The 243,793-nt window shown below is 41.0% G+C and overlaps 5 protein-coding genes across 7 annotated transcripts; 2 read left to right on the top strand and 3 right to left on the bottom strand.

The window, feature by feature from the left end:
* The first annotated feature begins 2,036 nt into the window (after positions 1-2,036).
* On the top strand, positions 2,037-78,719 carry nr3c2 (nuclear receptor subfamily 3, group C, member 2). 2 transcript variants are annotated; one of them, XM_030093171.1, is made up of 9 exons: positions 2,037-2,601; positions 4,142-5,968; positions 45,283-45,410; positions 54,989-55,105; positions 58,290-58,631; positions 60,214-60,358; positions 65,104-65,234; positions 73,151-73,308; positions 74,044-74,199. In XM_030093171.1, the coding sequence occupies exons 2-9, from the start codon at positions 4,161-4,163 to the stop codon at positions 74,197-74,199; spliced, it is 2,985 nt and encodes a 994-aa protein (XP_029949031.1). In that variant the 5' UTR covers positions 2,037-2,601; positions 4,142-4,160. The 2 variants fall into 2 exon arrangements, with proteins under 2 accessions (XP_029949031.1, XP_029949032.1); XM_030093172.1 differs by lacking the exon at positions 2,037-2,601 and having other exon boundaries at positions 4,161-5,968; positions 74,044-78,719.
* Positions 78,720-81,791: 3,072 nt separating this feature from the next.
* arhgap10 (Rho GTPase activating protein 10) lies at positions 81,792-130,412 on the bottom strand. Its single transcript, XM_030093174.1, has 23 exons — positions 129,817-130,412; positions 117,808-117,903; positions 117,515-117,576; positions 115,775-115,846; positions 115,464-115,565; positions 113,891-114,001; positions 113,065-113,169; positions 112,760-112,889; positions 112,408-112,514; positions 112,195-112,289; positions 111,434-111,515; positions 111,242-111,284; positions 111,086-111,154; positions 110,534-110,608; positions 106,430-106,514; positions 103,230-103,288; positions 101,730-101,835; positions 99,715-99,874; positions 97,100-97,241; positions 92,813-92,978; positions 85,895-85,996; positions 84,445-84,536; positions 81,792-82,782 (listed from the first exon to the last, which is right to left on the bottom strand). Exons 1-23 carry the CDS (start codon positions 129,968-129,970, stop codon positions 82,694-82,696), a joined length of 2,304 nt encoding a protein of 767 aa, XP_029949034.1. The 5' UTR covers positions 129,971-130,412; the 3' UTR covers positions 81,792-82,693.
* Positions 127,252-147,745, bottom strand: tmem184c (transmembrane protein 184C). 2 transcript variants are annotated; one of them, XM_030093177.1, is made up of 11 exons: positions 147,162-147,745; positions 146,004-146,134; positions 145,892-145,928; positions 145,588-145,793; positions 144,805-144,879; positions 144,608-144,701; positions 144,406-144,518; positions 144,223-144,322; positions 143,953-144,124; positions 143,531-143,850; positions 127,252-127,262 (listed from the first exon to the last, which is right to left on the bottom strand). In XM_030093177.1, the coding sequence occupies exons 1-10, from the start codon at positions 147,276-147,278 to the stop codon at positions 143,540-143,542; spliced, it is 1,356 nt and encodes a 451-aa protein (XP_029949037.1). In that variant the 5' UTR covers positions 147,279-147,745; the 3' UTR covers positions 127,252-127,262; positions 143,531-143,539. The 2 variants fall into 2 exon arrangements, with proteins under 2 accessions (XP_029949037.1, XP_029949035.1); XM_030093175.1 differs by lacking the exon at positions 127,252-127,262 and having other exon boundaries at positions 142,187-143,850.
* prmt9 (protein arginine methyltransferase 9) lies at positions 133,682-142,177 on the top strand. The gene is made up of 13 exons (XM_030093173.1): positions 133,682-133,946; positions 134,421-134,620; positions 134,726-134,874; positions 134,962-135,198; positions 135,361-135,528; positions 135,629-135,731; positions 136,143-136,252; positions 136,335-136,527; positions 136,646-136,829; positions 138,228-138,891; positions 138,966-139,119; positions 141,301-141,423; positions 141,582-142,177. Exons 2-13 carry the CDS (start codon positions 134,423-134,425, stop codon positions 141,819-141,821), a joined length of 2,523 nt encoding a protein of 840 aa, XP_029949033.1. The 5' UTR covers positions 133,682-133,946; positions 134,421-134,422; the 3' UTR covers positions 141,822-142,177.
* A 5,443-nt stretch (positions 147,746-153,188) lies between the features above and the next one.
* Positions 153,189-161,648, bottom strand: ednraa (endothelin receptor type Aa). The gene is made up of 8 exons (XM_030093178.1): positions 161,405-161,648; positions 159,905-160,444; positions 158,491-158,618; positions 156,394-156,592; positions 155,634-155,786; positions 155,383-155,516; positions 155,103-155,211; positions 153,189-154,725 (listed from the first exon to the last, which is right to left on the bottom strand). The coding sequence occupies exons 2-8, from the start codon at positions 160,385-160,387 to the stop codon at positions 154,588-154,590; spliced, it is 1,344 nt and encodes a 447-aa protein (XP_029949038.1). The 5' UTR covers positions 160,388-160,444; positions 161,405-161,648; the 3' UTR covers positions 153,189-154,587.
* Positions 161,649-243,793: the final 82,145 nt, after the last annotated feature.

Genomic DNA, 243,793 nt, shown 5'->3' with positions numbered 1-243,793 from the left:
CAAATTCTTATGACTCTGTCCCTGTGGAAAAATCTGTGATGCAAAGCTAAATTAGATTTGCTCATGATGTGTTTGACTGGCACCCATTATGTGCAATGGACACGTGGGAGCTGCATGAATGGGTGTGGGAAACATTGCTTATATCTCAATTCTCCTACTTTTTTCCTAAAGCAGGTCCCCATTCATGGGTGATTAACAGGCAGATCAGGGAGGCGGGCAGTGTTGCTTGGTTGGCTTTGACTAATCTAACTGCTGCTGCCTTGCTTGGGTAATAGCTACAGGCTGGCTTGGTGAATCCAGACAAGCAATGAAGAGAAACGCTGAAACTACTCCATGGAGCTCCACTCTCTCAGCCTAAATCTAACATGCACCCTGATATTCAGCCACGTGAAACGGTACAAAATGTGACTGACAACTCCAGAGATTAAAATGATTATTGGATGTTGCTGGAGTAAAACCAAAGTCTGCACTCACATCAGTGCAATGGGATATGGGCAGTAAAATGTAAATAATAGCTTAATCTAAATGATGAAGCAACTTTTGTGGATGTTGGTGTCGCAGATAAACACGAGCACATTGTTCTTTCTCGGGAGAGCACCAGTGCATTATCAGTGTGCTGTACAGATCTCATCTAATCTGAGCTGCAGTTCTCTGTTTGATAGCTTTTAAACTAAGTGTGAGCATATATCTCGCTTACCTAACAGTCTTTTAAACAGTTTTCCTGTTCTGGTAAATCGAACTGTCATTGTTTTGCATCAACAAAATATGAACAGCTATCACCAGTGAGGAATGGAAGTGTTTGTTTTCTCTCTGAAAACACCACACAGGGTTTGTGGGTATGGTCAGAGTGGTGACCTACCCTGGATAGATCCACCCTTTCTGTCTGAATATGCTTGCTGTTATACTGCATTTTCATATTGTATGCTTTCAATTCCACTGAAAATGTCTCATTGAGTCATGCAGATGTTAAAAGAGCACTGAAAGTTTATGCTCAAATTAAAGTAGCGTTGCAATGTCTGAATGGGAATTAAGAACAAGTCAAAGTACCGTTATATTAAAATCACTCAAGCAAAAGTACATTTTACCCTTTCAAATATATTTCTAAAATCTCGCTATGGAAAACAAATATAGATTATAAAGCAAACCTTTGGTGTGACATGTAACAAGCTGCATGGGTGAAGTGGTTACTCTCTCACCTCACTAATCAGTAGCCATGGCACGAGACTGAGATCGGGGCCTTTCTGTTGGGTATTTGCATATTCACCTTGTGCATGAATGGGGCTTTTTTTTTTCCGGGTCTACCGATTTCCTCTTGCTATCTGAAGCCAATATGTATCTCTCAATTTCCAAATGGTGTGAACGAGTGCGGTTGTGTTGGTGACCTGTCCAGGGTGTCCCAGCACACTGCCACCCTCAACTGAAAAGGAATAAAATGTGCATCGAGGATAAATAAATGAGAGCAGTGTGTTGCACTTAAGTATGCATTGGAAATTACACACTTTGAGAATGCAAAAATATTACTTTATTAAAGCCATTGTTACTTTCACTTTCTTGTCTAATTTGGTTTGTTCTTGAAGTAGGTGACATCTTGACCACCACGTCTGCTCTGTTAACAGCAATAGAAATATTGCTCCACCTAGTGGAGGCATCCATTATAGTCTTACAGGGCAGCATTGCCTTGATTTCACTTTTACAGTAGAATGACTTTTCTCACAGTACTTGTAGGGTCTTACTGGCTTCATGGTAACTGTGAAGTAGGGCTGTGGAGCCTTTCTGACCTGTACCTCTTATCTAAACTGCAGGACCTCCAAGGCAAGCCTCTTCAGATTAAAAAAAAAAGAAGAAGAAGAAGAAGAAGGAGGAGGGGAGAGAATGAATGCAAGTGTAAAGTAGGGTTAGGAATGAGGACGAAAAAAGAGGGTTTTCTTGAAATCAGTGACTTATTCCCAGTGTCACACGGGAGATTATTTGAGACGGCGCTGCACTGAGCACGGTGCCCTATTTCCAGACGGCTCCGTCTACCTGCGCGCTCAGCCCCTCCCTCCGCCTCCTCCCCCCTCCCTCCTCTTCCTCCCCCCCTCCTCCTCCTCCTCCTCCTCGGAGTTTGTGTTGCACTCGTTGCAGTAGGAGGGTCCATGTGCACAGAATGACGTCGCTCTGACTGCAAGTCCGACCGACTCCTTCGTTTGTTTTTATTACTCACTTCCATCCAGGACCCGGATTCGTTAATCTTGCATAAAAAAAAAAAAAAAAGAAAAAAATTACGGCCATAATGTGAGATTATCCGGCGCTGTTGGTCCGAGCTTTTGCTGCCTGCCCGCCTGCCGTCCGTCCTGTCAGGAGCAGCGGCTCTCCGCTGAGGATTACCACTGATCATACGCAGCAGCGCACTTCTCCTCACTGTGTCTGGAGCTGTCAAAACTGCAAACTATGTATTGGAAAGAGTAGACACCAGACATTTGTTGTTATTTATTGACTTTGCTTTTTGCGTGTCTGCTTTTTTTTTTTCTCCCTCTCTCTCCCTCTTCTTGCTTTTTTGCCCTCTGGATTATCGCTGCCCAGCAACACAGCCACCTGACAACTCTGAATGTCGTAATTAAGGTAAGGACGGACGCAGCTCAGGGTCTCTCTCCACATTTTATTCTCCCGCGGACTCTCGGATGATAAAGAAAGCCCGCTTCTCTCTCATTAAAGAGGGTGACTGATTAATCACTTGCATGCCTTTGGTGGATTTGCACTGGAAATGTTATAAGTTCCAAGCGGGACCGCTAAGCCCTGCTGTCTGGTCCATAATAAAACTCGCCAAGAAGTTTATGCACTTTATTCAGAAAATAGCCCAGAGGTTTCTTAATCATTTTTTTCGCAGCTTTTTCTTGTTTCCTCTCCCACCTGTCCGGAAGTAATGAGAAATCCATCGATCTGCTGCTGTCAAATTCACACAAAAAAATGTGACTTAAATAATTTAAATTATCCTTCAACTGCACTTAATCCGGCTCCCCGTCTATTGATTTGAAAGCGCTACTTCACAGAAGCAGAAATATAACTTAATAAGCAACAGAAAAGCAAAAAATTTGCATTATTTTCCGCCAATTTTTATTCTGCGCACCCGCAAAATGGAGAGATGTGCAGAGAGTTGCATGTCCTACAGAGACAGGGCAGCCGCGTCCGGAGTAAAGACACATTCACACAGATTACGCCTAATTACTTTATATTATTCACGAGCATTTGCACATATTTTACTGACAATCTGACTAAGTTTTGATATCCCAGCTAACTGAGAGCTTTTAGGAGCGCATGCAAAAAAAAAAAAAAAAAAAAAAAAGCAAAACAAACAAAAACAAAAATAAACCCTGACTTAATGCAACGCTTTCTCGCTGCTCCGTTATCATCAGTGTTTGATTGCGGGCAGAATTCGCCCTGCTTTTTGCACATGATGAAGTTGCGCGGCTCCAACAACAAGATTTTAAGTTATGTCGCAGCTATGTTGTGACTGCAAGAGCAATAACTATTGAGTGGCAGCTTTCAGACCAATCCACGAGTGACCTGATGGAGCTGCTGGATTTCTGTCTGAACTGTCCAATAGAGGCGCAGCAGAGGTGGGAATATAAACAAAAAGCCCAGGCGACGTCACGGAGACGAGTTAACTCTTACAGTGGAGCGAGTTGTACTGTACGTCCCCCCTGCTGTGCAGATGATAAGCTTTATCACAGAGGAAGTACTGCACAGACCTGCTTTGTACTTTTATGATTCAATATCTTGTTTACACAGCATCGGTGCTTTGTCTTGGTATCCCCAAACAGCAAATCATTTTTCTAAATATTTATTGCTGTAATTTGTGTATTTTACATATTCATTTTTCCCCTCACTGCAGTTGCACATTTGCCATACTTTTTTTTGTTGTTCCTGGATTTGATTTGTCTGAATTAAACTTACTTTTATATCAAACTATAACAAGCATTTTATTTAAATTGATTAGAATATTCCTCAGTATATAACTGAGTTTTACATGAATTCCCAGTTAAAGCACAAACTTCAAATGTGTTTGATTCTTCATTGTAATTTTTTAAACGGTGTGTTGTGTGCAGACTTACACAGCAGTAATGTAAACTTGTGCATGTGTGTGTTTGTGTTTCCTAACCAGGTGAATCAATGCGCCAGAGATGGAGACCAAAAGATACCAAAGTTTCTTTGATGGGAATGGGTCAGAGAACAAATGGTCCCAGGTCCCCGGCACTATGGAGTACTGCTGCAGCACGGAGGACTCAGATCTGACTAACAATGATATCCTGATGGACATAGTCAATGTCGGCTGCCCTGCTGGAAGCCTGGCCACTGACTGCAAAGACAACAATACAAAGAAGCAGGAGCAGCCAGCACTTCGGCTCAGCCAGAACCAGCCATTTGTTCTCCCACACTTCAACAACTCTCTCCATGGTCATAAGCAGGAAATGGACTCCAAGGAGCTTTCCAAGACGGTAGCTGAGTCTATGGGCCTGTACATGAATGCTGCCAGGGAGGCAGACTTTGCATTTAGCCAGCATGGGGGCAGTAACAGTCCTGGAAAGCTGTATCCAGTATGTGGAAGACCCCTGGAGGAAAACCAGGGCGGTCCCACAAAGAGTCCCAACCTAAAACCGTTTAGTTTCCAACAGCCGAGCAGCACTCCCAGAGAATGCACCTCCGGTACTCCAGTGAGCTCAGCATCCATGCTGGCTTCCTCTCTGTCTTGCAGTCCGCACACCTCCAGCTCCATTTCCAGCCCTGGAGGCAGTAACAATATGGTGTCATCTACCACCAGTCCACCGGCGTGCTTTGGACCACTATGCTCATCCGTCAGTAGTCCTGTCAGCCAGACTTCGTGTGCTGCAACTCTAGCCAACATCAAGCGCAGGAATTCAGTCACATGTAGCCCTGCTGAATCCAGCACAGTGGGCTCGCCACCGCTCACCAGCCCACTCAATGTCATGAGGTCCCCCATGTCCAGCCCTCAGAGCATGAGTAGTGTGAGATCCCCTCCGTCCTGCAGCACCACATGTAACATTAGGTCATCTGTCTCAAGCCCCACTGGTGGCAGCTGCGCTGGCACGACCAACAACTGCAACACAATAAGGCCCTCCATCTCCAGCCCTGCCACAGGGGGCACTTTGGCTGTCAGCAGCCCACAGAACCCCTCCTCCGTTGGCTTTCCAGTGTCCAGCCCAGCTGGTGGACTGGGCTTGGTACAGAATGACACCAACAGCCCAGAAGCCGCGGGGCTGACCACAGACACAGATTTCAAGAACTTTGAGTTTCCTAAAGTGGAGATGGTGGATGGAGAGGTTTTTAACGTTGGCCTGGACCAGATGGGCATGGTGAAGTACATTAAGAACGAACCTGGGACTGACTTCAGGAGCATGTGTTTAGGCAGTTCCAAATGTAATGCGAGCAGCACGCCCTTTATTACACAGATAAAGAGTGAGCCAAACAAAAGCGAGGGATGTATGAATCAACAATCCTATGGTGAGCAGTCACCATCTCTTGGTCTCTTCACTGGGTCTGAGACCACCTATCTGTCTCTGAGGAATAACATTGATGAATACAGTCTTTCTGGTATCTTAGGACCCCCTGTCTCCTCTATCAATGGGAACTACGAGTCCGATGTGTTCTCCAACAATGTACTGTCTAAGGGGGTTAAGCAGGAGACCAATGATGGCAGCTATTACCAAGAAAATAACAGCATGTCTACATCCGCCATTGTTGGAGTTAATTCTGGTGGACATTCATTCCATTACCAGATTGGAGCGCAAGGAACAATGTCTTTCACGCGGCATGATGTGAGGGACCAGTCCAACCCTTTGTTGAATCTAATTTCACCCGTAACGGCGTTAATGGAATCGTGGAAATCTCGGCCAGGCATGGCACAGGGGTCGCTGTCAGCCAGAGGTGAGGGATACCATGGTCCGACCTGCATCAGCGACAGCATGTCAAGGTAAGGAGAATGATGTGTGTCCCCGTGCATGTGTTCTCGCCGTAAAACTGAAAAAAAAAAAAAAACTTTACAGCTTAACTAAAGAGAGCAGTTATTTTTCTCTCTCCTTAATAGTGTTGCAGACCCATATTGCACAAGGGATTTAGGGCGTTTGCCTTGAGAAGTGCAAAAATAATAACAACAGCAGGGCTTGGGAAAGGCAGCGGGATGTTGGCGAGGGGAACAGGAATTAAAGAATGGGGTCCAGGTCATTGTTATAGTAGCGTGCGATCACAGCGTCACCTCTGTTAGTTCTGCCCCACGTTCTACTGTAACACAGAGACAAAATTCACGAGCCTGTGCATATGTACAGCCGCAACATTTCTTAGTGTGTTACCAGGCGATCGAGTTTTAGACCTTATGTAATGCAAATATCTGTTTTTATGGGTCCTAGGACGTTGACAGCATCATAAATTTTGAATGATTTATTACATGTTTTTGTTACAGAAGTGAAGAAATAAACTGTTTATTTTGTGAGCCTCAGAGCTGAACCAAAACAAACAGGCCAGAGCAAAAAAAAAAAAAAGATCTATAGTTATTGCCAGTCTGGCACAGTAGAACTTTGACACAGTTGTGCTTTCAGTGCATTCGGGTGTCCTAGTTGCATGCAAAGTACATTATCAGCCCAGTTAATAACTGTGAATGTTAGAGCCATAAAACAAACCATAAAAGACACATAACAGTTTAAAATACATGTGTTTACCTGACATGAAAATGCTGCTGTTTGTTTACAGTAAAATTAATAATTGATTGCTGTACAGCTTATACAGAATATGCACTATTTTAAAAAGTAATGTTCGTCTATTTGTGGTTTTATTGGAAAGCAACATTGCTGTCATATAGTAATCCACAGGATTACATAAATTTCTCGTTTTTATGAGCTGACCGGAAAAAAGCACTAAACAAAATCATAAAATGACTACCTACTTGGAGAGCGTTTGATAAAAGTCAGACACTTCCAGAGACTTGTAGGTGAAACAGCGCTCTGTCTGAGCTTCTGTGCGTTGCTCCGCTGTGTTTGACTGAGACTTGACCGCGACAAGTCGAAGCCGATTGTTGTGATGTTGCGCAGAGTCGTAAAAGTGGGATTTATTTGATGTGAAGTTTTCCCGGTCGAACTTTGCAAGATGTCACTGATATCTCTACCATGTCTTGTTTTCATTTTCTCATTGTGTTTGTGTTGCGGCCACACTATACTTTATGCTTGTTCTTACACACCTCCGTATCTGCATTTATTTACACTGCATCTCATCAATAGATTTCACCGGATCGTCTTATTCTCATTCCTGCGTCTTCTCAGTTTGATGTGTTTATTCAGCTTTATGTGTGCAGCACACACTTGTCTCTGGAGTAGATACTCCGCCTGTGTGTTTGTGTATGTGCTCTAACAAGGCTTGCCGCTCTGAGGAGACTGATACAGCCCGTTACCTTGGAGGCGACCCATATGGCAGGAGCCAAAGCGATGTTGACGGGATCACTGCCACCTTGGTCCTAATGAGATCCAGCTTAGCCCTAATGTCAGACAGGATGACAGTAAGAGGTGGGCCACATGGCAGCCAGCCAGGCAGGGAGGCAGACAGACACAAACACAAATATACATGCATACAGTTGCATATATTCACATGCATTATTCTATAAATACATACGGTATTGTCATTAGTGGAGTGTAGGAACTCTTTTTTTCTTTTCTTTTTTTCCAAGAGATTGGTCCCTACTTTTAGTGTCACCTTACATCAGTCGTGCTGTATTGATTGGCCACTATTATGCTTAGGCATAAACATGAGCTTATTGTATCCTGTTGAAAATCTGTGGCACCGTCCAGCTTCGGACTGTCTTCACAGAACGCAAGTTCAACTTTTCATAGGCAGAACAATGTTGCATAATCATTAAAAAGCACAACTAAAACTCTTTGATCTGCGGAAGCCTTGGATGACAGAGCGTTAAATCCTTCAGCTCTTTTTTTTCCTTCTCTTTGGTTTCCTCTGTAAATGGTTTTAATTAAAGATGGCTGCTCATCTGAGCAGTCCGCATTACTTTGTGCAAAACATTTTAACTGGTATTCACAAGAGAAGAAAGGAGGGGCCTTCTTAAATTTTGTGCATGTGTGATATTTAAGGTAAACTTAGCACCAACTCGGAAGCCAGAGTGGATTTTTCCCTTTTTCATTTTTTAAACCATAAAAAAGGTTTTTCTAATCAAGGTCTGGGAGAATATTTAAAAATCAGTGTGCTTCAGTTTTAAAATATATAAATATGTAAATTGTAATAAAATGACCTACATTAGAGCCCTGGATTATTTTTTCTCACTGACTAAATCTCTAAATCTCTTTTCAACCGATTTGGGGCATTTTCTGTGTTGGTTTTCACAGTGAAGTTTCACTGCATCGTGTTTCTGTTAAACTTGTCAACCCCCTGACCTACTAATTTCATAATCTGACAAATTGTGAAAACTAAAGATAGAGGCCAACAATGTATTTTTTTTTTTTTTTTAATGTAGTTAAGCGCTCATTAAAAGTTTTAGTCCTAACTGTAGCCCTGGGAAAAGTAGTACCTCACTATAGACCGACACTTTCTTTGCTTAGCGCTTGCAGTGGGTTTGTAGATCGACCGAATGCCCATCATGAGGAAGCACCACATTCAAGCTGGGAAAATGCTTCACACTGGACTCTGGCCAACTCTCAATGTTCTGCAGAGGGATGAAAAGGCATACTCCTGAGAGCACACTAATAAGGCTTTAATTGTATGTTCCTCCACTAAATTAATGGATGGAAATGATTTGATTAATTCAGACACTGCTGGATACTAATATCCAATTAAATCCCAACACCAGGCATGCACAGGGGCTCCCAGTGCATTATGGGTTCCTGACTATAAAGCTGGCAGCTGCTTCTTTGGGTTTTGAAAAGGATGTTACAGGTGAGGATGTTGGGGAATGGCTGTATTTCTCCACGGACTGCTGAGTACCCATAATACTGTGGCAAAGATATGATTTGTTTGGTTTTGTTGTTGTTGAATGTAAGTCTTTTAATTATATACGTTCTCATGTGTGCTGTTGTATATTTAATTATATCGTTATTAAATGAAGCAAAGCTGAACCGCTCGAAGCACACGTGCTGACAAAGTGCAAAAAAGGTTCAAATTATGTACACAAGCGTTGCCCTTCTTTCATTGCGTAATTCAATAAAAATGAATAACTGCCAGGCTACACGTGAAAGGCCCACTCCGCTGTTTTGAGCACACAGGTGTTCTTGATGGCATCTTGAGTGACCGTCACACACTCGGAGTCATTTCATGCACTCTATAGCATGACTTGTATTCAGTCATTAGTGATTAAATGTCACAAGCAAAACATACATTTATTAAAATAAAGCGGCATGGAGGCCAAGAGCAATAAACGTTCAAGGAATGAAACAGATTCAAGTGGCTGAGTATTGAATGCAGTGTTACATTAAAGCCTATATGCAGTCATAAGGGTAACAGCTCAACCAGAGCTTAATGTCAAAAGACAGCATTTACATTCAGACTTAAAGTAATGTACAGCTACGTCTGAAAAAAAACAAAAAAACAAAGACAAAGTTTGTTTTTTCACGATTTAAATATATTTCAGGGTTATTAAAGATTAACTTTGCAATTTCACACCTTTTAGAAAAATATGCGGAATAATTCAAGTTTATGCATCACAGAAATTAAGAATAGTGGATTTGACAACATTTCAATATCTTAAAGGATTAAATACAGTTCCTATTTTTTTTTTAACTGGAGGCCATCATTATCATAAATGCAGTTTTGAAAATTCTTGAAACTTTTTCAGTGGTAAGATTGCAGAAACATGTTCAATAATATTCAGAACAGTTGTATATTTGTTTTGTTCTATATCGGAAATCAAGATGAATAAATGTTTTTTGGTTTAGCTAGCTCATTATTGCTGGCACTAGTTATTTATGATTAGGCTATTGTGTAAAACATCATATAATCACAATGCTAAATAAAAGTCAACAGCGCATGCCGCCGACAGATTTGATCATTTGGTGTATAAAACAATACTCTAGTGTTAAAATGTAGTGATATTGCACATCCAATTGTACCTGAGAACCTCAGTGAGATGAATATATACATCATTGTTTGTACATGTTCCCTGCAGAAGTCCAACACCAGCAAAATTAATTACCAAACACCAAAATTTATGAAGCATCATTTCGTTGACTTGTCATATTTATCCCACTTTAGGCCCCACATGCAAATCATATAACAAATGAAAGCAGAGAATTCACAGATAATGAGAATTTAAGCCCCATTACTCACATTACCTCAGAGCATCAGTATGGAATCAGTCAAAGCAACAACAAAAGTTTCTCTATAGAACAACAGCAGTATTTCTTCTTTTGTCTTTTGCACGGAGAATTTGATTTCACTGCTAAATAAGTCCATGCTATTATAGAATATCTAAGACTCAAACAGTTGAGCTTCGTTTTAATCATTCCTATTATTTTTGTCAGTGTATTTCAGTGAGGGGGGGGGGGAAAAACACTCACAATAAAACGTGCTTGGCAGAAACAGGTGAAACAGGGATAAAGAGTCTGATTCAGAGGTAAGAAAACCACTTGACTGGGACCAGAAAATAGAGTTTTGGCATGCAGTTTCCATGCTCACAGACGTACTTGACATGCCTTGAAATAGACAACCGTTTCTCTAAATTTGCGAATAGATATAAATTTGTGTGTTGCAAACAGTAAAAGATTACTTTCTACCGGAAAAGAAATTAGATCAATAAAACACCTGAATGAAAAAAAAACCAAAAAAAAAAAAAAAAACCAGATGAACACACGGAGCACCCGAACATCCAGATTTTCTTTCTGTCTTCTGGGCAGCCCATCACTGGTCGGTGTGGGTGGATTGGAGGCCGCGCAAAGCAGAGTCGAGAGGCAGCGTTCAAGGTATGAATAGTAAGAGTTGGTCCAAGTGGTGAAATTCTACTGTCTACACTTCTTCAAATCTAAAAATGTAGCCTCAGAAATGACTGCCTGGTGAGGATAAAAGCTCTTTGTGAGGCATTTCAGCAAGGTGAAAACCTGTAAAGAGGCGAGAAAAGGGTGTTTCATGGAGCTTCGGAGTTTTTTAGGCAGTGAGCTCATGAAGCAGAGGCTGGGGAAACATGCAGTCACTGGATACATGTGGTTAGTAAACTTTCAAGTGTTTAAGTAAAGACATGACATGCTTGATCTTGGCCTAATTACAGATGTCACCTTGCTCTTATATTGATTCAATAAAAACTAATATCAGTATAGCTACTGCTTTTTCTTTTCTTCTTTGACTTGCTTGGATGAAATTTAAAATTTTCACAACATCTTTACCAAAATCCTCTCAGGGACTATTAACTTGGATGTCAGAGGCTTCATTTTTCAGTGATATGATTCACTTGAAGTCTAAATTATTTTTACAGTATAGAATGATTTTATAACCGGAACCAGAAATCGCAATTTTAACTTTGATTCTACAAATGTTGCAATCCATTTATAGTTTCATGTTGTACTGTTTGCCTCTGCAATATGTAAGAATATGTGGTGCTTTTTACTTCTCAAAGAATCAGCATTTCTTTTTATTTCACTGCATATATAGATATAATATTTCTTCTATACATCCAGTATAGCAGTAGTGAAGTAAGTCCGTTTACCACCTGCCTCTGTCCATAGTGAGCTGGGATGGGCTCCAACCCCCTACGACCCCAAATAGAATAAAGTGATTTAGAAGATGGGTGTGAGGTTAGTTCATCACCTGGGGTCCGGGACCCCTTCGGCTGAGGGCACCAGAGACCAAAGAGCGGTCCGAGGCTTTGCCTGCTGCGAGGTTGTCAAAATCTGATTTGAACATGTCAAAGACCAAAAAGTCACTGCCTGGAGCAGAGTTGGGAAAGTGCCAATTGCTTTTAAGAGTGAGCGTGCCAGCCGTCGGCTTCACTGTAAAGTTTGGACAAATCAAGCAATTTTTTTAATAGCAATCTTGGGGTCTGTTTAAAAAAAAAAAAAAAAAGGTTGAGAACCACTGATGTAATGCACCTAATACACAAATAATCACATAATGACACTTAAACATGTTAACATGCCTCCATGTTTAGGTTGATTAATTTAGAGATCACAGTCATTATTAGTTGGAAATTTTGTTTAACAAAAAACAAGTGTATAACCTGACCATGAAGCGTGTGAGTTTTCAAGGCCACATATTCATTGGAATTAGTTTGTTAACGTTCATTGATATAAAACTCTTTCAGTTGCCTTTTTGCTCTTATCTGTGAGATTAAAAAAAAAGAAGTAGAATTGTTTTGCACAACAAAAATAGAACAATCTAACTGTACCACTTCTATAAAATTGCTCTGAAAGGTTTTTAACCTCCGGTTTGTGAATTTGAAACCCAGAGAGCCACTTACTCCCCTCAAAACCTGGTGCTCACCAAAAGGGAGCTGAAAATGAAGACCTTATTATGCCAAACAGACACTCATGTTGGTCTTTGTCACTCTAATAAACCAAATTTTTTTGCTGACAATTTCACAACAATGTTATGAGGTGATAGCATGCAGGAGATGTGTTTATTGCTTACTGCACTGCGCCAGATCTCTCTGAGTGGTAAGTCATGGTTACTTTCACAATATTGAGAGGAAATTTGTCCTCCTCGTCAACATCCTGTCTCTTTTTAGCATCCAGTTACAGAACAGTCTTCATTCCTAAAAGTTAAAACCGAAGCTTTTCTTTTTAGAAACATTATGAAATTAACTCATTTGTCCCTGATCCGAAAAATACAGCTTTTCATTAAACTTTTGAGAAACAGTTTGTGTGAACAGTTTCATCTTATGACAATCCCACTGAGTAAATATCAAATGAAATTATCAATCACAACGTCAAATAAAATAAATTAAGCTTGAAAATCTGATATTATTTCTTATTTTATCCAGTGTAAAATCTATTGAGGAGGTTTGAGGACACAAGGATGAAAAGGAGGTGGAGGGGTGATTGTTGAAAAGGGGGGAATCCCGCAAGCGTTTCTTGTCTTCATAAGTTTCTGCTTTGTTGCAAGCAGAATCTATTCACTAGGTGTTTCTGTAACCCCCATGAAAAAAACAGATCCAAAACATGGACGTCATTTTCGTACTTCCATATTATCTCTTTCTGTCATTGTTGTCGCTGTTTTAGTTTTCAAGCAAAATTGACAAGCTTTCTCATTTTCCATAATGCTCACAGGTAGAAAAAAATCCACAGTGTTAATGTTGCCAAGCGACATGTAACGCAAATGTGTCAATTTACGGCAACCTGGTGGATTTACGGGATAAAAAATTTGGTCCTGAGACCGAGTTGTTAAAAAAACGAAAAACTGAAGCACCTCCGTGAAATGCAAACTGCACTTACTTTCTTTTTTCAGAACACACTGAACACAAATGCAAATGTACACAAATGGCATCCTGCTGGCTTCACTGATTTGACTGAAAGAGGACAACTAAGGCTGAAAGTTTTGTGATTTCTATCGTGGTCACGGATGGTCAACTCAAATACAGGACACAAGATCAGCAGAGCACTGATTGAATTATCCAACATTATATTAACAGGTTTAGGTATGAGGACATAATGAAAGTCTGATTTTTTTTGTCCAGCTTTATGAATGATTTTTTTATTTATTTATTTTTTTTTAACCATGTCAGTGGAGTAAATGCCTTGAGCAGATGTAATCACTTTAAAACAACCAAGATGATACTGGGTGGCACAATGATTGGACGCACAGAAAAGAAACCATGTTAAAAGTCTCCTCTCAGCCTCTCCCACACACACACACACATACACACAGACACACACACACACACACACACACACACACACACACACACACACACACACAGTGCCACCATGTCCGCCAACAACAAGAACAACAGCACACATTCTAGGCCGGACTTGACACTCCAATAAAAGTGTGGTTACTCTTGGCGAAGACTCCTGGGATTTGAATGCTTGTCTTGTCCTCATTTGAACTTCTTCCTGAAACACACTCTGGTGACAGAGGGCCAGATTTCTGCTAGGCCGAGCCTGTAGTTGCAGATCTACACTCTATTACCTACTGCTGACATTCCCTTCTGTTGTAGAGGTTATTAACAAACTGCATATAAAGGAGGCAGACACTGAATACCAGAGCCACAACAAAGCATAGTGCATGCTTCTGTTTGGCGATGAATGCCCTGATTTTTATAGCATGCCACTGTGCGAAACGCTGTAGCTGAATGGTAATCTTTTGTTTGCCAACTGCTCCGTTTACCTGCCGTGCAGCGAGTCTCAGAAATCTTTCACAAGTTTTAAAGATTTCCTCAGTCATGAGCTGTGGAGCACTGTAACTGCGTCCTAAAGCCGAAATCCTGAAGCTAAACTGTTCTTAAATTAACAACAACAACAACAACGACAGAAAAAACTTATTTGCAGAGATGAATGCAAGTGAATACATAACTCATGGGCTGGACATTACTCAGGCCGAGCTATAAAAAGCAGTGAGATCTATATTTCATTTTTGGTGGAGAGCATGCTGAGAGAGCCCGTCTCATCTCACTCGCTCAGCAAACTATTGTCTTCCCCTTGTATTCTGATGTACTTGACTGAGCAAACAAGGCATGCCTTTATCATTCATGTTTAATTAGAACTTGCCCAAGTATTCATGCCAAAGTGCTTACGTTTAAGCCCAGTGTTTGTCTTGTCAGTTCCTCTGTGGAAAGGATGCCATGAAGGAAGACATTTCCCCCCAAAATGTTAATTGTTCAGCTTGAAAGGTTCCCAAAGTAGGTCATGCATAGTTGGCTCAAATAAAGTGAAGGGTGTGTGTTTGTGTGTTGTGTGTTTTGGATGGAGGGGGGGTAGAGACTCCGGGGCCTTTTACGTAACACTTTCATTCTTTCTGGAAAAAAAAAAAAAAAGAGGCTCACACAAACAAACTCACACAAAGTGAATTATATTTTGTTTGATATTCAGTTTTCATTTAGATATTCAACAGTATCCCACCTGCCTGTTTATAAACCTACAATATACAAGTCTGTATATGTTCAAGCTGCAGAAACACGGGAAGCCTTCAGGTGCAGTAATGTGCACACACATTTTCCACATTTTAAAAACTTGTTACGATCTACAAAACAGTTATTCATAAGCTATCCAACGATGTGCTTCATGAGCCTAATTATGAATTGGGTGTGTTATTCAAAAAGAATTTGAAAAGCCTGTAGTTAAATCCATAAAAGACTGTCCCACAGACTCGGTGTTGTTCAGGATCATTGCCCCTCCAGACATACAGGACATGTATGTAGACCCACAGGATCCCGTGATAAACTGACCCGGGAGGTAAAAGGAAGCCTCCCAGGATCAAGTGACAGCTCAAAGAAAAAGATACAGTATCGTCAGTGAAGCTGCTGTTGGCAGGGACAGAATTTGTTTGTCTGACACTGCAAAAGAGGTAAACGTGTTTGTCAGGAAGTGAAACATGACCGTAGTTTTCTGTGGAGAAGAAAAGAAAAGCTGTAATTGAGGGGATATTAAAGGGTCAGCGTTCATATTACACACACACACACACACACACACACACACACACACACACACACACACACAGTTTTGTTTTTCCGTCCCTCTCCTCAGGTTGTGTCTGATCATGTACAACGTTTCAGTGCCACTCTTGTTCAGATTTTGAAATATTTCTTGGGAGGTGACTGTAGTTTTCGTGGTGGTACTTTAGATTTAAAGAAAAGATCACTGAGTAAACACGGTGTGATTTGTTAGGTGAGATAGGGGGGTGTAGAGAGGAATCCAGTCCCTCTCTAATTTAGTTTATTCACACCCATAAGATTAAATACAGTGCAATATATTAATTGTAGCACACACAGTGTGTATACAGTACATGTTTTCACAATGGTTCAATGTGTGAAAGGGTCACCTCAGAGGTTCTCATCAAGTTTATGCAAATTTCATTAGGTTTTGGTGGATGTGTCATTTGTTTTAATAAAAAACAAAAAAAATCCCAATTAAAGATTTTTTGTCAAGAGGTGTTTGACTTTCTCATAAAGCCAAATTATGTACCGTAAATAGGCTACTAGTTAGAAGCTTTCAGTTTGAAAGTGGAACTCAGATTTGTAACGTTTCATTATGTTAATTTGTCTTCTTTAAGTGTGTTTTATATATGGGTTTTAAACTTTTAGAGTGATCCTTTCAAGATTATTTTCTCACTGTAATAAAGTATCAGTGAGAGGTTTGCCTCCGCTGTTTTGGGACGGCTGTGGAAACATGGGAAACAAATAAAGTTGGTTTTGATTCTCCACATTTATACCAGACAGATTTCAGTATGACGCACTGCTGACACCACTGAAGTCATGAGAACTGGCGCTGATTTGTTTAGTGTCGCCTTACTTCAGTATAATGATTTTAAGGAGTAGATCTAAAGAGGTTTGGAAACTGACCGCTATTCCTCTGAATGTTGTGTCATATTTGTTTCCATCCTTAGTAACCACAATTAACTTTACTTGTGGTTCGAGGGTTTCCAGAGAGGAATCGGCCGGTGTTTTTGCCTGTTCGGAAAACACTATCATAACACGAAGGCGGTCTTCTCTGGGAATCACTCACATCTGACCGCTCCCCCTGCAGAGTGTGCTGCACTGTACCTGGCATGGACAAACATTCCCCTGTCCAGTGTCTGCTTTTTGTTTCGCCTGCCGTATCCTGACTTGGCTTTGACTGCCTGTTTCACTTTGCTCTGAGAGGAAGACAGTCTGGGGCTTTATATTTTGAGTTTTTTGACTGTTAAGAAAGAGCTTTCCTTTTTTTTTTTCTTTTTTTTTTTTTCACTCACTCAGCTGCTGGACCTCTGAGAAAATGAAAGAAGCTGACTCACCATTATACTGTAGCTAATGTTGGACTTTCCACAAAGGAAGGAAGTAGGAAAACACATTTAGGCACCAGTTTTATTGTTTGTCAACCCGCGTCTTGGCATGCCCAGTCTAGTTATTGACCTTGTTGTGGTTTGAAGTAATTACAGTGGAATTAGGGCCATAAAAGAGAAACGTTGAGATGTAGGTTAGTTCTATCTGGTTTGTCTGGTGCATTCCTGAAGTTCATTGTCACGGTGCTTCAATTATCTCAATTAAACTTTTTATATAACGTCAGATGACACACTCAAAACGCAATTAATTTGGCATTAGTCAACCTTTCTTTTGAACTACAGAGGGTGAAACTGTGTCACTGCACTGTAAAGCAATAGGTATGGAATTTGCATAACTTGTTGCATGCAAAAAACCTTTTAAAAGATCAGTTGAAGGTGTAATTTGAATCTTCGCCTGCATTTATCCTGCGCTGTCATGCTATTTAATTTTCAGCTACAGTTGAGTAAAGCAAAAAAACAAAAACAAAAAAACAAGAAAACCCCAGTATCAGTGGGAATTAAAATAAAAACTGAAAACATTTGACTAATTTAGAGAAATGGAGTGCATTTTATGGATGAGGCAGTGTCAGTTTTTTAAAAATTTGTTTCTGCTCACTTTCTCATCCGGATGTTTCAGAGTTGGAGGATGAACCCTCGTAAGGCTTGAACCTACTTCAAAAACCACAGTTCTGAGCAGCAAAACATTCTGGTGGAAATTGTTTTTTGTTTACAGTTGCATACCTTTTGTCTTACATTGCTGAGTCTTCGAGGAGCTGGTCGCATTTCAGTTTAAATCTGGTTCTAAATGCCAGTACGGTTTCGTTTGTGGGAACGGATGCTGATCTTCATTACCGGCTTTATTATAAGCACACATTAGCGTACATGTGGTTCACCTGGTGGACGTTTGCCAGTAAAGGTTAACCAAGGTGAAGGAAAAATAGCACCAAAGGAACCGGTGCTGCCTCCTGCTGTCCCCCATGTCTCTTTCTGATTCTGGACACCACATGTATCGGGGTGTGCAGTTCTTCATGCAGTCAGTAAGACATTTAAGCTGTTTTTCATGCAGAACTCCACAATAACGTCATTCGTCTTGTACATGGCACAAAGAAACAGTGACTATCTGAAAGGATTTGGCATTTAAATTATATTGTAACACTTAACACACAGCTTCCTTTAGGTCGAGGAGGAGGATGTTATCCCGCCTGTTGTGGATGTAGCTGACATGTCTCAGGTTCTTTCCTTCATAGCAGTATTATTACACCCACGCACTCCGGCGCCACTGACACATGCGCCTTGTGGCATTTCATGCTCAGAAGGAGGAAGCCTCTTATTCAGGTGTGATGCTGATACTGTTTCAACTGCCTCTTCAGTTGCCTGTTTGACAGGTTGAGTGGCGAAGATGACTGTCAGAGGTGGAATGTGTCAGGGTTTATACTGTAATACACTGCGGTAACATCGAAGCAGGAAAAGAAAGAGGAGGAATGTGCAGCGCGGTGGCCTACTTACTCGTATGACCTACTGTATACTGGTTAAACTTAGGTGAAAGTGAGAGACGGATGTACAGTGAGTTTATTATGTGTCGTGACACACATAGAGATTCAATTCATCAGAAATATTTGGAAACACGTGACACATGAGTACACTTCAAAGCGCCGGTGTCAGGGTTTGCACTGAGCTTTTCAAATTGCTGTCAGAAGAGGTTATTTGCAGGGCGGCCCAGTAGCAAAGTGCAGACAACATAAAAGCTATTAGCTGTGAGTTCTCGGCTTGATTCCTCTGCAAATGGAAACTTATCATTCTCCTTGCTGTGATGCACCAACTTTCCTTTCTGCTACTACTGCAATCATTTAATAAACACAAAGGCGGCAAAATCTAAGAATTAATTTTAAAAAAAACATGTAAAAAGATAATCCATCTTATGTACTGTTCCTCGATCTACCTTGCTGTGCTTTGTTTTTCATTAGAAAACTTTGTAGATTATTAACATGCAATGAATGTGTGTTATAGGTAGATAAGACCACGGGCGAAGCCAGACAACACATGCCTCCTCTTCCTCCCACTCTAACGCCATGCAGCCAAAATATCCCGCTGCTGCTATCTTCCGCCGGTGACGTGCTTTGGAACCAGTTACTGTGCATTACTAATCATGTATAATTACACCTGAATGTAGTGGACAACAATTATTGGCCTTGCAAAATTAATCCACTAAATGATTCAAAGGTTATAGCCAACCACAGAGGAAAAAACGGAAACATTCAGCGTCATGATCGCCACGCCGTGATTGCTCCATATATGAAATATCTGCGGACTGGTCGGTGTCCCGATTGGAAAATAACTGTCAGATCAGGTACAGGTCCCATTTTATGGCTGTTTTATTCTCTTGGCCCGGCGTTAGTTATTAGAGCTCCCATCTGTGCGTTGCATTAGACAAGTTCCACCGACAGCATGGCATTTTTTTTTTTTTCCCTCCCTTTGTGAACAAAGCTGCATGCTCATTTCATGCAATATGAATTAAGAGCCAAACACTCAGAAGTGTTTCAAGGGGTGATTTTCCCTTAGTGATTACACTGGAGAGGTGCCAAAAGCTGAACAGGAGAGAATTACCATACTGTAGCGAGAAAGAGAGAGAACCTGTTAAAAAAGTATGGCACTTGATGTGTGTTAGTTTGACACAGAGAAAGGGTGAAAGAGAGGAGTTTATATAGAAAAGAAAAAAAACTGCGAGAGGAGCACAGAGTAGAAAGTACAGTTAATAGCTGAAATTTGTACTGGTACTGTATTGTCTAATTGGAAGATGTTGGATGTCTTCAATAACAAATGACACTTTTTTTAACATTGGCGAGGAATTTGCAAGGAATGTAAGGAGGAAACACTCAACAAAATGAATGAAAGATTGATTTTTCAAAGGCATTGTGGTGTTTTGTAAGGCAGTGCAGTCGTGTCTCAGCAGGAATGCCGTGAGTCTGATTCAGGTTTTTATGTGTGGCGACTGCATGTTTCCCCTCTTCCTGTGTGAGTTTTCTCAAAGTGCTCAAGCTTCCTTCCACAGTCCAAACATGCCTGTTAGTTCAGTTGATGTCTCAGAATCGGGCGAGGGTGTTGAGTGTGTATACAGGTTGTTGTGATTCACTGTTTACACAGAGGTTGCCTAATGTTATCCCATTATCAACCTGACTTTGATGAAGTAGAATATGAATGGATGGCCAGATTAAAATGCATTTAAGTAGAAAGAAACTTTATTCAAATGATATATATATAATCTGTAATTCATTTATTACATCTTTAATTTATTTATTACACTTGAAATAAATTTCTTTTCATCATCATTTATTCTCAACAGTGAGATAAGTAAATTCATTGTGATGACATTCATTATTATTGTTGTTGACTCTCTGGGGTTTCTTCATGCTCGACTGTGAAAAGAGTCTTTTTTGATGTTATGTAATCTGCAGTGCTTACAAATAATCAGTTTTCATTCAGACCACTCAGGAAGCAATAACAAATTAAGTCTGATCCCCAGTTCTCATCAGTACTTTTGTTCTCTTGTTTGCGTACAGCCAGCAGTATTACTGCGATTTATCAAAGTGACTAGGTTACTTAGGCTTCTCTAATAGGATTTTCACAACAGCAAGAAGAAAAAAAAAAAGCTCCTTAGACTTTATATTTGTTGTGTTTGTTGTGTTCGGGGTTCCTTGTCATCCTCCGGTTGGGTTCAAGCTGGAATCCAATCAGGTCACCACATGGTGATTCACAAACAGGGCAGAATGAAGGATGGCTGATGTTGTGCGCACACACCGTTTACAGAGCCCACAGATGACGCCCAAGACAAAGCGCTGAGTCAAATGCTCAGTCTACTGAATAATGTTTTCACCCCTCCTTTGTCCCCCCCCCTTGAGATTAATGCTGTTGAAAATGAGGGCACGTCACATATGTTGACGCAATGGGAGAAGCAGTGGCCTCAGCAGAGAGGGCTCCTCTCTCTGAGCTGCGGCTGTGAAGCACCTCCCTGCAGTAAAACGCTCTAGGTGACAGAAACGCGGAGATTTTGAACAAAGAGAGATGCCATCAGATGTAAAATAACAACAGCTTGTTACCCCGATCACCGATTTAAGCTCCATCACAGAGAAACTCAAAGTTAAACTTTTCAACAAGACTTTCATGTGTGCTTACATGCCAAGTATTTCCTGGTGGAGTTTGCATATGGCTTACAGTCCTGCTGTTGTGTAGTTAACACGTGATAACACTACACAAGAGCTGACATGGAGTGGAAGCTGGATTTTGATTCATGTGTATCTAACACATGCTAACCACTGGTCAGACACTTTTATCAGCATCATAATATCCACAGAACAATCTGTGGTTATTTTGGATCCGCCTTCTTTTTCTTGTGATGGTCGTTTTTTTTTTGTTTTTTTTAACAAACATCTGTGAGCTGCATGATTTAGTTATTTCCCCTCAGTGGGTTTTTCTTTGGTTTTGGTCCCTTTGTGACTCCCTTTGGGATGCGCACACATACGCAAACACACAAATAGGGACACATAAATAAATGCACACTTGTAAACAACCACAGCTGCATACTGGACATGTTAATATTTCAGTGTGGCTTCTTATTTTTCCCCCCCTTTTCTATTTTGAGTAAATGAATGCAGTTAACTCCGCCATCACCTCTCTGTCTCTTAAGAAGACAATGGTGTAGTGAATTTGCCTGAAGCAAAACGTAGTCAAGTGCTTGCGGCACACCCTTTTTTCCAATGTTTCACGGATGCGTAAATACCGAACACGACGAAGTTAATTATACCTGCACAATAGGGATCCACTGTAATCAGCATTTGAAGCTGAAATAACAATAATCCCTTGTTTAAGTTGTCTCAGGACAACCAACCTAAGAAAGGCAGAGAGAAAAACGTGAGAGCAAAAGTCGCAACTTACAGTCGTGTTCGACCAAGGTCTCAAAGCCCCATTAAACACTGTGAATGCATGACAACGGATTTCTTTTTTTAGATAGCTTCGATCTATTTTGAGAGATGGGTAATGATACAGGACAGACACTGAAGGACATTCAAACCTGTCAACTCCTCTTTCTTCACACCTCATTGGTCAGGGGGAAGATGGCATTGATGAAAGGTCGTGGTGACTCTGATTAAAAGAGAATATATTCAGCTAATCCACGGGCGGCGTGGGGTAGTCTCTAACTGGCTGTCTATTGACGGATCGGGTAATTGATCTGATCTGTCCTCACAGAGTTGAGCCCGCTCTGCCTCCAGCATCTGTTAACCCTGCAGTGAATTAAAATCAGATTAGGCTCCCGTATATAAAGCCGTGCGCCTCGGGGATACTCCGGGATGAGGAAGATAATCGAGGGAATTGAAAGTGCTCAAAATGCATCTTATTTGCAAACAAATGTGGCTCGAGTCACATATTTACAATAGTGCAACTGGACAGTTGTACAACATATTGTGATTCAGTGGTCACTGCAGAGTGATATTGGATAAAGGGAAGGGAAATATTTATTTTTCCTCGCTTTGACCAAGGCGCTATTCCAGTATCAAAGTGAATATCGGTTGCTGAAGAAAATTACTAATATTGGTCCTGGGTGTTTTTGCATTTTTATAGCACTGAATGAACACACTGAGAAAAGACAAGGTGTCAATCCAGCAAGCTTCAGTCTATACTACACAATAATTCTGCTGGCAAATCACACATATGTTCAACAATTCACGAAATCCCTATTTAGGCTAAAAAAAAAATGTACAAACTGATTCCTCTAGTTGGAAGCAGTGACAGACTTGTATTTGTTAAGGATTTACATATGTAGGCATGTTTATGCGTGAAAATGCGATCCAGGTTTTTTTTTTGTATACTCAATACTACAAAAAAACGAAGCCTCATTCGAAGCTTTTTGGGAATTGCTGTATGCTCTATACTCATTTTGCTTTCTTTATTTTCCATAAATTCATATTGTTCTCCACAATGTCTTAATTAATGTCTGCAGTGCCAGTGTTTCTCTCTCTCGCTCTCTCCCTCTCTCTCTCTCTCTCTCTCTCAGGACACCATGGGTGGTAGGAGTGCTGTGAAAGACAGCTTTTAACATCACAGCTATAAAATTCCCATATATTTTTTCAAACCAAAGCAAGATAAGTACATCTTTGGGAATTATTATGTGCGATCGTTTCAAATTGCTAATGCATAGATTGACATTAACATTAGGGCGAGATTAGGAAAGAGGAAGAAAACATCAAAACTGTCTTTATGATGTTTGCTTATATTGTTTGAAGAGCAATAATGTAGATACAGGCACCTAATAAAAATAAATTACTGATGGTAGTATTCACTGAATGTGAGTAGAGTGGGCTATATATACTCTGTAAAGAAACAGGAAAAAATTTAACTTATTAGAAATGTTAAATATCCCCTCATTTGTCATATTTCATTAGGTCCGGCTGGAGTGCTGCGGTAACTGCGGGACAAGTGTCTTATTTGGTTTGTGCCAATGTCCTTGTGAGAATCTGAGATTTACAGTGAGAAGTAAAATTGAAAATAGCAGAGACACAGAGATGGACGGACAGGAAACGACAATGATCAGAGATAAGCAGAGAGATGAACAGAAGGCCAAGCGGGGAAAGGCCATTTTTTAAGTTCCCTTTCAATTGACTTGAGGTTGTTCAGGATTTCACAGTGGGGAGTTTCATTACAGAACCGCGTGATGATAATTAATCCTCACACATCAACACACAACTCACTGAACCTGTCCTCACCTTTCTTATCACAAAATACAGGTTAATTCACCGCAGAAAATGTGTTTGAAACTTGCGAAAACGTGACGCATGGACATTTGTCTGTGTTGTGGGATGTCCAGCAATACAAGTAATGACAAGTTTCTTCAAGTAGTCAGTGACACACAAGAGTTTCAGCAAAGTACAGAGGCAACAGAAAAATCTGGAGGTCATTGAAACGCCATTCCTCAGTGTGATTTTCTTTCTTCTTCCTTTTTGTTTTATTTTTGTGAAGAAAAGAAACTGTGAATCACTCTATAATAAACTCAATTTTTTTATATACAACGTATTGTAAGAGAATAAATTAAAATGATTAAAATCTTTCCAAGAAAAGCCATAATTGCAATCAAGAGAACTCTTAAAGACTGTTTGTATTAATTTCTAGTCATATCAGACGCATTTAACGAGGATGAGAACAGTTCGGCCTGGACACCCTGAGGATCCGTATCTCACCCCCTCGCCCAAACGTTCTCATCCTGCGTCGTGGTTCAGGATCAGCTTCCCCTGAAAAACCCTCTGATCTCAGTAATCTGTTGATTTGCACTCGTGATGCACGAGCAGCACCAATCAAGAAGGCCATGGACAGTATATTGTTTATTTTAAACATCAGGGGAAATACCCTTTACAGTAGATGTTTGCAAGGAGAAAGGAATGTAGCGCTAACAGAGTCCTTCCTCTCATCCTTTCCTTTCGGCTGCCAGACTGTGGTCCGAGGCGCATTGCAACAAAGCATGCATCACAATTCACTTTCATATATTGAAGCTCAGCTAACATCCTAATCCAGGCCTGTGATTGCATCGATCGTTTTCAATCAAGACAAAGATATTGAAGCATTTCATTTATTTATTTATTTTTTTAGTCACCGAGTCTGACGTCTATCGGTATCAAAGAAAGACAAGAAAGAGGCGGCCACGCAGAGCGATTGCTGCTCCGCACGTTGAAAACACTTCAGAGAAGTGACTCTACTGCTTGGAGAGGAAGAGTGAGTAGACAGACCAGACAAACTTGGCAGGGGAACTGCGCTCACACAAGAACGTAGAGGCTTGTTCCAAAATCAATGCAGCCTACTAATATTTGATTCTCCAAAAATTGAGGCGTCCATTGGCAGACGCAATACACACACACACACACACACACACACACGCAAACACAGACACACACACTTTTGAGTTTCTGTATAGTTACAGTGTGTTACGGGTGCACACAAGCTGTAGATGCCGAAGAGATTACATCAGATAGAGGAAATTTCAAAGTAATCTGGCGCTCATCTTTTTTTCAGGTACACCTTTGGGGTGAATTGTTAGGTGTTAGATTTAGTGGATTGCAGGTTTTTTTTTTTTTAATGTGAAATTCTTAAAGAGCAAATCAGTCGAACAGTCTAACCCCCCCACCCCCCAGATGTAGCACCTGTTCAGAAGATGTGCAATACAGTAAAAGGAAGGAGCGCTATTCCGACAAGATCAACCACTGCATAAAATCATCTTTTCAAACAGAGGTGAGCGAATCACCTGATCGACTCTCAAATGTAATGACTTATATGATTTAATAGCAGTGGATGTTTTTTACGCTGGTATTTAAGGGGCTGTTTGCTGCAATGCAGATGTTTGAAAAAAAAAAAAACTGTTGTAGAAAGTCTGAAGCAACCCGTCATGGTTTTTCATTATCTTGGCTTTGAACATAAAGTCAGAGTTAATGCAGGGTTGAGAGATATGTCCTCTTGATCAAGTGCTTACTGACTTTCCATGACTTTTAGTCTGACTTCTTAGGCTACATTTCATTGTCCCCAAATGAAGCAATGTCCAAAATGCCCAGTGATTGCACTCATTTGTTTGATGGCATGGTGTGTTCGTGACAGGACGTCATGCTACAGTGGTCAGTCACACCCGCTGGTGTTGAGAGCGGATGATGCCCTCAGGGAGACGTTGCCGAACATGACACCAGTTTAATAACTTCAGGTAGCTCTCCTCTGTTTACCAAGCAGCTTCTGTGCACTGTTTTAGAAATTAGGTCACTCACTTTTGTGTGTTTGCATACATACACTTTATTAAGCAGTAAAACGGACAGCGACAATAACAATTAAAGGGACTGCACAGACCTGCCTCTAATAGCGTTTCAAAAACTTGAGGGTGTTTAAAAAGTTTTGGGATAGTTACTGCAAATTAGCATTTGTTTACTGATTGCTTCTTAGTAGTTACTGAATAGTTTGAGAAAATTAAAAAAAAAACTAGTTTCTTGGAAAAAACTCTTGTGTTTCAGTTTCATGCATTTTTTTTTAATGATGGATTCACTGAACCCTAAATTGCCCGTATTGAGAAACTTGCATGCAGTTATCACCACTGTTCACTATATGTGAAAGATTTTATTTGCAATGGGACGTCTTTCATCTTGCTGTCAGCAGGACTGAATTTGTTCAGGATTAATGAGGCATTTTTTTAAGTAAACAACAAATTTCAAATGTTAATACTAAAGCAAAGAGAGCGAGACTGCTTCAGCTTAGCTTTTTTTTAATTTACAACAGAAATCCCATGTGAGGAATAGCTCACCGAAACTTCAGTAATTGTTGTGAGTTACTTATTTTACAATAGTAATAGTTTCTAGTGCGTTATCCATGGCAACGCACAGTGGTGCGATACTCTATAGTGCATATTTCTGTAATAACAGTCATTATTTCCATAAAAAAAACCTCTGACATGATTGGGAAAATATTCAATGAAAGTCAAAAATGAGCAAAAGTAAATGTGATATACTGCCAAAAAAATTTTAAAATGCAGTTCTCAAACGTAATGCTTGCTGTAGAGTGACAGTTACTGGAAGTCCTGGATCAGCTGATGGGTGGAATAAAACATTGATTACTAGAAATCCAAACTCAGTGTTTCTCACAGCAGTGGAGGAGAGAGAAATCATTGATACTGTAAATAGTCAAAAAAAAAAAATTATTTAAGCAATTTTCCAACCACTGACAATGTTCTACAATCTGTCATTGCAAACTGGTAAATTCCCAAAAGAAATGAAAACTGCAAAAGTCATCCCACTATGCAGAACTGGAGAAAGACACCATTCAATAATTACAGGCCTGTTTCTCTACTCCCACAATTTCCCAAAATCTTAGAAAAAGATTTTATTCACAGATTGGACAAATTTATTGATAAACACAAGCTGCTCTCTCAAAGCCAATATGGATTCAGATCCTAAAGATTCGCATCACTGGCATTACTATACTTAATAGAGGAAATCGCCAGCTCCATGGACAAAAGAAAAAAGAAATGTGCGGCAGGAGTGTTCATCGATCTTAAAACAAAAGCGTTCGACACAATAAAACATGAAATATTAATCAAGAAACTGGAGCGTTATGGTGTCTGGGGGTTGGTTTAACACCGGATGAAAAGTTATTTTAGCAACAGGCAGTAGTTTTTGAAAATGGGTGCTGTTGAATCTTTATGGTTGGATATTGTTTTTATTGTCTGACACATCTGAAATGAACAAAAAGAAATAGAATAGAATGTGGTGGTGAAAACCTGAAAGCATATCAAATATGTACGTTCCTGTTTTGATGTAATTTTGCTCTTTACCTCGCTTTTGTCAAGACAAAGGATTGTTTCCGTGGTAACTTTTCAAATGCTTTTTCATAATATAATCACCTACTGCGCAGTGCTCTGGCATCTGATAAGCCAGCACCTGAAGCGAAATGCACCCACTAACACCATCTCTTGCTTTGTTTCAACGCCGGGCTGCCTTCGGTCCTAATTCCTAGTGGTGCTGGAAGTGAGTGAGAAGATGCCCACATGCTTAGACCTCACAGAACAAACAACATTCTATATGGAGGCAGAGTATTTTCAGCGGGTCTATCTGGAGTGTATTAGTCAATAAGCCACAGAAAATGATTAGAAATTATTGCTTTTGAGATTCCTTGAGACTGCCTTCATTACGGCTAATTGGATTGAATGGTGCCCACTCATTGGCCCACATTTATACATTTACATCGTATTTAAGGCGCTTAATCTGAGTGGCACTGATATCATGAGACTGACATTTAAGCTCCTAAATCCGGAGGATGTTATAAGGGTTTTAGGAAGAGGGGAGAAAGAGTGAGGGGGAGGGAGGGAGGGAGGGAGGGAGGGGGGGAAGACAGGAGAGAGAGGGATGAGGACGAGGAGGCAGAATAAAGGAACCAGTGAGAGGGTCTCAGCGACTGCGCGCTCAGAGAGACAGTAAAGCAGAATGACAGTGCAGGGCTTTTGTTCGAAAGACTGCCAGCATGTCAATTCCAATGTAACATTTTTATCGACACCCCCCAACTGCAGACTGACAGGCGGGCTGGAGCTCGACTTTTACGTTCCATACCAGAAGTTCAGGGAGAGTGAAACAGGTTGCTTTGGCAAACTTTGGAGGAAATCTCTCTCTCTCACTCTCTCTCTCTCTCTCTCTCTCTCTCTCTCTCTCTCAACTAAAGGAAGTATGCAAGACAGGCAATGTTTATTCACTTGACCCAGAAAAAAAAAACTTCTGGTATAACTGAACATATTCCGAATTCACAAATAATTTTTGATTTTATAGTGGGACTGTATTCGGCATGTGTGGATGCACAATGTACTGTGCTATTTACTGCATGGTTTGCTGTTATTTCAGTGGCTCTCAGGGGGAAACTGGTTTGTTTTTTGGTCTTCTGCATCAGGCAATGTACTGAAATGGCGATGGCTCTATCTCTGAATAAATAGATACATGTTAAAGCTCCTCATACTGCCCCTATTCAGTTGGTGCGTGAGCCAAGATATCTCTCCTTCACCAATGATAATAATCAAATAGTTCATCTATTTCAAGCAAATTAATTTAAAAATAATATTGTGGCTTTTCTTTGTTCAGCAAAGATTATACATACAGTCAGTAGTCCAGTAAAATCCAAAACGCCACTGTGTTGCAGAAACAGGACAGGCTGGGTGATGTACTGTAGACACGACCATTTTTTAAACTGCTACTAGCCACCAGTAAGATGCAATTAATTTTTTAAGATTTTTTTTTTTTTTCCATCCCTGTCTGTATTGCTCCTCCTCCTCCTCCTCATTGTAACCGCTCAATAAAGAGTCACTGAAGGGGAAAAAGCTGTGTGAGCTTGTTTGGCTGGGAACTAAAAACTTTGGTGTATTCAAAAGCCTCATTTGTGCCATAAACCCCTGTCTGATAACCAGCCACCATTCCTGTTTTGTGCGGAGTCTAAATGCGTGAAAATGAATGACACAGTAAAAATAAGAAGGTGAAATATCACTGAGAAAGACAAATTAATATAAATTATACTGTGAACCTATTTTACAAAGCCTCTGCATGCTCCTTTTATGTTGCCTTTAGATGAAGCTGCTGGTGAATTTAGCCAGTTTATAGCACTACCTGGCTGTAAACAGAAGAGCAGCAGATTACTACACAACTGTCCATCTGGACATTAATACTCAATAGAAGCTCAAAGCTATTTCACTGGCCACAGACAGACTGTGTTTGTTCACTGCAGGGCTCAGTTTAAGCTGAGGAGCATACATTCATCCAAATCTGCCAGACTGGGCTGAACAAGGCGAGTCCATACGGAGGAAAGATTTCTTTGATGTCTAATAAGCAATTATCGACATATCACCACGATTTCCTCTTAAACTCACTAATCCCAAACAGCATGGTGTGTGATGGCTTTATTACCTGCAAGTACTTTGATTGCTTTTGACCACCTCAAATGATGCAAGCGTTCTGCATTGATCCTGTGCTTTGTGTGTTACGTTTGTTTGCAGATTGCTCAATAATCCAATTATTGCAGCACAGCTTTCGCTGAGCCCCTGCAATGTGTGTGTAAAGAGACACTTTCTTAGCATGCAGAAAGAGAGGAGCAAGAGAAGAAGCAAGGGGAAAATGGGTAGGAAATTGGGGGGGTGAATACAGAATACCCTGAGAGGTGGAGAGACTGTTAGATAACCTATGAGGGGGAGAGAGAGAGAGAGAGAGAGAGAGAGAGAGAGAGAGAGAGAGAGAGAGTGAGATGGGAAGGGTAGAGTGAAAGAGTGAAGGAGAAAGAAACCACTAAGGGATTCAGCGCCTGTGTGTGTGTTCATGTGAGAAAAAGAGAAAGACAGAAAGAGGGGGGAAAAAAGGAGAGAAAGTCACAGGCGAAGCCAAAGTTACCTTTATAAAATGCATTGACCTTGTGCACTTCACATTAACCTCCACTCCGGGAGAATTAGTCTGTATCATTGACACTGGGCTGTTCGTAACTGCACCAATTGATTTCAATGGACCAGAAAGAGGAAAATGTAATCTCTTGTTACCCTGGCCGAAGAGTGAGGAAATACATACTAATGCTGCACAGACAGACCTGAAACAGCCTCTGTTTACTGTTAGTCCACTGTTGTCTCTCTGGGTAGATTCGGTGTGACTACAATGGCTCCCTTGGGTGCGAGACTGTTGGAACAGCTTCATAAGCTGTGGGATGGCTGAACTCTTTCACTTACTTTCTCACTCCTCCTCCTTTGTGGGTCGGGTTTCCCGTGCAGGTAAAACGGGAGGACAAAAGAATACAGAATAGCCTCTGTGAACAAATAGTTTCAGTGAATGACATGCAGCGTCATTGCACTGCATCATGGCAGCCATTCTAACCCTGTTAAATCAGCAATGAGTGTATTACTTCTGATTGATGGCCGAGGGCGAGAAGCTCAGACAGATTCATTTGTGGAGCATTTGTTTCTCGTTAATAACAAGATGCTATCGCAACAAGTACGAGTTTTCAAATGGCGTCCCGAACAGTCGGCCTACACACAAAAGGGCTGCAGGGTGCAGCCAGTTCAACAAAACAGTTCAACTAAACACGTATGGATTTTTTTTTTTTTTCAAGTGCTTACGGTATACAGCCGGAGATGCAAGTATACAGCGTGAGGCCAGTGTTGATGTTTGGCTCCGTGATGGCACTCTTTGCCTCCTGCAACAAATGGCTTTAATCCACATAAATTAGAAGAAGTTGCTCAGCAGGAGGCAAAGATTACAGGGATAATACACGCAGTGTGTGTTTGGGAAAAGAGCGGTGGCGTGAAGGAGTAGAAAGGCTCTGTCAAAACAGCTGAGGAAGCAGGACTGTTTACGGAGGCGCCGTGATAGAGCAGCAGCTGTAAGGACCTTTCAGCGGTATGCCAAAGTTAGCCCTCCACACACACAAAGAAAGCATCTGTAGGAGAGGAAAATTGAAGGAGGTCTGTAAGAAGGGTAAAAGATTAAGCCTTCCATAATAAAAAGGCAAATGATTTTCATTTATTGAATAAAGGAATGGGTGTCAGAGCCTGTTTAAGACTTAAATCATGTGAGGAAATATTAAAATTGAACATTTTTGCGGATTTTGTGAACAAGCAACGCTGCTGTCTCTGGCAGGAGAAGATTCCCAAGTTAGAAAGTGTGGAGACAAGGCGAAGCAAATAAATCCCGACATAAAACAACAAAAACACATTATACAAATCCCTGTGCTTTTGTAACGAGGGGCACAACAGTCACCGATTTATTTAAGAATCCTTCATCTGGCATATCCGGTGCAGTGTAGCAGCAGGCCTTTTGGTATTTTGGCTTTTTAGAAATTTAAATCTTTGCTATTTTAGCTGAAACACTGAAATGTTTGTCTGTTTAGATCAACTTCACACAAGTGAGGCTGCAAAGCGTAACATCTGTGTGTAGGAGCAGTAGGTGTTAAATGGAAATCATGACATCTGTTTCCTGAGGGTATTCGGCGGTGACGGATCTGCTCAGAGCAACATGGCACCTCCGCTGAATTTACAGTAACCAGAGTTTGTGTGCTTTGGCCAGGGATCCCAGCGAAACGGGCACGCTTCACCCTCCAACATGGCTGTTATGACAGGCTCTCCCGTATAAAGCCTCTGTGGACAGACGGATCCTGGGGGCAGAGTACACAAAGAGGAGTTAGTGGCGCGGCGAGAGGCCGTCAGCGTGCTGCACAGCGCACGGCCTCAGAAATCTGGATGCAGCGCGCCAGTCAGGTATATGAGGTACTATATGCTTGATGCGAGATTGACAGACTTCTCTCCCAAATCCAGCCCAAGTCTTTGTGCCTCTCAGAAAAAGCAATTACGCTCTATTTCCTCTTATAAAGCTACTCATTAGCGCTGACGGGTTTCGCAACATGAAGCAGAACAGTGAATAGATAGAAAATGTAGAGCTACAAGCTGCTTTTCTCCTGCACAAAGCAGTGTTTCAATAGGGAATCCTTTGTTCACTGTGTAAATCCCCATGGCCTCCTGTTTAAGAGCTCAGCATGTCACTTGAGACTAAACTGCTGCTCGCAAAAAAAAAAAGAAAAAAAAAGCAATTCAAATATTTTTTAAAAAATCGACTCCAGTTGGACCCTGAGCTGTCTCCTTTAGGAAAGAGATCCATCGCTAGAAAAGCCAAAGTCTGAACCTATTTCCTATTTTTTAATCTTCTTAGTAACAAAACACACTTTTAATGTAAGCTACTGTACATAAATGATCTATTCCCCTTCCGTCTGCGCCTGAGACCCATCTTTCATTTTCAAATATTTATGCATGAGCCTGAGATGTCATGTATTTACTCTAATCTTCAGGTTCATACACCTCAAACAATGAGATGTAGTGTATACACAATACGGTGAAGGGGAAGTGCAGCGGGGAGAGAGGGAGGAAGGAGAGAAACCTCTGAATCAACAGTATTTCCCTCAGATGGAAAATGTGGGAGATATTTCGAGCCTCGGGAGTATTTGGTTGGGCGAGTGTTTTATTTGAACAGGGCATCTTAGTGGCAAAGCCTGATGTTATGATTTATTAAAACAGCATCGTGAAGGGAATTACAACGTGCTGGAAGACGGTGCGTACGTGTGTGCATGTGCCTGTTACTGTATGTTGATAAATATATTCACTGTGGAGCACATGACTGCTGGCCTGAGGAAAAGCTGCAATGGTTCGGTCAGATGATTTTCATTTGCATTCAATTTCCCCACAATGAATATTAGTATATATATAGAGGACACATGTACAAGGATATTAGGTCAACTGAATTTAATTTCAGAGCTGCAGCGAACAATTAGTAACATTCATGTCTCCTGACAATCAAATTATTTTTGAACACACAGAAAACCTGTTTAAAAAATACATTAAACATTGAAAAGCAGTGAGATACAGGCCAGCAATAGACACTGCTCTGCGTTTGTGTGAAGTAAATGAATAATTGTGACGAAAACCTGTAACACATGCCTGCCAGTGATCATGCGAGTGATTCAGAATACATTTCACCAGTTACACTGAGGGAAGACAAACGCCCGTCACAAAGTCCTGAAGTAGTCATATTCATCCATCCATCATTCATGCAGCTTTGTCTAGCAGAGGGCTGGAGCCGATTCCAGCTGAGTATCGGTGAAGGCAGGGTTCATCCTGGACAGGTTATCAGTACGTCACACGGCAGACAACAAGAAACAAGTCACTCCTTGAGCTGGAGTAATAACCCAAAGGAATTCTCGTCAGAATTACGCAAGGCAGGAGGAGTGAAACATTACCAAACCCTCACACACTATAGAAAGTTTAACTGAGATTGTGTGCAATTGCCACTACAGCATTTCTTCATAAAGACATTAACAAAACATAAGATTTTGTCAGATAGTGGCATATTGCTCCCAGCGAGTTTGTTCCTTGTGACTAATATCTCTTCTGATGAAATGAAAAATTCAATTGGGAAAATAAAACAATCAGAAAACAACCCAAATTTGACACAATTCATAGTCAAGTCTTTTGCCTACAAATCTCGTTTTCATTTTCTTGATGCGTATTCAGTCAAATCATTTTAGCAAGACAGCTTACATTGATTCACCACTACGCCATCATAACATTGACATATACCGGCACAGCACCGCAAAGATGCAGACTGTTGTCTGACGGCACCGTAGCTTCTACCTGTACACACAAGACAAAGCTACAATGTGCCAACAGTTTTTCCTTGCAGCCTCCAATTTAGTGTCTCAAGGTTTGGCTTACATACTGACAAGAGGTAATGATCTTTCATCACCAACTCCTCCACCTGAACTGCGACTGCCCGGCAGAGCCATCCTCTTTGTTTTTTCGTCTCAGTCAGCAAACATTTGCTACTTTGTTGCTTTCTTGCATTATGTTATAGCCTTGCCTTTGTGTTTTCATGTATTTTAGGGCACAGAGAGAACGGGCTCTTTTGTTTCAACATTATTGGAAACATTAGTGATAATGTACAAAACTTTTTAGCAGAGAAAACAATCCATAATGCAGCCCAGTCATCTGTCCATCCGCCTGTTCATCCATGCACCACTTTGTGCAACTCAAGAGTCTGGTTTACAGGAGGAATCTCAGCTGAGTCTGAGCTGTCCAGTCCATCCCAGACACAAATTCACACTCACGTTCACACTTACTGACAATGTAAAGTCAGCAAAGAGCTTTCGATGTATGTGGAGAAGAGTGGAGCACTCAGAGAACACTCAGGCAAATAATATCACACATACATACAGTCAGTTACATTGAAAATCAAATCAGGCTTAATTTGAATTCTAATATAACTAATTCAAAATTCCTCTCACTCTGTGCAGCTGATATGTAAAATGAGATTCATAAATCTTCACCATTTAAAGTGTTTTTTTTTTTTTTTTCATCATCACGCTGCATATTAACCAATATTGGTCGGTTTAGGAACAATAAATCTGTGTGCCTTTGCTTTGTCTCACTATTTCTGACATCCCAGGAAGTGACCCCACAGAAGAAGAGGTGACATGGGCGCCTGCTCTAAAAGGGCAGCCGCATGCACCACTGCAAATCTTTCACCCTATTAAATATAGATCAATAGTCAGCTACACCTGTGAGGCAAATCTCACCTGAGACAAGGTTGCCATGGCTGATGTTATTTTTACCCCCCCGGTTTTGAACACAGAATTAGGCTCCCGCATGAGTTGTGTGTAAGTACAGTGGTGGTGCCGACTGACAACTGTAGGTTTGAAAAAAAAAAAAAAGAAAAAAAAAAGAGCGAGTGTGTTTCTCTGGATTTCTCTGTCTCTGTATCTCTCTGTGACGCCCCCTCTCCACCTCACTCGCTCTGTGTGGAGCCAACACAGATCCCTTTGTGTGACTCGTAAACTAGAACTGGGTGTTAAGGCAAGCCAGGGCATTGTGTGGTGGTGGACCAGGGCCCGGGTGAGGTCTCATGATGAAGATGCAGGAGGCAAGCATCCTGGAGTCACATATCACTTACAGCTGCAGGGTTGAGCTATTTGTATCTCTTTGTTAAGAAAGCAGTGCTGAATGACACCCCAAAGTGGTTAAATAGCCTCTTTGTTAAAGCCAGTGTGCATGAGTTTGATTGAAATAAGAAAATTGATGAAAGGTTTGTTATTGAGAATATTGGCAATTTAGAGTCAGCACTGAACCTACAACCCACGCATGTGCAGCGTGAACATGCAAAGTCCACGCAGAAAGGCCCCAAACCCAGACTCGAACCAGGTGTTGTTCCACTGTGAGGTGAGATTGCTAACCACTACATCACCCTGCACACAAAGTAAGCAATTCTCAAAAATGACTGCGTGTAAAAGAAATAATCTCATGTTCAAGATGTGCTTCATGTTTGCCAGAGTGCTTTAGTAATGTGAGGAGAAACCTTGACTGAAGATCTAGTGTAGATTAACCAGTTGGATTATACCGTGGTTGGGATTGTAATTGTGTAGAGTTAAGAGATTAGCAGAGAGTTAGATTAGTCAGCACACACGTATGTGAGCCTTTGATGATTCATTGTGTAGAGTGAGGTTTTGCTTTTTGCAGAAGTTCCTTTTCTCTTTTTTTTTTGTGAGCAGGTAATTGCGTTATGTCCCTCAGCAGGTGTTGCATTGTTCGTCCAGTGGCCATCTGGGCCTGTAATCCTTTGGAGATGACCACCAGCATTGTGTATGTTTGTTAGGTCTTTGCCGGCTAACCTGCTTGTCCATTTTGTACCACATTTATAGGACCTTCTGTACTTGTGAAGTCAAGAAACTTAACAAACAAGAAATCTGAATACAACGTCTTTTATCCTTCATCACTTCCAATGGACAGCAATCTCACAATTTCAATGAATTGAAATGTGAAACAATTTCCCACTGAATTTTGCAACAGTCACTTTTTTAGCGTTATGGGGGAAACAAATAAACAAAATGAAGTGTGATTCATATTTACGACCAGCTTTAAGCACATTCATGGCAGCTCAGTGTTCAGAAAGAAAGATGATGATTTCAGCATTGTCTAATCTTGATGATCTTGTCCTTGTCTTCCGCTCCATATGAAAAAAAAAAAAAGATATTTCGAGTAAATTTCCTTTTACAAGGTAGACAAAGAGGAAAGGAGTTCTTCGACCTTGTGCAGGAGCTGAAATTGTTTTCTCGACAGATGTTGTGGCAGAGTACTTATCCCCAATAGAAAAATAGGTATGGTTGTTCCGTGCATCCACCTGGACCATGATAGACAAAGTGTGAGACTCTTCCATCAGAAACACTTGTAATTTCACAATAAAGGATGTGAAAGAGAAAGCTCTTTAAACTCCGTATTTCTGTATTTGTGTTTTGCCTGCAGATTTTTGTTCATTACCTGATTGGCTCCTGACATTTACTGTCTGCAGCAGATCGACTAAGTGGTTCGGTGCAGGGGAGACCTCTCGCTGCGTGTGAGGCTGCTGTTTTGCTGTTGAAACTGTCAAATACTATAGGAAGGCTGACTGCAGAGCACTCCTCAGCAGTCTTTAAGATAACATGCAGAATGTGCGCAGGGGTGTTAACCACCTGGATCCCGTCCAACAAACAGATTTGATTTGGGCTCCGGCTCTGCCAGCTCCTCGAGGTGATGGTTTACTTCACCATGACTTTAGCGAGCCTCTTTGACTATTAACTGTACATACAATAAACACCCCGGGCAGATCCACTTGACAGCCTCACAGCTAACTTTAGCCCTCAGCGCGTATCTTCACGAAGTCTCGTTTGTGTGCGCGGCATTCGCCTTGCACACATCGGACTCCCTGCCTGCTCTTCCTCCACGTTTGTCCTCGCAGAATTGTAAATGACTGGTGGGTGTTGAGGATGATCACATGTGACAGCTAATGCGTAGGGTTGCTGGCAACATGTGTTAGCGCCAGTGTACATTAACCTACATTCAGAGTGAGGCCTTTTTGAATCACGGGGGAAAGGGAAAGGTCATCTTTTGAATAAAATATTTTTTGGCACGTTTCATTTCTCTGAACTCGCAAGCTTTGGTACTTGCAGTTTTTTAAGGCTTTAGAATTTAAATGGCAAACTTTCACCTTTAGTGTACTTAAATCCTACAGTCTAGACCATTCTTGACCATAAGAAGGTCAGCGTACACACGAGTCGGGTGTTTGATAACTGTTGCTAGAAAGCGGAGAACCGAGGTAAGGAGAGTGTGGCATGGAGGTGGCTCAGGTCAGGGCTGATCCCTTAAAGATAATCTCCCCGTCTAGGGATTTGTTTTTCTCATTTGTCCTAGGGCCTCTAAGCTGAGTTTGGAGGTCACTTCCTGTACAGGCACTGGGACCCAAATCTGGCCACAGACATATTTGTGAGGAGCCAGGTAGTGCAGGGGCTTGATGGGAAACAGCAAAGTAAGCAGAACACAGCGCTGAAACATGAACACCAGGGGAGGTCAGGTCTAAAGTTCACTCATGCCACTGAAATAAAAGGATTTAGTTCAGTAACAAAACCAGTTTTAGCAGCACGGCTTTGAAGTGGTGCGTTTGTGTTTTCCTTCGTGGCAAGTGAGACAGATTAAAGTCGATTCTGAGCCATGTTTTGCAAAGGTGGTGAAAACAGGTAGCCTTCTGTGTATTTAGTTAGACCGAAGCTAACTGCAATGATTGTTTTTAATTATTATCACACTGGTTTATACTCAGGAGATGTGATTTAAGTCAGTGAGCTGGTATTTCATGTTCTTTGAGTGTTGGACATTTTGGGTTTATCACTGGCGTCATGTTTGCATTACTTCTTGATTTCCCATGTCTGGACGTCAACCTGATGCCCGACGGTGCAATTCTCAACATATCAGCTGAATTGTGTTGCCAGCTGTTTTCACGCCGGTTTCCAGTTAAAATGATTTGGAAAGGTTGGTGCTAAAAACAGAATAGTGGAGGATCAGTAACAGATCAATGTGAGAAGCACATGAGAGACCAAAGTTCTCCAGGGCAGTAAAGACATGTTTGTCACAGTCAATCAAAACAGTGCTGCAGGACTTGAGGTTTGTCAAAGCTGTGGCAGAGATGCAAAAATGAATAGACCGATTGTTTCATGGATGAAATGGGCATTGGAAAAGCTATTGTCTGGTTTCACATTGCAATTTGCACTTCTTTTTGTCGGGTTGTTGTTTTGCCCTTAATGATTGAGTTCATCATTTTCTGATGTTTTGTCCACTTAAACGCTAAAAAGTCAAATAAAAGTTGTATTTTTGTTTTTTTCATTTTTTGATTTTCAACAAAACAAACTAAAGTTCTGCAACTGACTTTTTCCTGTACATCACTTCTAAAGCTCGGACGCAAGATGCATCTAAATTGAGTTCCTCAGAGAATTGAAAATCTTTGGCTTGGTTCATGCTTTGTATGTTACTCTGAACTGTGTGGCCTGCATACAGTCCAAATGAACGAGTGGGTGTGTTGACCCCTTAAACTGTATAGGAACTGTGTGGTGTTTTTTTTTTTTTTTTTCCTTGTGTTCTGTGTTGTGGCAATATGCAAAAAGCTGAATTTGAATGAGGTTTTGACTAAAGTTTAAGTTTTTGTGTGCAGTTTAAAAAGTTTTAAAGTAAAAAAAAGATATCTAGAAACATCCATTAACATCACATGAGTACTCACGTAGAGATTAGGTTTGTCCCGCTGCAGAGAAACCATGAACGAAAGGCAGGCAGTGGTATCCCGTGACTAATTTTACACTATAAATGTGATCAGTCCCTGTCTGCCATTGACAGGCATGAATTACGGGAGTTTCCAGTCATGATAATCCTCCCCACCCCATAATAACACCCTGCCACGTCTCACAGAGATGCATGCCTTTGCACTTTGCCACTTAGCTAAAATGTCCCAGGTGATTAAACTCAGAGGAAAGTTAAAATGGTCAACAGCTCTAACTAGTTGGAAAGAGGAGTGGGGCTGCTGTAAGGTCTCTGCGGCACTTTGCTGCGTTCAAGGCGAAAGTGTGACAGTGAAGAGAGCGCTCACAGTTTCATTTAAAGATGACTACAGCTTAAGGCATGTTGAGCACAAACTGGATAATAGGTTACAATGACACTGTAGCCTGTATCCACCCATTTAGATTGCACCTGTATGAGTTCCCTAAAAGGGACTCTTTATATGTGTGTATTTGTGTGTGTGTGTGTGTGACTTGTCTCCTGTCACTGTTTACAGTCAAAACACGAGATTTATTGGAGCAAGATAGTTGTGATTGTGCTGTTATGGGGAAGGTCACTTAAAGTTTGTAGGCATGAGCCTTGGAGAAGAGACAACATGACAGCTTGGAATCTAAAACAAGGAATGCAATCACAGCCGGTATAACAGCTTCCATCAAACAGCGAATTTGCTGTGTCTGTGGTAAAATGCATTTTATTTGATGGTGAAATAACTGCATATTTCCCCACTTTAAGTCCTTATTACTGGTATTTTACCATCTATTTCTGTTAACTGGAATGCAAAAACAGTGTAAAATAAGATTCTCAAGGTTATATTTTTTTTTTCTTGACCAAAAGCATCAATCACTCCGAGTAGATTATGCTGTAACCTTAACATAGGTGTAACACAAGCCTGGCATGGAGGAAATCTCATATTTCTGTATGCTCAGGTAGTCTGCCCAATGCCAGGGTCACCTTCACTAGGAAAAATAAATCCCTGGTGGCTCTCTAACACTACCCATAAGACCTCTCTCCCTTTGAGAGGCGGTGAGTGGGTGTCAAGCTAATGTTTATACTGTCTGCTCATGGTTATGTAAGCCATTTCTAACTAATCTACCTTTACCTTTTTCAACATGCCAAGTTGTGTGTTACATAAATATTCTTTGAGCTGGTCTAGTTTAGGGTTTTTCAGCATGCCAGGGTGTGTATTACATAAATATTGTGGGCCAGACTGTAGAGGGGCTCTAAACCAGGGAAGTGTGTTTACTCAAACACACACACTCACGCGTTTGCACAAGCGTTTCCTATGGGACCATCGCTTTGACATAAGGCCTTGCCCCTTATCTGAACTGTAATCATCACAACTAAGTGTCTTACCCTAACCTTGACTCTAATTTTAACGATAACCCAGGTGTAACATCAAACCTAAAACTGCATTTTTCATTAATCAGTTTTTCCTTTTTTTTCCAACTCAATCTGCTCTGAGCAAATATTGCAGAATCCAACATTTCTGTCTCTGGCAGGCAAATCGGACTCTTCAAGTGAAGCATGCGCTCATGTTTTAGACTTTTAAAGTCTAACACACGCACGCACACACACACAGTTTTCATGAGTTCTGGGAAGATTACAGTGATTTACATTCATAGTCTGCAGATTTAATCTAAACTTAACCCTCATTTTAGACTCATCTTAAAACAGGTCTGTATACAAACAATGATGTATGAGCCCCTCAGGTCAGTATGAAACATACACACACACATACACACATACACACACAGAGTCTTATCTCTACAATGGGTGACTGGTTGTACAGCAGTATAAACAGAGTACAGTACACGTGTGAGCGCAGCAGACATTGTTACATGCATGATGAGGACATTGTTTTTCTGCACAACAGTGGCTCCCTCTGTGTTTCAGCTGCTTGTTTACTGATGCCGCCATGCTAATGTACTTATGTGGGTCACAGGGTTCATTCTTAACCATGAAGGCTTGCTGTCGTCCATCATACAGCCATCTCACGGCCAATTATTCACAATAACGATGTTATCTTGATGAGCCCAGAATAAGTACAGCCCCTGGACTTCCTTTGTATCTTCTATTTGTCAGATTTCGTTGACTGGTTGGTTTCTATAGCAAATAATTGCTCTTGTTACGCTTTGCTAGGATGACTGCTGACCCTCTCTTGTGACCCATATTGACCTGTTTACAGTATACAGAGTTTATGCACATGATAAGAGGAAAGGTAAAAAAAAAAAAAAAGCTTTCTTGACATGTGAATGTCTGCGGTCATTTTTGAAGGCAATTTTAGAGGTTGTCATAAATCTTTGGCCTAAATGACCACCCTTTCTCGGCTTTTCTCAGTGAGTTAGCATTCTTCCTGCAGCTGAGTGAGGGTGGAGATATTTGAACCATTTGAAGAATGCGCACAGTGTGACATCCAAATTACTTGTACAAAAGCAAGAGGCCAATTTGAGCCCAAACATCTGTCCTGTGGTTTGGTCCTTACACACTCTAGTAGGCACACAGAATCCGAGCTCACACATTTCTTTCCCTTCTGTCATTTCATTCATATCCTTCCCACAAGCACCGTGTTTGTCCGATAAGCAGCAAAAGGGCCGCAAGAGTTACTGAAAGACACACATTTCTGCTTGCACATTTCGGTGGGAAGGAACAAGCTTTGTGTACTAACACTCATCTGTACCCTTATGGGGAATAAACAGCAACTAAATCAGTTGTTGGCTTTGTGTGTTATCTTTAAAGATGAAAGGACACTGAAAACAATGAAACCGCTGCCCTGGGGTTTCTGTAAAAAGGGAAAAAAGCAACTAGAGCGAAGAATGAGACCTTTGATCTGTGCAGTCAGTCCCATTGAGTTAGTCTGTGGACTGCACCCAGAAATAGAGACGACAGGGGTCAAGAAAAAAAAAAATTAACAAACTCAGTTCAAAAAGGAAGCCGACAGACCAGTGCACTACCTTTTTGGGATATGATTATCATGCATATTATAAAACATACTGTATATTTTTAGGAGTATTCAAAAAAAGGTTGAATACTTTGACTTAAAGATTTTTTGTGTTTTATTTAAACAGCAGTCTTTGCATATTGTGGTACTTTATATTCAAATAAAGTTGAGAGAAAACAGTCGAGTAGGAAAAAGTAGCAAAGAAAGGAAAAGAAAAAAAAGAAAAACCTTTAGCAGTCTACCAGTTCCAGACTCGGGGGAAGTGACTTTCTGTTTGTTGTGGTCAGTTGTAGGAGATAATCAGAGGGAAAAGGACCACGAACAACAACAAAATAAACAATTTTACATCAAACTGCAAGCTTAACAACATGCTGTAGACTTGATGGGAGAAAGAAGTCCCACGGCCAGAGATCCTGCATGGAAGTACAAGACAAGAGAGAGCAGAGTCTGCAGGAGGGAGACACATAAAGTTAGGCTGTCCAGTAGAGCTAAAAGGTAAACAGGAGTTCAAACTGAAGAAGCCAGCTGACTGCCAACTGTAAACATGGAGAAAACTGGTGGATTTTATCTGTGGACAGAAACACTTCATGCTGTAACATTGCAGATCAACTGAAAATGGCTCAGTTCTGACCAGCTGAAAGAGAGCATATCACCACCTGTTGTCAGGAAGGCAACAGAAAACCAAGATTAAATGGAAGACAGTCCTGTGCATGTAAATGAGGACAAAACTGGGTGGTTCGACAAAGCTAGGCTAATTTCAAACTTGCATGTTCCTCTCCAGCCTGTGAGGTGATGTGTTGCAGGAATTAACGGTTCAACCACCAGTCTTTATCAAGATGTTTCGTGCAGGGGCGCAATGTCTTTTGGGCCGTCATAAGTGCAAACCTCAGAGTATTTTAAGCATGGAAAATGACAGGCTGAACAGAAAGTGAATTCATTTGCCGCGTTGTTGTGGCCTTGTGGTCAATGGCACATGCCACTTCACCACAGTGTCCCAATTTTTAGTTAATCTGCAGACCTTTTTCACATCTCAATTCCTGTGTCCTTTAACTCATGAGGCACATTTTGAGCATTTTTATCAAGCAATATACAATGCAAACAATGGGCGAGCATCTCTGCGTCGGCACCCTGATTTGTGATCGTCTGGTCGCTTGTGTTTAGTTTTGGGCTACTGGCAGCCGTTGGTGCACAGTCACTGCAGCCTGGCCTGTCTGCTCTGGTTTCATAAGCAGAGAGAGTGAATGACCTATATACTTCTCTGAGGGAGGGGAAGTCACCTTGTTGGTGGACCAGCAGGCAGGCAGGCTGGCATGCAGCGACAAGGTTTTAATGTGCAGCACCATTAAAGGGTTTGACCACTGACTCGGTATTAGAGCCGTACTTCAGTCGGACCTCTCACATGCTGCTCGCCGTGTTTCTCGGCCATAAAAGTTTCCCGGGCTGTTTTTCCTCGGCTTCTGTTGTCTTCCTTGCTCTTGACACTGATAAGCGGTGGTGTGAAAAAGGCCAATGCATGGGTGAATATTCAGCACATGAACATGCTGAATAACACATCTTGACATGGATTGGATTTGTGCATGCAACACATGCACATATTAAATGAAACCATGAGGCCAGATGCCAGAGAGATCAAGTCAGACAAACACCTCACCAGAGACTCCTCTAAGCGTCCTAACAAATTGAATGTGTGTGTAGATGGACAAGAGGGAATTAGATCAGTGGTCCTGATTGTATCTGAGTGTGCTGTTGCTGTACCCCTTTCCAGCAAGTCCCCTGGAGGAAATGTGTGTGCATGAGAGAGAGGGAGGGAAAAGAGAGAGAGAGACAGAGAGAGGAGGGAAGCGAGAGCTTGGCAGCTGGTTTGATGAAGGATGTACGGAGAATGTTAACCAGACAATCACCTTGCGTGTTATTGATTGAGATGGAAGAGAGGTAATTAGCACAGAAAAGAAGGGGAAGCTGAGGCCACTTTTAATGTTTTGATACAAGGTGTTCTCTCTTTGTACTCATCTACACGCTGTTCTTTGTGTGTGTTCTGCATGTGTGTATGTGAGCGCGGAGGGAAATGTTTTATCAATGAGTATACTGCATTACCTAATTTTTACACATGTGTAGACCGTTATCTAACCTTTCAATCCACGTTGCCAATAAATATTTTATTACATGACTGATAAATCATTATATTTGGCCCATTGAACAATTAGCATTAAAGTGGCATGCATTATCTGCCCAATCAAGTTTTATTTGCACTATTAATACACATGTTATGTGCCCTCATCCACAATGCCTGATGGATCACCGGATTATGATGATATGATCTGATGCTTTACTGAAATACATTTTTGTTTTCATCAGCACATTTCCTTTGACTGAGTTTAATTATAGTGTAATCAGGGTCATTGATTTTTGATAAACTGATAACATTAACCTGTTATATCTGGTATTACATAACCTGTAATGGCTGCAATATATGTGGTACAAATGTTTAAAAGGTCAAAAATACATTTATTGTCCATGCATGAGATAAGACAAGATAAGAAATTTGTGTTGTTGCAGCAGTCATCTCTTCATATAAGCACACCTTTTCCAAATATTGTTGCGTGGTGTACTTGATGTGTTACCATTCCCAAGAGAATATTATTTTGGTGAATACATTAGGAACACTTTGAAGACTTATTTTTACCCTCAAACCAACAAATCACAGTTGTGACAGGAAGGGCAGCTGGCGTTAAAAAAGGTAAAAAAAAAATTTTGTAAGTTGAACTGATTTGTGTGGCAACTGAATACGCACTGCTACATGTGGAAAACTGAAATTTAGGTTAACAAACCTGTTTTATTCTTGTGGAAATCACCCACACCAATGTATTTTAGCCCCTCAAACATGATTGCAGAAGTACCTGGATTCATAATAAATCAGATAGTGACAATCATTATAAAATAATAATAACCTTTGACCCACATGGGCTCATCTGCAGGCAAGCGATTCTCCCAGCGATCCCTGCATGAGTAAACACATGCTGTTCCTTCTGAGCTCTAATCGTCATGTAATTGTAGGAATCAGTCACTGGTGAACCAAGTAAATGATGCCAGTGTAAACAATGGCGAGGATCAGGCAGAAATGCAACAGACTGTCATCGGCTCCATCGCCTTGCCTGTTGGTTAAAACTCAGAATAAATAAAAACACCAACCCATGCTGCATACAAAACACCTCTCTGCAGCGCTCCCCTGATATTTGACCCTAAACTGGCTGTGTACGATCATGTAATGAGACTGTTTTCCTAGTATATCTTTTTTTTATTCTATTCCACCTCTAAAGACATTTTCCAGTGATTCCCACATTTCATGCCAGAGAAGAGGACGAGGGTTTTGGATCATACTTAAATTTGACATCCTGCTCTGTGTCTCTCTGCTTATTGAATTTAAATAATCTCTTCTATGATTCTGTCAGTGTCATCTCTGGAAGCCCGGCGGAGCTATAAATCAGACGGGCGCAAAGCCCTCCTCTGCTGGCTGGCAGACATCTTTATGGCCAGCCACATTGTGTTGCTACTGTCACGGGGTTGTAAAAGGCAAAGATGTTTGACAATGCATATCAGGCGGTAATGCAGCTAAGAAGTGGACAGACAGACCCGGCTTTGTTGTTGACGTGTGAAAATTCTTGGTTAAGTCATGCCTGGCCTGAGTTTTTATTTTTTTATTTATTCCTGTCTGTTTGTGTCTTTTTTTTAGTTCGCCATTAAGACAACCGTCCTCTACGGCCAAGGTGTGCCTGGTGTGCGGAGACGAGGCGTCGGGGTGTCACTACGGCGTGGTGACGTGTGGGAGCTGCAAAGTCTTCTTCAAAAGAGCCGTGGAAGGTAATGGCTGTGTGCACTCGAACAAGCGATCATCAGTTATCATATCAACTCAGAATGAGCATAAAAAAAACACACAAACAAACAGAGGAAGCTTCCCCTGAAGACATCATCGTCTAAATAACAAAAGCCAGGATTCAAATCAAGTCAGATTTGCCAACATGACTGCTGATATAAAGCAGACAAAAGCATGAAAATGTTCTGAAAACAAAACCAAAAAAAAAAAGAAAAAATCGGAAAACACAAACAATCTAGGAATGCCACAACAATAGTGTCTGCCAAAATTACAAATGTGAGCAGTAAAAAGTTAAGTCAGATATGTATGTATTGCCTCTCATTCTACTTATTTCACAGCATCGTGGTTTCTGTACACAACACATTTCCACACACAGTGTTAACATGTGTTCACACTGGTTCAAGATTTTCTTTTTCTTATTTTAGGTGTTTAATAAATGTGCGAATAATCTTTGTGTTTTGGTACGTGAACATTATCACTGATGCCGAACTACGCTACATGGATAATATAGTAAAACGGGGGTGTCAAAACTCCTTACCGTATTGCTAGAGAAGTGGCATTACCATGAAAGCCATATTGTGAGTGTGAGTTTGTGAAAAAGGCTACAGAATTCGTGTCTTCTGAAAATCGACAAGCATTCCAATCTCTCAGCAGATCACATGAAGGACAAAATTAAGTAATTTGTATTATATGGTACGCACTCGGTGGCATCTGCCACATGGTGCTGTGGTGAGTAACACTCTGGCCTCCCACCTACAATATCTTTATGTTTTGAGTCTGAGCTGTTCAGTAAGTCCATGTTATTTGTGTGCATGTATGTGTGAGCTTTCTCCGTCTACTTTGATTTCCTCTGTCAGTGCAAAAATATATTTCATTTGAATTGTTGGCTTTACATTTAACTGCTGGTCTGAATGTGTGTGATTTCCTCTTTATGTTTGCACTGCGATGGACTGGCGATCTGTCTGGACCCTGTTTTCAGTCAGCTGGAACTGGCACCGTTTGGATGGTGTGTGAGTGGCATGATGGGTGAAATGAATGAATATGGCGGTAGTAGCAGAAGCAAACTTTTTGTGAAGTCAGGTTGTTGCGGGACGGCCTGACCTCGTCTTTTTGAGTGAGTACACAGTACACTTACCGCTGTTTGAACATCATCACAGGATCCATGCAGTGTTTGTGTGTGTGAAGTGTTCCTTTCAAAAAGCTGATCATCACTTCTTTTGCTGTTGATTTGCACAACTTGACATCGCACGTCTTGACATGTGGGTATTGTGCACAGCATGCCCCCGGTGTAATATGCAACGGTATACCATGCAGTCCCAATATCAAGCTAATTCTAACAATATTATATCAACTAACAGCTCAAGGTGTCAAACCTATTAGCACATATTGTGTTCAATTCATCAAGAGCTGTTCGTGGTGGAATATCTTATCCCAAGTGGGCTTTAAACTTAGAGCCTTTCCAGCTGGGAAATGTTAATGAGAAAATGTGTGCAATACAATAACTCAGCTTTTAGTAATTTTCATATTTTTCACATGAATTTCTTCCCGACAGAACAAAGTTTGCGGATCTCGCTCAGAGAGGCACACACAGCAGGCAGCGAAGCAGCTTGTTCTTTCCATATAGGCATCATACAGAGCTTTTTGAAAGAGTTATTTCCCCCGAGATTTGTCCTTTTTTTTATTTTAGATCACACTGTTGCATGTATGTAGCAAGTAGCTTTTTGTAAATCAGTCCACCATCTAAATTCTTTGAAAAAGTTACATTTAAAAGTGAAATTACCATAAATTGGCAATGCGTTTATACACTGTGACCAGGTCTAGTGACACATCGGGGGGGGAGATGTAGTTAAGTCTCCAGCGGCCGTCCTTTATGTTATATTTAGTTTGGGGGAAATGGGCAGTAGTCATAATGTGCTTTTCATGTCGTGCCTATTGCCTGAGGCCCTGGCCTAGCTCATTTAAATGAATCTTTGAATGCAAAATACAAACCTCACAGACCACGTTCAGGCAAGAGGAAGGAGAAAAAGGAAACATAAACGCGTCAGTCATCGAAGCTTGGAGGTGTTTTCCTGACCATTGGAGGAATTGCACTCCCTCTCAATCGAATCATGCGTTGATTTGATGATATTAACACACTGTCATTACAGAGACCTGAAACCAGATTATGTATCTGCGGTTATTGAATCAGACGTGCCGTTGTTCTTGCTTGAAGCCTGCCGGGCAGAGAGCTGGTGGCAGATGTTCAAGATCTGACTTGACTCGCAGTCAGGTGAAGCGCCGGAGAGTGCAGACATCTTAATTTTTCAAATGTATTTGTCACGCTTGTTTTCTGATTATCTGTAAAACGATTTGCAAAAAAAAAGAAAAAACAAAAAGGGCCACTTTCTTATTTTCTCAATATTTGGCCAGGTTTTTTATCGCACACACCTCGGAAAGTCGCTCTTCCGATCGACTGTAAAAGCGGCCCATGCAGCAGCGTGACGTCGCCACGGCTGCATGCAACGTGCGCGCCGTTACCTCGCGCGACCTCCGTCCACAGCTGCTGCCGAGGTGGAAACGGAGAGGCAAGGTGGAGCGGAGCGAAGGATGAAAGCAGTGAGAGGAGGATTTTGAACAGCGGAGAGAGATAGAGGACAGTGAAACAGATACAGGGAGGGAGGAGGGGAGGAAGGACAAAGAAAAAGTCAGACACAGACAGAGAGATAAAGAGAGGAGGAGCCGGGAGAGCGAGGAAGTAACCAGGAGAGGGACGGAAAGTGATGCGTCAGCAGTGAGCGGCGGAGAGGTGTAAGTTAGGACGTGAGGAGACGTTTCACTCCTCCCCCTCTCCCACGATTTCCTCCTCCTCCTCTTTTCTCTCAAAGTTAAAAACTTAAACTTGGCACTGGAGATATAAGAGAAGACTGCAGAGAGTGGGCATCTGTACAAGGGGAATAATCCAGCCCGTGCTTAATTTCTTTTGGCATGGCCTGCCTCGGGGGAGACAACTTTTCAGTCGGCTGTAGCTCATTAGACGACTAACTGGCTCACAGCCCTTTACTACAGAGCGAGTTAGCATTCTGGACTCTTCAACAAATCAGACAAATACTCTGATTGTGGAGGGTCTATTTTCCCCTGATCCCAGTCAAAAATCATTAAATAGCCCTTTAAAAAAAAAAAAAAGAAAGGAAAAAAAATCAAATCTTTACACACACACATATCATTGGACCTTGGTGCGGTCGTTCTTTGAAGTCTGTATTTTAAGTTTACATTTAGACCATCTGTTTGGAATATCTATTGGCCACATGGGCCTTTCACTGTCCAAATCTGTTCACTTACAGTCCTCCTCAAGAGGACAAATATTCCTTCCACTTAATTTTGTTATATCCACCAGAAGGCACTGCCAACTGTACACTGTAAAGTTTATAACTGCGCGCCTGTGAAATATGTATAAATATTAAATTAAGTGCTGAGTACTCTCTGGCTGCAAGTTTGTCAAAATGCCCCCGGTTTATTCTTTCGGCATCGACAACACACGCACACTTCATTCCTGTAAAAAGAACACTCCTCCACCTGCTCTCTACAGTGCTGCGGGTTGCCTTGTACAGTAGGACAGGGCTTATTAAACCAACATGCTGCATTCACTCAGACTTTCAATTTGTTTTGTATTGTAAACAAATATTTAAAAAAAAAAGGGGTAATAATGTGCCTGCAATTACACGATTTGGCGAGTATGTTCTTGCTGTTGACTCAAGTGTCACGTGGAAAAATGCCGTCAGTCCCTCAATGCGAGCATTTCTCCCGCACAGTGGAAAACAAGCTTCTGAGACAAAAAAAAAAAACAACGGTTCACAAATATGTGTCATCGCTGTTAATGAAATGAGGAATCAGCTGAACGCACTCGCACTCGCCTCTCTCCTGCATCCACTCCACTAAAGACGAGTTTGTTGATACAAGACAGCTGCACTCAATAAACGGCTCCATGTGGAGCACATTTGAAGAGTTCAACTCCAGCTTATTATTCACATGTCATCAGTGGCTTGGCATGTCTGCTCTTTGTAATAATAGTAGACCCAGTTTTCGGCTCACATACTCTTTTTACTGTTCCTTTTTTTTTTTTCTTTTTTTGAGCTGGGAGTTTTTCACGAGATGTGGGTGAGCCTTGTTATAGCCTCGTCTTCTTCTATGAGTCGACTGAGGCGCGGATGGCGCTCACGTCAATCTGAAAACCCAGTTTTCGATATCGCCTCTCTGGAAGAGGTCGTTTAAGGACAACTCTCGCTCAGTTTCCGCTTTGACTGGCAGCTCTGCCGGCCAATCATGTCGTTCCCTGCTCGGGCTGTGGGAATAAAATCCTTCCTCCAGTGCCTCGGTCTGTGCTTCAGGTTGTGTGTGTGCATGTGTGTGTGTGTGTGTGTGTGTGTGCAAGGGGCTCATGTAACGGCTGGAGAGAAGCCATTTAGCCGTGTTGTCCTGAGCCTTGTTCTCCGGCACATGTCTCACATCAGAGGGTCCCTGAACTGTGCAAAGCATACAGGCACAATCACGGCTGCAAAATAGTAAACTCGTTTAGCTCGACAGGGTTAGGTAGAAATCAAATCTGTGAAGCCTACAGTAAGTATCTGTCTGACCCACATTGATAATAGGTATTTGGCCTGTGTTGGCTGAGGACGGGTCTCTGTATTGCAGTGTACATACATCTACTATAAAATGGACACATGTAGAGGCTTATTTTGTATTAACATTTCAGCTTCACACAAAGGAGGCCTTCAACTTATGAAGCTTTTCTTTCAAATGAACATTATTGAAATGGGAGAAAATACTTAGTTGGGTTTCCCCACATGTCAGGGTAATAGTATTTTAATGAGTGTGTTCAGTTTACAATGAGTGAAAACAGAAAGGCAGAAAATAATTGCAGATTAGAAACTGAAAGAAGCAAAAGTTTGGCCGTTTTGAAGAAAGGCTTCAAATCAATTGTTTTCTAAGTTGCCTGATCGTTTGCTAATTCTAACCATTCATTTCGCATTTATACAACAGTGTCCCTCCCCGTAAAGCCTCTCACTGCAGGAACACTAACGCCATATGTTTGTTGCATGTGCAATGGTGTAACTGGGACTACTTCTCCCATGTCGCAGTTACCCTGACCCCGGCTGACCCGCAGGTCCCTCGTGTGACGATAATCTAACCTCCATCTCTTCCTGCCCCTGAGTAACACCTTTGTTCTTTGACGTCACTGCAGGTTGCACCTTTCATGTTCAAGCAAATAAGCAGCGGCAATCTGATGGGCTGTGGGGCCGGCTTCCCTGTTCAATGGTCTGGTAAAAATACAGCACCGGGAGGGACGGTCGCTGAAAAGATGCATATGACAATTTAATGAGTCCTACATGAAGGACCAGGGGAGGAACAAGAATCATTCTGCATTTTTTATTTCAGCAAGTATGTTTTATAAAAATAGCAGTAGTAATAATAATAATAATAATAATGATAATAATAATAATAATAATAATAATAATAATAATAATAATAACTTTACAAATGTATAAAACAAAAGACCCACTTCTCCAAATAGTGAATTACCATGAAGACAAGAAAAAGCTCTACTCCATCCAAAAGGAAGCTGCAAAATTCAAGCAGGAGATGAACGTCCCAGAAATCCCACCAACAGAGAACGAAGCATCAACGAAGTATGCCTGCAGAGTCAAACAGAAAGCTAAACACCTGGGCCAGTTACAACTGCGGAAGACCTGGGAGGAAAAACCAATGCATGGAAAGTACCCAAACAGGATCAAGGAGGCAGATGTGGACCAGGAAAAGACCAACAAATGGCTCAAGACAGTTGGACTGAAAGCAGAGACTGAAGGACTGATCATAGCGGCACAAGACCGGAGTCTGGCCACACGATCCTACCACCACCGCATCATCAAGGATGGAACCGACCCACAATGCAGGATTTGTGGAAGATATGAAGAGACTATCGACCACATCATCTCAGGCTGCCCAGAACTGGCAAAGACAGAGTATATCCACTGACAGGACAAAGCGGCAGCCTACCTGCACTGGAAGATCTGCAAGGAATACATCATCAAGACAGCTGATAAGTGGTACGAACACCAACCCAACACCGTCACCCAGAACAACGAGACCACCATCCTATGGGACATGCCCATCCAGACAGACAGAGAGGTCAAAGCGAATAGGTCAGATATCATCATCAAGCATAAAATGAAGAAGGAATGCATCCTCATAGACATGGCCATACCATCTGAAAGCAACACCTCTGTCAAGGTAACAGAAAAGCTGTCGAAATACAAGGACCTGGAAATCGAGATCAGTAGGATGTGGGGAACAAAGACCACAACAATACCAGTGGTCATTGGGTTTCTTGGACTTGTGAAGAAGGGATTAGAGAAATACACCAACAAGATCCCTGGCAACATCAACATCCAAGAAGTCCAGAAGATAGCCCTCCTTGGAACGGCACACATACTACGGAGGGTTCTATCAATCAAGTAGAGAGTAACAGCTACCCTTTAGCGCCTCAGGACCATTGGTTGGACCCGGCTCTCTAGGATGTAAAGAAGGACACATAAAGAAAATAATAACTTTACAAATGTATAAAAACTCTCCGAATCTTAAAAGTCCTTTTTTTTTCCTCCCTCATCCTTCTGTCATAAGTGAGACCAGATGAGATCTCTTCAATCACTGTCGAAACCAGCTTCATTTTCTAAATGACACACTTCTCTTCATCATATTGACTCCCAAATGAGGACTTGATGCATTATGGGCAACAGAGAATAAGAAGCCGGGCAAATCTCCACACTTTTTGCATGTTAATAGAATAGAATAGAATAGAATAGAATACAATAGAACAGAATAGAATACAAATACTTTATTAGTCCCAGAGGGACATTTCTGAAATAATATATGGAAAGTACATACACAAAATGACAACTTCCATTTATATTGGCTCCAAACTCTTTTAATAATAATGAGGACAGGAAAGTCTAATTGTGTCGAGCTCTGTCCAACACAGCTGGTTGTGTGTTATCCAGAGAACTGGAGTAGCAGTTCTATTGCAGGGCAGTGATTTGCATACTGCTTGCCCAGCAGTAACAACAATCACATCTTTGAGAGCTCAGTTTTTTTTTCTTTGTTTTTTGGGATTTTTGTTTTTCCTTTTTTTTTTTTTTTTGTGAAATTTTTGAATGAATGAATACCAACTGATCTCAGAACTGATAGCAATCCATGATTTGTATCCTTCAGGCTTGTGTCAGTTCTCCTCTATAGTAGAGGTTTGCAAGTAAAAAGTTTGAATCCTCTTTTCACTCCCAAATTTAGATACGACAGGTTAAAAGGCTGTATTTTAGCAACAGCCTGAAGCTGGTTTGACTTGTGTTTGAAAATAAGATATTTTATCCTCCCATGTGGCTGCAAGACTGCGAAGCTGGGACCTCCATAGGAACCAGTGTTTCCTTTTCAGGAGGCTGTCCTCATAACCGATGCATGTTTAACCAGAAAGACAACAGAGACTTCACAGCGGGTTGTTGCCATATTGTGAGCTCATTAGCTAAAAGTAGATGTGAGTGGACCCCAGTAAATAACTGTGTTTGTACTCTGAGGGTTTCTGTGTCATGATACAATGCTGACAGTGTGTGCATTGTACCAAGAGAGTTTTCACAAAGCTTTGAAATTTAATACAGCATTTCTTGAGCATTTCTCTTTTTTCACAATGCTATGAATTTGTGATCATTGTTAATTGTTGCACTAATACAAGCGGAGATGCATGTTCTCACAGGATGCATGTAAAAATATCAGTCAAAATTGCTCCGTGTAAAAAAAGAAGAGCTTAGATGAAAGGATTCGTTGTTATTGTTGAATTTTAAAAGAATCTTAAAGGTACGACTGAAAAAGCAACATTCATGATTAAGCCCGCCACTTGCTGGGCTGATAAACAAATGCACATATTTAGAGGTAAACATGCTGTGTGAGTGCTTGTGAGTGTGTGCAGGCACAGTGCATAAATAAACAAATTCCCTCCCTTTCGGATACACATAGTTGCACGTGATTTTTGGCTGTCTCATAAAGTACTTTTCAATTTAACAAATATTAACAAGATTCAAAGAAATGAGGAAAACAGTTGACAGGAAGGCTCCAGAGTTTTCAGAATTGCCATTTGGCCTGGCCTATCTGTGTGTATGTGTCCGTGTGTGTGCATACACACACACACACACACACACACACACACACACACACACACACACACACACACACACACACACACACACACACACACACACGGGGGGGTTGTGTTAGGGGATGGCTGCGATGTATTTCCTGTGTCGCAGTTTACTGTTTTTTAGAGCAAGAAAAATGGGCTTATGTAACGGTCATGTGATTTAGCCAGAAATAGTGGTGGGGCTACAGCTGCTGCCTCTCCTCCTGCAGCTCGGTTCCTTGGCTTTTGGCAGCAGCCAGACAGACACACTGCGCACTACTCCTGCTAGCTCAGAAAACAACTTCTGCTCAGTCCTACACACAAATACAAATACTGTACTGTCGATGCAACAAAGGCAATGCACAGAATGCATTTATCGAGAGGAAACTTCATGTAAACCGCGCACATGCGATCTCTCGTCCTGAAAACATTGCGGTCTATGCCAGGATTCTTGTATACACAAGAAACAAACAATATGAATTAATCATGCAGAAAAAAAAAAACAAAACATCAATTAATATGCACAAATGTGCAAACATTTGCATGTAAATATCTATCGACTCACTGGTAAGATGTAGACACAATTTTAACATAAACCCAGAGAGAGCTAAGCCCTATACCGGGGTCACAGGGGTCACAACACCGCACTGTACCACTCCATCTGGGTTACATTGTGATTTCCATGTCTGTGTATTTCTTATGAAAGCAGAGACAACATTTGCAGTTTTTTTTTTTTTTTTTTTTTTAATTGCCAAGTAGAGCAGCTTTGGCTGTATGAGAGTGTGTGTGTGTACGTGCGCGTGTGTGTGTGCATATGAGAGTGAATGACTGTATATGTGTGCATGAGCATGAGCCTGTCTGTGTGTGGGCGTATGGTGCTCTGAGGCTGGCGGACGTGTGGAAAAGGAGGGATGGAGATGCAGGCGTAGAGAAGGAGAAGAGTGGAGGAGGAGGAGGAGAGGAGCTGTACAGTGAAGAGCTAGTGGAGCGGAAGGAAGCTCTCTGAAATGGGAGATCATTGGGTTTAGCTGAGGGCTAGGCAGGAGGCAGGAGGGATTCTCGCCATGTTAGCATCACTGTCAGGAATAGTCTAGCTGCAGCCCGTGTCCTGGTTCCAGCAAATTCTAATACCCTCATGCTATTTACTGTATGAAATGTATTGAAATGATCTTTGATAATACCAGACATTTCACGGCTTTAATTGTTGACCTACATTAGCAGACAGTCACAAGCAGAAATTTAACAAGGGAGTCCAGCATATAAAACTCAGACTTTCTGTGTTTTGATACGTTTACAATTGTGAAACAGTCACTTTTATTGACTGTACATGTTTTAACCACCAAACTACATTTTTGTCTTATCTTCCTGTAGGTCAGCACAACTACCTGTGCGCCGGGAGAAACGACTGCATCATCGACAAGATCCGTAGGAAAAACTGTCCGGCGTGTCGTGTACGGAAGTGTCTCCAGGCGGGGATGAACCTGGGAGGTGAGGAGTCACGCCCCCGCTTCAGATCTGCTCTGTCACGTGTCCCAGATGTGACATTTGAGTCAGCCTCACTCTGCTTATAAGAAAGGAAAGATATGAAAAAGTGGGTCTGGCGATAGTCACTGGAGGCCCGGGGATGCTGAGTCACAGGATGTTTGTGTGTATATAGTATATCTGAGCACAATATGCATAATGCATCTGCTGTAGGTGTAGAACTACTGTACTATATGTGTGATGTCAGCTGACAAAGCCTGCAGACAAGTTACAGTATTGTGTTATGAGGGGACACAACACAACACTGCGGTTGATTCAGAGGGAACCGTGGGTTTTTAAACTGATACGGTTTCATTTATGGAGATTGGTATTTTCCAGTTAGGGGGGTCACAGTAGCATTCACAAAGCTAAATGCTTCCTTGACAGATCTTCAGTCCATCAGAGTGATTGAAATAACAAATGATTTCAAGTCCAATTCCACAGAGGGCAAGAAATGTATCCATGAACATGAATGCTTATAAAAACTCAACTTCTTCTGAATGTTGCCTAAGTTTCTATAGGTGTATTGTTCAGTCGTGCTATAAAATGGTCAGGCAAAAGCATACTGAATATTGTAAAAGCTCAGGGGAATGTCAGCACATTGGCTTGAGTCTGTCGTCTTATCTCGACTTAGTCTGTAGGATACCGGTTTATAAACTCATTGTCCTTCGGAAATGCACTAGAACTGTCTGCTGTCATGTCAAATCAAGTTTAATTGTATATCCCTGTATCTTATAAAAAGATCAAAATGAGTTTTATGGGCATAGGAAATCAGCGGCTCCCAGCAGAGCCCCAGCTGGAGTGAACTGTGTGAACTGGATGTTTCAATATGGAAATGTCTGCTCGGTGAATGTGAGCCTTTAATTTGTCTCTGACAATACCCTTTTTTCTCCGATTTTTATTAGCCCCCCCAGAGGGGAAATTCTTTACTGAACTGACCCATCGGTGGGCAGCCACACAGCTACGCTCGGGGGAGAGGCGGCCGAGGGTGCATGTCTTTAGGAGGAACACACGCACACAAAGAGAACACGTAAAATCCACACAGAAAGGCCACCGGCCAGTATTTGGACTTTATTAGTATTGTCTGAAAGATTAAGAAATTCAGCTACTGAACCAATACAAACAGTCTCAGCTGGAAAAAGACCGCTATCGCCACATTTTGTAACAATCTCCGTATCAGAGGACCTGCTGCCTAAAGCATCGGTTCCAAACCTGGGGTCTGGGACCTCCTTGGTGAGGGTCAAAGGCTTTGTCTGCTCTGAGAAGAAACTCATAACAACACTTTCTAAATATGTGAGTAGACTTGGGAAACTATGCACTCCTTCCATTTAGTTCATGAAACTGCTGTTTTGCATGTCAGTGAGAGTCCTGCCCCTGCTTGGCTTCACTGCAGTGATTCATCAGATATCAAAGAGAGGGTCTGCAGCGTTTTTTAGACACATTCTTTTGGGGGCTTCAGGGAAATGAAAGGTTGGTAACCACAGGTCTAAAGTAACTTCAACAATATTTCACCATTTTATCATAAGAGGATGGAGACTTTTTACAAAATGGCCAAAGTAAGTGTGTGACTAAGCTTCATAACTTTTCTAACCACGGCCATTTGGTTCAAAGTTTGTGGTTGTAATGACACATCCGAACTTTTTGCTGGATAAAAAGTTTTGGCTCCATTAAAAACACGGCTTCTGGAAAAATCCGATTGAAAACTTTAAGGTCCTTTTTTTTTAAAACTTGAAAAACTTTTACATTCATATATCATATATGTCACAACTATGTATTGTGAATTATTAACAATGAATGCTCTATAACCTACAATAGATAATATATGTGTTTTGCTTATATTTTTTCAACCCTTTACTTTGAGATTATAAACACTCTGAAAGCAGGGTTTGTGCTCAGTGAAGATGGAGATTTTGCCGGTGAATTCATCCACAGGATTTTTGGATGAAGTGTCGTGAAGCACCACAAAGGAAAAAGTTGGGTATTATCAGGTTACTTAAAGAGCCCGGATCCTGTAAAACACAGGCACTTATCTCAAACACACACCAAATTTGATACTGGTATGAGATTCACAAAAAAATGAATTCAATTTTATTACTAGCCTTTTTTTTTTAAATGAATGGGCTGGTAATTTGGAAAAAAAAATTGGAGCATATACATTGATAAGCCTGGCCTCACTGTTACAACCAGCTTTATGTGCAGCTCTTCAAATGCTACAACACTTCCAACCATGCGGTTTGCATCTTACAATAACACTCCAGCAACTGACCACATCATTTTTGTTCTGTGTGTCAATCTACAGATACATCTGTTTGACAGGCGATGATAATTAACTGCAGCATATTCAAACATGACATGAACCAAACATGTCTCTTTACAGAGCGAAATGCGGTGCAGCGGTGAAAAGCAGCGAATGACCATGAGTCATGAATAAAAGCTGAAGGTTGCCAGCGAGTGTGGCGGTATTTTGGAGGAGTGGAAGCCACTGCACGGGGTTCAGCTGCTTTCTATTTAATCACGCCATGAAGACCAGTAAAGGAAGGCCCCAGATTGTCTCAGACAAAGATTTATGTAATTCTAGCTCGATGTCAGATGTGCGGAGGACGTTTTGTTTCCGATTGGCAAAAATTATTCATGAATAACAGCTAGCACCATCGTAGTTTGGTCCCCTATAAACTCAAGACCTTGTACTAGTAATGGGTGCTGGTTAGGGGGTCAGCTGACTTCACTGAGTCAATCATTGCATGTCTGGTAGGATGATTGATTGGGTGCTTTATGTAGAAAACACCAAGAAGGACATGCTTCTGCTGGAGAGGGACAGGGAGGAAGAAATCACATCCTAAGATTTATCTAATCATGAAACAGCTTGGCAACACTTTCCATATAATTGGAATAAAACAAAACCATCAGATTAACTATAACTACAAAGGCGTAAGAGGTCTTACAGTTTCAGAATGCACATAATGATGTATCCAAACGGTGTCTTTTGTCTCTTGCTTGCAATGAAATCTTCCGTTCTGTTCCAATCAAGTGGGAAGTATTTTTTAAATCATAAAACCAAGGCGTAAGTGCTCTGCAGGTTTTAAGTGTCTTGTGTCGCACAAGGAAACTCCTTGGGCGCCGCGTTAATGACGGCTGTTTGTGTTCCCCACAGCGCGAAAGTCTAAGAAGCTGAAGCTTAAGGGAGTCAGCGAAGACCTGCAGAGCTCTAAGGACGGCCAAACAGCCACAGGTGGCGTTGGAGGCGGCTACCTGTCCTCGGAGAAGGAGCTGAATGCCAGCGCTGCCAATGCCCTGGTGCCCCACGGGCCCGGGGTGGTCACACCTTTTCTGCCGCCGTCCATCTGCAGCGTGTTGGAGCTGATTGAGCCCGAAGAGGTGTACTCCGGCTATGACAACTCACAGCCTGACACCACCGACCACCTGCTGTCCAGTCTCAACCGCCTGGCTGGGAAGCAGATGGTACGGATGGTGAAGTGGGCCAAAGTACTTCCAGGTTAGTGACCACTAAAGCAGTGGGCTGAGGTCGGAATGCTGTTTTAAGCCAGAATTAGAGGGAAGTGGAAACAGTGCTCACAGAAATCTGTTTAAGGTTAATAGTTTTTTTTTTTTTTTTAGCATGTGCTATGCACGCATCAAGTGTTCTCCACTTTCAGTATGGCACGTATTTGTAACGCAAACTTCCTAATAGCTTCCTAATGGCTTCAGTTGATGAAGTTGTGAATACGAATTGCACCTGTGCAAGTTTTTACTACTCACTCTACTATAAATATTTGTTCACAAATGAGGAAATTCAAGTTTTATTTATAGATTAAACATGAAAAGAGGATAAGTGTTGAAAATATCAGACTAATAAATCACAGAGGAGGTTATACTGTAATCATTGCCCGGGCGTTTAATGAACATAACACTGCCTACATCTTCACTTTTGATCTCTTTAAGGATGCAACGGCAGTAGTTTTGTTGGGGTACAACAATTTTTCATTTCAAATATTAGGTCAGGAATTTATTCTGCAAAGCCTCAATGAGATTAGCAACGAATCCTGTTTCACCGTTAAATAGAATCAAGATTAGGATTTTCCAAACAGAGCTCATTTACATCACATTGTGAGATGTTCACTAGAAGATCTAACGCCTCTCGCTCTCTCTTTAATTTTCACATGTAAGCCACAGCGCAGGAGGAAAATAATGTTTTCTGAGGGATAAACATGTTGCCATAAAGAAAGAGTCGCAGGGAGACGCATTGAAAGATGCCTCACAGGTAGCTCTTTGAGGCTGTTTAATTTGCTGTATTGCAAATATTTGATACCTCCACGGTGTCTGCTTGCCGTATCCGGACATATAAATAGAAGCCAGACAGAAGGGTCAAAATGGGTACCTTCGACTTTTCGGCTGCAGGGCCAACAGGAGAGCGGTGAATGTCGATGACTCTTGTTCTGGTTCCTCATTAATTCACTTCTTCTGTTTAGGTTCTTTAAGAAACACGTGAAAATAGCTAATTTATTACTTTTGCACAGGAAGGCTTTCCCTCAAGAAATGTTAATATGCAATAATTAAACAGTGTTAAGTCAGACATTTGACGCACCTTCTCTCATAAATATTATTATTTAAATGATTGCATTTGGCAGTTTGACATGCTTATAGACTGAAATAGTCCCTAAGCCTCGATAAGTCACTTGTGTGTCCTCAGCTGGCCTACGTTTTTTCATGAAGAGGAGTTTCTTGCCAGAGTTTGATTGAGAGTTTGGCAAGTTTCCTATTTGACTCTATTTTTGGAGCTTCATAGACAACACGCCAATAACTGCAGGCCTTGTGGGATTTGCATGAAACAAGAATGGGCGAATACTTCTCAGCGGCTATCATGTCAAAACAAAAATTGTCAAAAACAAAGTAGGCGCGACGTAGCAACGACACAGAACGCACGCACGCCGGTGAACAGACACGCATACTGAGCTAACTGCACACACCCAGAGGTTGGCGCTGAACTCCAGATGCAATAAATCAGCGCCTGCTGCATCAGGACATAATGCTGCTGCCTTATCACCTTTATTTCTGTCTCCTGTGCCTTCGTGTGTTAGGTTTCCGAGGCCTGCCTATTGAGGACCAAATCACCCTGATCCAGTACTCGTGGATGTGTCTGGCCTCCTTTTGCCTCAGCTGGCGCTCCTACAAACACACCAACGGACAGATGCTCTACTTTGCCCCTGACCTCATCTTCAATGAGTACGTCTGAACATCCATGGCTGCACACACCTCTGACGCTTTTACATTACGCTGCAATCTGCAAGCAGCAATGGAATCACTGCAATGCTGAATTTATATATTTTTATTTTAATTTGTTTAAGTTACGACATGAGCCAAACTGTAAATTCTGTTGAATATTTCAATCAAATATATGTTTTACTAGAAAAAGGATAGAAACTGAGGGCAATACAACACTTCTACACAAAGCTGACACCATATCAATGTTCTGGATAATAGGAGAAAAGATATAAGTAAAGATAAAATTGCAATCAAAGCTTTTTTCCCTTACTGTAAACAGTGAAATATCCATGTATCTTCATATTCATATATTATTGTAGGAACTTATTTTATTTTCCTTTAAGTGGCTAACACAGCAAATACACCCTTTTAACCCTTGATAGTGCAAGGTTGAGCTAAACATACGAAAATTCAAGGAACATAGATAAAAAAAATACTATTATATGAGACAGGTGTTATTTTTGTCATATTTCTGATAATGAAATATTATAATTGGCCACTTTGAGCAAAACATGGACTACTCTCAGTCAGTGCCTCTGTTTAATGCATTTATCTTGATTACTTGAAAAAAATGTGATACAGTAGAATCTGCTTTTAAACATAAAACTAGCAAGTCTGGTAAGTCATGTTTGGGGTACATTAAACCCTGTTAATAATTCTTTCGAGAAGAAATGATTCAGTGAATGCATTTTTTGCCAAGTTTAAACCACCCTGAAAGAGATTTGATTGCTGAAATGTTTTTTTTAATAATGTGTCTCCATACTGACTTTAACATTTTGAAATATATAAATATCCTCCAACACCCTAAGGTTAAAATGTTCAATTTACACTTTTTATTGAGTTTCCTGTGAAAATTTAACCAGAGGCCATGATTATCACAATTAATATCTTCAAAAGAAAAAAAAAACATTTAGCTTAGAAATCACTGAAGAAACAATTGGCTTTGAATAATGCATCTTTATATGAATCAGTTTGAACTGCACAGTCAGATGTGAATTAACATTAATGTAGTCGGTTGAATTTATGGAGTAAAGAGAGCTTCAGTGGTCCTGAGGGGAGGCGCAGGTTTTTGTGATAATGACGTTGCCTTCGGAGAGTCGGGTTTTTAACAAGGTCATAATGGTGTACCTGATTCCTGCCACTTCACAGGGATACACTTTTGTATTTTTGATGGTTCTTTAGTTGTGTGAGGCACAGATGATCAAAGCTGAGCAGGAGCAGTCAATTGCCCACTTGATCTGTGTTAATACGTCTGAACAGGGGAGCAAGTAGAGAGGAAAGGTACTGCATACAGGCTTTTTTTGTTTTTTTTTTCCTCCTGTTTGGGACTGCAGTGTTTTTCCCAAGATGAATTAAATGTTATAGAAATAATCAAAGTGGAGAATAGTAACCTTTGTAGGCAGCCTGCTGTAGAGGAGCCACTTCACTCAGGGGCAAGTTTAAAAGCTCTCACTAATAGCTTGTATAAGTCAATGTCAGTGGGTCAGTTTGTCCCAAATAAATAAATAAATAAATAAAAAGCAGCAAAAATGCTATTGTGCAACACAGTTTCAGACTGCGGCTGCAGGCTGCTGTGCTCTGTCAGTGTGTGCTTAAGCATTAGTTCTCCGCCCAGGAGATCCTCTGATCCACTAATCATTTTAATGCCAAGTGGATCACAGTTTATTAAGAAATGTTTTTCTTTCTGATAAGAGACAGTGTTTGGCCAAAAAAAAATGTTTAGGGAATATGATTTTTTTTTTTCTTTTCATGTGATTTTCCAAGTTATGCCTTGACCGAGTCCCGATGAAGAGGAAAAAATGGTGTGAATGTGTGTGCATTGGTATTCGTGGAGGAAAGCCTGTGTGGTATGACCGCCTTCGCTGCCTGAGATGCAGTTTGTGTACAGCAGCTCTCCCTGCTGACAGATGGGCCTGGTATTAAGCCCGACAGAGCAGAGGAGACGGAGACTGGCTGCTGTTGGTGGCCTGGATGTTGGTCACATGTTCGCAGCTTTGTCGGGGCAGACTGGATGTCTCTGTCGCCCCTGCTGTCTTTTTTGGGGCCGGTGTGTGTGCATGTGTGTGTATGTGTGTTTGAATGTTGCAAATGTGTTTTTCCAATTATTGATTACAAATACAGGGATTAGAAAAAAAAAAAAAAAAAAGAGTTCACAACTTTGCCAAGACCTGTCACTCTTTAGAAGAGTGGAGAGTGTCCACTTGTTTCCATAGCAACTTAATGCGTATTGGCCCAGGGCTTTGAGGCATTTATTGAATAGACTGTCCACTCACTCAGCTATTACAGTGAAATCTGTCCTTGATTGAGAGTAACCACTGAAAAGACAGACATGCATTTAACATAAAATACGATGAAGTAAGACATCATTTGATTCATACATGTGTAAATCGCTGCAGCGTATTTTTTTAAATTCATATAAACAGTAACAAATATTTTTCTATTCTGTGTAGACAGAAATGCCACACACACATGAACAATGCTTCTAAAATAGCATCTCTTAGGGTTCTTTAAAGCGTGGGAGGACGAACCCCCTTGAACATTATGAAATGCCACACAAGTTTTGTCTCACGCTGAGTGTCAAAATACTTTCTGGTTGAAATCTGGATGTCCTGATGTTTTCTCATATTACAATGTATCGTTAGGCAATAAGAATGACAAGTCTTCTCTTGTTCGATGTTTCCAATTTAAAACAACTCAAGTCTTCATATAATCTGCAGCTTATGTTAGTGTTAGCTTTTTAATTTACCACTTACACTTATTTTGTTTCGATTACACTCACCATTTACCCAGAGAGACAGAAATTCATTTTACATCCATTTGCAGGCCGTAATCCCTCCAACAAGAGGAAACATACCTGAGTGTCATTGTTGTTGTATATTGTGGTATTTATTGTTCAGCATCAGCTGTTTGCGATTTGCTCCATGATCTGGGCCTGTAAACTGTTGTGAGCAGCGCAGCATTATTTACATTGTGTCTGCTGTGGTGCCAGATCAGCTGCCAATCAAACGTGACCACCGGCCCACCCACCGAGAGACTCGGACTGCGAAGCCGATCTGTTCTGCATCCAATGAGAATTTCTTGCTATAACTGTTGTGAAATAAGACCCTGAAATGTTATTTTGACAGTGAGTTTTCACAGTGACGAGGATTGGCTAATTTTGATTTCTTTCCTTTTTTTTTTTCTTTTAACAATGAGTTTTTGTCAGCTGAAGGAGATCATGAACTGTGCTCCTTACTGAATCATGAACTGACAAAGAACTGAAGACTGGAAGAGGAAGAGGGAGAAACAGAGAGAGAAGACAGACACACTGAGATACAGAGAAATAGGAAAGAGAGAGTCAAGGCAAGAGATTGCTGCTAGGTTTTTTTTTTTTTTTTTTAAACTTTCTTCCCCAAAACCAGCAGCTCATTTTGGGCAGTGATTCAGCAAAATTGATTTCAGGAAGAGAGTTCAGGAGAGAGAGTGAGAAAGAAAAAGAGAGAGAGCAAGGGAGAGAAAGCACGGGACAGAAAGAGAGAGAGAGAGAGAGGGAACGTGTGGAGACTTTAGAAACTCCAGCCCCAAAGTTGTATCAAATGATATTATGCTGCACTTTGCAGAGCTGCTCACATCCACGGTGCAGGTCTTGCTCAGGCACTGTCACACCTCCTCAGTTATTTAGTCCAGCCAACAGCTGTACAGTAAATACCGTAATGTGTTGTGTTTTCATGCACGCTTTGTGCCTCTGCTGAGATTTTTTTTTTTTTTAACACATTTACTATCAGAACAAAGTCTCCACCCTCACCGCCGATGCAATGACGCGGCCTCGCTGCATTGAGGCTGCAACTTCACAGCATTTCAAGCCCAGGCACACTGCTTGCATTTAATTACCGTGGTCCTGATGTGATGTGATGGTGATTTATAGCACAGAGAACTGGCATCTAACGCCAGAGAATCCGTGGCATCTGCGGAGCACATTTCTGATTGGCCCGCGCTTCATCCCCGCTAATGTTTCTTTCCTGTTTTTGTGAACTCTGTGATGCAACCGAGATTGTTTCACTAATGAAATGTGTGTGAACAGGGGCAAAGTGATTGAAGATATTGCTCATGACAGACATGTGCACGCTTATTGATGCATTTCTGACACGTCGACATGCCTGTGTAGTAAACATGTACATGTGCAGATAACATATGTTCATGTATGTGTCACTCCTGTTGATATATACTGTATATTTCTGTGTGTGTGTGTGTGTGTGTGTGTGTGTGTGTGTGTGTGTGTGTGTGTGTGTGTGTAGCATTACAAGTCCATCTTAAAAGTGTTTCTATGGTGACTAAGGTTAGCTATGGGGTCTTTTGTAGTCTGCCACAGCATTGGAGAAATGGTGCATCTGTGCTGTGATACTGTAAGCAGCACTCTGCAATCTGGGGGGATTTGGTATTCTGCTCTTAGCCCAGACTAGCAGGATCCTCCTCTGCACTGTGTGGAAACACTGTTTCACTGGACTGAAGGAAGGGAGTGAGAAAAAAACCAATTGGTGAGCTAGTTTTGACCAAGATTTTTTTTTTTTCTTGAAAACAGGAAAGTAATCCTTAGTGTCTGAGCTGAGAATTAATGTTTTGCGGGCTGTGCTTAAAATGGACTGTAACTCACCTCAATTCAGAGAAGTTGAGCTCTGCAATACAAATATCTTCATGTGCAGTTAAATATCGTGTGTTTTCTTCCCCAGGGAGCGCATGCAGCAGTCGGCCATGTACGACCTGTGTCTGGGCATGAGGCAAGTGAGCCAGGAGTTTGTGCGATTGCAGCTAACCTACGATGAGTTTCTCTCCATGAAGGTCCTTCTGCTCCTCAGCACAGGTAGGCAGCGAGCTCCACGTCTGCACACATGCTCATTTATGGCTGCAGAACCTGCCTGCACACACATTCTGGCTGCAGGGCGTGCACATTACACCCTCATGACACACGCTTCTGTTCGGCACCACTTAGTACAATCTCAGCGCCAGACGACGGTCGCTGCGTTTCGTGTCAGTGACTTTCGAAGGTCGAAGGACGGTTACACCCTTCTGCAGCAGCAGTTTTAAAAGTTATCATAAAAATGTTGAAATGTGATTGATGGCTGTCTCACTGACACGGCTTTGCTTCACTCCGAGTTTGTACGATAAACTTAGAAACGCCAACATTAAAAAAAAAAAAAAAAAAAATTCTACATTCAGTTTGGCCATTTACCTGGTTAAAACGTATAATCACCTCTCTCCAAGCCGAATGTAATTGCTTTAATTTTTTGGCTCACAATAGTCCACTTTTATAACCGGTGAGTAATTTATGTGCAATTGTTGAATGTGAATACGTCTTGGTGAGTCTGCCGGCTGCTGGAGCTGTCACACTGAGGACGTCTCTCACCAAGCCTCTGCCTCTCACATGGTAGCTGTGTTCCTGTGGTATATTTATATGGTGTCCTGTGTTCTGCTCCACCACACACACCTTTGAGACAGTGTTGGCAGTGGCTGCTTTCCTCGCACCCACGATCGTACCTTTATAAAAGTTTCTTGGATCGCGCTTTAAAGACGCTTTGTGGAAGATACAGTGACCTCTAGTGATGGGGTTGTGTGTTGCGACCATCTGAACGCTGATCCCTCACCAACATAAACGATTCTGAGGGGAAAAAAAGCCGAAAAACTCAACGAAAAGCTGTTTTTTAAGAACTAATGTCTCTATGATTTTGGCAGAACTTTGTCAGTATGAGTGGCTCAGGGGAAGATCACAAAAACACAACCATTACCGTAATTAATAGATCTAAATTTATGCCACAGGATGCCTTTAAGTTTTAAACAGTACACCTTTAAGCTTTTTCTCAGTAGTCTGCTTGACAACAATCACAAACATAGATGTGACGCACCTGTTGACATACGTACAAACTGTATATGCAGATGGTGTCATTTCAAATCTCCAATTAAGGACTCCTCAGCTCTGGTTAATTTTCTTTTTTTAATTGCTGTGGGTAAACGGAATACTTTTATCACTCATAAAGAGGGTCTCGCCGTGATGCAGCTCCCTGCCAAACGGCGCCCACAGGCACCGGCGCAGCCTCGCAGAGAAGATGTGTTGGACCAAGTCGCTCGGTTGGAAGCTAAAAGCAGTGGTTTTTCCAGCACCTCGACACAGTGTGAGCTGATGCTTTCAGCTCAATAGTAACAGTTAATTCTTCCACGACGTGCAGCTGTGTGATAACTTCACTGTCCACACCCACACTTCTGACTACTGAAAAAAGAAAGAAAGAAAAAAAAAAAGGCTAACCACGACACTCGCAGCCTCACTGGGGCATGCGGCAGTCTCGAATTTGCGTATTTATCTGCGTGGGCTATCGTCTAAAGTTTTGTGACCCTAGATGTTCACTTGTCAGAGAGGACGATGGGGAGAGAGAGAGAGAGAGAGACAGAGCGGTGGTGATTTGAAAAGTCTGCATGTGAGACAAACCTCTTTGAACTCCATCAGTGTCAATCAGTGGAAATATTTATTAAAAGGATGTGTATTATATTTTTGTTTTTCTTTTCTCAGAGCTTAGAGATGTGTTTGGGTGCTGAATAAGATTAGTAAACAACATGGGTGTATCATGTCATGTCCAGCTATTTCACATTACTTTTGAAATTGGGTAGAAACTGTGACATTTTGATCACCTCCAGCTAGCTCATCTACAGATTTTAATAATAAATCTCTGCAATTATTTACCGAATATCCACTAGTATTTAGATTAAAAAGGAATTGTTAAATAAAAACAACTCTGAGTCGGAGTGCAAAAACACAAAGTCAAAAATTAATCATTACCACATTTTTATTGGTTTCCTTGTTTGTTTATGAGGCCAATATAGTAAGAGGATAACTTGTGCTGCATGGAGGAAGTTGTGTCTTTTTTTTTTTTTTTTTTTTTACATATTTCTATGTGGGTGACAATAATGCCAAAATACAAATTCTGCATGTCGAATAAGTTTTGCATATGTGTCTAACTACAGGGACCTGTAAATGTTTCCATACCTAATTTCCCATTGCTGCATCAGTGAATTAAGCTGTGGCTGCGCTTAAGGGAGACTTTTTTTGTTTTGTTTTGTTTTTGCTGTGTCTTGCATAATTGTATTGGTAAAGTTGTGTAAATTCATTTTCAGCTGGCCTTTTTTAGGGATTTAACAATATTTAGTCCCAGGTCTCACAGTAAATCTGTAAAACATACGCTGTGCCTCAGAGCAAAGGTGTGAGGTTGTTTTCTCCTTCGTGGTACAGTAACATGTTAAAATACTTCCCTTATATAAACCCTGAAAGCAAAGGAGTGCCGGCCGCACTTCAATTATTAGATGTTGTGTAGAAACGACGAAGAGTCTGGAGAGTGAGAGAAAGGAAGAAAACCAAGAGGGAAAAGTTGGATTTAAAGAGTGAAATGAAAGAAAAAGTTGACAGCGTGAGCTTCTGCTGGTGAGAAAGAGACAGGTGCACAGCTATAGGGAGAAAGAAAGAGAAAACAAAGGGAGTGGTGGGGTGGCGGAGCGGGTCCTTCTGTTGCTGTGGCCTCCCTCTCCTCTCCTCGCCGGTCCTCTGGAGGTTTTCCAGAGAGCCCTGCTGTACTTAATAAAGGCCAGTCAAGCACCAGGCAGAGCTCCAAGACCTGCTATTTTTCTCCACTTCCTTGAAACCCGGGCTGGAATTTTGAAAGAGAGGGAGCGGATAAAAGAAGCAGGGATGCAGAATCAAAGCGGCGAGTTTAAGGTGCTCCACAGTTGCCTCAATCTGCTGCGGTTATTGGATTTAGTCAAAATGTAGCTGTAAAATATGAGCGACGGAGGAAGAAAATACTCATCCGCTGCTTCATTTCTCATGTCTATTCCAAAGTCCACATGACGGAGTGAATGCACTGTACGGAGGTTTGGCAAAGCGCTTGTGAATAATTTGAAGAAAGAAGCCGTGCGTCGCAGGATTTTCTGAGGTGCTGAAGGAAGCTCTTTTAGTTACAGTCATTCAGATATAATGCTCGGGCCTTGTGGAAGGAGCAGTGGTGGAAATGTTTACAGAGGAGGTGTCAGAACTTGTCAGTCGAGCGAGTACTACAGAGTCACCGAGTGTGTGTGTGCCTTCAGGCGGCCTTGAAAAAGTGTGCAGTGTGCGCGCTGCGCCGAGCGACGGAGAATGAGTAAAACAGAGAGAGGGAAGAGGGGATGAAGAGAAAAGAGACAAAGGCTGTTATTCCTCTCTGACCTTGGCTAAGGTTTCACTCGGCCCGCGGTGTCTCGTGACCCTGTTTGGATTCGGTGCAGGAGCTGTGGCCTGCTTAATCCAGTCACACTGCTGCTCTCCACACAGATGTACATTTTATACAAATCATCTCATTTCTTAAAAAAAAATATTGATTACATGATGTGCAGTAACACCAACATATGGACACTGTGCTATTTTATTAATGCACTTTATTAAATACTAAATATTAAAATTGCATAAATGCATTGTCCATTTTATAAAAGAAAACCTAATCTAGAGAAAACTTTGTTTTTCTGTGTTCGTTGAAGCATGTAGTTGAATTGATTTTAGCCTCTACCTGCACTGAACCCTAACCCTTCTTACAAACCTTCAATTTCAAATCTTACCTTCCCATTGATAGAATACCCTGCACCATTAGTTTCTTGGTATTGTGGTCACGATCAGGACTAGTTGTAAACTTTGCTCGTAAATAGTACCAAAGTCTTAAATCAAAACCTGCCGACACCCTGTCACTCAAATATTTAAGAGCTCCCGAGAGCAGAGAGGTGCTCATCATTTGACACCGCGCATGCTATTGGCATCTTCTGTCTGCATGAGATATGTTGTTCTTTATGCCTCATACGTTGAGATAAAAACCTCCCGGGGCTTGTGGCACAAACGGTAATGCAGCTGCACTCGCGGGGAGAAATATGGCCTAGTTGAAAAGCCTCTGTACCTGCAGCAAAAATCAATTTGACACCAATTATGGTGGTATAAATGCCCTATTTTGGGGCCGGTCATGCTGACGCCCCTGAATGCCAGGTCACTTTCTAATCAGGGCGTATGTGGGTCAGTGGGAGAAAAACAAAAGGTCCAAATGCGGCCCGGGGTTTTAGCACATTCTCACCATGTCAGCCATGAAATCTAGCACAGAAATCACAGCCTCTGCACCGGAGTACAATCTGTTTTCAGATCTGCTTTCCTCTGCTTCATGTATGTTCTGCCCGAAGGTGTTTGTGCATCAAAGTACGATGAAAAGAATTACATAGAAAGGGGAGCGCAGGAGAGCACGGGAGGGAGGCAGCCAAACACACATCCTCAGAGTTATTGACCTACAATGATCTGTTCTCAAAAACCTCCAATCCTAACTGACAAGAAGCGGCTTTTTCGCCTTTGGCTATTCACTCTGCAGAATTCAAACAGGTCCTGTCAGACACTGCTTTATGCTCATGGTCCTACAAGTGGTTTAGCTTTATCTGAAGCCTTTAAGGCGCTGAAAGGAAGAAAAATTTTAACTTTTTAAGTGAAGGTCACTCTAATCATTCAGGCTAAGAACTTCCCATTCTGTTGTGAAAGACAGCTTGCCAGACGTGCAAATCTGGAAATTTTACAGACATCATTGAATCTTTTCCACATCGGATTTTTGTGCATGAAGGGAAATCAGCTCCTTGTAGTTTGGCTTTTTTTTTTTTTTTTTTTTTTTTACATTTTCTAGTAGAACAATGAATGACTTCCAGCTATTATCCAGAGATCCATGCTGCCAGATTAACGCACAGCATGCGTACAACTTTCATCTCCCCCTTCTGTTGGCCGGAGAAATTACAAAACACACAGCGTATTTAACTGAAAAAACGCTGAAGCTACAAACAGCGAATACATTCTGATAAAAAAAAAAAACCCAAAAAACATTGAATTACTCAACTTCATTGCAGTTAAAATGGTCATAGAAATGTATAAACCATTATTTGAAGATTTTACAAAATCTAACAGGCTTTCAGATATAAAGGATTTATTTTGCTTTTCTTTATCAATAGACAATGCCTTGCTAATGGATTTTGAACCGTTTCTAGGGGTCATATGTACATACATGTTATTGCAGAATGTTGTTTGTCAGTATTGACAAACATCTGTTTAATCATTAGCAATGATACAGATCAGAAAACAACAGATTTTTTTTTTTCTAAATAAGTGATGATCAAAGCCTGGATGATCCTTTTATATTTAACAAAAACAATAATTCCTGGTGTTGAACTTATGTTGATGCAACATGATCACTGTACAGCTTGTCACTACTTCCATCCTTTAATTACAACCCTGAATGTTAAAAGAAGGGGTTAAAATGACAAATGAGCCAGTTTTAAGAGAGTAAAGTAGTGAAGGAAGGACACAGACTTGTGTTCACATGGAGAGACTAAATAAAAAAAGTCTTCAGAAAAATACTCAAGTGCAATTATGTGAAAAATCCACTTACTGTATGTGTAATGATGAAATTTTAAATATTTTGTCGCTTGCCACCTTTACCAGAAATTTGAAAAGTATTACAAATAAATGTTAGTAAATTGAAACTGAATGTAGTTGTTTGAAATTATTTCCTTTGACGCTGTATTTAATCCTTAAAAGGTTGATTGCAAATTCGGCTCTACTGCTCCTCACATTGAGTGCACTGAAGTGTCGACCACATCTAACTTTTCCTTTTCGAGTCTTTGTTGAAGCTTTTAACAAAGTGAAGTACTTTTGGAGAATATTTCTCTCCACAATTGAAACATGTTCAGTTGTGCCAAAAGTCTCCGTCTTTCACTTCATGTTGAAGTTTATATCCGTGATTCCATGAGCATTCTCAACTTCTAAATTCAGGGGGGTTCGAGAAGATCACTTGTTATGCTGGTTATATGCTGGTTATATGCCGTACTTTTGCAAAACCAAGAACTGGATTGGTATTCATTTAGCAACAAGACAACGACACTGAACATTGACTAAGTTAATTTTAATTCCTTTAAAGAACCATTTCAAATGTAATTATTTGAATTTTATATTAAACTGCAATCATAATTTCTTCACTATAAAGTTTTCCTGCTTAAAAGGAGAGTTTAACTTCTCTCCTTTCAAACTGAAACAAAGAAAAGTTTCATAAATTTTGATGATCCTGAAATTTTATCAACAGTTCACAGCATTCTATCACATCCAACTTTCTTAAAGCTGTTTTGCAGCCCGAACAGGTCGCCGGTCCACTGCAGGATACACCTCGGGGCCTTACAGCAACGCCAGTGAACCTTATCGCTTGTGTTTCAGCTGTGAGACACAAGTCAGCGTCACTGAAAAGACCACACTCACGTTGTCTCGTGCTGCGATCACTCGTTTTGATTTGATGCCAAAAAGTTTCTTCTTAAGCTAGTATGCCGCACATAAATAAAAAGGTTTGCTAGATTTTCATATTTGTGATTTATCCTTGAGCTGCTGCAGTTGTGCATTCTTCTTCGCATTTGTCTTCATCTCCAACACACTGCCTCTTAACGTGATGCGCACCGATGCGACAGCCTGAATGAAAGTGCTCGTTATTTAATTGATGCAGTTCAAGAACAAACTACTTGATAAATGAGGTTTGGTTGACAAAATTATTAGGTCCTTTAATTCACTATTGTTCTGCCTCTCCTCTCTTTGCCGTCACTGTTGCCGAGATAACTTTTACTGACTGCCTTTCTGTCTACCAGTCGTCTTTCATGAATCAATGGCCACACATGAAACTAATTACCACTTGAAATGGTGAAAGTGCTTGTAATGAGTTGCTAAATAGGCTTAGGTCGTCAACAGAGGGAGGAAAAAAAAAATGTCCCAAAAAAGGCTAGTGTGTGGGAGTCGGAGCATAATTCACTAAGCACCCCTAATTACCCTTTACACACTTACACATCTCTGCATTAAAGGAACATGCTGGTGGTTGTGCATGACTTAGCCCATTAACTGCAAATCATGTTGAATGTGCAATTGCCAGACATTTTTGAAAATCTATCCAATGCTAGATTTGTGAAAAGTAGAATTTTTGTGTGTGTGTGTGTGTGTGTGTGTGTGTGGGCGGTGGGAGCTGCTCTCTCTCCTGCCACAACCCTTAATTGGATAAAGTATGACAGAAAATGCATGGAAGGACATTTGAAGCGATAATTATAAGGAGAATATCTGAGGCTCATGACATTTCTGTCTTTTACAATCCAAATCTCACTTTTTCATGACTCATTGTTCAAAATTCCAAATCAGAAGATCACATTTAAGAGCTTCTGTTTGCATGAAAGTAAATTTAAAATCTGTTTTTTATTAGATTGTAAACAGTTATCAAGTAGTGTGTTTTCATTATACTGGAATTACTTGTTTATTTCAAGTCAGTCATGTTCTAACTGAATGTTTTTTACAGTAATAAAACAGAGCTAAAATTTTATTACAGGGGAAATTGTTCTTGGCTTCTGAGCTAAGTTTTGTGGCTGCAGTAGAGCTTCTTGAGTTGAGTTAGGAGCTGTCTATAGAAACACATCTAAATCTTACACATGACTGAAGTTTGGTCATTTATTGAGCAGCTCCCCGATTTGTTTACATGGAGACACAGTGAAACTCTCTTCACTTGTAGACATTAATAATAACGCTTGACAGACAGGTCCAAAGACCAACCAGATTTGGCACACACTCAGGACGCTGGAAGCTTCTCTTTTTTTTTTTTTTTATCCCTCCTTTCCTTCAGTATTGTTGCCCCATTAAGTCCGTCTGATTGACTGAAGGATTTGTCTGCTTCCTAGTTCCCAAAGAGGGTCTGAAGAACCAGGCGGCCTTCGAAGAGATGAGGGTTAATTACATCAAGGAGCTCCGGCGTTCGGTGGGAAAAGCAACCAACAACTCCGGCCAAACCTGGCAGCGCTTCTTCCAGCTCACCAAGCTGCTGGATGCCATGCATGATGTAAGTACCCTCACCCCGCCTGCCTCCCCGCTGCCAGCTGCATACAGTGCAGCGCAGCGCAGGCTTCCCTTGGCAGCCTCTTCAGTATGCTGCGCCTTCACACTCCGAGCGAGGTGTCCAGTGGCACCGTGGGGCTCTCATATCGCTGGGAACGTTCGGAGTGAAATGGCAGCATAGTGGATTTGGATAATGCGTTTACTTAGCGCTCCAGTGATGCTGTGGCTTGGAATAAGGATTATTGCATGCCGCTTCCCCCCCTGAGGGGGAGGTTATTTTGGAAGAGGCGGTGATCAGGCTGTATTGGTGAATGGAACAGAAGGGGATCAATACCAGCTCGCGGTTTATTGGATCACAGCGCGCAGTGGTCACCGTGGCAAATGTGCTAAATCATGGTTGTATATATATCTTTTTTTTTTTTTTTTTGTAATGCGTGGGTCAGCGAGTGCACGGCAGAACAATAGGAAGGGAAAAGCCCGAAGAGGGGAGAGTCAGTAAGCAAAGGGTCACACAGATAAAAGGCTCGAAATCAGTGACCCTCATGACTGAGTGAATGGGGTCAGTGCTGAGTGGCTGACCTCTCTGAACGGACATCCAAAAAAAAAAAAAAAAAATCAGTGGTGCCCTCAAGTGGTGAGCTGGATAGAGCTGGGAATGCTGGGAATGCGCACTCACATATCTAAAATAGTACTTTTATTCTGTATGACTTGAAACGTCTCTCCTCCTGTGTTTGTCCAGCTGGTGGGGAACCTGTTGGACTTCTGTTTCTACACCTTTCGTGAGTCCCAATCCCTGAAGGTGGAGTTTCCCGAAATGTTGGTGGAGATCATCAGCGACCAGATACCAAAGGTGGAGTCAGGCCTCACTCACACAATCTACTTCCACAAGAAGTGACTCGCCACACGCAGCTGGGAGAGAAGCGGCATTACGGACTGGAAACGGAGGACAAAGAGGAAAGAGTGCGAGGAGGGCCCCACGTGTAGGCCTGCACCCAGTCGCCCAGCCTGCCGGCGTCCTCGCCTGCGAGGAGGAGGCTAAGTGACGTGGTGACAGATGCAGAAAGGAAAAAAAAATAAAATAAATAAATAAATGAAAATAAAAATGGGAGCAGGATTTCACCCTGCAGTCACCACCAGTGGTTCAGAGCTGTGAATAATTTGAGGAGCAGAGCATGACGCGGCGGGAAGGACATGTGACAAATGTGACAAAGCATCCCGGAGTAACACCCCCACCCCCTCGCCCCACCCCACCCCCTCCCCGCCCCAAAGACAATACCAGTATTTTCTATGGAGATAAAGCCATACATTTCTTAGGATGCGATAGATACGAGTACATTCACACCACATACACACAGACACACATGCACACACACGTAGAGGGAAATTGCTCCACTTACTGTCCACATGCCTTCACATAGACAGAGAGACAGAGAGGCACAGATGCACTCCACATGCACTAAAATGAGATTCCCTTTCAAATCTAGAGAAGAGGTTTTTTGCAAATATTTACTCTGGCTTATGCAGTCTTTCACAAATAATAGCACTATTAAAAAAGAAAAAAAAAAAAAATCATGCCAATACTTAGATTTGCTTTGCAGAGTAGCAACAAGACTACAAGGCAAAGGACACTAGAAGGAGGCACAGAATGTTTAGACAGTATGGCGAAAGGTCTATTTGAACATATTCAAGGGCTATACAAGCGTCATCATAAGCTGAGTAATTACATTAGATTTAACAGCTGAGTTTCAATCTTGATCGGTGTCATAACAGCCATCATTGACATTTACATACTGAGTTTTTTAAAGTTTAAAAATGTGTAGTAAAACAATCAAAACTAATATGCAAAAGTCCAAAGCTAAAGTTGTTATGAAATAAAAAAAAAAGGTTTCCTCTGTGTAAAGACGGCTCCCGTGGCATAAAGTCACTATTTTGCAGGCATTGTGGTGTAGAATTGAGACAATATCAATGAGAGATTTTACTTTTTGTGCTGAAACGGTCAGGAGTGCTGCAGGATGGAAAACATAATGCATTTACGGAAACAATTTTAGTAGAGTCCGCTGGTAATGGATTTGACTGAGGTGCATCCATAGTAATTGCTGTCATTTGTGTTATCTCCAGAGCAGCTGTCCAAATGTCTGTTTTTACTCACAATGAAGAAAAACCAGCCCTTTGTGAACCAACACTTATCTACTCTTCCCAGAAATAATAAAAAGCATTTTATAAAAGTGTGTTGCAAAGGTTTAGTTTTTGACAAGCCAGTCACTTTACATTAAGGTGCTTCATTTCTACAAAGCCAGGCAGAGCATAACATGTACAGTAAGCCGTAGACGGTCCGCGCACTACACAGATGTGGACGCAAAGTTTAACACACACACATTACTCTGTAAAATTGATATAATCCAAATCGGAGCTTACAGCAAACAGCAAATGTATCAAAACCATGCAGATGTGTACAGGTATTAACAACTTCTTAAACACACTCATCTATTCAGCTGTTGTACAGAAGATGTTTTGAGGTACACGTTGATGAGGAACAGGTTATCGCGTTGGTATGATCACCTTTCGTTTTTCTTCTTCTATCCTTGGGCCAATTTACTACGATTCTGAGTATGGCGGGCCCAGTTGTCTGGACCATTAACTTCTCTCACGCCCCACTGGTTCCTGGGTGGCTGTAGAAAACTATTAAGATGCTACTGAAAAGCAAGTTGCTGGGAAAGAAAAAAAAAAAAACAGTGGCTGCACGGGGGTGTGTGCGCGCGTGTGATTACTATTCTTTTTTTTTTTTGTGCCCTGTAAGTGTGTATTTACATGTGTGTATGGAGTGAGTATGGCTTAAGTTTGTGCGTGTGTCTCTGTGTGTATGTGTGTGTGTGTGTGTTTTCCCCTGGCAAGCATGTGCATAGTTGATCTGCTCTTTGAGTGTGGGTATTATGCATTTATGTTATAGGATTAGAAATATCCTATTTCCACATTTAGATTTGCACAGAGGAGATACAATGTGAAATGAGGCATTAGTGCAGCTAAGCAAGAATTGTCTGTTTCGATAAGCAAATGTGATAATGCGGGGGGGAAAAGCCTTTTCTGCGTGGTCACCCAAACTAAAGTTAGACGACACGACATCGCCGGCACAGCGCGGTGGCTGCGTACTGTATTTGTTTGTAATGACGACGCTGTGCGACGCTCTGAGGTCTCTTTCAGTGGTGGGAATCGTCAGAGGATTGCCACACAAAGTGTTGGATCCCAAACGCCACTCAAAAATGATCCATCAGCAGAAGGTTTGCTGAGGGAGGAGCTTGTGTATGGATAATTTCACTTTTGCATCGTTCAAACTCTCTATTTATTTAATTATTCGCGGGTAAAAAAAAAAATGAAGTTGGTGCATGGTTAATTGATTTATGCACTGTAAATCCATGAAACTCCCCAACACAGTGATTTTGTACATTACCAATCAGAAAGGCCTCATTTTACAAAAAGATTGTTTGTTACCCTCAAGCTAATCTCTCACTTTTTTTTTTTTTTTTTGCCCCAATTACGTCCATCAAAGAGGAAAAAAAACTGTTTAAAGGTTAATAGGATGAATGGGAAAGTATTTTTGAGAGAACTATATTTTGCTGGAAAACAATATTTAAGTACTTTGTCTAAAAATGAAAATGATATCCTTTTTGTAAAATGAAATGTTATTGCATGCTTTTTGATGAGATGTTTACATTGTATTTAAAAAAAAAAAGGGAAACTTGTGCCTTTTTATCTCACCTGATTTACAATTTTACAGTATATATTGTACATATTACAGCAAGTCCTTATGTTGAGTATAGTATAAAACATTTCTACTTTAACCATCTTGTTGGAATCTTGGACAAAAACAGTGTGTTTCCCACTCGCCATGTTCTGTGTGTTGGATCACAGAGGAGAATTTACAGTGCGTGCTGGCACCGGGACGGGCCACGTAGAGTCCTGAATGTATCATACATCGTGAGAGACTTATGGAACTTACTACCTGAATGTTAGAGAAAGTACATTTATTATCTTCTTTTCAAGTAAAATTATTTGATTTTGCATCGGTTTATTTTTTGTTTTTACTTTTTTTTTTTTTCATCATTGTTCACATGGCTCAAAGGAAAAAAAAAAACAATTGAAAAGTATTTCTTATTTTGTAAAAGATGTTTTAAGTGATGGATCCTTGTTGCTGTTTGAAATGATTTTCTAACCCATGGAGGTATTTGTTGAGCACCACAATAAAATCAAGAAGTCACAAACTATGGACCGTGGGACACGTGGAGGAGAGTTCTTGACTTATGAAGCTTGAGAACACAAACTTTGTGCACACACTATTTCATTTGAGACGATGGAAGTGGAGGAGGGGGGGCGCAAACATGACGGCTGACTGAGTCAAACTGCCACAGCAAAACTGAAGTTTGTTTAGTTAGAAAAATCATTTTACAACAACAAAAGTAACAAATTTGACCTGAGGAGCGATTTGATCTTTTAGGATTCAGTTCGGAGGCCTTCGTCCGACTTTATGGCCCTCCAGCAATATAAGCTCTGACTTTTGGCTTTTCCTTTTGGCAATATGAAGGTGCAGTTTGGCCGTCTTTTTGGGAAATATACATTCTTCTTCTTTTTTTGCCCAGAGTTAGATGAGACAATCGATACCACTCAAGTCACTTGAGGCAGAGTCTGTTGGGGCTGAAAACCACAAGTTTGAGCGTAAAGAAACAAACCTGGTGGTGTGGAGTCGGACAGAGGGGGGCTCAACAGACCTCAGTGCAGCTTTAGGCTACATCAGCCTGCACCGAAGCTACATGCCGGAATGTCCAGCTGCACCGCCAAGCTGCAGCGTGGCTAAAAATGTCGGTTGTTGGAAATAAAACTGTAAAACTGGAGGAGTTCTGCGTTAATGGACAGATCAGAGAGCGGTATCGGCCTTCTCATCTCACTCCAAAGCACAAAGCAAATTTCCCAAAGTGTCGAAGCAATCCTTTGGAGGAGCAAGATTAATGTAGTGTTTATTTAATAGTCATCAATCACCACCTACAGCAAACACTTAAATATATATATAAGAAAAACCTCTCCTTGCACTCCTGGGAGCAGCGATCGCTTCAAAGCTGCCTGCTTCTAAATTAACTCTTTTTTCCAGTACGGATGACTCAGAATTGGTCTCACTGCTGTTTCACAGTACACTATTGCGTCACTGTATGTAGAGTCACGTCATTGCCATTTCCTTCTTTCGCAGAACTGAATCGGGTGCAAAAAGACCAAGCCATATCTCCACAGCCATGGCAGCGCGTTTGTTATTAATATATAAATACATGCTCTTTTTTTTTTTTTTTTCAACTCCAAAACTGACTTTTTAACTCAGATGCTTTGTACAATATTTCTCGGCAATTATCCAGCAAACAGTAGAAATCCTTCACCTTAAACCGATAAAAAAAAGACCTTTGAAAACCAGTTACTTCTGTATATCTTGATGCAGATATTGCCATACTTGTGTTTGCAAAAGTATTGCAAGATTCTAATAAAACTGTTTTGATTGATCTTTTGACGTGATGTAATTTATCTGTTTTTGTACGGAACATGCTTTATGAGAAATGTATGCATTGAGACAGAAGGTAGGAAAGATGCATTGGAAACAAAACAAAACAAAAAAAAAAAAAGTGGCGGGGGGGGGGGGGGGGGGGGGGGTGTTTGATCTGGATGAATTTGAAACAGCTGCATTTGGTGGCTGGGGAGGATAATGAGCCAAAAAAACTCAGCGTTAGGCTGGAAAAACAGAAATGATGTGGAGCAGCAGCAGGTACAGCAGCCATGAGGAGAGGAGATGCAGAGAACAAAAGGAGACGCAAAGACAGGAGGGTAAAAGTGACAGAGAGAGAGAGAGAGAGAGAGAGAGAGAGAGAGAGAGAGAGAGAGAGAGAGAGAGAGAGGGAGAGGGAGAGGGAGAGCGTGCAAGCCTGAGACTTTTACAGTAAAACACTGCCTGTGGAGAAAAATCACCATTAACCTTGTTAAAGGCTGATCTGAAAACACGCCTGCTTTGCCAGACTGTAGAGCAGACAGTATTACTTTTTTTTTTTTGCTCATTTTTCCCTCTCTCTCTCTCTCTCTCCCTCTCTCCGAATCCACAGCCCTCTCCAAATCTCCCCCAGATTTCCAATTGCTTTCACTTGTAGTCGTGCCAGATAAACAGAATCTATTGGATCAGGCTGATTTCACGGCTGCACCCGCGCACATGGCGGCTTCTGTGGCCCACTTTCTGAGCCGGGTTCTTTTTTTTTTCCCCCCCTCCCACTACACTCTATCCTTTATGTTTGAAATTCACTTTTCTCCAAATTCCCACTCAGTTTTTCAGCCCCAATAATTCATCAGCTCCGACTGCGACTGCGTTTGAGCTTTGTGGGAAATGAAATAAAGACACAGGGGAGTAATAAGTTAGCGTAACCTCCACACATGCTGGTTTGGGGTGAATTCAGAGGCACCGGTGGCACTTCCTCGTGTCACTACTCTAGTGACGATGGGTAAACCGCTGTACGGCTTCGATCTGAGCTGAGTCATGATGTAGTATGTGTTTTTGGGGCTGAAGGACACTGCGTCATGGGAGGTAGAGGACAGCTGGCTCACGGCCAGCACCGACAAGAGAGGAATGAGCACGTCTGTCTTGACTTTTTTTTTTTTTTTTTTTTTTTAACTCAAGCACGATGGCATCCACTCTAAATAGTGACGATGACACATACATCCATGATCCAGGACTCACGTGCAACGATGAACAACGTGAGCAGCGGAGCAGAGGTCACCGCACACAAGGAAACCCGGAGAGAGAAAGGAAGGCCTCCGATTGACAAAAAGGAGAACTAACAAATCCGAGTGCGGGACTTAATGGATGTCTATTCAAGCAGCGAAAAAGGTGAAGCAGTGACTAAAAGGGGGGGGGGGGGGGGGGGGGGGGGGGGCGTTAAACGCTTGAGGAAGACAGCCAGGTAGGCAGAAGGAAAGGGATGAGTGAAAGCAGTGAGAGCAACATGGCACGTTTCCTGACAGACAGTCCAAAGCAGAGTGAGAGGCAGGAGTGGATGTCTCTATGATTCAGCAGAATTCTGGGCGGAGGGGAGATGATGGAGAGACTGGGGGGTGGGGGTGGGGGTGGGGTTGTGGAGGAATATTTTGGCCCATCTCATTAGCGCTGCCTCATTTCATTATGGTATCGTCGGATCGTCAGATGCTTTGGGGAGTTTCTGCATTTGTGTATTACAAAAAAAAACCAAAACAAAACAAAAAATGCTGCTGAACCTCAACTGTTTTGTTCAAATGGACAAGCAGGCGCGCGGGTTTGGACAGTACAGCAGAGCACTTCCTGAAGGTCCAAGCAAGATTGTAGTGGTAATTATGTAACTGAGGCCAAAGCACACGATCTGGAGGCCATTTGGTGTGTTAATTACACAGATGTAGTCTGAGAATTAACATGCGTGAGGCTGAGATGTTAATGGATCAGGGAGGGGGAGGAGGAGGAGGAGGAGGAGGAGGAGGTGGATTAGTGTTTTCCTCTGTGAAAGATTACCATCTATTTTTAATCCCCTTATGGAAAGTTATTTTGGAAGTAGCTTTTAGTGGGATGGACGGGTGCAGGTCAATATGAAGAGGAAGGCTTACATTACGCTACATGGCTCACCGTGTCGGTGCCGGCTGCACTCTGAAGCCACATTATACTGCGACTGTGTTGCAGACTGCGGGCCTTCTCAGCGACACGTCGAGGTGAGTCATCACAAAACAGGACTGAGATTTCACAGTGATCATGCCACAAATCTTTTCCACATATAAACTCCGACAGGAAACACTTGAAATAACTCTGTTCGTGCAACGTGGCAGTGAACGCACCCTTGAGTGTCTTTCTCGGTTCTTTTTGATCCACAAAAAATAATTCTGTTTAACAGATTGCATTACTACGGAAGCTTTGACTAAACTTCAGTCTGTAACAGGCAAAATGATCATTCATCACATTAACTTCAGTAATGATACAAAATACGGTTGATGAACAACGAAAAATGTTTATTTGTTTAACAATGATTGAAAGAATACCCAAAGGTAAAAAAAAAAAAAAAGACAAGTGAAGGCCTTTTATGAATGTTATAAATCATCTGAAATTATTGAAGCTGCAAAGTGAACACAAACAATCAGCTGAAACACAGTTCTCACATGAATTAAAGTCCGTTGAGTGTTTCAGGGGTAAAATCCTGTGTGCAAGCTAAAACTTGGATATAGCAGTGAAAGTAACTAGGCTCTGAACACTGAACCGTCGCGAGGCCTTTAAACCGTCTTGAGGACAATCAAACAGATTCAAATGGTATAATTACTTGGCTTGATAAAATAAAGTGACGACAACCTAAAGTTTCACCGATGTGGGAGTGTCTCATTTGTCTGCCCAAAAAATAAACGAGCAACGTTACACATAAGCTTCAAAAACATCTAAAAGACATCATTTAACAGTAAAAACACTTTGTTTCAATCCAGCGAAAATCACCCTTTTTTTTTTTTTATTTCTTCTTTGGCACAGTCTGAAGCTGGGGGTCAGGGCAACAGTGCAACAAAAGAAATGTCTCACTGCGTTTAGGTAAAGGAGTGCACCACCGACAAAACAGTGTGTGTGTTCCAAACTCATAAAACATGCAAAACATGCAAGCAATGCGCCAATTAAATAAAATTACAGTCAGCGATGTGCCTCATTTTCAATATCTAGATATTCATAAAACATTTCAAAAGCTAAAGCAGTGACACTCTGATTCGTTGTCATACATACCCGTACACGTTTCGCCCAGGAGGGGGTCTGGATGGTTAAGGCACACAGGTATCTTCAATCTTTTTTTCAACAGCTGAGGACAAAACTAGTCTGCATCATTGTCAAGGGGGTGAAAAGCCACGGCGGCGTGCGGTGCTTACATTCATCCTTACAGTTTCTGAGAGTCTCCCTTTGACTTTGAGCTCATGGATACCATGTATAACTGGGCAGAGGAGAGAGTGAGCTCAGGCAGACGCTCCGGTGCTGCTACCGCGTCGAGGCTGCCGCATTTTCCACATACAGCGTGGCATTGTGAACGCAATCCCACTATTGCAATTCAAACGACGAAGTTTGTGTGAACACTTTAACCGGAGCAAAATTCAAAACAACCTGCGTGCACATGCATGATAAACTTACCAGCCAAACTGCATGAACCTATACGTCTAAACCAGATCGCCATTCACAATGAACGGCATTGTCATTCAGATAAGAGGGTTTGGATTGTTGCATAAACACGAATCTACTGTGAATCAAGTTGAGGCACGTTTATCTTGGCATATTTAAAAAAAAAAAAAAAAAAAAAACAAATGAAGATAAAGTCCATAAATATTTCCATGTGATTCTACAGCCACTCCACGTAGTTTTCAGGGATGAGGCCCCTCTTCCCTTCCAGCTCCCCCTCCAGCCATCCAGGCTCCCTCGAGTGGGTCACTGCAGGAGAGGACACAGCGTCACCGGGGGGGGGATCACACCACGGGGAGGGTGAGGGTGGGGGATGTGCAGAGGACACACAGCCTCCAGTGAGGATGTGTTCAGAGTGAAGAGGTCAGAGGTTTAAAAGGAGAATACGGCCATGGTGCCGTGGCGCTAAACTACCGCGGAAGCCTTTCTCTTTTTAATCACTGTTGTTTAAAGCAGATCTGCTGGTCGCATCTTTACTAGATTTTCACTAAGAGTCAAAAGGAGCTTTTTGTTTGGTAGATATGGCAGATCATACACCTGAGGGTAATAAAGACAAAAAAAAAATCCCCCTGCTGTTTTTTTCTTCTTAGAGCTTGTCATTCTTTGTAATCGAGCTAAAAATTAAAAAGCAATCTTTGATAAAAGTATAAACATATTTCATCCCACCGCCAAAATTCAAAGCACAGAATTTGAACTTATCATTTACAGACTGACTGACAGGTGCTGAAGAACAAAAACAAACTGTGAAGCAAAAATCTCTCAGACTGTCGCTGCAGTCACATTTGAGCGGCTAATAACAAAACCCTTTTGAATAATGACATATAATTAAAATTTCAATCTTTCTGGTGCAAACGCTTGGAAAATGTCACTTCATGCAATTAAAAGAAATCAAATTACAAGGAAATTAGTGATGCATAAATGTTTTTAAGGCTGAAGAGCATTAGCATATGTTTAATTCTTCCCTACAAGAACTCTATATGGTAAGGTAAAGTATTCAGACCTCTTGACCTGTTGCACATTTGTTATGCACACAGCTATGCTCGGACTGGAAAAAAAAAAGTAGAGATACATGTGGAAATAACTCTATAGCGTGGTGAAATATACAAAATGTCAAGGGTCCTCGAGATGCAGTAAGTAGATATTTGTTTAGTTAATAAAAACCTCATCACGTACCGTTTATGTAACAATGTCAATCACTTTCTTTGAAGACCGATTAAGTCTTGAAGGACACAGAATGTTGGAAAAAACTATGGAGAAAGAAACTTATTGCAGTTTTTTTTTTTTTTTTTTTTAATGTGGAACAAGGGTTGAAATGTAGGGTAAAAAAAGAAACGCATTTTGGCAGTGAAGACACTTTTACTAAAGAAAACTAAATAATGTAAAGAGAATGATTTCCACAAAGTGAACTTTTAATTATACTAACATGTAACAAGCCATTTAGCATTTTTTTAGTTAATTTTAACATTTCTGCTTGTTTCTACGTTTCAATTCTATTCAAATACTAATGTACTCAAAATAGACATTATGTGACGATTGCTGACTACAAGTATAATATATTTTGGGGTCTAAAGCAAATCATATGTTTCCCAGGTAGGCATGTATTAATTCATATATGTATGTATGGGGTATCTGTAGCTTATAAAACAGGCGTTTTTACAGGGGAAAAAAAAGGAACAAAAAAAAAAAAAAAATCCTAATTCCCTCTGTGAGTGATTAACGCTCAGCTGAGCCTCTTCCTCAGACGCTGAAGAGCAAATCTCTGACTCCTGGCCCGCCCCTGCTGCTCCCCCCTCTCCTTGTCTCATCTCTCTGTTCAACTGAAGATCAGATTGGGTGTTCGGTTTTCCTCCAAATCCAATATATGGCCGGGCTGGTTCTGAGTGAGCGACTGGTGTAGGCGATAACACTTACCAGCGTTGAATATTGTGCCGACCTGGAAGGAGAGCTCCGAGTCGTGCTCAGCCTCACATGGGTACACTGCCTTGGCTTTCCTGCTGGTGACACTGAAAAATGAAGGCAATCAGTGAGCTGGCGGAGCTTTGGGGAGGATTACCGCACAGTTCAATCTGGGCCCGGGGCCTGCTTGTTCATTCACTCGCTAGCCTGAAACAGCAGAAATGGGCCAGGCTGGGAAATAAGCTAGAATAGTACGAGAGGAGTTGGGCCACTCCACACCCCTGACCCATCTCCAGTCTAGACAGACTATGGACCGGGTGAAAACACGTGTGTTTGTGTGTGTGTGTGTGTGTGTGTGTGTGTGTGTGAGTGCATATGTGAGTGAGAGCTGGAGCGCTGTCTGTGGCGCGTTTTGTCGAGCAGAGAAAGCAGGCGCACATTAGGTTTGCACAGCAGACAACCATCTATGGTGAGATAATTAAAAAGTGGCGAGGGGATTTTGAAGCAGGTTTGCACACAAACACAGGTAGAATAGAAAACCCCCTTCGCGGTGCTTCGGCTTTTAAATTCACATTTGTGAGCTCAGAAGCTGCATTTTAAATCAGTTTGATATAAAAGAGGGCCATCAAAGAAGCCACATTCATCGCTCGGCAAAGGTTAGTAAAAGACATGTTTATGCCATTCCATTGGCGGAAAAAACATAAAAACTCCTCCTGAAGAAAGGTTGTTTTGCCCACTATTGCAAACCGTTATCTGGAATGCCAGCAACATTACCATGTAGAAATTGTGTCTTCAACACACGATGCCCTGATAAATATTTCATATTCTTTCTGCGGAACAGCAGCAATGTGGGATGAGAAAAAAGAAAGAAGATACACAAACTGGGAAAAAAAAAAAAAAAGTTTGTGGTCACAGAGTTGTCAACACAACAATGATCAGCCAAGTTCTCAAAATCAGGATTATGAATAAATGCACTCTTGTGGAACCACATTTTGGGGGGGGAAGAAAAAGAAAAATGAAAAAAATATATATAATTAATAGACACCTATAGAATGATCACACTGTTGGCATTTTCCTCAGTGAAGTTTTGAAAATATTCAACGGTGAATCGATCATTTACTCTGAAGAAAACAGAGCAACAAATGAGAGAAGAGCCAGGCCGTCTGCAGAGCGCCGTCCACTTCAGCCAGTGAGAAAAGACAAAGTTACCGTCAGGCTGCAGCCAATACTTATGCTGCAATAAATCCCTCAAAGGTGTCCAAATTAAAGGAGAAGGGAATGTATGAGAGAAGAGACGGATATACGAATGGTAGATGTTAGATGAGAGGGGGTGGCATTTCTGCTGCATGTACATGGGAAACAAAGCCAGTCAAAAATGAGGGTAAAGGAGCCTTGTTTACGCAGTGGGTGCATGCGAAAGTGATGAACTGCACAAAGTAGTGAGGAGGGAAGGAACCCGTCTTACTTCTCATCTGGTTTATCCTTTTCAGGAGAAGCTGTGGTGACAGCCGGCAGGTTCTCTCCCGAGGCTCCAGGAGCACAACGAGGTGGTGCTGCTGCTGGGGATCTACAAATAAAGGAAAACACACAGAAAACACAGCACCGGGTCATAACATATTCTACTATGTTGCCTATTAAATGACATGGTAGTCCATTCTCTCTTAAAACCCTCCGCTGTGGACAAAAGACACAGACTGCCTTCAAAACACGACAATTAGTGCAACGTTCCCGGTGCGCGTCCGGGTTCAGGGGTCATCCTGTCTGGAGTTTCTAAATTCTCAAAGTGGGTTTTCTCCTGCTCCTTTGTTTGCACTATCACAGACTGGCAACCGGCCCAGGGTGTAAGCTTTTTTTACTAAAAGTTAAATGTATACACACTACCTGATCCCCTATTGCCATCAAAGTCTACAGAAAAATCAAACACTTCTGTGTTTTCAGATGCCGAATTCAATATTAGATGCAATGATGCCTTGTGGTCTAATCAGAGTAAAACCAATGTAGCTTATCTCACCTCAAGAAGGAATAAAGGAAAAAAATGTAAATGCAGTAAAGTGAATGGTGAATCAGTATGAAACGAATCCATAAACTGAACTAAAGTTGTTAGTTGTTACCCAAAGTACATAAGAAGATCCATTAAAATCAGATGCTTAAAAAAAAAAATACATACAGAAATTTACAACTGAACATGTGGAAGTTAAGTTAATTAGAATTACTGCATATCACAAATCACAAAGAGAGAATAAATATCCCACTTTATTCCACTCTGGCTGTGCAGCAGCTACACACTCTGAAATCTCATTGTGTGCATGCTGTCCATTTGCTCCAATAAAACGGACAACAGGCTTCCATAAATTAAATCATCCATTCCACTCCATCTGCTAAAAAGCCTCTTCAAGAGGAGCGGCTCTCAGCCACTGTCCGTAACAACCTGAGAGGTAAATTCAAAGAGAAACTTTGATATATTTAGCTGAAGATTTCAAATTGAATACGAAGAAATCTATTTGACCTGAATTATGATTTTTCATCTCAGTAACAAACAGCTCGTAACCTTAATCTGCCACGGACAGATGTTCCAGCCTCATCCTGTTGACTTGTTTAAGGTGAACAGACCCGACCAAACACAGACTCTCTGTCTGAAAGCTTCAGGATATATTGCATAAACACCAGGAGAGCAGTTATAATGGCAAATCTGCGCAATGCTGAATTCAACGTTTGTTTGTTATGAGATTACAGAATCACTTTCTTTGTGTTTCTGTTGAGCTGCCAGTCAACCATGAAACCAGTGCGACATAAATTAACTCATGTAATTCAACTAACATATCAGGATGAGTGTTACATTTTCAAATCAAAATTTTTCCAGGAATTTTTGTGAGTTTTGGTGCAACAATCTGACAGATAATCACAAAATGATTTCTAAATCAGCAATCTTTTCTAGATATTTGCATCATCTGAGCCCAAAATCACTGAAGTTCCACAAAAGACCGAACTTGGATGTGTTTCCATAGTTGATTTTAATTTTACCATCTCCTCAATGAGAAAATGTCAAACAACACTGTCTGACCGCTGCTTTGCCTGTCACACAGGAAGCAGTGTTGTCGGGGCCAGCAAGTCTATGGGCGACCTACAGGATGGAGGTAGGGGGTCCTGGTAAAGGCAGAGCTTAGAGGAGGAGAGCGGGAGTCTTAGCCAGGCATCCCTCTGTGTTCCATGCCTGCCCCAGGGCCAGTGCTAATACAGCACATAATGAGCAAATTGCTCCTAGCTGCCGCTCCCATAGAGACGTTAATAAAGGCAATTAGAGAGAGCTGCTGGGGAGGGGCTGGAGGCTGCGGATAGCGGTTATGTTGGCATTGGTGGAGAACAGACAGAGAGATTGCCTAAACAGAGAACATGGTAGGGGATGGCATGAGGACATAGGTAAAGGTAAATAAACACTTCCCATACTTTCATTACCCCCCCCCCCCCCCCCCCCCCCCCCCCCCCCCCTTGCTTCTGCACTGTTTCCTCCCTGCATTTCTTCCCCCTGCCTCTCTGGCGGATGCACTTGTCCATCCCTAGCAGTGGCTGTTGGGTTTGGGCCTGGCCTGACTGTGGGTGATTTATAGCTCTGCAGCATTGTGGGGCCACTGTGGTGCTCAGCTGCTCCACATCAGCATGGGGGGACAGTGCGCTGCAGTGCAGCAAATCCACTCATTAACCTGGGCCCAGGCACAACCACTGTCTGCCTGGGTCACAGCCAAGCGAGGGAAGAGCTGAAATGCACCACTGCTTGACCCACCTGCAGGTGAACTCACACATAAAACACTGAAACACCAACATCAGTGAGGGCGAACAGAAAGATTACAGAGTCATTAACTAATTCATTATACTGATTTTAGTTGGAATCAGTTTGTACAGATCAGAGAATGTCTATCAAATAAACAGATATCTCAATAATGATGGAATAAACAGTTGGGGGAAATCTGTGAATGCCACATGGCTGCCCTAGAAACTTGTTAAATGTACCAGAGGTAAATGGATTCATCCCAAAATTGCTTTCACAATTACAGCTAAGCCAAACCGAGGGAAATCGTTTGCCATTTCTCTTCCATAAAAATAGCAACAAGCTTTGAATTGCTCTTTCGTTGTTTTCTACCCATCACAGGCCTCGCCACGCTTTTTCTGAAAAGATGATTAAATACAGTAAATGAGGACTTGAAAATGCAACGCCTGGATTACAAAAAAAAAAAAAAAAACACCACTCCAGATGTTGGGAATATTCATCACAGGCTTTTAAAAATACAGATTTTCAAGTTGTGACAAAGGAGATATTATTCCATGAAAATGTAACAATACGAACAGTGAACTCCAAAGTGAACTACAGCTGGAAGCCTTCTGGTTTATCATTTGAATCATCGGGGTTATCACACATTATCACGCACTGCCAGGTTAGTAGGAGGGAGAAATTCATCAACAGAATGTAGACTGCTGCTTCTCATTACTGCAGGAATTTCAGCCTGCAGCATCCAAGCCTTGTTGATCCTGGCATGGAGCTAACGCGGGGATGAGCGGGGGCTATCAACTGTCTTTCTACCGACGGAGGAATGGCAGCGGTGGGATTTTTTTACCGTTTCTAGTAGAAAGTGGGATCAAACCTACAGCCAAGATGCTCGCCCAGCCACCACCACGGTTTGGGTGGGCAGGAAATAAGCTCTGATCCACCATTTTATGATCCACAGCTGCCTGCCAGCGAGAAGTTTGGAGGGGCTTTAGGAAGGGCAAAGGGGGGGGGGGGGTCAGAAAACGGGACCTGGTCGGGCGGGGACTTGGGACGACGGAGCCACGAGGAGAGGCCGTGACTGGATTTAGGCAGAAGAGGAGAAGAAACGAGGCGAGACACTGAAAATGACCGCGATGATAAATCGTGCAACGGTCCACAAAGAATTACTGCATGATGTAGTGAGTCAGGATGCATTTGTGTATGACCAGGCAGATTCCGCTGCAGCCCTCCTGCAGGAACTCTGACTAAAATATTCTGCTTTCCAGGTGCGCTTTTGAGCACGCCAGAGTGCAGATAAAACATTTTTTTTTCTGAGAGTAGCTGGAACTAATGTAGCGACTGCCATCCCTACTGCTCGCTTTTGGCCGGGACCGAAGCCGGATCCCTGGGTTCCACGCCAGAGAGGTGCTGTGCTAACAGGTCTCGACCATCTCACATGCTAAGATTTATGAGTGAACAAAGCCAGGGCGACACCCTGTGACATATGGCGCAAGTCTTCATAAAGGGACAGGGGCTGCGGCTATAAGGGTAAACAAGATGAATATCTCCCCAATGTCAATACGATTTACACGGCCAACGCACGGCCACCTGTCTCCCAAACAAATAAGAGCTGAGATTTATGACCTCCTCCTGGTTGCTCCTTCCGTCCTCCAACATGATGCCACATATGTGGGAAAGCACAAAAAAAAAAAATCCTGACAGGAAAAAAAAATAATGGAGTTGGTTGTTATGTAAGGAATATACAGTCCTGCCTATCTAATCCTGAAACTTGAGAAGGAAAAAAAAACATGCCTACACACACACAGAGACACACAGGCGAGCACGCACCCACAGAGGTCAAAGACAGAGGAATCACATTGTCCTCTGTCAAGTTGTGAGGGGGATTGTTTTTACTTTACGGTTCTTTTCAGCTGGTGGAGAAGGAGAAAGGGACAGTGAATGAGGAGGGGGGGGAGTCTATTTCAAGGTGAATCTGTAGACATGACACAGCAGATAGTCTAACATCTGCAGCATAACCCAATAATTCATCTCTCACATCAGCATTCAAGACCAGTCATGAGCTTGAAACAACACAAAAAAAAAAAAGGACCAAGGACTTAGCCGAGAGAGTGAGGACAAAAAGGAGAAGCCAGAAGGAAATGTGCCAGAGCAGCACACAATTATGTTATTGTGGATCTAATAAAACATTAAAAACAGGCTTAAACAACAAGAATTACAAGATTTTTATTCAGAAAAAACTGATCCAGTCGCGTAACATCACAGGTCACTGAAATGATTCACAATAAAAAATATTTTCAGAAATTTCAGGGGTGAGTTTGATGTGTTCCCTATCCTACAAATAATCAGCTTGAACCAGGCTTTCAGACACTGTTTTTCAGGGTAGTTTTTGGAGTAGGATGATGTGAGTGTTGCTTCACATCAAGAATGTTCAAGGTTCAAGCTTGCTGGCTGGCTCAAGCTGAGGAGTTCATCTGCTCTCACCGAGGCTGTGTGGGTTTTAAGACGGCGCTCTAACCTCCAGGAAAAGTCCGATGAGAGGCTCTTTTGGTTAACCAGCCGCTCTGAATTGGCTGCAGTTGTATTTCAATGTGTGCAAGTCTGTCTGTGTGAGTCCCGAGATGAACTGGCCACACACTGAGGATGAAAGCTGCATTTTACCGAATGTCACCTGGAGACGAGCTCACCTGTGCCCTCCGCAGGATGAAGCACGCTGAAAACACAATTCTACTTTGAAGCTACAAAGTTTTTAACAAACCTGCAACAGCAGCTCTTTTTTGTTAGATTGATCAACAATTACAGTCAGAAAAAGACTACGATTTCAAGAAAAATAAATCATTATATATGTTTATTTTTTATATTATATTATATTATATTATTTTTTAAGCTTTAAATGCCAAACTAGCAGGGTTGAGTTTCTTTGCTTTGTATCACTCCAGGTCAGTGTATCTGATCGACCTTTTAAACTTGAAAATATAAGTTCATTCATTCATTCATTCATGAATGAATGAAAATATAAGTGATAAATATAAATATTAAAAATTGAGACCCTGTTTGTTGATGTGAACTGTACATCTACAACTAGCACAAGTACCGTATGTCTATCTGAATTAACAAGACACGTGTCCAGTATGTCCAAATTAGTGTAATTCCTTTTGAAGATAACACACTTAAGTCATTTTAGTGATGTGACAACTAGATTTTATAACATTTCAGAAATGATCAGTAAGACTTCCATCTCATACAGAAAAAAAATTAAAACTACAAAATGGGAAGAACAATATCTGCATGGTCAATTTAACAACTTATTCTAATTTTAATCATTCATCCTCCATTTAACGAGGTCGTCATTTAACTCATTCTTATTTACAACAGCAACCTGGAAAAAAGCAGTTCTCTTTGAGGGAGACAAAAACAGGAGAAAAGAAGCCCATCCACAGACTTTCTATGCAAACAATCAGAAAACAAGAGTCATTTCAGACTGTATAAAAAACAAACAGGAAATCCAGCCACAGGATATTAGTTGGTCAGGAAGCAGTTGCATCTATCAAGGAGGAGGTTCATAATGGAGATCTTGAATGTTAAATTGGAGATGAAATTGTCCAGTTTTAATGTGTTTTGTTATTTGAGTTTGTGGGGGCAATGGATTGCAACCACTATTGACCCCTTGCACATAAACGACATGTAATGGTGTTTATTTTTGTGCATTTGATGCAATAAAAAGTTGAACAGGTAAAATATTACTTACCCAAGCATTTAAACAAGTCCCCTATAAAGTGTTAAAAAAACAGAACTTGTCTGCGATTCAATTCATTTCGAAGCATAAAATGTGAGTAGGTGATGTGTGAGAAGATGTTAGACGAGTGTTAGACGACACAATCACAAAAAGCAAACAACATCAATGGAAGATGGAACTGCATGAAAATAAATGATCAGCGAGACTGGAGAAAGCCTTTCAACATCACACCGAGTGCACCTTTTCAGTGAATCTTCTGCGACGCCCACATTTTCGATACTACTCTGATAACCTTACTCACTGGAAGCAAAGACCTGTTAATGACAACGTGCTTCAATCAAACCTCAGTGACTGTTCACACTTCACCAGCGGTAACGGTGTAACTGATCTGACGCATGAGAAGAACAACCTTTAAGAACGCTAAAGAAACTCGACTAACTTTAGATGACATGTTGAACTTGAAATAACTTGAGCCTGATCATTGACTCTCGTGACCACCGCTCTCATCTCTGATTCTGCCGGCTGTTCCCATAACAAGCCATTAAAGGGTGACCTGCTAACAACATCCAGCACCTGTAGCTGGCATGTTTTTCCTTTCCACCATGGCTTATGCTTGCTAATGTGGAATTGTTGTGGGGTTTTTTTCAGCACAAACTGAACTGAACTGAATCAAAGTTCCTGGAGAAAAAAAAAAGCTCGTAAATACCCAGACCAACATTATGAGAAGAGGAAGAGTGATACAAAACGGCTCTATGACCATTTAAAAAGTTACAATGTTCAAATCTTCTTATTTGTGACTTACTTATTGGGAATCTACCAACAGCACCTGCATTTTAAGTGGGTTCACAGGGACATATTGATTTGGTGCTTAAGCACAGCGGAGCACTCACCTGGAATTGCTGCCTGAGCTGAGGCTGGTGCCGAGCGGAGGATGGTCTGTCCTCTCTACAGGCGTCTCTGGAGCCGAGGCTGATGATGACTGGGATGATACAGACTCATTGCTTCCCATTGAGGTCTCATCTGTCGCAAGGATGGAACTATCTCCCACTGCAGACACTGACAAAAACAAGGATTTTTTTTTTCTTCAGAAAAAAAATTGGGTGTTTTTATTACATTTGTTTCTAGTGGTAAAGATTCAGGCTATTGCTACTCACTGATGATAGCTTGCCTGATAAAGGAGCTGAATAATTTATCAACACATAGGGCAATGCGGCATCAACGAGAGACTTTCTAAATCAAACTGCTGTCAAAGCAGGCAAGACTTACAGCCAACTTTGTATTGTTCATAGTAATACACTTGTGCAGTCACAGACAGGAACCTAAGAGACAGCTGGGAGATCCGAGCTCTTGTATTTCAATTTCACTGTCAAGTAAAGATCGTGCTTCTGGGAGATGTGAAGGCACAAAAGGATTGGTAATGCGGGAAGTGTATGTTTCTTCTCCTTTCTTTTTTTTTTTTTATCTCATCTTCTCTTCAACAAACACATATCAAACTTATCAAAGCATTTAACCCTGAAGACAACATTTTATCAACTTTTAACAGTGTTTTTGTAGAAGTCATATTCAAATGAGTACCTAATGAAAACATTTCATACATTTTGGATTCACTGTGTGTCCATTCATCACATCAGTTACTCCACACTGACAATATGCTTTTAATCTATTATTATGATTTGTTAGTTTAATTATAACTAACTTAAACAGGATTTAACATAATTTTCTGTTTGTAAGGGAAAATCTCAGGCTTCAAACTGCACTAAACATTCAGGATTGTGGGACTGTAGCATACTGATTTTGCATCATTTTGTGATGCATTCCATAAAGCCACATACCAGCTAATTTGCCTTCAGCAATAGGAAGTAGTCTATTAAAATGGGGGTACCGCTTCTCGTACAAGTGCGCATGATCGCGCACTGCAGCCGGCTGCAGTAGACACCTCTAGACCTCGGCGGGATCAGAAAGTCAGTGTGAACGGGGTATCAGGCAAAAGCTAATGAGACATCATTACAGATCTCTTCAGAGCTCTGCAACTTTAGGCACCTAAGAAGCCTGCAGAGAGTGAAGCTGGAGTCAAATAACCAAGCAAATAACTCCATACTGTAGGTCAGCTGCCTGAACACTGGCAAAAGGAAGAAAAAGGGCTTCCAGGTACAAGAAAATTCAGGAAGCGTTCAAACTTGCATTACAATTTCCTAGAAAATAGCAACACTAACATCAGTACAAACAAAACATATGCTGAACAGCTGTTGTCGTCTCACAACAAAATCTGAGGAGACTCTCACAGTCATCCAAGTCAACAAATTCCTCTTTCTTCCTCAGCTCTCAGCAGGGTTGGATCCTCCTGGAAGTTGTTCTTTAAGACAAGAAAAAGGATTTCCCCAACAATGTAGCTAAATGCAACACAACACAAGTTGCATCATTGTGGTGGGAAGTTTACCAGATGGTAGCCTATAAACTTTTAAAGGCGTCAAGAAAGTGGCAATTACATTGTTGTGCACATCACATGATAAACTCTGAGGCCTATCAAGACCTGTGTTTAGTCCTGTGTTCAGGATTTAATCAAACATCAATCAGTTTGCCGAAAGAAATGAGTTAGCCAGCATACCGAGACCTTGTAGTCACTTATTGGCTAATCACTAGGGTGCAGATGGTGGTATTTATGCCTCCTGAAATCTAACCAGGGTTTGTTTAAACCGAACCAAATGAGACGTGTTTTAACACATCCGCAGTGGGGAAGAAGCTAACATGGTTTGAATGTGATGAAAGAGAAGGAAGCTGATTTATTTAGGAAAATTCAGATTTCAGGTGGAGGTCTGGAGCCTTTGTCCTGTGAATCAGTTCATGGTGTTTTTATTTGTTAAAATCTGATGAGGTTAAGACTTTCATCATTAAAAAAAAAAAAAGCAAAACTGAAACACACCTTCGATTCATTGTTTTTAAATAGGCCACTAATTCTTTTAGCACTGTTAAAAACCCAGAACAGCAAGAAATAAACAAAAGCTCTATGATCACCTCCTGAAAGATATGATTTGCCTCCTCTGCTACACTGTGTGCATGTGCTGGAAAAGCTCTGTCACACAAACACTCCGATTAACGCTCTTCTTCGCACACGCTGCACTCCCGAATCAGCTGCGATATCAGGCCCGCAGCGTCACGCAGAGATTCAGGAAGAGTCAGAGGCACACATAACCTCACTTTCTCTCTCTTTCCCCACTTCAACATCCTTAAATTTGGTTTTACCCTTATTATGTGAGACCCATATAAAAAAAGACACAAAGGTTAAAAAAGGATTATGGCTTTCATCCCTGATAATAAAACATCCCACAGTAAAAGCTGATGCGAAGGAGACAAAGGGAGGCAATCTGGTAAGCAGATTTAGACTCCTTTGGTATTTGAGAGGGGAAGGGAATTAACTGGCCGTGGATCAGAACGCAGTGTAGTTTGATTGTTTGGTTCAGTGGGTCAGAAGATCAACTTCCGTGATAGAAGTTGGACTTATTGTACTGACCTGTTTCATCAGACTCGAATGGAAACCGTCAGTGATTTTTTTTTTTTTTCATATCAGCAAAGTGTGAGATACTCCACGCAGCAGGACAGATAGTTGTTAAGTTCACTGGGTCATCCACAGATGCTGTCGTCGCGAAGAAGCAGGCCATGTGAGCGAGTGAATTTAGAGCTTAGCAGCGCCACTGAGCTAAAGCTAACTGAGCGCTCTGACGTCTGATTACATGACAGGTTTATTTTCAGTCAAACTGACCGTTAAATAAATACTAATTGAATTTTCAGATTATTTTAGGTCGGGGACCGATGTGTATTTTGATATTCAGACTATTAAAGTTCACAATCTGAAATTTACAGGGTCAGTTAAGTTCAAGCTCATTGATTTTCATTATTCTCCATGGGGTCAATAGATCTGCAGCCAGTGCGATAAAAACAAAACTCAGAACATTTGTGGAGACAAAACATAAAATAGATATATTGCTTCAATGAGTCTGAGCAATTATTCATTAAGTCGGTGTGGGGGAGGCGACTGTCCTTGGAGGAGGGTGGGGCTTGGCGGTGGGGGGGCCCCAGTGTCAGGGAAAAAAAATCTGGGAGTCAGGGGGGTGCGTTTACACTGCATGATTGTTTCCTCTTAATATTGAGAAAAAAACACGATTAAAAGCATTAAGTGAAGGGTTGTATAAATATTTTATTAGGATAAAAAAATCTATGACTAATTTTTTTTTTTTTTTTTTTTGCAAGTGTAACAGAAACTACACTTAAAGGCCAACAACATTTCAAGTTAGCATCAAACTAAAAACTGAATTACACTTTTTATTAAGTATGGATGTCAAAATCCATTAACACCAATATCTTACAATATGAAGAATATTATAAATTCCGGCATTCGTTGGTGTGAGATAAAGTTAGGAAATTATAATTTGGCTTAGACTCTGCAAGGGGAGACTCACATTGCTAAACTTTGAGAACGCCCGTCTTGATGTCTGTACTTTTATGTTAATTAATGAAATTATTACATTGGGGTTTAAGCAAGTTTATTATTTTTGCGCATCAGGCATTTTAACTCCAAGTTACCTGTATAGTTCAATATACATTAATAAGAGATTGTATTTCAGTGATCCAGATGTTTTGCCCCTCAGCCGTTGCAGTGACTGAACCGGAAAGATGACAGGGCAGCAGCAGTAGTAGAGATTTTCTTATTACCCACTGGTTAAGAGAACAACTAAATTAAATATACTCGTGCAAGCACATTAAACGTAAGCTTCATATGAACAAATGAGGTGAGAAGAAAAGACAATTCAGGCTGAGTTTCATCTCTTGCATGCTGCTTTCACTTGTAAAACACCACGTCACACAATCATTCCTTAGACATATTTTACAGGACAACAGATTCATGTTGTGTTCATTTGCTGTCACTATTAATTTCAGAGCATGCATTACTCATTTGTGTGAAATTACTCATTACTCATGTGTTGTCTCTCTCTTGGGTTCTGCAAATTAATAAATATGTGTGAGATATGCTTTCAGGATGAAGTGCTCTTCATTTCAAAGCATCAAGAGCACTAAAAATCTTATTCTCAACATGCAGTTCCGCCTTTCCTTTGATATGTTCGAAAATGCTAAATATTACATTTTATTTAATATACATAGGCACAAAATGATAGACGTCTCACCATTCTGAATGTCAAGAGCTTGTGGATTGTAGACTGCCAAAGGCCGGTTCTGCCGATTCATTTTCTTGGACTGCCGAGTGGGAGCAGAGAATACTGGGGCAGCAGGAGCAACAGGGCACGACTCGGGAGCATCTGTGAAGATCTGAATACACACGCGAGTAAGTCTTCACAAAAAACACAACATGCACATTGCAAATACTCCAAGAGCAGTAGGATGTCCTCAACTGACCCCACGGGTTTTACAACGCCCGGATTTCATGTCGCAGTAGATTGTAAAGGTACTCGCGGCAATCGCAGCATGTGTTCACCGGGAAAGTTGAGCAGCAGCTCACTGATTGGACCCTAAAAACTGCATGTGAAAGATTTTGTTCGAGCCAACATATATATATATATATATATATATATATATATTATATATATATATTTATATATATAAATCCCACACAAGAGCAGCTCCACATATAACGCAATCACAGCCAATCCAGAAATCTGGGTCTAAGCTGAGGTGACATTTCTCCTCAGAGAAATTGACCCACTCTATAAAAGAGAGGAAAGTAAAATAAACAGGGTTTGGGCTTGAGGAGGGCTGGCCAACTGGCGCAGCCTGTTTACACTGGGCCGTGTTTACATATAAACTTCAGATGTGGAGTTAAAAGAGAATAGGGATGCAGAGGAGAGGAAGTCTCAGCAGAGCCTCTGAAAGGATCACAGGCGAGGAGAGGAGGGAGGTGGGGAAGGGAGAAGAGAGAGAGAGAGAGAGAGAGAGAGAGAGAGAGAGAGAGAGAGAGAGAGAGAGAGAGAGAGAAAGTGGCAGAGAAAGTGAGAGAGTGTGAACGGGAGAGGCAGACACTAAGGAGGGGGCATGAGAGAGAAAGTTTGTAGGAAAAGGCAGATAGAAAAAGTGAGAAATCTGATATGGCTGAGAGTTTCTGCTGCCTCTCTCTCTCCCCCTCTCTGCAGATGGAGGTGAATGTAAAACAGAGTCTACTGTTGGTATCTGGGGGTATCAACAGTCTGGAGTGGGACTCAGCTGGGAGGGAAGTTAATGCCTGTCTGTCTGTCTGCTCAACTTTCCCCCTGCTCTAACATGCTGTACTTTCCAAAATGCTTTGCTGCATTCTAACACTACATCCTTTATCACCTGGCCACTGTTAGAAACCTCTGGGTAGCCTAAGAGGCTATCATAGCTGCCAGTGTTGTTTTTACACACTTGTATACTCTGTTGGTTTTCATCTGGATTCTGTATTTTCTCACACCCCGTTTCAGATTTGTGAGCTCAGGTGGAAATATACTTCAATGCACGTTAGCTTCCACTTAATGAAGGTTCAGGGAAAAAAAAAAAAAAAAAAAAAGCTCATGGTTTCAACTGATTCAATACAAAGTGCAGGGCTGCTCCAAACAGATTAGGAAACTAATCTCAAACCTTTTTTTTCCTTTTGACATGGAGAATTATCCCCTTTTGAGGATTGACACCGATTAATGGCATTCTGGGGAGATTACATGATCCCACGAACTACAGGTTATGAAACAAGTCCTAACCAAAATAAATGTATTCAGAAAGCCAGAGGACCATCCAAATGTATTAAAATATATTCAATAATCTACCTACATAATTATCAAACTGTTAGTAATAATAGAGGGGATGCCAGGCCTGCGTTGTTCATATGAGCACTTAGGGCTCCCCCTGTTGGCGAGAGTCAGGATCTCTGTAAATTAACGGGCTGTCTCGCTCCTTTGTACCTTAATAAGTGGATGAGGGGTATGTTTTCCCAGCAGTTTAAGTTAAATGCAGTACATGCCTCATTAGCTAGGAAGTTCATTTCTGCTCATTATTTTGTGGAGAATGAAATAAAAAACAATATGCATGTACACAGAGACCACAAATTACCCATTATCTGAGAAGATGCATGTTCATTACTACTACATAAATTCAAAAGGCAGACTGTAGGGCACACTTTCCAGAGGAGTGCGCACAAGTTGGAGTCAACTTAACAAGAAAAGTAACTAAAAGACAAAAGGAGCTTCACATCATGAATGAAACTCTCTGCTACCGCACAGTTATGTCTCAGACACGGCCCAGACACAATGTGAGAGCAAAACATGACATTTCTGAACATTAGAAAAAAAAAGAGGCCCGGAGCATAGAGGAAAAAAAGGCCTTCAAGCATACGTCTGCTTGGCTTGCACATTTATTATCCTTCACTATCAAGTAATTATGTGCCACCCAGGTTGGTAAATACAAAGGTGCTGAGCGCGGCTCACTGATGTCACGTCACCTCAGATTTCACTGGCTGCTGTCGTTTTTACCCCGTGTTGCCTAGGGAGACTAGCTTTTAGTAAATATTGTTCTGGATGGCAAGTGGAAACACAATTATACACAAAATACTGCAATATCTTACAGAGTGAATCAAATGAGTGCAATCTGTGCGGCTCAGATTTGACCATCACTGTAGGAAAAAAAAATTAGAAACAACAGAAAGATTTTCACTCCTTCTACAGAGGTCATACTAATTTTATTTGCTGTGGAATCATCTGGTCTTTCAATTTGACATTTGCGATATTGTGTGGGGTGTTCAGCTTCTCGTGTCTCATCCCGTATCTGTTGTTGGTGTTACCTTTTCATGATGCTCAATGAGGATTTCGACCACAATGTTTTGGAACTTGAGGTCCATGATAGCTGCAACAGTCTCCTCCTGAGGCCTCATTAATGTGGGGCCGAACACCACGCCCAGGTTGGCCACGGTCATCAGATTGTGTTTGCTGTGGGCCACCACACTGAGCAAGACAATAACAACAACTCACATTAATGTTTTACCCACAACTAACCGACTGAACTTCACAGATGCTGAACAGACAACAAATACAAATACAGGTAGGTCTCCACATCATAACAGATTCTCAAAAAATGATACAATTTGAATGAACTGCTTATTGTTAATATGAAGCTAACTATTAATCACAGCTTGGACAATTCCTGAAAGAAAAGATTTTACTTGAAGTTAATGCAACAACTTGATGTATATTGTCTTGTGTTTACAATTAGTTTGCAAGATATATCATCATCGACAATGGCCAGACTAACATATCAATTGTTGTGCGTTGTACCAATAGTTGTGGAGCACCTTATTTGTTAAAAAATGTACCAAATCTTCAATTTTACATCTTCATAGTAGTTGTTTAATTTTGGCAGCAACTGATGTGCTTCATTTGGCAGAGTGGGCCTTCTGGCAGTCACAGGACTGACTCAAACTTCACCTCCACATGTGTCCACTGGCAATAAACGGAAGCCAAACGTACTTATAAGCAGTACTGAATTAAAATAAAAAGCTTGAACACTACAGTTATATTACCTCAATCACTTTAAACCTCATCTTGAGGTTCCCTCAATTTTTCTCACAGGTTTTTCAAAATTACACAAACGCCAGCCATAAGGCTATCTTAAAATGTGAAGTTAATCCAAAATTGGCTGTTTACTGCACAGAAATATCGACAGGTCATAACGTGTCTACTTCGCCGGCCGATGTTTAACCCAGGATGGATCTGTGCTCACACTGTCAGAGTCTTCCACATTCAGGTTTGAAACTGGGACACCTTCAGTCAATGAAACTTTATCTTTGGCGGTCAAACACAGTGGAGAAAACCTTTATTTGAGGAAGAAGTTATACGGACAGGTGAAGAGATTTCACACTCGAAATATGATGATATGTAGCGCAGCTGCAGAGAGACAGTTTAAATAGCTTCAAAGGATGCCTTTGAAGACAAAAACATTGGTGACAACTCACATTTATAACATCTCTGAAACCATTTCAGATAGGAGTGTGAAATTCTGGCTTTGCTTCCTTCCCCTGCAGGACATGCACACACGCCAACTTCAGAAAAATATTCGAGTCTCTCCAGTCTGGAGAATTTCACGCTGGATAATCCAAATTCAATTTCAATAGCGCTGCCTTTTTACCAGAGCCTGATTCTGCAGCGGGTTTCTATGAAATAAGATCCACCAGACTTTCACTGCCTTGGGGAAGAGGGATTATTTACTTATCTTCAATTTGCTCATATTTAGTTTATAAAAAGCTTGCTGAGGTAAAACCTTGTAATGTTAGCTAACATTATTTCTTAAATCTTTCCTCCCATCTAATCTCACAAATGGAGAGATGCACAATTGTAGTTGGTGCAGGGGCGTTTGCAGTGATCCAAACGCAGGCGCTTAATGGTCTGTTTCAATTCGCTTCATCGGTGGGCCGCAAAGCAGCACGCCGAACGGGTACGGTGGGGCCGCGGAACCTTTTTACAACTTTAAATGTGAGCCAAGATGACCTAAGAAACGCCAAAAACGTTTGAGATGTTAGTAGCATCAATCTCACCCAGCAGTGACCGAGTAGACAGAGAAGAGATGGAGTGACAGCAGGGAAGGGGGAGTGAAGAGAGTGGGAGTGAGGGAGAGAGAGAGAGAGAGAGAGAGAGAGAGAGAGAGAGAGAGAGAGAGAGAGAGAGAGAGAGAGAGAGAGAGAGAGAGAGAAAAAAAGCATGTGGAGTGAGAATAAGGAGACAGACAGGAAGAGCAGGGAGAGAGAACTGAGAGAGAGGGGGCGGAGATTGGGTGAACTATGACCAAGGAACTATGAACACTCACTTGGCCAGATGCTTCATAAGCAGCCCGAGGACTTGTCGATTCCTCTCCGGTAGTTTGTGGACCAGGCAGTGGACGGCTTGGATGCGAGACTCAGGACTACCGCCCTCTGTTAAAGCGCAGAAACAGCCACGCACTCGTATTAAGTATTTCTCCGCGCTTCTCAGGTGGCAGCGGGCCAACACAGATTGAATATTACACATTCAAGAAATTAGGAAAGATGATGAAACGCCAGATACCCTGTTGGTTAAAGCGGTACATAGTCAGATTTTGAGGTGGAGGGAAAAAAAAACAACTAAGTAATTCAGGGAGAGAGAAACCCACCTTAACTTTATAAACCCCCCTCAAGCCATTTTGTCGCTGACTGAAAAGTGCTAAAAACGAGTGAAAGTTAGTGGACCTTTAAGGACACAATAATCAAAGACGATCACCCTCGAGTGGAAGGGATTAAGCATCAGAGGAAGATGCATTCGAGTTCAAATAAATGAAGAAAAGGTGTGATTCTGATATATAGTCGGCGGGCTCCCAGAATTTGGCAGCAAGGACCACTATGCTGGCGGAGGAGATAGCTTTACATTACTGTCGCTACCGTATAAAAGGGTTGTGTTAAAACCCCCAAGATCATCTCTTAAACATTTCCTCACACATGGGCATCTGACCGCCCACACACTAACACACATACAGACACACAAAATATCATTACTATGGGAACGACAAGGATTTAAACATGGAAAAAAAAGCTTCTTATGGATGCTGTCATCCATCAAAAAAATATTCATTGCTAATCCATTTTTTCCCCCCTCGTTATGAGGGCATTGCGAGCGCCTGATAAAAATGTCAAACCTGATCCAATTATAGCACTTGTTGTAATAAGATTCGAGTTTGGCTTGTTTTGAAACATTTCATAGAGAAATTATGTTACGTGGGTGAAAAAAAATGTTGTCTTTTCGCTGTTCAAGGTCACTGGACAATTTTATCCCTGAGTCTTTAATTGATTATTTGGCCAGGAATTTAGTGGTATGTTGAAAAGTTGTAAAGTGTGTGGAAACGGAGGGGAACTATTGAGCAAATGTCTGAAACAGATCAGTAAAAAAAAGTTAATTTAAACTGAAGTCAGCTATTTGAGAAACCCAGTTAAAAGATAAAGCACACACCACGCCACGACAGCTTGGGACTGCACATTACAGTATACGTTTTGGAACTATTATCACCAATTTATGCTTAAAACATCAGTACAAACTTCAGAGAGAGCTGGTTAAAAGTAACCTCACCATGTTCCTACTTCACTGCACATTTCCAATAACTCGCTGAGGAAGAACAAACTACTGAACTCGAGCACCTGATGGAACATCCATCTCAGCGCAGTGCAGCACGTGTGTGTGTGTGTGTGTGTGTGTGTGTGTGTGTGTGTGTGTGTGTGTGTGTGTGTGTGTGTACAGCACTGCTGTTTGCTTACGGTCTGGACCCAGATGAAGTGTTGCTGGAAGTGGTCGGAGAACTTACTTGCGGGGCTGATGAACTCTTTGTAAAGTCCATAGGTCATCAATGGCTCAGGAAGGCTCCTTCACAGAGATAGCAAGAGAAGGAAACAAGTGTGTGTGTTCATGTGTGTGTGTGTGAGAGAGAGAGAGAGAGAGAAAGAGAAGGGGGGAGATGGAGAAGCACAGTTGAAGTGAGCAAGGGGGACAGAAATAGCCAGCACACTGTTTTATAGGGTCTGCACACAGCAATGATTAATGTGGCCAGGCCAGGGGGATGGAATTAGACGGTGCACGCGTGGAGATAACCAAGTTCATCTGAAGGTACTTTCACACTGCAGCTGGAGAGTGGCCAGAGGTACTTAGCCTCAGAGGAAACCGAGGCGACTGACCCTGGTTTATTCCAGCGGGTCAGGCGAGTAAAAGACAAATCAGAAACACACTCGGCCCGGTTTAATGTACCATAACAATATGGATCGGCTGCGACGGCTCCAGCAATGTTTATACATCGCTACAACCTAGAAGTGCGGACAACCAGAGCTCCCCTCTGCTTTCAGAGTTAAAACAGGCTCGTGCCCCACGGTCCAAAAATAATTACATCAAACTGTTCACTTGAAAAGGTCGAGGCATAAAATTAGACAATCACGGGAACAATCACAATCGTAACCCTTGTGAATGGGCTTGTCATTTACAACTTAATCAGAGACTCCGTAATGAAGTGTAACGTAACAACCCCGCTGTTATACGGCTGTGGCCACTTGAACAAACACCATGAACATTTTACGGGAGTGCTTCAGTTGGTGAAAACAAACAAAATTAACGTTTTACTTTGATGTTATTATGAATTCCACAAAGGGGAAAAAAACGAAATAATTATCCTCAATGGAGGTTAATTGTGAAGGTAAAAGGCCAAATAAACCTGAATACAAGATGATGGCATTCAACACAAATGTGAGTGGTGTGTGGTAACGCTGATTAAAAGACAGACCAAAAACCGTAATTGTATCGTCTTCTTGTTGGTATTATTCACATTTCTGACAGAAAGTAGACAAATTGAAAACTGAATACAACTTCTCTTTCATTGAAATGAGCAGAGCCAACTCAATTTGCTACATGTTTACAAAACAAATTGGCATTTAAATTAAACTGCCACAGCTCCCAGCAGCCAAACTACATTTTTAAACTTTGAACTTCACCCACTCTCTCCGCCAACCTGGAACGAGTTATTCAATGTGAAACACGCATATCACAAGAGAAGAGCACACGAGGAGTTAATTGTACCAAAAGCACTTCGCATAATTAAATCTGCAGCCATTTTATAAATGACAGAGGCTGACAATAGATGAAATGCTTCATCTTCAAGTGAAGAGGGAGAATCGTATTTATCAGGAGAGACATACAACAAATCCATTAACTGCTTTGGCTTGGCTTTGCTCAGACGTGGATTTGCTCGGCGACACGACAGCTTCGAAGAGAGCATCACGGCACCACGACCGTCTAATCGTGGATGAGATTCGCCAGCATGCCACACATCTGTAAAATGAGATTCTCTATACTACCAAAATAATAACCGCAGAAATAAACACAGATAACAAAGATAACTGAAAGTTTACGTTACCTTAAAAAAAAAAAAATACATAAATGCTTACACTCGTACATTTTTTCATCATTCAATTCAGTCATGGGACGGTTAATATTAATTACTGTGACAAAACAAGAGTGTTTTTCATTCAACGGATATATTTCTCTTATCGGACTCTGCATTTCCTGCAAAATCCATTGCATCTGTAAAGTATTCAATCCCCTTCATTTTTGACACATTTTGTTATGTTCCAGACTTATTCCAAAATGGAATGTTTTTTTCTCTGTCATTAATCTACACACAATACTCCATAATGACAAAGTTCAAAAGTTTTCAGAAATGTTTGCAAATTTCTTAAAAAATGAAACACTTAAACATCACAAATACATGAGTATTCACTCCCTCTTTTTAGTACTTTGTTGAGGCACCCTTAGCTGCGTGAGGAGCGTCGCTCTACACCCATTTTGAGGTCTTTCCAGAGATGTTCAATGGAGGTTTAAGTCTAAGCTCTGGCTAGACCACTCACACACTTCCACAGACTTGTCTCGGAGCCACTCCTTCGTTAGCTGTGTGCTTCAGGTCATTGTCCTGTTGAAAGCTGAACCATCACCCCAGTCTGAGGTTTTGGAGCAGGTTTTCATCCAGAAGGTCTCTGTACGCTGCTGCACTCATCTTTCCCTCTATCCTGACTCGTCTCCCAGCCCCTGCTGCTGAAAAACATCCCCACAGCATGATGCTGCCTCCACCATGCTTCACTGTCAGGTTGGTATCTTCCAGGTGATAAGCAGCGTAGTGCCTGGCTTCCTCCAGACGTGACGCTTTGACAGGAGGACTCCAGTCAAGTTGTGGAAACATCTCAAGGGCGATCAGTGGAAACAGGATGCAGCTGAGCTCAGTTTCGCATGTCTCAGCAAATGGAGTGAAGACTTATTTACATATGATAAAGATATTTCAGTTCTTTATTTTTTATTAGGTTTGCAAAAAAAATCTATAAATATTTTTTCCCACTTTGTCATTGTGTGTAGATTGATGAGATTCAAAGATCAAAGACTTTTCTATTTAAACAAAAGGCCCATTTCTCTCAAATATTGTTAACAAATTTGACAGTGAGCTCTTCTCCTTCACTGAGATCATCCATCCACCTCACAGGGGCGGCAGGCGAAGATGCTGATTAGACAGCGGGATTGTTGCAAATGTGTGGCGTGTTACTGTATGGGGGGGGTCTGCCATCTGCCTTGTATAGTGAAAACCTGGAATCACCTGTGAGGACAGCACCTCTCCCTGGATGCCCCAAATCCCAAATACAGTAAAACTGATGGGCTTCCCCGAGACAATTTCTGACAGTTTGCGCAGAAATTCTTTAGTTATGCAAACTGGTTGTTGCAACATCTGTCTGGGTGGCAGATCTCAGATGATAGAAGAAGTCTCAGATCTTTGAGATCAGCTCATGAAAAACAGGACCAAAAACAAAAAATTTGCTTCATTTTGTTCAATTTCTAGGTACAAATTGAGTTTCTTTGTAACATAGAAACATCAAATGATCTCAAGACCAATACAGATTTTCTCCTACTCCACACAAGTACAGCAAATTAGCATTAGGGAAAAACTGAACTGTGTTGTTACGTAATCAGCTTCGTCCTTACCTCAGGTAAAGCTTCAGTGCGCTCGTTATTGTCTTAACGTCCCAGTCTTCGCTGGCAGACAGATCCACTTCATTGCTCTTCTCATCTGAATGAATCAGAATCACACAGCAATTCGTCACAACTCAAAAAACTCAATTCAGGAACGAACACGAAGTCATCAAATAACTATCATTAGATTGTGCAAAGACATAAATTATTACATAAGCAGCCTGGAAAGTCCAAATATGTAATATAAATATGTAGCTTGTAATTAGCCATTTGAGGATAAGAGCAATGCTAGCAGCCTTGGGGGTCGAGTCAAGCCCCAGCAGATATGGAAAGAAGTTACAGTTTCTACAGAGGGCTGCCGGCTCTACACTCATTACAAGTTTAATTAATCCCTTACTACTTCACCAACTCCAGAGGGACTTGAGGAGTGTGTTGTGCCGAACATTCGGGGGGCTTTAGTCACACCTTAAGTAACCTTTGAAGAATTATGGAGGATGTGGAGGTGCAATGTGTCAGTGAGGCATTTGGAGCCAAACAGATGTACTGCGCAGGGCCTGAGTCACTACCCAGAGTTTAGCTGCATGGGTGGTAGGTGGCCTGCTACTGGGACATTTATTTTTCTAATGTCGTCGGCGCACTGCGGCCACAGCGACTGTGCATTTCTCAGCCAGCGATTTCCTAAAACAGGCCTGTCCAATGTCAACTCCGGAGAGAAAAGGTGTCTGCCCGTGTGAGTCAACAAAGACCCGTCTGTTATTGTACAAATGGGCCTGTGTTGATCAGTTCAGCAGACGTGCCAAAATACAACGATACCACATTCTTTACTCAAGCAGATGTAGAGATACTTGAGGAAAACAGAAAACGATTTGTCATTGTACACCTTCTTAACTTGTGTACACTACACAAACCACATTAAATTCCACTTAACCCACCATGAATGTAACTTGATCACTCTTACTCACTGAAAATGCAGGAAAAAAAAACTGTTGTAACGGCTGTCATCAGCTGCTTTGTAGCTCTCACAGTACAAGGAAGCAACAAGCCAGTCTTAAAAATGTGAGGAGCATAAAGGACATACGTGTGCCAAATTGCAGAGAGTAAAAGTACAAAGTTGTCAGAAAAAATAGATACTTTAACAAAAAAAAAAACAGATAACTCAAAAACAAATACTTTGTTGAACGTGTGTGAAATCACACACTTGAACAAAGCAACTCCAGTTGCATTTAGTTAGTGTTTTTTTTTTTTTGGGTTTTTTTTTTGGGTTTTTTTGTGGACAATGGTTTGCAGATGCAGAATAGAATAAATTCCATCTCAAAATAAAAATAGTTTCCTTACTTGACGCACTTTGTGAAGTCAGAATGAGCTGACTGATTTCACGTAAATGAAAGTTCATTATGAGATCAACAAGTTCATAAACAACGTGATTTACAAGAAATGCACCATCAGGTCCACGCTGTAACGTGGTGTTCGGCGACAAAACAATCCAAAGAATTGAAAAAGCAGAATGAACACTGCGGAAAGAGAAAGAAGAGCAGTCCAGTTCTGTCGCACTGACTCCCAACTTTTCTGTCTTGAAGCAGTGTCTGTTTCAAACCTTTTTTTCCTGTGGTTGTTTGACCCTTTCGGCATCTTGTGGTCTCTTAAGCAGCCGGTCAATTTCCTCGAAACTACTCGTCACAAGGTTAAACAGCTTGAGAAACGCAGACTCCACACAAACCGCTGACACTGGACTACAAGGGGTCGGGAGACCTCCATTTTTGTAACCAGACCGATAAGCGGAGATTCACACCCACGTCACGCCACAACGGTCAGAGAGAAGTCAAGATTCAACTTCTCTCTCAAGCTCTTGTTTTTTTTTTTTTGTTTTTTTTTAACTGAATTGTGTGAATTGTCACGTAAACTAAATGTTTGCCAATATTTCTAGATTCAAACTTTTTTCGGTCACTTATTGATTTACATTTGAGACTGAAAGTTCAACTGAAATACTAGGATGATTAAATTTTCTAAAAAAATTTAACTTTTCAAAAGCTTTTAGTGCAGTAGTTTTACTGAAATAGTTCAGATAATATTAGGCTGTTAATACATAATGAAATCAAATTTCAGATGTAAATCTGGTCAGTCATATTTCTAACTTTAAAAGCAAGAGAAAATAAATTTCATGTTGATTAGTGTGATTATACTATATTCAGAACTAAAAGACAATATTTTTATACTATATGTGCAAAAAAATACCCTTAAGCTATGATTTAATCAAAATATTTCTACAGCATCATAGTGTTCTGTTGCGATATTTAGCATGTTTTAATTTTTCATAGCAAGCAGGAGATATGTTGTCAATGTAAAGGAGGCAAAACCATATTGTTTCTGTAATTACAAGTTAAAAGCAGATGTTCCATCGATTTTTGCAATGTCACACCAATCCACACTTAACTTAATGAACAGCACAACTTTTGAATCATGTATTCAGTGGTTATTTTACTTGTATTAGATTGTTAGAAACGTGAGGGAATGAGAAATGTATCAAATGTGATTAAAAAAAAAGAGATAACATCCATCCAGAAGAAGAACTTCCTTTAAAACAAATTTGACTGAACCAGCCCTTCAAAGTTATTACAGCCTATCTGGAGACAGTGCTTGAAAATAAAACCATTTAGAAGGAATTGTAAAGCAATGCCGTGCCATCATGTGGGCAGATCTCTAAAATATCCACTTAAACAGGACCCATCACTCAGTATTAAATGTATTCATGATCTCTTCCACCTTAAAAAATGAAAGCTGAAATTCTCCCACAGCATTCCTCAAATTTACCTCACTCTGCAAGTATATCTATAGGCCCTAAAATGTCCAATTCAGCAACTATGATAGCCGTATCCCGACCGGCACCGCACGCTCCCCAGCTCATTATGTCTGCTCCACAGACAGGTCAGACACTCTTACAGTCCTCTTCCTGTTATATTGTTGCCTGTCATTCAATAGGTGCCGCTCTCTTTGTTTGTGCTGTAATATGATGGGAGAGTTTTATATCGCTGCGTCCTCTCTGATTGGACCGCGGCCATGTTGGTGGGTGAGAGATAAAAAAAAAAAAAAAAAAAAGGAGGAGTGGGAGGATCCAAAGTCTTTCTTCAGGGTTTAAAGCTCGTTTCACCCACTCACTGTGAACTGTTGTATGCATGGAATGTTTGTGAATGTGTCTGTGTGCAAATAATACTCCTATTTTATAATGCTAACAGGTCATTTCAGGGTATACAATACAAACTTCAGCTCAGTTTAATAGAAATAACCCCTCTCTCTAATACACTTGTTCATTAGCAAACATTAAGGAGCAGATAAAATCAGTCTTTTGCACTCTTCCCAAATAAACAGTGCAATTCAAAGGCAAGTACTGAAAGCCACTCTGGACAAATTCAGGATTGAAAGAAACTTTTGAAAGTTATGCAGCGAAGCATTAATGGACTCTCCGGCATGAGAGGCAGGAAGGTTTTGGACGGGAAGCTGAGACAAGCTGGCGGCTCCCCGAGTTTGTTGTCATTCTGAACACAGAGCTGAAAGTGAGCCGGTGTCTGCTGGAGACGGCAGGAAACCAGAGAGCAGACAAGGAGCCATGGAGAGGACAGAGGACAGACTCTACAGAAAAGCAGTTGAGTGAAAAGGATTCAAGACCGGCGAGCGGCGGAGAGGAAACCGAGGAAGGCAGCTGACAGACTTAAAGCGGCCACGAGCGCATGATAGGCTGTCTTAGTGGAGCGTTAATGAAGCAAAGCCAAAACGTGGTCGAACATGAAGAGGACGGACCTTGTCTGCTTGTCTGGAGGACATAAAACTGAATGAAAACGAGGCAAAGATACACACAAGCACTTGTTGCACTTCAGAAAGACACGGTGGAGATAGGCTGAGTCATGGGGCTGATTGTCATTTGCTATCTTTTAAATGTCACCCCGAACAGACACATCCATTACATCAGCACATTTAGCTAACTGGGGGCAAGCTAATTTCACAGAGATAGCAGATTAATTAAAAATTTCAACTTCATTCAGCTTGCACTGAAAATGTCTGCAAAAACATTTTACAGAGCAGAGAAAATGGGGGGGGGGGGGGGGGGAATTCAGTTTAACTTACCAATCATTAGCGAGAGGAGCTTCTGAACTTTGGAGCTTACTCCCACCACTCTGTACAGGCCCTGGTCGTTAATACCTAATGGGAAAGCACAATAATTGTCAAAACTTTACTTGTTTAGCACTTGCCTGCATAAAGACAGTAAACAGCTCCAGTGTGTGGAAACTGTGAAGGAGATGCATGGACATGGCATTGCCATTTCAACCTGTCTTGATGTGACTGATTCACATGAATAATTATTTTTGGATGAATGCTAAATTAAAGCCCTTCATGAATAAAGACATATGAACATTCATGCTGAAGGAATGTTCATGAATAACCTCTAGTGAACACATCTCTATTATGTACAGTATATGCAGCAGACAAACTGCAGGACCAAGCTTGTTTTAATAGTGAGTGAAGTCTGCCCCCTAGTGCACAGTTACAGGCTTTGCACCCATGCCATCTTTTTCATATTAACCAACACTGGTGTTAAATTTATTGAAATAATGCAGATGTATTTCTCAACAATGAGTTTTTCCAATATTCCTGGAACTGAATATAGTGGAAGCTCACCTCTTGTCTCTATTGCACTGATGGAATTCTTCACAAAACTCAACCCCACTTCATCCAACTGAGCATCAACTGCAACATGGAGGGAAAATACATGGTGTGATGTTCAGGTTATGAAATAGATTTATGCTCACAGCTGTGGCACGGCTAAATACTTACTGCCTCTTTCTTTAGATAACGCTCTCCCAAGGTAGTGTCCAATCTGTTAAAACACATTGTGATGTACAGTAATGTGCAGAACTTTGCAGGTTTTATTGGGCAAAACTCATTTTCTCTATGATGCCAGTAAAACGGGAAAACATTAAAGCAACAAGTGAGTGGTAAATCAAGACACTGTAAAGGCTGACTCACAGGTTCCTTCCCACCCATGGCCTGCATCCAAAACTTGTGGTCATCCTCCGACAAGGCCTGTACTGTCAGCACTGTTCCCGGTCTGACAGAAACACATTATATTAGCATGAGGATAAACTCTGAGAGGTAAATGACAGCAAAGGCATTAAGAGACACAATGATGGTATAGGATTTTCTTTTTTTGAAGCACCCTATGCCAAGGGTATGTGAACCTTGATTCTGCTGTAACTACAGACATGAGCCCGTATTAGTTATACCGGCTGGTTTATGACACCCGTAATCACTGGAGAACCAGATGGATATCAAATTACTCAACACATTCAGAATGGAAGTGTGTACTCACATCGCCATCCTAAGTCAGGGGTATCTTCTATTAATAAGACGGAAACGGGGCAGGGCAGGGTTAAGTTTTGACAAAATTAGGTGTCTATTACAGTGGGGCGCATCGGGGCGTGACAAATCCCCCAGCTAAGTGTGCCAGGGCAGACTCCCAAGAAAAACTCCTGCTGCCCGGCCCTGCACAATCCAAAATACAAAGCAACAAATAACTCTGCAGAGCATATAGCTGCTCAGCAGAATAACTCTGTGGATGCTACAGAAAAGACACCTGTGTTGCATTAAAAAAAAAGAAAAAAAAGAAAAGAAAACCTCAACCACGAGAAAAATATCTGATCAACGGGGTTACTAGTAACCTGATTTAAATGCTACATGCAGACAACAAAACCACAGAGCATCTGAGAAACTGCAAGGCGATGATGTACCGATCTGTTATGTCGAGATCCAAGCAAAACCTCCTGTCCAACGTGTCTGTCGTTTTGCGGAGGCAGGATTTAAGCGTGACAGACTCTGTCTCACCCTTAAACACAACACAAAAAAAAAGTGTTATTCAGAATGATTTTGATGATGGGATGAGTATGAATAACAGGAAAGTAACATGCTGATAAAAAAAAAGTGACAAATTGCAATGAACTCACGATTTTTCCACCAGATCTGTGGTCAAAAGTGACCATATGGAGGATCTTTTGCTCTTTGACGAAAGTGGAGTAGCGTTTGACCCAACTTGAACCAAAAGGAGGCGGCCCTGGATCACAAAAAACACATAAGACACACATTTAACCCTTTGAGCTTGTTTATAAGACCACAATAAAAACTGAAAAATAGGAATCATTGAGTAATTGTAGTAATGCGATAATCCAAATGGTTGTTTTGAAGATTCAGTCACGTCAACAGCTGTTAAAGTTTGAGTCACAGAACAAACAGTTAAGCTGCAACAGTTTACTTCTTCGCTGTGTCAGCCTCATGACTCCATAAGAGCACAGGTCTTACGTTTCTCCTGTACATAGAGGTAGCCTTCACAGCTGATGGCGCTGGTCTGTCTGTACTCCTGGGGCGCCTCCTTGATCCTCTTCATCAGCTCGTTCACCTCCGAACGTGTGCCCTCGAAACGACTCCTTGTCTGGGAGGGACAGGAAGCAGACACACACCCCAGGAAGTCAGTTCCTCACACTCAGCTGGACGACCCCGGTCACAATGGAACTTGTGTGCTCCCACAAAAAAAGCCCTTCAACCTGATCGAACGATGCTTCACTGCAATTACACATATGTGATTGATGAACTTAAAGAAAACTTACATTCTGAATGTTGATCTGCAGGGCTCTCTTATAATGATCGAAGTCTTTGGCCAGCTCAAAACCTTGATGATAAAAGGTGAAGACTGTCTGAAAGAAAGCCAGCATCTGAAAGATGATAAGAAAACCACAACAGAAAGAAAAGAAAAATATGAAACAATGCATCATGGCAAATATTGAAAAAAAATAATTGTCATCAGTAAGACAATATTACAGTGTGACCTATTATCTGTTTTCTCGTTGTCATTTTTAAGAGACAGGCCAATATTCTAGTCCATCTTCAAAGTATCTCATCCATGCACCTGTTTTTAATAACGGGCATTTAAAGGACAGCTTTATGGGCCTTGAGCTTTCTCTTCAAAACAAGGCAACTTCAGAAAAACCTCAGTATCAATTCCCTTCAGGTTTATCCAAAACTCAATATGTTGCAGCTTCAGACACACAAAACTAAATTGAGTCAGTAACCTAGAAACTTTTAAGCACAGTGACTCACATTTTGTCTCTTCGGTAATATTTCTCTAACCAAGGTGCAACAGAAAAAAACTTTACCTTTACACCAGCACAAATACTAGATGATGCCCTTTTGCTATAAATAACTATGTGCAAGTAGAAATAGAGAGGAATTACAAATATACAAACTTATTGCAGTTATGTGTTTGTTATTTAAGAACAGAGTGAGCTCAGAAATGTAATTTCGAAAAAAAATCAAAGCAGGCAATGCGGCTCCTCACATTTTGAGAGAGTAACACCATAATAATTTTCCAAAACCTTAAAAAACGATTACTTCAGCGTGAACGAGAAGCCACGTCAGAACTTCCATGTCACTCACCGGTTCCACACACTCAAACTTCTTTCTCTCTTGGATCTCCTGCAGTTTGCACACATAGTCCAGAGACTCCTCCTGAAAGTGCAACCTCATGGTTTCCACCTGGGTGTCTGCCTGAGGAAAGGGACGACATGCATCATGCTAATTATAGACCCAAAGGAAGGAAACACTGGTAAAGGTTTCTGGCAAACCGCTAATTTCCAAAGCTGGAAGTTTTTCTTGTTATGGGATCAAATAATTTTAGAAGATTATAAAGGTAGCTATCCATTGCCTTACGACTGACAAGGACTGAAAATGTTCAGCCATGTCCAACTTATCCTACTTAAGTTCATAGGACTGAAAGACCCAGAACAAAGCCCCTCACACACACACACACACACACACACACACACACACACACTGATGGAATTAAATCTTTGTGACGTGGACTCACACGCAGGAGCAAAACAGGAGGAACACTTTTTCAAGGACATATGCAACAAAGTGAACGTCACTGTCATTAAGGACTTCCAGGTGGGAGAACATGGCAGAAAAAAAAAATGTGACCCTCCCGGGTCAAGGTGCAAATGACTGACATAATTAGATAAACCAGGATGTAACAAACAGGAAGCACAACACTGCATCCATCCTTCTATTTCAAGCACGCGAGCAGAGCAGGGCTTGCCCATACAGGAGTTCATGACACACTCAAATTTACACCAATGAGCAGTTTAGAGTGGCGAGGTGTTTAATCTAACCTGGCTGGCTCTAAACTGTGGGGTTAATCCATTCAGAAAAGATCCACTTAACTACTGGATTGGTTTCCTTTTTCCTGTGCGAGACGGTCCGGGAGAACGCAAACTACAGTATCCTTCAAAAGCAAATATATAACTTTGTAAAACTATTTGTAATATGCGCTTTACTTCTGCACAACAGCTACCAAATAATAAGCACTCATTCAGAAAGACGTAATGTCAAAGTACAAGAAATTACTTTTTTTTTTTTTACAATATATTTCCTGTTCACCGAGCTGACTTGGCAACAAAAGGGTTTTTGATAAAGTTCATGACTCTTGTGGCTTTGGATGGATCACTGGCTCCATTTATTCACGTTAAGATAGAAATTTGTGTTGAAAGCACAGAGCCTCGTGTCATGAAGAGGGCAGAACAGCCTGCAGTCGTAATGTTAACAGCTTCAAGTGTCCCTCTCTGTTTGCTGTATACAAGACACGGGAAAGCCTTGCAGGGCGTCATCATGGAACAAAGGCAAGAAGGCAAACAGTGTTTCGTAAGCAGCCGGCAAATTCTCCGCAGTTGAAATGTGTAATCTGAATGTGGTTTAACGAGGACTGTTCCGCTGCAGTCAGTAGAGGAGTAGAAAAGACACACTTTTCCCACTCAAACAGGCCAGGAAAACTGTTGGAAACTAACTCGACCCAGCAGGCTCTGCTGAGAGGCTCCTTTCACTGCACCCAAAACAAAAATTAAAGCAAGGACTTTCTCAGTAAATGAAATATTTGTTTGCTTTTTGGGGGGATAATGAATATGTACTTTGAATGTGAAGGCATCTGTTGCAGAGTTCAGGCAAGAATAAATACCTCTTGGAGCTGCGGCTCTTTCTTCTTTGCTGACATATTCAGAAGCTTTTCCAGAGAGCTGTAGTACTTCTCTGTTTCTTTTTCAAACTTCTTTCTCTCCGCCTTGAGGAACGGCAAAAAGAAAGCATCACAAACATAAGCGAATAAGTTTTGGGAACAAAAGCAGCGTTTGTCGTTCAATCCATTTTCTATGAAGATTACATTTTAAAGTATTCTGTTTGAACTGTCATGGGGATACAGTAAGCATACGAACAGATCTACCAGCACCAACTACACATACTGGAAAGAGGTAATAAAACATCATACATTACCCTCACTGTGCCGAGCTGCTCCTTCCTGAACTTTTCCAGAGGTTTCATTAAGGTTTCTGTGATATTTCTCATCTATAGAGAGAAGGCATCTTCATTACTTCCTGATTTTGGAGTCGTCAGTGAAACATGGCTGTTTCATACATGCTGATGGCATTATTCATATGACTGATGAATAATGACGAAAATAATATGCACAGATTCTTCTCAAACAATACTAATATCACTGAACAAGTAATATTTCAACACTCATAACAAACAACAGGTTTTCAGCTTTTTTTTTTTTTTTTTTAAATTTTAATTAATAATAATTGGTCCATTGGTGATGAACAAAGGTACATCATCAGATCTTGTGAGCTATTGCCATATTTCTGGATACTGTATTTTTAAATGTTCATGTCAGAGATGCTAAAATTACACAGAACAAAACAGTGTTGAAACCGTCTGTAATAAATCTGACGATACAGAAGTTTGGGTGATTAATTTTGAGAAATTTGGAAAAAAAATCGTATCATTTTGCTTGTATTAAATTTTATTTTTTGAAAACACTTCTTTAACTGCAGAAGTCTTCATCTCTTATTATTCCAAAAATATATATTTTTTTTATATTGAGCTTTTTTGAAATGATTTAAGTGTTTTCCTACAGCATGGTGAAAGCAAGCTGGGTTTAATCAATGCATTTTTTTAAACAGTTGTAACGGATAAGTGAAATAATTATACTGTTTTAAAAAAAGACATTTGTGCTTGTGTGCTCTGTTACACTGTAAATCTCCCAAGCTGTAGTCTTGACTGAATTTTGTGCGTCGTTACGTAACTAACAGAGAAGGAAGAAGTCTTTTCCCTCATTCCTGCCGTGTTTCTGCTCTGCTGACTGCAGGACATGTCTGTGCCTGTAAACCCACGCTACTTTTCCTTGGTGTGCACTTTGGTGTCGTCACACTGTGCTGAGGAGTGCTGAGCCCAGCATGTGCCTACCATTATAATCTGATCCTGGCACTGCAACAGTCATTTCAGCCAGAGACTGATGATGGGTTCACTCCCTCACCTCAGACGCTACACACTGGCATTAAAGGAGGATGGTTGTTTTTACAAAGTCATGAACGCCGAAAATTGGGTACTACCAGCATCACACCAGCCATCCAGCCTACTGTTTAATGTTTATTTATTTATTTACTTTTTAATGATAAAATGAGGAGCTTCAACACGTATTTGAAATGAAAGGTTGATTTTTGTGGTCTCCTTTAAATGCAGAAGCTCATTTTATGGCGACCTGTTATAATGATTGTCAATTTATGTGCCAATAAGAGCGTATGCAGTGTGCCTTGGTATTTAAAGCTTGGGTGTGATAATGTTTTTATGCACTTCTGTCGACTCCGCAGCCACGCCCGAGCAAGTGATGAAACTCTGACCCTTAGACAGACACAAGCCAGGAACTGTTTAAACACAATTAGCCCTAACACAGCCACCCAGGAGCTGGTTTCCACTGCCCACTGCGCGCTGTGGACACGCTGCGCACTGGAGAAAATTATATTATGAATGTTGGTCTGGATCTCTGGTGCATGACAGAGTCAGACATTAATAGATACAGGCACCTAATATGGGCAGTAATAGGTGTAAGCTAGCATTCACATATAAACAGTCTCAGCGCAATACGCCGCAGGCGGGCGCACACAAACACTAACACAACCCCCGCACACACAGGTATTTTCCCCTGTCTTTCAAGTCCAGACTGGTTCTTCTCACCATGAGCTCTCTTTGGTCTTCTAGGTTTTTGAGGAATGAGGAAAACTCTTGCAAAGATTCATCTGAAAGACAACAAAGTTAAACAGTGTGAAGCGATTCATTCTGCCTCACTCTGTCTCTCATTCACATAAATACTAATAGACGTTTCAGTGGTGCAGGGGCAAACAAATCCCTGCTCCTAATGTGTGAGGAAACACAAAACCGCAAATGAACATTTACACTGGAAGTCTGCTGTGGATATCAAACATAGTGGTTAGTTTTCCTGCAGTGCGAGGGGCCAAGCCCACACTCACCGATACACTTCTCGTCGTCTGTCTTTGCATCCCCGATGTACTCAAACTGAAACTCTCCCAGGCACTGGGCAAACTTTCGCTGTGCCATCCCAAGCTCTGAAAGAAATGGTCAAAACATTGACATTTTCACAAGATAGAAAATATCAAAGAGGCCAAAGGTGTAATGACGCACAAGTCAACTTTTCCTGTATCAGATAAACACATCTTGAAGAACAAAACTAATATTAAAACACACTACAGTTACTTGTCATCTTATGATGTTGTCACAGTGATTTGTCATGAGTCGTCTTTCAGTGCACGTCTGGTGCACATGTCTCAGTTAACCACACTGCAAACATCCTGCTCAACGACACTCCGCCACATCCTGCTGTGTAGCGAAGCCTGTGAGCACCAGGAGGGCAGGTACCACCAGCCAGCACAAGCCACAACACACACCAAGCTATATTTAGTCTTCTGTGAGTAAGTCACAACTCACACATCAGAAGAGCTGCAAGGAAACGTTACAGTAACATAGTGAGAACTCAGACAGCAAAGGATCCACCAGCAGAACATCTCAAGGAGAAGGCTTTTGGATAAAACATGTTTTCATTTGTATGAATTTGGACACTGCAGTGCTGAGATTTAGCAGCTCAGCCCTCACAAGTATAATGGTTTCACCACATATTCCTACCAATGGAAAGATCTATAATTTACATTATGGAAATACTGTGAAAAGCATTAAGATATAACTGGGGGAAAAATCAGACAAAATCAACAAGGAAAGATCTGACTGTTTCCAGATTTATTTTGCAGCAGAGTACAACAATCTAACCAATCCTATAGCTAATTTCATCAAGGATATGAAGATTATTAGGACTGTGTGGAAGTAATGGTACGCCCCAGGTGAGTCCTCATATCAACTTCATGGAGTCGGTTTGGAATCGCATAAAGAAACAGAAGAATGTCAGTCAGCGTACATCCACAAAAGGTCTTTATTTTTGGCTTTTTAGAAAAATATGGAGAAAAATCCAGATAACAGAGTTCAATTATTGCACATTTGATGGAAAGCATATCTCTTTACCCTTTGTACAAATAAAAAATACGAACAAAAACCTACAACTTCATACTGTCTATTATGAAATGTTTAAATAACACAAGCAATCATCCAAAAACCATTTACTCACTTACATTTCCATCTATAGTGACTCTCTCTTCTCCTGATAGTGTGTGTATGAATGCTATGGATTACATCTATAATAGGACCCAAAGCCCAAACATGTGAGAGGAATTGAACGCCGTCGGCCTGCGCCCAGCTCCCAGCACACCACGGGGCACAGCTTCTGCTGCTGTCGTCTACTTCAAACAGTCTGAGAATCTATTGCTGGTCACTTGTCAACGCATCTATACGATCCCCAAGCGCACAAAGAAGCATGAAAACAAAGCACCTGCAGCCAAGTCCTCCAGCCAATTTATCACACCACTACAGGAAGCTGAGGAGCTGTTTGACACAATGGGGAACTTTGTGTGTCGTATTTGTAATTGCTGTGTTCTGTGAGTTGGCCTTAGTATAGCACATGGAGGAAATGGTTTGTTTTCTTGTTGGTGAGGTAATTGTTGTTCTTAAGGCATCGAGTGTAAACCAAAACTAAAGCCAAAATAACCAATTAAGATGTAAACAAGAATAAAATCACCGTATCTTTCCACAGGCTTTGAGCAAATGTAGTCAAATGGCAGTAATCAAAACACAAGGATCCACGACTTGTTCATGGCTAATAATAGATCAGTGCTCATGGACCGGGGAAAGAAACTACACAGGGTAACTTTAGAGCATCAATCAAAAGAGCCTGAATACTTCTTTTCCTGAGGCAACATATACACATGATACAGAAAAGTCTATGAAAAATGTTAAACAATGGAGTCAGACGCCTCCTTAAAGGAAATGTTTCAACAAAGGCAGAAGGAGGATTTGAGAGGTATATGTAGCTGTCAGCCAATACACTTCCCTGAGCTACTGTAGGAATTCATTGGACAGACATTTACAGCAGTAAATATAGATTGTAAATGTGTGTTAACCACAGTAAAGTAATAACTCCACTTTCCGTGTGTGCTTCTGTCACAGAGGAGACTTTCAAATACAAGCTGATAACTGCTATGTGGGGTTTTTTAAGTATGGGTTATGAGCAATATTTTCTAAATAAAAGGTTTAACAAATTTAAGTCCGTCGTGTCGTTATTTTGGAAGCAAACACCTACGTACACGAACACAGCAATTTCCGTTGAAATGATGGTATATCCGAGAGGGGATGAAAGCGAAACAGACAGCAGGGATCCAGTCCATAAAAGGTGACTGTGGTCAGTCTAGCCTGGTCCTGAACATGCAGTCAGTGGGACAGACTGTCCTGCAGTGAACAAACTCAGATAATCAAACAACATTAAACTACGAGAGCCTCCAATACTCCTCCCTGGACAGGTTTGACCTAACGTACCCTCTGAAGTGCTGACTGAAATTACAGCTTAATCGGTTAACCAAAGGCAGGTTTGGCAACTTTTTTTCTCCCTTTTTGCAGAAGTTGTCGTCTTAACCACAACTTGCTCAGAGACTGTCTATTGTGAAGAAAACGTCTTTGTGAAAGTTTCATAATGCACAGTTGGCAGATTGCTTAATAATGAAGACTAATCAATAGTTACAGCCCTGCGGTCCACTATTGCTCATGAGTTCATTCCCTACTTGTCAAACATCGTATAATGAAAGAGTACAGCCCTTGAGCAGAAAGAATCTAAGTTACTATACCAACAAAGAGGCAACGTCATCTCACCATGTGCTCACAGGACTCATTCCAAGCCTTGTTCTGCTTTTTTTTTTTTTTTTCTTTCTTTCTTTCTTCTAACAAAGCATTACGATTTGATGCAACAAAGCAGTAGATAATATGAAAAGTTTTGTTCAGCACAACAGAGTTGTCATACATGAACTCAGCTGTGAAGCAGGATCTAGTCTTCAGTAAAGGATAATGTTTTCGCAGCCATATGAACTCCTCAATATGCTCCTTGTGCACTGAAAGAGCTCCTCATTAATCCTGGAATAACTCAATCCTTCTCACATCACCGTGAAAGATGTCCGACTCGCTGACTTTAAAGTTAGCCTGGATCCACAGCACTAAATAAACCTCGACTTATCTTTTGAGGAACTATGCTGGGAAGATTATCGCATTTGTTTTGCTCCTGCCTTGTTACTTCTTTTATTAATTTCATTCCAGAACAGGTGTTATGCCCGGTTCTGCTTGGTGTACAAAAACAGACCAAAAATGGTGCGTGTGCACGACCATTTGCCTTCCAGCTAACTGATGTAACTTCAAGATGAATTTGACGAATCAGTCATCGGATGAACCCACACATTGCTGGCAGCTCAGCTAATGCCTCACTGCAACACTACAGCCATAGACAACAACACTGGATGTACATTAGTATGATATTGTAACAAACGGAAGAATAAAAACAGGATGTCAGTTTTTGTTTTTTTTTTATACAAGAAACTAGTTAGCCAATCACTGAATGAGGTTCTGATTTAGGAACTTGCACAACACTGATTACCACTCACACAGAAAGAGTTTCTTTGGAACTGTCCATGTTTCAATCTTGCATTCCCCGACGCATGATAACAGGACTGTTGGTATTCAACCAAACAGTGAATTCATTTTAAATACATAGTTTGTAATAAAACCAGCATTCCAGTTCGCGCCTGTAATGATAAAGGTTTGAATGCCCACTTTCACCGAGCCACGACTGAGGCGGATCAACTGGATATCAAAATCTACTATCAACAGATGACAATTCAGCTCACTGAATATATAAAAAGGTGTACGAGCAAATAGGATCAGCAGGAGTTGGCCTATATCAAGCGTGTTATGTTTGTGATTAGGAGGAGGCGTCCTTCATCTGACACCATCAGACCTTCATTCAAACAGTGCAGAACAGCTGTTCAGTTCGTATTTACAGCAGATTGGTCGGCAGAGATTTCAAAGTGATTTATTTGAAGACTGTATGCCGCCGCTGGGCAGTGACAGTTTGACTGAACTCAGTTTGTCTTTATTTTTTTTCTTTTATCTGTATATCCATCCATCCATCCTAAATTGGGTGATTGAAATGTTGGGAAAACTTGGGAGTCATAAATAAATGTACAGCAATAACAACAAACTGCTATATGTAATTCTTCACAAAGTCTTAGTTAGATACTTAAGCGACTCGATAGAAGTAGTCTAGAACCTTCATCAGCTCCACACACAGTAAAAACATGTTGTGACAACATTACACTGGACCTCGGCACACCATTACAAAGCCTGCAAACACTACGTAAAGTCTGACATAAGGTCCGGGCAGTATCCAGTGTCAGTGTGTAGTAAAAATATAATGCTGGAGGTCACGTGACAGTGGCTAACTGAGGGCTGTGTCTTCGCAGATCTCCCACTAAAGTTTTTAATCCGAAGTTCCTCCACTAAAAGCTACACTGGCAAAGTTTTGAACATGACAACAAAACCTGGCAGCCACCTTCGGAGAGAGAAGCCCGCTAAATTAAGGCAAACATCCCAGAACGGAGATCAGAGCTCACACATCAATAGCTGCGATGCCGTCTTCTCCATCCTCCGAACTGACCGACACAGACACCAGTTCTATGGATATCTCTGTTCTGCTGAGAGAGGTAAGCTAAAGTATCAGAGAAATAATGGAGCAGAAGTTTTTAAAACTTACAGATGCCTCAGAAGACACTGTCAGCAGTTTGAAAGGTCAGTCTATGCTGGGGATGCATGATGTTGGATATGTGCCAATATCCGATATACAGATATTTTTAAAACAAAATGTTGCCGATTGCCAATGCTGATATAATCCACCTATGCTCCAGATGCAGAAATACTGACAACAGTAAATCTCAGTTAAATTATGATGCTTTTGTCAAATCAGTGACGGGGTTGTTGTTGTTTATTACAAACAAAATAACTCACTTGCAAACCACTTTTTTTTTGTTACATTTTTAAAAATAAAAATATTAACTCTTTCTTTATATAAATTCTCAGGACATTTTGACAGTAACTAAGACATGGAGATACTTGTTCAAGAGGAGCCCAAGTGGTTATTCAAGACTTAAGAACATAAATGTAAACTCAAAACTAAGTTTCGACTACTGATCTGAGCTGGAACCAATGACAGTCATGCTGATGCACCAACAAACCAAACAAAATGGCAGAATTATTTTCCGATACACCGGGAAAAAAAACAATACAGTCACGTTTTCATTTGATACCAGGGTGTCAAATACATTTTAATTCAGGGGCCACATACGGATCAATTTCATCTTTATTAGGCAGGACAAAAACATTTTCACAAACTTTCTCTTCAAGCAACACGTGTTCTTTTTCACTGGGTTAAATCTAAGCTACCATCCTTGTTTCTATTACCTGTTTCTATTTGTTGCCGTGTTCATTTTGTTTTCATGTATGTTATAAAAGTTCAAAAATAATTTTTAATATAAAAAATGTTTAAAAAGCATAATGTATAATGGTGATGATATTACCATTTACATCTGAGCCATCATATTTTTGCACTTGCAGCTTTAACTACTCCATTGCAAGCTGTAAATAATACACTTATTTCTTCAGTGTTTCCTTTTTCTCTCCTTCTCATTCACTCTTGAAACGTTCAGAGCAAAACGCTGCACACTTTGTTTTTGTTGACAAGCTCACAAACCCTGTTACCAGGGGAAGACATCATGAAGGGAGACTGAATCTCGGCTTGCATCACTGTGGGTAATTAACATGAACTCCAGGAACACTGATGTCAATGAGCAGACTCGCAAGCTCTTTATTAGAGCCATATGCGAGAGCGGCGCACGAATCACACCCATCCTTGACCTGATTACATAAGCTTCAGTCATGTTTAATTCACTGCAGGGTGGACAGCTAATATCAGACCAAGCTGGGGTCTTCATTACATCAAACGTGAAGAATGCGTGCTATCCGGTTACATGAGGCCGCAACAAAAACTGAACAACAGGCAACACTTGGGAAGGGGAAAAACTGCAACACAGCTTTGTATCCCTGTATAATGTCAATTCGCTTTTCAACAGCGCTGATCAACTGGATACAATCAGTGCAGCAATAAACAGAGCGTCGGATGAGAGGTCTACGTAATAGATTGAAATGATAGCTGTGGTCCTGCAGGAGAGAACTATCACAAGATAGAAATACCACACACACAAGGGCACACACAAGAGTCCAAGGCTAAGGCTTCGCCTCCTTTTTGCCTTTTAAAGCAAGGCATTTCAGAGCAAACCTGGGAACTGTCAAACTTGGCTAGTTTCTCTGCGGCGGAGCAGCAGAGACCCCAGTCTGCTGGCTTCACAGCATGAGTCATATGGACCCCAAATCATATCTCTGAAATATAACGAGAACAAGAAAAGCTGTGTTGTGTGAAACAAACACCGGTGCCCCTGCTTAAAGCAGGTGGAAAGAAAAAACGTCAGGGGGAAATAATGAATAATTTATTGGGCAGTGCCACACTAGAACCAACAAGTTGCTGTTTTCCACAGTCCAAGAAGAGACGGCAAACAGAAACTACAAGGCAAGAAAAACAGGTTAAATTCAGACAACAACCTGGTTTTCTATCGTCTGTGACTACAACCTTAATACAAAGTCACTGAAGGTCAATAAACTCCAGAAAGTTGGCAATTATGAACTGTTTACATTTTCAGTCAGCTGACTGAGCTGTTTCTGTGAAGGTTTTCATTTAATCACAACTAAGCATGCACCAGGACCACTTTTTTTTTTTTTTTTTTTTTTTTTTTTTAAAGGACGAGTACAAACCTTAGGCTACTTGAGTGAGGGCCATGCGTCGCCGCAAAGTCCCCCCGCACTGACACTACTTACACCTCAAACACCCGTACATTACACAGTATGCAGGAAGCAGTGCGGAGTGTCCATCTTTGCACGGTGCTGTGCGTGTTGCAGACTGCAGTGCAGAACGAGACCATCTCACTGTTAATGTGTAGCATTGCTACTGTGAGATCCTCAAAACTCTTCATCATGGCTCAAGATGAACATGTTCATCGGAAGATGTTCATAAATGTTCTGCGGTGCAGTGTGATAATCGTGTGACGACACACAGAAGGACATTATTGTAACACGGTCTAGTTTAGGATGGCGCTCTGCAGTAATCAGCTACTGATCTAGTTTATCTTTATTGTCCGTGCTCTAACAATGGCCATAACTTGCTGCGATCACTGAGCTTGAAAGGGTGTGTTTCATTTACATCTGTCCGGTTAAACCTGAGGACAGTGTTAAACAGTCACGACACATGACTTGCCGAGCAGGATGTCGCATCTGGCAGCATCAAAACAAATTGTGCGAATCTAAGATATGAGCAGGACATTTATCAGAGCAGGAAACAAAAGGTCGGCTCATCTTGTGAATGTTTTTCCCAAAGACAAACCGTGAAATGTAAGTTAATGTCAAAGGTCCATCGCTGAAGAAGTCCACTGTGTATTTATTGGCATCTGTTGGAGGGTTGTTTGTTATGATTTGTACAGTCTCATCAGATGTGCCACTTAGGTCAGGACTTGCCGAGTCCGGGCCTTCAGCGTTTGCACGCCGTGCCTTTCCACAGTCCTTCCTGTTCCACTCTCCCGACTTTTCCAGGCTCGAATCCTGCACCACTCGCCGCCCACCTTTGCCCTGGACAGAGCCGGCCCACCCATCCCATCGTGTCCCAACCCCGAGCTCTCTGCCCACACAGCGCGCATTACTTCACTCATGACTTCCTGATCCTCAAAACAACTTGTGCGGCGTGAGGCCGCTCCGAACAGCATGTCAGCAGCTGATCACAGACTCACACAGTATCCAATAGTATAAACAAAATGTAATGGTTCATACTGAAAGTGAAAGGAGCTCGTGCCAAAAAAGGAGCTGAAGAAACTCTGCCATGAAATGCACTTTTATAGTAGGCCTCTTTGTGGAGTGAGAGATAAAAAGCGTTCCTCCCACATGAGTTCACGTCTTCAGCTAATGCGATTTTAATGAAAGATTGTGATGTGGCTCTCGGGTAGAATCAGTAATGTGATTATAGAGAGCAGCCATGAGCCAAAGCACACCGTGGAAGGCCACTCTTAAACCTGTCTGCCACAGAAACAGAGACCTTTGCACGGTCAGGTGCTTGAAGTGCAACTGAAAGTTAAAAAAAATACATAAATATACATATTTATACTTAGATTACAAATCACATCAAGTCATTTCCCAAGTCGGTTGGTTAATTTGCAAGAGGAAGTCCGGCTGGGAGTGACTGCTGAGTCCACTGCAACTGCGCCTGATGTTAATTCAATTCACAGACCAGAGCCACATTAACAGAACACACAGGAAACAATATCATAACGAATGGAGCTGGAAGCCAGGCTGTCAGAAGGCTCAGAAAGCAAGAGCTCACCCTCAACACACCGACGTGTTTGGTCAAGACAACAGTGGGGTGTGGTCCAGAGGGTACAGACAGGACACAGTTCCTGTAGAGGAAACCCTCCGAAACAGAAGCACATCTGCGTGTTGCTCCACTTGTGGGCACTTCCATGACAGGGCTGTCCGGCCTCGAGGCCACACCGCTTCCAAGCTTCCTCTCAGAACCAAGGACTTTCCGTAGCGGGACATCCTCCCAGCTGTAGGAGCAGAGTCACTGACAATCACATCTCCACTGGACAAACAGCAGATCAAGCTGAGGTCAAACATCTCGTCGTGTCACTCCAGAGTCAACACAGCATCTCCTGAACGCCATTAGCAGGACTTAATCTGTCAACGGGCCGCTAAACCAACCGCTTTCACAAAGGCGCAGAGTGCTGGATCACACCGTGAAGCCGATAGTGACAGCCGCGCTGAGAGGATCACGCAGCTTAGCCTCCCAAAATCAAGCCGGTTCATCACAAACAACAACACATGAGTTCATCTGGCTGCAGGAGCCTTTCATCTTCAAAGATGCGTGCCACAAACAAGCAGATCTAGAGGAAAACAACTCCTGGTATTTAGTGTGATCTCTGAAGAGCAGAACCACACACAGGGTCACACTCTCATGAGACAAGATTATCGGTGTGATGTCCGTGTAATGAGAGCGAGACTGGAGCTGAGCTCCACCCTCCACCTCACTGAGACTCACTGAAACTACCGTCTGAGGATGAGACTGGGCTGATTCGATCACTCAAAGAAAATACTGTAGGCTTTAATAAGACAACATTGTGAAATTGCAGTCGTCTCAGGTTACATTCTGTAAAGTTTCAGGAAGTGTGAACATGTAATATCGCATGCATGGGCTTACGCACACACTCAGTGAATAATGCAGACGTCTCTGTACTCAAAAGCTGATATATATGAGAAAGAGATCTGACTATTAGAGAATAATCGCTGAAGTTGAACTCCAGACAATGAGTCATAAAAAAAGATCCAGATCTGACACGCCCTGGTGACCTGAATCTTCTGAAGTTGCTGTTTCACAAGTGGTTGACTCCTTCGTGTGTCTACAATGAAAGCCTTTATTTCATTGGTTATTTCATCACAAATTGCAGAGGCCAAATACTTTCTTCAGAAACGCTGACTTGTGCGCTGCATCTCCACAAGCTAAATTAGGGGATTTTTTTTTCCAAATAAATTACTTAAATTGCTGAAATTGGTGCTCATTCATTTTTGTGCCGCTCATTTATTGTCCCAGCACTATATTTAACACAAGTGTTTGGACTTAAAAGCAGCACTGGGCTCAGCACAGACTAATCAGTCGCGTTTCAAATTAATCCTCGAAATGAGCAAGAGGCTCCCTCACAAATCAGTGTGATTATACCCCAAACAGCCAGCAGGAACTTTTAATTCATACCCATTTGCTGGAACAGTCAGATAGTGTTTGTGTGTGTGTCTACTGTTGCTTTATGAGTGTGGATTCCCACTGAGGACAGTGATCAATAAATGTCAAAAACAGTCACTGGACATTCGTAGCAGAGACTTTCAGTCAACAGAAGGTTTGCAACACACTCTGAGAACCTCATTAATGTCAGCACAACGAAACGTGACCGTCAGTTCCTTCCTGAAACCTCAACTCATTTTGCAATGGTCCCGGTGGGAGGTCACGACCACGGTTTCCTTGTCAGGCTCATAATTCAGACACCAGCGGGCTCGATGTTCAATATAGTGTGTTGAACATAGGTGGAGCGAGGAGCAGAAAAGTGACGGATCGTTCCGACCAGTGTCGCATAAGGCATGAAACCCAAGACGAGGAGCGCCTTGCTGAAACGGGATACTGTGCATCAGTTTACACTGGCAGAGCCGTGCATCATCAGACACTCATCTGAATACCAGAGTTCACCGTACGGCTCTGCAGAGCTCCAGCTGGTGACACTGCGCTGCCATGAACAATAAGCAAAGTTTATTACCCAAAAGTCACCTCAGGTAAACTGGACACAGCAGTCGGGGAATTTATTCACTCCACGCTCCAACAAAGACCGAGTGCCTGAGAATTGTACTTTCACAAATAACAAGTCTGGTATGAATGTATTCTGTGATAAGACTCACTTCGGGGAGTATTCGTGATGATAATGGAGGTTTAAAGAGAATAGCTGAACTTGCTCAAGCATCCGAGCAAGAAAAAGCAGGAGATGGAACAGCCGGGTTTTTTTAATTGATAATTATAAGCCGAACAAAAGAAATAAAGCGCCGATCAATGAAGCTGTCCCGTCTGTTGTCAGTGTCATACACTGGTGAAAACTATTTTTCTGAACTTGCCAGACCAAGAAACCAAAAGATCCCACATAATCCAGCATGTTAATACCTTCAAAAACACTTTGGGCCACATGATGGAGCACCTGGAGCTCAATAAGGTGATAAAGGCTGAAAAAATGTCAAGTCATCAATCCTCACACTGAACTAAGATGTTTGCATGAGGGTCTCGTTTCTGTGAACGTGGCAGGAAAGCCATTATGACAGTAATAACATAGCAGTGTGACCGTTTTAATAGTTGTGCTCATGTGCACTGCACGAAAACACCTTCAATAAAATTACATCCACGCCACAAAACACTAAAACAATCTGGATGATCGCCCATAAAGACATAGCTGCTGAAAGTCCCTTAACTGAACTAGCTCGAACAAAGATCCCTGTGAGCGGTGAAGATTTTAGGGTGTCCTTCAGGCAAAATGAAAGACATACCTGGGCACCTGAGAGCCTCTAACTCACAGTGAAGCTGAGCGTGGACGACGGTTTTAAAGCTCCACAAAGCAACACTGCAAATCACATTCATTCATTCGACAGCTCTTTGGCTCCAGTCCAGAACTGAGCCTCTGCTTAAATGGTGTAGTGGTTTGCACTCTTTTCTCACAGCCATTATATCCATGGTTCGATTCTGGGTCTCTCGGTGTGGAGTCTATGTTAAAACTGTGTGTGCGCGCAAGGTATTCCTCCTCCCACAGTCCAAAGTCAAGTGTATTCTGGGAATGTGCGTCTCTGGATTGCCCTCAGGTGTGAATGTGTGTGTTTGCTCTGTGATGGACTCGTGACCTGTCTGGGCCGGGCCCTCCACACTCAGCCAGGATCTGCTCCAGCACCCTCAACTGGATGAGGCTGTGTAGGAGATTGATGTTTACTCATTGGTAGACTGAACTCCGGGGCATGCCAAGGCAATAGGGGATCTCCTGTGGTGCTTTTATGGTGTTTGCTCAAACTTTTCAAACAAGACGTGAGTCTGGCGTTTAAGCAATGAGTTCAGGACACCTTACACAGCTCCAGCCTGAGAGAGGAGACTTCAATGAGAAAGCAAAGTAAAAGTAAAAGAAAATAAAGTCAGAGACACTGATTTAGGAACAGCTGACGCCATACTTTCACATTGCAAACTTCAATTCAGAATGTGAAAGTAAAGGAACCTGTTGCTGTCTTATCCAAACTATACACGAGTTTATTCTCTCATAACAACACAGAATGGAAACAGCAGCCATCCTGTTTAGTCTCCGCACTGACAGCGCGTTTCCACTCACGTTTGGTTGCATTGATGAGGTTCTTTCCGTCTTTGTAGAGCTCCTTGATGAACCTGTTGGTTTTGTCCAGCTCCGCTTCGTGCGCCTTGATCTTCTCCCTGAATCCGGGGCTGTCCAGATAGCATTCACTGAACTCCAGCGGGTGTAGCCCCATGTCTGTCAGCGGGTTTTCAGCGGCGGGCAAAACCGGGAGAGAGAGAGAGGAAAAAAAATAACGCCGCTCAGTTTTTTTTTAAGCCAAATCAAGAGCAGATAAAACGCCGCTCCTATCAAAAGTCTGCACTCTGGGTTTGTTTTCCAAGGTGCTACGTAAAGTAGCATCAGCCGCAGCAGCTAGCGGCTGTTAGCATCGTAACTTCTGACACGCGCGACTGTCAAATGCCAGGAAAACACGGCTAAAAGGCGACACGGCACAGAGGACGGAACGATACGCTCTCGGGTGGAGTATTCATCGGAAGACGGTCCACGGGAGTTGTGAAAAAGGTCACGGCTGCGGTCTTTTTCCTTCCTCCATGCAGCTCCAGCAGGCAAAGTGACAGATTGAGAAACTCTGCTGACATCTGCGTGCGTGTGGCGAACTTCTATCGGAGACGATCTGCGGCGAGATGGTTCAGTCAGAGCTGCTTCCGCCTGCGCTCCACAGGTTGAAACCACAGCTGTGCACATCGGAAAAATGCCGGTCCCCAGCGCATAGACTTGTAGAAGCAAAGCCTCAACACTCAAATAAACCTGGAAGTCATGTGTCTTTGTCTTTGTGTCTTCCTGCGCTTGCTTTATATCTCTATCCTATAATAACACTGTGCCATATGGTACATCCAGAGGCGGAGCGTGAGTCTCAGTACAGAGGGGGCGGAGCATTCTGATATTAATTTTACCATTCAAACAATACCTCATGCTACCATCAAACAACACACTTATGCTCACTTTTATTGAGCCAAGCAAACCTATATGCTTCAGAAAGCAGAATAAAGTCACAAATCAGTTCACAAACTTGTTCTGAAGAACAAATACACATACGCACGCACGGTCTTGCTGTCTCTCCACAAATGCAGCCTGAGTGACAGCTGTCAATCTCAGAGCGTCCGCTGTCCATGGTGCTGAAAACTCAAATAGAAACTCACGGACTAAATCTGTACCATCTTTGATACAGCTTAAATATAAAATGAACACAGCTGGTCTAAAATTATATAATCTATTCAGATAGATATAGACACAGCTATCTATATCTTTTGGAATTCACATATATTAGAAAAAAATAGACTCGGTGGTCTCTTACAGTTGAGAGCAACACAAGGCACATTCAAATAGTCAGGTGTTTAAGACCACAGCATTCTGATAAAGACATTATTTTTGAAGGTTTCACTGACTCACCAGTGGCTCCGATGTTAGGTTTTGGGTAGTACCGCTAGCGGCTAGCATAGTGTTTAGCATACTGTTTAACTTCCCTCCAGAAAGTTCAGATCAAGTGCAAAAGAAAAAACTGGTTCATGCCGCACAGCCAATCAGCGCTGGCTTACAGCTCTGATGCATTCATGGACAGTTGTAATGTAAGAATTGGCAAATTGGAGCCCACAATCATATGCGTATACCTTCTCGCACACACTGCACATTTTATTATAATAATTCATTCACGAGTAAATGCGAACACATCACATGAAACGGGGCCCTATGACCCTGTGGGCCCTGGGGCGACCGCTCCCTTGCCCCCACTCTGGCTCCGCTACAGGGTACATCATCTCCTTGCCTGATCAAAAAAATGATGCCTGATAAATGGATTTTAATCAAGTCATGACTTCCATCCTTCCATCCACCTTCTGAACTGCTTTATCCTGTGGAGGGTCGCAGGATGCTGGAGCCAACCCCAGATAACGATGCTAAAGGGCAGGGTACACCCTGGAAAAGGTCACCAGTTCATCACAAGGCAAACACACACACATTCACATCTAAAGGCAACTTAGGGTCACCCATTAATCTCACATGCATGTGTTTGGACTGTGGGAGGAAACCCACACCTCCAGGAAGAACATGCAAACTCTACGCAGAAAGGCCCGGCAAGTATTTGAACCAACACCCTCTTGCTGCAAAGCGAGAGCATTAACCACTGGGATTTTAATGAGTTATTTTCAATAAATATATATACGTTCAGAAAAATTAATGCATTTAATTATGCAGTATTTTAACATTTCAGCATTCCTCGGTACACCGGAGAAAGTTTCTTTTAGGTCCCCACATGTCCATCAAAAGAACAATTCCCCATGTGGATAGCACCAAGGAACGGAAACATGCCAATGGATGAGATGCCTGAAACATGTGGAAAAAGTGCTGCTTGAACATGTAAATAAACATGTACGAGTATATCTATTGAATAAACTATACAAGAAACTGATTGAAATGAAAAAAATGCTTATTGTATCAAATACTGGCATAAATTGAAATGTGATTATAAATGTATTGTTTGCCTAAAAAAAAAACAAGTTGTATGTCAGGATAAGATTCCAGATATCCTTCAGTGAATGTTAACAAGTTTTACAAGTCTCTAATAACTGCAGCTGAAGTTCATCGAGAGCAGTTCTTCAGGAAACACACATGATAAGATGTTCAATCAGATAAATCTGTGAGGGCTGATAAAGGATCCTATCTGCCAAAGTTCATGATGTGCAACTTTAACTTTCACCTGTTTGCCTAAATGGTACCTTTTCTTACTCATCACTCCCACTCCTCCGTTGCTTGGCCAAATACAAAAAAAAAAAAAAAAATCCAAATTCCAAAGTAAAGAGTTAAAAGTAAATTTTTGATCTTTTACCATATCTCAGTCTGCTACTTTTACCAAAGAACCGAATGAACTAGGAAAACTCTGACTCACGTTGCCACTTTCATTCTTCATCATACACAGCAGCTTGAGTACAAGATGGAACAGCAAGAACATACCAGGAAAACAAACTAAATCAACAAAGTAAATTCCCTATTGCAGCACTTTAGAAATTATAGAATTAACTGAGAAAATAAATTTGCATTTTGTGATAATGTTGCATCCAGTCCTTTTCCCAGTAGAACATTTTCAAAAGAAGGTGGAAATTTTTTGAGTGGATTACCTTTTCTGCCTTCTACAATTTAACTACAAAATGCTCCTGAATGTGAAACTTGGATTTGCTTTGGTCCGTTATGTTCAGCGTAGTGACTATTATTATTTGACTAATGCCAGTTACCTCCAGTTGTTTTGGAAAATGAAGGGTATGATCTCCTGATTGCAATGCTTAAAAAATGGATCCTTACTCTTTGGGGTTAGGGGGACTTTCCAGCTATGTAAAAATAATCAAATGTGCAAGATAGATTATGGCCTATGCATGCTGTTTCACTGGTAAAATGCGATCATCGAATTTTTGCACAAATTCCGGATCTATTATTTGCACAGCACAATCAGTAGATAGCCCACATGGTCCAAAACGCTCTTTCCATTATTGAATGGATTAACAGCTTGTCACTAAGCAGACATACAGCGAGATAACCAAAGGTAAAGTAGAGTGTTTGAACCATCTTGATCTTTTATCGTCTTCGATTCTACCCCGAGAGCCGCCTGTCATTATTTTTGCTGAATTCAAGTTGGCGAAATAAACTTTAAATATGATCAGTCATATTTAAGTAAATGCAGACTGCACAAAGACTACTGTCTACTATGGTCACGCCGTGCATTTCTCTTAATCTAAGTTTTAAATAGATAATCGAAAACCGTCTTTGATTTGCGCCTCCGGAACTCTTCATGTGTAGTTGCGTGATTTTACCGGGCCGTTTAGCGAGCGGACATATACACTAGTGAGTGTTGAATGTGGCAGATGTGATGAAAGCTCGATCTTTGAAATGTTTTTTTTTTAGATCTTTAAATACATTTTCACTGTCAAGATGAATCGATTGGGCTGTTTTTTAATGTGCGGATAAACGAATGTAGACGCCGTCAGGGGAGCGATTGTTGTTAGGAGGAATGAACCATCGGTATGCTAACAAGCACATTAGCTTGACGTCAACATCACCGAATTAGATTTATGCATTTTAAAAATGTTTCTTGATGAACCAGCGGATATCGTTTAACTGCATCCCCATCATACTGGAGGGCCCGTGCTTTTAAACGGCGCACAGTAAGTGGAAAAGAAATGTCCTTGTTAATATCAAGTGTCATGTTGTGGATGTGATAAACAGCTTCTGGATGGGTTTAACATTTTCTTACACGTGACATCTGCACAATGAAAAAATGTATACTCTTGGAATAAAACATTTGTGAGAAACTTTAATTTCTCTGAAACATTTGTAATGATTTTATAAGCGGTCTGTAACATGCTGAGAACACAGCAGGTCTTGTATGAAAGCTTCTTGACATACAATAAAAAGTTCCCACCTTGTCATGGATGATTGTAAAAGTTACTCAGGTTTGACTTATGCTCACATTTTGAGGATCCCCCCCCCCCCCCCCACGTACTCTCATCTGACTAAACTAATCATGCTTTATTAATCTCCTTGGGGGAAATAATTTTTCCCCCCTGAATTCAGTCTTTACACCATGTCTCTTTCTGAAATGCTGCTGGTTCTGAATCTTTTTGCCCTTTTATTTTCAGGAATGCCGAATGCCAGTGTGAAGACGAAGCACAGTAGGCGAGCCCGCCGGCGACGCAGAGTAGACCCTGCGAGGAATGAGCTGGTCTCCAGTTCTCTAGAGAGCGCCCAGCAGTGTCTGCTTAACCAAGACTATGGGACCGCATTTGTACACTACCTCCTCGTCCTCAATCTCGCGCCTGTGTTTAAGGACTTAGCACAGGTAATAACAGTTTACACGACCATGAGCATGTCTGCCTTCTTGTGTTGTGGCTGCAGACTTTGACGATATCTATTGATTGATTGATTGATTTTTTTTGCTGTTTAGGAGTCCTTCAGGTTCACTCTCTTCAAATGGACCGAGGAGCTGGACTCTGTGGGCCGCATTCAGGACCTCTTCGACTGCTACGAACAAGCCATGGAGCTTTTTCCGGCGGATGAAGTCATCCTGAACAGCATGGGCGAACACCTGTTCAGGTGCTTTCTGTTGTACAAATGTGTGAGACACGTCTGTTTGAGAAATGGGGATCATGAGGTTTCCCCCCTCTCCAATTCTCCCTCCAGAATGGGCTTCAGAGATGAAGCTGCAGGTCACTTCCACAAAGCCTTGAAGCTGAGACCGGACTATCCAGAAGCCAGAGAGAACTTCTACCGTGTGGCCAACTGGCTGGTGGAGCGCTGGCACTTCCTCATGCTCAACGACCACGGGAGGAACCGGAAGTACCAGCAAGCCATTCAGAAGGCCGTGGAGAGCGGCTGCAGCACTGTACTAGACATAGGTACTGGCACTGGAATCCTTGGGTGAGACATTTCCCGTCAGAATTTGGAAACTTGACTTGTACGAAAGTTGATCCTTCAACACAACCCCCCCCCCCCCCCCCCCACCCCCCCACCCCCCCACCCCCCACAGCTCCCGACAGATTCAGGCGAGCCCTCCTTGATTCTCCGTTTCTCTCTGTTAAGCATGTGTGCTAAGAAGGCAGGGGCTGCGGAGGTCTACGCCTGCGAGCTCTCCAAGACCATGTATGAGCTGGCCTGCGAGGTGGTGAGCGCCAACGGGATGGGAGACAGCATCAAGATCCTCCATATGAAGTCTCTGGAGATGGAAGTGCCAAAGGATATCCCACACAGGTTCAGTTCAGTTTATACCAAAAATTAATAATAATAATTAAAAAAAAGAAAATTGTCATGATGTTGACAGCTTTAAAAAGACAATTCTTTTTTGTGTTAGAGTATCTTTGGTGGTAACAGAGACGGTCGATGCGGGATTGTTTGGAGAGGGCATCATCGAGAGTCTGATTCATGCCTGGCACCACCTCCTGCTGCCTCCGCAGGTAAATAAACACAAACACAGGACAGCAAATATCACCCCACTGCAGAAACGGTCCTTTATTTTTGTTTTCACGCTTCACCACCGTGGCGCTCGTTCACACACTCACACACTGACGGGTTCAGTGAGTTCTCAAAAACATGTGAGCGCTTTATTTGCAAAATAATGACTCAGAGGAGGATTTAGTTGTAGCCGGCTTCCTGTTGTCAGTGAAGCCTTTTTGTTTTTAAGAAGCAGCTCATATTTCCCTCAACAGCTCTTTGCACCTTGCTGCCACCTTCTGGATGCAGAGCTGTGAATGCTCATGGAAGGAGTCTTACTCCAGGACGTGAACCAAAAGGCTCAAAAGGATATTTGGCTTTGGACACAAACACACAAATCCTGTCCCTATTTTGTCTGTTGTCATGAACTGTAGAGGGGTGAGAATGAATTTGGCGAGCAGTCTGCCACAGGACGGGTCATCCCTTCTGGAGCCACGGTGTTCGGCATGGCCGTCGAGTGCCTGGAGATCCGCCGGCACCACAGGCGAGTCCTCTCAATCTGCCTTTTCTCTTTTCAGATGACGGTTCTGATAACTGTGTTATGTTTCTATGTATTTTGTGTCCAGGCTCTGCGTGTCGGAGGTCGGCGGTTTATCCATGGCCGCAGCGGGAAAACTCCACAGCCCAGTGAGCTGCAGCTCGGAGCCGGACGACTCCATGGAGCCGTACACCACAGAGCGACTCAGCAGGCTGCCGGGAGGATATAAAGCTCTCACAGAGCCGTTCACCGCCCTCAACATAGACTTCAACAACGTGCAGGTGAGCGGCGGCGAAGATGATAAACATCCTGTCACCTGAGACACTTCAGAATCCGATCATATCATCATCATGACTCTTATTGTCTAAATCGTGGTTATAAAATACGTGTTCCGTGCAGGAGCTGGAGGGTCTGAGCTCCCGGGAGGTTCAGGAGCTGCGTCTGCCCGTCACTCAGGCGGGCGAGCTGGACGCTCTGGCCGTGTGGTTCCAGCTCCACCTGGACGAGGAGAGCAGCCTGTCCACCGGACCTCAGGAGGACACCTGCTGGGAGCAGGCCATCTACCCCGTCCACAACACCGAGGGTCAGACGGGAAGAGCTTTACTTTTCACTTCACCCTGAAGTTTTGCACATCACTGGAGATCTAAAGCAGATCTGAGTCACTTCTGTTTATGAGCTGCTTGGTTGTTTATCTCCATCGTGCATTTCTCTTTTACATCAGATGAGGGCAGTGTGGCGTTTGTTCTTCAGCATATGAAAAGTAGTTTTAGCTGATAATCGTGAATTTTTAAGAATTTTAAATTTGCTCAAAGTTCATACATCGTGATACTGAAATATCTGAAATGAGTTTAATTAAATTTACTGATATTTCAAGACCTAATTTACTAAAACCCATTGAACAATTTGCATCTGGTTCCAAATGCATTCAACACGAGTTTTATGAGCTTCAAACCGGCTCCCAGTAAAAGTGTCAAAAACTTTAAATTGATGTGGGAGTTTTTAATTCCAAAGATTTGAACGGCCGTAACTGCGCCGTCATCCCGGTCACCGTGAAGTTAATCGCCGGTGACGCCGGATGACACGTTCCAGTCGGCATCGCCGCGCATCGTCTCTCAGACGCCTCTCGCCGCTAATTGGCCAGGGCAGCGTCGAGGGAGCCGGCACGTCTTCCCGCTGATCACCAGCATCCGTTTTCCCCCGCCGCGGTGACGTGTGCGCCGTGATCGCCTCTGACACCCTTTAGTGTTCATGAAATTCTTATAAGCGATAAATATGCATTTTCCCCAAATGCCTCTGATGATCCGTGCGAGACACGAACAGATGTTATTCCTGGAGGAATCCCGGCGCTGCCTGCTCCCCTGAATCTCATCTCTCTGTTGGATCAGCTCTGCGCTGCTCTCCTCTTCCACACCATCCTAAAAAAAAAAAAAAATTCAACCTCAATCAGTGTCACAACAGATCCGTCAGTTTATTCATCCTCTTCAGTTATAAATATACAGACTCTCCTCCTCCTCTTTACATTGATTTTATTTTTTAAACTCTTATTAGTTTCTCAATTCCATGATTTTTTAAAAAATTCTTATGAGGTTATAATTCTGTTTTTTGTAGGGTTTTTATTATTTTTAGAAAATATATATTTAGTATGCTGAAAGGTGACTGGGTTTAAACCTCCTTCATTTTTTTTTAATTTATTTTGAACATTGAATTTCATTGTCAATTCACTGAAACATGACTCATAACAGAAAATGCCAATGTCCTGATCTCCTTGAAAACAGAAAAACAAACCAATATACCATGGAACAAAGGAATTCAAAAAAGTACATGAATCTCCTAAAAGTATTTTTGCTCCTGCTCAGCAGTTACGCTCAGTTTGTCAAAGTTTTTATTTCAGTACTTGAAATTCTTTTGTATTTAACCTTCTATATGTGGTGAACTGACTGTATGATCACTGTAGCTTCGTTTCCTCCCGCTGCCTCTCCAGGTTTTGTCCTGCGTCCGGGAGACGAGCTGGTGGTGGAGGTCTCCTGCCGGGACGCCTTCCTCCGGCTCTGCAGCGTCGCCGCGCTGAGAGACGGGCAGAAAATCCTCCTCGACAGGCGTGCGGATCCGCTACAATCTGCAAGCCCGGTGTCCAACCCCAGCCCCGAGGCGGAGCTGTGCAGCGCCTTGGCGTGTCTCCAGACCGACCAGAGTCAGACCAGAGACGTCTGCGTGCTGGAATGCGCGGAGATGGCGCTGCTGAACAACCACTACTACCATCAGAGCTTCTCCGCCGCGCTGTCCAGACTCCTCTCCCGGCTGAAGGCCTCCCGGCCGGACTCCGCCAAGCACGGCGGCGGCCTGTTCTACGTGCTGGACGTGTCGGAGGGCTTCTCCCTGCTCTCGCTCATCGCCGCCAGCCAGGGTCGGGTCAAGGCCTACAGCTCGGTGGAGAAGAGCGGCCAGCAGGAGGCGCTGAAGAGGCTGGCCCGGTCCGCCGGCATCCCCGAGCAGCGCCTGGAGTTCTGGCTCAACCACATGGAGGACGAGCAGGGGATGCTGAAGAGGCCGTCCAGGGAGGAGCTGTGGAGCGCCATCATCCTGGACTGCGTGGAAACATGCGGCCTCATCAGGCAGAAGTTAATGGAGAAGGCTTCGCTGGCCAGGTAGAGTCATCAACGCCCAGTATCCTGTCATCTGTGGTCTAGTCTCCTTTTAAATGCCGCCCTTTGACCCCCAGATGCCTGCTGGAAGACGGAGGGCAGATATTCCCTCAGAAGATCGTTGTGTATGGGATGCTGGTTGAGTCCGAAGTCTTACTGCTGGAGAGCGCCGTCCAGGGTCGGCAGCCGACGCTGGGATTCAACATCGCTCCTTTCATCAACCAGTTCACTGTGAGCAGACCTGTTTATTTATTCAGTGTTGTTTACGCCGAGCGAGAAGCAAATAACAGCCATCGCCGAGCCAACAGAGGAGCCGGTTACAGTCTGCTGAACAGGCGTCCAGGCCATTCTTTTAAATATGCTTTTAAATCAAACTTAACAGAACAATGAAACTTGTTGGTAAGATGCAATGACTCCCTAATCTTACCTCCCAGGATGACATTTTACTATAAATGTGTGATTTCAAAGGGAAATATTGTGAAGAATCTTTATTAGAACAGTCTAAATAGTCTATAAAAACACACATTTCCTCATTTGTCGTCTGTAGTTTAGAGACAGAAACAGATCCAGGGTCTGTTTTAGGTTCCACTTCATGGCTGGAGAAGGTTCTCTTACACACAGGAGAAGGTTGAGCTAAGGAGTTGAGTTCTGCAGTGCTGGATGCAACTAATTTCTCCTGAAATTCTCCTTTAAATTTCACCAAAGCCAGGATTACTTCACAGGGCATCAAGCTGAAGTCATATTGTGAGGGCCGAACTTCTCCAGCCTTCATAACACGCGTTGCGAAATCCTCCTTTTGTACATCCCCGGCCTGCTCGTATCTCCCATTCCGTCTCATGTTCCTGACGCAACCGTCAATATTGACAGTTTTCACATACACTATTCCGTGTTTGTGAGCTTGCGTCATTCACATTTAACGATTGTATATTAGGTGCAAATGCGTTGCCCTGGGCGTCGTTAAAGATGACAGACACATGGCGCAACGCGATAAAATCATCACCTCAGATGGAATTTAACCCGCCGAAGGAAATCAGGCGGACCGCGTCCGGCTTTGTTTTGGTGCGGAGTGGGGGTTTTTCTTTTGTTGAACAAGTATTTCAGTCTTGAGCGCGAAGGTCCAGGAGCGCGTTTCTCCCTTTGAAGTGAGCTTTCCAGCTGCGTTAAAGGAGCAGCGAAAATCCCTTTGAATTCTCTTTCTTTATTTGGGCTGGAAATGATCTTTATCTCTCCCCTTCTTCTGCCTGCGCTCTAATTTCACGGGCGTCTCGCGGGGGCGGCCGTTTGCTCCAGCAGATGCCGTCTTTGAAGGCCCCGGCGGAGGGCACTTCCTCGCGCGACTGTCGCACGCGGCCCACAGACATCCCTACCTGAATCCATCAGCACGCATTACATCAAGCACATCAAACGGGCGGCTCGGAGCCCGACACAGCTGTGACAGGGAGGAGGAACGCCCCTTTTGTTCTGCAGTAAAGTCACAGTTTTCTGTGTCGCCTCTTTTTGTTTCCCCCCCGGCTGTGGGTTTTCATGTCAGCAGCCAGTTCAGCCCACATGTCAAGTTCGAGACGGAGGATTTGTTTCGAAGTATTCTATTGTGTTTAAGTCGCTGATCTTGTTTAGACTAATCTTTTTAAAGTCACGTTCACTATACGGGGTTAAAACTTTATTAGTTCACTGAAAACGAGCACATTTTTTGATTTCCAGAAAATGAATTTTGAATAATGTGTTTTTCCAAAGACGGAGCAAATTCTCTTTCATGTGTTGAAGGCTCGCTCCACAGAATATTTAATTTCTAGTTTAAATTTTTACCATTTTTTTCTTTTGGTCAATTATTGATTTTAATTTAAGGAAAAATATGAATATACAAACAAAACCAAAATGGGTTTATACACACATTTTTACAGTAAACACAAACATCCGCACATCGTCTGTATTGCTTCATCTAAATGAGGATCTTCAGACGCTGCTGCTGATTCCTCTGACGCGTCCTGGACGTGTGACGGGTTCAACATAGGGCGAACACACACACGCACACACGCACAGGCACACGCACACAAATATTCTCACCTTCACACACAGACAGAACAGATGAGCCTCATTAAACTCACCCATACACACAAAAAGAACATTTCATAAAGGGTAATTTTAAGACCTTAAAAGTGTTCATGAAGATCAAAATGCCATTTTTTTTTCTGCATGTTAGAATATTAAGTTTTTAGATGGCATAAATGTATTTGTTTTTGTTTATTTTTTGCTCTACCATCACAGTCAGATTAAAAAAAATCAATTTAATAGTAAATTGTAAGTTTTAGTATTGTTATTTATAGGATAATAATTTATATTTTTATTCTGTCAGTGACATTGTCTTTTTCCAAACACTCACGGCTGCTGCGGTCTGGTGTCGTTGCCGTGCAGGTGCCGGTCCACGTGTTCCTGGACTTTTCCATGCTGGAGTGCAGACATCTCAGTGAATCCGTGGAGCTCTTCGTGCTTGACCTCATGGACACAAACGCAAACTACACTCACAGAGAAGTCCGGGTAAGACCCTCCAGTTGATACTCATAAGGGTCAGAGATTTAAAAAAAAAACAAGGAACATTTTGACAGTAGTTATTAACATCCATCTTTCTACCACTTCATCCCAAATGTGATCTGATTGTCCCTCTTTTACCACCGCCGTCGATCCCTGTTCCGCAGGTCCAGGCTACGTCTGCGGGCCAGATAACGGCAGTCCCGTTCTGGTACCAGATCCACCTGGACCAGGACGCCAGCGTCAGCACCCTCAGCCAGAACTCTCACTGGAAGCAGGCGGCCGTCGTTCTGCAGCAGCCTGTGGACGTGCGCGCCGGGGAATGGGTCCGGCTCGCCGTGAAGCTTCACAAGAGCACCATCTCCATCGCAGCCCATATAGAAGACACACACGGCCCGATGGAGTAGGAGCATCCGACAGCCCAGTTTGGGTTTTTATCCTATAAGGGGACATTTAAACGGCTTTCTCTGTGTCATTTACAGATTTCTGTTCTCAAGTGTTATTTTTGCGTAAATTTAACATTGCAACGGCTTTCTTCTTGTGAGGAAAATAAGCTAAGTTTCAGTCATGAATATTTGTAATAATGGCCTTTGGGGAAACTGTGCTCTAAGACCACAATTATAACTTGTACTTGTGTATTTTTGAGTATATGATCTGCACGTTGTTATCCCTTTTGTTTTGGACAGTCAGTTTGTTGAAGTGTAAATGAAAGCAGTTCTCCAGTGATTTGCTTTCTCTCTCTCTTTTTTTTTTTTTAATACAAGAAAAAAGCACAAGTTAAACCGATTTATTGAAACGGCCACTGGAAATGAAATTAAATCAACATATGGAACAAATACAACCGATCAAATGTCATCCTGTCAGTTTCATTTGAGAAAATAAGAACGTAAGGCAGTGCAACATGCTCAACATGGACATGATGCTGTTGATTTGATGCATGTACCTGTTGGACACAAACTGACATCCTAAGCTACACATCAATATCAGAACACCTTAAACAAACATATGAAGGAAACAATAAAAAAAGAAAGTAAAAGTCTGTAAAAAGCTTCCGTTGAGACGCTGCAGAGGTCCGCCTTTAAAGGGGAAAAAAAACTGATCTCCATCCTATGAATGAACAGGACAGACTGGCTAAACAAAGAACAAGGCATCTGAGAAGACTGGTGCTGAAATTCCTATTAAACAGTATAAAGGAAACTTGGTGTTGAAGCACTGATCTAAACCCACTAGAATGTGCTGATTGTACTGTTTCAGACTGAGTTGTTTTTATTTTATTCAACACTTGAACTGCAGTGATATCCACTGAAACGATACTGATAATGTTACATGTCAGGATGCCACTTTAAACAATTTAAAGTCGAACAGTTTGTACACTGCTTTTTGTTTTTTTTAAATCTGTAACAGAAATAAATCACACGAACAAACGAGGATGAAACATTCCTGAACCTCTAATGTGCTTTCAGATATGGAGACTTCCCATCACGGTGACTGATCTCACAAGACAGTCACCAAGATACGCGAACAAAAGGATTTAACTATTGCATATTTCTCATTTGTCACATTGGGATCTTGACATTAACTGACACGTAACGTGTACAGCACAGAGACAGGGTCCCTTTGTGGAAACGGATGTTTGTGAGGATACAGAAGTCCCTGCATGCGCCGTCCATTTACAGCTAAATTAGCCACGCATCTTTCCAGGTGAGGCTGGGCTATGTATAATCGATGTTATATCATGAATCGATATGGTGCGTGCTTTCCCTCAGAACCGCAAACTTAAGATTATTTGCTTTTAATTGTGTTAAATTACCTAAAGTCACTCCTATACAGCTGATATAGAAGAAAAAACGGATGTGAGTTTTCTGTGTGTTACCCAGCCTCATGTCCAGCACACCGAGGCCAAATACCCATTACCTCCCAAGTCTTTAAGAGCCATAAGTTCACTGAACATTCATGGAGCTGTCACTGGCAGAGGTCCATTCTGTCTCGGTATTTGTCAGTCAAACACCAACCTTTACTTGGTTGATTCATCATTTAAAAAGAAAAAATTAAGGTCTGTATCGGCAAAGTCCGGGAGAACATTGCGAGTCTGTAATCGGGTCCTGCCCAGCCGTACCGGCCGAAGTTAAGTGATCACAATGAGGTCTGCCTCGGCCGGTTCTTTGGTTTGGTGGGTCCTTTCTTCCTCCCGAGTTTCCTCGGGTCCGGCCTCGTACCCCTGGTCCCACAGTGCCGAGCTGAGGCCTGCAGGCGCCGACAGGGAGTGCGGCGTGAGAGTGCTGCCCAGGCCCTGGTACTGACCATTAGGGGACACCGAGTTGGACGACGCTTCGACGATGGCGTCCTGAGAGGCCGAGGCGAGCAGGCCGGATCGCTCGCCGTCGTTCTGCGCCTCGTCGAAGTAGGACTTCCTCGGACGACCCATGACTGTCCTCCCTGTCAGTGTGGGGCGAACAGAAGCATTTTAACGTTGGCGGCTCGGAGGAAAACGTGTTCTTAAAGGAGAAAACATCAAGTGGAGGGCGGGGCGACACCTACCGACGTTGCGCACTTGTTCAGAAATGTCGGCTCGTACGTCAGATATGTCCCACATCGCCATGAAAGAGTCGAAACAGGACCCTTCCTCAGCCTCCTGGATGTAAGGTTTGTAGGTGAAGCTGAAGTGATGTGCAATGGCTGCCAGAAACATCTCCACACAAATGACAAAATCCTACCGAGGAAGAGCAAAAGTTCAAGGTTTCAGGAGGCCACTGAGAAGATAACGGACATATCAGTAACTTCAATAATGCAGATAACCCTTTGTGTCACCTGTAATCCAGTGGCTACGGCCTCCACGCTTTGCCAGTCCCATGTGCGTGTCTCTGAGATGATCCCCACTTTCACCAGCAGAGCAATGAATACAGCTTGCCTAGAAAGATTTTACCCAAGTCATCAGATCGATCGCAAACACTTCTAGTTCATGTCACTGAGTTTCAAGGTGCCGAGATTTACCAGAAGGAAACGAAGACCACCATTTTGACGCAGAGAAATTTGCCAACTGGCTTGATTGGACTCAGCTCCTCTCTCAGAGCTCGATAGAACAGCACCAGGCAGTACATGGCAAACTAAAGCAAGAAGAAGATTCACATGAGGACATCTGCAACAAAACAGGACTTTATGATAAATGTCACACGAATTCAAACAGCACATTTACCAGCTGTGACATGTTGTTGAAGATGACCAGGTACGTCCACGCATTTGTAGAGCTGAAATTGCCTTCATCGTAGACGCCACACAGCTGACAGATTCTGGGAAGGAAAATGGAAAAATTGGCGGGAATCAGTACAAGCAGTGAAGAAAAGCGTGATGGGTATCAATAATCAATAGCGCAAGATGGGAATGCTTACTCACAGGGCAATGACTGTAGTGACCGGTCTTACGACTGTGTACTGCAACACTCCCAGTTTGCATCTCAACAGCAGCACCCTGCAGAGGAATTCAATCACCTGATTTAGAAGTGAGTGACTTTTGAACCCATAAAATGGCAAGATTTAGCACTAAACTGCCTCATTTTCCTCAAAAACTAATAAATGACCAAAAACCCAACTAAACCGTCAACAGGACGGGTTTACAAAACAGATTTAATGAATGAAAGTTATGTTACTGGCCTTTTGGGAAATGATTTGAGTTCTTTTCTTCACATGAGATTCAGTTTCTCATGTGGAAAAAAAAAGTCTGGATTCAATTAGCAGCACACAGGAATGTGGAACAAATACAGACGTTGCCCGACTGGATAATATGAAGCGGGTGACGGTAGGTTTGTTTGCTACGAGATACAACAGTCCAGTCCCAAGAGACGGGAGGGAACCAAAACAAGTCTGTCACTGCCTCAATGTTGCAAACACTTCATTGAAAATAAAAAACTGGACGGAATAAGGTTATTTTTCCTCGTATTATGGAAAACAGATCTGGAAACAATACATCTGTGACTGTGGGAAACTCCGACCAGTCAAACTGGCACGGGTGGATCTAATGACTTACATCAATGATTAGCTTTTACAGCGCTGGATAGAGGTTAGCCATAAAGTCGTAAAGGCGCCTGGCGGTGTAAAATAGAAACAGACTGCAGGAAGCAGATATGAATTTCAGTCATATGACCCACTAATGTAACAGACATTTCCAAAGGGTACGTACTCTCCCATTGGCCACGGCGGGCAGCAGCAGAGAGGGGGCAGGTGCTTCTGCTGCTCCTGGACCTCCAGCATCAACACCAGGCTGGGGTACTGGTTCTCCAGGTAATTGAGCAAGAAGGTCATGAAGTTGTATATGACATATGCTTCGTAGCACTCTCTGCATGTGTCCACGTAAATTGCAATGCTTGGGTATTTCAGTGCGATCCACTGAAAAACAAAAACAAAACAAAATTAAAAAAACTCCCTTTAAAGATACTGCACTGACCACATGAATGTGGCTTCATGGCTCATATTTCAGGACTTACACTGTCCAAGCTGTAGATCGGGACCATCCATAATATTCTAAAAACAACACAAATGGTTACAAACATGTTTAAGACTGTTATTCGTGGATGATGTGACTGCTGACAGCTTTACCTGATGATAGGTTTCTGGAGCTCTGGCTGAGTGTAGTGCACCAGATGCTGCAGGATGCCCCATAATGATATGGGAATGGTCATGAAGACGAAAATCCCAGCGATGAACCATGCTTTGTTATGCGTGCCAACCTGCCATTACAGTAAAAACAGTTTGCAGAATGAACATTAGAGTGGTTTTTGTCTTGTGAGGTAATATTTCCAGTATCTGGCCCAATTTGTCCCCACATAGAATGTTTCATAATTTAGAACAAGTGACAGTTTAGGAATGTGTGACAGTTTCACAATGTTTAGTTATGACTGATAGTACAAATAACATGTCAAAGCCTCCATATTTCAGAAATGAGTATAAAACAGGACAGAATATGAGTCATTTAACTATACTCAGGGAGGCAATGTTGATTGAATAAGGAGGTTAGAATATTAATCTTGCACAATAACTCCAGAATAAGAACATATCTGAATTCTAGACTCCTCTGATAATTTCAGCAAAGTGTGGAACCCTTTATTTCATGATTTGAAAAAAAAATTAATTTCCTGGAATTCCAGACTAGCTGGCAAACTATATTACTGTCTTATCTGCAAGACTTTGAGGACTGTTGGTTGTACAACCCCCCCCCCCCCCCCCCCAACATCATACAAAGTTTTGTGTGTGTGTGTGTGTGTGTGTGTGTGTGTGTGTGTGTGTGTGTGTGTGTGTGTGTGTGTGTGTGTGTGTTTTCTTTTTTTGTTTGTTTGTTTTTGTTTTTTGTTTTGGTCCTTACTCATTTAATTATTTAACTCGTATCTGTTTTAAATGTTATCCATCATCTTATTCCTACTTCCATTTCTGAAATGTAACTTTTATATATATGTGTGTGTGTGTGTGTGTGTGTGTGTGTGTATGTGTATGTGTGTGTATGCATGTCAAAGGGGTTCTTGGTGTTCTTTTTTTCTTTCTTTCTTTTTTCTTTGAAGTTCAAGAAAATATATCGTATCATCATATTGTTACATTTTGTATCTTTTTGTGAAAATGAATAAAGTTTTGAAAAAAAGAACATATCTGAATTCTAACAGTTGCTTCACCTGTGACACATGATTTTGACTCACAGTCACTCAGTGTTAGTTAAATCAGCCATTATCAAACAAGGAGACCTATTGATCCGATCAATCAACTGACCTCTGACTTCTGCAGTTCCCAGATGCAAAGCGGTAGGACGACAATGAGCAGCAGAATATAGAGCAGGACGACCAGCGGCCTGATCCACCTCCTCCAGTTCCCACAGGAGCACGGCATGTTGTCATGAAGGCCGGCGGATGATCCGGTGACTGGATAGATTGACCCGAAGGGTTCACGCCGCTAACGCTGTTTGTTTGACATTAGCTTCCGCATCGTCCACTCTGGCTCACTACGACCCAACACGACCCCCCACCGCCGCACAGGTACAATGTCTGCTTCACCGATGTCGCGTTTCATTCATGAATTCAGAGCTGTCTGAAAATTGCCTCCTCATGATTAAAAATAAAAAAATAAAACAGAGAGTGCTAGCGTTAGCTTGTCAGCTGATTCATCATGTAAACAAACACTCCAGAAGAGCCATGCTGCGGTAATCCTTCGCCGTTTCTGGATAAATAGCACGAATAAATAACACTTCACACTCAAACGACAGTCGAGTCTTTAAATAAATGTAAAATAGCGAGATTTTTGCCGCGGTTAGCGTATGCAGACAAAAGTTTTCCAACAACTAAGTGTTGTTGGGTGTACTTCCGCTTTACGTCACTATAGTCTCGCCTACAAACCACAATCTGATTGGTGGATTCAAGGCTAACGTCAAATCGATGCAGACAGTCTTGTGAGTAGTTTGGTTGGCCAACACTCCCACCAACCACATGGTCCCTACCTCCGCCAGCAGATGGCAATGTGAATTAACTGCACAGCTTTCATGAATCGGAGCGCAATCGGGATCAGAATGTCTTTCCTGCACTGTTTCAAACTTTTTTCAGATCACATTTTAAGACATTCAGGTCCTGGATAGTTGTGCAGTGCTGTTTTTCTATATCATGCAGGTATTTTGGGTAAAATAAGAGATGGTTTTACCTCCTCGTGAGATCCCTTTAATTATTTAAACAATGCCATCACTCACAAAGTCAAAGGGTTTCAGTAATTCTGTAGCCTACAAATTTACATAGCTTTAATGTGGGGCTTCTGCTTCCCACATTTTACTTTCATTGAGATTCACATATTAATATTGATATGTTATTATTTGTTAGAGTTAATCCTTTCATGCAGCTCATAATAGGCAGCCCAACAACTTCGCTCACATCAACTGATTGGATGTTTTCCTGTTGCCACTTTCTTCACTCACTATTACTAATGCTGACATCAGACTCTTGTTCTAATGATGTAAACAATAGAAATAAGGACTCGGTTCTGTATAGTGGGGCTGCAGGTAATATAGATTAAATTAAAAGTTTTTTGAAAACTCTGAAATAATAATTTTTGAAAAATGCCAGAGGCAGTCAGAATATTTAAATTAAGCCAATTCTTCATAAGTTTTAAATTACTGAATTTCTTTTTTCTTTGAAGTCTATCAACAGATTCCTTTGCATGAAATGTCAGTTATTCAAAATGTATATCTTATAGTTCTGACACATCTTTGAAAATGCTATGGGGATAATATTGGACACATTTCACTCCATTTTTATTCTTTTTTATATATAAATATCATGCCAGAAAAATAAAAGTGTTCCCAAAAGTATTTTTGAAGACAGTAATTTACAACAATGTTATATTCTTACAATTTTGGGAGTATGTCTGTTAATTAATTTACCACAGAGACAACACTATAAAACCAGTGATATTTACAATGTATTTAATGTCACATTAGAGGTTGATGATAACCCCAGGTTGTGTAAAGTCTGTAAAATACCCTGATATAAACTAATTACCACACTATTTACTGGATGTCTTTTTGATTTTGCTGCGATATCATATCAATGCTCATTATTTTGTCACATCTACATGATAAAAGTTGGCTCCAAAACGCATCCCAACCTTAGTTTTACCTTTTCCTCCCATGTCTGCACACGTATGTGTGTTTTTTGCGTAAATGAAGGAGGCAGAACTTTCCTTTCTGTTGCACTATATGTCTCCACTGCCCCACAGTCACAGAAATCACTGGTTGTTCCAGGACAGATTGTTCATGAATTTTGTATCGATCCTTTTGGCTTTTATGAATTAAAAATAGTCCTTGCCACAAGTCGTGCAAGCGAATGCCATGGTGGATAGCTTGGAGGGACTGCCATCTAAAGTGGCATACAGGGTACAGACATGTAAGGGCAGGGTAGATAAACATATGCTGGGTTTGATCAGACCCAAAAACATATTTTAGCATAAAGGAAGCGGCCTCCGTCACGCCTCTCTGAATCGCAGCCATAACTGTGGGGTTTTAAACTTGTGCAGTGTGTGTGTGTGCGTGTGTGTGTGTGTGTGCGTGTGTGTGTGTGTGTGTGTGTGTGTGTGTGTGTCTTGTAGGAAACGGTGTAAACAGAATAGATAAGACTGAGGAACAATACCAATAATAATCAATGCAGAACAAAGGAGGGGACTATCTGATCCCTGAGATGTAATGTATCAGCCAAAGTGCACCTCCTTTGTCAAATGAAAACAGAAGACTGCAATTGTTCAACAATTACTTATTTATCTTAGTATGTCTGCCACAGGCCCTCGTGTCAGGAAATGTTCAGACTCAATGAGGGTGTTCACTTCATTCCAACACTTCTGTTGCTCAGGAACAACCTAAGTTATTTAGGAATAAGCAAGATGAAACCCTATGAAATCAAATTAAAGTGGCATAGCCTATTGTTCTGAGCCCCTCTACAAGATATATTTGCTCAAATTTGATTTGTTTTTAATGAACAATTCAAACAAAGGCAAGTTCATCTTTACAGCTCAAACCTTTTTCTTCCTTTGTGCACAGGAAACTTGTTAGGCAGCTGAAAACCTTTTCCCACATTACCACAAGCACGTTTATTTTTAGTGTGTACTCAGCAGCTGGTTTTCACAGCACACCGATGGTCAGGAGAACCTGCTCCTGGACCCCCTTTTCCTCTCCGCATTGTCTTACATCCCTTTCATGTTGAAATATCACCTTGGACTCATTAAAAAACTGGCAAAAACACATGAGGATATGAAACGCAAACAAACAAATGAAAAATTCAACATATTGCAACTGCATTTTTAATAGGTTTAATAGGTTTGGTGGTGATCGACTCATTTAGATTCAAATGATTAAATGTTTCTGGACTTCAGTAAACGTCATTCATATAAACACAGTCTAAAACATGGCGACCTGCAGGATCCATTTGGAAGGGTTTGGAAACCCTTGGTGTGTAGGGATTGGATGAAAAATAGGAAGCAACATGTTTTTTTTATCATGAAAAAATAAACAAAAGAAAGAAAACTAAAAAGTGAAAGTTGTGTGGTGATGCAAAATGTCAGCTAGACTTACTACTTCTCTGATTCTTCTTACATCAGTGACTTTTGGGTTGCCTGTGTCCCATGTTGTTGCTCTCATGTCCAAGGAAAACAAATTGGAAAATGGTAGCAAGTCAAAAAAACCAAACAATGTTCTTCCAATGTATGTTTGTGTTTTAAAAATCCAGCAGAAATAAAACTGCTGTGAAATTATTTAAGCATGAAAACATGCTGAGATGGTAAGAATCATGTTTATTATGATTAATATGATTATTATTATTAAAGAACATGTTATGTAACTCAGTGTTCAGACTCAAGAGTAGTTACTATTGAAATTGTTATTCTCTGTCAGAATTCCCCATATTATTGTATCCCATATTATATAGTAGCATTAGTTAATTTAACAGTGAATTACCATTTTTGTTTTAATTTAATTGTTTTTCGACCAGGCAGTAAAAGCCATGCCATTCTCAAAATATAACACTTCAATATGATCCAAATTAGAAATGTAGCAGGAAACAGGAAAAGACTACTACAAAGAATAATAATGACTCTTGAACCCCTGTAAGTAAAAAGGAAATGCTTGAAGGAAACATTGTCCACTCTTTTCTCTGTGTAAGCGTCTTTATTAGAATAAGTGGATGCACTTGGAAATGTAGGTGTAGAAAATTTACTACGTGATGATGAGAAGAGGTCCTCCAGCAAAAGCTTGTTAAACAGCTTCCCATTGAAGTAACTCGTCTTTCACGCTTTCCTCACCAGCTGCACAATCTGAGTAATCTCTGGAAGGAGACACACTTTGGACCTTTGGGATTATCTGGTATTTTGTTTTTCAACTTCAGTTAATTCAGCATTGGCAGGAAACAACGTTCCCACCAAATTCCAGAAATGAAATCGGTCTGATTTACCCTCCTTTGCTTTTTTTGCCTTTAACTTCCAAGAAATCAGTCTTATCAATAGTTTTTTTTTCTAACCTCACTCCTTTAATACCCTCCTTTTCAAATGAGTAATATCATATTCTAGGAACCAAACTTTCTTCATATTTTCTTCAGGGTTACTGTGACCTGATAATAACACGATGCAGTGTGAACAATATGAACGTGGTTTATGACCTGGCCGAGATTTATTGCCAACCCGCTGAAATGAATAACAGGCCGGCGTCTGATAAAGCCATGGCTGCTTCCATGGTTTGTTAGTTTTGGGTGTTGTTCAGTTTTGCATATGGGGCTAAATGGCTCTGGTTACTGTCACTTTATGACCGTGATACGGAGTTCAATCCTGGGTGGATCAAATTTAGGGAGACACTGTGTCACAAACAGTGTTCATGAGATGAACTTATTCAAACATGATAGATTTTGTTGTTTGTGTTGTATTAAATCATTCCACTCTTCACTCCTCGGTAATTTCCTGAAGTTTTACTCCTTCATCCATCACTTTTAATCACTGCATTATTTAAATGCACAGTAAACACAACCCTGGTTCTGTTTGAATACAACTCAACTTTGTGACGGTCAGACTTTGTTTTCCACAATCCTCTTTTGGCAACAGAGATGAGAAGTGAATTACGTGTATCAAATTCCCAGCTTCCAAGCCCATTCACATCCTCTTTGCTGACATGAGCAACCCTGAGGGCTCAGTTGCCAAGCAGGTCACAGTGTGTTTCAAATCATTCCCAGACGCCACTTTCTCACAGATGCAGATGAAGAGCAGAAAAAGCGGGCCCCTTGACTCTCTGCAGTAAGCAGTGGGATGGTAAAACAAGCCCCGTTGTTTCATACAGTGGAGATGGAAGTGGATTTATTGTGATAAGCAGCAGCTTTAACACAGGGTTAATCAGTGACAACAAGCATGTGGAATTCCATTTTCTACAGATTATAACAGAGTGCTTGATGAATAGTGGTAACATAAGGTTGTATACAGACTGCTTACTCTATCTGTACACTAGAGTCCAAAACACTCCTAAGTATAGAAGTGTGAGTAATTTTACACTCTGGATCATACACACATGCACGTTCAAACTCAAACAGGTTGTGTTCACACCTCCAACAGCACAAGGTAGCACAGCTTTTTGGTAGCTGATACAATGTGTACACACAAACAGTAAATCAACATTTTGGAGAATGATATTTACTTTCTTGTTTGAAGGTTACGTCAGAGTATTAGTTTCAATTTCATGCATTTTCCAGTAAATGTAAAGCCACAGCCCATTCAGAAGTAGAATAACATGGTCAAGAAAGCATTCGTGATTTAACTCCCTCATAAAGGTGAAATTATACACTCTTTTTAATTAGATTTTTTTTATTTCAATGTTTTTTGAACTGCTTGAGGACAGATTTACATTTTAATTCACTCACATTTCTAAGCAATTGACTTCATGAAGTGTCTTTAAATGTCTATTTAACCTGCACATTTTTACATCTAATCTGTTTTTCTTCAGTAAAATATTCATCAAGTATTCAAAATAATTGACAAACCTAAGTTTATTCTTTACCATTAATTAAGCAGAGCTGTTTAAATCTTTCCCATCTTTTAAAATCCACTCAGTTTGAATATGTGGCTCATCATCAGGTCTCTGGAGTCTTTAATGACTGACTCACTGATTTGAATCAGAACTGTGTGTGAGTCACTTCCCATAACCGAAGCTGGAGAGGACTGTTTTGCAGGCATGGTTACATCACCACTCATTTCACCATAAAAGTCCTGTTTTCCTCAGAAAAGCTACATCTATGCTTATGAAACTAATAATAATGAAAAGAAAGTATTAAACAACATGTGGGTCTGTTTTTATCTATTTTTTTTTTTTGGTCTTAGTGAAATAGCTGGCTGTAGCTTTACACATACTGCTTGCACAAGAATACTGATTTCACAACTCAGTGACATGAAAGTAAAACTGCATCCTTGAAAACGTTCACTGTTTAGAGAGTCTGCAACTACTCAAAACCTCCTGCATCAATGTCATTACAAATGTAATGTAGTCTGAGTAAAATATTCATTAATACTGCCATATAACACTTTATAAAAGTGGACACTGTACATATATTTATGTTTCACGGAATACATAGGCATGGATATAACAATAACTGATAAATAGTTCAGGTGAAATTCACAGTGTTGTTGAAAAAAAGAATCTGTTTTCATTCATTAGTGGTGTCAGATATTTAGATATTTCATATTGTTGCCAAGCTCTTGTCCCCCCCCCCCCCCCCCCCCCCCCCCGCCACCACCACCATTGTTTTCCTGATCCAACAATCTAATACCCTGTACTAAATTTTAAGAAAATGATTCAATGAGAAAATTTACAAATAGCCATAAGTTTGGAGGTTTGAGGGCTTTTTCTTAATTCTAAATAAATTGAATGTTTCTGTTAATGGAAACATTTCTTTGGGTTTTCTCAATGAATCTGACAAATCTTTATGAATCAAACACCATGCAAATGAACTTTAAATAATGTTGTTCTTCTACCATAAAGCAGCTCGATGAATAATGAGTACAAGTAAAATACACTGTCGGCCTCCAAACACTCGCACGTTTGATGGAACATTAATTGTTGCTGGAGTCAGTAACATGCTTTCCTGTTTTTCCTCGTCAGTGAGTAGCGAACTCCAGGGGACAGCACACACTCGTCTCTCATCATCTCCTCTGACAGTGAGCAGTCAGCCTTTTTCCTCCCCCGAGCATCTTTCCCAGTAGTGCTGCCCTTTACAGGAATAGCGCGCTCGGCTGCTGATAGAAAGTCATTTATAGCCAGCATTCAGCTACGTCCCTTTTAAAGAGTCCTCCTCCTCCTCTTCCTCATTCTGCTCACCCCGCCCCCCCCCCCCCCCCCCCCCCCCCTCCTTGTTTCAGCGTCACTGTCCGTGGGTGTGGGAACAGAAGGACTTTGCATTAGGAAGTTTAACCCCCCCCCCACCCCCCCAACCGAAGGGTCCAGGAAACTCAGAGCATTGTACACCAAATCCATTGTTTGTTCCTTTTTTGCTTCCAGTTCCTCGTCCTTCCCTGCATGTGTCGGCGGCGTGTTTATTGTCTGAAGAAACGATGTTTGCGTGTGTACAGGCCTGAGGATGAGTATCGGTTTGTTTTTCAAACACGAGCTGGAAAGTCTTCAAAGTGCTGCTGGGGTCAGAGGTCAGTTGCTGTCTTTCCTGATGCTCCGGTCCGTGTGGAGGTTGTTGGGCTCGGGGCTCTTGCACTGGATACTGGTACCGTTCATGGGTCCGATGCTGCTCAGCTGGTTGTCGGAGTAACACCAGCAGCACAAGCACGACTTTATTAAGAACATGTGAAAAGAAGAACGAGAACATTTTAATGTTAACCAAGAGCTTTTTCCATATGTGGGGCTAGTTGCTGTTTTAACATGCAAACGGAAACATGGTTTATCTCCAGCACAGGTCGCTTCCACAGACATTCGCAGTATGTGACCTCGGTCAGTAAAGCGGCTGCATAAATCACCAGGCCGCTTTTAAATGTTCAAGGAATGTCATCACATCAGGCCTTGACTCATGGACAAAGGGTTGAGTTCACTGTTTTCTTTACTGACCAGACTAAATCAGGAAGTTTTTATGAGTGTGTGTGAGATAAAGAGCAACTGCGTGCGTGTGTGTGTGGATGAGATGTTGTCCATCTGCCAGAGGAAAACTTTACCTTAAAGCAGTTTTTGAACTTCTTGCTCACAAAGTAGAGAATGATGGGGTTGATGCAGGAGTTGATTGTTGCAAGGTTGATGCTCAAGTAATCCATGACCAGCAAGAAACTGAAAATAGAGTTATTCTGTCAATACAAATCAGAACCATTTAATCTGATATTGATCGACACGTGATTTTATTAACGTTAATTCAGCGGCTGTTCAACTGTTTTAAAGAAACGTGTCAATAAATAGCTTCTTGTCATTTTACATATCAGTGTCGCTCAACCAGAGACTCACTTCAGCAGTTCACAGCGCTTCTTATCATTTGGGTGATAAACCATCTTTTTGAGAATCCTGCTAAGGTGCAGTGGGAACCAGCAGAGGGCAAATATCAGGACAAGACAGAAGACCGCTTTGGCCACCTCCCTCCTCTGTAAAGAAAAAACAAATGAATAAAACGCTTGTTTTCCAGCAGAAAACACTATAACTATAAACCACAATCAAAGTACATTTCAATAGCAGTGTAATATTTCCTGGGGTTGTCCCACCTGTTTTAGGTGCTCACTGAGGGCAATGCGAAGATTGCCGTTCCGGCGGTTGAGCATCTCGCACGTCATCAGTGTGTAAAAGACAGCAGTGCAGATGAGCGGGACACAAAAGTAGAAGCCAAACAGCCACCAGTCCTTTGCGTCTCTGTAGAACTAGAGTGAGACAATACAGTGAGGCTGACAGTCAATTCAGTATTGGGCTGTCGGTTTATAGTTTCACTTAAGATAAGGATTTTTGAGTAAGAACCTACTCTGACAGCTCATATAGGAATCTTTGTCTGAGCGCTGAACCCCTACCAGAGTAACCATGGATTGCACTACTCCAGGCTTTGCAGTCATATACAAAGTACTGACAAAACAAAAGGAAATGAGCCATTTCACATGTATTTGTTAATGGTGCTAGTTGTGTGTTTCTGAGACCCCAAAACTGTATTTATATGAGTGAGAGATTACATATGACCTGGGAATGCACATGTGGCTCAGTGTGAGCAGCACCTCCCTAATTGCGCTTCGTCTGCAATCAATTACATGCTCCAAGGATGTGAAAAGGCCACAATCCCAGAGCAGGAGTCAGTTTACCAGGTTTATTTTGTTAAGTGATACTCTAGTTTAGGTGGAAGGGCACACCCGTAAGGATGAATACTAAGTCTATTAATTTGCAGAATTTAAAGCTGAACAATTGAACAAAAAAAAAAAAAAGAAAAGAGCTTAAATACAACGCAATGAAACGGAAGGTGAGGAGGAAATGAAAGCAGTGTACCTTCATGAAGTCCGTCTTTGGGTGAAGCATGCACGTGCGTAAGGTAGCGTCGGTGTGGTTGAAGGTGACCATATCAAAACCGACAGCCTCTGGGACTGCTAAGAAAAGGGAGAGCACCCAAACTGTCACGATCTCTATGACTGTGAAGAGAGGGACGCCCACTCCCTGCACCCTGCTCCAGGAGGCCACGGCCCGGTACCTGCAATACACCAGGATCGAAGGTTAGCTTGTATCCTATGGCGTTAGCATCACATAACTTATACAACTTATACATGTTAAATTGTTAATGATGAAGAACTACGACCGGGAGATTGATTGAGTCACCGCAGTCAGAAATATTATCACTCCGGGGATATAAAACCATAAGAAGTAGTGTAATGAAGTGAAGGGTTTAAGCTGTGAAGGACAGACCACCACACACACACTCACATTCATACTTACGGAACATTTTGAATCACCAGTTAGCCTCACAGACATGTTTTTTACACTTGTGGGAGGAAATCAGAGTTCTTGGAAACCCACAGACCCTATCCATTTTCCTTATGAGGTGCAAACCACTGCACCACTGTGCAGCTCTGTAGTCTGCGTATGTGTACAAAACTCATTTTTAAACTGAAGCAAGTCTGCAATCAGCTCAGGTGCTCCATCTTATAACAGACATCAGTAAAGTCATCACTTTGTCTTTGCTGACTGACAAAGCTTAACTAACAGCCTTTACTTTCTGCATGGCAGCGCGCCAAACACAACAAACTGCTCAGTCAGCAAAGAATATCAAAATGTTAAGAATTAATGAGGGATGATCAATTGTTTATTTTAAATATCTAATATTTATATTTTTGCGAAGCCTCCAAACAGACTGGCCCATGTTGGCAGAGAGGTCTGTCTGTTGGCTTGTGTTTCCCGTGCACTGAATGCTTGTTTGCTTGTTTGTTTCATTAATGGAAACCACTTGTCGAAATGTTTTAGTAAAATCATGCATCAAGATTTCATAGCAAAAACAATATATTTTTCATGACACATTTGAATTTCTCTGTTGAACAACATGGCGGCATTTATATTTTACTAAGTGGTAATGTATCCACCTTTTTCTCTTCCTCCAGCATTGAAAAGACACAAAAGGGACTTGAGCACTTCAATAACACACAAATACAAAGGTAAACTACACATTTCCTGGAAACAACAGGAGAGCATCTACTCTTGAACACGACCGTACAGCAGTGCCGTCTGTCTCTTCCCATCATAGAGGTCATTAAAAATCTTCATTCGAGTTTATCCAAAGTGTGTAGGCAAACCTCTTATCTCTAAAGTTGTGTCCAGTGCACAAAGTGAGATGATAGCAAGCCTCCATTTTCTGTGATCATCATTTATTCATTGTGGAATTTCTATCAAGGTGCTATTAAAAACAAATTTGTCAGTGCGCTTGCTCTGATGATAATGTTAACATCATAAATAAACACAGCACATTTACTGCACACTTAACGTTGCAGACTCCACGTAATGCCATCAAAGGAGTAAAGAGCATCAGAAGAGCGCACAGATTTTGTTCACTGAAACAACAAACAGAGGAAATAAAGAACTTTGAAAGGATGAGGCACGATTATTAGTGATCTGAGATTTCCTGTCATTGATTCCAGAGCAATGCAAATTGGTCATATATGAATCTTGGCATCCGAAATAACCTAATTGAATTAGTATTGGTGACAAATTCTTCTAAGCTGTCCTGGGTTGAGTTAAAATTGAGGTTGACGAGACCAGTCAAGCCAAATCTAATTTACTTTATTTTATTATCTTTGACTGCCTCCTTGAATTCAATGTGATATTATCTCTGTTTTACAGAAGAAAATCATTGGCAGTCTGTACTAAAACGTGTTTCTAGTTAGACTCCAGCTTCAGAAGAAAGCTGCTGCTCTTCCAATGTCATGACGGTGCAACGACAACATAAAATAGCTTCTTGACAACTGGTTACGCTGCCCACTTCCTAATGAAGAAGAAATTCCCCAACAAAGTCACGTGGAACCCAGTTCGGAAAACATATGAACACAAGTGTGAAGCCTCTACATGTCTCCTTCTTGGTGAGGTGTGAGTGTGTCCACTGACCTGTCCACACTGAGTGCACACAAGTTGAGCACCGTGATGCCCACTGAGGCTTTCTGCAGGAATGGAACCAGCTTACACAGACAACGGCCGACATTGTTGTAATCAAACGGCCAGTGCGAGGCCAAGAGCTGCAGGGGTGAAACATACATTTGTCACATGAACATCCGTGTGTCTTAAAAGAATAATATCACATTGATTAAAGCATTTACTGTTTATTATATATCACCCGAATAAAAGTTATTACATCAGGATCTGGCTTCGTTAATGTAAGAAAATAACATTTAACTGACTTTTATCACTAAAATGGTTTTGCTTTTGGATCTTTTGCAAAGTTCTGACACATTCTGAACTCACCCAACTTTAGTAATAAATGGATATGTTGTCACTGAAACTTCAGAACTGCTCAGATAATGCTTGTTTTATTTAAATAAATAAAGGTCATGTAAGAAAAGATCTAAAAATCAGACTTTTCCTTCCGCAGAACAGAAGTTTTGCTAAACAAAACAAAAGACTGTGTTATAGAAACAATGTTGGAAGGAAGAAAACAGGGGGTTTCAATATTGCGGACGTGGCTCTTTCTCTGTTTGTGCATTAGCTGCTCCCCCGGTAAGACTTTAGTTTCCTCTCTGCACATGTGCTGCTCAGACTACAAAGTCCCGTGCCCTCAGAGTCCAGAGTTAATTTTAACCAGGTGGCTTTCCCATTTTTCCTCTTGTAAAATGGCATCTTATAATGAGCTCAAGAGATCAGGTTGACTGATCACTTCATTTTACCGTCATCCTTTGTTATTGCACAGAGCATGACAGTGTTTACTGTTATAAATCAAACTGAGGAAAGGAGCCCTGTAACAATTCATCATCATTAAGCACCTCATATTTCAAAGCAGTGCTAAAGTAAATAAAAGGGTTGTGAGTCACGTAGAACTGTGAGCAGATCACATTCTGACTAAATCTTTATGATTCCTCACTGTCGGTTCATTTACATTCTTTAATGATGCTTTTATTTCAGCCATTTCAGGAAGGGCCTGCTAAGAAACCTTCATCTTGATGCAGAACAATAACAATACAGAAAAGGGTCAGTGACTAAACTGTCTCAGGTCATTATAGGGTCGGTGGCATGTGTGACCGCAGCCTGATTCCAGTGTTTATTTAAGACAGCCATATCCCTGCTCCTCTCATCACTAATCTGCCCACACGAGGAAGATAACAGTATACAACTGATTACCCCTTCCCGTCTACTTGCATACTCACTAAGACCTCCTTCTGTGTTTGCCCCCTCCCTTCCCCGTATGTACAATTCTACTTCATCTGCACTCATCAGCTTCATAAACAGCAAGATCTGTAATTCAACTTTTGCTTTAAAATGTAGGAATAATATGGTAAATGAACATGCAGTAAAGATTCAAAAGGTCTACCTTGTATACGTTGATGGGGATGTCAATAACGATGTACATCAGGTCGCCCAGGGCCAGGCTGGCAATCAGGGCATTGGGCCCGTTCCTCATGCACTTGTGTTGGTATATAATCCTCAGCAGGGTGGCGTTTCCAACCAAGCCCACCACAAAGACTACAATGGAAATGATGGTGTTGATGTACTTAAAGTAGTTGTTAATAGAGGTCGTTACGAGGCACATCGGTGGTGGCATTGGCCTCCTTTCGACTGTTCCGTTGGGAAAGCTGGATCCCAGAGCTTGCCCATCGGCTGCTCGGGACCCCAGGCGCAGACCGGGGGCCACGCTCGGGCTGGCGGTGCTGAAGAAACCCGGAGACTGCAGGGTGGAGTGGACCAGGACGTCGGAGAGATAGTCCTCCTCGGCTTCTGCTCCGTTTGCCTGGCACATTCCTCTGGCTGCTATACAGGCCATTAGCACCAACATATGCCCAGCTGGGGCGGCCATTATTGAACGCACGGGGCGCTTTGATTTCACTGATTGAAAGACTGTCCCAATATATCACTGCCGAGAAAAGAGAGAGACGAGATTCAAGAGGAATGTATGGTTATTTTTCGGCATACACACATCCAGCTGCTTCGCCGAGTTTCTCTCCAAAGACAAGACATCAGAATCTAACAGAAGTATAATGTTTAAAGTCAGGCACAAGAAATTTAGACAGCATTAGTGTCCCTTTCAAAAGCCATGAAGAAGTTTAACAACATCTTTAAGACTTCAAAAAGGTTGTTGCCGAGGGGGCACAGATGGAAGATGCCAGAACTTGTTACGGTTAGACTGCGATGCTGAGACAACAGCAGAGCACATAGGGCATCTCTTTTGTTCTCAGTCGTTCCTGGAAGAAGGAGGAGTTGGTTATGTCTTTCTGTCAATAATGTTGCGCCGATACTGTGCAAAGCTTTTTCCCTCCACTTGGACTGTTTTCACAGTGAGCCTGGTTTTACTCTGGGTTATATCCTCAGCTTTGCATTCTGTTTCTAATTTCTAAAGGTCTGAACATGTGGCTTGGAACTTTTTTCTTCTTCTTTTAATGCACCAAGAGGTGCTGCAGGCTTTATTTCTATTCACAAAGCAAGCAGAAAGGATAGAATGAAACAAACAAAAAAAACAGACGTAGGTCTAAATAACGCACAGTAAATTGTAGAAACACTTTGAGCCCTGAAGATAAACACGACCAACTTTCTGGACCGATACGTTCCACAATACTGCTGTAAAGGAGGAGATAAAGTTTCAAACTATCAGATCGATGGAGGAGCCCTTTTCATCATGTCACAGTACAGGCAACTCTTATAGCCCAGAGTTGTTCCTGTTCAAAGTCCCAGCTGTCACCAAGTACACAAAGAACTATTTAGCAGCCAGCCCTTCAAGTAGCATCACAGTTTAGCATCAGCATGACACTGCTGGGATATGTGACAGCACGCAAACTGATCTATCCATAAATAATAAATACGTTTGGTTTTCACCTACCGCTTCTAAAATGTCTGCCTGGCCCCCTTGGAAACCGTCAGGCAAACTTTCAGCTGAAGCCCCCAGACATCTGTATCACATCACATGAGTAATTAACGCACTATCAAAGCCGCACCGTATCCCACTTGGTTTGAGCAATGCACCCGTCTGCTCTGAGATGCCTTCACATTATGGCTCAGAGTTTCCTGTGGAGAGTTTGCAGTGCGTCTGAGTGTGTGCGCTGAACTCTGCGTGCGTGTGTCTTCGTGCATGTGTGGTTTTGCGTATCTCTGCGTGTGTGTGTGTGTGTGTGTGTGTGTGTGTGTGTGTGTGTCAGAGCACCAGTGAGACACTTTGACTGGGTGGGATAGTAAATCTCCACCTCCCTTCGGTAACAGACTGGGCCCCCTTTGGAAACATCACCCCCCACCCACCCCTCTCTTTCTCTCCCCTCTGAGGCACCGCCTGCTGTCAGGCACTGCAGTGCGTGCGTGCACACACACACACACATACACACACACACAGGGGCAGGGGCAACTGGGAGCTCAACGCCCCTCCAATATGCCCCTTCCCTTAAATCCCTCCTCCCCGCTCTTTCAATCCCCTCAGACTCACACTATGTCTTGTATACATTACACGCAACTGTTTCCTCACACGAGAAGCTGCAGAGATCAGCCTGGAAGGAGGAAGGCACGAGGAAGCCAGTGTCCATGTTCTGATGTTGTGTTTATTTCACTTGATGAGAGGAAACTGAGACGGGAAGCGGGAGCTAACCATCACCCAGTCTTTACTTTAATAGACTAGGAGCTGTGTGGGTGGTCGAACCGCATCGCACCACTCCTTCAACACACGCAACAGCAACATAAAGATTTATTTTAGGACAAAGAATGAAAAAAAAATAAAAGAAAAGAAAAATCATTGCTCAATAAACCAGAAATTAAAAAGAAAGTGGTTAAGTTTAGACACGAACTCCCTTCACTTATCAAATAGTTGTGTAAAACTTTAACAGAGAAGAAAATTGTTTTTATCTTCACACTCAGAAAAATGGGAGAATGAAATCCCAAACATAAAGTGCTCTCTGAGATGACCAAACGCCCATTGGATGGAAGAAGACAGTTCAATGTCAAGAGAGAAGAGTGCTTGTACATCAGTGTCCATTACGGATTTCAAAGTGGACCGTTTATCATGATGTGTACTAAGAGCAGGAAGACGGCGATCAAAGTCACCGCCGTCCGTCTCTGGTTCCGCCATAGTGCTGACACAGCAAACTGTTAACGGGCGAAAACCATTCAATTCCATAAAAATAATACACGGTGCCTGATTAACTATGTCAGAATAATGACTCACTGGATTAAACTAACAGAAATGAAATATCTATTATCTGAGAAATCATCTGTATTTTTTCAGTCTGAGAAGTAAATTTGTTAAAAAAATAAAGTAAACAGAGCACAGTTATCCCAAATCTCTTGTTTAATTTGGTGAGCAACATCATGATATTTGCACATTTAATGCCGCTTGTGGCAGATACGTGTTTCCCTACTATGTGCACTCACTTTTATCAATTCTGTTTTCAACTGTTCTGATTGTTTACGTTTAAACACATACAAATTGCATATTCACCTTTTTTGAGGGACTTTATTTATGTGTTGTTTTTTTTAATCTTGAAGTGAAATCCAGGAAGGAAGCAATATGAATAAAAATGTAGCTGCATATTTGTTTTTTTCTTTCCTCATTTGGATATTAAAGACTCTATATCACAGTTAGTCATTAATGAAAAAGACTTTTAATGATGCTGTTGAAAATCAGATTTGCATCTTATCACATGCATGTATGATGTAAGAAAGAGAAATAAGGTGCCAATCACACACACTGTGTGCACAAATTCTTTGATTGACTGTTGGACTGAAGACTTCAGGGTCAAAGACTGCTGGGTGAATATCCCCAGTGATGCTCCTATTCTCATCCTTTATTGTATTAAAAAAAAAAAATAAAAAATTATTTGAGTGTTTTCTCATTAAGAATAAATTTTCTCTGCTGATAGGGTATATTGTGTCGACCTTTGTGTCACAGAATTCCCTCATTCACAAATCACACAGACAAAAACGAATAATGGAGAATACATAAATCATGACATATGATGTTCAGAGTGAAAATAAATAACTGAAAAAGATTTATTCCCAAAAATCTTTAAGAACATATTGATTTGTGTAATCTCTGTTGTCATTCTGATGAGGGAATTATGTCTTCAAAGCATGCTGCAATTTATTAGATGTAAAACCCTGTGGGTTAGTTTAATGTACAGTATAGTGTGATTCACAGGGAAATAAAATAAAGATGAATAACATTTTTTTTCATGTTGTGTTTATCCATTGAAGAAATGATGAATAAAATAGGAATTTAATTAATTTACAGACTTTTTGTGTATAAATTTCTTAGTCACACACACAGTATAATAAATGATTTGTTCTTTTAAAGCCATGAATGGCACCTGCAGGCTTTCCCACAGAAAATATAGTTTTAGTGAGTTTGCAGGTACTTTTCCTACAGTCAAATGTGACTTAATTGGGTAATGCCAATATTTACAGCCGTTTGAAATTAAAGGGATCGTGTTTTCTTTAATTGTAGTCATAAATATATCATGGCTTCTGAATTAGTTATGGTCAGCAGTGGCGAATATTTAATTTATTGGAACGTGATTTGCTGACGGCATCTGATTTCTTACCCCTAGTTCCCCCCCCCCTCCTCTCTCAAAGTCGCTTGATTGTTGGCAGCTTCTATGACATTTTAACTTTTGAGGGGGGGGTTGTAGAATCTTTGTTAGTCAATCCATTAATATATAAATGATGAAACCTTTACCTGCTCCCAGTTGCTTTGGCTTTCATGTTGTTGTTGTGTTGTTGTTTGGATCATAATCAGGTATTAATGCCATTCTGTCTGAACTCAAAGATGGCAGGCTGCCTGGTAATTCATATGCTTGTTCTCTGATGGCATCTGTCGAAGTGTGCTCTCTGCATATTGGTACATACCCTATGGGAAATTTCAATCCAGCCCCAGACTGAGTGGGATGTAAGCAATTTCTTAACTGGGACACTTGCGTGAAAACAGAGAGAACAGAGAGGGATACATGGAGGGAGAGAAAGAGGGAAAGAGGAAGAGACAGAGAGGGAGGGAGAGAATAAGTTTGAGGCCAATTCTTCTGTGACAAGCAGTGACAGAGTGGAGAGGGCTCAGTATACTGCCTGGCTTTATTAATTTGGGACATATGGTTCAAACAAACAAAAAGTTACAGCACTGAAAAAAAAGAAAAAAAAAACCCAACAGTGAATCTTGGTGAAGGAATTTTATGGGGGTCTGATCAGTGCCAGCACCTGGCTTCATCTGAGATTAATCAATATAATATTAACAGACCAGTTTAATTAGAAGGGGGGAGTCTTTGTGCAAGCAGCGATTACAACCGCTGATGAAAAAAGCCTGTAGAGAAGAACTCTGTGTTCTTGTAAATTTGCCTGTTGTGAAGTTCTCGAAACTTTTTTTCACTAAGGCCTCAAGCGATGTGAACGGAAATGCAACTGAGGCGACTTTGTTTGGGGTTTTTTTTTGTTTTTGTTTTGTTTTTGTTGTACAACTTGATACGCAAGTCTGCAGAAAGAGCTGATTTGAAACTGTTGAAGCATTCAACCATCCAAATCACATGCAGATATAAAAATCCCTGTTGAATTTGTCTCACGAGGGTCCCTAAGAATGGCGTTTAACTCTGTAAACTGCCCAGGATGCCTCAGGAAGGGCGTCCAGCTTAAGATTTGTGCCAAATGCAGACCAAATAATAAACTGGCAATGGAAAAGAAAAGAGCAGCAGAAACATATTCTCTCATTTGTGAGAAATTCAAACAAGCATTTCTGCTCTACAAGAAAGAAAAAAGAAAGAAGAAGAAGCAGGCAGCGCAGATTTTAAGGGACTGCACAGAAGTTGCTCGTTGAGGCGGTATGTCATATCAACTGAAAGGCATTGAGCACGCGAATCGAGCTTGAACTGCTCGGCCTTGTTTTCCGCTAGACTCTGCACCACAGCATTGCTGTGTTTTGCCTGTGCAGCGCTGGTTTATGTCTCTAAAATGAATCCTAACCAGACGGCCCCAGCGACTCTCAAACTCAAACACTTTCAATGCATGACTCAGTTTTACTGGCATCGGCTCTCTTGACTGGGAGGAGGTAAGTCGGTGCAAGCTGGGGAGGCCTGGTCACGGTGTTGAATATTACCCGTTGTGGTGAAAGTAAATTACATTACAATATATCGTAACAGAATATTATTGGTGATCTTATCCATCGAAGTAGACTTTTACTCTCAAAGTGCAACTTCAAAGAAAAAAGTGTGTGTATACATTTTATCAACATAAAAATAAATTCAAGTAATGGCTTTATGGTATAAACAAAGAAGCGATTACACATTCTATAAAAAAAATGTTTTCACTTGATTACAAATAATGAAATCATTCAAAGGAATAGTGTATTACCTTTACCACTGTATGCACCAAATGATTCAAAACCTCAAAATTCTAATCTTCTGTTTTATTTTTCAAAACATTTTTACACATTTGAAAATACAGTGAGCTGTTTCTAAGAAAGTGAAATTGTGTTTCTTTTCTTTTCTTTTCTAAAAATCTGAGACCTTGGTGTGACTTTGGCTTATAAAACAACTTTATCATGACAGCAAGAAATTTTAAATGAGCAAATTTCTCAACATTAAATCTAGACAGTTTGATCGCAGAGACTTGAAGGAACTCCTTAAGGGTTAAAATCTCAGTTGTCTGGAAGATTTTGGACATAAAACAGAAGCTGTGACAAGAAGTTTAGTTAAGGGTGACAACATCAATATGCAGTGGAGCAACAAATGCCACTTGCTGAGGGATGAGCGTGACATTTAGTGTTTATGTTAGCTTACCACTGGCGCTATTAGCATTAGGGGGTTAAAATATTTCAGCTGGTATTCTGAATAGTGGGGCCTGTCTTGTTGTTTTAGGAATCTGTTTGATGAATGTGCAGAAAACAGAGGGAGACTGCAGGGAGGCAACATAAATAACTGTTGAGTTCTGATATCAGCCATCAGTTCAGCCGCCACACAAACACAGACACACTCCCAAACAACCTGACCTCCGCTAAGTCCGGGATGCTTCAGAGACCGGCTTAAGAGCTAACGTGACAGAAAATTGACCCTGGGCCGCTCTTGATTTTCAAAACTACCACTATAGCTTGCGGACCCAGTCCTTACAGTGTCCGCAGGCCGAACGCAGAGCTCTCAGACTGCAGGGTTTCAGATAGTGGAGTCTTTGACGAGGCATTTACAGCTGAGACGCATTCCTGCCTACAATCTGGCTCTTGTCGAACAGACCCGAAAGCACTGATAAAGCCAAGAGCCTCGGCCCATCGCACTTTGCTTTTCACTATCAGGAAGCTCACGAGTGCAGGCTCAAAATGTCTAGTGCGTAATTATAACTCCGTGTCGATCCGACCATCGCACAGGAATTCAAAGCACAAAACTCAGCTTTCAGGCTTCAATATGTCAAGGTGTGGATTTTCAATATAAAGTATGAAGTTATTGCAGACTCATCAAAATACAGCACAAAAACCTGTTGAAAAAAGTTTTTTTTTTTTCTTTTTAAACATCTGTGGGCAATTTGAACACGACCTGCTACTTGTAAACACAGCTGTGGAGACCAAGTGGACGTAACTGACGATAACAAATCTCAGTCAGGAAAGACTGATGGAGTTTCCTTGCCGAACTTCCAGATGTTACTGGAGTCAGTTACCTGACAGAGACGTAAATACAAACACTATTTTAGTGCCACATTTCTGACTGAATGTGCCAGAAAATAAGTATTTCTTCCTTAAACACTGCGGTGGGTTCACATGCAGGTATAATGCACGCTTTGCTCCCAGTCCGAGCTCAACTTTCCATCTCGTCCAGCTGCCCTCCTCCTCCCTCCAGAACACTTAATCTCTGCGCTCATTTCCCTTGATTGCTTGCAGTGTTGTTTTCTACTTTGATGTAGGGCACCGGGCCCATTTGTATTCCTCTATTAGTCTGCCTCGTGGAGCTACAGGAGAAGTTGTTTTTTTAGTAAACACTTAACATTTAGAAGAGGCAATGAAATGAGATTTGTGTGTTAAAGTTGAGATGGTGATCTTTTGGAAACTTTTAAACATGCATTTAGCTTTTAAAAAATTGAGAAACATTTAGATAAATATGCCTCATTCAGAAAATATTGCTGTTTTTATGATGAATTTCTTTATTATCTACTCTACAGTTTAAATGGCATGCTGTAGTCTAGTTTCATTCTCATTAAATCTATGTATGAAAATGTTTTTATTATCAAGGCCAAAGCAGGTCCATCATCTTGCTTAGATACAACCATGGGCGGGACTTTAGGGGAATAAGATTGAAAACCACATTTTTAATTGAATGGTTTTTTTTCTGAGCTGCATTACATTTAATTGAATAATGCTTCCTAACTGTGAGCTGTGGTTTGAAACACTGTTTGCATTCAAAATGTTATTGTAGGCTATCATCACTGTGTGTGACAAGCACACTTCACAGCTAAACTGCTGGATTGATTTGAATTTATTTGGACACAGTACCAGATAAGATTAAGACTGTTCTCAATGAAGAAATTTACCGTAGGTTTCAGCTTTTTTGTACGTTCAGCTGGAAAACACACCTTTTTTTGTCGTTGAATTCAAAGATTCTTCATTGTATGTGTCAAACAAGAAAAACATGGGGAGATGGTCTTCTGATACTAGATGGTTGATTTCAGCGTAAGGCCAAATTTGAGAGACAAAACCAAAGCTGCTGTGAGTTGCGATCCACCATGAAAAGCAACAATGGAAAGCGAGCCAGGGACAGCGCCACTACAGTCCCCGTCGGGGTTGTTACTGCTCTATTTTAGTGCCACGATGGTTTAATTGCAATTACTCAAACCTATTTTTACATGTGCAAACACACGTGCTTATTGTCAGCTGTTGCCCGTTAAAGCAGTCAGACAAAAGCTTTATATTTCTGGAAGACAAAGAAGACTGAAAAAGAGAGGTGATTTGTTTCCGCACACAAGTTGAACTAATTTAATTGTAAATATTAATCTTAATTTAATTTTATTTTTGGTTGAAAAGGGCCGCAAACACTCCCATTTTAACAGGGAGAGTTTCTAAATGTCTCCTCTCATCATGCAGCGCTGCAGACAGTAGTGATCTCATAAAACCCTCTCATATCACTGCGTTACCTTTTGTGGTTATATTTTGTTTATCATTTGCGTTGATTAGCAGACCGCGGGGACTTCCTTGTCTCATCTGGCGCGACGCAGCGTATGACCTCCTTCTGAGTTCCAGCTCTCTGAGTCTTGTCGTTCTCCCCGGTGTGCATGAGTGAGAGACGGAGAGAGGGGGTGTCAAAGGTTAGGGGGAAGACGACCGGCGCCATCTGGCAGAGATTATGCCTCTGAAGAGAGGCTGACATATCACACTTGATGTGCCTTGAATGTGTATTTGTGGTTTGTGTGTGGAAAACATGGCTGGTAGCTTAGACAATAAAGTGATCATTAATGGAGGCCTGGATGCAGCTTTAACCTCCCATTCGCACTATTGAGTGTAAAATAATACCGCACAGTAAATATGAGGTTGAAAACAATTAACTCAAAATCTATAATGCTGTAGAATGATACCTCCCCACATTAAATGATATGGATAATCACAGTGATTAGCTCTGATTGCTTTGATTCATGGGATATGCATATCTAAGCGGCATTCAAATCAGTTAGCCCTGAGTAGTAAACTGACCTTTGACTCTTATAATGGAGTCCTTATTGAAGCCTGAGGGCTCAAGGATACTTAAGAGGCCCACCTGTGTAGACAATTAATACCAGGAAACTTGTTTTCAAAGTGACACACAACACTGAAAATAACGGCCTCAAGAACTGTCCAGGCTTAAAGATGAACCATGAGTGGCAAAAAGAGATATGAGAAATGGTGAAAAGTAAGAATGGTCGGTTAAAATATCTACAAATAGATAGGTAGAAAAATCAAAAGCCAAAATGTGTTGAAAAACAAAACCCAAAAGGCCACACAGTGAAAACATAAATAATAAACCAATAAAAATGGATAAAACATTGAAAAATGAAAAGCCTGTATGTAGTTATAAAGCTTTTTGGAGTGTAAAATTCTGTTGTATATGCTCTGTACACAATGTAATAATGTTCACATTTTGTGACTCTGGACAGATTTAATTTGGTGCAAAGTGTCAAACAGTTGCTTCAGTCATGACAATTACAGACCCCTGCATTAGACCATCATAGCTAGCAGAACAGCTGTTGACTTTGCAAATCCTGAACTAATTTATGGTACATTACCAGCAGCAGCAGCCTAAACAATACAAACGACAGCAACCACAATAATAATCAAAGAAACTACTAATGAGACGAGTCATTTGAAGGGTAATCGGAACTTATTCCCCTTGAAAATAGATAATCATCGACTGATTTCCGACTGCATCCTATCATCAGCCGTAATGTACGTTGCATTATGTATGCATGTTTTTTTCCATGCAGCATTACCAGAGTTTCTTGAGAGCGCTTCCTCTACTTATTGCCTTATCACGCATGCAATTAGTTTGAGTAAATAAAGAATTATGCTCACCCACTCTTGCACGTTTACTGCTGTTTCCTGTGCCCGATGATCAAAGCTGGGGAAGTGGGCACTGCCAGACATGCCTGGGCAGGGCTACCAAGCAACTTACTGCGTGTTTGGAGTTACGGGTTATTAACTGCAGGCTCCGGGCTTCTGCAGTGTTGTGTTCTTCTGGCTGGATGGGTTTCTCTGAGAGATGAGTGGAGGTCAGTGGGTTGAGAGTCTGATGGACAATTGCAAACTCTTCTACTTATATGTGACAGTATACAACATTTTGAGATAAAATACAAATAAAAGGCTTACCGTACTCAAATGCATGTTTCCTCGGAATATTAGAAGTCAGAAGTTAAGAGAAACCTGACTGGATTATTGACCTTTATTTTGATCTTCTGAGAGAATTTAGAGACATTTTGTTTATTCCATTCAGAATTTTTCTGGCATGCTGCAAACCAACTTAATGTGATGCAAACAGCAGTCAGAGGATCTGATTAAACAAGCAACAAGAGACTCCTGAATGTTCCCCCTATGAACAATAATGCAAGTATTGAGTAGTCAAACTGCCTGAGTGTCGTTGCTCATATGGTTTGCAAAGGTTGTAAACTTTGTCAGAGCAGCTGAGTGCCAAAAAAACAGGCTTCCCGAAAAACACCAGTGTACATCATCATCATCGTCATCACCATTTCCTGAGCTTGTTTACACTGAATGTTCCTGCAGGACACGTCTGCTGTGATTATCCGAAATGTTGAAGACTATCAAAAATGTCAGATAATAGCTCAGATTTCAAATAGGGCTGAGCCAAGACAAGCCTGGAGTGAAACAAACCATTTCATTAGTCCACCCAGTGCAAGTTAAGTTACTGTGTGTGCATACAACTGCAGCAGTGTGTGCTCTGCAGCCGAAAGCCTGATTTAGTTCTGTCGGTAAAATACAAGAGCTACTTTTTAAAGCCAGAAATACTGAAATAAAATTTACATTTGGCTAAAACTGCTGTACATAAAATATGTTGGAAAAGAAAACCATTTTATTATACGTCTAATAGGATTTATTTAGTGTTAAATACACACCTGGTGAAACCAAACCATTGCATTTACATTCTAATAAAAAATGAATTAAGCATGTATGAAGGAGTGATCACATTGTATTACACTTGTCATCCATCAGAGATCAGCTCCAACCAACACCCTGTAAACTGGACAAAGCTTGATGGGACGTGGATGGATGGGCACGCCGAATGCTCCAATTTACAAGAATCTTTTATCTAAATGATACAAAATCCTGCATCTTCGCAGGTGTCAAGTTCCCATCATCATTTAACAACTCCTGAAAGATTGTTGGAGAGTTAGTTGCTGACATGTGAGGCAAAACTTATAAACTTCTACTTCTGGAAAGGAAAGGAGAAAGCATGAAGTCTATAACAGCCACAAAAAGCAGATGAATCTCTGGACAGGTGACCAAATATACTCTTTTCATGTCAAATGCCAAAGCTCAAAAGCTGATTTTCACAAGAACTGAAGAAGAATATTTAGCATTTACCATCTGAGTTATCATTTATTTGTCTGATAAAACTTGAAAAAAGATCTAATATTTAGTGGTAATTTGGTTTTCAACGGACTACCGAAGAGGCGTATTGTCTACTATCATTTCATACTAGATTCTAAAGTTTTGTTGTTGCCATCTAAAGGAAATTATGAAGTATGTTGAACAACATCTGTAAATCAAAATAATACGTAAGTGTCTCAAGATCAGGCCAAGTGTTCTGTTTACTGAAATGAAATATGGGGACCCTCATGGCAACAAAAACAGTTTCCAGTCTGTGGAGCCTAATCCAATTTTAAGGTGATGTGAGTCACAGCAGAGTTACAATTTCTTAACCAACAACTTTGTATTATCTCACACACACATGTTTAAACATTATTATTCACATTTTAATGTTATTGTAAGTGACTTGTTACAATTTTTTTTTCTGCATTTGTACGATGTGTTAAAGCATCAGATAGCAAAAGATCCAATTTTCAGAGTACTTAGCCAAAGCAGCTGCAGTAAGTGTTCCTCTTCTTCTTCCTCTTTACTACCATGTAAGTCTTGTTTATAGATCTGTACGATCAAGATCTTACATGTCAAAAATACTCTTAACCTCATAAATCTCTCATGTTACACAGTCCAGCTGAAGACAATTTGATTATATCTGGTCTTGTTGAACTAACAACATCAAAAAAATCTATACACAGACTCCAGTCACAGACACAACACAGACATCATAAACAACAAGCAGCCAGGCATGGATCAATACCTTGGAAGTCATTTTACCACACCTTTGTAGCTGTACAGAACATGTCACATGTTTACTTATTTATTGGTGAAACTGGGTGAAACATGCTAAGGTGCACCGAGGCCATGAGGTAGAGATCAGTCGGGCTGCATGAGAGGCTTCCTGTGGTTAGGGACCCTCACAGGAGAATGAATTACATGTTTAGAAGCCTTGGATCACAGCACTGCCTACAGCCATACCTTCACCTCCATCTGGTGTCGTAGCCACGGCAGTCGGGCTAATGACCCCAGCCTGCTGGAGTTCGGCGCAAATGGGTTAAAGTCATCAATACTTCTAACCTGAGGATGGACTTGAAACTGCATCTCAGCAGGAGGTCCACTCTTCCTTACGTCTCTTTTCAGCTCATTTCTTACAGGCAGGATTAGAATTCATTGTTAGAAAGCCAAGAGTGGAATTGAACCGAGAACTATCCTTCTGTGAGACAAGTGTGTAAACCACTTCACAGCTTTGCAGTCAAATAATCTAAATATGGTATGAATTGAAATGAACTATCAAGTGAGCAAGTGGTGAAAACACTTTATGTACAAGTGGCCTCGAAATGCTTCACATGAGCGGTCCCATTCATCACACACTGATAACAACAGGTGTGATGGGATGGTGCTCATACTCAATCGGGAGAAACTTGGCATTTAGTCCTCTTATCCGAGACACACGGCGGCATGGTGGATCGAACTGCCAAACTTACAACTGTCAGATAGCTTGCTCTACCCACTGAGCCACAGCTGAAGTCTTTGTAAAGGGTGAATTCAAGATCCAATAGACGCTTAAAAACACCTGTTTGTTCTTTAAAAATTCAATACTCAGTGCAGTTGGTCTCCAGTCTGACCTGTTGTGAACAAAATTCTTTAAAGCATAATGAAAAATGAGTCATAAGTGTTTTTTATCTTGAATGTGATTTAGTGTGTATTTGGTGGTTAAACAAGAAAAAAAAAACAACTAAAAACAAGCTGTGTCCATCTACCAGTCAATCAAATGAGTTAATTATTTAGGCTGTGGTCATTCAGTGAATGTGTATACATGTTCTCATTTGGCCTAATTCATTTAGTGACTGTGTCATTTATTCAATGATTATAACATATCACTAATTAAATAATTTGGCACTTCACTGTTATGGAAAGTAAAACAACTTTGTCTTGTGAATTTCTTTAAAATTTTGTGTTTCTGGTGCCACAGTCTGTGACTCTGCAGCTCTGCCACAGATTGGTAAAAAGTGAATATCAGGAATGGCAGTGGATCAACAGAAGCTGCAGAAGAGCCTCGGCGTTAGATGCCTGGATTCATCATGTAGTTTTCTGATATTTATGGATTTGTTTTTTCACTTGTAATCCACTTACTGCATCTAAGAAAGAAAAAAATGAAGAACTCTCAATGGCCTGAATGCTGCGGTCATGAGTTTCTTAATAAAACATAAACAGAACAAACATGAGAAGACCTGACGTGACCTGGAGCATATTGTGAACGCGAGGCCACCCACTGGGAGCCTCTTCAATCAGAGATCCATGTAGCTCGTGGTGTTATGGTGCGAAGACTGAGATGAGTTTGTGCTCAACATTTGTTCTGATGCCTATAGTCCAGGTCTCCACTGTGGTGAGCTTTTTCTTTTTTCTTTTTTCTCCAAAGGACACTATTCCCAGAGAGAATCCTTGCAGTCTCATGAAACATGTCCAAGGAAAACAGCCACCCCAGTGACCTGCGGGGACTGTCAGTGTGGGCCTCCAAATCCTCCAGGGAGATCCCATGGGCCGAGCGTGGGGTGATTTAATTACACTGGGAAAACATTGTGTGTATGTGTGCGTATGTATGCCTAACCATGCTTTGCTTCCCTTACTTGGTTTAACCGTCAGTGCACGCCATGGCACCGGGGCCTGACTGTTTGAAGCATATGTTATTTGTGTCGTTGTCTTCTAATTTCCAAGCGGTCAATTTAAATAAGTGAGTGACGGCAACAGAAGGAGTTCTGAATCCGCCACTGACTGTGGAAGGAAAAAAAAAAAAAAGTAAATTTGAGAGTGAATTTGTGTGTGTATTTATGAGATAAACACACGGCGGTGTGTACGACAGGGGACTCAGAGGTGAAATCAGAGCTGATTGAATCTGATTAAATAGTCTTATCTTTATGAGTCCAGTGCTCCTTGTGTTTCACAGCTTTATGGTCTCTTGTGTAGAGAAAGAAATTGTGAAGATATCTCACCATGACAGAGTAAAGTAAATAGCTGCATCGCTGAAGAAATTGTTCATGTCTCATATTAATGATATAAAATACAAAAGCAAAATTCTCTATCTGAATTTCATTTACTTATAGATGTTCCTTTCATATGATTTTAAGAAGGTTAGAAGTAATAAATTAGAGCGATTAAGTTATATTTTTTTATACCTAAGGATTTTTTTGAAGAGTGTAAGTTTACTCATGCTTTTAGTACCATTTACACTATGTAATCTGTTTAAAAAGTTTTCAGTTCATTTGTTCATCCTAGAAATCGCTTCCTTCATATCTGCATTTGTTTGCGTTACAGTGCAACTATTACATAATTTGCTGTTATTCTCATAAAATGTGCTTTGACTATTCATATTTTATACATGTAAAATAAATTGAATTTGATTTGAGAATGTAATTGAATGCAGTTGAAAAGTAACTATTAACCTACTTAAATTATTTTTTTTATAGTTAAGGTAGTTTGTTATTTCAATTTGTAATATTAAAAAAAAAAAAAAAAACACTCACATTTGTAATTTAGCATGATTCAAGCAGTATATTAGTCTGGGCCTTTGTGTATACATTTCTCCACACCTCTACAAATCTGGTTGTGAATTATTGGAACAATTACTGAGATTTTAAAATCTGCACATTCATCAAGTGAAGCAAAATCCCCCGAATGAAAGTATAAATCAACATTAAATGTTGCATTTGTATTCACTTTACTGGTGTTGTTTCTCATCCATATTCAGGGAAATTTGTGGGATTGAGATTATCATCAGTAATTCATTCCATTTCACTCATATACACTTATAAAAACTAGTATTTTATAGTATTATCCACAGCACTAATGAAGCCATCAACTATTCATTGTGAATTTTAAAGACTGGAACACTCGTGTCCTCCAAGTAGTCCCCAAACTATACTTTGGTTGAGATGATCCATTTTATTAGAAAAAATAAAAACCCAGTTCAGTACGATAAACATTAAAGCTGCAAAGAAGTAACAAGGGGGATACAAAGGAGTAAAAAAAAATGAAAAAGAAACACAGTATCAGGAGGAAAGCCAACACAACAAAACTTGGTCTCGAAAGCAAACAAAGTTGGAACCACAGACTTAGCCGAAAGAATGTGTATCCTGACCAGTCAGACAAGTAACAGAGAGATTCTAGTGACTGTTATGATTTATTATATATACGGCAAGTCCCAGAGCTTATAAAAATGAAAACAGACTGCTGCAGCATGACTGACATTGGCTGAAGGGTGCAGGCACTGATAAACCATCACTTTGTCCGTGAAATGTCAGCGAACAAAATCATCGAGACGGCAGAAGTTTCAGCATTTTCCTCATGGATTTATTAATAATATGTGGTGCAGACACAAAACTTTCACAGGGATTTTTTTTTTTTTTTCCGCTGATGAGGTACAAAATCTTACAAAACTCAGACCTTCGTGCCCCGAATCTGGCCGTATAGTTACATCTGTAATCACAAACATGTCATGGCTCCAGCAGAGCGTCCATATGGTAGCACTCATCTGGCAATTACTTAAGTTTTGGGTGAAGATAAAAGGGATTAAAGATAAAAGATCAAATGAGAAAAGAAAGCCAAACACTGCACTGTCTGAGCTAATGCAAGCAAATCCAAATGCACGACATTTGGCTTTTTAAAGGGACCTCTGTTTGCTTTCAGAGATGAACGCTGCAGATACCGCTGGAACATTTGTGACTTTGAGGGGGATTTTCTGCTTTGACCCTGGCACTGCGAATGTTTTATTTTATTGCAGAGGGTTTATTTTGTATTTCCAGATGCTGTCTAACCGTGTCAGTTGCAATATTTGCTGCACATGTTTGTAGAATGTGTTTTATTTTGAGTTGTTGATTTGTTTTCTTTGAAAAAGTAAATGAATCACATGAGTGATTTCATAAATCTGGTTTCCTCCTGTCTGGGAAGATAATGTTGCATCAGTGGAGCCGAAGCAAAGTTAAGAGGAAAAGGCAGAAAACGCAGAGAGCAGAGCGTGGCCGCCATCTGAAACAAATTTCCTCTTGCCAGTGAACCTCCTCTGAGACTCGGGAATATGCAGGGTCAAATCGAAGTGCATATCGCAGTGTAACTGGACACCATGTGTGTTTGTATCCCGACTTAAACTGCAGAAAGGCAACAATAACTTGTGGTGAAGTATGCTATCTGTATGTGAGACATGGCCTCAGCGACGATTACATAAAAGTAAAGAGCACTTTTAGATTTCTGTGCAGACGTATTAAAGTTTCTCATTCTTATTTTTAAAGTTGTTTTTATGTGTTCTCTCCTGAGAAGTGGAGTCGCAAAACATTTTGTTGTTGCATTTGAAGCTATCTCCCTTGAAGAAGCATGACAGCTAATTGAATTAAAAGGAAAATTGTCTGGCTCTTATTTTTTTTATGTATTTTGTAATTTAATTAAGAATTTAACCTTGAATTAAATTACAAAAATACAGGAAATTGGAGTGATTTCAATTGATACCTGGTTCAAATGTGATAAAACTGATTGATTATTGATCATGAATTATTTGTCGTTTGGGAAAACTGGCTCATGCATGCATGGAAAGTATGGAGACTGGCTACAGCTGCCATTGTCTAATATAAGGTAATATAAGCTATTTCATATTTGAACCTTTCCTCTGTTGCTCTGCACACAGATGAACAGCTGACATGTAATGACACTTTGGGGGAAACAGTCACATGGCGATGGAGCCAGGGCGGCTCTGCCAGTCCTCTGGGTGTTACAGAATGAACGTATACTTAGAAACATGTCCGTCGTCATGTTCACTGTTGTCAAATCGGGCAGTTGTGTAACTGGACTCGGGGTGATCCTCTCGGACTAACATTTGCTGCTCTCTAGTTCCTTGAACTTCAGGCAGCAGAGCCACAGATTTACACTAAGCATTGGGAAAAGCACTCGTGTCGCGCTGTCGTTAGTCACAAATCAGAAAGGAAAAGACTCGAAGCAAAAGGCATGCTTGGAGGCCAGTGAGAGACGTGCGTGAGAAATTTCTAACCTCTCACAGGGTTCAGTGAGCTTTGGCTGGCTGCCTAGAATCATCAAGCCCTGAATGATGCTCAGAGCCTTTTAAAAATATAGAAAAAAATGTCTTCTATAAAAATACAAATGAATAATCAAAGTAGCAAAATCGCAGTGCTGTAACGGGTTTTAAATTACAACTATGTGAAAACATTTCAACCACACGGTTGCAAACAATGGCAAACCATTTCACATTCTTTTCCATCCAAACAGACAGTCGCACGCTGCACGTTTATGGACATGTCTGTTTCGAATATCCCCAGTTACACTCCGAACTTTCAGAGTGGAGTTTGCATGTTCACTCGGTGCCCTTGTGAGTTTTCTCTGGACACTTTAATTCATACCACAGTCCAAAAACATTCATCTGAAGGCTACTGATGCCTCTGTTAGAATGTTATTGTATAAATGTCTGTCCTGGGTGTAGAACACCTTCCCTCCCAGTCAGTTCAGCTGTGATCCTTAAATTGGATCAACCTGAATAGGATATAGATTACAGGATCGACATTAAAAATAAATACATAAATAAAATAAAATATATATGTATGTAGCTGTGTTTTAAAGAAAGATCCACTAGATGTCAGAGTTGCTTGTTTTTTCAGGAATGCAAAGCAGCATGATTAAAAATCATTACAAGATTTAAACTGAGCTGAAAAGATATTGATGAGGACAGACTATTTCATCTGTTATGTATTTTTTTATATATATATTGTTAAAAATCTCAAACATTTCCAATATTTACATTTCCTTTTGAATGACCTCAAGGTTGTTTATTTCTGCAAAGGTCTTTTCTTTACCAAAAAAAAGGCATATTTGCCACCAATACAGTAAAAATGCTATTAAAAAATATAATTATATGTCTAATCAGTTTCAATCATTTTATTTTCAACAAACAAAAATGTTTACTATGTCATTATTTCATTTGATGAAATGATGAACTTCACTGACATTTAACCTCAAATGAGAGGGAGGGAAATAGTGCAGCTCCTTATGAAAAATAAAATAACCTTCTGCCGAGTTAAACTTCATACTAACAGACTCTCTCTCCAAATTGAGTGCAAAACTCCTGCATTAATGCTGTAAAAAGTCTACCTTTAACATTTCGCTTTCCATCTTCACAGTCAGAACAAAAGCAGGGAATCTGCGCCCACATGGGCCACAGCAGCCGCCCCCCTTCCCTCCCTCCCTCCCTCGCCTCGCTCCTTCAATTTCTTCTCTCTAAATTTCTCTCACTGTGCATCTCTCCATCTTTCCAATTCAAGTCAGACAGATGCCTCTCCGGAACTTCAGAGCTGTGGAGTGGAAGTGATGAAAGCCACAAGCCGGGTCCCACTGCAAGACCCCGGCTCCTCGTCTGCCAGCGCAAACTCCCTCATTTAGAAGCACATCCTGGAACTGGGGCTGCTTTTTAATTAAAGCCTTGGTGGATTGGGCGAGACCCAGTAGAGGTTGCGAGGGAAACTTTAAAGTTGCACTTGACAGGTATATTTAAGTTCACCAAGTTTGACCAGATGGAACATGTATATTGTATAAGTCTTTGAATATGGTGGTGGTGGGGTGGAAAGAAATATATCAAACAAGCAAAAAGAAGGAAAAAAAAATCTTGGAGGGGGAAAAGGGAAAAAAGGAAGAGTAGTAGGGTGGGTGCTAGTTGAGGGTTGCAAGCATGGGAGGGGAAGGGGGGGTGAATAGTGAGCCCAGAGCAACTGACATGGAGCAAGCAGAGCTGGGCCTTCTGGGTGAATCTCAGATGTTTCGGCAACGAGCACATCAGGAATTAATTCACTAAGAGCGTCGGTCTTTATCTGGCATCGCATGAAATAAGACATTTGAAGGACTTAATTGTTAATATTCATCAATACGTCTAATTATGCAGCAAAAAGTGAAAAATGCATCACCAGTTTCTCCACAGACGAGTGCTCGTGTCCCTCAGAGAAGATACTTCTAACGTGTCTTTTTATGATTCATTAATCCATCTCCACTAATCAGCAGCATCACAACATCGAGCAAACAAACACTGATAAGCCAACTGATCAGAAAAAGAAACCCAGCATCATGCTGTAGTGAACTGCACTCGCTGCATGAAACCAGCTTTGAGAGCCACTGATGTTCAATGCTTTGGAGAAAACAAACAAACAAACAAAGTTGTTACCTCCATGCTATAGAATGTTCTTCATTCAAAATGAAAAGTTTTCAAAGTACCTCAGCCCATCAGCACACACAAAAAAAATAAAGGAATGCCAAAATGCCAAAGGGAGTGTTTTTCATGCCTTTCTCTAATATATCATTTAATTGATGTCTTCAGTGTGCTTTTTGCTGCGTAAATGACAAATAGACTGATGGTGGATAAAAGTGGTTAACTAACTTTCAGCCTTTACTGTCACTTCCACACAGACTGAGGACCAAAGAGCTTTGTACAGCTTTGCATTTGCTCCCTCTAGTGAATAATTGAGGAAATGACAAACTGGACAAACACATTTTCAAATATTGTTAGTCCACTTGTGCTTCATAAAAATGTTTCTAGTTACCTTTAAGAGACTTAATGCCACATTAAAGATCCTAATATGTGGCATTGTATCTCATTTTGTACACACAAAATCATATTTCCTACAAAAACCCTTCAGCCAGAGAACATCTTAAATCCTCAGAGCTTTGCTGGTCAGCTGAGCTATTTCCCAACACCCAGCACTTCTTACCCCTTTGGCCAGAACCCAGCGCCCAGCACTTACACTTTGATTTCATCATCATACTGGACTTGGGTAATTGGGAATTTTCAAACTGTTGAACAAGAATTTTATATATATATATATATTTACAGCCAATATATCCCACTGAGGGGGTAATTTAAAAAGAATGCATCCACTAACCTCTAACCTTGATTTCCTGTGTGTAAAACAGAACAATATTGAACAGTTTTATAGACAGAACTGAAGTATAGTGTGAATGTTTCGCTGCTACCTGGGACAATTATATAAAAACGGATAAATGGAATAACCTCTTTCTTTTCAAACGCACATATTAAGCTCACATGTACACCCACCGTAGGGTCCATCTTTCCCAAAGACGGCGCTTCAGTGAGCAGTTAAGATTTAAAAGCACCGGGCAGTTCTCTTTTGCTTCTGTGAATTAATAATCAAAGAAAAGGGGAAGAAGGAGTGAGGCCTTCAAAAATCAATGGACCCATCAACACAGCTTGGAGTTTTGTGTGCCTTCTCTTCACCTGTGTGACTGTCTGTGTGTGTGTGTGTTCCAGCATGCATGTCTACATCCAGACACGCAACAGCAGATCCGTGGCGGCGAGCCTCCTGCACAAAGCGAAACGATCATACCAACAGTTGTACAACTAATTCACTGGCAAACAGAGAGGAGCTTTAACTTGTGAAGCGATGTAGCACTCTTTTGGGTTTGCTCCTTCTAAACACCAGTTGTCTCTTCCAATCAGTGTGGTCATGTCTGAATTATTGATGTGGAAGAGGCCTGAAGGGGCCATGCTCAGATGGTGCACGGGCTCACATTGTTCTCAAGTGTGTCTGCAGAGAGCCTGGTTCTTGGGAGAGTTCCGAGATAAGCTAGGACAAAACTGAAAGTCTATAACTGAACCAAAAATTAAAGGAGGTGTGTTCAGGGAAAACTGGTGGTCAGGGATTACATCAGTGTCCTGCATAGACCACACAGGCAAAAGACTAAATGGGTGAAAGAGAAAACGTTGGCATCAGAGGCGGAGCATGGGTCTCAGTACAGAGGGGGCGGAGCATTCTCGACTGGCCCTTACTATAGTAATTTTACCATTCAAACAATACCTCATGCTACCATCAAACAACACACTTATGCTCACTTTTATTAAGCCAAGCAAACCTATATGCTTCAGAAAGCAGAATAAAGTCACAAACCAGTTCACAAACTTGTTCTGAAGAGCAAATACACATATGCACACACACACAAATGCAGCCTGAGTGACAGCTGTCAATCTCAGAGTGTCCGCTGTCCATGGTGCTGAAAACTCAACTCACGGGCTAAATCTGTACCATCTTTGATACAGCTTCAATATAAAATGAACACAGCTGGTCTAAAATTACACAATCTATTCAGATAGATATAGACACAGCTATCTATATTTTTTGGAATTCACGTATATTAGGAAAAAAAAACAGACTCAGCGGTCTCTTATAGTTGAGGACAACACAAGGCACATTCAAATAGGCAGGTGTTTAAGACCACAGCATTCTGATAAAGATAATATTTTTGAAGGTTTCACTGACTCACCAATGGCTCCGAGGTTTTGGGTAGTACCGCTAGCGGCTAGCATAGTGTTTAGCATACTGTTTAACTTCCCTCCAAAGAGTTCAGATCAAGTGCAAAAGAAAAAACTCGTTCATGCCGCACAGCCAATCAGCGCTGCTTACAGCTCTGATGCATTCATGGACAGTCGTAATGTAAGAATTGGCAAATTGGAGCCCACGATCATATGTGTATACCTTCTCGCACACACTGCACATTTTATTATAATCATTTATTTATGAGTAAATGTGAACACATCACATGAAATGGGGCCCTATGACCTTGTGGGCCCTGGGACGACCGCCCCCTTGCCCCGACTCTGGCCCCACAGGTTGGCATAGTGACAACTCCTCTCATTTTGATGAAAGGCTGACTGATTTTGGTCTTGAAAGCCTTTTTGATTTCAAGTTAATTGCATGCAGTAGAATAATGATGAGTGATAGATGCCATCATGTGCTGAAGTTTGATGGTAGTTTTTATCACCAAATGAAAAAGACATTTTCCAGTAATTTCAGACAAATTAGTCAAACAAATTAGTGGCACATCTTCACTCAGCAGACTTATACTGTACTATGCATCCATCCATCTTCTTTACCAATATGTCTGAGGGTTACAAGCAAAAATGGTAACCAGTAACATGGCAAATCTAGAGAGTCAAGCCACCACTCACAAATTAATCTACACTTATGGGCAATTTAAAGAGGAAATTTCATCTAATAACCCTGACTTTGAACTCTGGGAGAAAACCGGACTAATGGAGAAAACCAATGTAGAGAACAAACAAACTCTACACTGAAAGGGACCAAAGCATTAAATCTGGGATATTCTCATGGTGAGATGAGAACGCTCATGACTACTTAACCCATATAGCATGTATTTAAGGTAAAGCAAGATGACTCTGTTGAAAATTATGCAGTTGATTAATGCAAATGCTCCCACACAGCTCTAATGTCATCTTGTCAAAAGGAAAAACTGATAATATAAGCTGTGTCACATTCATCCAATTGTCATTATGAGACTTTAACCACAGTCAGTATGACCAATTTTCCATCATAAAATTGTTCATCCAGTGTGTTTAAATCTTCTGTTATTTCTGTCTTTCAGTTTGCTTTCTCGTGTCCAAAGAGCTTTGCATATGCTTTTCTCCTTGTCCGTTTGCTATGATCACAACCTTGCTTCTGCATTCCCTTCAGCAAGACTTGCTTTCAGCTTTCGCTCACAAATCCTGTCCTCAGCATCACCTCCATTCCAACTCTGCTCGAATCCGTCTCACCGACAATTTGCCCTTACCCGCCTGTTCCTCATTACCATTTGTCATTTTGGTAAATGGTAAACGGAATTCACTTACATCGCACTTTCCACTGATTAACAGCTGACAAAGTGCTTTATAATATTGGTCACAAACTCTCACACCGTTCGAGGTGGCTTCCATGTGAGATGCTAAATCCATCCACTGGGAGCAGTTTGGGTTGTGGTGTTTTGCTCAAAGACACACTGACATGTGGACAGGTGGGGATTGAAACTGCAACATTCCAACTGAGAGACTGTGACTATACTCTTTTTCAGTTTGAAAAACAATCACTTTTCCAGTGTGTACTCAGCAGCTGGTAACTCGTGTCAGTTAGTCCTATTGGTTGTCTGAAAGAACCTTGCATCCCAAGATAGCATCCTACTGTTGCTCTCTCAACGGCCCTCACAATGCCAGATGCCACAACTTATGCATAAACAAATCTCCTCCTGAATTATCTCAGATAAATTGCCCACAGAGCTCCGTCGTTTGATCCCGTACTGTTTTTATACCCTCAGCCGGCTTGTCTTCTGGATATCAGAGTGAGTGGGTTTTCCTGTCGGACATGTTTTGTCTTCTTCGTTGTCCATCACTCCATTATAGAAGCAGCTATCATCTCCATTTCCAGACTCTTGACACTGAGGTTAGATTATCCTACAGATGTGTCATACTTCATCAGCCTTGTAGTATAACACCTTCTGCTCTTCACTTCTTGTTGTACGGTTGCTTTAGTGAGTAAATGCGGCTTTTGAACAAGTGCATGTATTTTTTTGGTCTTGATCCTTGAATCAATCTCTGACTTTTGATGTAGTCTTCTCTTCTAATGAGCTCTCCTGTTTACCTGAAGCTTCACCTCGTAACTATATTTTCAGTGTAAGTGTCACACACACCCAGTGACACATCAATCACTGATGAACAAAACTCTCAGTTTTTAACATTTGGGTCCCCTTATAATCCTGACTCTAGGGTGAGATGATGGAACGGAAATATAATAATTGAATTTTGAGCATATTTTCATAGTGTTAAAACCCGATTATTAAGAAACAAACTGCAAATATGTAATTGTCTTAGGCAAAATTCCCAAATGATCAATTAAAATTGTTGAATTTAATCTGTTTTCCACACTGTTAATGAGTGTAAATCTGAGCTCTCTGTGAAGTCCTCATCAAACCTGGTGTCAAAATATAAAACATTTCATGATGGCCATAAGACCATGCTCATGCAAGCTAAGTTAGATTTTAATATTTTAAGTTACAGGGCAATATTTATTCACATCTGTCATAAAGGAATTGGGAATGCGGTTTACCTTGATGTGTTTTGATTTATTCTGCAAGCCCTGAGGTTATACCCGTGAATTAGAGAGCATCAATAAGGAAAGACCATCTCCCCTATCCCAAAAGTGATAATTACCAACATCACTATTGATCTGACTATTGATGCATTGCTAATTGTTTCTTGCAGTTATTTATTTAATTCAATCTCTGGCCATGTGAATGTGTTGACCTTGTGCAGCAGGAAATATAGGAGTTGTTCTGTGCAGGGATAAAAAAAAAAAAGAAAAAAAAACACATTGAGATTCAGTTTAAAACCTTATAACAGCACAGATTTTTCTGCTTTCCATCTGAAGGAGAGGTGTTGGTCAGGATCTCATGAGGTTGAAGAGCACATGCAGAATGGCAATTTGACTTGAGACAGCATCCGATGATACTTTAGTTTTCACTTCAGTGCAGCCTTGATGAGTGACCGGAGAGTCTCTATGGACATTACTGAAGGTTCAAGATGGCATCGTATTGATCGGCTACAACACTACATTATTAGCGCTATAGAATAATAATGAAGATTATTCATCATTAAGGCTGTATTGGATTTAGCACATCAAAAATGTATTCATAACTCTTAAATTAGTTTCTCCATGGATTGGTGCGAACAGAAACTCAAGGTCTTGCTTCATGAGTATGTAATTATATTTAGAATAAATAATAAAAGAGGAGATTTAGAGAAAGTTTGAAAAAAAAATGTCCAAAATCCATATTATAAAGTTAAAGTCTCATTGAATATATTTAGTCGACACAGATTTACATAAAACTCCTTTTTGTATTGATAGTACTCAAAGAGACTATGTCCTGTATACATGTGTTTTACGGAGTATTAAACATGTAACAGAGCTAAACTACAGAACAAATGCTAAGCCAGAAACGCTGCAAACTGCCAAAAAGTAATGTGCTAATTCAACATGGACATACCATAGTATGTGTGAAAAGTAATTTGTTGAGTGACTGAACTCATATCAATGCAAAATTAATTAGATTTTTCACATTCTTCTACATTGAAATTACTTTAAAAACTGCAGTTTTCCAAATGCAGTGTTTTCCCCTGAACTTGACAGGTGATAGGAGCCACATCCACGATACAGAGAGGTGATTTAGTAAGCTAAGCCCCTGCGCTTGTTCCTTGACCTTTGATATTTTTTATTTTTTTATGTATATATTTAATATATATTTCTATATATATATATATTTATTGTTTTTTTTTAAATATACTATATATTCTTTTAAATACTGTCAATGGTTTAGACAATGGAACAAAGACTGTAGATTTCAAACAAGATGCAAAATATGGTCAAAACATGACAGTCCGGATAAGAAAGCCTTGGAAAGCGCTGCTGGGATGAACTGGCAACTAACAACACAGAGACACACCTGGGTGACACTGACATGTAAGGAGAGGTGAAGCAACATGACACAGTTACAGAGTTACAACGCAAAAACACACTCCAGTCACCAGACCAAGCACAAGTTGACCAGAGGAGATGCATAAATACATTTATAATAATATGATCCTCTACACGTTCAAACAGCTTAATATTCCTTGTAACTAATTACTCATCCTCAGCTAAACACAAGAGTGAGCTTCATAAATTTGTTCGCCTAATAGTTTGGAGTGATCAAACAGAATTTGCTGTAATTCAGCTCAAATTAGATTCTAGTCAGCACTTTCAAATATATTCAATATGCGAAAGATGTTGTTCCTTTGCAACAACAATGATCATATTATGTAAACTGTATGTCAAAAAAAACCAAGCATTAATGGCCATCTTCATTGTGTATGCGTTTTGTAAAAAAAAGTCCATGCACTGTTGTGAATTTCAGTTTACATTTGTGTGATAAGAATGTTAAATATAGGAAATTATTAATATTACAAATTGTGAGGTAAGGGTCGCACAGTGATGTAGTGGTAAGCGCTCTAATTCATAGTGAGAAGATTGTGGGTGGCGTTTGCCTGTTCTGTCTGTGCAAGCCCAAGACCATAGATTGGATGTAAACGTGAGTTTGTGTGTGTATGTCTGTGCTTGCTATGTAGTAGACTGGTGACCTGTCCAGGGTGCACCTGTCCTCATTCAGCTTGACCGCTGCACCCAGTGATCCTGAATTGGTTTAAGTGCTTGGAATAGAGTGAAGGACAAATAAAGATGTGACAGATAGAGGAGGTAGACATCACATAAAACCCATGAAACATAAAAATCAACTCAGCAACTCAACATAAAGATTATAAACAAAATCACTTGGTTTGTATGTAAAAGTTATTGTTAAACATGTAATTTGCAGAAATAATTCTCTGTTGTCAGGTATGTCATCTGATTTTATTGTCACATTATTATCAGATTGAAAAAATGTGGGAAACATTTTTGCTGTTTTCTGAGGCCCAGTATTTAATATGTATATAAAGGGCATTTCTTTGATGTGTGTGATAGCAGACTGGGCAATCTACTTACTGTGTCAGACCACAGGTGAGCTGAGAGACATGCTATAGGATGCACATCATTGCCAAATGCTGTGTGTGCATGCAACAGCGGGAGCATGTGCGCGTTTCCATGTGTGTGTGTGTTAGTGAAGGGGTTGCCCATGGAGACAGCTGGCCCTTGCCAGGACATCTGGTAGCTGTCACAACATTTTGTGTGTGCCTGAGCTCTTCATTGGTGTGACCTGCACAGTTCTGCCCACCCATCAGGTACCTGTTTAGACCTTTAGTCGGAGCTGTAGCAGAACATCAGCCAGGGCCATGTAGGTGTCTTATGCAAGGAGTGTGTCAGGCTTGTGTCCCAGCATGGCGGTAGGAAGTCCTTGAAGAGGTGGGAGAGTCTCTTTGCTCATTGCTCGTCGAGGAATGTTGGCTTTGGTCCAGGTGATGATGTGAGCAGATACGACATCGCTGGCCCGAGGATGAGTCTGCCTGACTGGTGACCTCAGTATCTTCACCACATGTAACCCACAACTGAAAATCATCTCTCCTAACACTGTAGGTGATTAGCTGATGCGTTGTGGCTTTTACCAGATTATTTACACACAGGTACACACACATACACACGTGCACGCTCAAGCACATATTTACAATAGATGTCAGCAGTTGATGATTTGAAGATAATTACAGGGTATTTATTTTCTCTCGCTCTTCCCTCTGTCTCTCTCTCTCCAGCTCCCGCCCCTCCAGATTGTGAAGCCGAGCCTCTAGCAGGCTAGTGCTGAAGGTGTGTTTGTGCTGTTATGCCCTCTGGCTTGGCTGCCAGCTTACTCCCACTGATCTGAGCCAGAAGGCAGACTGCCGAGGAATACCGATCACCTTGCCCAGACCGAATCCTTTGAGCTCTCTCTGGCATCTTTCCCCCTTCTGCCAGTTTCCTCCTCTGCTCCTCTCTTCCCCCTTCTGAAGTTGACAACAAAGACATCCTCAGGGTCCTCCTTGATGTGAGACCCACTCTTGATCTTTTTTCCCTATGTTTTTGTACCTTATAGTTGCACTACTTTCATATTCCGCAAGCACAATATTTACACACCAGAAGACAAAGAAACAGGGGTCTTTTCATGTAGAGACCCCTGCCAACATGTTAATCACCTGAAGACCTGCAGTGGTCATGTTGGCCCAGCAGAGGCAGGACATTAGTGAGACACCTCAGCACACTGACTTCCATTTGAACAAACCTGTAGACATCTATCTATCCATCTATCCATCTATCTATCTATCTATCTATCTATCTATCTATCTATCTATCTATCTGCTTCATATGTTCTTAAGGCCAAGAATCAATGCACTGTCATTGGAGCCAGGATATCCAATAGGACTCATCACCTCCCTGCACATCGTTCAGCAGCTTACCCTACCCCGCCCGTCAAGCATCCAACACCCCACCACCCTCAACCCCCCTGCCTCCACGAAGAGAAATCTCTGAAGAGCTAATTAGTGGTGGAGAGGAGTCCAGGAACAGCCAACTGAGCAGAAGAAGGGAGATTGGCGCCGGTGCTAGCTTTATCGGTCAGGGCCTGACAGAGGGGTGACAGTGAGTGGAGGCAAACCACCAGCCCACAACTGACAGAGACAATAAAGTGAGCCTCTGTGTTGGGGAGAAAGAGAGTGACAGACAGCCGAGCGCTGTGACGGCTCGCTTCTCGGGGCAGTCCTGCGGCCCAGGCAAACGGCACAGTAACAGTCACAGAGGCAGGCTTCACCTGTCTCTGTCAAAGTGCTGAGCTGGTTGGCATGTCTCATCTAATAGCATTTTATGTGTGTAGAGGTCGACTTCATTTGATTTCAAAACACTAATAATCACTTTACTGCAAGTACAGTGTGTCCAGAATAGAGTGTTAGTGTTAAAGTATCAGCAAAAGTATGCAACTGCAATTATACCTTAAAGTTTCGCTGCGATTCTAAATTTTTCATACATGTTATTTCTACACTAACAAGTTTTAAATACAGCCATGACAACAGTAACCAGTTCTGGTAAATGTTTTAAGTAGTTACCCTCACATGAGGCATTACTGCATTAATAAAGTGAATGCAAATTAAAACATTATTTCAACTTGGTTGAACAAGAAAGAATAAAAATGCAGGTGGGGGAAGTTGTTTGTGTGCAAACCTTCTTTATAAACTGTTTTAATGCACTTTTATATTGGTATCATTAATACAGAATGATTATTTTTATTATTATTAAATTTGGTTTGGGCTAAATAAATAGTCCCCTATTGCCCAGGCCTGCTGTATGTTATTCTAACCACACCGTTTATTTCCCAGGGAACAAATATTTGTTTTTTATGTAAACTTGTGAGCCCAAAAAGTTGAAGAGGTGGATTTAAGTTTGCACTTTTATTTTGAAAACTTATTACAAGAGTAACTGAAGGCCACGTGTTGTATGTGGGCGGAGCCACAAGCACTGACGGTAACAAGCGGGGGACAGACAGGTGACAGAAAATGCCTTTTACTTCCACTCTTCACCTCAGACGGTAGGAGCATACCGACGACACTGTCATTGTGTGTTTACAATTTGTAATGTCTTTGTCGTTGAAGAATTTTTCTTTTTGTCCCCCACCTTCCCACCCCACCCTTTGGCAGATTAAAGGATAATTGCTTACAGGCGATATTTGAATTTCTCTAAAGTCTTGAATATTAAAAAAAAAAAAAAAAAAAAAAAAAAAGTTGTTGAACCCAAAATTCAGTCGCTAAAAATGTGGTTAATTGTAAAAAAAAATTTCAGGTATGTCAGAAAAACATGCATTTTTGACGGTGGTTATCCGTAACATTAAGGCTACTGACAGTGACCAGTGAACAACAATGATTAAGGCTGTTCGGAGCCACAGAGGGAACAAACACCTCTCCTACTTCTGATTCAGTGTCTGCCTCCAAAATGTTCCATTGCACTTATTTTCGAACGTAAAGTAAGTGACTATTTAACCTAATAATAAATTGAATGGCAGTCATTGGTCAAATAAGTTAAGCAAGTTTGTTTTGGTTCTAAGAAATTATTTATTAGTCACTCTAAAATCTATAAATACCTCATTTATACGTTCAAGAAATATTGGAACTTTAGTGAAGATGTACAGAACTGCTTGAGCCCCAAAGCTTTTTTGGCTGATTAAAAAAAAAAAACAAAAACAAAAAAAAACCACACACACACACACACACACACACACACACACACACACACACACACACAACAAACTTGATTTATCTGTTGTGTCCCTGCCAGCCCCAATTGTGAAACCAAAAAAATGAACAACAAAGGGATTTTCTGCACTTCTCTGTTACTGTATTTCTGCATTATTGTTGATTTTGGTTCTTGTATCATGCACTTGTGACACTTGTTTTTACTTTCGTGCTAACAGTCCAGAGTTATATGTTATTGTTGTCATTTACTACATTTGAAGCAGCTGTGAGGTGAATCTATTAAACAGTGAGTGAATATTTTTCTTCAAAGTTGATATGAAACAACTGCAATCAAAACATTTGAGAAAGTTTGGCAAATTTTGATTGCTGGGTAACTGAATCAGAGCATTTTACACTCTGCACTTCTTGTGGTTCTCCCAGAGCAGGGTCACTATTTATGAGAAGTGATCCAAGAAAAGAGAAGTGGTGAAGATAAATCAGTCACTAATAGCTCATTAATGGCATGAAGGCCAGCATGTGTGGCTTAAAACTTCAGAGAAGCTACTGCAGATGAAATGAAAAGGCAGGAGGCAGGAGGTCATAATATTATGACAAACTGGTCTATATGATATATTTACATATCAGTCTCCAATAATGTTTCTACCGTGGCCCTTGACATGTTTCATTAGATGCTAATATCACTGCAAATGCCTCATTGAATTAAGACTGCTTTTGTGTTCAGGACAGAGGACCAAGAACCATAATACCTCCTGCCAGCCGACGTTGCCGTCAGTCACCTCCATCTCCTCACGATGACCTGACAGGACTTGTGAGTCACATTTTTTTTTTCTTGTACAAAGTTTTGGAAGTCAACCACCAAGATGAAAACCTGTGTGATCGCAACTTGTTCCCTTAAAACTCCACATAGCAAGACCGCCAGTTTTAAAACAGTTACAAATAGTGTATTTTCATGTGGCTTGTAATCAGATTTTTCTTTCATATGATAATTATAATAGTTACATTTCTAACGTACAGTCCAGTTGTGTGGCCAGGTACACAGTAATTCCTGTGGCTGTTATGGACACATTTGTCTGTGATTGCAGTCATTTATGCTTGACTCTGCAGTTCCCTTCAGCGTGACAGTGCTTTTCATTGTTGTTTATGCAGCAAACGTATTTGAGTAACCCCCAATAAATGTGTCACACTTCCAAAATGATTGGAACGATGTGAAAAGTAAACAGTAATAGCTGCCACATTTCCTTAGTCCACATCTTGATCACAATAAAAAGGATGTTAGAGGTGAGACAGATTACCATTGAATGAAAAACATTAGGGCCACATGGTGTTGCAGTGTTTGCTACTCCCGTTTCACATCCAGATGATCTCTGACAGACCCGTCGCCAGACATTCGTCTCAGGGGGGGCATATCAAGTGTATGGGGGGACACAAATGTGCATTCAGATTTGGTAAAGATTAATTGTCAGTCTCGATTCATTGATGAATTCCAATTTGCTGTCCATGATACTGATATAGCCAATTGACTGTTTTGGTAAAGATTAAAGGGGCTGTATCATGCTTTTTTAGCTAGTCCAAACCCTATTATTGGCATTAACATGGTAATAGTTTATTTTTGGCGCTAAGTAAAAGTCATTTTGTGTTAAATAAAAGATTTGCGGGGGCTAATTCTGAAACCCGGAAGAGAAAACGCTCTGTTTCACTGAAAATCCTGCCTCTCCCCCTGTGGACTTTGACTGACAGCAGACTTCAACCAATCGGAGCTTCAAAACAAACATGTCATGCGTTAGCTTCTCTAAGGGTTAGCTTTAGCTCTTTAGCTTTAGCTTCTCTACACGCAAAGACACACAAAAACGTCTTTTCCTGTTAGAAACTCACCAAGCGCAGACCCTTCAGACTCTTGCTCTTGCTTGACTGTTGCTTTCAGACGATGGTTAAAGTTTATCTCCGTAATCAGAGATATAAAAAGCGGCAACGCTGATTGCCGAGGGCCTGCGGGGGGGGGGGGGGCGTCTCCTGAGTGGAAAATGCAAATCAGCTGCGCGCTGGTCAGAGGAGAGTGTGCGCGTGGTCTGCGCGGGGGTGGGGTGGGAGAAGAGTGGTGGGAAGGAGTTCAACTTTTGGGACGTACGAAAGTTTGAAGAGTTTCAAACGAGCTGCTTTCTATCCGAAGGGAGGGGCTGCTGTAAAGAGCAGCAGACTGAAAAAGATTACTCAGACATGCGTGGATGAAGTCAAATAACATTTTGGGGGTGGTTTTAAAGGGAAATCAACTTTGTGGCATGCTTAAAACCTTAAAACAGTGGATTTTGCATGATATAGGTCCTTTAATATTAAGTCACTGTTTACAGATAAATGCAAGGCGCTGTCGATGGTGCTGAAATAGCCCATCCACCATTGTAGTGCAGATTATCAGCCGGTCAGTCTTACATGAAAATTCCAAAGCACTGCCCATTGTGCTGAAATAGCCAATCCACCATTGTGGTACAGAGTATCAGTTGGTCACTTTATCGGTAAAAATCTAAGATGCTGTCCATGGTGCTGAAATAGCCAATCCACCATTGACGTGCAGAGTAGCAGTTGGTCACTGCAGACCCGTCACCAGACATTCGTGTCAGTGGGGGCATATCAACTGTATGGGGGGCCACAAATGTGTGTGTGTGTGTGTGTGTGTGTGTGTGTGTGTGTGTGTGTGTGTGTGTGTGTGTGTGTGTTCTTGTATTTCTATCCTTGTCGGCCCAAATGTCCCCACAAGGATAGCAAAACGTGGAACGACATGCCTTGTGGGGACCTTTTTCCGGTCCTAAGTAGGAGAAAGTGTTTTCTTGACCATGTTGTTGTTACTGAAAAAAGTAAAAGTGCAAAAACATTTCTTTTGGGTTAGGCTTTGTTGTGGTGTGGGTTAGGGTTAGGGTAAGGGTCAGGGTTAGGGGCTAGACATGAATGGGAGTCAATGGACGGTCCCCACAAGGATAGAAATACAAGACCGTGCGTGTGTGTGTGTGTGTGTGTGTGTGTGTGTTCACATGTAGCGTTGGAGCGAGGACAGTGCAGTGTATGCTCGTTCTAATATATTTTGGGGGATTTAGTTTGAGGGGGCACAACATTTATTTGAGGGGGCCAGGCCCCCTCTTGCCCCTGCGTAGATCTGGCCCTGATCTCTGATTTGAACTTTAAATCCTTTCCTTGTGCAGAGTTTGCTTGTTCTCTCTACTTGGATGGGTTAACACTGGTGTCCTCCCTCAGTCTAAATTTGTTTTGTCCCTCAATAGAAGATAATCTGTATTATTTAACTTAAATTTACAGATTTTTTGATGAAAATGGTCACTCGCTGCCCAGCATTTTTTCTGAGACTTTCTGACAATACACTCCGCACCCAAATATGTTGGCGATCTGTTGCCAGCTGAACCAAATTGATCGCAAAATCTTCCTCTAAATGTTTGTCAGTAATACCTTTTATCACTCCTCCTCAAGCTTTTTTTCCCTGTAAGATATGTTGATGACACTAAAATTAGCTAATACATATCTCACATTGTCCAGTCTTTCCTGTCATCAGCTTGTTGCAGACCAGTGATGGTGGGATTTGAGTGTAAATATTGAACTTCCTTTGATCAAGTGTACAGTAATTTTTCTCCAAATTGTGTTGCATCAATGAGCAATTGTTTGTCAAACTTTTTGACGTACCAGCTTAAAAGTGTCATTGTTTACAGCTTGTTTCTGCTGCCCTAAAGCAACAAAAAATATTGGCAGTTTAAATTGAGCCAGTTAAATTGGAATCCATCCTAGCAGTGCAGTGGAGTGCAAGCACTCAGGAGCACACAGATACAGATAAATATATACAGTGTATCATCAATAAAGTATTTTCCTGACTGCATCACGCCACTGTATTCAAAGACAGAAACGGTAAGTGAAAGCAACAGACGAGGAACCCACACAAGCTTTACCTAGGCAGGTATCACGGCTGGTTTAAAGTGAGAAAGTATCTAACATAAGAACAAAAGATTGTAACAGTGTTTGCTCCACCATACCTTTGCTAACATGGCCTGAGTGTGTGGAAAGGTCAGAGAGTTGGCATTACGCTTTTATGATGATCATTTATTTATTTTGTCAAGTAAATCCAATCAGAATGCCTGCGAGCTACCCAGATAGCAAACAGGGATAATTAGCATCACTGGGAGAGGTGGCGTCTCCTTGTACTCTGGCCTCCACTTGCTTTTATCTGCAGAAGAGGTGAGCTGGTGGAGAAGCTAAATATTGATGGAGCTGCCCATACTCGGTAAAACTCATACACACTGTCCAGGTTTGTTAAGGGCGGCATTTCAATGCCGAAATCACTTTTCACTTGCACATCTGCGAATGACAAGCTTAATTTTCTATTCCATTTTTGCTCAGCTTTTCTTGTACCGAAAAAGATGCTTACACTTAGTTGAGCCCACAACTTGATGCAATGATTAAGAGTTAGAGAGACGATATGTATCGAGTTGTGCCATGCAAAAAGATGCTCGAGATGCAATTTAATTGAGAACAATTTGCTGATTGTTCTAAATTAAAATTATGGTAAAAGTAAGACGTGCACATCGCAGCTGAATACAGTCGTCTCTCAGTTCTGGAGGTGTACTGTCTAAAAAAAACATGCTTAATCTTTGCAGGGTGTGTACACTGACAGAAAAAGCTGGCGGATAAAGAAAGGGTCACCTGCATTTCTGGCCTCCCAGTTTTGGGGTCACCGGTTGTCCAACAACTGTAGCATCAGCCCTGTAATACTTTTCAATTTAAAAACAGGGAACTTTATTAATCTCACACCTGGGAAAAGTTGCATGTCACACCAAACAATTGTACACTGGTATCAGTCCAACTAAGTTGTCTGTCTATAGAAATATCCATGTTAATGTTTATAATGAATGTTTTGTTGTCTGTGCCACCTCCGTGTGTGGTTTGATTACAATGAACAACAGCACCCACTAGTTGCCCAACATGAAAACAACATCATTTTCAGCATTTCAGCATTTCTTCTAAGTCAGCGAACATAATTTTCCAAACATTGCCATGTAAACGCGAAACTTTTTTGAAACAAAAATGCATAATCCGTGTAGGTTCACTTGAAACATCACACGCCGATATGTCACATTTATCAGTACAGCTGAAAGATTTCCTTTGAGTATCTGCCATTGTTGTCACATTGTATCAATGGCATACCGTTTAATGACTTCAGTGTTATATCCCGTTTCTCAGTGAGATGTTGGAATGTTGTCTACATTGCCTCTGTTAGTGAAGATGCTGATGTGGTGGAGGAGCTGAAGGGGGGTCTCAGGGGTGTGTGTTTGGAGTTGCAGGAGTTGGTCAGAGATGAGTGGAGTGAATGTGAGTGCTTGAGAAACTGTTTGGGGTTATTGAATTTTTTTTTTATTTTTTATGTTTTTCCAGGTTAAAACCAACAATAGCAGTTTGTTTATACTTTGCAAAACAATTTTTCTACCTTCTTTCTGGCTTGTCTTGCTGCATACTACAGCACCAATATACCAGAAGCATCTTAAAACAAACTTCATGTTGGAAGCAGATAGGAACAGCAGCAGGCTTACAGGTTCTACTGACGAAACAGATCAGAGTGTGTTTTGTGTTCCAGTGAATTGGAAGTTTCCATTTACAAAATTATGGGATGGACATATGGATAAGAGGACGGCTGTGTGTAAAATATGTCTTTTGGCCCCAAGAATAGACACCAAAACCATTGTAAATGTCATTCCAAAAGTTATATTGAAACAAAAAACAGTTGTTAACATAAAAAAATAATGTTCTAACTATAGTACGTGTGTACAATGGTTGTCTTTTAAGTCGTGCAGCTTTGCGGTGTTGCATGTAAGTACACAAATTCAAGAAAATGCACAGTCAGAGGCCATTCTTTTCACTTTTTCTTTCCTCTGCTTTTGAGTTTTTGTTTTTTTTTTTTTCTTTTTCATGTGTGTTGTCCATAATAGAAAGAGGAAATACATGTGTTCCAGAAATAGCTTTTTTTTTTTTGGCCCTATGACTCTTTTGTATGGTTGTGAATCTGTCGAGGATACACCTGTTGGATGGCCTTAGAAGTGGACCACATGTTTTTAGTGCCAAACAGTGTGGTTGCGTTTAAACTTCAGATGCAGCCTTTGAAAGATGGACCCATTGAACAACTGCACAGCCCTAGGTATATTTCACATCTATTTCAGTTAATTGGTTTTCAAGGAGTGACTATTAACCTAATTGTAAATCAAGAATACAATGCTATGTCTACAAAGACTTACACCAGGGATTTTCCTCACATCCCAGGAGTATTCTGCACCTCTTAAATGCCCCCTCTGTCATTCCTTGAAAACATGAAGTTGCATACTGAATGACTTGTGTTTTTCTCTAATTTAAATCTTTTGAAAGAGACACAAATACCGCTTTCCCACTGCAACTAGCGGGTCGACCCGTGTCTGCGACCCGCTAACGATCGGCTTTTTTTTTTTTTTTTAAGACTCCTTTCCCACTGCATGCAGACCCACCTCTAGCCGCCTGCTGGCGTGCCGCGATGCTGCGTTTTCCCGCACCGATGGTGTCCCACGTTGATGACATCATCAGCGCGACGGAGCAAAACGAAAGTAAACAATGCAGTGGAACACAGTCCCTGTTACCTGTAGACGAATCTCCTCTTCCCCACGGATCAGGGGAAGCTCTCTGGTCTCTCTATCTTGAAGGAAATCTCACGCTGTGTCCAGAAACAACAACTAGCACGCTAACGTAGCCGCGCTGCGTCGACGTCATCATGTAAGTTCCCGGATGTGTCCCTCCCACTAAAATGCCGGGACAAAGTAACCCGGTAAATTGCAGGGTCGAACGACCCGGGATTTTGACCCGGTGATACGCTTTCACACTGCCATGAGGAGGTGATAGTTAGCGGGTTTTAACGGGTTTTTTGGCCAGTGTGAAAGGGGAAAAATGTAGACTTGTCTGTAAAAGCTGGAGTTGGGCAATTTCATTTTCCCATGGGGCCCCATGAAAAACCAGGACAACTGTGGATTTTTACTGTTCATTAGTAGCGTTATTTATTACATCCTAAATAGTTGTCAACTAAAGGTGGAAACTCCAGGCCTTCTCATCACATGCATTCAGTTTAGACATTCGAACAGGGGAATCCTGGTCCTTCACGGTCTCAAACAGCCCTCGCTTCAACACACCTGATATTATTTGGCTCGTTATCAGACTTTCTGCAGAGCTTCATTTCAATCCCTCCACTAAATGCAGGTGTGTTGGAGCAGGGGAGCGTTGAAAACATGCAGGATTGCGGCCCTCCAGGACCAGGACTCCCCTCTCCTGCTTTCGAGTGAAACGCAAATGGAGGAAAATTCATACATACAGAGTAAATGACCAAAAAGGTAACTCCTTCTTAAGCCTCTGACCTCACCTGTTTCCCACTAACAGAGAGCGTCCCGGGGCAGAGGGGCTGCTGTGTTGAATATCTTAGTGGCCTCTGCCGGGTTCATTGATCCACTATCTGACTGATGTTTGTGCTGGTTAAAAGCTGACCTCTATCATGGCTCTGAAATATCAGTAACCTAACTGAACTGTGTATTGATAAGCCATGTTACATTGATGAATGCTCCCACAAGGCCATCTCAGCTAGATAACCAAACAAAGAAACGTCATTTTATAAATCACCTTTGTAGGGAGAGGATGTAGTGCGGTGCAAATCATTAAATTCATGAAATAATAAAATTTGTCAGCTAAGACTAATCCTCACCCATTTTGAGAAAATGAAGAGCAACTCAAAGTGGGAGGGTTCAATGTTTAAATCAACAGCTGGTGGAGTGCTGAACTACCAAATAGATTAATTAGCAACATGTCAGTAACATAACTAGGCAGAAAAACAGTGACACAAGAATATAAACCATCTATCTTCCAAACCTTTTAACCTAAGTTTAATTTAACTGGGACTTGAGATGACATAAGATCAAGTAAATATTGCTTGATAAGCCTTTTTGCAGTAGTAAACATGAATAAAAGGCTTCTTGACATCGCAGTGTGAAAAGGGCTCACCACTGCAGAGTCCTCTCTCATTGTGCCGCTGCACTCTTATGGATGCTAATCATAATGTCTGTTTGGCCCTTGAGGCAGGTCTAAAGGCACCCAGAGCAGCAATATTGATTAGAGATTGTCTCCTGAGCAATCGAGGTCAGTTGGAATTGCCAAAGTCTGTTTACTTCTATTTGGATTATTGCTGCTGTTGTAACTGAAAAGACTAAACCAAAAAAAAAAAACCAAAAAAAAACCAAAAGTAACTTGGATAACTAGGGAGCAATTTTGTCCTCCAAACAATAAATGAGTCAAACTGGAAACTGAAATTTAGTCCATCATCCTCTCTACTAGGGAAGCGTATTGCTCTATTTTCATGCTCAAGTCATTCTGTGTATACCTTGGGGTGTTCTGAATAATTAATGGTGCCCTAATGACAACTGTACTCTGAGATATAAGAATGACCTTAAAAACATTGATCTTTTTTCTGATGTTGCATAGCACTTTGAACTATTAATCTATTTACATTTGACCCTTTCTGACTGATATATAGCTACAGTATATCACAATTAACCGTCTGTCTTTGGCTTCTCTCATTTATAGCTTCAATAATCAATAGTTTTTTTCTTTATCTTTTCACATAAAGCTGCTGAACGTAGCACAAACTGTAATCTCTCCTTAACTTTTTTGTGACCTGGACATTCACTTTATCATTGAGTTTTACACAGTTCTTGTAAGTCCTTGCAGCCATCGTTTCTCTCATGAATGGATAATCAAAGATAGACTTTGTATCATTAAGAATGATAGTAGAAATTTCAAGGTTTTCCAATCGGAGATGTTTCCCAAGTCACTGATTCCCAGAATAAAGCCTTTTGGAACGCTTCGATCAGCATGACGGTTAGTTTTGAGTATTATCATTAACTAGATGGGACAGCCATATATCAACACTTAAGCTTACACAAGTACATTTGTAGATAAGCTGAATTAGTAAAAGGAACACGAATAGAAGCAGAAATAAATCAAATCTATAGACAAGAAATCTGCCACTCTAATGCTGTAAAACACCTTGTCGTCGAGTATGTCTCATGAACTGCACTACACTTGATGCACTACAATTCATCATAGAAAAAATATGAATATATTTAAGTTATGAATATGTTATTCTAAGTCAGTTTACTAAATACTGGCTGTTATTCTTCCTGTGTGAGTTTTTTTTTTTTAAGTGAAGAAACAGAATTGAGCACTAATACACACGTGCAGCACTGAAGCAAATATTTAGCTCTTGCACCAAATTCCAATTCATTCACTGTGGAAAAATATTAGACAATCTACGTGGTTTTTCACTGCAACACCATTATTACATTCACAACTGTTATTGTAGCATATCTCATTTAGATAGTGAACATAAAAATAGACCCTGATGATTTACCTGCATATGCATCGAGGTTCAGTTAGAATTTTTTGTGATTTCGTTTTTTGGTGTTAAAATGTAAATCCTGAAAGAAATGCAAAGACCTTCTGATACTGTGGCGTATGGTTGGTTCCCTCATAGCAAGAAGGCCTAGTTTGAAACTCAGCTGAGGCCTTCCTCTGTGTAGTTTGCGGATTTTCTCTGCCCCTCTTAAGAATCTTAAAAAATGTAGTTGCTTGAATTTTTCTCAATTGAAGATGAGTGTATTTATGCACATATTTGTGGTTTTCTTACTGTCTCAGTAGCCTGAGAAGGCGAACATAATGGATATACTTGACATCAGCTGGGAACATAATCTGGATCAAGAAAATATAAACAATGAACAGATGGACAACCGGTGGTCACTTTTTAGCCTATGATAAAGTATAATTTAGTTTAGAAGTGATGTGTTATTCTAATGAAATCAAATAAACTATGTATATATAAACCAGTGAAATGCTATAGTTCAAGTATGTTCCAGTGGAAGTTTGCCATATATTTACATGTTGTGCATTCACAGCTTACAGCATCTGCAGAGTTAAAGGAGGCTGCAGGGAGATGTCCACTGCTTCTTGTGGCTCTAAGTGGAGGTGACAGCATTCAGACATGGTGACCTTGTGGGGGAGGAGGGCTGTGCTGAGGACTGGCGTCCCTCTGACTGAAGGAACATTTCTGGAGGCACCCTGCGAGGCGTTTTGGTTTTTCAGGACCTATCATCAAGGGAACTTGCGCAGTGGCAGCAAAAGTGGATTTTTTTTTTTTTTTTTTTTTTTTTTTTTTTTTGTGTGTGTGTGTTTTATCCACACATCACCAAACTCATTTCGCCCGGACTAGTTTTGTTAGGGCAAATCTTTGATGGGCACCGGTTTGAATACTGCCTTGTAAAGGAAGCGTAGATTGATACGGTAAAACATATTTCATCCTGAAAGTGCCCAGTGTATTGATTTTAGAAAGTTGTACTGCATAAAAATAACATAAGGTTGTGTTAAAAGAAATATGAAATCGTGCTGATAAGCAGGTACACTAAGTTTGAGCAGTTCCGTTCATCCTTGGATCAGTGATTATTCACCAGATTATACATAGTCGATACTCAAGAAATGACTTCAAATTCATAAAATGCTAAATATATACAGGTTGGGAAAAGCATGTAGAGGACTGTCAAGGTTTTTAAAGGTTTACTTAGGTAAAGTAATGGATGAGATATGTCAGTTTCACAGTTCATAAGCCTTCCGTGTCCCTAGAGGGCTGCCGTAGCCTCTGGCCATTCTCCCCTTACCTTAGGCATCATCTGGAAAAAAAAAGAAAAAAAAAAACCTGATGCTTCTAGTCATTCTGCATCCCTGCATCTGTCTGAAAATAATTGGTCAGGAACCTTCTCTCCAAAAAGAGGCCATGAAAGAGTAATAGCTTGCAGCAAAAACACACATGTCTGACAGATCGTATTTGAAACTGAAAATGTATAGACCTACACTATGTTCTCCACAAACCCTGTACCTAGTTTAAACAAAGTTTCCTTTACTTTATCTACACTGCTGAGGAGAAAAACGCTTGGTAGTTTAGAAGCTGAACATGCAATGCTTGGCTGTTTTGCGAGATCTTAAGTACTAACTAAAGAGCTGATAACAATTTTCCATCGATCCATCCATCTGATCGCGTTGTCTGAAGCAGATCCAGCCGATGAGGGAACAGGTCACCAGGCCATTTCAGGAAAAACACAGAGATGAACAGTCACACGCTCACATTCACACCTACGTGCTTTAGTACACTTGACAGTTAACTTCAAATGCATGTTTTGTGGGAGAATAGACTGAAAGACCACCTACTTGGACTTGAACTGAGGAACTTCTTGCTGTGAGGCAGGAGTGCTAACCATGACACGTAATAACCTAATAACAATTTCAGTAAGTGGAAATCTTGATTTGTTTTTATATGTTGCACTGACTTCAAAACACAAGGCTGCATTTTTATTTATTTATTTATTTATTTTTTGTAAAATATATTGCCGTTAGTTTTGTTTGCAGCTCCTGAAAAGTTAGTTGGAGTAGCAGTTTGTATCTTTAGCTTGACTCTTTATGCATTATGAGCATAATGTACATTTGATGAATAAAAACTTTGCTCTTGCAGGACAGTAATATAAAACTAAAAGGGGGGTCAACCAATTTTTCAATCATCGTGAGGCCGGAAAAATTCTAAAAAAAATGAGAATACTGAGATAACGTGGAAAAAAAACCCAAACAAAAAACATGTTTACTTGCGTTCAGGAGTGTTGCCTTTCTGTACGGTTGTTTGGTTAAATCCACAGCCCAAATAAATACTCGCCTCTCTTGATAAAATCCCCTTCCTCTCCGTACTGTCCATTGTTCCTGTGAACAACAACAATAGATATTTTATATTCATTCAGCCTCTCATGCATGTGAGCATATGCACAAAAGAAATACTGCATTCGCCCACATTTCAAGCAGGAATATATAAAAACTACATATTTATTTACTTGCAGTTCAAGTGTTGGATGGATATAGAATGTATTCACTGGATGGGGGCCGAATCTTCGCTGTGTAGCCAACCTCTAATAACACGGCATATCTACATTTGCCATTCTTTTTGGCCATGGCTAATCCAGCAGAAGAAAGGCTCCTGTGCTCAAGTACTGGAGGGAAAACAATACCACTGGGCTTTGCTCTACCTGTAAGCTCACAGATGAGACAGAAACAGAGAGAAATTAAGGGGGAAAAATCATTATTCTCTGAATGAGATGTCTTGGGTTTGATCAGAGTGTGAATCAAAGCCCATCTCTTAGACTACTTAAACATTCACTTTTAAAATTCCAACCTGATTGTACTTTTATGGAAATTTTTTGCCATCAGTGGCTGCATTCTCTCCTGTCTCCAGGTCCTCTTGTATCCCTGTAGATCTCAGACTCTGCCCTTCATTAGAATTCTCTTGGTAAGAAAGCAGCAGAAATGAGCCGAAGATGTAAATTCAGTCGAAAAGAAAAGGTTTAGATCTTTTCCGTTTTTGTCCAGGGAATAAAAAGAAAGAAAGAAATCAGAGATACACCACATCATCGAGTCAAACCTGACACTGGGGCAGAAGACTTAAGAATTTCATTAGTAGCGTGTTCCACTGCATCACAATCACTGTCATCATGAAAGTGACTGCACCACACTGACATACATTGTTTTGGTTTAAATTCAGAGACACGTAAAATGAAATGAATACAAAATAATTACAAGTTTCATGATTTCTATAGGGCCCTTTAATAACATATATCAAATTCCTGTCATAAATTCCTGTCCTGTTATAAAGTAAATTACACTCATAATCTGTCATCTCAATCACTGTATTTTTTTTTGTGTGATCAAAATGTAATTATTCAAAAATATAGAAATACAAATACATATTTCTGCATTAAGAAAGAAAAGAAAAACCTTTTTGCATCAATGAGTGGCTGGTATTCGGTTTTACACGATGAATAGTGTGTAGTACATATGAAAACAATTATAAGAAATTGTACAATTATACATTTTGCAAAATCATTCAAAAAAAACATTTATTAGTTTGCTTGGATGAACCATGAGAAGGCAAACACTTACACACTCACTCATTTTGATGGTTTTTAGTTCAGTTCAGGTGGAACTCAGGTTGACTCACCATGGAAATCCTCCATCAAGACTCTGTCATCTGTCCTTGATAACCTGTCTTTGTCCTCCATTACCACACCTTTAAAACCGATCGCTCAGGCATGAATTCACAGATTTTTCCACATGATCCATCACATTTCAGAATGACTGCATCTAAGATTTAAATTGTTTTCAGATTTTTCGCAATAAGGAACCATGCTGCTTTAAATTTTGTAAAACAGCGCAAGTTCTATACTGAATGTGGTTAACAATCCAAATATTGGAACGCTAAAAGATTTTCTGTGGCCTCCTCCACTATTAAACATGTGCGGACATAGAGGACCTTCAGTAGATGCTTCAGAAGCCTGTTTTATGCAGTTATCTTCTAAAATGATAAAATCTCTTTGTGTGGTGGTGCTTATAAACACATGGAAACATGTTAGTGGGTCTGCTTATTGTGATATTTGTGACGGCAGAATTACCTTATTTTGCTGCAAAAATCTAATGCAATACCTCTCTGGGTTTTTTGCTACGCTTTTTACCTTCTCTCCAATGTTTTATTCTTAGTATGTGTTTTTATGTTTTTTCATACTTAGTGGTAATATTGCATTCAGTATCCATAATGTGTAATTAATTTATTGCAGTTCCCATACTTGTCATTAATACACAGTTAATACCTCATATTTAACTTGTTACATGCAAATTCAGGTATTGTTTAGTTGAAGTCAGAGTCTACAGACTGGAAGAATAAACACCCACCATCACAAAGCTCTAACCAGTTTGCAGCGTTTCAGCCGCTACAACTCTAAGGCTGCACAAACTGTGTCTCATGTTGGGTGATTTTTTTTTTGGGCCTCATAGGCAATATAAACAAAACTTCTGCACTTGTTAGTTGCTTTATTTGTGAATCTACACACCTTTGGCCTTTATTATTTATCCACACCTATTACATTTAGCACTTTTTTAATAATGGAAATGTGTCTCCATTACAGTTACAATATATCATGCTCTAAAAATGTTTTAATATCAAATAAGATATTATTGGTAAGGGCTGTTGGGATCCAATAGCAATTAAAGGCATAACTCTTTTTGTATTAGTTAGTTAGGTGATTTACAATATTTTGTAAATGTTTATTCTGCAATTGTTACACTTACAGCTTTGCACCAGAATTTGTCCAGTCAGTTTAATTTATTTATATTACACTGACTACTTTGATACAATAGTTTCACCTTCAGTTAATTTATTTTTATCTGATTTTTACAAATTAAATGGGAAAAGACATCAACCCCCAACCTCTGGATGTTTTTTTTGCTTTTTTTTCTTGCACCTGCCCCTGAAGCTCTCCGGCGCCCCCCGGGGGAGGTTCGTGCCACACTTTAAAAAGCTCTGGCTGAAAGCACCTCAGTGCTTCTTTAGATGACAGCAACGGCAAAATACCAAAAATCCCATAATACAAAAAGTAGACCTATTTAGCACTGCTGCTCTAAGCTGAACCTCGCTGTAGTTCAGTCGGCTCTGTAAATGCATGTGAATATAGGATGGATGCCGAATAACTTTGATGATGCAAATAGAGTGAAAAACTGTAACATCCCTGTGACTGTTCAGAAGCGAGGGAGAAGTTCCACGGCCTTGAATCTCAGGGGAGACGTGGTCACATCTCTGGTCTGATGGCACGATTGTTGGAAATTAACAAACCTTTCAAGTGAAAACGTATCCGAATGGCCGCCTGCCATGATGGACACAGAAGAAATGTAGGCTGTAATAAATCCTGACCGTCCAGGGAAATGGCATCAAGGCTAAGGCGAGTCACATGGCAGCCAACCAGCACTTCCTCTCATTATGAGGAAGCCGTGCGCCCGCTCCCAGATGCTAATCAGTCTCGCCGAGACCTCGGCACTGTGTGGTTAGTACAGATTTACAGCTCTTCTTAGCCCTTCGCCTTTATTAAAGATGATCTCTCATACAGAAGGAAAAGGGACGTTCTCTTGACAAATGTTAAAATGCGATGCAAAGTTTCAGGCATGAAAGGAGAAAACTGTGGGATTATTCCACAGCTATTCCGAGGAGGATGAAAAAGGAAGAAAGAATGTGGAACAAAAACATCAAAGGGCCACAGAAAAAGGGGTAAAAATGGAGAAAGGCTGTGAAATATTTAATATCAGGTCCTAACAGGTGGTCAAGAGTGCAGTGCAAGATTGTGGTCTCATTATCATGACTTAGAAATTAATTGTACACGGAAAAAAAAAAGTCATTTGTCTCTTCTTCATTTTGAAAAAAAGTATTAAATTAATTAAATTAGATAAAGAAATTCAATGCAAGTGTATAATGCAAAGCAGAAATCATATCATTCTTATTAAATTCTGATTTTAGAAAGCCTTTATTGATGTAGTTGGGACAATTTTAAATACTGTTTATCCACTAAGAACAAAACACAATCATTTTATTCTTCTGAAGGAGTCATTCATTGCTCCTTTGTGAAGGTTTATACTTGTAGAGTAGGTCTGTGTCATTTTGAGCCATGGCTGTCCAAAATAATAACAAAACAGGTAAATTTTAGTGTGTAGTGTCAGACTGCAGAAATCCGAGGCCTTTTCATTGAAATATAAAACATTCAAACTCTGTCTTCCAGTAGTGTTCACTGATGTTGAAACTGTTTCCGCCATGGAGTCTGATCCTCTAAAATGTGACTAATTTGAGCGCAGCCTCTGAACAGTCTGAGCGCTGCTATGATTTTGGGGAATGAAGCTGATAAATAATAAACTGATGAACATTAGTCAGTGGGACAGCTCGCTGCACTGGGACTCAAGTGTAACTGTGAATATGCTCGAATAGGATTATGCTTACTGTCATCTGTGAACACAACATCAGGTTCCCAATCTACACATGTTCGTTCACCGGTGCTGCGCTGCAGTGGAACGACCTCAAACATGATCCATTACAGGTGCTTCTATGTGGATCTTTTTGCTGATATTGGTTTAGGATGTGTTTAGGAAGTGATTAAAAACATGCATTATGAGTGGCTATCTAGTATTCACACTTAAAAACAAGTTACTGTCTTAACCCCTTTATTAGGCAAGTGACCATATTTACTAATACGCTTGTCTTCAGTTTCTTCACATTTCTTACAAAATGAAAGTGATAATACGGATACGGGTAGGGTTTTGAGAATTTATGAAAACTAGAACTTCTTCTATGCATGTTTTAAAATTACTCATAACCACACAATCTGGTGCTGGTTCTGCTCAGACTCGGCATCTCTTGTTTTTGAATATGGAAACGTGTGAAATCAGTGTCACAATATTCGGAGATGTGCGCTGTGACACTAAATAATTCATATGTCTGTTAAGCTATACATAATAGTTAATGTTTTTGTGAATGAATTGTTGGACTATGTGGGATTTACCATTAACAAAAAAATAAACACATTACATGACATTATAATTTCCAGGTATATTAGTGAAATAAGTATGATAATGGTCATTTTCACCACTTTTTTTTTTTTTTGGGCCTACCTACATCTCAGTGATGCATTAAGTAATTTTAGATCCTTGAGTTTTTGTGCTTTTCTGAGCTCTTTTGATTGTTTATAATGAACTGAAATGAGCAATTTTAACTCGGCAAATTATTTTTCCCTGCAGTGTCTGAGGCTGTCGGACGTGCTTCTTCTCCTCTCTCTTTCTTCTCCTCCGTTCATCACCCTCTTCTGTACATCTTAATGTAGAGCTAGATTGCCTCACCATCACTTCCTCTCTGCTCTCTCATCTGCAGGCCTTTTAGTGTTTAAGTCCGCCAGACAGTACAGTATTTTATACTGTAAAGTCAGACTTTCTTTTAACATTTAATCTGTGTGAAACTAACAGTAAATTATAGACGACAAGTAACAGCAGCACATCAGTGATCTTTAAAGACAAGCCTTTTAAGTTTTGTCGGTCTTTCACAAGGGCAGATCTCCACAGATGAACCCTGTATCTCTAAGATTATTAATACAACCCTTGGGGAGAACAAACTGCAAGTCTAGCAACTACTTTATTAATCTCTCCTTAAATTAAGGAGCAGTGGTGGGCATCCTTTTCCTGTGGTTTTCCTTCTGCAGGTTTTACACACAGTAGAAGCCCGCGTAGGTTCATAAACCCAAATGTCCCGTGGCGATTATTAGACACACTAACGACAATGCAATTAAGACCCTCGCCTAACTAAAAACAACTGAGTGTGCAAAAAAGTAAACTGTGCAGGAGTGTTTTTATTTGCCTTAATTCATAGACAGGTCCTGAGTCTGCCTCGCAGGTAAGTTTGAATTTCATTTGGCTCTGCTCTCTCTTAACAAACGAGATGAAGAAAAAGGGGTTAATTAACATATATTTACAAATTATACTATTCAAACTAATTTAGTTTCTGCAAAATGAATCTCAATTACAAAGGAAACCGAAATGGAAATTTCTGTGCATTAAAATGGATGAGTGTTGTTTTATGAGAGAGTCTTTAGCATCACTGATCTTTTATTAAAGTTATTCAGTAGCCTTTTGCAGGATTTGAATGAGCAGTGCTTACAGAAGATCACACGACACTGTGATTCCAAATTATGTATGAATTCAGACTCGGCATGCAGCATTCATGGGGGGGGGGAAATGCCAGTGGGAAATTTTGGAGGAGGTCACTTCGTATTTCTTTGTCAGTTTGACCACATACACACACGAGATCACGCCGAATTACGTATTTGACTGTAATTGATTTATTTCTTCCAAGGTAAACAGCCTCAGAGAGAATGACGAGTATATAAATAGCTGCAGTTTGATTTTAGTTATTTCATATAATTGACCAAGTAAAATTTTTAAATACATTTTTTAATCAAATATGAGAATGAATAAAAAAGTTGTGTATTTTTCCTTATTCTGTTTTGTTGTTTTCCTTTTTTGAAAGTATACAACAGTAAACACCCATGAGCCTGAAACAAGCTCTTCCACTGGATTTTGATTAAAATTTTAAAATCACTAAAATCACTGAAAATATGTACATTGTTTCAAATGGGTCTATCAAATAATTAATTATAATTTTTGAAAATGCAGGCAAAAAAGAAAACATGCAAATACTTCTGTTAGGACTAATTGTTTTTAATAAAGGACATTTCCCACATTTATAACTGATACATTTATTTCTGATTTAAAAAATGAAACCATGAAGTGCAATCAGTTTAGTTAAGTTATTAAATTTGGCAGCCCCTATCCATTTTATTTTATTTATGTGTATTTACATAAACCTTTTGCCTCCTGTGTCGCATGTTCTTCAACAAGGCACAGAGTTGTGCGTTTTCGTGGCGAGCAGCCTCCGAGCCCCATAATTATGAAGGCATCACAGCAGAGAGCCTCCTCACACTAGTTAGTTTTGTTCTACATATTTCTCCCACATCCTACTTATTATTATTCATTTCAACAGTGAATATACATATCATGATTTGATAATGCAACCATAAAGAAAGATTTTCTTTTTCCCGACCATAAAGCAAACCATTTGTTCGCAAGCTCCACATTTTTTTTTCGTTCCTTTTGACTCTGTCATACACAATTTATTATTTATCCCTGTCTTCTGTATTACAAATGGTCTCAGGATTAGGACAAATCAGGGCTCTGCAAACTATCAGGAGGGAAATGGATTCCTGAACAATATGTGTCAACGAAGAAATTGGCAAAGGAGTGACAGTGGCTCTGGAGAGGGGCCAAACAATGCCTGTATGTCGCAGGAGGAAATCACACTGTTCCACTTGAGACAAACACAATTTCATATTAATGAATAATTGAGAAAGTTTAGAACTGGGTTGGGATAAATGTGCGCGAGCGTCAGATGTATCTGTGTCACGGTAATGCTCAGATTGTTTCCAGCTGTGCAGCCGTATTTTGTGGGATTAAGCGGATTGATCATACAGGGTCACGGCAGTGTTTTTTGGGGAAATTTTTAAATGCTTCATGCAGGGATGCTAATTTTTAATTTGGGTGTCACTTGTGAATATAGTGACTCCACAAAAATGTTAAAAGATTATTATTTTTTTAAAAATCAGCACTGTTTTTGACATGATTTGCCTCTAAGATGCACCCGCCGGTATTCTCCACGTATGTACTGCTCATCAATACGAACTCATGTCGACGCTTGTTAACCTGTGCCTCGGTAACAAGGCCAGGCTCATTTGTTACATGAGAGGAGAGGGAGGAGAAAGGAGGGGGTGGTCGACTCAGAGCTTGACTGGAGACGAGGACGCTCCATTCTGCACCCCCATCCATGCTAATGATCCAGGCTCTGCACATAATTAAAGCCCTGGTACCCCTCTCCTGTGAAACGCAAGGGGGGACTTATGTACGTCTCCCAACGTAGCTAGAGGAGGTTTGGAAAACTTCTGAACATCTATGGTCCATTATGTATAATTTCAAAACACATCCCAAGTATGAGGAAAAGAAACTTTTCATTTTTAATGACAAAATCATGAATTATTCTATTTATTGTATACACTCACTCTTTCAAAGGTATCTGGTCCATGAAAGGTGAAACTGAATCAGGAGGAAAGTCTTTTTGCTGTTAACTAGGACTTACGGTCGCAAACGACACCTGTTGAGTGCTGTGGAAACGAGCCAGAGCTAAATGAGCGCACCATTAAAGACTTACATTTCAGTTTGCTATTTTTTTCCCCACTTCTTCTTTTGTTTCACTTGTGATTTCCCCCTCCCCTGATTTTGATTAAAGCTGAAGACAAGGTAACAGAAAGTGTCTGCTTGGCTGGTGCCTTTCACAGGGGTCACCACGGCGAGTCTTCACTGCCACTTGTAGGCTAGATTTTCCACCAGCTGTGATGTAAACATTCAAAACCAAAAGTTTATCCAGGGTATTGTTTTCAAATAATCAAATCCTCCTTTAAAGTTTTAATGGTGAAATACTATAAATGCTTAAAATGCTGCTAAATCTACCTTTTCTTTTTTTTATGTTTTAGGTTTCTGGATCGGAAACCTCGTGGACTGAATAAAGCTCCACAGACATATACTGCATTTTGTTTATGAGGACGAAGCAACATGTCATAAACAAAACACAGTTGATGTCTGGGAAGCCTTCCTCGGTGAACGATATGCATTCAGACACTATTCATCCACCTTAAAACAAAAACATGCCTTCACATTCAGAGTATTTTTCCTAATTGTATTTGGATAAGTGTATCTCATCATTGCAAACCATTATAAAAGACGCTGTGCTATCAGGGGCTAAAACTGTGTCCATGTGTTCTTGGACATATTGACGAGGCGGCCTGCAGTGATTTCCTCCTTTTCACGTAGTGGAGCGATTTTGTGAGGATCTTTTGTCTGAAGTCTGAGAATTTCAGACATGTTTCTAGTTTTAATTAAAATATTACTAGTTGTTGCATATCCTGGGACTGAGCTGTGTGCTTGTGGCTTGTGAGACGCTGGCGTTTATAAACCAATAATGATTATCTTTTATACATGATTCATTAGTATGTCCTAAGGAAACACTGCTTTTTTATTCCTAACAGGCTGACTTGACTGCTCTGTATGTGACTGCGCTGTGTATTATTAAAAGTCGGAAAACTCCTGCCCTGTTTTTCTGTTTTTGAGGATAGGAGATAGAGTAAGCCTTGCACTTTAATTGTTATCTATTATGCATGACAGATCTTGTTTGTTATTCAACGTTAATGAACTACACAAATTAAAAGGCAGTGCACTCTTGATTGGTGGGACATTTTCATCTCCCGTGCATCTGCAGGATGTGGTGCAGTTTTCACCTTCAGCCAATAGGTGTCTCTGCAAACCATATAAACATTGCACGGAGCTGTCCCGCCTGCAGCATGACACTGTCTAACTGCAGACATAACAATTATCATCATGTCTTTCACCTCTACAAACCAGAGCCTACAATGGCAAGAAGACGAGGAATTCAAATGCAGTTTAACTTTGCTTGTAAACTTTTGACTTTTTGTTGTTGTATTTGATCAACTGTGGATAACAATGAAGTAGTTATGTCCGGTTTATGTATGAAAATCTGCATCAAATACTCAAATATGTAAGTTTAATGATTAATCTCTTTAAATCAAGTCCCATCAAAGAAGTATTACATATATCCACAAACGTATGTATAAAACAAGCAAACTTCAGTTTGAGATAAATCTCATGAATAACCTTTACTGTAGGAGGTGATATGCTGTCCAGTGACATCAAACATGAGCTGTTGATATTGTCTGTGGTTGCTTCGGCTGTGATCAAACTGATTGAACCGACCAAGTTTGCACACTCATAAAATCAGGCTTCTTTGAGGGTAAAAATGTTCGAGCAGCAATGTTACGAGCATCCAAAGTGATTTTCCTATACATTGACTATAAAACAATTCCAAATCGTGTCATTTGATGACAGCAGAGATTAGATTACAAACCTAAGCATGCTACAAATCTCCTCTGTCAGTTATAATACCCGATTTGCCCGTCAGTTAACAGTCCCCTGAGCGAACGCCTCCATCAGCCTCTCCTCATTACGATTTACTGTTCACAGCAACTGGAATGAGCTGCACAGCAATACAGAAGTGGACATTTTTATGTCAACAGCTCTGTGCTTTTACTGATGTTCTTGCTGATTATTGCTTTTGCCTGCAAAGCCAGCAATAACCGAAACCTAATGTTCCTCTCTGTGTCCTTTGTTCTGTGAGTTTTTGACTTTCTGGTGTCAATCTCTGCCTCTGCATTGTAGAATTTGGGCTGCTTCTGCATTCATGGTTTCTTATTGTTGAAGAGACTGACTGTAGTTGAGCTCAGTCTTCTAAAAATATTGGTTAACTTATAGTTTCTCACTTATAAATTGCTTTTCTGATTGTAATGGCTATACGCTGTTTGTCTCAGTCCGTTGAACATACTGTTTGATGTTTATTTTAGCTATAAATGAGCAACACAGGGATTCATGACCTGGATTTTGCAAAGTTTTTGTAATCCTAGTCAATTTGTGACTTGTAACTTTAGAAAAGGCTGCACCATTCCATTATTCCGACAACAAATTCAATAACAAAGACATGTTATTAACTGAACAAGCATTTTGCCGTCCATTTATTATTTTTATTTAATGGTTTTTCAAGCTAATTTTACATTAGTTTTTTATCCTCTTTAAACAATTATGGCTAAAAACATTGAACATGTGATTTACTCTTGATTACAGGAACAAATGCTGCGTTGACTGATCCCATGATTTAACAAGCAAGCCTGATGTACTCAGGTATGTAAATGACATCTTCAGATTCCCCTGGGTAAGCCCGTACACATGACACATAAATAAACATACATAAATTTGATAACAAGGTAGCCACAACTAGACCCATGTAGGTCTTTGATAGTGAACTGCCACACTACAGAGGATTCTAATAGGTTGGCCTGTTTGGCCTGTTGTTGATATACCATCTGGCCCATGTAGCAACTACACCCCTTTAGGCCTGCAAATAATGACTTTCCATATCCTTGCATCTAACCTGTGCATGGCTTATTGTGCTTTAGGGGAATATGTGACACCGCATGTCCCTCCCCTTCTCTTTCCTCGTCTTTACTGCACCTCTATAGCCGATGTTTTTTCGCGGTGGAGAGAGGCAGACCTTCGCTTGCAGGATAAAAGGCAGGGGTAGCACCCCTCAATCATTCTGCCCTCCAGGAGGCGAGAGGAACGGGGGATGAGAGGGGCGAGGGGGGGTGGGGGCTAGCAGGGTGCAGAGATGTAAGACACATTGAGATACAGCTTTGGCTGGTGTAAAAACTGTTGACTTTTTCTTCTCCTCCATTTCTTTTCAATCCTCTTTTGTGGCCTTTGGGGACAAAAGACATGCAAATATTGGTGCAGGGCCATTCAAACCACTGGTGAAAGCATATTTAAAATGTCAGGGCACTGCCTGGAAAAGTGAAGCAGTTGGAAGGTGCGTCTCCCACGTCGCGCAGTGACGAACGCTGCCACAGGTAGAGCGGTCTGTCCGCCCGACAAACCCCGCCGTTATTTTGTATTCAAGTCCGAGGAGAGAAAAGCCCACTAGCCAATATCTCTCATATCAAACACTCGCTGAGACACATGGCATGCCAAAGGGCCTGTACGTCCAAATTTGCTCCTTTGGATGTTCCCCCATTTCTTTTTCATCTTCCCACTTTAGTTCACATTTAAGGAAGGAACTTGCTGAAACAACATCTGTGTAGTCATGCTGGGGGAAAGAGGGGTAACGCGGAGAGCCGTGCACTCCGAGTCGTTACCGGGATCCAGGCGTAAGTCACCCCCCTGGGGAGGCTGCAGGGCCTGGGTCAGCCATATGGTGGCAGAAGCCCCCGGAGGAGCCAGCACAATAAGCTGGATCAGCTTCAACACTTCCTGACCGAAGCGTGGGCCTGCACCACCACGCAGGTAACGGAGGGGGGGGTGGCGGCGGCTCCTCCTCAGCAGCAGGAACCACAGCATCGCCATTAGGAGCCTGAGGGCAGAGAAATGGAAATGGTTTTATCCATGGCATCTGCAATGCTAAGGGAAATTAAAGTCAAATCTGCTAAAACCTAAAATAAATCTGCTGAGCCTCTATCATAAAATACTTCAAGTGATAACCTGTTGAATGTCAGTGACTGATTTTTATTTTGGGACTATGACCAGATGTGGCTGATTATGGATTACAGCCAACACGAAGTTTTAAGTATCCGGTCGGATTGTAAAAAGATTGATTATATATGAATATCACATTCTGACCAGCACATTTTCATACACAGCTTTTATAAGTGTATGTGTTTTGTTTTGCTTTTTGTTTATCTTTGATATACATGGTTTTTAATTTATTTTTAAGGAGTGCAATCATAATCAACAATGATGTCTGCACTAATCTGATTATCTGTGGTATTGATAGACTGATAATGTCCTGAGCAGGCAGATATCCAGGCACAGTGTTGCTCTCCTCTACATATTTTCGTGTAGAATTTTCCTCAGCTGGCATGCTCACCTCATCAGAAGTTTGTGTTTGGTACCAGTAACATGAAACGGCTAAATCATACATTAAAACGTCAGATTCTGTTAATAAATGCGTTTGATTCACTTTGAAGGCTACAGCGTGCATGTTTATTTTGCATTATCAGCCAGGTGTTGTGAACTTTGCTTCATCTTTTTACAGTTTTATTATTAAGATTAGACATATAAGAACAAAATTTAAACATGACAGTATGATTTTCCTTTTTGGAATTAAGGTATTTCAAGTATGACAGTTTTTGTGCACAGCAGTATTTGCATTTATTTTTGCAGTTTATTTCAATTAATTGTATCCTGAACTGATATTGACAAATGTCATTGCAGTGATATTGATGGTATTATTAATTTATGATTAATGTTTCATTAATGACTGTATCAGTCATTCTTTATTCATGTTTAGCATGTAGCATCGCTGGCGTGTGAGTCCCGAAACCCACACAGCTCGGAGTTCCGTGCTGAGCAGTTAAACTGAGCGACGTCGGGCTAACTCTGCTGGTACAAGCCCTGCTGGTGTTGTGCGAGCTATCTTTCGCCCCTTCTCTTGATATTTTGGCAGATCATAGTTTACAGTCTGCCTCACTAACTTGTCATCCCCATTAATATTAAATAATCTCCAGAGTGCTGACATCAGTCGAGCTGTCTTGCGTACCTGCGGGAGAAGCCACATAGTACCCACTGGGTTGTGTCAGGGCGTCTTGGACCAGAGGCATGATACTGGTATCGGTGCATCCCTATTTATTTATTTATTTATTTATTTATTTATTTATTTAAGTTAGGGGCAGGGTGTGTAGTCCAGGTTTGGCTATTTAAGCTCATATTTCTATTTCTAATCACACAGACAATCATCTGCTGGATGGGAAATAGATTATGGTCATTGTAACATTTGATCGGTTTTAATAGCATTTCATTCATAGTGCTGGAGTTATGCTACAGCATAACGCATCCAGGTCAGTGACACATTCAGTAAACTAGGTGGAGGCCTTAAAAACCAGCAAACTTTCATACTGTACAGATTTGGGTTACCGTAATAAATATCCTTTATTTTGAAATATCCTGTAAATTTAATTTCAATCATCGTAATTATGAGATTTTGGATTTGTCAAACTGAAATCTATCAAACATTGAACAGCTAAATTATGATATCACAAATGCAGCCAACTTCTGTTCCAAAGAGTCTATATTCCTTACCATAGGAAGGGATTTCCAACTTAGCTCATCATGAATCAAAAATAGCTGATTTTGGAAACATAGCCTGAGGCAGTCGCATTGGTATGCTGTGTGTCTTCAGCTTCTCCACTATTAATGAGAATTAGTGGTAATTACACTGATTTTTCGAATTGGTTAATTTAGCAAACACTGAGCCACAGTATGAAGCCACCTCTCCACGCCGGTGTTGGCTTCTGCAGCTTTTCCAGCAGCATGTCGACCTGCTGATTGATTTCAAATTTAACTCAAAAGTTACTTCCACCCAGCTTTGTTTCAGATGGATGAAATTCACCGCAGCAGCGGCGCTTGATCTCAATTTTCCCTCACTAATTACAGTATCAAAATACTACCGAGCACCTGAGACAATGAAGGCCTGACACCCTCCCAACCATGTGAGCAGATTAGCTGCAATTTTCTGTCAGAGAATAAAAACTCAGCTCAGTTCTCCAGAGAAAAGCATTGATGAAAGTTTTCAGCCGGCGCCAAGTTTCTGAGCCGGAGCGTGTCATTTTCATTTTGTTTGGCGTTTTTGAGACGTCTGTGGGAGTTGCTGTGCACTTTAAGAGACGCTGACATGTTATTGTCTGAGTGGCTTTTGGTCTTCATCTCTAATAGAGACTGGCTTGCCTTTTGTATTTATAATGCATGTTCTCTTTGAGGTTGTTACAGGTGCCACTGAGAGACTCCTTATCAGTCTCTCCTTGTTGATATTCACACCAACGTAATTGTTTTGCCTTTTTAGCAATATATTCCGGAGTGTATGTAACATATTAGCTAATTATGCATTCTCGACTGTGGTTATACCCTGCCTCACCTGGTTTCTAATTAATTAGCTCTGTTTATGCTAGCCATTATAACCTTGACAGCTCGTTACCTTCATCCCAGGAAAGGGGTCTTTCATGACAAATTACAAGGCTGGATGTGTGACACCTCTCTGACTTGCCTGTGGTGTCCTGTGCTGGGGACAAAAGCCCATATGACTCTAACCCAGCGATGTCTTGAAGATATGAGATATTCAAATGAGATGCTAACAGAGAGGGACTTTGTGATGCTGGATGTCTAATGTTAATATTCTCATTTGAATATAAAAGAATCTTTTTCCATTTTTCTGTGGATCAAAAAAGTGAGAATACGAGATGTGAGTGTGAGTTCTTCAGGCATGACTGACAAGACAATGGGAAAGTTTTACAGTGCCACCTCCTTTGTTAAATTGGTGCTCAGACGGCACTGAGACAGGGAGTGTGTGTGTGTGTGTGTGTGTGTGTGTGTGTGTGTGTGTGTGTGGGGGGGGGGGGGGTTGGGGTTAAATGTGGGGCACTGAGTGGAAAATGAGAGATATTAATGTTTTGATTAGACTGATGGTGAAGTGTCGATAACGAAGAGAACAAACACAACCAGCCGTCACAAGGTCCAGCCTTTTCACTTTATCGCTAATATAACAATAGTCCTCATCAATTCATTAGAATAACTGCACATTATGTGAATGAACTTTAAGTAATATTTGATTTTGTTGAATTTAAAACATTTTTAATGGGCACATACAATTCACTTCATCTAGAGGCATTTTTGAATGTCCTCTATTTTCAAATTCAAGATTAAATCTTTGGTAGCCCTGGGATTAGAATATAATTTTCTAAAGAACAAAAATATACAACAGAAAATATATCTGATAGACTGTATAGTTTATAAGCCTATTGAGGGTTTAGGGTTAGGATGTTGTGCCAAAACAGTACAGGTATAAAGAATTTGCAGCTGTAATAGTTAGTGCTGTCACCTCACAGTGGGTAGACCTCGGCTCAAACATATCGGAGTACTTCTGTGTGAAGTTTGTTTTCTATATGCATGCATGCATGAGCCTCCTATACATGCTTCTTTGGTGAATTGGTGACTTTAAATTGACTGTATAGGTGTGTGTGTGTGTGTGTGTGTGTGTGTGTGTGTGTGTGTGTGTGTGTGTGTGTGTGTGTGTGTGTGATATTCAGTCTTTATTATGATAAAGGTGCCTTGCTATTCGACTGTAGCGTTGATAAAGCAGGTGCAGGCCATGTATGCAATAATTTCCCTTTGAGTTTTAAAACTGTTCTGTGGGTTTCTTCTCCTTGATATATGTGTTCTTGTACGACATGAACAAACAGATGTGCGCGCCCCAAGATACGCTGCAATGTAAAGTCACTGTGTGCAATGATGAAGTCCTTGTCACAGCTGTAGTCAGTTCTTGGAATTCATTGATCTGAGTTTGTGCAGGTGTATTTACAATTTGACTCTCACTCTGCAAAGTGTTGTTGTCTTTAGCTCAAATTTACATCGCTTGTCAGTATGTGACAGCAATAAATCAGTCGCAGTCTGTAGTCCATCATACAGTTCACCTGGTGCTGAGCATCTGCATATCAGTCAGACATTACCTGAACTTATAGAGAGCAGACTTTGTCTTTGGTTGTCAGGTCTGTTCCTGCACACTTGGTCTACTCAGGTTTGACAGTAATACATAAAATATTGAAACTTATTCCACACGTCCTGAGAGCGCAAATACAGCTTATTCAGACAAATAGGACTACTCTGAAGGGGTTCATCATTTCCCTGAACCCAACACAATGTCCTTCAGTGAGTAGGAGATAAAAATTCATGCTCAGGGGCTCCAGATATGCCAACAGGTCTTAGCTACAACTCCTTATTCACTATCATTGCTCAATATACTGTATTGTCGAAGGCAAATTGAGAATGTATAATTCAATAAGCAGTGTACTAAAGATTTAATATATTCAAGTTAATTATGCCACCGTGTGAGGAAACTGTTGTACATCGGATTACCAAAATGATTTTTACTTTTGACCTTGGTCTCTGCGGATCAGCTTCATTATGAGGTTTTAGTTATAGCTTAACATTTTAAAACAATTGGCATGGAGCGGCTCCTTTTATTTATGATTCATTCATGATGTCCTTTGTTTGAATAAAATATGGCTGTAAGGTGCATGTGTGAATGAATCTTTTCAACTGAGTGATTAAATTGGGAATTTATTTATTCATATTTATGTTGGATTTCTTCAGACAGATGTTCCACTGAGGAAATGCTGTGGATCAGATGGACAGCAAGTGGCTGGTGTTAATGGAAGATGCTATGAAAAACAGAGTATTTTTTAATGATTCTGCTACTTTTAACCTTCTCGGTGATAGAATGCAAACAACCCTTTGAGGTCCTGTACCTGCATTGACAAGAGCATCTTATTATTCAATGGAAAATGACTGGCCTTATTGTTGATCTTTCTAATTTTGGTAGCTGTGGGATGCCAGCGGCTCAACCTGAAGCTGCTATATAACTTTCTGATTGCTGAGTTTCTTTCTAACTTTTTGTCGTTTGTTGTTTTTTTTTAAACTTTGCTTTTCATTGCTTTATCAGTTGCAGTACACCGCCAATATCTGTTGTCAAAGACAGTTTGAATTTGAAAACGGAGAGGGCATTGCTTGAAAAAATATTAGTCATTCATTTGTGGCCACTGGCAGCTCATAATGATGGTTTAGAAAAAAGAGCAAAAGGTTTCTGTGAGGTTGAGGTCTGAACGTCCGCCTCCGAGGGTCGTGGCAACTTCTGTAAACTGCATTAACTTTTCACAATGTAGGCTAGGTTCTTTTGTGTCCACTAGCTTCATCTCATTAGGTTTTCCAATTATTATTCCTTTTCACAGTGTTACTACCGGGCAAAAATGCACACCCTTGATGCAGTAAAAATAATTAGCTTTTCCCAATATCGTAGCAGTGTGTTTCGGAGCAGTGAGGTCTCAGGTTTTTTTTTTTTTCTTTCTTTTCTTTTCTGGGGATCATGACACCCAGAATTACCTGAAGAATACCTGGAGCAATCTATGAACCTAATTAACTTCCCACACAGATCAAATCTGCATGGTGTTTTTGAAATATAAGAGAAGTTGAAATGAGCCATCGTCTGTCTCTTTTTGTCTCGCAAAGGCTCCTTTCTCAGGACTCTATTGCACGTGAGCGGAGCTGAAGAATGTCGAGGGAATGTGGTGGGGAGGACCCATTTATTCCATCAAGTAATCAATGTGCAGTTTGAATTCATTTGAATGCACTCAATCATGGCCCTAATGTTGATGGCTCACGGGTGTGAGCATCAGTTATGCAGGAGTGTTATATGGCTTTAGTTTAGACCCATTTCATCAAATATTCATGGGGCAAAAAAGTGCATCAAAATAGGAGTGAACAGAATTACACTTAAGTTTCACATGCGTTGGAAGCCCTTGACTTGTATTGTTCTGAATACTGAAATTTCTTTAGTCCAGGTCTCTTTGTTTCTTTGTTTCTTTTTTTTTTTCCATTGGAGGCTAAGAAAGGGTGTTGCAGGAATCAGATATGTCATGAAACTTTTTTTTTTCATTCTCTTTTTTGCTTATTTACTTAGATGAACTCATCAAACCCTCACTTTCATGCCATAAAAGGCTCTTGTCTGAATGGACATATAGTACAAAAGCAAGTGATGCAAAAAGGTGAAATAGGGGTATATCTCTCCAGCTCAATTGAGTCTGCCTTTTCTCCTCACTCTTCATCAGCCTTGCCTGCCTCGCCTCTGTCTGCCAGTGTGTTTTGGCTTTTAGATGTGATGTGAGCGTACTATTCTCTCAGACCCAGGCAGTTACTTTGTGAACAGTCGCTGCGTGCACACTGATGGTATTTCACTGCTGCATCCCCCAAGTTATATTAAATTTGCAACTGGCCCTCTTTAAGTCTTTTTCATGAGATGTATGTTTTAAAGAGCATGTCAATTCTTAAAGATGCCCTTGGCTTTTATCAGTCGTTTTTAAGAAAGCTTTCAATAAAGAGTGCGGCAAGAGCTCAGTGTGGCGGTGGCCCATGATGCCTGCATAAACTGCATATAAAATCTTAAACTCAGATCTTAAAAGCTGATAAGATGTGACTTAAACCGGTCTCAACAAAGCTGAAGCTTCAATATTAATGACTCCGACTTAACATTGTCTTAACAATGATTCAATGTTTGCTTTTTTCTGTTTAAAGCTTCTTCTTTTTTTTTTTTTTTTCTATTAAGCTCTAACTACGCATTCCTTTTCACGCATTGCTTTAGCTGCTTGTCTTCAACTGCCATCAGATGTTAAAAGCCTGGGCTTTTCCTATGAAACCGCCCCCCCTTACTGCTTGAAAAGACCGTGGCAGAGCCTTTGTGTTTTGCGGTGAAGCCAATCTATGTTTCACCCTCAAGCGGCCATGTTTGTTTTTGACAAAGTCTAAGTTCCAGCTGTTCTGTTGACCTGTTTCCCCTGTAGGGTGCCATGGGATCACAAAGGCACAATCACCTCTTATTAGAGCCCTGGATCCTGATACACCTCTACGAGGAGGGGCCAACTATCATTTTTAGACATGATAAACCTCCTCTAGCAGGAGACAGCGAAGCCCAGCAAATGTGAGTTTATGTCTGCGGCTGATGTGATATTGGAGCTGGTGGTAGTGTCCTGCTGAGTTCCCGCACAGATCAGAGATCACAGATCAACAGTGCTCACTCCTGAGACTCCGGCCTTCTGCAATATTTACCCGCTACATGGGCTCTTTGAGCTGCCATTCATACACTGAACACATGCACACACACTAATACACATGCAGCACAGAACGAGTGTGTTCAGGCTCCGTAGGTTCGGTTTAATCAAAACAAACTCAGCTGTGATTGCTTGGTTAGTGCATTTCCTTTGGAAACGACTGCAAATCTACATGGTGAAGAGATCTTGACCTGGATGGTCTTAACAAACGTTGACACAGTTTCACAAAAGTCAGACAAGTAGCTGAGAATCTGTGTCATTACAGCACAACTGCATGTGTCTATATTTATTAGTTTTGGAGCTGTTTTCACTGATATGTTTTATAAGCTTTTGTGATTCTTCAGTCTATCTGAAAAAAGTTCATAGCTTTGATCAAGGCTTTACTAAAAAGTTCTGTCAGGAAACTGATCTTATTGAAAATGTGAGTTGTCGCTTTATCTTGAACAACAGATCAAGATACAACACCTGCCTTATTGTTTGCTTTCAGTGTGTTTTAGGTACGGCTGTCTATAACAAATCAGTGCGTCTGGTAGTCTGGCAATAACAAATGATTATGTTTACAGCAGGGGGAATTAATTATGCTACTTGATTGATTATAGTTTTAATTTTGTTTGTCAGAACACTGCTTCGTGTATGAATGATAAATGTTTTAATTAAAGGTATTCTCAGTGATAGGATGCCTCTGAAGTGTGTGTGTATGTGTGTGTGTGTGTTGTTGATTTAAGAAATTCAAATCTGAATCATTATTAATGTTGCTATGAACACAGGAGTTTACCTTTCATTTATTTTGCCGTCATCCACACAGGAGTTTTACACCTTACTTTAGATTTTTTTTTTTTTTTTTTTTAGCTTTTTTCTGACCTGAACTTCTTTTCGGTTTGAGTCTCTACAAGTCACAATCTCCAAGTGAATCACTTTATTTTGATCTGGCATAAGCTGTAAAGTTTAGGAATGCTGCCGTCATGCTGCTGCTGTATGAAGGCAGGATACTCTGTGCACAGGTCCCAACAGGTCAAACAACCACACACAATCAGATACATCAGTTACTTGTTTTTGGACTGTGGGAGGGAACGAGACTACCTGGAGAAAACCCATGCAGTGAACATGAAATCTCCCCACAACCCCAATAGAAACACTGCAGGTCCTCCTACTTTGTTGAGTGTTTTGTGACTGGTTTGGTAACTATATTCAGCCGGGTAAATCAATACATTGGCGATGTATTATCATTTCTCATCAGTTTGACCAAATGTTGCATGCTGTATCCAGATGCTGTTACTCTGAGTACAAAAGAATAATAATTGCTTTGCTCTTTGTCACAGTTGGTCTGAATCCTCCATGTGAGCTTGACCTGCACTTGACTTGCCACATTGATCTTCACACAGTCTGAAACCAGGGGCCGAGACCGTCAATACAGGAAGGCTCCCTGTTGACTTGTGTTTTCGCTCTGAACCTTCGGACCAATTAACACATTAAAATGCTGTGGATCATGGGTTATAGTTTCATAATCTGTACAAAATGATGCTTCTGTCAGATTTTATCTCTTTGGGTTCAGTCCCTCGAAAGAAATATGAAAAAAGCTGTCCACAAATATGTGAGAAAAAAGATTTTTACATGCTTTGTGCACTAAGAGGCTTAGGAACCAAATTTTCACCAAAATGTCTTTAGAGATTTTACTATAACTCAGATTATATTTGATTCAATGTAAAATTTTTCTGATTCTTTTTGGAACATTTTCTTCAATATAAGTAGGAGCTTTACCATTTCTGATAAACTTGAACGGCACAGTGCATAAAGGAAAAACACAATTTTTTCTATTCTGAATCGGAGCACTGCAGTTGTATTTTCAAAATCGAATGAGTTGTATCCTGTTGTTTAATTACACAAAGTAACTTCTGTTGGACAACATACTACGCATGTAATGAAACGATAAAAATAATCCTTTCATCTCCAGCATTACATGAGTTATCCTTATCTATTAGCGCTAGCTCATTTTCAGATCTTGAATCTATACCAGTATATGGTGGCTGATTTAAGGTTCGGGGATCTGATTGCCTCGGGCAAGTTATTCTAAGAGCCCCCTGATGTCAGTGGGACTGCCTGGCAGAATAAAAGGCAAGGCAATAAACTGGGGGAAAAAGTAGCACACACGCATTGAAATGGGGGCCTCCCCGAGGCGATGGCCCAACTGGCCCGTGGTTAAATCCTCCACTGAAAGTGTAATAATCACACCAGAGCCCCACAGAGGGAAGGAAAGCGAGAGAGAGCGAGAGAGACAGAGAGAGTGGGGGAAGACAGAGGTACCAAAACAAAAGCCACCCCTCTCCATCCTGTTCTCTTTGTGCCTTCAATCTGAGGGGGAAAAAAGACAGAAAAATCTTGGCACACAGAAAGGGAATTATAGGGACTGTGATGATGACTGATGGCAAAGTGGAACAAGATCTGAAACGGATCACAGGGGTTTATTGTAGCTGTGGCAGTCATTCTGATGTGTTTGCAGATATAAGCATTAGACTTGTACTCTAATCCTGTCCATGGGCTGTCACTGGCTAACCTCAGCTGCAGATAAATGGTTAATGATGGTCTCAAGACCCTAACCAGTAGGCTTTGCAGTTATAAGATTACATAAGTCACTTTGTGTACAAGCAGGATGCATTACTGATGATTAAACTATTGATACTCTTACAAGCGTTGTCTTGTCTTTGACTGTAGTGAGCTTCCTTTCATATGGTGAAACAGAAAGACATGTTTAGATAGTCATAGTGAGCCTTTGCAAATACACTCTACTTGAGGGTCTCTCACTTCTTTCACCTTTAAGACTGCCCAGCGGGAAGTCCCTCTATCAATCACATTTAGTACCTCTGACATATTGGAAGAAGTGATATAGCCACCAGTGCTGTAATTGCTTCACCCTGCACATCTTGTTGTTGCACTCCTGTCTTTCATTTGGGAAGCTTGCCTCAGTTTAGCTCTTCCACGTTTGTATTTTAGAATATTTTAGACCTGCATCTGCGTTAAGAATTGTGCAAATGGAGGTCATGTGGAACAAAACACAGTGTCACGTATTGTTTGAAAACAGCAATTAGGGGAGTGTTTTCTGTCCAGAGACCCAGCTTGAGTTTTTACCTCTTTTTGTTCTCGCTGGTAAAATGTGGGAGGTTGAGTGGGCATGCTAATTATGACGGGAAAGGTCAAACTAATTAGCGCTCACTTTGAACTTGTCGTTGAAGGATCCTGATATCTCCATGCACACTTGACAGGGTTCAAATTAATCAAGTGTTGTCCTACATGCAGCAAATTATTAACTTTTTTGCCGGAATGACCATGTGGAAAAAAAATGGATGCGTGTTAAGTGTACTCATTAGCCTTTTAGTTTATATCCCTGTTAATGTCTTGTAGTTTTTATGTTTAATGATTCTTGTGCAGGAGGCTTTTTATTTGATAACAAGACACTCACATGTACAAACAGCCTTGTTTGTCAAGTGGAAGGGGAACACTTTGTGCACCATTAAACCTGCACAATGCTGCAATCGTCTTTGTTTAGATATGTTAAATAAAGCATATCATTATGCTCTACTGGGTGCTAAGTGGTATTTTAAAGGTCCATAAATTCAATTAGACAGTGTTTAATACTGCCCCTAGACCATGTTAGTGTAGTGACGCACGTGATCCAGGGAAGGGTCACGTCAGCCATTTTTAAGAATTATTACTTAGGATTTACATTTATATTGTCATTCTAATATTACGCCCCTCTTCAGCCGATAGGGGCCTCAGATGCTTCAGAGGCCCAAGCTCGTTCTGCCTCCCTCAGGACCGCATCCCATTTGTCATTATACATAGCTAGAAAAAAAAAAAAAAAAAAAAAACTCTCCTCAGTCTCAGTCTGTCATTAGAGCGGCCCGTTAGCCTGGTGCTAATGCACAGTTTAGCAGACACCGCGGAAAATGCTAAAGAGGTCCTGACAACTCCTGGGGGTTGGCTAAGTGTGGGCCAAGGGTTTGTGTGTGTGTGTGCGAGCGTGCGCTCACATTAGTGTTTGAAGGAGGGGGAGTGTGGGAGGGTGGTAGGAAGGGGTCCCAGTGGTTGTTTGCCTGTTTTCCATCAAGAGCCCTCATCTCCTTTATCCCCTTTGTGGCGGAGGCCCTCCTCGGGCAGTTCCCTCTGAGGGGGATCTAAAAAGAGCAGCTGCTGGGGAATGAGTGCCATTTCCTCCTGCTGTCACCCGCACACTGGCAACCCTTAGTCCTCCTGTCTCCCTCCACCCGCAAACGCCCTATTAATATGCATATGAACTTGTTTCTCTTAGTTCTGAACTCCAATGACAAAGTGGGAAAGCATATGCCTGAAATATTCATGATCGCACGCAGTAATTAAGCGGTGGAGAAGGGAACTCTACAAGGGAGAGTCACTAGCCCTCTGCCAGAGTTAAAAATGGCCCTTTTTTTTTTTTCCTCAGCAGCACTAAAAAGCATGTTGTCCTCTGCTTTCTCAGTAATTCTTCGAAGCATTCCCCTCATCATGCGCGCCGTTGTGCAACACGGATCCATTTATCATGTGAGAGTTAATGAGGCTTAAATAAAGTGCAGTTTTGTTTGGTGAGTTAACTCTAGTTAAGCGCCAGAGAGGACCCACATCGTGACATCTGGATTGTTTTTCTCTGCGCCAAGTCTTCTTTATCTACATTCTTTTCATCGACTCCCAACTTTGAGACATCATTATTGTAAAATCACTGCAACATCAACCTGTTTGAATTTGTATACATTTCTTTAATTACAAACCTTAAAAGATTGGCCTATTTACTACACATGTGTTGATTTTTTTAGTTTTTACAATTCATCACTAAAATTTAATAAAACGATTTTTATCATTATACTCTTGTTATTCATCATTACAATTTTTTTTATTTAAGAATGAATTCAGTATATTTATGAAAGTGGAATTTAAAGAAACATTAAAAGTAGGCAGGATATTGCTTCATGAAGTTAAAAATTCCATTTGTATATTTAATGCACTTTTGCAAAATGATGCAGATGTAATAATAGAAGCTAAAGCATCACTAATACATAAGAAACCATATTAGGGAATTATTTTTACTTGACTCCTTTCTATTTTTTTTTCTCTTTTTTTCAAATTTTCTTGTGATGTATGAGAAATGCACTTACTGTATATTTTGAAATGGCAGGCTTAGAAGCGAGTGAATAAAGCATGCTGCAGACCATTCAGAGATTTAGCCAGGAGAATCAGAGGACACAGAGGTGGATGCCTCTGTACAGCCACTAGAGAGATGAGGGGAGAGAGAGAGAGAGGGAGGGTGGGAGAGGGAGAGAGAGAGGGATGGTTAGTTATAGAAGGTGAGAGGCAGGAAGCGGGAGAGAGGACTGTGAGATGGTTGCCGAGGGTTGACAGCCAGGTAGATTGTATCTGACATAAAGCCCAGAGATGAAAGAAGAGCGGACAGCTGGCCCACTGCACTCAGCACACTCCATGCAGTTGCACTCACCTCGCCATGCCGCTCGCTCGCCCCCCCCTCTCCTCCACACCTTCAGCGTTACCTCCCCCCCCCCTTCTATTTTTCACTCTCCGCCTGTCTGTGCTCTCCTGACGGCTTCTCATGGGTGTGTCCTCAGCCCTCCACTGGGGGATCATCCTCGGTCTCGGAGCCCCCGTCTGGCCCCCCGCCGGCCCGTCCGAGGAGCGGCGCTCCAGAGTTGAGCCTCTTCTCCCTCTCCTGCCTCCTGCCTCCTGCCTCCTGTCTCGTCTCCACGCCTCTCCTCTCCCGACCCGCTCCCTGCCTGTCATCTCACAGCCCACTCAGTGCCACACTGGCTTGTTTTGTCAATAACCATTTATTTGTTGCTGGAATGGCAGCAGCCATTACATCTGACCTCCCTGTTTCATCAATTATGGATAGATTATTGGATGTGAACATCTGCAAGAGCTTGCTGTTGGACTCACCTCCTGGCAGGGATTAGATAAAGTATTAAACTGTTGTTTATTGTCAGGCCAAAACTCTACTGGGAAGCCAGAGAATTTCTACAACCCCACAGCAAAAAATAACTCCCATCAACAAGGCACCTTAAATAGTTTAGCAGCGCTGCCGAGGCCCCCTCATGGTAAGATATGGGCCATTTATTATTTACACTTATTATTGGTTGTTATAACACTCATGGTAAAAGCTCCTGGCAGATGGGGCTTAGTCATTGTTTGTCACCTTTGTAAATGTGTGAACCAGAGGCCAAACACACACACACACACACACACACACACACACACACACACACACACACACACACACACACACACACACACACACACACACACACACACACACACACACAGATGTTTGTCTCCAAGGCAACTTTTTACTAGGACAAGTCTTTGTATTGAGCAGAGAGAAATGACCGCTGCAATGACTGAGAGGCCAGAGTCGGTCTCCAGGGGCCAAACAGATATTTAGAAAGAATATGAAGATATTTGCTTTTTAAAACATAGCGAAAAATGTTCAGCACATGAATTATAGATTTGGAAAGCATTTCTTCTGGCGGAATGTGCAACACTGGCATCACGTTAAAATGCCATGCAAAACTGAGGAAATAGACTAAATCGGAAATATTGTTATGCATGACCTCTGACCCAGGTTTCCCCCAAAGTATTATTTATCAATGTCAGTTATAAAATTCGATTCATCATATAATTTTTAATTTAATGTGATTTCACAGCACCGTTGCCCTTCAACGTGCCTTATTCTCATGTCTGTTACTGTTTAACATGACACTTTATTATTGAACATATTATTTATAATTACATTGGGTTTGAGGCAGCGGTCTTTCATACCTGTACTTTGAAGAAGACATTATAATCTAAGCTGATCAAAAGCATTTGTATGTCAGTTTGTATCAGTGCAGATAGTTTATTTCACTTCATGCAGGTTCTTTATTTTATATTGCAATTGGCAGGCCAATTGTTCTTGTACATTCAAAGAAAAAAGATTCTTAAATAATTATTGAGAGCTATTGAACAGTGTATTAAAAAAGTCTCTTTACTAAAAATAAAATCCTATGGGTAGTTTCAACAAGTCACATTCATATTTCTTACAGTTTCTGCTATTGTTTGTTCATATAAAGCAGTTTGAATTATCTTGTCACAAAATTCATCTAAGGAAAATAAAAAAACCACAATATGTTTTATTTCACATAATTAAAATTTTGAAATAAAACCTCAATATCATGTATGTATTTCTATGTTGAAATTAATAGACAAATGCTACTTAATAAACACGTTTTGTGAGGAAAAATATCACCTACTTATACAGGTATTTTATTTGTACTGGTGACCTGAACTTGGACATGTTTTTTTTTTTTTTTCTTGACTGCTTAGTATCTCCCTCACACTAAAGTGAAGTGGAGGTTGCTGCGCTTCCTTTTCAGTCCCCTGTCAAAGCCTCTCACAGTTCACCTTCAAGGCATCTGCTCAGCTGTCAACACCAGTTGTCAAACCGACACTTAGCATTCACATTGTTTCTGTGAAAATGAAGATATGTATTTCCTCTGTGTATCCCCCCCCAAAAAAAGGAGCGAAAAAAAAAAAAAAACCCCTGCACATAGCCCCTGCGTTTTTGTTAATGTCTTTAGGTGGTTTAGGCAGTGATGTAACCTCTGTCAAACAGGAAGTGTGTGTATGTGTGTGTGTGTGTGTGTGTTTTTTTTTTTTCTTCAGACTTTGAACAAAGAGCGTGAAAACCTCCTGTGTGCCAGAGAGTAGCGGGGCACTGTGCATCAAAATATCAGTGCAGGTTGAAAGGCACAAAATAAGGTCAGTGTCACCCGCGCTGCATTATTAATAGCCCACTGTTTATCTCCTTGCCCATTGAATCTGTGCACAAGAAAATGCTGCCACCTATGAAATATTGATGCAATTTCCTAGCTTTACATGTAGAGAAAGCAATCAAAAAACGAGGCGTTACACACTGGCAGCAGGTTGCTGAATGGCATGTTGCCTGCTAACATAAATTGTCAAACAGTGCAAAACACTGGTGAAACAAGCCGTCACGCTGTAAGCTGCTGTAAGGTGGGCTCACAGTCATGTTTGTATGTGATGGAATACTGTAGAAAGATCTTTGTTCATGTATTTAATTTAGAAGGCAAATGACCTTTCATATGATATTAGAAATAGCATATGTTGTGCACGATTTCATTTTATCTTACAATTAACTAGTAACCTTGAAAACACTATTTGACTTGATGTCTGCAATTCCTAAACTGAAGTTGTCAATGTTTCTTGCATTAATATTGTTTTTTTTAGCTCAAAACTACACTTCAGCCATTTGTTAATTAACTCCAGCACGTGCTGCATATTGTCACTGATATCACCCTGTTTATTATTCATTCGTACCACAGGTAAAGGCGTTATTCAGATTTGGTTAAACTTTAAGTCAGAGTCCTGAGAAAATAACCAGGACACCACACTCAGTGAATATGAAAACAAACCAAATGAATCTGTGCCATTTAACAAAGTGGCCACAATAATGTCAAGACGTAATAATAATGTCTTGGCTTGGTTGGTACTGATTTCACTTTACATTGATGAAAAAAAAAACAAACATGTCAGCCAAGGTATGCGTCTATGCTTACCTTTAATTTTCACGTTTGAAGAAATATATTTTTTAACCAGACATGATAATTTCATATTGAGTTTTGTGAAAAAGTTGCATTGAATAAATGTTTGACCTTCAGGACATAGTGTTTTGGCATTTCAGTGCATTTTTTTTTCTGTAAATCAGCAGCTTAATCTCACATACAGGCCTTAGTGGCAGGTAACGCTGCGCCAATATGAGGCAAAACATGTCGTCTTCCCTCTGTCTTTTGTTTCTCTCGTGTTAAAGCTGTTTGCTAATTAAGCCAAATGCCACTGCATCCAGAGTGCATGCTCACACACGCACACACACACTTACACACTCATATTCGCATACCCTCACACACACACACACACACACATTCACACACACCGACAAAAAGAGAGGGAGAGAAAGCTCTCTAATGATCAACACGCGCCAGTGTCTTTATTATCCCAGCCAGGCAGCCAGTGTCTCTGCAGCCGCCTCATGTGCTGTTTAAGTGATTGTAAATCATCCCACAGTAATGGCTGAGATTAGCATACTATCAAAAAGCTTTCTTCATGCATGATGTGGTAACATCTCGGGGTTCTAAGTGTTTTATGGCGAGTGAGACTGTATCATCCACTGTCATTAACAATCTCGCTGCAGCCGGGCGGGCAGCTGCACTCGGGCTGCTGCTGTTAGTGTTACCAGATGCGTGAGGAAGATGCAGGCTTGGACGGCGGCCCATTATGGGCGCTGCCTGTCAGGAGCCATTAGGCACATGCTTTTTGATTAATGCTCTAAGTGATGGTGTGAGTACTACTCAGAGACCAGTGTGGGGAAAGAGGGGAAAGAAAAGGTTATCGCCTGAGTGAGAGAAGCCTGATCGGGGCTCTGTAGTGTCATTGGTGATGATGGTGAATTTGGTCCTTAAAGCAGTAGGTGGGGCTGCGAACAGCACTGTGGTGTTTGTTTGTTTTCTCTCTCTCTCTCTCCTTCAGTACAGAGTGGTTTGAGGCTCTGATTTCCTCTTCCTGTTTTTGAGGGGATCCTGCGTAGATAAAGGATCTTAGGGTGTACCCCCCTCCCCCTGACTTGCACCGCCTGCTATTGTGACCCATGAATTATTGATTAACCTTGGTAATAGAAAAGATATAACTGTGGTATGCTTTGACCTGCCTCTACTTTGGTGGATAAGTGTTGATACCAAAGAGATATGCATATGCAGACGGATGATTATACAAGATTTATCGAAAATAAGATGCATGTAAGCACCTGTTAGTGTGATTTTTGGCACTAGACTGCTTTCATTATTGTGTGGGTGCGTGCATTCATATATATATATATATATATATATATATATATATATATATATAAAATATATATCATGTATTGAATGAATTTGCATATACAGGATAAAAACACAGATAGTAAACTTTGACATTGTGCTGCTAAATTGTTTATCTCGTTGCTGCTTTAAAATATCTTTTTTTTTTTCTTCCACTCCTGTGTAACAAGTTATTCTGCTGAGCAACAAGACCCATGTGTTCTCATGACATGTTCAAATGAATCCATCTGCTCAGGTTGTGTTCCTGTGATGATCTCACCTTCCACAGCGGATCAATAAATGAAACGCTATGTTTAAACTGAATCAAATTTTCCAGTTGTAGGGTTAGGCTTTCATCCGCAACACTCCCTACACTCCTGACTCTTAGCTTTACCGTATATACAATTAAACGCCCCAGTAACCTGCACGTTTTCATTAGATTGGACCTGCAGGGATGTCGCCGCAGGTTTACCCCCCACCCCAACCCAAAAGAGATGACCAGCCGCAGTAATTGCATGGTGCTGTGTTTACATTTATTCATGAAACTGAGGACCGCCTTTTCATCCCCATTTCCACCTGTCACCCATTCCATTTGCCGCGTCAGGAGAGAAAACCTCCCCGCCCGCCTCCCACAACACCCCATCAAACTTGGAGCTACAATCACTAATCAGTCCCTCCCCTCATGAAGAACCACTGCCTACTTGTTCCATACCGGCATCTGATTCCCCACCCTCCTGAGCAAATGATTAAGTTTTCATGCATTTGGTTCCCCCAAAATGTATGTGCACTCAGCCACATCCTTTATTGATTACTTCTAGTGCAAACAGTAGCCAGAATGTGATATACATAATTGGACAGTTGTCAGGGGAGGTTGAACAGTGATAACCAGCGTCTTATTTTCCCTCCATGATGGATATGGAACGCACCTTCAAGAGAACCGTCGTTCCTTATATGTGTAAGGGAGGGATAAATATGTGGGCTAACTGACTTTAACAGTGTAAAGCCGTGCGTGTGCTTAGTTAGCATTGATAACAGTGTGTTGATAGGCTGACATGGATCTAAACATGAAAAGTGTTTACCCTGCCTTGATGATGAAACATGCTTCCTTATGACTGATGTTGGCGTGATGAAGCAATCACTGCTGTAAACCTCTCAACAAAGCTTTATTTCTTTGAAGTGTGTACATTACAACACAACAACAACAACAACAAACAAACAAAAAAAAAAGCCCCTCCTGAGAACGAATACAAGCACCCTGTACCTCATATACACAACATGTGCTCGGCTAATTATTTCTGTAAACGCTTATAAAACAATAAACTTGCTACGCATTGCTGGAACAAAGGAAGTCGGCTCTCCAAGCCAAGATGTTCCCTCTCAGCTTCGAAAATTACATTTTCAGAGGCACAGCAGAAATATTAAGAGTCTAATCATTGCTAGTGTAAACATTGTTCCGTTAAGGAAAACAAAAAGACATCCTTAAAGTTTGTATTTTAGTAATGAAAAGCAAACAGTGTCTGCTGCAATTGCCTGACCCGTGACACGGAGGTGATGAAACGTCCCAACAGAATCTCAGCTTAGCCATGTCTCCCGCTCTGATAATAGATTCAGCCTCACAAATGGTGGAGGCACAGACGTGTAATAACTCTATCAAACTCACGTCTCTGTGTTTTCACAAGGTTAGACACACACTGAGGCACCCACTGGAATTTCACATTTTACTCCTCTTCACCCTTCATCCATTCCAAAGAATAATTCTGCGAGGCCAAGGTTAGCGCCACTGTTTGTGTTTGTTGGGTAATCACACAGCATTTCCAAGGTAAGCCTCCCTCCACTCTGGAGCCTTCGCATTACAAAAACATTCACTTATATGGATTCATACATGGAGACATTGACACTGGTTGGGAGTTTGGTGGGAACGAAAAGGCAACTGAAGTGGGACCCAAACAGAATTCATATTTAATACTGTGTTCCCACTTGGACATGTACTCTTTCAAGTCAGCATAAAAGGAGCTACTGAAGCCGCGCTCTCTTTGACCAAAGCATTGTGGCATCAGAGATGAGCTGGTATCCTTTATAAGAAAATGTAAATCTGCCGAGGAGTCCGACACATTACACACAATCTAACAAGAGGCCACTGGTGGCTTCATCTGCAGTGGACAAACATATAGCTACAGTCCAATATATCGCTGTCACCCAACATATAAGCAAAGTGGAAATGACATGTTCAGTGATCCAGACTCAGCCAAGAAGTCAGCTGATGCAGAATTTTAGAGCGGCTATTTACCTCCTACCTACAGTATAGCTGTCTCCGATGCTCGCTTACTCAGCTCTTGTATCAGGTATGAACATAATGTTACATTTGTAGGACTTAGAGGCAGCTTTACACAACCCTCAGAGATGTTGGCCAATCACTTTGCTCCAGTTCTAAATAGTATTGCCCTTTTTGTGTTTGTTTTCTGAAGATGTCATCTTGACCTGATCTTTCTGTATGTATACATTCTGGCATCAGCACCGATGTGCTGATTCATAGTTAAAAGCAGTGCCTAATCCATCAACAAAAGTGGTTTGTGTCGGGATATGGCCGACTCTCTGGAACTGGAGAAAACAGGGTTGATTCCCAAATCCTCCACAGAACCGGTAATACGTCATGCAGAAATTTAATCTTTTTTAACTTCATAAAAATGAAAGTTCATGCAAAAAGAGTGACTTTACATATTTTACAAAGAAGAAAAAAAACCTCCTCATCTCCTCATCATCCTAACACGTCAGCTAAAATCAATACCATCAGCTAAACCTTTGAAACAATTTTAGTGCAGTTTTGTTTTGTCTTTTCATTCTATATAGAAAGCAGAACCCTTGTTATTATACCAAAAAATAAGTGTGTGTGTTTGCATGTGAGACCAATCAAACCATGTATATAGAATTCCTTGTCCTTGTAGGTAAAAAGCAAAAAAAGTCCACCTTTACACCTTTACAAATCAAACTTTATTATTTGAAACTGTATTAAATCATGAAAGCACTTTTGCTCTTAAAATATACACAATCATTTTTGATCAGTTGTTGGAGCCTTAGTGAATCCAACCTGGCAACAAAAAGAAAAGAAGAAAAAAAGTTTATGAAAATAAAAATGCTCATGGATCATCCCAATTGTAACGTGGTACTTCTGTCCTCAACAAACTCACCTGTTTTTGTAGCCGGCCTGTCGCTGTGCACCTCGGCATGTCTTTCTCACACAGAGGCAATTCCTGTTTGCTTACATTTCAACTTGTTTTGGACTTAAAATTACATTCAGAAAGAACCTGTGCATGGGAAAAATAGCGCATGGAAAAATGAACATTCGAGCCAAAAAAAGGTCTTCAATCATACACTGTGTTCACTCACAGTGAAGGTATCTGGTTGAAGTAATGTGTGCGTTTGCTTGTGTGAACTCATTCTTTCCTGTGACCGCAGTGCAGTGAGGTGTTGTGAACATCGTGACATCATCTTCCTCGTCGCCGTCTCGTCACCTGCACAGCTGAGCTTCCCCGACCTGCTCTGTAACATCCAGGCTGCATGTAATTATCCCACCATCAAAGTGTAGCTGCTGCGCCGATCAGCCTAACAAGGGTTAAGGGGACACACTTGTCTGCGGCAGCACCTCGCTCACACGCACCGGCCCCAGCGCATCTCAGCAGTCTTTGCTAATGACTTGTAGCCAACAAATTCCTAAGACTCTCAGGTGGCTTCCTCCAACCAGGCTCTGCGCGATGATGAAAAGCCTGAGATAAAATAAACTGACAGTTGCAACTCATTGCGAGGAGCAGGCAGCAACCGAGCAGCAGCTGAGACCATGGGAGCCCGGCGCTCTCCCCCCGCCGTCCTTCCCTTCATCACCTCCTCCATTCTCCTCTGCCCTCCTCCTGTGTGTCTCAGTGTGTGTGGTGTGCAGCCATGGCAGAGGGCAAGTGTGTACGTTCTTTTGTGTATATGATTGCACTCCTTGTATTGTGCGAGCTGCTATGTGGACGCCGGCGTGTGAAAATGCAAGGCTGGGTGGGTGCGTTTCTTCCGGGGGTGCGCGGGGCAACAACCAGGAGGGGAGACCGGGCACCCCTGCCACTGTTCTCTAATTAAAGCCCATTCCCATCTTTTTTATTTCAGTCCATTAAGCAAAAACCTGTGGCCACCCCTCTCTCGCTTCCACACATGACACACTCCAATCAATACACTCCCACTGGCTGCCTCACTGGGTGCCTCAAATGAATAGATCGCAGTGCAACATTATGTCTAATTGAATTTTGCAGGGAATGCCACGCAGAGCACGGTTGCAGGGTTGCACATTTCTTTTTAAGCTTCAAACAAAAGGACTTTCCCCACAAAAAATAGTTTAAAAAAACATGTCTTTTTGTGATTCTCCAAGAACTAATATATTCTAATAATCTCACACACATACATGGTCTTGTTCATCTTATTAGATACTGTATCCTTGTTTATTGTGTGTTGTAATATTTAAATGTTATATCACCACTATGCTACAGATTCAGTTCAGCGTTGGAGCCCTCCACTTCGGTCAGAACCATAAAGGTCCACATTAGCACATCAGACCCCGGGAGAGGGAGCCTCCTCCTGGCTGGTGGCTGTGGGGGTTCAGCCAGGGATGGGGGAGGCTGGCAGATGGTTCAGTGGTATGTCTGATGGATGGATGGATGGATGGATTTAAAGGCCTGACGTTGCCCTTCTTGTGTTGTGTTTCCTGTCACGAGTCTCCCCGTGTGTGACACTCACCTGGACTTCCTCCTCTCCTTCATGAGGTTCCTGTTTGACTATTTGACACAATAAAAAACACAAATACTATACTCTCCAGTTTGAACCCTCTTTTTTGTAACACTTTCAGATTATAACTATAACAAAAACAAAATAGAATTGGTGATTGGTTTTAAAACACAGTCATTTAATCAGACACTTTGGTGTTGTTTCTCTCTGTAATCAAAATCAGACAGAGTTTTGTGCTAAAACTGTCAGTTTTCGTGCATGGACGTTTCTGGATTGAAGTGAAATTGTGGAGTTTTATTTATCATACAAGTGTCATACCAATAAATGCGAAGTTAATTTAATTCTGTCCAGACTTTGAGACACTTCAAAACAGTGTTTTGAAATGTCAAATGTTTTGCAAAACATCACCTGTGATGAATCATCAAACAAAGACGTTTCAAAAACTCGGCCTGCAGCCTAAACGTTTCCTGCCACAGTCCGGCCCTAGGAAGACATTGCAGATAGTAAAAATAAAACACTTTGAACTTGTTTAATGAATCTACCTGCTGTATTGGAATATGCTCAATCAAAGTTTTGCACAATTTATAGATTTGAACAAAATTATTGATAATCATAGTGTGTTTAAAGGATATTGTTAAATGGAAGTATATCTTGTGAGCACAGATTAATGGAACCTGAAAGAAAAGAGAAAGAAATTGAAAATCGGATTAAAAAAATATCAATACAGAATTGTTTAATAGAAGTCTCAATATTTTCCTGCAGTTGAGAAAAGAGTTTTCTTAGTTTTTCTTTTCTTTTTCTTTTTCTTTTTTTTATTTTTGATCAGTGCCAAAAGAAGACACCACTCGGTTCTTGTGCCTCTCAGTGTCACAGTTTCATTCTGTTTTCTAATTGACTTGTTCGCGCAGAGTTTCTGTGTGAAGATCTCATTGTGTGTCTTCAGTGACCACAGCAGCAGTTCCCATGCCAATTAGCACAGTGGCTCAAAGCAGGTGCCAAGGCAAATATTTAGCTAATTATTAATATTTAATAGCATTTCTGCACTGGCTCCTTTCCTAAGGTCCAGCAGATGCTATTAAATCTCACCCCATAGATACGCAGTTATGACACGTAATAACTACTTGAATATAAAAGAGATTAATAATTTAAAGTGAGCCAACAAATTAGGACCATCATTAAAAAAACTAGGCTTGAAACCATTTTGCATAAAACCAGCCCGGTTCAAGGTAATGCCAAGGCTCTCCTGATAAAGAATTACAGCATTAATTCAGCAAAGTGAACTTATTGCTCCTTCTCCTTCTCTGAGATCCCTGGAGCATTCAGAGTAGGGGAATGAAATGATAGCATTCATGGGCACAGAGGCGCTTATTTCCATTTCCCCATCAAACCTAGTCCGAGTATTCAGACTGAGTGTGTGTGTGTGTGTGTGTGTGTGTGTGAGCATGTGTGTGTGTAAAGAGAAGGACTGATCCTTTTTTCATTGTGGTACAATTGCCGGGGTCCTTGTGAAGAGCGTGCTTCTACACCGAAAGCTCCGTTCCCAGAGGGGCCGCTGTGTCCTGTCCTCACCAGAGGTCTATTGTGTGTAAACACAAACAGAAACAGATGCACAAACACACACTGTGACCTCTGTGGGTCATTGCCGGAATTACATAGACACGTCCCACCTTTGATGTGGAGCTCTTGACTGGCATCTTAATTGACTCTCTAAGCTGTGTCAAATGAATACCATCAACTGGAGTTATTTGGCCTTAACACCAAACATCCACCTCTGGTTACAAATTGAACTTGGCTGTCAGCGCGCAATTGTGCTTTGATGTAGTACAATGCTTGTACATACAGCTGCTTTCTCTTAGCTCTGTGACAGGAACACACCCTTGGTTGCTCTCACATGTGCGTGGTCTTGAAAACGCGCGGAGGCTGTTTTTCAGATTTTCTACATTAAAGTGTGTTTTCAAAAAATCCTGTTGAATTCCCACCGAGTAAACACTTCACTTTGTGCAGAGAGAACTGCAGCACCTCGCGAGGCAAACTCTTTTAATGGAGCATGTTGCTGGAGGCACCATTGCTTGCTTGTGTGATATTACCATTTACCTGCTGTTTTGAATTTTATTTGAATTGGGATGAAAAGATCAAGAAGGTGTGCGCTCGCAGACATATTTTAACTCTTTTTTTTTTTTTTTAACCCTCCTTCCATATATTCTAATTTGAGACATGCAAGAGCAGTTGACATTGTGTTTCATACTTCCATACTTAGGTCTGTTGGGATTTAACCTGCTCTGAGAGAGGGGGGGAAGAGTCTATAGTATTTCCCCAAGGATATGCATGCACGGGGCAGAAAACATCAATCGACCATCTGATGCCTTACACTTTCGATCTTTGTTGATACGATGAGGTCTTGTGAAATGCTTTGCATCTGAGTTAAAATGAAGCATTTCCTCGAGAACAGCAGATCAAATGCTTTAACTTTGTTGGCCTGCAAGCCAAAAAAACAGAGGTGCTCTTTTGTCACCTACGTTTATTGTGCTGCCAGTATCATCACTCTCTTTTTTGTAGCAGGCCTGATTTATGAAGATCCTGTGTAAAACATGCTGAATTACATGTGCATGCAGATAGATTTTGTTTAGCATGTATGTATATGATATGTAAATACCATGGGTGACATTACATGCAGACATTGTTGCAAAGTCGAAGCTGTGGAAAAAAATTCTAGCAAGAGAACAGATTTAGAAAAGATTGAATATTAAGGTAGAACATACAAAATAGTATTATAAAGTCTGCAAATAAAAGTTGTGGGGGGGGGGGGGCACCTGAGAAAAATTCCCCTCACCACAATTACGTCAGCATCTCCGCTAATGAATGATCTATTATCTGATATAACTAACAGAATCATGAACAACAAAATATTTTCACATTGTAATTGTAGTGAACCTATCGGCATAAACTCCTCCCAGTGTACGGCATGATCTTGTGCACATGCCCAATCGCAAATGTTCTCAATACATAGTGTGATATTTCAAGGATTTGAGGCCTCTCTTCATTACATTAGTAGATCAGCTTCCACGTGTGTTTGCTCCTGTTTTCATACGCTCAAGCCTTTAGCAGATCAGACTCTATGACTCAACAGAGGTGTCAGAGTAATTTTTTGGAAGGGCCATATTTGATCTTAATGAGGCTGGCACAACGAAATGAAGGGACAATAACTGAGAAATTATGATTCAAATGTTTTGTCTTTATTTCTGAAAATCTTCCCATTTTATGAACGCTAATAATAACCTAATATTAAGAACCTGAAATTTCTTCAGGAATATAAATATAATGTTGAATTATGTCTTTCAGGATTACAATGGAAACGCTTGTCGCTTTCTTAGCTTCACAAGTTCTGCAACCTTTAGCATGCATGATTTCCAAAACTCACCTGCACCATATGGCTTTTACGCTAATCAATAGCAATACAGATGCTTGTTGTCATTGCTATATTGCTGTAGACACTGCAGCAACAGCTACCCACTTCTTGGCTTCAGTGTTGCGTTATGGCCACTAATCTCATAAAATAGTACAACATCCTGTGGACAAATTAGGAAAAGCAGTTTCCGTTATTCAAGAAAATTAAGTATAAATATTTTGTCTTTTGTCACAAAGGAGGATCAGATTGGGCTCTCTTTTGTCTCTTAGTATTAGATCACCCTGCTCTGAACTTTCATTTTTAGCAACATGTGACTTAAGTGCTTCGTCATTTGGAATAATTCCAACTCCTAGCTGGATTGGCCAAATAGGTTTATAAATGTATTCTTTGTGCTCACGTGACAAACTCTTGTTATTATTTAGATTTAACCTCTTGAACTACCAAAAAGTCAGAGTTTCCCATTTACTTTTTTTTAAACAGTTATTTTAACATTTACATGATGGATTGACACCCAATGCTCATGGTTACTATCAAATTAAATCTCACACTGACGGCCTCTTCGTCACGCCGTTGATCCCAGCGCTCCTCAGTTGTCTCCAGATGTCGTTCGCCTCGTGAAACGTGTGAAAAAGTCTGTCAACTTTTTCAGTTGCTAACAGTCAAGTTAACTTAGAATAAAAACTTCAGAGGCTATCTTCACAAATTATTTTATTCAGAGGTTTTTACAATTCCATTTGTTTTATAAGAAAGTACATACAATCATTGGGTAATGTTTCATCGCAGCATCTTAATTCCTTCATATCTTTGGTCACTTTGGTCTTGTAATTAACTTTTTTGCAAAAAGTAAGAAATACTAATTTTGGAAAGCAATGTAAATTCCAAATGTAACTTTTTTGTGTCTGTAATTCTGACATATTGATGCCAGTATTTCTTCGGAATTACTGAGCCATCCAGTCGTGAGTCCAGAGTGACCGCAGGGAATTTCTGGTCCTTGAACAGTAAATTTACTTGAAACATAAGGACATCAAAAAAAAAAAAAAAAGCCTTCCAAGGACAGACATCTACAGGTAAAAAGGTAGGGGGAAAAAAAGCTGTTGTGAATTTAAGCACTAAAATGAACAGTGTGAAAGACCTTAATGAGACAGAAAAAAAAAAAATCACACAAGGTCATTTTTCGTAAGAGCAGATATTTCATACCTTTGGGGCAGAGAAGACAGAACTTTTTGTTTTAGCAAACTGCCCATCAAATAAGCATAATTACCATCAGAATTCATACAGTGTTCTGAGACTCCTGAAGGCAAGCAGCCCCACTCAAATTAGCAGCTCTGATAAATCACCATTAATTAGCTAATAAAAGCCAGCAGGTGGTTCGGAGCCCAAAGACATTCCCCGCTTGTCTGAATTATGTATATTACAGCGGTGCATTGATAAAGTAAATGAGTAGGGGGAACAACAGATCGGAGTTCTGGAGGGCCCTCGTGTAGGGATAATGCTCCAATCAAATCTCCCACAATCCCACAATCCCACCCAAAGGAATACAAGTGGCTCTGACCCCCCACTCAAATCACATAACACACGGGGCTCCGGTGCGAGGCGTATCTCTTACATGGATTATGCATGCAGAATGCAAAGTTTGCCTTCGCCCACTCCGGAATGAGGAGCTTGTAAAGATGTTACACCTTGATTATAGAAACATAAGGCAATTATTTGGAATAAAAAGAAACGCGGATTGATTGAGGTACGTTGACCTTTTGCCACCGAGCCGACAAGGGCGGCATATATTTTTAAACATCGACATCATTAGTCATAAAAAACACTGCTTAAAGACCAAAGTTTAAGAAAGCACCGTAAGCATCCTGTACACTATTTAATTAGCTTGATGCCTATAATATCAATATAAGATTCACTGTAGAGCAGTTCAACAATTTCACCTCGTAAGTTAGATGGTCTCAACAATAAAATATGACACAAGCAGGAAGTGCTTGTAATTTGACGTCAGCTTCATATAATGGAAAACTTTTTTTTCAAGCTTGTAGAAATGCAGAAATGATAGACAGCCTGTGGAAACCATTCACAGCAGTTTTTAACCTTGGGAGTTATCTGAACCTTTGGTTTAACCCAAAGCAGGGTAACATTTAATATTGTATAATGATGTTAATGCCTGTGGAAACTGTGACAGATTCTCCTCAATACAGTTGAGAAAAGTAAAGTAGGGCTTTCACCAGCTGTTTTTACCCCCAGACTTCAGCTTTTACTTATGTCCATGTTCTTCTTCTTCTTCACTAGTTGCTTTCACTTGAAGAGTGAAGCTGCTGATAGGAATGTGCGTCACGTCACCAACACATTTTTCCCAGAGCACAACCAAAAACATCACTGAGGTATCCTCGTAAAAATATTGCTCCATCGAAATAATGAATGTCACCACAGGGTTTCGGGGCAAGCTTGAAAGTTGTGAGTCCCTCCTCATACAGAAATACACAAACACCTCTTAAAATTTGTCAACTTGAAAGAGCGTTTGCAGACTCCATTGGTGGGTGGATCGCACCACTTACCTCTGGAGCACGAGCTGCCCGAACATCCACTTCAGATGATCCCTGTGAAGCATCATTAGTGTGAATAGAGGTTAATGGAGGTTAAATCAACATGTAATTGCTGCGTGGGTAACAGGTTAGCTGCAGGATGTTAGCTAATCACTCATGCTTTTCATGTCTCTGTGTAAACATTCTCACAAGCCATAGAAAATGGAGAAGTTTGATGGCCCGTTGTTTTATTTTTTTTTTTGTCGGCTTGTGCACACTCTAACCCATCTTCAGTCTGCTGAACACTGTCACAACCAAGTTTCCCTGTCAGCAGACGCACTTAGAAATCTAGTTTGCTTCTTTCCTCCTTGGGTAAATGAGCTCTTTTCTCTGGGTTAGATGTCCTGAGGCAGCCGCTTGGCAGAGGGTGAAAGAAATGGCGAAAAGGCATCCACACAAGTGGGACATGGGAGCAGATGGGACACTGATTGCAGTGTTGTTTACAGCTGTTGAGGTCCTTCCACACTGCTATATAGAGGTCAGAAACTATGTCTGTCTGCCACATTTTTACAGCACTGCCACTGAGATACAAAAGCATCTAATAGGCACATCGCACTGCCCGTGTTATAAATTTTAAAGAAACATACTATGGAATATGCGTTGTGGCATCGTGGTGTTGTTTTTTGTTGACTGACATGAGATTTTCACGTCTTTTCGTGGAAAAATGGAATCGGCACATGCTCACAGATTGGATGCTCTCAGAAAGTGAGAAAGAAATAAAAAAAGGACAGCAGAGAGTGAGAAAGAGGGAGCAACTGGAAGGAAAGCCATCCAACACAAAGGTCTTTGACGATCGTTAACATTTCTTTATGTTCGCATTGAATCACTTTATATGGTTTTACCAGGGACGTTGGCCATTCAGGAACGCTCCATCAGGGTTCTGACTATAGTCTGTATCTCAAGCAATAATAGCCCAGAGCGGCAGGTGAAATATATCCAAAGTAATCAACCTTTTGCAAAGGCACCTCAGAAGCACACATTTCAACAGCACAGTGTAATCTAATATAGTGGGTGGCATCAACCTGCTTTGCTGAGACATTACTTTCAATAGAGTATTTGCATGGCAAGATGATGAAACTTTTCAGCAATAAAAATGCTATATATCGCTCATTTCCATTACAGTAATTGAAATACTGTTGGAAATGTGAGCTTCATGGTCGCACAGGATATATTGCGCTTTACTGATCAATACCTTTTTAGGTTTTCATTTTTTGCAACATGTATTCTGTATTAATTATAATTTAAAAAAAGGAAATTTAATCTCAGCCATTTGTTTTGCATCTTTGTCATGATCCTATGAATATTTGTGTGCATTCGCCCTGGAAAATGATTAAGGCATTAGTTGCATTGCATTTCAGGTGAAAGCAGGACGGCACAGTGGAGTAGTGGTCAGTATTCTCTTCTCAGAGCTTCTGGGTTTGCTTCTTCCTTTTTCTCGTCCATGACTTTTCTTCTGATGTTCCGATTTCCTCTCATGGTCCAAAAACAGGCGTTAGTCGTGATTCTGGAGGTGTGAGTGTGAGTTTGTGTGGTTGGTTGTCCTCTGCTGGATCAGTGACCTGTCTAGAACGTCCCTGCGTTCACTCACACTCATGGAGTTGGGTAAAGCAGTGTAGGAGATGGATGGATGGCGATTATTACAGATTACTACAATATAAACAGTGTCTTGTAAATCTCATGCCTATATATCCCAAGCTGTACTAAACTCTTATACAGAATACATCTATGCATATTGCCCAGATCATAAAGTAGTGCTGTGTGGCTCCCACAAATCGAAGAAGATTAAAAGAGAGGTGAAAAGAAATGAAGAATCACATGTGGAGACTATAGTAAAGAGTTTTATGAACAGAGCACAAGACTAAAACGTGTCCCAAAAAGCAAGACTCAAACCGGACACTGTTTGTGGCATTTTTCTCCTCCATTTACAGTTTCTAACCTGTCGTGATATGAACTTCACTGACAGTTTCCAACTTTTTTTTTTATTTAAAAAATTTATAAAAACCACAAGTATTGATTTTGAGTGACCGAAACTCAAGGAGGCAGTTGTATATTGAGGATATTGTCGTTATTGCATATACTGTAAATCTCATCCCTTCATAAAGGAGCAAAAAATGAAAGTATATCACTTTCACCAATCAGACCCAAA

Source organism: Salarias fasciatus, chromosome 6, assembly GCF_902148845.1.
Source record: "Salarias fasciatus chromosome 6, fSalaFa1.1, whole genome shotgun sequence".
Classification (NCBI taxonomy): Eukaryota; Metazoa; Chordata; class Actinopteri; order Blenniiformes; family Blenniidae; genus Salarias; species Salarias fasciatus.
Note: the sequence above shows the minus strand (reverse complement) of the source record. Positions and strands in the feature narration are given on the sequence as shown.

Bases quoted from the DNA above. Each gene is read 5' to 3' on its own strand.
- tmem184c (XM_030093177.1), bottom strand. From the start codon at position 147,278: ATGCCGTGCTCCTGTGGGAACTGGAGGAGGTGGATCAGGCCGCTGGTC. The intron at 146,135-147,161 runs GTCAGTTGATTG...CTGTAATGGCAG, and splicing joins GGGAACTGCAGAAGTCAGAG to GTTGGCACGCATAACAAAGC. The intron at 144,519-144,607 runs GTAAATGTGCTG...TTCTTGCTTTAG, and splicing joins TCAACAACATGTCACAGCTG to TTTGCCATGTACTGCCTGGT.
- prmt9 (XM_030093173.1), top strand. From the start codon at position 134,423: ATGCCGAATGCCAGTGTGAAGACGAAGCACAGTAGGCGAGCCCGCCGG. The intron at 136,253-136,334 runs GCGAGTCCTCTC...TTTTGTGTCCAG, and splicing joins GAGATCCGCCGGCACCACAG to GCTCTGCGTGTCGGAGGTCG. The intron at 136,528-136,645 runs GTGAGCGGCGGC...TGTTCCGTGCAG, and splicing joins TAGACTTCAACAACGTGCAG to GAGCTGGAGGGTCTGAGCTC.
- arhgap10 (XM_030093174.1), bottom strand. From the start codon at position 129,970: ATGGGGCTACACCCGCTGGAGTTCAGTGAATGCTATCTGGACAGCCCC. The intron at 117,904-129,816 runs GTGAGTGGAAAC...CATTTCTTTCAG, and splicing joins CCTCATCAATGCAACCAAAC to AGCTTGGGATGGCACAGCGA. The intron at 82,783-84,444 runs GTAAGTGTTATC...CCTCTCCTGCAG, and splicing joins CGGCACAATATTCAACGCTG to TGACCCACTCGAGGGAGCCT.
- nr3c2 (XM_030093172.1), top strand. From the start codon at position 4,161: ATGGAGACCAAAAGATACCAAAGTTTCTTTGATGGGAATGGGTCAGAG. The intron at 5,969-45,282 runs GTAAGGAGAATG...TCTTTTTTTTAG, and splicing joins ATCAGCGACAGCATGTCAAG to TTCGCCATTAAGACAACCGT. The intron at 55,106-58,289 runs GTGAGGAGTCAC...TGTTCCCCACAG, and splicing joins GGCGGGGATGAACCTGGGAG to CGCGAAAGTCTAAGAAGCTG.
- ednraa (XM_030093178.1), bottom strand. From the start codon at position 160,387: ATGGCCGCCCCAGCTGGGCATATGTTGGTGCTAATGGCCTGTATAGCA. The intron at 156,593-158,490 runs GTCAGTGGACAC...GGTGTATTGCAG, and splicing joins TGTGCACTCAGTGTGGACAG to GTACCGGGCCGTGGCCTCCT. The intron at 155,787-156,393 runs GTACACTGCTTT...GTCTCACTCTAG, and splicing joins CAAAGACGGACTTCATGAAG to TTCTACAGAGACGCAAAGGA.